Source organism: Euleptes europaea, chromosome 16 (assembly GCF_029931775.1).
Source record: "Euleptes europaea isolate rEulEur1 chromosome 16, rEulEur1.hap1, whole genome shotgun sequence".
In the NCBI taxonomy this organism is placed as follows: domain Eukaryota; kingdom Metazoa; phylum Chordata; class Lepidosauria; order Squamata; family Sphaerodactylidae; genus Euleptes; species Euleptes europaea.
Genome location: NC_079327.1, coordinates 14,555,870 through 14,815,000, shown reverse-complemented (window position 1 = coordinate 14,815,000; position 259,131 = coordinate 14,555,870). Strand labels below are relative to the sequence as shown.

The 259,131-nt window shown below is 43.6% G+C and overlaps 1 long non-coding RNA gene across 1 annotated transcript; it reads left to right on the top strand.

Annotated features, from left to right (window-relative positions):
• Window positions 1-15,797: 15,797 nt before the first annotated feature.
• LOC130488395 (uncharacterized) lies at window positions 15,798-219,627 on the top strand. The gene is made up of 2 exons (XR_008933816.1): window positions 15,798-15,886; window positions 219,564-219,627. It is a non-coding gene; the product is annotated as an uncharacterized LOC130488395 (long non-coding RNA).
• The last annotated feature ends 39,504 nt before the right edge of the window (window positions 219,628-259,131 follow it).

Here is a 259,131-nt window from a genome sequence, read left to right as displayed (position 1 = left end):
GTGGGGGCGGCTTTCCTGCAGCCGCAGGAGGCTGCCCCCAGGCCGCTCCGGGCGGCGGAAAGCGGCACGGGCCCGGCAGCCTCCCAGGCAGGCCCCGCTGGCTGCTCCCAGGCGAGCGGGCCGGTGGCGGGGGGGCGGCGGGGGGGGGGGGGCGGCGAGGCCTGCCTGCTCCCAGGCAAGCCCCGCTGGCCGCTCCTAGGCCGCTCCCAGGTGAGCAGGGCGGCGGGGGGGGCGGCGGGGGTGGCAGCGAGGCCTGCCTGGGAGCAGGCAGGCCCTGCTGGCTGCTCCCAGGCCGTGGGAAGAGGCGCGGGCCGGCGGTGGGGGCGGCGGCGAGGCCTGTCTGCTCCCAGGCAGGCCCCGCTTGCCGCTCCCAGGTGAGCGGGCCGGCGGGGGGGGGGCGGCGGGGGCGGCGGCGAGGCCTGCCTGCTCCTAGGTAGGCCCCACTGGCCGCTCCTAGGCCGCTCCCAGGCGAGCGGGCCGGCGGCAGGGGGGGCGGCGGGGGCGGCGGCGAGGCCTGCCTGCTCCCAGGCAGGCCCCGCTGGCCGCTCCCAGGCCGCGGGAAGGCGAGCGGGCCGGCGGCGAAGGATGGCGGCAGTGGTAAGTTTCCCTCCTCCCTCCTTCCTCCTCCCTCCTCCCCTCGCCTACCGTATTGACCCGCGTATAAGCCGAGTTGGCTTTTTTCAGCCCTTTTTTTGGGCTGAAAAACTCGGCTTATACGCGAGTATATACGGTAGATAGATAGATAGATAGATAGATAGATAGATAGATAGATAGATAGATAGATAGATAGATAGATGGATAGATAGATCAGAGTGAGAACTTACATGTACAGGTTGTGCACATGATGCTCTTTGCAGAAGATCCAAAAAAGGGGGTTAATTCCCATACTGTATGTCTCCCAGAAAGGCACCCTACAGATGGTTAGATGGATAATTTATGGAATGCCACCCCTGGAGATATGTAGAGGATTCTCCTGATGGTCTCCTTTAAAAAAAAAAAAACATGCAAGGCTATCCTTTTCAGATAGAGCATTTGGTAGGCAGCTAGTATAGAATCATAGAATCATAGAGTTGGAAGGGACCTCCAGGGTCATCTAGTCCAACCCCTTGCACAATGCAGGAAACTCACAACTACCTCCCCCAAACACCCCCAGTGCCCAGAAGATGGCCAAGATGCCCCCTCCCGTGAACTGCCCAAGTTCATAGAATCAGCATTGCTGACAGATGGCCATCTAGCCTCTGCTTAAAAACCTCCAGGGAAGGAGAGCTTACCACCTCCCGAGGAAGCCTGTTCCACCGAGTAACCACTCTGTTAGAAAATTCTTCCTAATATCTAGATGGAAATTCTTCTGATTTAATTCTAACCCATTGGTTCTGGTCCGACCTTCTGGGGCAACAGAAGACAACTCACCACCTCCTGGATATGACAGCCCTTCAAGTACTTGAAGAGGTTATCATATCCCCTCTCAGTCTTCTCCTTTTCAGGCTAAACATACCCAGCTCCTTCAACGTTTCCTCCTAGGAAAGTATGCATGGTATTTTCTGACAGCATGATGATGATTGATTTATATTTGTAATTATTTGTTCATTTTTGAATTGTTTATAGCCTTCTGGTCGGGGCTTTGTAAACCACCTTGAGGTACTGTGGCCAGTCGAAATGGCCGGATAAAACAATTTTAATAGCAAAATCACTGCATTTGGTTGTCGGTCTGTGGTGCTGAGCTGAGGTTCTGGTCCCTTGTGAGTCCTGGAACAAAAGGAAGTCCTTGTATAGGCGTTATCCCGACTATTTTCTGTGCTCAGCTAGGCACAAATGTAAGTAAACAAACAGCAAACAAGACAATAAATCAATGATAGATCTCTTTTCTTTAAGTAGCGTTCAGGAAATGAAGGGACCAAGTTAACAGGGTGTGTAATAAACCTTGTGTTCCAGAACTTGTAAATACTTGCACAGATCCCTGCTAGGCATCTGCAATAAACTTTTTGTTGTTGTTGTTTCTCTCTCCCTCTAAGAGCAATGGGCTCTAATGATGTCAGTTTTGCTCCTTGGGAGCTGCTGATGCTCTATAAAGTCATCACTGCTGTGATACATTTGCAATAGATTTGCATTCTAAAAACCTCTTAGGAATGCTGATTAAATGCATACAGATGGCAATGCAAAATGATTGTCTAACATTTTACAGGATGTCACCTGCTTCTTCGACAATTTAGTTACCTTCTTGATTGGACTCTTTGCTAATTTTTTTTAAAGAATCACATTTAATGATATGTGAAATAGTCTGATGGCATAAAATGGTTCTTCCCTAAGAGGGGCAAACAAGTGGCAAGGGTTATAGAAGAGTTTAACGGCTTACAGCCAGCTAAGTCTGACAAAGGAAACCAATGTTAGGTTTAGAATGGCACATACTTTGGGGAAATTTCAATTGCTATAGTAGATATAAACATTCAGAAAAGGAGAACAGGGCCATATTAATGTAATAGGACACTGGGGAGAGATTAATTCAAGTCATTAATTCCAAGACTTCCTGGAATTTACAGAGAAGCTCACGCCTCAACTAAACATTGTGTGTGACCTGAGTCCGGGCAATGTCCTCCCCCGACCTGACTCACAGTACATGTAACATCTAGGAGCTATCATTCCCTCCTGTGTAATTTTCCTGAGCCGAAATGGCCACAAGCCCCCTGTGGCCATTTCCGCTTGGGAAAACACCAGTGCAGCAGGAAACGCTGAAACCCCTCTTGTCCCTGCACTATGCTTCTAAGCAGATACTGGCAAAGAAGAAGAGCTGATTTTTATACCCCACTTTTCTCTACTGAAATGAGTCTCAAAGGGCCTTACAATCACCTTTCCTTCCTCTCCACACAACAGGCACCTTGCGAGATAGGCAGGGATGAGAGAGTTCCGAGAGAACTGTGATTGGCCCCAGGTCACCCAGCAGGCTTCATGTAGAGGAATGGGGAGACAAACCTGGTTTTCCAGATTAGAGTTTGCCACTCTTGAATGCCACACCACACTGGCTCTCGCAGTACTTGGGAGTGATAGTTCCTGGATGTTATGAGTTCCGTACGTGGGGTTTGCCCTATAGATGATGTTTCGTTGAGCCCTCAGAATTCCATTTAACAAAATTTGGTATTAGTGCCAAGTCTCCTGAAAGAACTGAAACCCTTTCTGTGTTTGGTGAAGAATTCCTTTATTTATTTTGATCCCACTTTTTCTGGAAGTTGTCCCCAATAACCAGCAGGTCCAGCCCTCACAGGTTTGAAGATAGAGGATGAGCCATAAATGCCCTGAATTCCTTGGAGGAAAGATGGGATACAAATAGATGCACAGGCCTGAATACTTTTCTTTCCCTTAAAATGAAAGAGCTTTAACCTTAAGGCCATTTTGGGCGAAAACGCATGGTCGCTTTATCCTCCTTTAATCCCTGTTTTAGCCAGGATCGAACGCACATTAGGCAAAACGCATGTGTTCGATCCTGGCTGAATCCTGGCTGAAACAGGGAATAAAGGAGGCTAAACTGCCTTCCGTGACTTTTGTTCTCTACGTCCAGCAAATAGTGTGATGGATGCCCAGAATATCCCCTTCAGTTTATATTTGACTTGCTGCAGTCTTATCACAATCTTAACCAGGAATTTCATAAAATGAAAGTAACGGAGAAGGCTCCTGCCATAGTTAAGCATGGATGAGTTCCACTGAATATCAGTGTGCTTAAGTAGCTGCCACTGGAATCCATTTAAATGAACAGTGCTTTCATTTGGTGGGATTGCTCTCACGGAATATAGTCTATGTAACTGCTTACTGCTGCAGCTGTTTTGCTGCTGATAAATGGATACCCTTAAGCAGAGTGAGTCTTTTGCTTAGAATCACTGCAGCAGTATACTTTTTGCATGGTGTAGTGATTAAGAGCGGTGGTTTGGAGCGACGGAGTCTGATCTGGGTTTGATTCCCCACTCTTCCACATGAGCAGTGGAGGCTAATCAGGTAAACTGGATTTGTTTCTCCACTCCTACACACAAAGCCAGCTGGGCGACCTTGGGCTAGTCACAGTTCTATTAAGAGCTCTCTCAGCCCCACCTACCTCACAGGGTGTCTGTTGTGGGGAGGGGGAGGGAAGGTGATTGTAAGCCGCTTTGATTCTTCCTTAAGTGGTAGAGAAAGTCGGCATATAAAAACCAACTCTTCTTCTTTGGCAATTGGACTCTATGGCATTGAAGTCCCTCCCCAAGCCCTGCCCTCCTCAGGCCCCACCCCAAAAACCTCCTCCCGGTGGCGAAGAAGGACCTGGCAACCCTAGTCTAGCCACTCAGCTTGGCTTGCTCCAGGGCCAATTTATGAAATTCCTGGTTAAGATTGTGATATGACTGCAGTAAGTCAAATATAAACTGTAGGGATATTCTGGGCATCCATCACACTATTTGCTGAAGGTGGAGAACAAAAGTCATGGAATGTAATTTGAGTAAAAGGGTAACAATAGGGTAACAATAGGGCCCTGATGTTATCAGGCAGAGCATTCCACCAGGCCAGGGACAGCATTCTCATCAAGGGCAGCCACATGCTCTTAGGGCCAGGGACCACCAGTAGGTTACCAGCAGATGATCATAATGCTCTTTGGGGGGTATACCAGGAGAGAAGTCCCAAAGATACCATGGTCCCAGACCGTGTACGGCTTTAAAGGTTCAACAACTTGATGACCCTACTCCAAATTTCCACAATTCACTGCCCATTGCTTGATTCTCTGGCATGTTAATTGAGAAAAAGAAGCTCTGAAACAACACTGACCTTTACTATATCTTCCTATATGCTTTCCCCCCCTCCAGTGATAATGTCTCATAGAGTTCAAATGAAAACCTAAAACAGGCCAGTGCGCACACAGTGCAATTTAATTTAAACAGCATGGTAATCTCTCTTCCAGTTTTCCCTTTACAGCATTAAACTTTGCAGCCACATGCATTATTTTCTAAAAGGCTCAGCTCTCTTCCCCCAACCCCCCGCCCCGGTTACATTCAACTCCTAGGCAGGGCCTGTAATCCTCTCAAGACCGCCGTTTAAGCAGAGGGACGATAACACAGCAAGGTGTAAAGAACAGTTTCGAAATCCATCTGTAATGGATCTTTATTCCACAACAGATATCCTTTAAAAAAAGACCTGCTTTCGGAGAGATTCTGCGTTTGTCCCACTTTCTTCCCGCCCCCCACCTTTCGAGATTGCCCGAAGATGGCCATCCAAAAGCCAACGTTTGATGCCAAAGAAATCTTTCTTTATAGAGAGATGGCGGGCCTTGTCAGTGATTAATGTGGTGCTGCTGTGTCGCCTCGCTGGAGTTTTATATGGTGAGCTATAAAATCCAATACGGTCTAAGAATCAATAAACTAACTATGTAGTGGTATACTTACCAGGCTGCGAGGCTTCAATCTGATTGCTAATTAATTGCCTGCCAGGTGATAGACGGACGCTTGCTAAAACACATTCTACTCAATGGCTTAAAGATCTCAGAGGCTGCCGAGAAGGAATGAAAATAATAAAAGTGAGCATGTCAGCATAAAAAACCTATTGCAAAGGTTTTTTTTTTTTAATGACCATCTCATATAGTCAGCAGAACATAAACTCTGTACTTATGAGTGATCTTGATGCCTTATTGTAAGAGAGGTCGTCTCTTGTTCAGTTCAACATAGCATGGAGCTGCTCTCGGCAACTTGAGATAAGGTCATGATTCCGTTTACTTCATTATACTTCAGTAGGGTTTCCAGCTGTGGGTTGTGAAATGCCTGGATATTTCGGAGGTAGAGTCTGAGGAGGGTGGGGAGGGACTTCAATGCCATAGAGTTCACTTTCCAAAGCAGCCATTTTCTCCAGGTGAAGTAATCTTTGTCGCCTGGAGATCAGTTGTAATAGCAGGAGATTTCCAGCCACCCCCTGGAGATTGGGCAACAAAGATGGTCAGGGGTCTGGAGACCAAGTCCTATGAGGAAAGGTTGAAGGAGCTGGGTATGTTTAGCCTGAAGAGGAGAAGACTGAGAGGGGATATGATAACCATCTTCAAGTACTTGAAGGGCTGTCATATAGAGGATGGTGCCGAGTTGTTTTCTGTTGCCCCAGAGGGTTAGACCAGAGCCAACGGGTTGAAATTAAATCAGAAGAGTTTCCATCTAGACATTAGGAAGAATTTTCTAACAGTTAGAGCTGTTCCCCAGTGGAACAGGCTTCCTCAGGAGGTGGTGAGCTCTCCTTCCCTGGAGGTTTTTAAGAGGAGGCTAGATGGCCATCTGTCAGCAATGCTGATTCTATAAACTTAGGCAGTTCATGAAAGGGAGGGAATCTTGGCCATCTTCTGGGCACTGGGTGTGTGTGGGGGGGAGGTAGTTGTGAGTTTCCTGCATTGTGCAGGGGGTTGGACTAGATGATCCTGGTGATCCCTTCCAACTCTATGCTTCTATGATTGGCAACCCTATACTTCAGCTGTATGTGAAACAGAAGTGAGCTTGGAACTTTATCCTAAATAGAATGGGGAATCTGAAGAACTGTTGATGGCACTCTGCTGGAAGATGGAAGCATTCATGATGCTGTGCTGGCAGATGGAAGCTTCCAACTTTCTCATGTCTTCTGCATCATCCCAAAAGCTGTTCCTAAAATATAGCGTCTCCTGATGGGCAATATGGGCTGCAGCTCACAAGGAAAATGAGTGGAAATCACTACTACACTTCAGATAGTGAAAGGAAATTTTTTTGAACCAACCCAGTGATTTCAAATCCAAAATTTGAATCTCTCCCCACCCCCAACACACAAATTGCTATTCAGTAAACACTTAGGGTGAGACTACACATTACATTTGCCACCGGAATGTCCCCCCAAATATGGTGACTCTTGTGGACAAACACCATCAAATTATGAGTCTGCACAGCTTCACAATGCCCCCCCCAGGTTTTCTAGAGAAATATGTATGTATAACCAAATGATGGAAAAACTTAAATGAAAAGATAAAAAAAGAAACATGCTGTGAAATATACTATTTGTAGTAAAAGAGATTTCTGCTTTCTTGCTTTGCCTCTGTACTTTAAAACAAGAAGCTGTCTTACAGTGAGTGACAGTGCATCCCTGAGGTTTCAGGTTGAAACCTCTTAGAAGGCGGCATGACCCCATCGCCAGTGTAAGTGCATGTAAAACCGTGATTACACGCACTTACGCTGGCGGCGAGGCCAGTCTCACCAGCGGCCGAGGGCCGCAGGACCACACCTCACCCCTCCAATGGCCTGATTATGCATGCCATTTCCAACTGTCAGATGGATCTGTCAGAGGTTGCCTCACTCTCCCCCTGCGTTTCGGCACAATTTGCCCAGGTTTTCAAGGACCTGTTTTATCACAAATTTGGAAACACAGGAAAATGTGCAGGGAGTGCGAGGTGACCTCTAATGGTCAGAAGTGGCTTGCATAATCAAAACAAAGACCAGAAGTCGTTGGAGGAGTGACCACCAGGGAAACAGCAATGCATAAAAGACTATGGTCATCCTTATTACATTTATATCCTGCCCTTCATCCAAGGAACTCAGAAGACAGTACATATGAGTTTTTCCTCTTGTTATCTTCTTAACAACCTCCAAAAGTAGAGAGAAGAAATAAGTAGTTCAAAGTGGGTTTCATGGCTGAGCAGGTATTTGAACTCAGGTCTTCTCAGTTCATATCCAGCACTCCTTGGACCAAATCCAAATTCATAATAATCTAGATCTGAAATTATTATGAAAACCTTTGAAGCACACACCCTACTGCTTACTCTTCCTTCCTTTCTCCTTTGCAGGGGGCAGGGCAAGGGCTGGAGGATGCCACTCAGGGCCTCCGTTTGCCACTGGCAGGCCTTTTTTGGGTGCTCCCTACCCTCGGGCCAACGTGATGGCACTTAACATGCACACACACCCTCTGGCACCTTAAGCAATTGCTTAGCGGATGGGCTGGCTCTACTTGCGATTTATCCTACCCCCATGGCAGCCATTTTGTAGTGGTGCCCATTACTGTTTCTTGAAATTCCCCAAACTGCCAGGAATCTTGAGAAGAATGGGGACTCCTGTCCTATTGATCATCCAGCATCAGCTGTGGAAGGTAACATTTGCTTTGATGAAACTATATTTCAAATGCAGCACCGTACCACATCCTTTTTATAAAATTGCATCCATTTACTTATATGGTAGAAAATAAAACCGTACTCTCCAAGATATATTGGGGTTGGGTCCCACACTCTATTTACATCAATAAATTACTGGTTAAGACCAGTAATGAAGAATCAAGCTGGCTTTTACCAGCCCGGTGTCTGTCCTGCATCTGTATAGCGTCAACCTGTTTTATTCTTGGCCGCACAGGATGCGATAGAATGTTGGGTGAATAGGACGGAACATTGCATTTCCCCCCTCTATCTATATCTGTAATGTCTATCAGCTATCGTACAACTGATCAATAATTGAGTAAAACAGAGATTGCCAGAGCTGAGCACATTTGAAGATTGGACTAAAAGTTCTTCAAATGCAAAACTATAAAACAGTAATACGGTATCTAAAAGTGGGCAGACTAAATTTAGATGCACTTGGCTCACCTTTGCTCAGTTGTTTAAAAAAGTGTTCTGTGAATCAGTCTGCCAGGAAGAATATTGTGTTCTTCATTATGTCTGCCTCTGTATGGTTTCCCCCCCTTTTTTAAGTACTCCTCAGGGAGTAGATGGGGGAATGTAGGAAGATTGCTGGCCAGGGACTAGAAATGTCAGGTTGAACCTGTTGAAAGTGAAGTACTGTGGCAACTCAAAATAAACCCGAAAATAGCTGTTTCGGCTTTAATTTTGGCCAAATAGCAAAACTGGAAATTTTGGCAAAGCCGAATAGCTGATTTCCAAAAAGCCAAATAGGTATTTGGCTTTTTCAGCTTTCAGATATTCTACTTTTTTGAGATTCCCGGCTCTGTGCCTTATCCCATTTTTCTATCTTTTGCTGGGCTTTTTTTTTTTGTGGGGGGGAGTGGATGTTGTGGGTGTAAGATGGTGGGTGTGAGACCCTCTACAGTTGCATCTTCTTTCACCCTAGGCTGAACATCGTCACTGTCCATAAGCTGGGATTTCAAACCACGGTTTGAAATACAGAATCGCAACTTTTGGGGGGGAAACAAACTCTGAGTCAGTGAAGCACATTCATTCATATATCACGGAGAGCTGGAGTTTGTTTCAAACCAGGAGACTTTAATCATGTAATTTACAAAAGGGAAGGGATGAGGAAAGAGGGCTATGTACAAGCATGGTGACAAGTCATGCTGGTGGAGTTCGTTGTGACATCTCAATGTAGGCTTGGTGTCTGAGCCACTTGCCCTGCTGGAGGTCTTATCAATACTGCTATTCAGTGTGACATCACTAGACTTGGCTGATGATTCTCAGGGTTTTAGGGTGCTAGGGACCTGGCAATCCTAAAAGGGAATCACTGCCACTATTAAGAACATAAACATTATGTCATGAAAGCTGAATGGAAAGCTCTCCACACCTTCTTCACTAGTTAAAAAATGGCCCCACCTGGAGCTTAGTGGAAGCCTTGTCCTTTCTACTTCAGGGAAGAGCTGAAACTCCCAGTATCTATTATTGTTGTTGTTGTTTCTCAGAACATGTCAGATATATAATGAATCACTCTGTCATGGTCTACAGCTGTAAAATCTGAAGTCTTTGAGCTCATTTTTGCTAATGAACCATTGTCTATGAGAAAACGTTGAACCAACCTTAGGGCAAATTCTAGCTCTCTAACAGCTGGAGTGGGGCGTGGAGGTTCAGGGATCAAGCTAAAATCTTCTGCATAATTAGTGGTGTTTTCACACTGGTAATGTTTAGCAACATGTTTCCTTTTGTACTCCATCAGTTGTTCCCAGTTATTATCTAGGGGGTGGATGAACTAATCTCCTTCCTGGATTTTTATATAAATGACAATTCCAGAATTGCCCTCTCCTTGTTTCTGTGAAGGACGGGGCAGGGGAGAAAATGTACTAGATAGACAGATGGACAGATCGATAGATAGACATTAATGAGTGAATTAAAATGTAATTTTTTAATTGCCATTCATCTCTTTTTGGATTATATTTCTTTCTTTGCTGGCCAGGGACTAGAAATGTCAGGTTGAACCTGTTGAAAGTGAAGTACTATGGCAATTAGTGCTGTGCGTATCGGGTTTACCGAACTGAAAATACCCTAAAATAATCCAACCCAAATATAAACCCCAATATAGACCCAAATATAATCCAAAATGAGATGATGAATGATATTTCAATGGGTTTAAACTGGTGTAACTGCATAGGATTGCACAGTTAGCCTGCATGCAACCCATTCTCTTTCTGGGAGACGATCTGGACAATAACAAGAGAACTGCTTACAAATGAAGCGGTACCTTATAGAATTTTAGTTTTACTTGCCACTTGTCCCTAGAGATATGCTCACATTTGAGCAACTGGCTATTCTTCGCTATTCTTCATTCATGTGGAAATATCAATTTTATTGTTGTTGTTTTCAGTTCAGTTGTTTTTATCATTAGTCAGGATCCAGACAGCTTAGTGCATATTGAACCTCACACACTGGGTGCACACAGTTGATTTTTTTTTTTTTTACTTCTTGTCTTTTACACCTCTGTAGGCTTGGCATGCAGAGGTGTAAAAGACTGGATGTAAAAAAAATCAACTGCCTGGATGGCCCAGGCTAGCCTGATCTCGTCAGATCTCAGAAGCTAAGCAGGGTCAGCCCTGGTTAGTATTTGGATGGGAGACCACCAAGGAATACCAGGGTTGCTGTGCAGAGGAAGGCACTGGCAAACCAACTGTGTTAGTCTCTTGCGATGAAAACCCAAAAGGGGTCGCCATAAATCGGCTGTGACTTGAAGGCACTTTACACACACACAGGCTTGGCATCTGTGTGTGTGTGTGTGTGTGTGTGTGTGTGTGTGTGTGTGTGTGTGTGTGTGTAAGGGGTGCAGTCATTCAGGAAAGGGAAACAAGAGAAAGTATGTGCATGTACAGAAGATTTGAGAAACGTTTGGCTGAGATGTGGGATAAACATTTTTCATTGGAATTAAATAAATATGATGCATTCTCCACTATTATTATTTCATAGGGGAGAGGGAAGGAGGTATAGTGGGGGAGGCTGAATAGGCATATTGGCAAAAACAATGTGTGATGCTATCTATGATTTGTTTCAACTTTCTGTTTTTAAAAAATAGAATTTTAATATTTTAAAAGTACACAGAGGAGTTCGGATATCTGAGCTGAGAATTTAGGTGACACTTTTTAGACTTCATATAACACTTTAAGAATTGAGTTGGACCATCAATTCATGTAGAACAATTTAGGTAATGCTGCATTATTATTTATTCAAATTTCTGCATTTTTTCTGAACTAAACAGTTCTACATATATTTTATATCTGGAAAATTTCAGAGTCAAAATCCAAAGAGATCAATTGAGAACATTCTCAGATTAGACTGTGACTCCTTTCAAAAAATGGAGGAACAATTTAGCAAAACTTAGGCTGTACTGAAACATCTGTTAAAATCAATGGAACACAAACAGCTTTATTTTGTCTAGAATAAAGCAGGAATTTAGGTAAATAAAGACCTAAATCCCTTGAAAACTTAGTCATGAAATTTCAAGCAAAAACATTAGATATCTTCACTACTTTAAACGATCTTACATCTTTCCCCCCGAGTAGGCAATACTGATATTGATAGACCAATGGTCTGATTCAGTAGAAAGCAGCTTCATGAATGTTCCATTAGCAGAAATTTCCACAGGATCTCAGACCATATGAGGATAATGGCCCAGAGGAAGAGATTCATGTGAACAGGACCTCTGTGAGAGCTTCCCATATGTAATCCCAGGGCCAGTCCTGTATCATGTTCCCATAGTATGGGAGCTTCTATATATACAAAATGAGGCCCACAAGAAAACATTTACAGTGCATTCCTGAGTAGGGCTGTTAAAAAAAATTGGTTTAATTTGGTTTCCCGTTTAAATGGCCTTATTTATTCTGGAAAACCCAAATGCCGAATTCCCCTACACTGATATAGGCGGGAATCCGGCTTTAAATTTGGGATTCCCAAATAATTCGGCTATTTAAACACATTAAATGTATTTTGCGGCTTTTCACGGCTCTTGTGGGGGCATTTTTGCAGGTAGAGGTCCCACATTTTCAGGGTAGCTAGAAGGGACTCTCCTTGCAAGAACCCCCAAGTTTGGTAAAGATCAGAGGTATGGGTCTGGAGGGGGTTGCCCCCATCCTCCTCCATTCAAATGCATTGGCAAAGTGGGTGTGTTCAGATTCTTTAATATGATGTTTGCAATGTATCTGAGTGGAAAAGCTGAGCTTTAAACGGTGGGTAAGTTCACCCCACACCTCCATAGAGACAAAGTGTATCACATTGTATCTCTATGAAGGCACCGGGCGTACTTTCCCACCCACCGTTTAAAACCCAGCTTCTCCATTCAGATGCATTGGAAAGATCATATTAAAGAGTCTGCCAATGCATTTGAATGGAGGAGAATGGGGTGACCCCTTCCAGACCCCATAACTCTGGACCCCCTGATTCAATCTTTACCAAACGTGGGGGTTCTTGCAAGGAGAGTCCCTTCTAGCTACCCTGAAAATTTGGGGTCTCTACCTGCAAAAATGCCCTCGCAGGAGCCGCAGAAAGTTGGATATTCAGGAATGGCAAATTCGGTTTGCCAACCTCCCAGATTTTGTGGACTCGGTAAACCCGAACCAGAAATTTACCACATTTGCATTTATTCTGTATTTTTCTGGTTCATTTTTTACCAAATCAACAGCCCTATTCCTGAGTGGGGGGAGGTGAATTGTGGCAGTCAGGACAGCACAGTCAAGAAACCTCCTCAGAGGCTGCCTGGCCGCCATGGAGGGGAAAAAAGCCTTTTTGTCCAAAATAAAAAAGGTGAAAGCAGGCTTGCACCACTTCAAAAGGTGACGCAGCACCGCCACCATCCTTGGAGGCATTCCTGGGGTGAAAGAGGTTTGGAAGCTGCCCAAAGGCAGCTCTGCCCCCTGTAATGCCCTGGGAATGCCTCCTGCGACATCCGAGCGGGGACTTGCACTAGGAGAATGCTGGCGGGGGGGGGGGCTTGCCAGTGGCTGAGGACCATGCTGCCAGTGCCATCTGGGGGGCAGCATAAGTGGCACTATGTCGGCATTTGTGCCAGTTTGCATGGCACAAGTGGCATGGGTGCTGGCGTAGAGGTCACACTACCTCCTAAGCCAATTCCCCTCCCCCCAGGAATGCATCCTTAGTCCCTCTCCTGACTTCTAGCAAGCTAGCTGTTATAAGGCTTCCAGCTCTTACTTGGGAAATACCTGGATATTTGGGAGTGGAGCCTGGAGAGGGTGGAGTTTAGGGAGGGGAGGGACCTCTATAGAGTCCACCCGCCAAAACATCCATTTTCTCCAGAGAAACTGATCTCTGTAGTCTGGAGATCAGTAGTAACAGTGGGAGATCTCCAGACCCTACCCAGAGCCTGGCAACCCTATCCATGAACTAGAGTTGTGCTGTTATTTGGTGTGGGAACTGAGTTTTGATTATGGTGTTTCAGATCATTGAGGAAATGTTGCTTGCTCGAAACCAGGCCACCTCCACCCTGCCCATAGACAAATAATTCAGTAGAAGGAGGCATTCTTACATTTCTAAGAATCCTCTCCAGCATAGCTACATTTAGAATTCTCCAAAGGATAAAAAGAAAAAAGAAAAAAAAAGTATCAACAGCCATGCTGGTTCATTATTTACTTTGGCTCTAATTAATTCCTTGAACAGGTAAACAACTGAGAAGCTGAAATGATTTAAGCAGTTGCCAGTTCAGGATAAATAAGTCCTTCTTTTCAGTAGCATTGGATGTATATTTAAACTTCATCCTCTGTGGCCTGTAATAAGTTCTTAAAATGTATTGCCTTTATCCAAAAAATTTCTAATGTTGACATGCTTAATTTGTTTTCTTAGTGTTTTCCACCCTGGATCTACCCCCCTCCCCAGAAGTAATGGTTTCTAGTCCCTAAAACTCTTAGATATGTCCAGATAGTTACACCAAGCTATCTCCAGTGAAGCTATATATTGTTTTCAAATTGCAATTTCGCTATCATTTAGTTCTCTGCAAGGAGCAGAAGGTTTGGGAATTGATTCGGCTCCTCTGCAGCATCAGAGTAATAAACATTTGGAAAGCATTTCCATTTGTTTTAAAAGGACAATTTTGTTGGCTGTAACTTTCTTTAAAGTAATAGAAAGATAAACAAAGAAGAATTTGCTCTATCCCCTTTCCTTTCTTTCTTTCATTCCTTTGTATTTTTGTAGAAATGAATCCTTGTTTATAATGAACTTTTAAAATTTAAAATGCACATTTTTTTTTTTTTTTTTTGCTTTAAGGAGCAGAAAAGCTTCATATTTAAAAAGGCTCATCCTGTCTTTGGGGAAATATTTGTGGAACTAGTGAATGTAGGCTGACACTTTATGAAAAAAGGCTTACAATATGACCAAGACAGCTCACATTAAGGAGATTGCTCATCCACACAGGTGAGGGAGTCCTCTTTAGAAGGGCCATGAGCACCTGATGGAAACTAATGTATTTCGGACTGGGTGAGCCCCATCTTTTAAAGTGCAGATCAGGTCAGCTTACTGCTGTCAGTTGGTCAGACCAAGTTGGCTCCAATTACACGACCCCTATCTCAAAAGGGCCCCAACTATGGAGTCCTAACAAAACCAATCCAGAAAGAAAGAAAGAAAGAAAGAAAGAAAGAAAGAAAGAAAGAAAGAAAGAAAGAAAGAAAGAAAGAAAGAAAGAAAGAAAGAAAGAAAGAAAGAAAGAAAAGGGGGAGAAAACACAGAGCAAAGGCAAATAGCCTAACCCAAAAAGCTGAATACCTATTTGGCTTTTTTGGGAATTGCCTATTCGGCTTCGGCTTTATCCCCAGGTTTTGGTATCCGGTAAACCCAAAGCCTGAAAATTACTGAAATGGCTAATTTTGGGTTTATTTTCAGTTTGGGTTTATCTATATATTGATATGCACAACCCTAGTCCCGAGTCTCAGTCCCATTAATAATTTATCACATAAACAGTGTCATCAGTGGACTTAGATAATGGACTTAGAGCTTCCAGTCTGTACTGCAGAAGTGGTTGAAGACTAGAATTTCTAGACACTTCCTCCTCTCTAACTGTCAAATAGGCAAACTTCACAGAGCCTGCAGCTATTCTGTGCTTTAGCTGAGTTTTATCTGCCCTTCATTCAACCATCTGCTCCTATGCCTTTGTCCCCACACAAAATAAGCATAAAATGGCAAACATTTGCAAAATAAGTATTTATTTTCTTTCTACGTTGCCGGTTTTTAACATATAAAGTGTAATATAAATAGTCTGTTATGCTGGCCATTGGCCGTAACAAACAAACAATAATATGCAATCTCCTCCTCCTAGGAATACAATTCTGTTTATACTTATGAAGCATAAATTGTTGTGATAGAAGCTGATTTAATTTTCATAGCTGATGCAGGGTTTCCCCCCCCCCCCGCCTCAGTTGTGGCAAACATGCCAGAGATGCAGAGAGAAGTGTCTTTTATGCATAGCTGTTTCATTTGCATCATCCCTCTGATGACTTTGGGTCTTTTTTGGATAATGCATGCCATTTCTGACTCTCAGAGGTTGCCTCGCTCTCCCCATGTAATTCCCTGTGATTTGCCTTTGTTTTCAAATTCGAGATAAAACAGGTCACTCAAAATGTGGGCTAAATGAGGGGAAACATGGGGAACTAGAAGAAGAAGAAGAAGAAGAAGAAGAAGAAGAAGAAGAAGAAGAAGAAGAAGAAGAAGAAGAAGAAGAAGAAGAAGAAGAAGAAGAAGAAGGAGTTGGTTTTTATATGCCAACTTTCTCTACCACTTACGGAAGAATCAAACTGGCTTACAATCACCTTCCCTTTTCCTCCCCATAACAGACACCCTGTGAGGTAAGTGGGGCTAAGAAAGATCTAAGACAGCTGTGACTAGCTCAAGGTGACCCAGCTGGCTTCATCTGTAGGAGTGGGGAAATCAACCCGGTTCACCAGATTAGCATCCACAACTTATGTGGAGGAGTGGGGAATCAAACCCATTTCTCCCAGTCCACCACTCCAAACCACTGCTCTTAACCACTACACCAGAGAGTGAGGGGACCTCTGATGGTCACAAATGACATGCATAATTCAAACAAAGACCTGAAGTCATCAAAGAGGTGACACTGAGTTGAACAGCCATGCATAAAAGTCCAAAAATGCATAACTATCTACAACCAACAGCCAGCTGATTTTTCACTGAGTTCATGATGAAGCTGCTGAAAAACTCTTAGATTTGTCCTTTCCAGGGAATCAATTCTGTCCCTCTCTTTCCCTTGTTCATCATGAGCTACTGTCAAGGAGGTACAGCACTAACATGAGATATTCCTTAAAACTCAAGAAGAAAGCCCAATACAAACATTACAGGCTAGTTTACACAGGCAGCAGAATCAAAACCTCCCACTGGTGATGAAGAGGGACCTGGCAACTCTAATCCTGCCACTCTTATCCACGATACCACGCTAGCTCTCAGTTGCTGATACCTCCAGGAAAACTGATCTCAGGACTTTAGTTGTAATTTCCAGGAGAACTGCAGGCCCTATCTTGAGGTCAATAAAATAACTTTGTTTCCTGCATGCAAAACAGTACCCAGGAATACCAAGAACTTACCAGCCCACTTCAGTACTACTGGTAACTGCCAGTCAGAATACTTCACTCCCAACAAATAATGAACTGGCCAGACAAGGTGAATAGTGCATACCCTCCCCCAAGGAGGCACAGTTACTATTTTGTAGTGAGGTAGTCACCCCCAGTCTCAATTGCATAGTAATGTAACATACCTATCAAGCATTGCAAGGTTTCACACTGTGGCCCTCACATAATGCTTACCAACCTCCAGGTGGTAGCTGGAGATCTCCCAGGAGATCACCCTTTAGCTGGAGATCTCCCAGGAGATTACTCTTTAGCATCATACTGGGGGGACACTCCAGCACTTGCAAAAAAACCCTCTATGGAAACCACAGAGGTTTTTTGCAAGTGCTGGAGTGCTCCCCTAGTGCTATGCTAAAGGGTTAAATAAATCACCAGGGTCGGAAGACACAGCAAGGGCTCTCCTACCTCAGCAGCAAGCAGAACTAGGCATCTTTGTTTTGCTGCACATAAGCACCCAGTTTGAGGAAGGCATGGAGTTGGGTCTCCCTGGGAGAAAGACACAGGGCTGGCCTGGCTCCTCAGGCTTTCTGGGCAGCTGCTGCCACGGGTCATCTAGTTTCCTCCTCTCCAGTGACCCCCCCCCGCCCACTCCAGAACCTTGCCGCTGATCAGCTGTTTTTTCAGTCAGCTGTTTGGTGGGAAGGCAGGGAGGATGGAGCTACTTTTTTCTCCACCACCCCATTGGAGCTGCCCGAACAAACCCGACCTGACATCATCACGTAGATGACGCTGGTCATAGCCCCCAACCCTGCCTCCCTAAATCTCCCACCCACCAACTGAGAGTCAGCGGGCAACATGAATAATGGGCAGTAGATTTCCCGCCATAAGCAGGCACTTGGGAACCCTATTAGTTGTGCTATTGCTTGTTGAATTAGATTTGGATGAAGATAACCGGGAACTAACAAACTCAACCCCATTTTACGTTTACGTTATTCTTTTTCCATTTTGCTTATTTTTGGTAACTATAAATGACCAACATAACTACAATTACAAAAAGCAAAAAAGACATAAATACAAGAAAAAATAAGATATATCAACAGCTGTAATTCTATATGGGATAACTATCCAATGTCCACTGAACATAATCAGAAGACAACATGGACACTTCCCCTCCTTTTGAATCTGAATTCAGACCAATGCACAACAATAATAACTGTTTATGCTTCTATTAATATTCAAAGTTGCTTCTTTTCTCCATTGCTTCACAATTTCAGCTAATTTTGGCAGTTTGGCAATTTGCTATATTGTGTGTGTAAAGTGCCTTCAAGTTGCAGCTGACATATGGCAACCCCTTTTGGGTTTTTCATGGCAAGAGACTAACAGAAGTGGTTTGCCAGTGCCTTCCTCTGCACAGCAACCCTGGTATTCCTTGGTGGTCTCCCATCCAAATACTAACCAGGGCTGATCCTGCTTCGCTTCTGACGAGATCAGGCTAGCCTGGGCCATCCAGGTCAGGGCAATTTGCTATATTAGCCCATGTTTTAATGGGAATACTTTTAGGGCACTTTCACACAGCCCAAATAATGCACTTTCAATCCACTTTGGATTTTGCCAGTTCACACAGTAAAATCCACCTTCAAAGTGCATTGAAAGTGGGCTGAAAGTGCATTATTTGGGCTGTGTGAAAGTGCCCTTAGTATTATAGAATCATAGAGTTGGAAGGAACTGTGTGAAAAAGCTGACTGGACTCACCCCTTAGTGTCAGATCACCAAACTTCTATTAGTCTCAGATTTTAGAATTCTGGTGATCTGACAACCCTATGCTGGATTTTCTGGCCTCACTTTTTACTGTTTCCTCACTACCATCCTTCTTCTGCTTGTTCCCTAGGTATACCTTTCTGCCAGTTGAAGGAGTGGGCTCTGATTCTCCAAAGATCATGCCACAATGATCTTTGCCAACCTCTAGGAACCAGCTGGAGATCTCCCGGGATTACAACTGATCTCCAGCCGATAGGGATCAGTTCACCTGAGAAAATGGCTGCTTTGGCAATTGGACTCTATGGCATTGTAGCCCCTCCCCTCCCAAACCCCACCCTCCTCAGGCTCCACCCCAATAACCTCCCATGGGTGGCAGAGGGACCTGGCAACCCTAACAGTGAATGTGTTCGCCTTTTAACCTGCAACATGAATCCTTTTCGTTTTAACTATGACACACTAGCACAGCTCTTCCTCTGGAATGTATTAGTTGGGTTTCTGCTTGCATTTATAAAGATACGGCATTGGTACCCAAGGAAAACAATCCCAGCAACACCTTTATATAAGCTATGTTTGTCATGCTTCAAGCATGCAGGTTATTACTAACCTTAATCATCTTGAAAGCATTTCTTTTTTTGGAAAGCCATCCTCAGCCAACGTTTATTTTTTAATACATAAAAATAGAAATAGCCTTTGCTACAAGAACCTTGGATCAATCCTCATAACAAAAATGCACAGCGCCAACTTAAAAATAGTAAATATAGAAAGAATCAATGTAGGCTGACATGAGATACGAAGGTTACCAAAATGGCATAATCGTCCACATTCCATTTGTGACAAGGATAAAAGGATTTGAGAGAAGTTTCTTCCCTAGTCCACTTTATTAGAAGAGGAAAATAATTAAGATTCGAAACAGCCAGCATTTTTCTTTGCTTCAAAACACACACAACCTTTTCTTTGGAATTTCAAGTATCTTCTCCAAAGAACGGTAAAAGACTCACCACTTTCTGAAACATCTCAGACTTCATATTTAAGATGATGGGGTATGAGAGCTTGAAGTGGTTTATATTGGGAAAGGTTGTTGACATTAAATGCAGCCACCAAATTTCAGCTCATATGAAATGTAGGGCAAATTTGAAGTTTCCTGTTCTGGTGAAACCTTTAAAGAATGTCACAGGAACAAGAAAGTTCTGATAATACAAGAAAAGCTCCTCAGTTTGGAGAGAGGTCATTCATTCCTAGGTTTCCAACCAAAAATGCCAAAAAGAAATTGCCTTACTTGGACAAAATATCTGAAGAATTTTCACGTAAGCTTTTTTTTTGGGGGGGGGGGTAAAAAAAAGATTGGATATCCTGAGCTGATACTTGTGATCAAGCATAAGCACTGCTTTATCCAGTTTGTGTGTGTGTTAAGTGCTTTCAAATCGCTTCCAACTCATGGCGACCCTACAAATTAGTGACCTCCAAAATGTGCTATCATTAGCAGCCTTGCTCAGGTCCTTGGAAGCGGAGGGCCTTAGCTTCCTTTAACAAGTCTATCAATCTCTTGTTGGGTCTTCCTCTTTTCCTGCTGCCCTCAAGTTTTCCTAGCATGATTGTCTTTTTCAGCGACTCTTGTCTTCTCATAATGTGACCAAAGGACGATAGCCTCAGTTTAGTCAGTTTAGCTTCTAGGGAGAGTTCAGGCTTGGTTTGATCTAGAACCCACTTTATGGATCATTAATTTTCCATCCACATTCCAATTTAGTATTATTTAATTAAAGGTATGCAGTAACATACCTGCACTTCAGTACGCAGGAATGCTTCATGACCTAAGTTTCATGTCAGCTTCACCCCTCCCCCAAGTTGTGTGTGTGTGTTAAGTGCTATCAAGTCGCTTCCGACTCACGGCGACTCTATAAATCAATGTCCTCCAAAATGTCCTATCTTTGACAGCCTTGCTCAGGTCTTGCAAATTCAGGACTGTGGCTTCTAGGGCTGTCAAAAAAAAAATTCGGTACAGTTTGGATTCAGCCGAATTTGACCCTTGTGGGTTCGGTACGTGCCGAAGTCCGAACTCCCCCGCTTCGGATCCCCGGTAATTCGGGGGGATCCGGAGTTCGGGGGAAAATTCGGCCCCAGCGCGCCTTCAGAGGGATTCCCTGAAGGCGCGCGGGGGCCCTTTAAACTGATCTGCGCCTCCCAGTTGGGAGGCGCAGATCAGTTTAAAGGGCAGACAGCCCCCCTTCAGCGGGCTCCGCTGGAGAGGCTCGGGCTGCCCTTTAAACTGATCTGAGCCTCCCAGCTGGGAGGCGCAGGTCAGTTTAAATGACAGCCCTCGCCTCTCCAGCGGAGCCCGCTGAAGGGGGGCGGGCTGCCCTTTAAACTCATCTGCGCCTCCCGGCCGGGAGGCACAGGTCATTTTAAAGGGCAGCCCACGCCTCTCCAGCGGAGCCCGCTGAAGGGGGGCGGGCTGCCCTTTAAACTCATCTGAGCCTCCCAGCTGGGAGGCTCAGATCAGTTTAAAGGGCAGCCCGCCCCCCTTCAGCAGGCTCCGCTGGAGAGGCTCGGGCTGCCCTTTAAACTGATCTGAGCCCGCCGGGAGGCGCAGATCAGTTTAAAGGGCAGCCCGCGCCTCTGCAGCGGAGCCCGCTGAAGGGGGGCGGGCTGCCCTTTAAACTGATCTGAGCCTCCCAGCTGGGAGGCGCAGGTCAGTTTAAATGACAGCCCTCGCCTCTCCAGCGGAGCCCGCTGAAGGGGGGCGGGGTGCCCTTTAAACTCATCTGAGCCTCCCACAGGGTTTTCAAGGCAGGAGGTGGTTTGCCATTGGCTGCCTCTGCAACCCTAAACTTCCTTGCTTGTCAACACAACACACACACAACACAAGCCTTTACTGGCATATAAAAGGAAGAACATACATTTGGATAAAACCAAGTACAAATAAATAAAATTGGATAAAACCATCCCAAATCAGCCATTAAGGAAAGCTACACACCATTCACAATTCCTGATTGCTAGCTGTAAGAACTTTGCCACTGATTCAATTATTTTTGGGTTTTGTGTGGTCATAAGATACGATGTCCTTATTTCACCAGAGAGCCATTCCCTGTTTACGAACAGTGGGTCAATGAATTGGGATCGGCTACAAGCATAAAAGCAACAATTGAAAAGGACATGCACAAGAGATTCAATTTCACCATTCCCACAGGGGCAAACTCTGTTCACAAATGGGATTTTATTAAATCTTTCATATAGCAAGGCAGAGGGTAGTGTATTTAGCCTGGCAAGCATATATGCTCTACCCTGTTGCGGTGCAGTTAGTCACGTAAAGTATAGTGCTATATGTTGTCTATTTGGCCAAGGCTCCCAACTCAAGGGGGAACATCTACTACTTGCATGGCTTCTAAGTTCCTTGCTTGTCTCTCATCCTGCTTAGTTTCCAAGATTTGACAAGATCAAGGTCATCCAAGTCACAGTTATCTTTCACTGAAACCAGTGGCATTTAAACATTGTTGTAATGTCAGTTGTTCTTTGCAAACTCACTATATTCTCATACTTGGGGCCATCATAGAAGAGAATGCTTGAAAGGCTTTCAAACTAAAATGTAACCACTACATTTGCAGCCAAGAGCCCCATGGTGCAGAGTGGTAAGCTGCAGTACTGCAGTCCAAGCTCTGCTCATGACTTGAGTTCGATAACAACGGAAGTCGGTTTCAGGTAGCTGGCTCAAGGTTGACTCAGCCTTCCATCCTTCCGAAGTTGGCAAAATGAGTACCCAACTTGCTGGGGTGGGGGTGGGGGTAAAGTGTAGACGATAGGGTTGTCAACCTCCAGGTAATAGCTGGAGATCTCCTGCTATTACAACTGATCTTCAGCTGATAGAGAGTTCACCTGGAGAAAATGGCTACTTTGGCAATTGGACTCTATGACATTGAAGTCCCTCCCCTCCCCAAACCCCGCCCTCCTCAGGCTCCACCCCCAAAACCTCCCAGCAGTAGCAAAGAGGAATCTGGCAACCCTAGTAGACAACTGGGGAAGGCAGTGGCAAACCACCCCTTAAACATAGTCTGCATAGGAAACGTCTGGATGTGACATCACCCCATGGGTCAGGAATGTCCTGGTGCTTGCAGGGGACTACCTTTACATTTGCATAAAAGGGGAGAGAACTATATGCATCTGGAATTCCTTTGATATTTCCTACAGCTAAAGAGGCAAGCTGAAATTCTGTTTTAAGTCCATAAAATATAAAGGATAACTTGCCTTTTTGGGACTTTATTAAGTCCTTTGAGTCCTGCTGATCAGAAGAAAAGTGAGATATAAATACTCACCATCCAGTGAGGATTTCAAAACAAGTTATGTCTCCATTATTTATATTATTGTTTTCATTATGGCATCTGGGACCATCTTAAAATGCACTAAGGGTCTCCAGAGGACCACAGATCATAGTTTTAAATTCACTGACCTAAAGTGATCTGGAAACTGAGAGTATGGGAAAGAATTTACTAGCTTCTAAAGGCCCCAGGATACCTTGCTTTCTGAAAAGGTTTTCATCCTTTTAACTTTACACCACATACCATAGAAGTACACGCTGAGTGGTTCAGGCATTCTTTCAAACTATGCGCCATGAACTAATCAATTTCTATAGCCCAAGGGCTGTTAGAGACAGCACTACAAATCAGGAAGGCCTCCTTGTTTTATGGCAATGTTTTCTGCTTGTTCTTCTCATTATATTGCTTTTTTTTTTTTTTACAGGCAGCATATATTTGTTGTTCTGTTGTATATTGTGATTGTATAGGGATGGCGTCATTGCTAACTGAGGGCTGGGAAATTCCTGGAGATTCTGGGGCTGGAGTATGGTTGCCAACCTCCAGGTAGTAGCTGGATATCTCCTGCTATTACACCAGATCTCCAGCCGAGAGAGATCAGTTCACCTGGAGAAAATGGCCGCTTTGGCCATTGGACTCTATGGCATTGAAGTCCCTCTCCTCCCCAAACCCCGCCCTCCACAGGCTAACCCAATACCTCCTGCTGATGGTGAAGAGGGATCTGGCAACCCTAGGATGGAGCCTGAGGAAGGAGCTCAGTAGGATGTAATGCCATAAAGTGCACCTTAGAAGTAGCCATTTTCTCCAGGGGAACTAATCTCTATTGTCTGGAGATGACTTGCAATTCCAGGAGATCTCCAGGCCCCGCCTGGAGATTGGCAACTCTATCAGGTGTCAATATATCCTGCGAGAGGACAGCTTCTGGGGTCTGGGTTTTTGGTGGGACCTGTTGCTGCTGACCAGACCTGGGTAGAATAGGCTAGCTTGATTGATTGATTGATTGATTGATTGATTGATTGATTGATGCTGCTGCATATTAAATCACCACAGTTGCCATTTCAAAACCACATCTTTGACAAGGAGGCTGTCAAAATCTGGTTGTAATAAAATGTGGGGTAATAACAGAAGAATAAGACCTGAATCTTACCAGAATCTGTTGATAAGCCTGGCATGGTCAGGTGTATATAAAATCTGATTGTCAAAGTTAGGGTAGCCCTTCCAGAATCCAACAGATTCTAGAATTGGATCTGGCAGTTGGGCAGCATCAGACTGGTTTTAACAGATGACGGCATCACAAGAGTTCAAATATGCAAACAGAGGGAGAAGGCAGGCAAAAGGGATTGGTCTACTGGCCACTGATGTCACAATGGCCCCTATACCAGGTGTATACCAGGTGCACCAGGTGTACCAGGGTCTTCTTTGACCACCTAAAAAAGGCTATACAGTGGGTCATGGGACCTGCATAGACAAAGCCAGGTAGGATATATGCTATAATATTAGGGTTGACAACCTCCAGGTACTAGTTGGAGATCTGCTGTTGCAACTGATCTCCAGCAGATAGAGATCAGTTCACCTGGAGAAAATGACCACTCTGGCAATTGGACTCTATGGCATTGAAGTCCCTCCCTTCCCCAAATCCCACCCTCCCCAGGTTCTGCCCCAAAAATCTCCTACTGGTGGCGAAGAGCAACCTGGCAACCCTATATAATATGAAGGTGAACTTGGTGATATTGAGCCGAAAAAAATGGATGGATCCAGCCCTATGGCTCAGTTCCTTTGCTTGCACCAAATTGCCTTGCCGCTCACTTTATGTCTGCACAGCAGGGGGGAGGCACTTGATTTGTGAGTATAGTTTGGCTCCTATGAACTACACCATTTTTTTTGACATAACTTTGTGCCTCTGACGGGGAATTCCTAGGCTAAAAGGGCTTAGGGAGGTGACTAATTCTTGCCACACCCCCAGAACTGCCCACAACCATGCTGGCGCAGGGGCCTACACCTCAATCGGTGCCCTAGAGTGGCAGCGCAGTACTGGGGGCCTGTGCCAATGTCACTGACCCTTACACTGATGTATCTTGGAGATAAGGCGGCATAAAGGTCATTTGGCTCCCTGAGAACATTTGCTAGGGTTGCCAGGTCCCTCTTCACCACTGGCATGAGGTTTTTGGTGTGGAGCCTGAGGAGGGCAGGGTTTGGGGAAGGGAGGGACTTAAATGCCATAGAGTCTAATTGCCAAAGAGGCTATTTTCTCCAGGTGAACTGATCTCTATTAGCTGGAGATCAGTTGTCATAGTGGGAGATCTCCAGCTAGTACCTGGAGGTTGGCAACCCTAACATTCACCCTCCCCTTAGGATTGCACTGTTGGTATTCTTAAAACTAAAATCTTCCACACTGCCAAAACACACACACACACACACACACACACACACACACACACACACACACACACACAAACCCTTGTATATAGTACAAGGGCCTTGCTGCATGCTTATTAGCACCTATTATCTGGGGGCACAAAGTTCTTTATGAACTCATGAAAAATGGCCTACACCAACACAAATATATCATGTGCAAGAAAGAAAATAATTAGGAATATAATGTGAGATGAAGATGATCTCTCTCTGTGTGTGTGTGTGTGTGTGCATATGCAGAGAGTAGAAAAGGATCCCTCCTGTCTAATTGGTCTGAGTCTAGTAAGATGCCTTTAATCATCATCTGGTAAGGCCATTAGCCCAGAAGTTTATTTTGCTGTGGAAATGTGTTTTGACTAAGTGGCAATAATAGACTGCAAAAATGATAAGAATGCCCTTTAGGAAGTGCAAAAGAGCCCAAAGAAGAGTAATTGGAGGGGAAATTCCTCATGACAAAATTATGCCTTATAGTTCACTCCGGCTGCTATGCGGAATTATTTTTTAAGCTGCTTTATTCAGAAAGGGAAGAACAAAACCAATACACCATCTCGGGAATGAGCATCTTGGAGGCTCTGTAGCGCTGCGGGCACAAGTTGTGATTTTTTAAAAAAATGTATGTATCTATCGATCACAGTTCTCGGTCTTTCCTCAATGTCAGTTGTAGCTCCTGGGTTGTGGCACTAATGAGTTCCTCCCGGAAAATCAGGGATTTCTCAATCTTTGTGCAATTTGGAAATTAAAAGATTATCATCTGAGGAGTTTATCCTAGATATCCAGCCAACACCTGTGTGACTTTCAAAAAGTAACCTCCCCGATAGTGTTCCAGAACTTTGTTGGTAGTTCAGGTGGAAAATAAATGTTTTTCCTCGGTAATCCATCAGTAAATACACCATGCTTAGTAGTATTTGGCATTTATTTCCTCATTACTTCATTCTTACTGTCCCCCCCCCCCCTTTAGCATTGCCAACCTCCAGGCAATAGCAGAAGATCTCCTGCTATTACAACTGATCTCCAGCTGATAGAGATCAGTTTGGCTTGAGAAAATGGCTGCTTTGGGAATTGAACTCTATGGCATTGAAGTCCCTCCCCTCCCCAAACTCCACCCTCCTCAGGCTTCGCCCCAAAAATCTCCTGCCGGTGGCAAAGAGGGGCCTAGCAACCCTACCCCCCTTTAATATCTGAGAGGAAGATATCTGTCTACATTTCATAATCAGTTTAAAGGCTCAGAATGTAGTACTAACACTATTTTTAATAAAATATTTACTTCTTGCCAGGTCCCTCTTCGCCACTGATGGGAGGTTTTTGGAGCGGAGACTGAGGAGGGTGGGGTTTGAGAAGGGGAGGGATTTCAATGTCATAAATTGCCAAAATGGCCATTTTCTCCAGAGGAACTGAAATCTATTGGTTGGATATTAGTTGTAATAGCAGGAGATCTCCATCTAGTACCTGGAGGTTGGCAACCCTAATCCAGGTGGTATCTGGGGATCCCTGAGAATTACAGTTCATCTCCAGACTACGAAGATCAGTTCCTTTGGAGAAAATGGATACTTTGGAGGGTGGACTCTGTGGCATTGTACCCCATATAGGTCCCTGTCCTCCCCAAGCTCCATGTCCAAATCTCCAGGATTTTCCCAACCTGGACATGGCAATCCTTCCCCCCCCCCCATCTCCCACTGGTGGCCAAGGGGGACCTATCAACCCTACTGCCTAGGCCATAACCAGGGTTTGACAGGAGCAGTATGGGTTGCGACAGCATGGACAGGGCCAGGGATATTAGACTAACACTCCAAGACATTTAATGAGGAAGGGTGGTTTCCAAACCAATTATTAGTTGGGTGGATTGCTACAGGTCCCCTTAGTAAAACCTGGAGAAAATGGCCACTTTGGCAATTGGACTCTATGGCATTGAAGTCTCTCCCCTCCCCAAACCCCACCTTCCTCAGGGTCAACCCCCAAAACCTCCCACCAATGGTGAAAAGCGACCTGGCAACCCTACTTTATGATCTTTGGGCATGATAATTATATGCTTCATTGGTTCTATTCAAGAATCCATCTGCTTTCATTACCAATAATCAGAATAACATCAAGTCTGTTGGTTCTACGCTGCCAGCAAATCTCTTAATTTCGAGCAACTCAGTGCCTCCCATTTGGCAGTGAAGATATATACTATCAGCTGTAATAGCGGGAGATTTCCAGCCACCCCCTGGAGATTGGGCAACAAAGTTGGTCAGGGGTCTGGAGACCAAGTCCTATGAGGAAAGCTGGGGATGTTCAGCCTGAAGAGGAAAAGACTGAGAGGGGATATGATAACCATCTTCAAGTACTTGAAGGGCTGTCATATAGAGGAGGGTGCCAAGTTGTTTTCTGTTGCCCAAGAAGGTCGGACCAGAACCAACGGGTTGAAATTAAATCAAAAGAGTTTCCATTTAGATATTAGGAAGAAATTTGTAACAGAGTGGTTCCTCAGTGGAACAGGCTTCCTCGGGAGGTGGTAAGTGCTCCTTCCCTGGAGGTTTTTAAGCAGAGACTAGATGGCCATCTGTCAGAAATGCTGATTCTATGAACTTAGGCAGTTTATGAGAGGGAGGGCATCTTGGCCAACTTCTGGGCATGTAGTAGGGGTCACTGGTGTGTGTGTGTGGGGGAGGTAGTTGTGAAATTCCTGCATTGGGCAGGGGGTTGGACTAGACGACCATGGTGGTCCCTTCCAACTCTATGATTCTATGATTCTATGTCCCTCAGCCACATACTTTTGTATTTTGAGGTTTAATTACAGTGTTGGTGTGGCATAGCAACTGTTTTTCTAGGCCACCAAGGAATACCAGCGTCATTACACAGAGGAAGGCAATGACAAACCACCTCTGTTAGTCTCTTGCCTTAAGTTGGCTGTGACTTGATGGCACTTTACACACACATATCCGATGATGATGATGATGAAGAAAAAGTTCAAAAGTCGGGAGGAGGAGGGAGAAGAGGAAGAAGAGTTGGTTTTTATATGCTGACTTTCTCTACCACTTAAGGAAGAATCAAACCGGCTTACAATTGCCTTCCCTTCCCCAACCCATAACATACACCTTGTGAGGTAGGTGGGGCTGAGAGAGCTCTGAGAGAGCTGTGACTAGCCCAAGGCCACCCAGCTGGTTTCGTGTGTAGGAGCGGGTAAACAAATCTAGTTCAGCAGATTAGCCTTCGCCGCTTATGTGGAGGAGTGGGAAATCAAACCCAGCTCCAGATCAGAGTCCACCACTCCAAACCACTGTTCTTAAACACTACACCACGCTGATGATACTAAAATAATGATACTAAAATAAATTATTTTCAGCTGATCAAATCTCTCTTTTCTGTAAATGGCTTTGATAAATGGCTTCGATATGGAGGAGTGGGCATTGGACTAGGTGAGGATGCTTCATTCCATTCCTCCAGGCTATGCATTCTATCCTTTTGTCTCTCATAACAGATACCCCCCCCCATTACTAAAGGTGAGATTGACGGTGCCCTTCTTCGTTCATTTTGATGTGAATATAGATGTAAGAGTTCTTGTCTCTGGCAGCAGTACAGGAATGGATCATTGATTCTCTTTGATCTTCACAGATGTTGACGCTCCTTGAATGTGATATGAGGTGAACAAACAGTTTACGGGAGCTGGAATTTGCCTCTGCTGTCTCATTCATACAGCTCCCTCATAAGCAGTGAAACTCACACCCCAAACAAAATATATGTTTGCTATGGGGAAAGTCCCATTGATTTCATTGGATCTCACTTTATTTTATTGACTTCATTTATACTTCCCTTTTCTGCCCAATGGTGACTCAAAGTGGCTGACAACATTATCCCTTTCTCCATTTCATCCTCACATCCCTGTGGGTAGGGTTGCCAGGTCCCTCTTTGCCACCGGCAGGAGGTTTTTTTGGACGGAGCTTGAGGGGGGCAGGGTTTGGGGAGGGACTTCAGTGCCATAGAGTCCAATTGCCCAATTGGCCATTTTATCCAGGTGAACTGATCTTTATCGACAGGAGATCAGTTGTAATAGCAGGAGATCTTCAGCTAGTACCTGGAGGTTTATCAGTAGGAAAACCTGGGTACAGAAAGCAACGACTGTGCTGTTAAGAGTTGGCTCAACACATCAAATGTACAGCACAAGGCTCTATAAACACTCTATATTCATTATCTCAATTACAATATCAATTGTATAACATCAAAGACAGTAACCCGAAAAATAATATAAGAATATTGAAATATTTAGAAGGCACAGAAACACCTTTCTTACAAGGAAAACACCAATAATTGTCTGTCACCCTAAAAAATGTGGAGCGCCAAAGTCCGGAGGACACCAAAGCTGTCCCTAAAGTCCTGCACAAGATGGCAATGATGGCAGGCAGCCGGGTTGGGGCAGATTTTCTTGCCCCGGACGGACAGAAATCCCACTGGTGGGATGCAGACAAAAATCCAAGGGAACGTGCGTTCTAGACACTTTTCAACACCTTGGATTTTCGAAATGGGGGAGGGAATGTCACGTATGCAGCCAGCAGAAGGCTTTCACTTGATGTGTTACAAGACATACATCCAGGCTCAGTAGGAAAGCACTGACTAGTAGGTGGAAATCGATTTTAATTGGTGTGCATCAGAGTTCTGGGCATGGTTTGAGGCTATGGTTCAGACTTCCATTGCAATAGGAGAGCAGAAAATACTAAAGACAGTCTTATCTTCTTTGTTGATTAAAGTGTAAATTATCTCACATTCGCCGTCTCAGGAAACTACCTGGGTAGAGATTTGTGTAACATACACATTTTATTTAAATTTAATTAATCACATTTATATTTAAATAATCACTCTTCTAGGATGCAAAGAGATGACTGACTACATATTCTTTACAACAGTTGGCTCCATAATTCTAGTCCTTTGCTGCCCTCTTGCTGTCCACATGTTTTGCTGAGAAGCAGCTAATTGTCCCATAGCCTGTTCTATGTTAAACCAGAACATGAAAACCTACCCTCTCCTCCTACCAGCACCAGCTATTGGATTTTCAAGACCAGTGAGTTTTGTCTCATGTACTGTATCTGCTAGAGACCCATGGAAGCCCCTTCTTCACGTTGTTCTATAATGTATGTGTGAATGAACTATGCATAACTAAATAGCAGTCCCAGCTGAATAACATGGTTCTTTCAGAGGGAACTCAAACAAGACTCCTTTGTGAAACTCCTTAACCAGGAAGAGGCAGGACACACAAACCAGGACATTTTCTCTTGCTGTGTCTAATTTTCTTGGGTCGTCTGTTCAAAGGAAGACTGGTAGCAATGTTAGGGTATGGAGGGCCATTGGCAGTCATTGTCTTCTGAAACCAGTTTTGATTCCTTCACATGAATGTCCCACCTGTTTCCCTCATTTTTCCATTGCATGGACTAGCTGTCTCCTGCTATAGGCACCAAATCCTCCTCCTCCTGCTAAACTTCTTAATTACTGATCACATATCATTGTTTATTCAACCGTGGTATAGTGGTTAAGAGCAGTGGACTCTAATCTGGAGAACTGGGTTTGATTCCCCACCCCACCACATGAGTTGTGGACTCTAATTTGGTGAACCGGGTTGGTTTCGCCACTCCTCCACTTGAAGCCTGCAGGCTGACCTTGGGCTAGTCACAGTTCGCTCAGAAATATTTCAGCTCCACGTACCTCACAAGGTGTATGTTGTGGGGAGAGGAAGGGAAGGAGATTGTAAACCCGTTTGGTTCTCCTTGAACCGGAGAGAAAATCGACATATAAAAACCATCTTCTTTTTTTCTTCTTCTTCTTATTCATGGCCTTGGTGGTTAGGGTTTCCAGGTTCCTTTTCACCACCGGCGGGAGTTTTTTGAGGAGAAGCCTGAGGAGTGCGGGGTTTGGAGAGGGGAGGGCCTTCAATGCCATAGGGTCCAGTTGCCAAAGAGGCCATTTTCTCTGGGTGAACTGATCTCTTTATCGGCTGGAGATCAGTCGTAATAGCAGGAGATCTCCAGCTAGTACCTGGAGGTTAGCAACCTTATTGGTGCCTCTGGATTCCTCCACAGCTTGTGGCATCCCTTGCCAGCTTTTCCACTTCTAATTAGGGATGTACATTAGGAAATCAATCACAGTCTACACTGAATCCCCTCTATTCTTTAATATTTTAATATGCTTAATCCAATTGTGGGGAAAAATGACATTCAGTAATCTCTAGAAACATTCAGAAGTTATGATGATTCTGGCACTTCACGGCCTGGTTTTCATCATTACCCAAGGTGAGAGGAGGGTTGCGGGAAGGTCAGGGAGGGGACTGAATGACTCAGGAGATAATCTGAAAACAAGAGAAGTTGACGTGTGCTGGTAGGAAAAGTACTGAATTATAAATTCAATAAATAGTGAACTGAATACATAAACGTCCTTTAATAATTGTACGATATGTGTAACAAAACAATGATAGCATATAGCGTTTTCATGTCAGGAAGTAAAAGAACAAATGTGTCTGGCAAAATAGTCTTCATCAGTGGTCAATCATGCAAACTTGTTTTTTCTCCCCCCTGATACAGCTGATTTTTAAATCGAAAATACATATAAAGCCAAAAAAAAAAAACTCTTGTACACAATAAACCCATAATGAAAAGGTTTGTCCCGACATCCCCCCACCTAAATGATGACATCACTAGGGTTGCCAGGTCCCTCTTCGCCACCGGCAGGAGGTTTTTGGGGCGGGGCCTGAGGTGGGTGGGGTTTGGGGAGGGAATAAAGCCCATAAAGTCCAATTGCCAAAGCGGCCGTTTTCCCCAGGTGAGCTGATCTCTATTGGCGGTAATAGCAGGAGATCTCCAGCTAGTACCTGGAGGTTTTGGAAATTAGCACAGACACGAAGGATGTAACAAAGTGCAAATGTATATTAATATGCTACACAATTATGCAATGAAATAGACTATAATACTCTAATATACCGTAACAACTACATCTATCCTAAACTAAAGTGCAAAAAAATCACCACAATGGATATTAGGATAAATGTAGTTGTTATATTAGAGTATTATAGTCTATTTCATTGCATAATTGTGTAGCATATTAATATACTTTTTGCATTTTGTTATATCCTTCATGTCTGTGCTAATTTCCAAAACCTCGTGTTACTTGCACAGTGGTGTCTATTTTTCCAGCAGTACCTGGAGGTTGGCAGCCCTAGACATGAGAACAGAAAGTGGATTCAACTGTTTTTTTAAAAAAATCTAACATTATTTAAATTAATCAAATGGCTGAGCTACATTCCTGCTTATTTCAATAAGCTGATGATTTTGAGGGCAGGCTGGACAGATCCACCCTGGCTCCAAACTCAGCTGGTGCTTCTACCAGCCTCTTATTACTGCCTGCCCGGACATATCTGCAGAGATGTACCAAGCTTCATCCCTCTCCCCTGGTGTGCCACAAGGCTACTACCATGTTCAAAATATGTTGCTCAACACCAGGGGCTCTCCTTCAGAGCATACCCAGCAGCAAGGCATGGGATGACCTGTTCTGGACACCTCCCTCCCCCATCACACCGGATGTCTCAAGGTACTTGCTGATTAACCCTACCTATCCTGAGTAGGGTTTCCAACCTCCAGGAAGAATCAAACCGGCTTACAATCACTTTCCCTTCCCCACAAAAGACACCTTGTGAGGTAGGAGAGGCCGAGAGAGTTCTGAGAGAACTGTGACTAGCCCAAGGTCCCCCAGCTGGCTTCATAAGTAGGAGACGGGAAACAAATCCAGTTCACCAGATGAACATCCACTGCTCATATGGAGGAGCGGGGAAACAAACCCGGTTCTCCAGATCAGACTCCACCGATCCAAACCACCATTCTCAACCACTACACCACGCTGGATACCTGACCAGTAGTTTATTCCCTCTTTGCCCAAGATCAGAATGCCACACAAGCTCCTTAGAATAGCTGTTTTGTGTCCTTGCTGGAAAACCTTGATCATATCTGCTTGAAATTTTACACTGGTCACAACTTGAAGGAGGGGTACAGTTTCTGAACATTGCGTTCCAGTTGGGTGGAAAACAAAAAAGTTATGGTGGCAACGAGTTCCCCGCTGAAACCACTATGAACAAATAAAAAAAATAGGGAAAAATAACAGATGTTGTAAACACAATTAACCCACTCCAATAAAACTAGAGGAAAAAAATATATATATTAATAAAATTTCCGTAGACATCCTACAGCACTGATACCTCCATTGAAATCTCCATTGCTTGTGTTGTTCCAGATCAGGAAAACATACCTTGAGGTAGGGTTGCCAACCTCCAGGTATTAGCTGGAGGTCTCCAGCTATTATAACTGATCTCTAGCTGATAGAGATCAGTTCACCTGAAGAAAGTGCCTGCTTTGGCAATTGGGCTCTATGGCATTGAAGTCCCTCCCCTCCCCAAACCCCACACTCCTCAGGCTCCGCCCCAAAAACCTCCCACCGGTGGTGAAGAGGGACCTGGCAACCCTACCTCAAGGTGAAGCTTGGAAGCGACAGGACCTTCCATTTGTTGATACCACCTTGCTGTTTCAGACACCCTTCTGAAAACGTCACTTTTTTGTTTGTTTTGTTTCAGTTTTTGAATTGTGATTAGCTGGTGTACATGTACAACACCTATCCATCTGGTTCGGTAAGGCATTACTAGTAATGAGTGTGACGCCTTTCTAATGACTCTCCTTTAAGAAGTCCCCTGAAGGGCAATTATTTTTAGCAAGCTTCAAAAGCAAGCAATTTCATTGGCAGTCATGGGAGAAAAACATCAAAGTGGAAGGGATCCGTGAAGTAAGAACAGTTGTGGATGTCGTTACATGCGCCCCACTTCCCCGAGCAGTCAGAAGTTACAGGAGCGGTGTTTACCCAGGTTGGTTCCCATGGGGGGATACTTATAGTGTTTTTGTAATAAATTCTTAATGTCGAAATATAAAAATAGAGCACAGATGGTGAGAAGCGGGCACTCCCACGGGGCCTCAGATCCGCTACCCCACGTCAGATCCTAGAGAGACAGAGTTCCTGATCCCCCAAGGTGCTTCAGCCGGCAGTATCTCTTTCTCTCTCTATCTCTGTGTGTCTTCCAAAATCAAAACTCTGCTTTCTTTTAAACACAGATGCACATCTGTCTCCTCCATTTAGCTGGGGGAGAGGTCACCTCTTCCAATCCTGAGAGACAGTTGGCCAGAACTATTTCCTGATGCCATTTAGTAGATACTACCTACTCAAGCTAAAATTTTGTTCAATCCTCCCATCACCTAAATGATTAAACAGCAGTAGCCAAGAAGAAGAAGAAGAAGAAGAAGAAGAAGAAGAAGAAGAAGAAGAAGAAGAAGAGTTGGGTTTTATACCCTGCTTTTCTGTACCTTTGAGGAGCCTCAAAGCGGTTTACAATCACCTTCCCTTCCTCTCCCCACAACAGACACCTTGTGAGGCAGGTGGGGCTGAGAGAGTTCTGAGAGAACTGTGACTAGCCCAAGGTCACCCAGTGTCTTCATGTGTAGGAGTGGGGAAATAAACCTGGTTCACCAGATTAGAGTTCACTGTTCATGTGGAGGAGCGGGGAGTCTAATCTGGCAAACTGGGTTGGTTTCCTCACTCCTCCACATGAAGCCAGCTGGGTGACCATGGGCTAGTCACAGTTCTCTTAGAGCTCTTTCACCTCACAAGGTGTCTGTTGTGGGGAGAGGAAGGGAAGGAAATTGTAAACTGGTCTGATTCTCCTTTACAAGGTAGAGAAAGTCAGAATATAAAAACCATCTCTTCTTCTTCCTCCTCCTCCTCCTCCTTCTCTGCGTTCCTTGGGCCCTTGCTGTGTTTACATATCCCTTGCAAATTAAAATCCTACTTTCCTGCATACTTTTGAGATTCTTTGATTTATGATGCTAAAAGTTGAGCTGTGATTACAAAGGGCTTTAACAGTTTAATTAGATTTTTTTTCCAGGTAGAAAGGTAAATATGAGTGTTGGATATTAACACTCTCAGTGGTACAACAGCCCTGGTACAGAAGACTTTTCACTATGTGGTCATGGGATTGTTGTAATGTTTTCAAGGCTAGATGGAAGTGGTTGTATAAAAAGAGCATTTTTATAGAGTATTGGGCAAAACACAGTATGCTAAAAATGACAGTTTTCATAGACTATCAGAGATCATTTATTCCCCAAGGGAATGTAAAGTATTTTATTGACATTCTAGCTTTTTTAAAAAAACTTTAAAAACAAATCAATATGTAGATCTTCCTGGAAACAAACCTTTCAAAATGGAGTCTTTTCAAATAAAATAGTAATACATATTTTGTGATGTCTTAAAAAGAAGGCAGAAGAAGCAGAAGCAGAGGCAGAAGCAGAAGAGGAGGAGGAGTTGGTTTTTATATGCCGACTTTCTCTACCTTTTAAAGGAGAATCAAACCAGCTTACAATCTCCTTCCCTTCCTCTCCCCAAAACAAGCACCTTGTGAGGTAGGTGGGGCTGAAAGAGTTCTGAGAGAACTGTGATTAGCCCAAAGTCACCCAGCATGCTGCATGTGGAGGAGTGGGGAGTGAGCAGCTGCTTGCATACATGAAACTATACACACATGAAACTAAATATATTTTCCTTTCTGCTCATGCATTGCTGAATCCCACCCAATGTCTTTGCAATCCTCTCCCCATTATACAGTGAAACCTCTTAGATCTTCTTGCATCCTGGTTCAATTATTGTTATAGGAGCAATCCTGTACTATTGTAAAGACTAGTAGAATGATATGTGTGACATGACTCCATCAATGGTTGCTTCCCTACTCCTGTAAGAGTCATTCTGTGATGTAGGTCAGAGATGGGAAAACTCACAATGGGATGATGTCATGCTTTATTATATGAAACCAAACTAGAAAATATTGTCTCATTAACTTCTCTCCACTCAGGATCACCAAGCAGAATGGCTTATATCCCACCACTCCACTAAGTAAACTTTGAATTTTTCCTCCAACTTGTGGATTTTCCTCCAATGAAAGAGTGGAACTCCCTGCCCCAGGATATGGTGATGGATGCCAACATGAAAGGCTTTAAGAGGGGAGTGGACATATTCATGGGGGGGGAGGGAAATTCATGGCTACTAGTCGAAATGGCTCCTAGTAGGGCTGTCAAAAAAAAAATTCGGTACAGTTCGGATTCGGCCGAATTTGACCCTTGTGGGGTCGGTACGGTCCGAAGTCCGAACTCCCCCGCTTCGGATCCCCGGTAATTTGGGGGGATCCGGAGTTCGGGGGAAAATTCGGCCGAAGCGCGCCTTCAGGGATTCCCTGAAGGCGCGCGGGGGCCCTTTAAACTGATCTGAGCCTCCCAGCTGGGAGGCGCAGATCAGTTTAAAGGGCAGCCCGCCCCCCTTCAGCAGGCTCCGCTGGAGAGGCGCGGGCTGTCATTTAAACTCATCTGAGCCTCCCGGGCGGGAGGCGCAGATGACTTTAAATGACAGCCGTGCCTCTCCAGCGGAGCCCGCTGGAGAGGCGCGGCTGCCCTTTAAACTCATCTGCGCCTCCCGCCCGGATCAATTTAAAGGGCAGCCCGCACCTTTCAGCGGGCTGCCCTGAAGGGGGGGCCGAATTGGCCGAATTTATTCGCGAACTCCTGAACTCGCTGAATTCGGGCCCCCCGGTTGCCCGCCAGATTTGAGTTCGGATCCGTCCGAACTGAAAATCACCGAATCAGGGGAAATTCGGTTGATTTTCAGTTCGGACCGAACCGAATTGACAGCCCTAGCTCCTAGTCATGATGCATACTTATTCTCTCCAGGATCAGAGGAGCATGCCTATTATATTAGGTGCTTTGGAACACAGGCAGGATGGTGCTGCTGCAGTCGTCTTGCTTGTGGGCTTCCTAGAGGCACCTGGTTGGTCACTCTGTGAACAGACTGCTGGACTTGATGGACCTTGGTCTGATCCAGCATGGCTTTCCTTATGTTCTAAGAGCCACTTAAAGTGGAGAAAGGAATTTCCTCCAGCCTAGGGTACGATACTGCCCAACATTATGAAACAAACTTCCAAAAATGTCTACCACTTTTTTCCCCATTATAGTTTTAAATATCAAGTGAAAACTTGTCTATATATCCAAGCATTTCCTATGTGAATTTAGTACTTGTCCTTCTAGCTGGATTTTAACAAAACAAAACAAAATCCAGCCTTGGTTACTTTAGTAAATCATCTGCCAACGGGGGCAGCTTTTTCAACAAATTATCTGCAGTGACAGGACTGAATATACATTCACATCTCTTCAAGGGGACCTACATCTCTCCATCACTCTACATTTTATCTCGCAGCAAATGTTATCTTGGCTTGCAAAGAAGATCTGACCTTTGCCAGTGTCCTGCCGTCACTTCTAAGGGCGGTAACATTAACAGAGGCACTTCTGTTTAAGGGAACCCGGGAGAAGTGGCTACCTTCCACAACTTACAAGTGCTAGTGCTGAAAGGTCAAGAAGGTTTGGATCCTAATCTTAATTTGTACCTTGGGAATGAGGAAATCAAGTCTCCAGGACACCACTTGGGTGTCAGCAGGACATAAATCAGAGAGGACCACAACTGGACGCCAGAATACATTACAACTCTGTGGGTTCTTGTCGGTCAATAGCCATAGTATTTCATGGCACCTGCAGTTTAATTGTTCTGTGTGAAAGGAGATCGAAAATCAGGACATCACAAGGAGCTGAGTTCAAAGGAGAGGGGAGTTGAGCGAAAGCGCCATTAAACACAGAGGTTATACATATGGGCTAAATGCATTCAAGTTGGTGGGACTGATAGGGCCAGTGTGGTGAAGTGGTTAAGAGCGGTGGTTTGGAGCGATGAACTCTGATCTGGAGAACCGGGTTTGATTCCCCACTCCTCCACAAGAGCAGCGGAGGATAATCTGGTGAACTGGATTTGTTTTCCCCACTCCTACACACAAAGCCAGCTGGGTAACCTTGGGCAAGTCACTCTCTCTCAGCCTCACCCACCTCACAGGGTTTCTGTTGTGGGGAGGGGAAGGGAAGGTGATTGTGAGGCAGTTTGAGACTCCCTTAAGTGGTAGAGAAGTCAGCATATAAAAACCAACTCTTCTTCTTCTTCTTCTTCTTCTATCGTGCAGAGAATGACATGAGCAAGATGGGAAATGGAGGTGCAAGAACCAGCAGTACTGCAAAGTCGGACTTTTGAGGTACAAGTCATGCTAGCACCCCACCCTTCTTAAAGGCATGTTTCCTCGGTGCATGATTAGCAGATCCATACATTTTATGTCTGCATTTCCTTACTTCCCTGTCCTGGATAGCCCAGGCTAGCCTGATCTCCTCAGATTTCAAAAGCTATGGGATTGGCCCTAGGGTTGCCAGGTCCCCTCTGGCCACTGGCGGGAGCTTTCTGGGGCACTAGCTGTAAACTCTATGGGAACCCAAGGCAGGTTACATTAAAAAAAAAAAATCCATAGAAAGGGTATAATGTGTACAATAAACAGGGCAATTACAGTGGGTTACAAAACTAGAAAAAATGTCATGGATTTTAAGGAAGCTCTCCCCTCCTGGGCGAGAAATAGCCAGATCCCGAATAAACCGAATAAGCCGAATATCGGCTTATTCAAGAACTGGCTATTCCAGCTTGGCTTTTCCTCGCCTTTGTTTGTATTCGGTAAAAGCCGAACCGGAAAAAGCCGAAATGGCATTTTCTTGGCTTTTTTTCTGGTTTGAGTTTTACTGAATGCACAGCCCTAGTCTGATCACAGCTGGGATCTCTAAGAAATCCTGTGTACACTCACTTGGAAGAATTTATACAGATTCAAGTCTGCACTCTGTCTGCTAGAGCACATGGACCATTCTGCACCTGTACAAACTAAATTGACTGGGTAGCCATTGCTCCATTAGCTTCAACTCCACTGTAAATGACAATGGGATCGTGAAACTTTTATGAACAGATGCAAAATAGAACCTGAGATTCCATAGTCTGTATAACAGGGCAGTCACAAAGCCAGATGCACCCCAGTAGCCGCAAACAGTGACCTAGCCTTACGTGGGGTTGATGAAATTCCAGGCTTATTATGTGTGTATAAAGTGTTGTCAAGTCACAGCTGGCTTATGGTGACCTCAGCAAGGGTCTTTCAAAGCAAGAGAGATGCAGAGGTGATGTGCTGTGGCCTTCCACTGCAGAGCCTTCCTTGGTGGTTTCCCATTCAAGCACCAACCCTGTTTTGCTTCCCAGATCTGACAAGATCAGGCTATACCATGCTGCTTCCTTCCCAAGGATTATTATAAATATGTAAAAATAGGAGAGTGAAAATGGTGAGAACTGATCCCATTGAACCATATTCCTAGCATAAATATTCAGATCCAATCAAGTAAGTTGTGTACAAATTGGAAATATCAGATATTGAATGGGGAGAGGCATTTTTGTAGTTTAGGCAACGCTGACATTAGAATAGAAATGAGAGAAAATGAGGGAGCAAATTTTATCCAAGATCTTTCCTTGTGATGGAGGAAACTGCAGTGTGGGAATTGACTGACTTCGATTGTAGCTGGTGATGGGTTAATCAATCTTACATTTGATGGAAACTCACTCAATAGACGGTTCATTTTATCTCCTGGAGACAGAATCTGAAAGCTATATTGCTTTTTCTCAGTAACTAAATTTCTAGATTTTGGCCGCAACTCAAAAGCCACCAGGTACTAGGAGTGTGCACAGAAATCTTATCAAATGGGCACCTGTCTCGTTTTGCTCATTCAGAATTTTGTTCAGATTCTTTTAATATTGTCCTGTCTGTATTCGTTCTGGCATTGGTTTCTATGGGAAATGGAATTTCATGAATGAAATTTTGCCTACCCCCACAATTGGGATCAAAATAGGAGGTGGCTGTGGCTCAGTAACAGAGCATCTGCTTTGCAGGCAGGAAGTCCAAGGTTCAATCCCTGGCATCTCCACTGAAAAGCATCAGAGAGGAGTTGATATCAAAGACCTGCCTGAGAGTCTGTGGAATCACAGCCAGTCAGAAGAGACAATAATTATCTTGATGGACCAAGGGTGCCACTCAGTTTAAGGCAGCTTCATATGTTCATGTGATACCCTCACAGATTGTACCCCTCTAGGGTTGCCAATCTCCAGATTGGCTGGAGATCTCCTGCTATTATAACTGATCTCTAGGGGACACAGATCAGTTCACCTGGGTAAAATGGCCACTTTGGCAATTGAACTCTATGACATTAAAGCCCCTCCCCTTTCCAAATCCCACCCTCCTCAGGCTCCACCCCCAAAATCTCAAGGTATTTCCCAACCCAGAGCTGGCAACCCTACTCCACGTAGTCGCTGGAGATCTTCCGCTAGTACAACTGATCTCCAGATGATAGAGATCAATTCACCTGGAGAAAATGGCTGCTTTAGCAATTGGACTCTATGGCATTGAAGACCCTCCCATCCCCAAGCCCCACTCTCCTCAGGCTCCGCCACCAAAATCTCCAGGTGTTTCCCAACTCGAAGCTGGCAACCCTACTCATTTTACCCTCACAACAACCCTGTAAAAAAGAGAGAAGATGAATGCCTGAGGTCACTTAATGTCCCAGATCCTAGTCCAGAACTTCAGCCACTAAATTCCACCTACTCTATTGCTAACTTCAGCATTCTTTTCAACAAAAGCAAAAACAATAAGGGATTCCTTGCATTGTTTTGGGGATGTGAGAGATGAGTGCATGCAGCACATTGTAACAGGTTAAGGAAATATTCGGTTGATGCACCCCTGAGTGCAGTTGGTTTCATAAGCCATAAGACCACAATAAATAGTTACACTATACATTTTAGACCTAAAGAAACCTCTCTTACTCTTTGCCAGAGTTGAAAGTTCTCCTGAGGCTGGGGTATTTGAAAGACAATGGCTTCTAGGCATTCTTCCAGAGAACCTGAAAGCCAAACACTGTTTACTGTAATCTTTGCACTGCAGCCCATTCTTCCAAGAAGGTTTGAAACCTAAAAGAACATTGTGTATATGCAGCTAACCAGCAGCCATAATGAAAAATGAAACTGAATTGGTATAACTGTGTGCAAGACTGTTCTTCTGTTGACATGGCACAGTTAGGATCATGGAGTTGGATCCATCACACCACTAGTGGAATGAAGCAGATGAAATTGTAATTCCCTTCCTCTCCCTCCTGCTCCAACACACTGAAGCCCCCAAATTCTGCTCCTGGAGGGGAGTTAGGGTTGCCAGGTAGGGTTGCCAACCTCCAGGTAATAGAAGATCTCCTGCTATTACAACTGATCTCCAGCCGATAGAGATCAGTTCCCCTGGAGAAAATGGCACTTTTGGTAATTGAACTCTATGGCATTGAAGTCCTCCCCAAACCCTGCCCTCCTCAGGCTCTGCCCCAAAAACCTCCCACCAGTGGTGAAGAGGGACCTGGCAACCCTAGAGCAGGGATTGGGGAAGGGAGGGACTTCAACGGGGTATATCATAGAGTTCACCTTGTAAAACAGCCATTTTCTTCTGGTGAACTGATCTTTGTCACCTGCAGATCAGTGGTAATAGCTGGAGATCTCCAGCCATGACCTGGAAGTTGGTAACACTAAGAGGAGTGCTTGAGGGACCTGCATAAATAGTATGGATGATAAAGTGAGAGTCTGCAGCAGAAGGGCAGAACTGGTAAAAAAAAAAAAAAAATTATCTGCCAATTGATGTGCCATTCGCCTGTCAGAACAGCACCTTGAGATCCACCCCAAGAAGGTATTTCTTTTAAAATGTCTTGCATTTTAAAAATCAAGATTGATGACACCTTGATGAACGAAGGGAAAATGTGTACAGAAAATATCAAGAGCATCTGAGCTTATTGAAGAGAAACAAAAATAGTTTAAGCAACACTTGTGAATTTTTTTCAGGTTGGCCTAGCACTAGAGTTGCCAACTTTCACGTGGTGGCTGGAAACCTCCCACTAATACAACTGATCTCCAGGCATCAGGGATCAGTTCCCCTGGAGAAAATGGCTGCTTTGGCCATTGGACTCTATGGCATTGAAGTCCCTCCCCTCTCCAAACCCCTCTCGCCTCAGGCTCCACCCCAAAATCTCCAGGTATTTCCCAACCCCGAGCTGGCAACTCTAATGATGTCACCTCACCATGGTAGATCTACTGCTGGTTGCCATGCAACTCCAGTAGGCCATGCAATCTGAAAGTGCTCGAATCATCTCATTCAAGCAGGCTTCTATAGGAATCTGTTAGGTGAAGAAATTGACTTCCTTCCCCATATGTTCTGTCCTTCACCTTGTTAACATAAAAGGGAAAGAAGAAGGGGGGGAAGCCCAAATCTGTCTCTGGAGGAAACCTCCACATTTGTCCAACTAATGGTCCCTGACTACTTGCTTAAACTTTTTGGTACATTTTCAAATTTACCTGAACTTTATCAATATTAATTAACTGAATTATCTTGATTAAGAAGGCTTTATAATTGAATTTTATGTGAGGAACACAGTAATTGCTGTACACAATCAGCCAAAGCACTTTGTAATTTTTTTCTTCCTCTAAAACTTTGATTTTAGCATCCTAAGGACGTATGCCGGTTGAATTTAATAAAGATGTAATGATATTAAAGTCGCTCACGGCTGCATTGGGCTTCTGATATGCTTGTTAGAAGTGAGTGATGCCTTCATGTTGGACAAAAATCAATGAAGCGGTTACAAAGCGAGTTGCTAATCTACATTTGTTAGCCTGCCCCTTGGTGGCTGCGGGAAATTGTACTTGGAGAAACTTGTGGCACTTGATGCTAAAACTCTTTTGCACGCTGAAATATTGAGGACTAACTTTTCTTGAAAGCATGTGCTGGAGAATGTTCTTTCAGAACTCGCTCATTATTTGTCCAGCAAGAGCCAGCGTGGTGAAGTGGTTAAGAATGGTAGTTTGGAGTGGCGGACTCTGATCTGGAGAACCGGGTTTAATTCCCCACTCCTCCACATGAGTGGTGGACACCAATCTGGTGAACTGGGTTGGTTTCCCCACTCCTCCCCATGAAGCCAGCTGGGTGACCTTGGGCTAGTCACAGCTCTCTTGGAGCTCTCTCAGCCCCACCTACCTCACAGGGTGTCTGTCATGGGGAGAGGAAGGGAAGGTGATTGTAATCTGCTTTGAGACTCCTTTAGGGTAGAGAAAAAGCAGAATATAAAAAACAACACCTCTTCTATTGTAGATTTATTTTGTAAGTCGCCTTGAGTACTCTGAAAGTAGAAAGATAGGCTATAATGACTTTTTAAAAATAAATAAAATATTTTAAAAATATGTTTTTAAATGTAATTGTTACACTTTGTTTGATCATGTTCTGTCAGAACTGTATTTTCTATTCCTTTCCAGAAACAAGCTCTTTATTAAAAGTAAAGTACTGTGATCCCTGGATAAGACAATTCCAAAGAAAAGAACAGTGTGTGTATGTCTCTCTGTGTGAAAAAACAAAATACACACCATTAAAATTCTTCTCCTTAAAACCTTCTCCTTGCTTTAAATCCACTATAAATAAAACGGCTGCATCAGGACCTTGTTGTGAAACCTGGTCTTATAGTTAAACTCCTAAAGATTTATTTTATCCCCCTATGTGTAACTTTTTGGAAGGAGATTTTGGAAACCGTTAAATAAATGACCAGATATGATATTCCATATGATCTCAAAGAAGTAACTTGGGGCCACTATTGCAGACCTTGATCTTGAACAAATGGCTTGTGCGTTAACTGCAGCGAACCCTCTATTGGAAATCTGTAATACTGCAATTTCAATTGATGTATAGAGCAGGAGAGACTGTGGCATTGTTATCCAAAGTAAGATATTGGGGGAAGAAAAAAATGAAAACATTATTTATAGTGCATTAATGGCTTGGATTGTGTGATCAATGAAGATGTCATTGCCTTCCTCACAGCAGACACTAGATGCAATGAACAAATGAAGTTGGCTTTCACTGAGCCAGACTATTGGCCAATCAAGGTTATTACTGTCTTCTCTGATAGGGGCTGTAGCTCAGTGGTAGAGCCTCTGCTTGGCATGCAGAAGGTCCCAGGTTCAATCCCCGGCATCTCCAGTTAAAGAGACTAGGCAAGTAGGTGATGTGAAAGACTTATGCCTGAGATCCTGGAGAGCCGCTGCCGGTCTGAATTGACAATACTGACTTTGATGGACCAAAGGTCTGATTCAGTATAAGGCAGCTTCATGTGTTCCCAAAGCCTTTCACACCCCCTACTACCTGATCCTTTTGACTGTAGATGCAGGGGATTGAACCTGGAATTTCCTTAATGCAATGTAGATGCTCAGCACTGAGGACTCAACTAGAAGATATGAGTGACTACAGCACCTGCCACTTCACAATGGGGCAAATATGGCATGGAACAGTGCTGAAGGGAAGGCTGAAGCCTGCCTCCACCCTCTGCTCTATGCAGAATCTGCCCTGTGGCTCTTGGGACGATTAGGTTCCTGGTGTTAGTGTGGTATGAGTTAGGTCAGGGGACCTCCAACCCAACCCATATGGGCTGCCCAATCCTAACGGGGGGTACTTATGATGGGCTTGGGGACGGCATAGCAGCACCGCCTCCTAAGCGGCTTGCAGCAGTGCAAAAGCTAACGTAAAGTGAAATCCCCCCCAAGCCCTGTGAAACTCCTCCATAGAGTTTCATGGGGCTATGCCTGCCTTTTTTTAGGTGCAAAAAGGGGTGTTCCCAGGCCGAAAGGGCTTTGGGAGTGGACTAATGTCAGCTCTGCCCCCAGGAACGTCCACTTTGATGCCAGCGTGAGCCCTTGAACCAGGAAAATGCTGCTGGTGAGGCTGCGCTGGTGGCCGTGGCTTGTGCTGTTGTTGTTTTTTATATGCTGACTTTCTTAAGGAAGAATCAAACCAGTTTACAATCACCTTCCCTTCTCCCCACAACAGATACCTTCCCTTCCCCACCCCTGTGAGATAGGTAGAGCTGAGAGAGCTCTAAGAGAGCTGTGATTAGCCCAAGGTCACCAAGCTGGCTTCATGTGTAGGGGTGGGGAAACCAATCTGGTTCACCAGATTAGAGTTCACCAGATGGGCATTCATAGGACACATGCTTGAGGTACACTGATGTTTAAGGCCAATTTTTCCCTCCTGAGAAGTGCTTTTAAATTGTAAGGGGAGATATCGCTTAATAATTCAGAAGGATCATGGGTAAGGTTGCCAACCTCCAGGTGGTTATACAATTCAAAAATCGTCCCTCGTGCTATAATAACAGAGTTGAAGGAAAATAACAAGCACAGTAGCCATCAGTGCTTGTTATTTTCCTTCAACCTCCAGGTGGTGGCTGGAGATCTCCTGCTATTACAACTGATCTCCAGGTGATAGAAATCAGTTCCCCTGGAGAAAATGACTGTGTTGGCAATTGGACTCCATGGCACTGAAGTCCCTCCCCTCCCCAAACCCTGCCCTCCTCAGGCTCTGCCCCAAAAATCTCCAGGTATTGCCCAACCTGAAGCTGACAATCCTAGGGACAGGAGGTTGGAAGGGGAAGAGGGAGGGGAGAGGTGTCCATTTTTATGATCTTGCTTTGTTAAGGGCCCATAGGATGCAGGCCACTGTATATATTCCAAACTATACTTTAAGAAACAAGAGGAGGGGAAAAAAATTAAGAAAAGATTCACTCTTGAGTCCCTTCCATCTATCTTTTAGGGGCAAAAAAAGCTTTACATGGAACTTTAATATGATTTTATTATATTACCTGTACAAACAGTAAATAGTTCCAATCATATATTCTTTCAGTATCATTTATCTTCTTTTGTGGTCTTGGTCTATCTGAAACATTATCCTGAACCATCCCCCCCCCTTTCATTCTTAACTCACTGGCTCTGCAAGAGTTCATTGTAATTCAGAGTAGCAAAAAGGTAGTGTATTTATTGAATTGTAAATGGGAACTTGACCCTTGAGATTGGTTGTAGTGCTGGACGCAGCACTCTCCTACCTGCCATTGAAATGATATGCCTTAAGTATATTGACTCAAAGACCCCTGGACAAGCTACACTTTAACACTGCGTCAAATACTTTTAAACATTGGCTTCACCTGTCGCAGCAAATGATTTATTGAAATGTAAGGTCATAGCCAAATTTATCAGTAAATGAGATTTTGGTTGTGAAAACTCCTGATTCTTCCAAGATCCTTTAGGATGGCCTTATTTTACAGCGATAATCTCTTGGAAGAACTGATCCGTATAAGGATAAATGCTTCAAATGGGGAATAAGAAGGGGGTCTTACCTTTAGAAGTAAAGTAGCACTAGCAGGGGCCTGGACAGTGTGACTAAAGGCCGGGCCGCTGAGGGGATTAGGGGATAAAATTCCATGGGTCTTGGTCACCATGGGGACCTACGAAGCCAGGAAAGTAATACGATTTCTTTTCATATTATGTTTGAGTAGGGTTGCCAACCACCAGGTACTAGCTGGAGATCTGCTAATACAACTGATCTCCAGCCGATAGAGATCGGTTCACCTGGAGAAAATGGCTGCTTTGGCAATTGGACTCTATGGCATTAAAGTCCCTCCCCTCCCCAAACCCCGCCTTCTTCAGGCTCCACCCCAGTTGGAGTTGGTGTAAAGGGTGCTCGGAGGGAATCTTTGTCTTGTGATTCTTAGTGGCCTGATGAGGGAAGGAGAGAAGATAATCATGATAAAGGAGGGGACTGTCCTTATAAAGGAACACATCTGCTTGTGGACTTCAATATGTAAGTAAGTGGATTTAAAATAATAATAAAATGCTAATGGTGGAGGGGCAGGCAGGCACAAGATGAGGAATTTCACAGCATCACCAACTACATATTGAAATCAAGTGAGTAAAGTATGTTGTGATGGTTTCGCTACCAGACATTTTTTACCTACCCCACTGCACCAGGGTTCCCAGGGGGATTTTAAGAACATTTGAGGGGAAAACAGGTCATGCCAGGTAAAAATTGTCCTATTGGCAACCCAGTATTGGATTATACTGTACTTAGGCTGCTATCAGTTTTTATTGTTATCTGCCTTGAGAAGGTGGTGGGGAGGTAGGGTTGCCAGTTCCCTCTTCACCACCGGCGGAAGGTTTTGGGGGCAGAGCCTGAGGAGGGCAGGGTTTGGGGAGGGGAGGGACTTCAATGCCACAGAGACCAATTGCCAAAGCGCCCATTTTCTCCAGGGGAACTGCTCTCTATTGGCTGGAGATCAGTTGTAATAGGAGGAGATCTCCAGCTAGAACCTGGAGGTTGGCAAACCTATGGGGAGGCAATGTACAAGAATTTAAATACTGTACATGAACAACAAATAGGGTTGCCAGTTTTGGGTTGGGAAATACCTGGAGATTTTTGGGGCGGAGCCTGAGGGCAGGGTTTGGGGAGGGGAGGGAGTCCAATTGCCAAAGCAGCCATTTTCTTCAGGGGAACTGATCTCTGTCGCCTGGAGATCAGTTATAATGGCAGGAGATCTCCAGCTGCCAGCTGGAGGCTGTCAACCCTAACAAACAATATTGATAGTATATTAAAACAGAAAGAAAGCCTATTGGTGAAGCCCCATACTAATGAAAATCAGTAGGGTTGCCAGGTCCCTCTTCACCATCAGCGGGAGGTTTTGGGGGCAAAGCCTGAGAGGGTGGGGTTTGGGGAGGGGAGGGACCTCGATGCCATAGAGTTCAATGGCCAAAGCGGCCATTTTCTCCAGGGGAACTGATTGCTATCGGCTGGAGTTCAGTTGTAATAGCAGGAGATCCCCAGCCACCACCTGGAGGTTGGCAACCCTAAAAACCAGTCATTATTAATGCTGCTGTGGATACAGTTCCCCTCACCCCAAAGCTCAGAGAGAAAACATATCGATGGTAATTACTTACCAGAAAGGCCCTATTATGATGTCAGGATTCTTAGTAACAAGCAAGGTCAACAGGCAATTTGAAAGTGTGACATTATTTGCAAGAACCAGATGAATCCCTCAGGATTTGAATGGTGCAAATGTAGCACACAAGGGATAAGGAGAGTAGCTATCTGAGGCTGCGGTGTCATTTTCCCTGAGGCTTATTCCTCTTTCCGCATTCATTTCATTTTAACACTTTTTGATGATGCTTAAATTTAAAATCTATCCTCACCTGCCTCATCCTACACATATTATAGCGCTCCCGCGGCGTGCGTTTTCTCCTGAATTACCCTTTTAAGTTGTCTCTGTTGGAACATGCAAAACTGCTTTAAAACTAAAGCTTCAGAGCTCCCTTTACAAATTATATTCCCTGACCCCCACTAGCACACAGGTTCGCATGATCAATAAGATCCAAAGTGGCCCCTTGAGCTTCATTGAGTGTTATAAAAATGTCTGTTGATGATGAACAGTGTATTGGGTTGGATCCAGCCAGCTTTTTGACACAGTCTCACCTAGTTCTCCTACTCACTATGCCATCTGACGCATATGGTTTTATCTGGCATAGCCTTTTTGGGTGGTCAAAGGGGACCCTTTCCTCTGTTTCTCACCAGGGGAAAAGCTGGATGGATTCAACCCTTTCTTTTGGGTTCCCACTTGCCAGTTAATGGTGGCCACTTTCCTGCCAATTAACAGGCCTGCCCACCTGCCTTCTTTGTAACGTTCTCAATCATATTGAAGGACAGCATACTCCCACTGGGGTTCCACTGAGCATATTGGAGAATGGTACCCAGAAGAGCCACAGGTGGCATGTCAGAAAGCCACATGTGGTTCCCAAGCCACTGAGTAAATATCACTATGCAACAGCGGATTCAGTTTCATTTACTTCGGCCTTGCAGCCCAGTTTTGCATTTTGACAGTAGACGAGATCAGTTTCCTCTAAGGTTGCCAACCTCCGGTGGTGACTGGAGATCTCCTGGAGCTGGCAACCCTAGTTTCCCCCCAGGGACATGGGTAGGGATGCCAGCTCCAGGTTGGGTAATACCTGGAGAATTTGGGTGCGGAGCCTGAGGAGGGCAAGGTTTGGAGAGGGGAGGGACTTCAATGCCGTAGAGTCCAATTGCCAAAGCGGCCATTTTCTCCAAGGGACCTGATCCCTGTCATCTGGAGATCAGTTGTAATAGCAGGAGATCACCAGCCACCACCTGGAGATTGGCCACCCTAGTCAAGGATGGTCAGGTCAGGTAATTAAATTAATGGGGGGAGGGCTATCACTTCTCTCAGCCTGTGCAAAAATGTGCATGTGAGAAATATCCTTGATGATAACACAGACTTGAACACCAAACGGTAAGACTTTTGTAAAAAAAAATATTTGTAAGCACTGGCTGACCAATGAATTTTTCCGATGTTTGTTTATATGACTAGCTGCTGAGTAGCAAGCCACTACAAGTCTTTGGGGAAAACCAGAACTCCTGCTGGGATTTATGACAAGGCACCTGCATTAAATATTGGTGAATACATTGTACTGTTTTGATATTTAAAACGTAACATGACAAACAGTCAAGCTACTCATGAACAGCCCATCCCCCCAAAAAAATCAGCTCTCCCCTCACATCCAGTGAACAGAATATGAGCTGAACTGGCAGGAATTTCAGCATACATAGGGTGTCACTAAAATTTGGGTGAGCTGGGTTCAGATCCCCACTGAGATATGAAACTTTTTTAATGACTGTGTTCTCTCTCTCAACTTAAACTATTTCAGTGCTGTTCTGAGACTTAAATGGGGAAGGAAGAATCATATGCCACTATGGGCTACTTAGAAGAGGATGAGATAAAACTATGAGAAACTTAATATTCTCACTCAAAAGGATGGTATTCTTAGCTTTGAGCTTACAATTACCAGGAAAAAAAAAACCTCTCTGTTTTTCTGCTATTTCATCATAAGAACAGAAGAACTTAAGAAAAGCCATGCTGGATCAGACCAAGGCCCATCAAGTCCAGCAGTCTGTTCACACAGTGACCAACCAGGTGCCTCTAAGAAGCCCACAAAACAAGATAACTGCACTGCAGCAACATTGTCCTTCTTGTCTTCCAAAGCACCTAAGATAATTGACATGCTCTTCTGATCCAGGAGAGAATAGGTATGCATCATGACTAGTGTTAACAACTAGTATCCATTTTTACTAGTAGCCATAAATACCCGTCTCCTCCGTGAACATGTCCACTCCCCTCTTAAAGCCATCCAAGTTGGCAGCCATCACCACATCCTGGAGCAGGGAGTTCCACAATTTAACTATACATTGTGTGAAGAAATACTTCCTTTTATCTGTTTTGAATCTCTCACCCTCCAGCTTCAGCAGATGACCTCACTTTCTAGCATTATGAGAGGGGGAGAAAATCTTCATGAATTTCTCTACCTTCCCACCCTGATTGCAAACGTTTTAATGGTCCTTGGTTTTGGCTGAGATGAAAAAGGAACAGCAATTAAATAACCTTTTCACATTATTTGTAAATGCATAGTTGAGCGATGTTTTCATTTGGAATGGAAGAAATGAGATTCCAAATGTTCAGACAGGTGATGCCTTATGGGCGACGGGTCAGTCCTCATAAACCTACATGCCTGCCAATCATGACAGGGCATGCACGATATAGATCAATCATTGTACAAGGAAGGGAAAAACGGATGGAATCTGCCATCAGCTAAAAAGACAGGCACAACAATAGTATGACCTTGGATTTAATAAGAAAACGACTCTACAAGTTTAAACCATTTCAAAGTCCTTTGCAATTATAATGTTTATATTGCATTGAATACTGAAATGAAGCTTGGATCACAATATTTACATCTCCAGAAAGGATGCAATATAAATTACTTGCATCAAGGACAAGGAAATCAAAATGGGTGATTTATCTTCTGCAACAAGTTTTTTTTTTCTTCGTCTCCTTCTATAATGTCCACAGTGATTTATATTTCTTCTAGAGGAAATAAAATGTTGCAGCATCATCCCATATGGCCCAGATTTTTGCGCAAGAGCTCCTTCACATGATATCTGGCAATTGTGCCCCCAACTGCCCTTTTGTTTCCCACAGAAATATAATGAGGGGATGGCAGTTTTGCGGTTCTCACATGCTTGAGGACTAAGGTTGCCAGGTCCCTCTTCGCAACCGGTGGGAGATTTTTGGGGTGGAGCCTGAGGAGGGTGGGGTTTGGGGAGGGGAGGGATTTCAATGTCATAGAGTTCAATTGCCAAAGCGGCCATTTTTCTCCAGGTGATCTGATCTCTATCGGCTGGAGATCAGTTGAATTAGCAGGAGCTCTCCTGCTACTACCTAGCAGTTAAAGATAACAGAAGCACCCAAGCTCAATATCTAAGATTCATTTACTGATAATTGCATTCAAAAACCAAGAAAAATAAACATCAGTACAAACAATACAAATGAACCATGTCTTCAATGTTCAGACAACCAAGGTAAATAGAAAATAATCACTCCTCAAGGCACAGTGCCATGAAGAATTCCGTATCCAAATGCAATAGTCCAGTTTCAAGGAGAACAAAACGACACCTCTGGATCAGTGGTTACAATTTTGAGTTCTTCTCCAGAGCAAAGAACTCTTTCCCCATTGTCATCCCACCCAATACCCTAGCTCCATTTTCCTGTAGAAGTCACACATTAGAGTAGGTTGCCAGGTTCCTCTTCACTACTGGTGGGAAGTTTTTGGGGCGGAGTCTGAGAAGGGCGAGGTTTGGGGAGGGGAGGGACTTCACTACCATAGTTCAATTGCCAACCCTGCCATTTTCTCCAGGTGAACTGATCTCTATCGGCTGGAGATCAGTTGTAATAGCAGGAGATTTCCAGCTAGTACCTGGAGGTTGCCAACCCTACACTAGAAGCAGGCAGAAAGTTAAGTTCAGCCCTGACCTGGATAGCTCAGGCTAGGTGATCTTGTCAAATTTTGGAAGCTAAGCAGGGTCAGCCCTGGTCAGTATTTGGATGGGAGATCACCATGGAATACCAGGGTCCTGGAACAGAGGCAGGAATGGCAAACCACCTCTGAATGTCTCTTGCCTTGAAAATCCATTGGGGTCACCATAAGTTGGCTGTGAATTGATCGAAACAAAAAGCAGAAGTCATGTGGAAAGGCAGAAAGAAGGAAGTCTCTCTGCTGCCCCGTCTGTTTCCACTTCCTCTTCTAGGGTTTAGATATTTGGGCAGCTTCCATGGTGCAGAAAACTTCAAAAATATAATCTCTACAACATTTGTAATCACCTCACACTCGGACTGACAAGTCTGGATCTCCATTGTCATAAAAAAAACTGGGTTTTCTAGTTCGGGCCCAGAGGTTCACCCATCTCTGTTAAGTAGGGATGTCAGATAATGTGGGGCTTTTCTAGTTCAAGCCCAGAGGTTCACCTATCTCTGTTGAGTAGGGATGTCAGATAATGCGGGGCTTTTCTAGTTCAAGCCCAGAGGTTCACCTATCTCTGTTGAGTAGGGATGTCACATAATTTTGGGCCTCCATAGAGAAAGTCCCCGTAAATTATGCTTTCCTTTCAAATCCTGCCAAAGATAGGGGATATATACTTGAATGGGGGTGAGTGGGAAGCTGGTTGACGTCATAAGAAAATGATTATATATAAGCTGGACTGATGGGTCATCTCCATCTCTCTCCCCCCCCCCTTCCCAGTCAGTTTATAAGCTTGTGAAAGTGGCTGGAGAATTCCTAATAAAATCCATATTTCAATTATGCAATGTAAGGTAGAACATTTCACCAACATAAACTTCCTTCCTACCCCCGTGATAAAATCCTTTATCAACTATTTTCTATCATCATTATCCTTAGCATTACAATTACAATTAAGATCCGACTGCATTGTTATAAAACAGATACAGGATGGTTGATCCTGCAGGTAGGTATAAGGTTTGACAGAAATTACTTTGGCTGCTCCAGGTTAAAACCCACTGAGGATTTTTTGCCCTCAGTTTTAAAATTAGCCACCAGTCACAACGGCGCCTCAAATTATTAATGCTGGTGATACTTCCTGTTGAATATTTAATATTCATATGACTCAATGTGGGGAGATGTGGAAAAAAAGCGCAACGGGAAGACGTGAAGGCCAGCAAAACGGATTTTTCGTTTTGCCTTTTGCCCTTCTCCACTCTTTTTCCTGATCCGTTTAACATTTCTGTCCACAAACATGCTCACCATTCAACACTTGGTGATTCAGTAGCCATGGGCACTCCTAATAGCCAATCTGAGGGTAAGTATATGCATCTGGGGTACCATCCACTAAACACAATGAATGCAGTGAACAGATTGGCAACATTGGACACCTGCTTGAGGTACGCTGTTATTTAAGGCCGATTTTTCCCTCCTGAGAAGTGCTTTTAAATTGTAAGGGGAGATATCCCTTCACAATTCCAAAGGGTCACGGGTAGGGTTGTGCAACTCCAGGTGGTGGTTGGAGATCTCCTGCTATGAGAGACAGTGTGGTGTAGTGGTTAAGGGCAGTGGTTTGGAGCAGTGGACTCTGAGCTGGAGAACCAGGTTCAATTCCCCACTCCTTCACATGAGCAGCAGACTCTAATCTGGTGAACTGGATTTGTTTCCCCACTCCTATACAAGAAGCCAGCTGGGTGACCTTGGGCTAGTCACACTCTCTCAGCCCCACCTACCTCATAGGGTGTCTGTTGTAGGGAGGGGAAGAGAAGGTGATTGTAAGCTGGTTAGATTCTTCCTTGTGCTAGAGAAGGTTGACACATAAAAAACAACTCTTTTTCTTCTTCTTCTTCTTCTTCTTCTTCTTATTATTATTATTATTATTATTATTATTATTATTATTATTACAACTGATCTCCAGGTGACAGAAATCAATTGCCCTGGAGAAAATGCCCCCTTTGGCAATTGGTCTCTGTGGAATTGAAGTCCCTCCCCTCTCCAAAGCCCACCTTTCTCAGACTCCACCCCCAAAATCTCCAGGTATTTCCCAACCTGGAGCTGGCAACCCCAGTCACAAGATATATTTGGCCTGTAATTCTTTAAAGAATGGTGGGATAGATCATTTCATAGTTCAAAGCATCCTGTGGATGGATGGTAGCATGAGGGCAGTTGCACATGTAGCATTTTTTGGGTTTAAAAAATCAAGATTTCCCTACCCACCTAACAGCTCCTTGCTGAGCATGGGGACCACTCAGGTCATCTCTGCTCAGCACATCTCCACCTAGGTCACCCGCTCTACAAATGTGGGGTCTTCAGTTGACAAGGTTGGAAATGCAGAAACAATGCTGTTGCTGATCATTCAGCACTATGACCCTGACTCTAGAAATGGAAAAGATACCTGTGTTCTATATTTAGCTCACAAAGTCAGTATCACACAGGGCTATGCTTTGTGGTGCTAAGGCTGCGCCAAGCATTCTCATCTTTTTACATTCTCTTCGGAAGCAGACAAACAACTAAAAATTGCCCATCTCGCCCAAGAGTCATATTGTTTCAATGTAGTTCAGTTCCCTTTTGTTCCTCCAGTTGTGGCCTTGTGAGAGCCAGTGTGGTGTAGTGGTTAAGAACAGTGGTTAGGAGTGGTGGACTCTATTCTGGAGAACCGGGTTTGATTCCCCACTCCTACACATGAGTGGTGGACTCTGATCTGGTGAACCGGGTTGGTTCCCCACTCCTACACATGAAGCCAGCTGGGTGACCTTGGGCTAGTCACAGTTCTCTTAGAGTTCTCTCAGCTCTGCCTACCTCATGAAGTGTCTGTTGTGGGGAGGAGAAGGGAAGGTGATTGTTAGCCAGTTTGGTTCTTCCTTAAGTGGTAGAGAAAATTGGCATATAAAAACCAACTCCTCCTCCTCCTCCTCCTTCTTTTTCTGGCACCATATTCCTTTTCTTGGCTCCTGTTCTTCACTTCATTTACCCACAGTTCTGTTTAATCCATTGACTGTGGCAACCTAGACAGTTTGGTTTACAAGGATCCATGGCAGCACTGTGTCAGACACAGGCTTGTGACATCATTGACTGTATAAGTATTTGTGTTGCCATCCTCTCAGATGTACCATTGTGATGTCATCAACAACCTCCATAAGGTGCCACAGCCAATTAAGCTGCAGTTGTCTTGTTTGGGGGCTTCCTAGAGGCACCTGGTTGGCCACTGTGGGAGCAGACTGCTGGACTTGATGGGCCTTGGTTTGATCTAGCATGGCTTTTCTTGTGTTCTTATGTTAAGCAGCAGGTGTGAGAAAATGAATCTGAGGTTTCTCGGGGCCAAGAAGAATGGTGATTCAACAACACAAACATGTTCACAAATGCTGTGAGAATGGAAAACCTTTGTCAAGGTACATGAAAAAGAACAAAATAATTGAGGCAAGTAGCTTTGGCTTAGCCTTAGTGCTAACCAGACAATGTATGGGTTCTCAGGGCTTTGGTGAAATTTAAATAGAATGTATTTTTGGAAGTATTACTCCAGGTTGTTAACTTATGGTGGATTATGGCTTACAAATGCTCCGATTTGCTTTTTTCTAGTGCCGGCTCTTGTCAGGATAATGCAGAACAGGATTACACAGTGGGGTGCCTTAGGAAGCAGCTTATTTTAACAAGAGCTTTTCTCTTTCATGGCAGATTCTTTAACTGCATATATAGCAGCCACAGGGAGTCTGGACCACAAATCTGGAGTCCTGGCTAGAACTCCCAATGGCATTTTTCTGAATGGCAGGTCCTTTGATTCTGAGGAGTCACTAATACAATGCCAAAGACAAACAGGACAAAAACATGTTGGGCAGGGGCTGTGGCTCAGTGGTAGAGCATCTGTTTGGCATACAGAAGGTCCTAGGTTCAATCCCCGGCATCTCCAGTTAAAGGGACTAGGCAAGTAGGTGATGTGAAAGACCTCAGCCTGAGACCCCGGAGAACCACTGTCGGTCTGAGTAGACAGTACTGACTTTGATGGACCAAGGGTCTGATTCAGTATAAGGCAGCTTCATGTGTCCATGTGTTCAAAAAAACAACAGCTGATTTCTGGAGGAGAACAAGAAGTGCAAATGGTCCTTCCCTAAGTGGCAGCATAACATAAGAACATAAGAAAAGCCCTGCTGGATCAGACCAAGGCCTATCAAGTCCAGCAGTCTGTTCACACAGTATCCAACCAGGTGCCTCTAGGAAGCCCACAGACAAGATGACTGCAGCAGCATCCTGCCTGTGTTTCACAGCATCTTTAGTAGCACAGTTTACCTTCACTGGGCTGACAAAATCCTCTCTGTTCTATCTCTTCGCACTGGCATTGGCTTTGGACAAGATGCCAAAATAGGAAATATGTAAATACTGCCAGTTCGCACTTGTCTTGCCTCTGTGATGAGATGAGCGTGAGTATCTCACCCGGGAGATTAGAAAGAACTGTGATATTGTGAACCATAAGGAAAGGGAAGTATTAGACATCATCTCATCCTGTTGCATCTCTATCATATCGGAAGCCAGTCCTGGAGAACAAACACCAGAGAGAAGGTGTTCTTCCCAGACAAGGTTGTTGAAGTTGATGGCTTGAACAGTGATAGCCTTTGGAAGCTCACTACCTGACTCAGATAAGATTTAGAAATAGGGATGCCAACCTCCAGGTGGTGGCTGGAGATCTCCCGCCACTACAACTGATCTCTAGGCGACAGGGATCAGTTCCCCTGGAGAAAATGGCTGCTTTGGCAATTGGACTCTATGGCATTGAAATCCTTCCCCTCTCCAAACCCCACCCTCCTCAGGCTCCACCCCCAAAATCTCCAGGCATTTCCCAACCCAGAGCTGGCAACCCTACTCAGAAAACCAACAATATGCGAGTCAGTATTGCGTCACTGGGTAACATTCAGGTTCCCCCACCACCACCACTGTTCCATCTTGTCCCATCTTATGGACTGTGGTGGGGCTAGGGTTGCCAGGTCCCTCTTCACCACTGGTGGGAGGTCTTTGGGGCAGACCCTGAGAAGGGTGGGGTTTGGGGGAGGGGAGGGATTTCAATGCCATAGAGTCCAATTGCCAAAGTGGCCATTTTCTCCAGGTGAACTGATCTCTATCAGCTGGAGATCAGTTGTAATAGCGGGAGATCTCCAGCTAGTACCTGGAGTTTGGCAACCTAAGGTGGGGCCCTGGTTGCCTTCCCTTGACCCATATTAGCCTAATGTCTTGTTACTGTGTACCAATTGGTGAAGCTAGGTTTTAACAGGTTTTGTTAAATTGTTGTATTGTGTTGGAGTGAATTTTATGGACTGCTTTAATAATGATTATTAGCTGCTCTGAACTCGGCCTGGCTGGGAAGAGAGCGGGATATGAATTCAATAATGTAAAATAAAAAATAAAGGTCAAGCCGGTATCATAAAGGGTGCACAGAAACTGCCAGGTCAGGTGTCACCATGATGTTTGAACATTTAGGCTCAAATAGATTTGCCGAGTTGCTTAGATTGGGGGGGAAATTGCCTGCCAATCCAGTGCCCGGCTTGGAAGCGGGGATCACAGGAGTGCGTGGCCGCGCCAACGCAATTGCATCACTTTCAGTTTGCACCCAGAAGCGCTGCATGTCAACGGGCCTTTTACCACTCAGACTCTCAGGGCCATTGCGATGTGGTGCTTCTGGGTGCAAACTGGAAGGGACAAGATCACATCAGCGCGGCCGCGTGATCGCAATCCTTGTGTCAGTTCCGCCCCAAAAACCACCCACCGGAGCCAAGGGGGCCTGGCAACCCTCGACACAAAAGAAGCAGTGGTCTTCAGCTTTACTGAACTTGTTGAATATCCGCTCAAATGCTGCAGAGAAGAAACTTGAAGTCCAGCTTTTTTTTCACCTGAGTTTCGATGCTGCACATAGATGACTCCCCCCCAACCCTCAAGCAACTTGACAGCATTGAGCATTAAAATAATAACAGTGGAATAATAAAAAAAGTTTTCCTCCCGCCTAGCAGCAGCTGATATTGACTAATTTGATATATTTACACCTCACAGGTGACATTTGCAGCCTAGTTAAATTTCTTATGAATGATTATTTAATAGGAAAATACCAGCTGCCCAGAGGGGGGGAAAGTTGCACTGGTTGGAAAGCAACAGAGATTGCTTATTGACCAAAATGAATGGCACCAATGGATGTATTTACATTAATTTTGTTTCATTTTTGCAGTAGAGCAGACATTTGGAAGGCAATTTTTGCTAATAATTCAGCGAGTATGAGGATATTATTTGGGTCTCAATGTAAAGACAAATGGATATGTGCAAAACCATGGTTCTTATGATCCATCTAGTAGGAATATGGTAATTCCCACACACACACACACACACACACACACTTGAGGATTTTGTTAGGCATGTGAAAACTTTTTTCCGGTTGTCCTTGAAAGATGGTTCTCCAAACTTACCTAAAATTTTGCTCCAGGCATTAAACCACAACTAAGCAATGTGAACAGCCCCCACACCTGAAGAAAAATTACCAGTCCTATCAAAATCCAGTCGACTTCCCTTGAAATACCACAGCTGCTTTACCGAAGGTAGACCTGTCCACCCCAAACATTGATTTGCATTTCATTTTATACGGAGAAAGTTTAGTATTGTGATCTTGTTTGCTTAAATATCTGAAATAAATGTTATGTTGACATTATCAGACAAATTATAGCCTATTGTATAGCCTATAGAGCCAGTGTGGTGTAGTGGTTAAGAGTGGTGGTTTGGAGCGGTGGAGTCTGATCTGGAGAACTGGGTTGGAGTCCCCTCTCCTCCACATGAGCGGCAGATGCTAATCTGGTGAACTGGATTTGTTTCCCCACTCATACACACAAAGCCAGCTGGGTGACCTTCGGCAAGTCACAGTTCTCTTAGAGCTCTCTCAGCCCCACCTACCTCACAGGGTGTCTGTTGTGGGGAATGGAAGGTGATTGTAATGTAAGCCAGTTTCATTCTTCCTTGTCGTAGACAAAACTGACATATGAAAACCAGCTCCTCCTCCTCCTCCTTCTCTTCTTCTTCTGGCACCATATTCCTTCTTTTCTTGGCCTCCTGTTCTTCCACTTCATTTACCCACATTTCTGTTTAATTCATTGACTGTGGCAACCTAGACAGTTTCGTTTACAAGGATCCATGGCAGCAGTGTGTCAGACCCAGGCTTGTGACATCATTGACTGTATAAGTATTTGTGTTGTCATCCTCTCAGATATACCATTGTGATGTTATCAACAACCTCCATAAGGTGCCACAGCCAATTAAGCTGCAGTTGTCTTGTTTGTGGGCTTCCCAGAGGCACTTGGTTGGCCACTGTGGGAGCAGACGGCTTAAGCGGCGGAGGCTAATCTGATGAACTGGATTGGTTTCCCCACTCCTACACACGAAGCCAGCTGGGTGACCTTGGGCCAGACACAGCTCTGTTAGAGCGCTCTCAGCTCCATCTACTCACAGGGTGTCTGTTGCGGGGAGGGGAAGGGAAGGTGATTGTAAGCCAGTTTGAGTCTCCCTTAAGTGGTAGAGAAAGTCGGCATATACAAACCAACTCTTTTTCTTCTTAAATACACTCATAAATGAGTGCTATACTGATTGCTAAGAGTTGCCAGTGGAATTCAGATAAATAAAGTGGGATCCTGTATGCATCTAACGAAGCTAGCTCTGACTCATGGAAGCTTACGCTGGAATAAACATTGTTAGTTTTTAAAGTGTGACCGGATTCCCATTTAATTTTGGTTCAGAAATACATACTATAATTCTGTAAGTCTCGATTCAAATAACATCCCTTGCTAAGACCATAGACCTGCATACACATACACGCAAGGAGAAAAAATACAATTCTGCAACCACTGTTATTTGCACTTACCACATATTCACATACTAAATCTAATAAAGACCATTGAAATTGAGAATTTGTTCCAGTGCCATATGATGTATTTGCTAATTGCTAACCCAAGAGGAACGCTGTTTTTAAAAGCAGTGTTTGAGGAACTTTGTGAATATTCACTCTTGGATGTTAATGTAATGAGAGCAAGGCACTGTATCAAGGTAGCATTGTTAATATCATTACCGGACTGAATGGCACCTTCTTTCGCAAGTGGCCCCATTATCTTGAGTAGCACAATCTACAAAGTACAATGTGTGCACCGCATAATGCACGCAATTTATGCCATTCATAATAATTATTGCGTGCACCCATTCCATTAGCTAAATAAAATACTCGGAACTGGTGGCCAAACACACATCGAAATGAGCCCACTTTTTGTCCTGCAAAAATTATACGAGGGGAGGCGGGGGGGGGGGGAATTAAGCTTTGATAATAAAGCTGGCAGGTTCAAAAATACGTAACAAATGACAGTCGAGAACTGGGCAAACAAACCATGGAGTTTCAAAAGCATTTTGTGATGGATGAGGGACCTTAGCTAAAAAGAAAGGAGTCAAAAAACCCAACAGACAATTTGTATGCCTTAACCCGCTCTTTTTTCTCTTAACCATTAATGTGGGTGATGGGGTCTCCCTTTGATGTAGTTTATTAACTGTTTTTGCAGTTGCATGGGATTAGAGAATCACCTTCAACTCTCCCTCTCTCTTGTCTTTTTTCTAGGTTTAGCTAACACTTCCCAACACAGACAGCTACAGGATGTTGTGAATACAGTGTGCTTCCTACAAACAGATGGAGAGGGATTGCAAAAGATGCCTCCCCTGCCTCTTCTCTAAGCACTCAATTGGAAATGCCTGATCAGCTGCCATAATGGGCCTAACTATTATATCAGAGCCAGCGTGGTGTAGTGGTTAAGAGCAGTGGACTCCGCTCTGGTGAACCGGGTTGGTTTCCCCACCCCTCCACATGAAGCCCACTGGGTGACCTTGGGCAACTCAGTTCTCTTAGAGCTCTCTCAGCCTCACCTACCTCACAGGGTGTCTATTGTGGGGAGGGGAAGTGAAGGAGATTGTAAACCAGTTTGATTCTCCTTAAAAGGGAGAGAAAGATGGCATAGAAAACCAACTCCTTCTTCTTCCTTATCTTCTTCTCCACCTCCTCCTCTTTTGAACCCACCTCTTCCCTAAGAGAGCAGAAGGTGGCCTATGTGGATTTACCCTTCCAACAAACCTGTGCCAGAAATTAGACTGACAGGCCAGTGAGTTTAATTGCTAAAATGGGATTTGAATACAGGTTTTTCAAAGAGGTTCAACATATATATCCCCTCTACCAGTGGTACTCACTCCATGGTTTGTGGAGAGCCACATTTGCAATTACCATCAACCTACAAGCCTCATGACTAATGTGTGCCCTGTGTACCAGGGAGCCAGCATGGTGTAGTGGTTAAGAGTGGTGGTTTGGAGTGGTGAACTTTGATCTGGAGAACTGGGTTCGATTTCCCACTCCTCCACATGAGCGGTGGAGGCTAATCTGGTGAACTGGATTTGTTTCCCCACTCCTACACATGAAGCCAGCTGGGTGACCTTGGGCTAGTCACTCACTCTAAGCCCCACCTACCTCACAGTGTGTCTGTTGTGGGGAAGGGAATGTAGGTGATTGTAAGCAGTTTGATTCTTAAGTCGTAGACAAAACCGGCATATAAAAATCTCCTCCTCCTCCTTCTTCTTCTTCTTCCACGCCAATAAACACACATACACACAATAATATAAGTTGGTTTCACTTCCATCCCTGGCATGAGGCCTGCAAGTCAGGGAGGCTCACAGCTTATCCATTCTGCTATTACAACTGATGAGGAGGTGGGGCTGAGAGAGCTCTAAGAGAACTGTGAGTAGTGCCAGGTCACCCAACTGCTTCATGTGGAGGAGTGGGGAAACAAATCCAGTTCACCAGATTAGTCTTCGCCAGTCATGTGGAGGAGTGGGGAATCAAACCCAGTTCTCCAGATCAGAGTCCACCACTCCAGACCACTATATCATGCTGGCTCATTAATGGACAAATTTGTCTGAACATCTTTTAATGCCATATGCTTGTGGCCATCACTACACCCAATAGCAGTGAATTCCACAGCACAGTTGAACACCCTAGTTTACGTACATAGACTGAGAATTGAATTAATCTCACACTGCTGCAGTTTGCATCTAACCAGTTAAGGAAAGCTTCAGCTAAAATTAGGTAAATTAACTCAGCAACACGCAATATGTATTACGCTTAATAGCAGGGAAGAGAGAGGCTTACAAAAGCCAGAAATAAGCCAGTTTCATATGGAAAGTTGCATAAGTCACTCAGGGAACAAGACATGTGGTGTGTTTGAATTTACCAGGGTCCCTGATTCTGAGGGAACATCTGCTTCACAAACCTATAGCAAAATAGAGTAAATTTGTCATTTCACGTAGAAAGTTTATATTTTTATTTCATGCTTTCTTTCTTTTTGCGGGGGAGGGATCATGGCAGAATAAAACTTGAAACAAATGTTTGGGTAATGCTGTACATTGTAGTTCACAGGGATTGGGTTCGTAATTATATTGAGCCAAATTGAGCCAAATTGATCCATTCTTAATGGCTCATTTTTCGCCTGCCTCCTAACAATCTTTGCTTGTGTTTCAAATAGCAGTTCCTCTTACCTATTGTTTTCTAATCACCCCCCACCCCCCAAAAAAACTCAGAAATTCATGTGGCAAGAGACTCTCATAGTCACTTTCCCTTGTTCGCCCACAAATGATTTACCTTATCTCTGGCTTCCAGATATTTTACAAAGAGTGCCTTCCAATAATAGACTTTGTTCATTGTAACCACAGTGTATAAAACCTCTTGTTAGCACCTAGGCCTCCTTTTACAGCTGGAAACCTTCCATCTCAGCTGTGACCTCTGAGCCTTTGCTTCCTTAGCTGAGTTCTGACTTGATTCTCAGGTGTGGTTTCTTGCTGCCCTTACTGCTAGGTTCTTGGATAACTCCAGAAACCAGAGTCTATTTTCAAGTTATCTTGTACCTGCATGGGCTATATTATAATCAATTTCAGCACTGCAATATTTTTTTTTGTTTCTAAGAAGCCTGAGTAATCTAGCAATTATGGATGAAATGGGTTAGAAATGTAGCTAGTAATGGATGCTCTAATGCCATTGCTTATTCTTTTCTCTTTACATTTTCCCTGCACAAAAGTTAGTATAGAAGCATCATTATGTTACAACTCTGATTTGTTTGGCATCACATATAAGAAAGCATATTAATAACAGCCTGTCCATGAATAACTCTCCTTTGCGGCAGACTAAATCCAATTGATTTGATTGCAGACCTGTTTTAAAAACTGAATTTACATAAAATATTGCTCTTTTTCTTGCTTATGAATCTTTCATTACAGCTGATTTCATATATTCAGTTGTCTCCCTGGACATGAAAATTATCTCTGAGCCTTAATTGCATTTACAGCACAATTCTAAGCAGTTTTGAACCCTTCTAAGTGCTATTCGTGGTTAGTTCAAGTTCAGGTTTATTTGTATAGCCATAGGCCATTACAAAGTATCCTAAAATATTAACAAAATCCAAAAAAGACTGATTAAAAGTTTGTTACAGGATAAAAAGTGAAACAATAATTATCACAAAATCACAAATCTATTATCATACAGTAAAAGAAAAAAAATCAGTTAAAACTAAAAGTGCTCTCACTGGCTCTAGCTAAACAGTTTCCTTTTTTTGCGGCCTCGAGAGCTTGTATCTTCTTAGAAGCCAGGGCAAATTAAGACATTCTGTAAGTCACGTGAGCAACAGAGTCTGAGAGTAGGAAAATCTTTTTTTTTCCACATTCTGAACAGAAGTTTACTCTTCAATATCTCATCCAGAAATTTAGCCTATTATGCCTATACATCAGGCATAATAAGACATAATGAAATATGTCCTCCAGAGACAGGGTTCCACAGATGCATATATAGGGTTGCCAACCTCCCAGTACTAGCTGGAGATCTCCTGCTATTACAACTGATCTCCAGCCAATAGAGATCAGTTCTCCTGGAGAAAATGACCACAAGCAATTGGACTCTGTCGTATTGAAGTCCCTCCCCAAACCCCACTCTCCTCAGGCTCTGCCCCATATCTCCTGGCAGTGGCAAAAAGGGACCTGGCAACCCTATGCATATACATTGTTCCTTTGGCATTGGCTAAACCGACCTAACAGTAAGGCAGAAAGGCAAGGTCTGAAATCGTAAAGCAGTGAAGGCTGCTCTGAGACTATTAGTGCTATTAGTAGTGTAATTTTTAGGTCACCACACCTAAAAAAGGATATTACAGAGCTTGAGAAGGTGCAGAAAAGAGCAACCAAAATGATTAGGGGACTAGAGCAACTGTCCTATGGGGAGCAGTTAAGACGCTTAGGGCTGTTTAGCTTGGAAAGAAGGTGACTGAGGGGAGACATGATAGAGGTCTATAAAATCATGCATGGTTTGGAGAGAGTGGACAGGGAGAAGTTTCTCCCTCTCCCATAATACTAGAACACGGGGTCATCTGCTAAAGCTGGAGGGTGAGAGATTCAAAACAGATAAAAGGAAGTATTTGTTCACACAATGCATAGTTAAATTGTGGAACTCCCTGCTCCGGGATGTAGTGATGGCTGCCAGCTTGGAGGGCTTTAAAAGGGGAGTGAATATATTCATAGAGGAGAGGGGTATTCATGGTGTTAGTTAGAATGGATACTAGTCATGCTGCATACCTATTCTCTCTAGTATCAGAGGAGCATGCCTATTATTTTGGGTGCGGTGGAACACAGGCAGTATGGTGCTGCTGCAGTCATCTTGTTTGTGGCTTCCTAGAGGGACAGATTCATTTAGATATCAAAAAGGTCATGGTGCTTCCTGTTGATAATTCTGTTTGCCTTTACTCAGTGTCATAAACAGAAACAATTTCTCCATGAATTCTTTTGTGTTGCCCCCCCCCCCCCAACTAAATCAATGTTTTGTGATACTGTTTGGGTTAATCCCATGCACTTTCCAGCTTTTTTTCCTCCATGGGTCGATGCTTCTTGACATGTTTCAATCACGGTTGCACTGCACCAAGTGTTGTAGTCCTCGTGATCAGTTACGAATAAACAGCTATGCTTGATGTCACAAAAGTATAGAGCCTTTCCTGGCTGAAGGAGCATGAGAGCATTGCTGATTTTGGTGAGTTTCCTTGCTATTGTGGGTTATAACTTTGCCTTAACAGAATGCAAATGTCACCCTCATAGTCCCCTTTAAGTTGGGATTCAGTAGCTGCCAAAGTAGCACTTTCATCTGCTAAAAATTGTCCTACAGCAATGAATCATTGTGATGAAAATTTCACACAGCATTTGTGGTCCTTGGCATATGATGTATTCAGCTGAATTTGTCAAGGCTGAAATTTGAATTTCTGGAGATGCTCAAAGAGAAGCCAAAGGAGCTGGCAGCAGAATAACTGAAAGTAAAAGCACTGAGAAGATAACAATGAGCAGCAGCAGAAGAATATGAAGTGTTTCCAAGTATTCGTTCTTCAAAGCAATATCCTATTTGCATTGTGATGCATTATTTATTGTGAACCAAATCCAGTGTAATTTTTTCTCCCTATATAAGTAACTGTAGAAGTAGCCTTCTACCACAATCCTAATCACATTTACTTGGAAATAAGTGTCGTTGATCTCAACAGAATTGGCTTCTTAGAAGGGATGCTTAGGATTGTAGCCATTGTCCATTACGAAATTCTCTCAGCAATTTGAATAACATTTACGGTCAGCAATCTAATTCCCATGACTGTACAAATACATTTTCCTGATTTCCATATTGCCTCTGAATTACAAAACTCAGGCTCCAAATTCTGCATATGATGTGTGTGTTGTTTTGAAGAGTTTCACACACATTAACTTGCAATTCTTATAACATGGCATTATTGACCTGTATCCTACCACTCCACTAAGCCAAGTTTGAAACATTCTTGTTGCTCACACTGCTTTCCTCCAAGAAGAAGAGTTGGTTTTTATATGCCAACTTTCTCTACCACTTAAGGCAGAATCAAGCCGGCTTAAAATCACCTTCCCTTCCCCTCCCCACAACAGACACCCTGTGAGGTAAGTGAGGCTGAGAGAGCATGACTTGCCCAACGCCACCCAGCTGGCTTCGTGTATAGGAGTGGGGAAACAAATCCAGTTCACTAGATTAGCCTGTGCTGCCCATGTGGAGGAGTGGGGAATCAAACCCGGTTCTCCAGATCAGAATCCACCACTCCAAACCACTGCTCTTAACCACTACACCACTGCTCTTAATTTAAATATCTCTTCCTTCAATGGAAGGGGAGGGACCATGGCTCAGTGGTAGAGCATCTGCTTGGCATGCAGAAGGTAACAGGTTCAATCCCCAGCATCTCCAGTTAAAAGGACTAGGCAAGTAGGTGATGTGAAAGAACTCTGCCTGAGACCCTGGAGAGCTGCTGCTGGTCTGAGTAGACAATACTGACTTTGATGGACCGAGGGTCTGATTCAATATAAGGCAGCTTCATGAGTTCATATGAAAAGCCATTGAAGTTGGAGACATTCCGGTAGGCTTGAGTAAGTTCCTCCAGCCTAAGGTAGGATACCACCCATTAGCTTTATCATTGTGCCCATAGTTCAAAAATGAAGATCAATGTGTAGAGTGGATTGCCAAAGTGACTTTCAATATTTGAACTAGGGTCTTGATTTGTAGATTGGGAAGCCAGTAAAGGAGATGCAAAAGATCAATGAGTAGGAACTCCCACTTTTTGAAAAAGTTAAACACAATGATGGAGTGGTGAATCAGATTGGTGCTGTGGTGCTGGGGGAGAAGAGGTTTAAAATATCTTGCATGACTTTCAAGATCTAAATCACCCTCTCCAAACCTATTTGCTTGCATGTTTTCCCCTACAGTGGAAATGGTTACAGGTAAACAGAAAGAGGACACAGAAGATTGTGGATTTCTGTATCATGTTGAATGTGACCCAAGAAACTCTTGCCAATAGGATAAATGAGGGATCCTATAGCCTTTGATACCATTTATATTCCACCACTAATCCTTGGAATCAACTTCTACTGAGATTAATTACACATCTAAGTATATATGTGATTAGACCCTACCTTACTTGCCTCTGGTCTCCTTCTGTGCTATGTATCTGGATAACTGCACAATTGCTTATTGGTAATTCTGTGATACATATTGAACAATTAGTTATAGATTTTGAACATTAGTTGTAAGATTCTCTGGTGAACATTTTAGAACTGCATGTTGAAGACGGATTTTTTCCACAATGTTCTATTTCAGTTTTGGCTTGGGAAAAGCAAATGGGGAGGAGACCCATGATTAAATGTCTTCCCCTTCACAAACCCTTCAGGTTCTACTTTTAGGAGCCAAGTCCTGACACATTCTTCAAATTTCTCCAAACTCCATTTAGGATTTTTGTCTTTGAACATTGGAACAATATAGCAGAGCTGATATCTATTATCAGTTCATTGGAGAGTTGCTGTCCTCCAGGTGTAGAAATGTCAACATAGCAAAGCTTCTTTCTTGAAGAGGGAGAGATAAATTGTAATTATCTACTCTCAGAACACTTCTGTCAAGGTCAGCAAAGCTGGGAGCAAAAAACTACGATAAACTCTAACAAAAGAACCTGTCTTTTCACAATGAATTACCCTTGGCATCTCTTGTAGGACATTTGGCAGAAGTGTAGCACATGACCATGAAAGGAAAATTATGGTTATTTACTTGTTGTGAGGGGAAAGCACCATGAAGTCAACTGCAGTCCAATACCCCACTGTCTTACGTGCTGGGCAAACACATTGTCAGAATCCAAACAATTCATCATGGAGAACTGTAAGGTCTTGGGTCATAATCAAGGGAAACTTTATCATGAGTGTACTGGGCTAATATAGTGGTTTAGTCCGAGGTATATTCTTTCTACTAAGTAAACCTCAGTATTATACTCATTCTTTAGAACGTATATTAGTTCTTCATTGACTTCCAAAATGATAAGCTTGTTCCCAAGAAGAGCACACAGTCCGTGACAGACAGCCTAATTTAATGTTCAGCATCTCGATTTGAAGGATCTCAGCAAAGATACCTTCCGACTATATTTACCAGGAAATATCCTGACGGCCTTTCAGAAGGGCATATAAGATGATACAGATGACCTTTTTATTGTTATTTACCCAATGCAGATAAGTCATAGATTTTTGTGGTGAAATAGAAATTTGACCTCCATATGGCCAAAGGGATATATGGAAGTATATGGTCTATATATTTACAGTCTGAGGGGTTTTACTATGTGTTTCTTAAAAATCTAGCAACAATAAAGAGAAGTTCTAGGACCAGTGTTAAACCGAAATCCATGCAGTTATTTAGATACATCACCCTGGTTTCCAGCTGAAGATCACCCCCCCCCCCAATCTTTCTTTGGGGGGAAGGTATGGGTATGAAGATGATCATGAGATGATTTGCACATTAACAATGCAATTGTAGGTGGAGATACATTCTTCTAAGCCCATTGACTTCAATGGACTTAGAAGGTGAAACTTTTGTTTAGGATTGCACTGTTTGTGTTCTGGGCATTAAGACAAATAATACATTTACCTCAACTTTACCTCATCGCTGTCAGGAAGGGCTCTATGTTAGGCTTGCAATCTCGCACACTGGCATTGGTGTTGCATTTCCAGTTGAACAACAACAATAGATCCATATCCTAGAATATCTTTGCACGCTTGAAATTAAAAGGCATCCCTAGACACAGTGATCATGTTATTTAGGACAGTAGAGGGCAAATGGGTTCAAAAGTCCTTGGCAGTCTTATGTATCCCTTTGCAGTCATTTATATAGAATCATTGCAGCATCTGCATGACTTATGACTGATAAGAGGCCCCTTGGAAGGCATGCTTGGTGCCAACGACAGGCTGGGCACAGATGCCTGGAACTAATATTTAAATTATGTATAATAATGTTGGTTTCTAAACTGCTAGATTGGATGCTTCGAGCTTTTGGCTCGTTTGATTTTTGTTGTGATCCCCCTCCACCTTGCCCCCCAAGAGTTGGTAGGGGGATCATTAGAAACCTTTGCTTGCTCTTGGCAATAAAGGATCTGATTTAAGTTTGTCTTCAGGATTTAATATGGGGGAGAAAATCCCGCTAATCAACATTTACAGAAACATACAGATGTGGTCTACTTTTGACACAGGGAAATGATTTCCTAGACAAGTGAGAAACAGCATGGTGTTGTTAAGAGCAGTGGTTTGGAAAACTGGGTTTGATTCCCCACTCCTCCACATGAGCGGCAGAGGCTAATCTGGTGAACTGGATTTGTTTCCCCACTCCTACACATGAAGCCAGCTGGGTGACCTTAGGCTAGTAACAACTCTCTCAGCCCCACCTACTTCACTGGGTGTCTGTTATGAGGAAGGAAAGGTGATTGTAAGCTAGTTTGATTCTTCCTTAAGTGGTAGAGAAAATCGGCATATAAAAGCCAACTCTTCTTAACTGAATGTGAGGTTTGTGTAGGCTGTGAATACGGACTCAGACTTGAAAAATGTCACACCACAAAATTAGCAAGGAACGATGCAGTGTGCAGAGCTGCAAAAAAATCCTGGAACTGTTAAACATGCTGAAATTAATGATTGCAGGAAGAGACACACATATTTAGAAACATTCTCAGTTCAGTGATCTGTTAACTAATTGTGCAGAGGCAAAAGAGTAGATTATTTCAGAGCATCTATGCTCCTGTCTTGCCTCACATTGGAAAGAGAAGCGGGAGAAAACACCCTGAAGTATGTTGGCAAGGCATGCTGCGGCAGGGGCTGTTGTTTTAAGGAACTGAGCTGAGAAGATTAGTCACTGGATGTTCTCCCAGAATCAATCAGAAAGTCACAATATCACTACCAAAGCTGGAATAGGAAGATATTCACATGACAAAGATTCAAAGACTCTGAAGAGACCATGAAAGCAATAGCATACCATAGAAAAAACCTAGCAGTACCAGTGCATCAAAGTAAGATCATGGGGAAGACAGGAACATTGGGAGTTTGATGTTTGCAGGGCTGGCACTGAGACAGGGAACAAAAGTCATATTGATATGGATGGGAGTTAGAGAAGGGACTTGTTGCCAGGACAGCAGAGGATACTGGGTGGGACTATATGATCTATCAGGGGAAGGTATTGATGGTTGTTGTCATTCCCAGCGTCCCTCTACCACCCCGTAGTCTCACCTGCTTCCAAGAAAGCTGAGTCCTGGAGTTGCAGGACCCACACAGAGTGCAGCCATGTGGGTTCAGGAACTAGGGTTGCCAACCTCCAGATAATTAAACCCACATAAAAATGCAATCGTGCTGTATTAGCAAGTAAAACTGAAAAAACAGCACTATGACCTTAACTAGAAAAATGTGTCTCTCAAATGTAAAAAAAGTCTCAAGGTACTGGGTGCTAAACATTTACTTGTGAAGGTGACAACAACGTGAAAGACCTATCTATCTAGCTACACATATACCACATATACCACAAATACAATATTTACAATACATAGAAAATATACACTTCCAATGTACAATTTCGGACCAACGTGTACTATAACTGGAGCACCAGAAATGGAAATGCTTTTTATCACATGCATTATATACCATTAAATACTTGTTTAAGTTATATTCCCATTGGGAAGATTGTAACGTAAATGTTTAGCATCCAGTACTTTGAGTCTTTTTTATATTTGATAGACACATTTTTCTAGTTAAGGTCATAGTGCTGTTTTTTTCAGTTTAACCTCCAGGTACTAGCTGGAGATCTCCTGCTATTACAACTGATCTCCAGCTGATAGAGATCAGTTCAGATGGAGAAAATGGCCGCTTCGGCAATTGGACTCTATGGCATTGAAGTCCCTTCCCTTCCCTCCCCAACCCTTGCCCTCCTCAGGCTCCGCCCCCAAAACCTCCCGCCGGTGGCGAAGAGGCAACCCTAAACAGAAGTGCTGGAATTCAGTTGAGGTTTATACGAGGTAGCCAAGTTCAGTGCAAATTTGAGGTTCGGTTTTCGAGGACGCTCAGCGATCTGAACTCTTTTGGTTCACTGAAGTCTTTTGAGCCCAGCTAGAGTCCCTCTTCCATCCCAATGGCAGCAACTCTGAAAAGGAATATTTTAGTTTTGCCTTTCACAAGCATCGCACAGACAGGCTGGAATCCAGGGCTTCGGTCCCGCAATAGCCTCTCAAACCTCCTCGACTGAAGTGTTTGGCATTCAGTGCCTTGTTTCAGCACATCCCCCCCTTTTTTGTTCGTTGGCTAGTCCACAATGAAACTTCTGGTTTAATCACAGGTTTGGGGTAGATGAGTCTTTTGCACACACACACACACACACACACACACACACACAAAAGCCCACCAAAAAACCTCTAAACTTTTTTATTCTCTCTTGTGATATTCAGGGCCTACAAATGATGATAAAGCACTGCCCTATAGCTGAATAGGAACAGATGCACGTGGTAAAAAATAACTAGAAACAGACACAGATGGCGTGTCACATGTACAACTTCTTAATTTCTCCCGTTTTGTGCAATATAATTATCCTTGCCAGTAGGCTGCATTCATCCCTTTTCCATTTCCTGAGGGAACCCTGTTTTCTAAAGTTCTTGTATATAGCCACAGCAATGCAGATGCCCCCTTCTCTCTATTCACGATCCGCTTTTCTCTTCCTGTTAAAAAAAATAAAAATTAAAAGCCAGATTTCTCCCTTTTATTCATGAGCCATACGTTCCTTTGGAATTGTGAGGCAGTCTCTTGCTGATATGGATTTTTGTAAAAATACTATTTTGCAGGAACTCACTTTTAACTTGACATTCGGAGTGCGTACCTGACCCATGAAACTGATATAAAGTCAGCTTAATCTACATGGTTTTGATTTTTTTACGTCGCCTGTGAGGAATATTAAAATACAACTGGTATGCTTGCTTCATAATAGTGAATCGCACTATACTGGCCCGTGAACTTTCCAAATGACAGGGTTGTGTGCGCACAGACTACAAAACCTTAAACTAAATTCAAACAAGAGTAACTGAACAGGCACAGTTGAGGCCAACTTTACCGTACTTTTGCATATGCAGTGCATCAAATACATTTTTCAATGTGAAAATAAATTATAGCGGAAGGGGAAATGCTCTGTTTAAAGTTTGGAGGGGTCCTCATCCCCTAACTAAATAAAAACAGTTTATCCATATATAACATGGTTTGAATGGCCTCCATTGATTATCTTCTTTCTTGAGAGGCACTTTTATGTGAGCTACACAGAGCAAAAAAGAAAAAAGAAAGATGGAACATCTGATGTCTCCTTGTCCCACCACAACTGTTTTTTTGTAGAACCTTGAAGACTAACAATTTCTTAATTCTAGCATAAGCTTTTGTGGACTAGAGTTACTTTGTCAAATACAAGTAGTAAGGTTTCTTTAGCCAGCTTTGTTTATTTATTGATTTAAATGAATCAGTAGATTCAAGATGGACAAAAGGAAGTACTTCTTTGCTCAATGAGTAATTAAATTGTGGAATTTATATACTGATGGTCATGAAGATAAATAGTTTTTAAAAGGAGATTAGACAGGTTTGGTTCGGGGGAATGGGGTGGTTCTGATATCCTGTGCTCTGTTATATCACTTCTGGAGAAAACCCAGAAATAATACAAGGTAGCTCTAGAGATCGCCAGAAACTATTTTCTGGTGATTCCTAGAGCTAACCTACATCATAGAATCATAGAGTTGGAAGGGACAACCAGGGTCATCTAGTCCAATCTCCTGCACAATGCAGGACATTCACAACTACCCAAATGTTCTCTGGAAGTGATCTAACAGCACACACAATGGCAACATTTCTTTTTTTAAAAAAAAATCTGCTACTTGAAAAGGTGATGGGAAAAGATGGTGGCCGGAGGCCTCTCACCATAGTGGGAGATCTGGCAGCCTTCTTCATGGGGGATGGGTCTGTCGGTAGCAACTAGCCATAGTGACTAAGGGAACCTCAACATTCAGAAGCAATACATCTCTGAACACCAGTGCTAGGAGGCAGCATTAGGGGAACACTTCGGCCTCTATGCCATGTTTGTTGTATCTCCAGGCTGCTGTGTGAAACAGGAAGGGATGTCCAGGGAAAGCAGCACCGAGGAGGAAAATGACCAGCGTTTCCAGGAGCAAAAGGGAGAGCCCACACGCAAGTGGGTGTGTGTGCATGGATCCCAGACACATACACACTATGAATGGTCAAAGGACCAATATTTATATCCCCAAATGGGCCCTGTGGCAGTATGAGGTAATCCTGCAGGAAAGCCAGAGACAAAGAATTGATTGTTTTTCTGGAGTTCCAACAAAATGATATAAGAGGCTTGATGAGTCATCAGAATCCAAGAGAAAGCCTGGGCTATTCTCTTGAATACTGCTTGATTGCTGGGATGGGTGAAGATATGGTAAGCCATGGTCTGCTTGGAGCACTGATTAAATCACCTTAGGATGACACAATGAACATAAGAACAACCATGCTAGATCAGACCAATGTCTATCAAGTCCAGAAGTCTGTTCACACAGTGGCCAACCAGGTGCCTCTAGGAAGCCCACAAACAAGACGACTGCAGCAGCCGGCACAAGCTTTCCCTTCCTGGAAAGCCCCACAAGCATGGCTGTGCTGGCAGCGGGGGCTGGCAACCCCCAGACACCAGCATGTTTGCCCCCACACTGGCATAGGTGTGGTTGTTAAATGAATTCTGAATATTTCCGAATCTGAATGGCGTATCCCTAGGAACAACACTGTAAAATAGCTTATTTCAAAAATCCATGCATTTCTTCTAGACGACAAGCTGTGATATAATGCAAGGTAACCTTGTCAGAAATAATCCATAATCAAGCACCTCTTACAAGGGCAGAAGCCCTTCATCTTTTAAACCAGGCCCACAACCACATACTTTGAAAATGCTTCTGTTATACCAGAACAAAGGACCGACTAATTAATATTTCTCCTTATCTATTTGGGCCACATAACCAGATTTCTAAGATCAAATGCAAGAATAAATGGGATTAGAGGATTCATTACAATAATGCAGTTCAGTGCTAACTTTACATATATTTCTTGTCTGGAAGTCGAATGTTATACTGTCACAAGCACTGTCTTCAGATTTTAGGAAACGAGAATTGCTCTGGATCAGGTAAGGGGTGCACCTGATCCAGAATCCTGTTCTTACCATTTCCCCTTTCCATGTTTGCAGGCACTGTGCTAAAGTCGTAGCGTAAAATCCTTTCTTGATAGCCATAAAGCCTAGTTCCACATGAAGTTCTATTCCCTTTTCCTCGCAGGATTTATCATATCTATTTTTCGTTTCGGTGGAACTCATGACAGCACAGTTGGGGATATTCCACTGTTTTATCATATTTATACTCCTTTATAAGGAGCTCATGACACCACGAATAGGATTATCCAGCTTTTTTGTCACAACCATCTTTCTGTCTCATACAAGCCAAATAGGGTTGCCAATAGGGTTGCCAACCTCCATGTAACGAAGGAGAAAAAAGACACCTCTGTACTATTATCAGGAGGATGAGAAAACCAGTACAGGAGCAATGATGCTAACAATGCCAATATATTATAGCTACATATACACTTTACAGTATGTGGTAATGAAACCACCAACAACACATACATTCAGTACAACAGTGGATGTACACAATTTTCACAGCTCATTTGAATTCCATCTGGTAAGTATCAAATAAGTCCTTTAAAGTAATTATCTTAGTCTTTTCACAAAACAGATGCTGCAAGATGAAGCAGCATTGCTCCTGTACTGGTTTTCTCAACCTCCATGTAACAGCAGAAGATCTCCTGCTATTACAACTGATCTCCAGCCGATGGAGATCAGTTCCCCTGGAGAAAATGGCCGCTTTGGCAATGGGACTCTATGGCATTGAAGTCCCTCCCCTCCCAAACCCCACCCTCCTTAGGTTCCACCTTAAAAACCTCCTACTGGTGGTGACCTGGGAACCTAGTTGCCAACCTCCAGGTGGTAGCTGGAGATCTCCTGGAGTTATAGCTGATCCTCAGGAAACAGATGAGTTGCGACTGGAGGAAAGGGCAGCTGTGGAGGGTAGACTCTATGGAATCATATCCCCTTTGAGCTCCCTCCCTTCCCCAAATTCTGTCTTTCCCAAGCTCCACCCCCAAATCTCCAGGGATTTCCCAAGCCAGAGCTAGCAACCCTAGTGAAAATTTGACACCAGACAGTATACATTCTGGATCAGCCAGTTATCCTGCTTTCTGTGAATGGAAGTTTTTTGCTGTGTTATTTTTTTTTTTTTAAATCACGCATGAATAAACTGACTACCCATGGAAATGCAAACACTTTTACTAACACTTCACTACGATTTGGGTATTCTACACTTTACTCACTTCACCTCACTAGGGTCCTCAGGCTAATGTTCTCTCTTTTCCAATTTAATGAGCCTCTGAGTCATACAAATTCAAAGTGGCAAATAATTAAAAAGTTCTCATTGCGTCCAAGTCTGTTTGTGTTAAGTGCATAAGGAGAAAGTGGGTCATAGAGTACATTACCAAATGAATGTTTAATGAAAGTAACACAACAAGTTAAGTGTGCTGCAAAGTTTCTACCCTTCGGCCTTCCAAGAAGAGGAGGAACCCTCTCCTTCAGGTAGCATGTCTACATACTTTGCTTTCGAAGGCAAGGGTTTAGAAATGTGAGGCAAGAAATATGAATGTGGAATGAATACTGAAGTTAGTGGTGTACTACAAAACTTTGTGCTACACAGTATGTCAAAAAGAAATAAAAAGGAGTTAGTGTCCATGCCTACAGACTCAGCTATAACCAAAGAGAGATGTCTGACATTTGAGGCAAGCTTTGGACGGAGAGTGTGGGAATGAGCATGGAATATAACAACAACAAGAACAGTTGTTGCTATAGTCTAGAAAATGCTGCTTCTCCAGAGTCTTGCTTCAAGTAGGGTTGCCAACTTCCAGGTAGCACCTGGAGACCTCCCCTTATTACAATTGATCTCCAGATGACCAAGATGTGTTTCCCTGGAGAAAATGGCTGCTTTGGAGGGCGGACTCTATGGCATTATACCCTGCCGAGGTCCCTCCTCTCCCTATACCCTGCCATACCCAGGCTCCACCCCCCAAATATCCAGGTATTTCCCAACCCAGAGCTGGCAACCCTAGCTCAAAGTGGCTTGCAAAATCAAAACAATAATAGTAATAATAACATAACATGAGTAATTAATAATAAAACAGGAGACAAAAGACATCCAGCAGCTGAAAATGATTGTCATAAAATGGTCCTTGTGAGTGTGTGTAAAGTGCCTTCAAGTTGCAGCTGACTTATGGCAATGCCTTTTGGGGTTTTCATGGCAAGAGACTAACAGAGGTGGTTTGCCAGTGCCTTCCTCTGCACAGCAACCCTGGTATTCCTTGGTGGTCTCCCATCCAAATACTAACCAGAGCTAACTTTGCTGAGCTTCTGACGAAGTCAGGCTAGCCTGGGCCATCCAGGTCAGGGCAAAATAGTCCTTAGGTAATTGTAGAATGCCATTCCATTTTTATTTACTGCTCAAAGACAAACAGGTCACAAGCAAAAGAAAAATAATATATAAAGTAAGAACTAAATAATTAAAATCATAAGTAACATTTCATTTCAAATTCTTATTTTAACTATATAAGAATACATGTTAGAATTTAAAAAGCAATACCATTTAATGCCATAGACAAGAACTTTGCAACCGCCAAGGACACATTTGCATCAACATCTCCTAGCAACTTGCCTATAAGCACTAGCTTTGTATTGGGACTCCATTTTTTTAATATACCTATAGATCCATTTCTGGCGGGCTACTTTGTATTTCTTACAATTGATGGAAAAGTGCCAAATTGTATCGAGGTCCCCTTAGTTACATACGCAAAATGGGCTTGAGAAGTAGGGTTGCCAACCTCCAGGTACTAGCTGGAGATCTCCCGCTATTACGACTGATCTCCAGCCGATAGAGAGCAGTTCCCCTGGAGGAAATGGCCGCTTTGGCAATAGGACTCTATGACATTGAAGTCCCTCCCCTCCCCAAACCCCGCCCTCCTCAGGCTCCATTCCAAAAATCTCCAGGTATTTCCCAACCCGGAGCAGGCAACCCCATCCCTTGAAGTCTACCTGATAGTTCTCCTAATGGCAAAGCGTAATTGTAGGATAACACACGGCCGTTAATTTCTGGTTTGATCTGAGGAATCGCAGCAGTAAAAGAAGACAACAAAGGTGACACAATATGGCCAGGGAACAGCCATGACTGGCATTGGATTCTGTAAACTTTGTAGCACAAAGGCACTGCTGTGCACCATTGATGATACTGCTGTGATAAACAATATTGGGCACTTGTAGATGTGCTCTTGATCTGCCTGCGTTTTGATGAGGTATTTTCCATGATAAGCTGCAGGCTTCCCTTCTTTAAGACTGCGTGCTAAAACCGAAGCTAAAAAAAAAACAAAGAGAAATTTACGGCGTCTGAAAGTGGATTTATGAGTAACATTGTGAGTTCTAAGGAGGGGGTTATAATTTTTTTATAATACCTATGGACATTTTTAGATGCTTTCTTAACAGAAATATTGTGTTCGGTTCTCAGCACATTTCTAGCAACACCTTGGAGGCATTCTCTATGCCATGTGGCATGGCAGGACATCATGAATACGACATGACATGGATTCATAAAGCATGGTGTGATGCAAAAAGCATTGATTTGCCAGCCTTAGGCACAGATCCTTTAACCCAGAAGGGTTGACTCAAAGCCTTCAGAAGAGTAAGCCATCCCATTCAGACATTTTGAGAAGTTCCTTCAATAATTGACAGCTTTCTAAATGAGATTACAGTCACAATTTGATTTATGGTGTTCAAGTTTAAAGAGCTCCATATAGGATTCCTACAGTAATATTTGCTTCCAGCAGTTATGGAAAATTATGGAGCAGAACTGTAGGTTCAGTGTGCAATTGAGTCTATCTATGCCTAATGATGTTATTCTTCCATACCATCGGATGACAATCCCAGTACCGCCATCCCTTGATACCCACAGCGGGACCACTGTGGGTAGGTTGTGTACATTGCATTGGGCTCGGCTGACGTACCTGATCCAGCCTTCATGCTGCGCCAAGGCTGCTGCAGCTGTTGCCAATAAAAGTTGTGGCTGCAAAATTTTCCAAATAAACGAGTTAAGTGTGTTTTGTTGTACTATGGGTTCCTTATAGTTATAGTACTGACAGAACAGTTCCTCCGCAGTTGGCCCTGGGTCAGCAAACAGCCTCTTCCGCTAGAGGAAGTTTCTTTAGGATAGAAGAAGGCCCCACAGTTAGCTAAGCAGAATGCTAGGCTGTGACCCCAAAATGCTTTAGAAGGACCATCTCTCCCTTTTGTTCTGCATGGTGTCCAGCAGCCACCATAGGAATGATCAAAGTGTAAATTAAAGGAAAACTAAAATGATGTTATTCCAGTTTGTCATGGAAGAAAAATTACCAGTGACTTGCACATTTGAAGTCTGCAGTCCATTACTGCCCCATGTGAATGGAAACAACTATTTTGCTGACCCAGCTGTTATTTTCTTCCCGTTGCCTGTTTATTCAATTATCTCTCGCTTTATGAAGAAGTTGTTCAGGGTCATTCAATAAATGGCTAAAAACCGTGTGAATATTTTAGAATAGTATCACCATAAATCATTCTGCGCTAACGTCTGGAAGCATCAGATAGCTGGCTTGCTGAATATGATTTGGAAAACGGTTCTATGATTAAGTTCATTCTTGGCAAACAGTTATTAGAAAATGTATTCCTCGCCACCAGCACTTCCAAGGGAAGTGCAAAAGAAATGCATTAAAGGGGGAATAAAGGACACTATTATGGGAAACGGAGGAAAGATCCCAGTACTAACATCATTAAAGGTCCTGAAAAGTAAAAGATGCTTGATGATACAAGTGGATATAATTGGACTAAAATAAGCATGGCTTTGAATTGCTCATGCCTGCGGTTATGACCCCAAGTTTCCTATACTGATTTTACTTTTCCCTTGGGCAAATTGAATTGATGATTCTGTCTTCTTCCACCATTCTGTTTCCACCAATATCTTAAGCCACCAATATCTTAAATCACAACATAGACATATTTTCAATGCTTTTTGGTGCCAATGAATCTGCATTATATGCATACAAGGGGGGGGGACCTGCAAGAACTTGGGAAGGGGCATCTCATTTTCCCCTTTGGATTTTCCCTTCCTTGAAAGCCCCATAGCTTCCCCCCCTTTCCTGCCTTTTTCTCCCCTTCCCACTCACCAGCTAACATAGGTTTATCCTCCTCCCGTTTTCAGTTTTTCTCTTCTTTCCTACCCCTAGTGGGCTCTCCCTGGAAAAAAAAAGTCTGGCTGTTATGCAGCTCTGGACACTGTTCCTAGTTGCACAGTGAGAAACCCACAAGCATTTGTGTAGGGAACCTCATTTCCCCCCATATGCCCCTCTCTCCAGATACTGTTTCTTGTTTCCTTCCTCTTGGCGCCACCCCCCAACATTCTCACCTTTTCCTGCTTCCTTTTCTTCTCACTCACCAACCACCCTACATTTTATGTGCCCCCTGTCTATATTTATTATTTATTAACTTAATTTATATCCCACCTTTCTCCACAATTGCTTTATTGGGGTGCTGTTGAATGGTAGCAAGCAGTCAGGCCTGGGTGATTCATGCAAGTCAGGTGGCGGCAAGTTGCTTGGATGTTGCTGCCAGGCCTGCCCTGGATGAGTGTCAAAGGCCAAAACAGCCCTGGAAAGAGCCCTGCCACCTCCCTTGCTTTTACTGACAGAAGTCAAACCTGGAATTGCTGGTAAAACTATTGTGGTTACCTAGCAATGGCCACTGAGGGCATACATTTCTTAAAGCTAGAGGCACTCTTTTAATCATTTTGGAGGGTTTTAACTTCCCATATACTCAGGGTCACCAATGGTCAGAATTTGGATGGGAGACGAGCAAGGAATACTAAGGTCACTATGCAGAGGCAGGCAATGGCAAACCACCTCTTAATGTCTCTTGCCTTGATAACCCTGTGGAATCACCATAAATCAACTATGACTGGACAGCAAGCGTGTGCCTGTTGTTGTGTGTGTATAAGATTTCGGATTTTTCTGCAAACTTTTTTTTTTTAAGTTTCCAGAATAATCTTTCATGTCTGTTCATGGAGCCAGTCTCCAGATTTAAGTATCGTCAGATTTGGTTAGTTGCAGATTAGATGCACTGATGATACTTTCTATAAACAATAGACACTATGGGTGTAAATAACATATACACTGCATACAAAAACTGTACAACATGCACAAAGAACACAAACTACATCTACAAAAGAACCAGTAATAAGCAATTAAGCAAAATCATTGACAAAAAATATAAATATTGTCGAAGGCTGTCCTTCAGTGTTACTCCTCTGAAGATGCCTGCCACAGCTGCTGGCGAAACGTCAGGAAAGAAAATACCAAGACCATGGTCACACAGCCTGGATAACCTACAAGAACTGAAAAAATATAAATGGTTAGAAATAGAACTGAAATAGAGGAAATTGGTTCATTCCTAGACTAAAGTTTATGATTTCAGATCTGTGGTTAGATGAACCAATGGTATGACAGTATAAGGTTGCTTCATGTGTTCATGCATTAGCTTCCCTTTGATAGCCACCACAATCAGCTTGAACTAAATGCAGACTTGGTGCCACCTCTCTTCTGTCTATTGTGTCCTTTCAGTGAGTGATCTCAATGTGGTACCAGTAGGAGTGATGGGAATGTGTTTTCTGGCACTAAACTCCTCCTTCCCCAATGCAAACAGCAATCCTAGCTTCCCCCCTCGGTGAAGGAGATGATCCAGAAGGTCCTAGGAGGCATGACCTTTATGTCTCCAGAGAGCACCCATTCAGAAAAAGCTGCCTCAATCATAGGATAATGTTTGGGTTAGAATTTATCAATATTTTATGGTTAGCTGTATCCCATGACAGCCATTTTGAGGTTGGCTGTACCCACTATGGCAGCTCTTTTGTGATGCTATCCATTACTTGTTCCAGATGTGAACAGAGGTTGAGGTGTCTTCCACTAAGTATCCACTTATCCCTCTAGCCCAACTTGTTATCACCTTTTTCCATGACTTGCCCTACCCAAGATTTCAGCATCAGTGTCACCACTTCTTGCAACACTGGGCCTAACAGCTGCATGGGCTTTGTCCAAGCTTCTAGTGCCTTTCCATTTTGTCTACTTGCACCATGTAAAGATAACAGGAATTGGGTCTTTGAAGGTGATGGTAAGCCGGTTTGATTCTCCCTTAAGTGGCAGAGAAAGTCAGCATATAAAAACCAACTCTTCTTCTTCTTCTTCTTCTTCTTGCTACTATCCATGGTGAATAAAGGGAACCTCCATATACAATGACAGTAAATCTTTAAATCTTCTTATATATTTTTATACTGTGCTTGTCTCCCTAATGGGGACTCAGCATGGCTTCGTGTCTCATTCTCCCCTCCTCTGCTTTAATTATACTTACCAGCCTCCAGGTGAGTCCTGGAGTTCTCCCAGAATTATCCCTGATTTCCAGAGATCAGTTCGCCTGGCAAAAAGGGCAGCTCCGCAGGGAAAAATCTATGGCATAACAGTCCTGCTCAGCTCCTCCCCTCCCCAAGCTCCACCCCTATCAGGCACTGCCTCCCAAATCTCCCCACGCTGAACTTGGCAACCCTACACTTTATTCTCACAACAACAACCACACAAAGTAGGTAAGGCCAAGAGAGTGTGACAAGCCCCATGTCACACAGGAATTTGAACCTGATGGCACAAGGTCAAAGTCCAACACTCTAACCATGACAGTATACCATCTTTTGATTACTTGGGTTGAAATCTTGTGTGAAGATCCGTCTTAAATCCCAGAATCAAAAGACCTACTGGCTTCCTTGCTATTAAATTCCTTTTGTTCCACACCGTACTATTTCCATTGACAGTATGAAAAGAATAAAGCATTTGCTTTGTGTTTGATGACATTAATAATGATAAAATTGTCACAAGTGACACTGCAGCCTTCCTAACACTGCTGTGGATACAAGACATTAACTTACAAATGTAAGAGAATCTCTCCTGAAAGTGAGCACAAGCCAAGTAATGACCTGTCAATTTCGAACTGTTTTGCTGAAATGTACGGAGAGAAGGGAAATGGCAAATCTGCCACAGGAAAATCTCTTTGCTTTTTTTTTTTTTTTAAGTTGAGATAAGTATGAAAAACATACCGCTGAATTATGCATAGTGATTTGTCGAGATTATTCCAGCTCTAGGGAATTACTTCACTTCAAAGACCTTATAGCAATATGACAGTGAAAACCTTAAACACTCAATGAGCAAACACATGAGAGGTTGCAAGCTTCAGACACATGTTCTTTATTTCACTGATGCTGTTGTCAGAATCTAATAATGTTGTAAGTGTCCTTTTCATGTTCCACATTCTATCTAGGGCCTCTTGAGCCACTTTGGCTTTCAGCCGTGCAGTTCAGTTCAGTTCATCGAAATGAACAGTGTCATTCAGCTTTGTGCTGCATGGTGCTCTGAAGCTCTTCAGACCTTTCACAATGGCCTTTTATGCAGGAACGTTTCGCCGTGGTCACTCTGCCAACTGCTTAGGGGATTCCTTTTGATTAATCATACATTTTCAAGTCCAGTGGTGCAGAGTGGTAAGCTGCAGTATTGCAATCAAAAGCTCTGCTCACGACCTGAGTTCGATCTTGACGGAAGTTGGTTTCAGGTAGCCGGCTCGAGGTTGACTCAGCCTTCCATCCTTCCAAGGTTGGCAAAATGAGTACCCAGCTTGCTGGGGGTAAAGGGAAGATGACTTGGGAAGGCACTGGCAAACCACCCAGTAAACACAGTCTGCCTAGTAAACGTCGGGATGTGACATCACCCCATGGGTCAGGAATGACTCGGTGCTTGCATAGGGGACCTTTACCTTTTTTTTAATTTATTTTTTGCCCCTCAGAGGTTGCCTTGCTCTCCCCATGTGTTTTGCCTATGTTTTCCAGATTCTGGCTAAAACAGCATCCGGCAAACATGGACAAAACACGCGGGAAGAGTGAGGCAACCTCTGACAGGCAGAAAATGCATGCATAATCAAAAGGAAGCCCCAAAGCAGTTGGCGGGGTGACCGCGGGGAAACGTCCCAGCATAAAAGGCCTATCACAATAGCCATAAGTGACCAGAAAGGCATAGGGATACATACATGAGCTGAGGAATTATATTCCTGAATGAATGGGACTGGTAGTGGCATGAAAACTTTGAAAACTGGGAATCAGAGTTTGGGAATCTACCCCCATAATCCTTTTTCATTTCCTCTGGAGTTTGGGGTTGGTTCAAGGCTTCTGCAATCCAAATCCTATTGCATTGTTTATTGGATATCTCATCCTGCTGATTGCATCTTGACTTATTCCGTGTAATCCCTCTTGAGTCCCAGGGAGAAAGGTGTACTGTAAACAAACAAACAAATAAATAAATAGCAGGACAATCCATTTCAGGGCTTCTGGGGGATGGCTGAGTGTGTGTCAAGTGTCATCGAGTTGCAGTCTATTTATGGCAACCCCAGCAAGGGGCTTTCAAGACAAGTGAGAAGCAGAGGTGGCTTGCCATTGCCTTCCTTTGCAAAGTCTTCCTTGGTGGTAACCCTTTCAAGTACCAACCTTCCTTAGCTTCCAAGATCTGATGAGATCGGGCTACACCATGCTGCCTTCCCTCCTGTGGGTGGGGTACAGGTACAAAATTCTGGGGTCCCTGGACTCCCTGAGAATTGGGAACATCGAGTGATTTATTTTATATGACACTGGGTTGTATGTGGGTGGTGAGAGCAGGGGGCAGATGGAATCTTTGCCTGGAAGTCTGTGATGGCCCTAAGAAGCTCTGCACAGCAAATCCCAGGGCCCTTCCCATCACCCAATGTCAGCACACTTGGGAAAACAGAGCTGTTTATAGGTGTCGAATACTGAGAAAAACCCCTAGACCTTACTGCACCTAGACTGATATCACAGCAAGCCCAAGAGTTACTGCACGTCTTGCCATTCCACAACAGATCTAACTGGGGGGGGGGGGGATTCATTACAGATGCACGATAAATATTCTCCCAATTAATCTGTTATATTAAAAAGATCCATTCAGAATTAGATGCAGGGGATCTGCCAAGCACTTATATGCACCCTGATAACTCCTGCTGGATCTGGACGTCGTTGTCAAATAGCCAAATATTGTCCATGATTTCTATCCAAGTTATCAGGTTTAATTTCTAATAGCATAGTTTCTGGGTTCAGAGGAAATTTGATTCCTAAAACTTTCTGCATTTCTTGATGAATTTGTATCCAAAATTTCTTAACTTTTTTACATATCCACCACAAATGAAAATATGTTCCATCTTTATCTCTACATTTCCAACACTGACTGTCATAAGATTCATTCATTTTTTTAATGTGCACTGGTGTGATATACCATGTGAAAAATTTTCAGGTAGATTATTACTTGCCGTGAATTTAATTGACTTTGTCCAAAGTCTTTCCCATTGCTGCAAAGTTATCTCCTTTTTAAAGTTTTCCATCCATTTTATCATGCATGTCTTAATTTGTTCTAGTACAAGACAGCTTTGTGTCTTTAAGATAAGTCCACTGTGTAGGCATGACATAAAGGGCAATCTAGGAAAAATAAAACCCTGGCAAATAGTCAAAGATGAAGGAAAGAATACTCCGTGGTTAATCTATCATCGAATGGTATCAACACTGAGAGAACACATAGCCAAAGAAAAAGGCCAATTAAGCAGGAAACAACTTTTGAAGAATTAATCACTGGAGACTCAAGACATTTATTAGGAAAAATTTATAAAATGTTATTGCAATATGATATTGAAACAGAACAAGTAAAAGATTAATGATAAAATGGACTCAAAATTTTGGAGAAAACATGCACATGAGTCAATGGGAAAATCTTTGGTCTAAAGCAATTAAGTTTACAGAATTTAGAGAATTGATATAAAATGTTCAGATGGTATATCACACCTAAAGATACAGCAAAAGCTAAAAAAAAAAAGATTATAATGGGTAGTGCTGGAAATGTCAGGACACAGATGCAACATTTTATCATATGTGGTGGAGATGCACAAAAGCAAGAAAATATTGGATAGAGATAAATGATGAAATGCAAAAGATATTAAAACTTAAGTTTTAGATTAATCAAAAAAAATGCTACTAAATATCTTACCAAGTAATATTCCAAAAATATTTAGCAAATTATTCAAGTACATGGTGACGGCAGCAAGGGTAACATATGCAGCAAAATGGAACACAGAGAAATACCCACATTTGAATGCATGGATGAATAAATAAGCTGGATATGTGATTATGGAAAAACTGACATTCTTTATACATAACAAACCAATTCAGAATTTCAAGAAAAATGGAACATCTTTTTTAAATCATATAGTTGGAAATTAAGAATAAAGTTAAATCAAAACAGAAAAAAAAGATTTAGGTAATACATGCTTCACAATAAATGTTATTAGGTATGAAGATATATTGAAAAAAAGAGTTGTGTAACTCCAAAAAATGTAAATTTAAATAGTAAGCTACATACAAATTGTATGAATATGAATGTTTATGTTTGTTTTGTTTATTGAAACAAAACTTTTAAAACTTAAAAAAAAGACACAAAGGACCTTACAATAATGCAGACTAGAGCAGGCAAAAGCTGTTAATTTTTCAGGGCATTCCTGAGATGTGCCGGCGACCAGGACCAAAGCCTTCAGGAGGCCGGTGAAGGCCTGGGCCAGTCAAGGGCCTACAGCACTGGCGTCAGGGCGGCATCCGCTGGTGTTTGTGGCCCCCAGAGCTGGCATGCAGAGCTGAACGCCCGTCGCTGGACACTGCCGCGGCAGCACCAGGCCTGGACACCGATGGAGCCTTCCGCTGGCGTCCGGACGCCTGCAAAGGCCATGGTGGCATCCCAGAAGGCGTTCCCAGGGCATCCCGGCACCGGCTGGGGGGCGGGGATGCCATTAGGCCGCCTCCTGAGCCGTTACGGCTCAGGAACACCCCATTTTTTTGGTTGAGATACGCCACCTTTTAGATTTTTTGTGCTGGACGGAGGTTTCGGTGGTGCCTCCTAAGCCCGGCGCAGGCATTCCGCTCAGGAATGCACGGGTAGGGAGGCACTGGAAAACTCCCATGAAATATTATTATTCATTCAGAATGAGTGAAATGTGCTAAGATAGCATAGGGTACAGAAATTTGCAGCTCTCGACTGCAGAACACAAAAGTATTTATACTTTTTAATTCCATAAATATGCCAACACAATTTTACATAACTTTGCGTATTCACTATCTCTTAGTTTATCCTACCTCACAAGATTGTGATTATAAAATTGAGGAGGAAGAACACATGGGTGGGATCCAGCCAGTATTTTTATTGACTCTCACATACTTCTCTTCCTTACTACAGCTCTGTCCCCACCTGGCTTTTGTCCATGCATGTCCCATGATCTCCAGCAAAGCCTTTTAGGTTGGTCAAAGCTGACCCCTCCTCTCTTTTCCATCAGGACCAAAAATGGGTTGGATCCAACTCCATACATGCCAATCTAAGGTCTTTGGAGGAAACACAGACTTTAAAAATGGATAGAAATTTTCCCAAACGACAATATCAGTACCTACTCATGTTTCTTTTATCAGCAGCTGCATTTGCATAGATAGCTCATTAGCTAATCACCCTATTGTTGTATGTTGACACAAACAACTCATCACAAACTCCATCAAACTGAATGTAACTAAAATTAAATGGCACTTTTGCAAAAAAATAAATAAATCTCCATTTAAACTCTACAGGCAGAAAGAAATGATTATGATTACTACCTTGCCTGACTCCACTGTGTCGGAGGCTAGAGTAGGTCAATTAGGATTTCTGCACCAATTACCTAATTTCTTTGTCCTATTGTACTCAGAAGAAATATATATACAATAATACTGAGCAATACTTTGCATTAACACTACAGTAATATTTTAAAAAGATGTGAAAGAAAACGAGCTAACATGGAAATTTGCCATGGTTGGGGAGACAAATGGTGAAAACGCATGGTCGCTTTATCCTCCTTTAATCCCTGTTTCAGCCAGGATTCAGCCAGGATCGAACACATGCGTTTCGCCTAATGTGCATTCGATCCTGGCTAAAACAGGGATTGTGTGTGTGTGTGTTAAGTGCCGTCAAGTCACTTCCGACTCATGGCGACCCTATGAATGAAAGTCCTCCAAAATGTCCTGTCTTTGACAGCCTTGCTCAGATCAAAACAGGGATTAAAGGAGGATGAAGCGACCATGCGTTTTCACCCAAAGGGGATTAACACCCAAAGGGGATTAACAGAATGTTCTTGGTTTGCTCCTCCCTTATCTCACAATATTTTAATCCGAGACTGGATAGTCAAACGCATGACGCTAGTCCATCCCACTATAAGTCCGAAGCAAGTAGCTGCTGGAGGCTCCCCATGCATTTGAGCCACCCATATAATGTGGAATAGTAGGAGAGTTACTGCCGTGTCATTGCCCAAGGACTGGCTGGGGGGTTATCCAATCAAAGGCCGATTCTCCCCCTTTTTTTTTTTCTTGGGACACCAGCGTTCCGGTATACCATCGTGTCGGCGTGAAACACCCCTCGCTACAGGGCTGGTGGGGGGGTCTGTCTGGCCTGGATAGGGTCGGGGCTTGAGGCACCTCTTCAGCCTCAGACTAGTCCGAGGGAGAGTCTGAGCTTTCCTCTCCCTCGGAGGCTACCCAGGTGGCTCTATGCTCAGCCAGCCTAGGTCACCGCCTACTTCCTCCCTGGCTACAGCTCTCCTCTGGCCTTTTATACTCTTCAGGCCAGAGAAGCTCCACCCCTTCCACTTTCTGCCCTCCCCCTGGAAGTCCATAAAAGGAGCTCTCCTTCCCAGTTGCGTCACTTCCCTTCCTAGCCAGCAGCGCGGCTCGCACCTGTCCCGCCCTTGCTCACCCGCAGCTCAGCAGTTTGTCAGGGCTGGGAGCTTTCCCTCCGTCGGCTCCTGCAGGGAGAGAGGGGAGATGGGCTTTGATTGGTCAGGGGCTGCTGGTGCCCTGCCTGCCATGCCCCACAGACTCCTGCATGCAGGTAGGTGCCTCTGCTTGTGAGAGTCCCGCTGAACCCCTCAGCGTGGGACAGACAGAATGTGGGGAATGACGGGAAATGGTGGGAAATGTGGCAATTGCTCGCTCAGAAAAGGGGGCGGGACGGGGGAGACCAGTAAGAGGCGTGTCCTTGAAGGAAAGGAGGTTAGTAGCTGGCTAGTCGTGTGATTACACGCACGCCGGCGTTCCGGTAATGTAGCGAAATAAAGAAAAGTAGTGGTTTAGCACTGAAAATATCGCTATAAACCAAGGATTGCTTAACCCGTTTGAAATTCTTGCCTAAGGTGGGTCTGATGCGCAGCCCACGGACGGTCATGCGTTTAGACCACGGGAATTCACTACTTTTGGGGCACAAAAGCTGGTGGCATATGGGGATGGTGGGGAAGAGGCGCAGCGGTGCCTCTTCCTAAGCTGATTACCGTACGCCACAAAACAAAACACAACAAAAGCTGTTTTGTGGCTTTTTTGTGTTTTACCGGGGCATTTCGCCCCATAGGAAACAGCTGTTCACCGGCGCCGGTGTAACCAGCCGAACTGGGATAGGGACCCGCCTAACCGGCGGCTCCTCCCCCCGCCCCCAGAATGCCCCCCTGCACCAGCGTGGCCTCTCTACACCATGGCCTTTGCGGTTTTACACACACTTACACTGGTGGCGGGGTCACGCCGCCTCCTAAGAGGTTTCACCCAGAAACCTCAGGAATGGGCTGTTAAAGAATGGTTTCCACCCAAATACCAAATAGTAAGTGACTCAAAAGAAACTTGGTTAATTTTAGTTAGGATTCTTGATGGGAGTGGTTTCTTTTCTCTTAATTATCAGTATAATTAAGGGGCAATACTTATTGGATAAAAAAATAGGAGAAACTAAAAAGCAAAGTACCACTGTTACATGGTTTACAACTTCTCCATTCTCTTCTGGGGTACAGAAGAAACACTTCTAACAAACAGAAACCAAATCTATTTCCTGCTGTATAAGGCTTGAAAAAGATCTTTTAGGGTTTGTTTCATTACATAAAGGTTAGGGTAGTCCCCTGTGCAAGCACCAGGTGACATCACATCACAACGTTTACTAGGCCGACTATGTCTATGGGGTGGTTTGCCCCAGTCATCTAAACTTTACCGCCAGGAAGCTGGATCCTCATTTTACCAACCACGGAAAGGTAGAAGGCTGAGTCAACCTTGAGCCGGATACTTGAAACTGACTTCCGTCAGGATCGAACTCCTGAAACACGCAATTAATGTGATTGTCTCCAGGCCTTGTGAGCCTATGCTTATACTTAGATATTTGCATGTCATTTTCTCCTCAATGGGTACCCAAAGTAGCTTAAAAAATTACCCCCCTTCCTCTACTTTATCCTCACAGCAATACTGAGAGTGTGTGACTGGCCTAAGGTTACCTCATGCACTACCATGGCAATGAGGGACTTGAACACTGAGTTCCCAGATCCTAATTCACCACTCGAACCACTATACTATGCTGTGACTAGCACCAATAGCTCAAGTCTTCATTATTATTATTATTATTATTATTATTATTATTATTATTATTGATAAATTAATGGTATACCCCTAGTTTGAGATGGACTGGCATAGGAGTTCTGAACTGGAGAAGTGGTTTCCAAAAGGAAAGTTTGCACAAAATCTCATAACCGTTTGCCCTTGTTCTGTCATATGAGAATAGGAATTGAAGAGCCTGAGCAAGGCAGTTGTTTAAAAATGTAGCAAGCTACAGGAAACCCATCAAGATCTGCACAGCAAGAAGAAATGATGAGAGAGTGCGCCGGACATATTGACCCACCAGTCAACATGACCAACGTTAAACTGAGTAGTGCTTCACCAATTAATCTCCAGGCAACCCAACTGCGACGACTTTTGTTGCTATGCCTCTTCTGTCCTCTGCCTTACAGAAATGTTATGAGATGTGAGTGAAGCTAGTGACAATGAAATGCTTAACCCAAACACAGCGTTGCTCTCTGTTTCCATGAGAGACCAGGGAAAGAGTTTTGTCGTCACCACTCAACTGTAGTTTGGCTGATGGAATGAAACATAGCCATTTTAACTGTCTGTCTTGAAGAAGGAACTGAGCATTGTGCATCAGAGTTTACACTATGTTTTAAACATAGAAGGAGTTGTCTTATCAAAAGTTACAACAGTGGGCTTCAACCTATAGGTGTAGGACCCTCAGATGACCACCAAACCTATCTGCTGGATCATTTACAAAGCCTGTTTTTTTTTTGGGGGGGGTTGGGTTTTTTGCTGTCTTATGGGTTCTTCTTGTGCATACAGAGAGTGCAAGGGTGCCAGTATGCTGCTTCTCTTTCCATGCAAGGTGAGGTCACTCAGCGGTTGACTATAGCTCTTGCACTTGGCTTCTCTCTCGTTATGGTATACTGCTGGGTGCCCAGTTTGGACTTTTCTTTGTTTCCGACTCTCTTGGTCTGCTGTTCCCAATTCTAACATTGACATTAGTGAGGTCATAACTCTGTCACTCCCTCTTCCTGTCACATGACTGTGCTTGAAGCTCCATAAATCCCATCTTTAGTGGGTTCCTGGCCCGAAACTGTCAGTGATCACTGACCTAGGCTTTTATACCACTTTGCCCAAATACTGGCAGATGTTTTCCCAGGCCTCAATCAGTGACAGATTTGTGCCACTGCAGTGAAATTGTGGCTTTTTTCTTTGAGCCCCAGCCATATCACAAACTTCTTTTCTAATTCCTTACATTTTCCAAAGCAGTTTGTTATGAAGCATAAAGAATGGATGTTCAAAGGGGGAGGGAGGCCACAGATCTAAAGACCCTTTGGCTCAAAAAGTATTTCCAACTTCCTTCCCTAGGTCTGAATGCACCAGAGGATTTCAGTGGACGAAAGGGGGGCAATCATTGTCAATTCTCTCTCCCACTCCTTTTCCCAAGGAGCAATTTAGGAAGCAATCTGGGCAGCAATGGGAGAGGTGAGGTGAGGAAGTGATGCTCCATAGATGGAAATCCCTTTCCCATTCTTGGTGGATCCTAGCCCAAGTCTGCAATCAGAAAGGCCAGAGTACAAACTGTTCTATCGATAGTATGTAACACCAAAAGACATTAACAAGATGAATAAGAGTGCTAATGGCCGCTGCTGAAAGTGCAAAGAGGTAGATGTAACTTTTTTCTCACCTGGCGGTCCTGTAAAAAAATTAAAGAATTTCTGGACGGAAGTACAAGGGGAAATACAAAAAAATTATGAAAGTTATTTTTCCCCTGGACCCTAAGACAACATTATTAGGAATTCTACTGCCTGTAATAGATACAAGCAGGGAAGAGTTATTCAGGTATATAATAACTGCAGCAAGAATCTTGGTTGTCATCAAATGGAAACAGGAAGAAACACGGGGCTTAGAAGACTGGTTAGACAAGCTGTGATTGTCAAGCTAACAAACCTCGTTAATAAGAGACCTATGGAAGAGTGGGAGAACAATTGGAGATTGTATTATGACTCTGTGTTAATCTTGTTTAATAATACTTATATTTAGATTAAGTAATATTGCTGAATATGTTAATATTAGTTAAAAGAAATACATAATAGACAGACTGAAAAATTAATACTTTATTCATAGTTGATAACTTACGCAGTCATACACAATAACGGTTACATTAATGACGAAGATGATCTAACCACATAATAAGGGTGAATTATTAATCCATCTTAATGGCACATAATAAAAATTCATTTTAAAAAAAAGGAAGGCCAGAATTTAGATTGTGAATCCGGAGCATTCAAATATTACGAAACTTCACCGAACTATGGCTTTTCCTTTACATTAGTGCATATTGGAAGTCTTTTTGAATGAAATCATGTATTATGTCTCTACATTCTGGTTATGGACCAGGAAACCCCAGAACATATCTACTGCCTGATCTGTGTTGGAGAGTGTGGAGGGGACGGGGTTATGGGGTGGAAGGTTGAAGTGCCAATTGGAGACAGGGGAGGAGGGAGAAACGTTCAAGGGGTGGGCTGGATGAATCATAGGGAAGGAAAGATTGTGACTTGGGGGTGATGTGAGCCCTGGAGTTGCCTAAGGGCAGGGAGTCTTTTCCAAAAAGGGTCTCTGCCACCACGGAGACTCCCAGGGAGGGTCTGTGGCTCAGTGGTAGAGCATCTGCTTGACTTGAAGGTCCCAGGTTCAATCCCCGACATCTCCAGTTAAAAGGACCAGGCAAGTAGGTGATGTGAAAGGACCTCTGCCTGAGACCCTGGAGAGTCACTGCCAGTCTGAGTAGGCAATACTGACTTTGATGGACCGAGGATCTGATTCAGTAGAAGGCAGCTTCATGTGTTCATGTGTACCCTAATGCATATTACAACTGCTATACAATCTAAATTGTTGGTGTTGGAATTCTAAGTCATTTCATCTCTGGTACGGTGCATAGAGAGCAATATTGTTCAGTAGCATTTGTAGGAATATATCATTTGTTAATAATTAAGTGCAGTACCATTTGCTGGCTTACAACGGATGCGTTCAGCAAACATCTGATGATATCTGATGTCCTCAGGCTCACTGTATATTTCTGATAAGATGCACCTTTTCAAAGAAAAATGCAGTGATAGGATCTAGAACAGAATGACAAACCACTGACATTTCAGATCTGCCTTTGCTGGTAACAAACAGATGTTGAATTTCATCAACAACTTCTCCCCCTGCATGCAGATCATTTTAAGAGAGCATTAACCATCTTAATTTATGTTCTGAGCATTTTCTAGTTAAATTAATGGCATTGTTAACATGTAATATTATTTTTGCTTCATAATATGTCATATGCACATCTCTACCATTTAGAAATATGCTGATCCTGCAGTGGCTGGAATAACAACAAGGTTTTATTCTTTCTGCATGCAAATTTTGTTGCAGCTATGATTTAACAAACAAACCCACTGCACATTGACTTAGAGGCAATCCTTTTTACCACTAAGTAACTCCCACTGATTTCAGTGTAACACTTCCAAGAAAGCATGCTTCAGAAGAGAACCAAACAGCCTGAATCTAAACACGTTTCCTTTGGGACAATGCCCTAAATAAATAAATAAAAAGAATAGGCATTGCTAATTTGCTTTTGGACATAGCTTTTGGGCATAGCACAGCCTTTATTAATTGACAGTGCCATTGTATGGAGAGCTGCCTCCAAAGGAGGTTTTGGCCCCGCCGAAACCTCCTCCCGGAGCAAAAAAATCATAAGGTTGCACCTTTTAGATGGCGTATCTCGGCGAAAATAAAAAGGGGTGTTCCCAGCCCGAAAGGGCTTTGGAGGCTGCCTAAAGGTGGCCACGCTCCCAGGCCGGTGCTGGAACACCCCGGGAATGCCTCCCGGGATGCCATTACGCCCGGGAACACCTCCCAGAACACCAGCACAGCCTTTGCCGGCGTTCAGATGCCACCGGAAGGCCCCGTCAGCATCCCGGGGTGACGCTGCTGCAGCAGCGGACAGCAGTCAGTGTATGGGCCTTCCCGCCAGCATACGGGCTACTAACGCTGGCGTACGTTGCCCGTACGCGGGTGGGGGGCCCAGACACAGGTGTGGGCCCTGCCCGGCCTCGTAAAGAGCTTTTGCCCTGGACACCGGTGTGGCTCAAGAATGGGCTTCAAGTCCACCTTCAGGGGCAGTGAACCTCAGAATGTAGGGTTGCCAGATCCCCACTTACCACCAGTGGGAGCTTCCTTGTAGTGGAGGCCCTTTTCCCTAGGGGGAAAGCTGTTTGGATCCAACTCCTGGTTAGTTTAATTAAACCATAAGTTTGTGTGCCATGTAAATTGAGGCATGGAGCTTTTGACATTTCCAGGTTGTGTATGAATGTGCGCACGCGTGCATAAGAGCAGGGTTCTTTAATAAGAGCTGGAAGTAGTAGGTGTATGCTTTTGGGGGGTATCTACACCTTGATCATACACATTTACATCAGTCATTGCTAATAATAATGAAAAACCATTACCATTACCAAATTAACCTGCAGGTTCCTCAGTATAACTCCACGTCTGCCTTAGGCATTTAAATTACTTAGGCTGTTTCTTTGAGGACGGGGAAAAAAGGTCCTGAAAGGCTTCTTTGCCAGGTATTAGGAGACTCTGAACTCTGAGTGAACTTAGGAATAGTGTTTCATGTGAAATTTACCTCAGGGAAACTGCAGGGCAGATCTATCTGTGATAAACTGCCTCAGGTACTTGTTTTTATGTTCAGCTAACAGTCTTTTAGAACACTTTAAACTCAAACATGCCTGAACATGGAGATGAGAATAGTTGGGGAAACAAATAACGTCCTAAGCAGGGGGGGAAATCTGATCTATTCTTTCCCATTGCTTTAAAACAAATTTACAATTGGCATACATACTGTTGTAGAAGAATTCTACAATAAAATATGTAAGTTGTCATGTTAATTACCGGAAATCAAATTTTGTAGGCAAATCAAGACTACATGGCCTAGATTTTCACATATGCATAAGGAATTTTAGGTAGGAACGAGCAAATGATGAGTATTTGCTTTCTTTTTATGTTTCTTTATATTTTAGTCGGTGGTTTTGGTTCTCTGCTTTTCAATGTTGGTTTTATAGATTCAGTTTATTGCTAACACCTGTCTTGTAATCGTGTTATGCTAGAAGTGGGGAACTGAATTTGATGGAAGGAGTAATTCTGTGAGGTTAGTAAGAGAGCCAGTGTGGTGTGGCGGTTAAGAGCGGCGGACTCTAATCTGGAGGACCGGGTTCGATTCCTCACTCCTCCACATGAAGCCTGCTGGGTGACCTTGGGCCAATCACAGTTCTCTCAGAACTCTCTCAGCCCATGTGGAGGCAGGCAATGGCCAACCACCTCCAGACGCCTCTTGCCCTGAAAACCATATGAGGTTGCCCTAAGTCAGCTGTGACTTAACAGTACTTTCCACCACCACATGTGAGTAGTATTACCACCTCAGGTTTGAGCCATGCTCTTTCGCCAACTCCATGAACAGGATGAAGGCCACTGCAAAGTTGTATCAACTATTCAGTATCCACAGGCTCCCACAAATTCTTATTTGGACATTGCTTCTATATTCACCGGTGAGGAGGTTCCACACCCCCAGTAGGATCGAATGGATCACTTAGGCACCACACCATCTGTCCACAAATGAGGTGGTAGAACAAGCAGTGCAAACTGAGCAAACTGAACTAACCTTACAAACAAAAATCTCCCACTTCCTTGCAAACTATTGCACAGCACCACATAATGTTATTGAAAGGTCAGCAGATGAAACAATGTTTGATAGACCTACTCAGATCTGATGGGGCTTCTTGAAAACAAATGTAAACTGCTTATCAAATAGAAATTCATGGGGGGGAAATTATGACAGCAACCATGCCCGTGTGGCTTAAGGGCACCCTATGTAGTTCAGACCATTTTTGGAAGATCCAATGGTTTCCAGAGTTCATATTATCCAATCCAAAAGATAGCATGGTAATGAGATGTCGTGTGGACCACCCACTGTTATGAGCAGAGAATCCAAAAGTTTCAGATGCTCCTGAAATACTACCAAGTCAGCCTTAACATCCAAAGATCAAGACGCTGGGGGCGGGGGGGGGGGGGAGGAGAGATGGTGCACCAGAGGTGGCTTTTCCCACAGCCATCATAGTCCCCAACTGGATCAGAATCCCTTAATGGGACTGTCAATTCTCCAAGTGAGGGTCTTGCATTTGTTGGCATGTCAGAAGAAGAAGAAGAAGAAGAGGAGTTGGTTTTTATATGCCAACCTTCTCTACCACTTAAGGGAGACTCAAACCAGCTTGCAATTGCCTTCCCTTCCCCTCCCAATAACAGACATCCTGTGAGGTAGGTGGGGCTGAGAAAGTGTGACTAGCCCAAGGTCACCCAGCTGGCTTCATGTGGAGGAGTGGGGAAACCAACCCGGTTCACCAGATTAGCGTCTGCCGCTCATGTGGAGTTGTGGGGAATCAAACCTGGTTCTCCAGATTACAGTCCACCGCTCCAAACTACCACTCCTAACCACTACACCATGCTGGTTCCCCATACAGAGTGTTTCGTATATCACACATCTAAACACGTGATCACACACATTATCCCAGAGAAAGGAACAGAGCAATGGGTGGGAGATAGCTTTCATGTTCCTGTTGCTTGTCAGCATTGTTTGTTAATCAAGGCAGGGCTATCCCCCAACAGTCACCCCCACCTGTTTACCTAGATGGCCCAAAGTCATGATAAGCAGTATTAATTAATCTTATTTTTAAGCAATGCTTTTTAAGCAAGCAGCATGATTTCAAAGTTCTATAACATGGGGAATAAAGGACATATTTTACAAGAAAAGAGTTAGCTAACAAGCTAGCCTTTGTGGCCATTTAAACAATGTTTAGGAATTTAATTACAAACTGTCATTTCATTGATCTCCAGTACAGCATGTAGTTGAGATTAAATATTTTTTTAAAAGAATTGACAACGTATAGATTGGCAGGCTGGCAAACCATAAATAAGACCAAAACCGAAAGTTTCTAAATGGTGCCACTGTACTTAGTACATGCTTTCCGCGGTTGCCAAAGCGAGAGCAAAAGATGAAAAATAAGGGCACTCTGGCCTTGCCCTGTCTAAAATAAGGGACATCCATTATGTTCTGAGAAAGTGTGAAGTGTGGAAATAGGGACATCGATTATATTCCACGAGACTGTGATAGCATGGAATGAGAGGAGAGTCTGCAGTATAAGGAACCGCTCCTTCAAATAAGTGACGTCTGGCAACCCTATGATGAGATCCTTTGGTGAACTACAAATACTAAATAACAGTGCTATAGTTGTAATTCATTCCTGTGGGGAAAAATAAAGTGTTCCACTTCTGCACAGTGCAGTTGAGGCAAGTCCTGTATTGTCAAACATACTTTCCTCTATGTCTGATCTGAGGCATACTGTGAAATTGTGGTTTTATTTATTTACTCCATTAATAGGATTGGATCCAGCTCGCTGGAGAGCCAGCATGGTGTAGTGGTTAAGAGCGGTGGACTCTAATCTGGAGAACCAGGTTTAATTCCCCACTCCCCCACATGAAGAGGCGAAGACTAAGAGGTGATATGATAACCATCTTCAAGTACTTGAACGGCTGTCACATAGAGGATAGTGCCGAGTTGTTTTCTGTTGCCCCACAAGGTTGAACCAAAACCAACGGGTTGAAATTAAATCAAAAGAGTTTCCGTCTAGACATTAGGAAGAATTTTCTAACAGCTAGAGCGGTTCCTCAGTGGAACAGGCTTCCTCGGGAGGCGGTTAGCTCTCCTTCCCAGGAGGTTTTTAAGCAGAGGCTAGATGGCCATGTGTCAGCAATGCTGATTCTATTACCTTAGGCAGATCATGAGAGAGAGGGCATATTCCGGGCATAGAGTAGGGGTGGGGTGGGGAGGTAGTTTGGAATTCCCTGCATTGTGAATCTATATTTTTATTCTATGAGTGGTGGACTCAAATCTGATGAACTGGGTTGGTTTCCCCACTCCTCCACATGAAGCCAGCTTGGTTACCTTGGACTAGTCACAGTTCTGTTAGAGCTCTCTCAGCCTCACCTACCTCACAAGGTGTCTGTTGTGGAGAGAGGAAGGGAAGGAGATGTAAGCCAGTTTGAATCTCCTTTAAAAAGGTAGAGAAAATCAGCATATAAAAACCAACTCCAACTCCTCCTGCTCCTACTTTCCAGACTATCCTCCTTAGTATAACCCCACCCCACATGGCTTTTGGCCTTACAGGTCCCAGGATCGCCACTGTGATGGATAGCTGCATAATGATGAGTTGTCCTGGTCATGGAACCTTGAGTGACACGAGGTTTAAAGAGGAAAAAAACCCCTGAGAATTCTACAGTTGGCTGTTGAGGGAAACCATTAGAAACTGACAGTTGATAACTGACTGTTGAAGCTGACAGTTGAGGCTGGCAGGTGGAGTCAGAGGAACACAGTTGGTTAGGATCAAGAAGGATCCAGTATATGAGGGAAGTGATTTGAGTGTCCTTCCCTAAAGGAAATAGCTCCTAAGTGAAGGGGGTGATCCCTAACCAGTTTTAAGGAAGAAAACTAGAAAATTGTGTTTGGTTCCTGATTCCAGCAATATTTGAAATATTGTTTCAAGCAGCTTAAGTCTGTTTGACTGACTGCCAAATGGACTCTATTTCAATCTATATAAAAAATATCAACAGCTACCAGTGCAATTTGGCTTGGGAATTGTTCTTTATCCTTAGACCCACTGTGATGTTTCCTGCTGAAGTGAATGGCCAATCTTCCCAGGTGTGCCATGATGACACAGAGAAGGAAGAAAATGAACAGTAGAAACTGACAACTGTAGCAAATTGCATGATCCAATTCTAAAATTGATTTTAGAACTTTTCTTTTAAACCAGGATTAAGGAAAAGTGAAACTCAGTGCAGAGAGAAATTCAGACACGGAAAAGAATGGAACAAGCAAAAGCTGAATATCCCTAGTTGGAGAAGAGACTTTTTTGCATGGGAAGTACACACCCAAAAAAAAAAAAAAAACCAAAGGAAAGGAATATGTGCCATTAAGATGCAGGCAAATGGATGAACAGCTATTTGCTATTGATTTCATCCTAATGGAAAAAAGAGGGAACATTCTGCCTTTAACTCCCTATTTCAACTGGATCAACAAGGAAGGCATTGCTGCTCTTTTGGGAGAAATATCAGGTAGACCAGAGAGGGAAACAAATAAGGGCAAATCTATGCTGAGCCATTCGAATCTTGCAGTAAATAACACATTCTCAATCCGCCAGCTACAGAGTAACTCTACTATGGCCAGCTAAATTACTAAGAAAGAGAGAGAGGAAAAGAGAGAGACAGAAGAAAAGAAAAATATGAGAAAAAGATCCATGAGAAAATGACATATGTCTGCCAATAGAAAAAAAAAGAGAAGATGCATTTTTCATATTTTTTCCCTACTAAGTACAAATTTGCCTGCACATTTAGAAGGAACAAATAACTGTGTCTTTCTTTGGGACACCATATACTTTCAGTGGTATAATGCAGATCCTTCCCTCAGCGTACAACTTTAATCATGTTCACAAAAAGGACACCATCGTTCAGAATGTGCAACAACTTTGCATAGTGATATTAGTTAATGAATATTAATGAGTCAGCAATGCATTTGACTCATACTCGTGAGTCATGGTCAAATTATATAATGCCTTCCCCTTTCCTCCAAACCATTAGCCAGTTACAGAATTCTCATTATCTATGCTAAAATGTACTTTACTAAATCACACTTCTACAGTTTTGTGTTCAATAAAAGAGCTTACATACTCAAGAAGTTAAATCAAGTATTTATATAATTACACCCACCCACTCAAACACACTGATTTGATGTATATATAAAATAGACTCCACACTACTGCTTTAGAACTTTCTCCTAGAGAGCTCACCCAGGGAGGATCCTAGGTACGGGGACCAGTAGGGTTGTCAGGTCGGTCCTCGCAACTGGCGGGAGGTTTAGGGAGGTGGGTATGGGGGCGGCAATCAGGGTCATCTACACAATGATGTCACATTTGGTTTGTCCGGGGCGACCCCAATGGGGGCACCGGAGGAAGAAGCAGCCCCGGTAGACCACTCCAATGCGGGGAGTTCCGGCATTTGCATCAGGCTGGCTGGTGACCCGTCCTCCTGCCTCGCCACCAAACAGCTGACTGGGAAAAACAGCTAATCAGTGGTGAGGCTCTGGGATGAGCAGGAAGAGTCACTGGAGGGGGGAAACAAGGTGACTCTATGGCATTGAAGTCCCTCCCCTCTCCAAACCCCACCCTCCTCAGGCTCCGCCTCCAAAACCTGCAGGTATTTTCCAATCTGGAGCTGGCAACCCCATCAATGGGTTTAGAAAAGTGTAACTCTGGTTAGGATTGTGCTGTATTTCATTCGCAGGCATTCATCAGAAGAGTATGTCAACTCAGTTTTATTCCAGGTAATTTAACTGTTTTGCTTTTTTTAAAAAAAAAAAGCTCGATATTTTGTTTGCTGTGCAGTGGTTGGTATTGTGAATAATATCTTATTGTGTACCTTGCATACTCATTCCCCACTTAAAATAAACTTTTTTTTATGATGCAATCCTATATTGAGTTGTGTGTGCGTGTCAGTGTGCCGTCAAGCCACAGCTGACTTATGGAGACTCTGTAGGGTTTTCAAGACAGGAGACATTCAGAGGCCTGCCTCCACATGGCTGAGAGTGGGGTTGCCAGCTCAAGGTTGGGAAATACCTGGAGATTTGGGGGGTGGAATCTGAGGAAGGCAGGATTGGGAGAGGGGAGAGGCTTTGATTTCATAGAGTCCAATTGCCAAAGTGGCCATTCTCTTCAGGGAAACTGATTTCTATCACCTGGACATCATTTGTAATAGTGGGAGATCTCCAGCCACCACCTGGAGGTTGGAAACCCTAGCTGAGAGAGTTCTGATAGAACTGTGACTGGGCCAAGGTCACCCAGCAGGCTTCACGTGGAGGAGTGGGGAACTAAACCCGGTTCTCCAGATAAGAGTCCCACGGCTCTTAACCACTACACCATGCTGGCTCTGAATTACTCCTCTCCAAATCCATTTGAAGTCCATGAGCTTAAAACTGTAGAACTCTGATAAGTGACTGTTAGATACATACTAAGTCAATAGTGCACTGTTCAGAAAGCCATTGCCACCTGATAATTTAGTATACACACAATTTGTTGCTGCTAAATAGCAATCAAATCATTGAATTTTGTAACAAATTGGTAAATTGGTGTCATCTGTGAGTTCACTGGGTTTCCATGAGAGATTAGGGTGGCCCTGTCTTGGAGCCAGGAAATATATTGATTAAATAATGACAGTAATAGATTGGGAAATCGAGTTAAGTTGTCATTACTGTGAGATCAAAAACCGAAACCAAACAAACTCTCAAAAAGGAAAAGAAAGAAAGAACAGCAAGCTGGTCTCTTCTGACAACTAAAGATTTTAATGCCAATTGGATTTGCCATCTGGGAAGAAAATGCAAAAACAAATAAAAAGGGATAATGTTTAAATTAAGTGCCTCTAAATACGGATTTCATTTAGATTTCATAATGGAGTGAAATCTAGAAACAAAAGAATAAATGCATAACATTGAAGATCTAATCAGTCCGATTTCATTCTAAGATGGAAGAGTAAACAGAGAAAGGAGAAAAAAATAACATCTGTTCACATCTTAATCTGTTTTATGCATTCTTCACGAGGAAGGGTCTCCAAATGTTTAAAAAGGAGTGCTGGCCAACTCATTCATCAGCAACCAAGCACACACACAATGGAAAACCTGTAATTAATGGTTGTAATTATAGAACTAATCAGATGTAAATAAATGCTCTTGGCCTGACCTCCCTAGAATTGGGTAGGAAGAGACTGGCAGGTAAAAACCCAAAGGGCAAATCTTATTAAAAATTCAAATATCAGCAGCATGGTGGCTCATCTCTCTCTCTTCCCACCCCCACCAAAAAAAAAAAAAAATGAAAATTCATAAAGTGATATTAATTTAAGCAGGAAGACTGTAGAACACAAACTTTCCTGCAATCATTAGTCCTTTGGTTTGGAGGAGTTGTTGTTGGTGCTTTTGTTCTGTTCTGAAAGAGCCATGCTGGGTGTCAGCAGCCTGGTAAGTGTATGTGTATAGCTATAGATATATTCTTTAGAAATAAAAGCACATGAACACATGAACTTGCCTTATACTTAATCAGACCTTTGGTCCACCGAGGTCAATGTTGTCTACTGAGACTGACAGCAGCTGTTTGGGGTTTTAGGCAGAGGTTGTCATGGGGCAGCCTGCTGAGGCTTCCTCAGCCGAGAAGGACCTTGAAGCAGCAGGCAGTGGAAGGGAGGAACAGCAGCAGGCTAAGCGGTCACAGACAGATGAGTTTCCCCATGCCTACAACTGCCCAGAGCAGGGGACTCACCTGTGTCAGAGGGCCAGCCGCAGGCAGTGTCACCAGAGAGGCACCAAAGGCTCAGAGCACTCCTATACAAGCATACAAGGAGTGCTAGACTGCAAGCCCAGCGAGGAGAACTCCCTGCTGACGGTGATGAGGCTAATGAACTCCACCCAGCAGGGAATGCAGAGTCAGAGTAACAAGCAATAGCTTGTTCACCCTAGGCCTATTTAAGCAGGCACTTTCAACTTGACCATTGTGGTAACAACTTGTTACTACCACCCTGAGTTCTCTTTTATCTCTGCTGATACTCTTGTGGCCTTGACCTTGGAACGGACTTTGACTTGGAATTTGGGTTACACTTCTGACACTAACAGCCCATTCCTGAGAATGGGCTGAAAGTTCTTTGGAGGTGGTATGACCTGGCCGCCAGCGTAAATGCGTGTAATCATGTGATTATATGCATTCACGCTGGCGGCAAGGCCAGTCCCAGTGGTGGCTGAGCGCTGCGGGACTGTGCCTCCCCCCTCCGCCAGCGCGGCCTCTCTGTGGCGCCAGCAATGGCTTGGAGAGGCCGCACTGGCACAGGGGGGCATTCCGGGGGAGGGCCAAGGGGAGGAGCCACCAGTTAGGAGTCTCCCTATCCCCTTTCGGACACTTCCACCAGTGCCAGGAATGGCGGTGCTGCACCTGCTTTTTAGCAGGCGCAGCCTCACTGTTCCCTATGGGGCGAAAGGCCCCAGTTAAACAAAAAAAGCTGTGAAACAGCTTTTTTTTTGTTTGTTTAACGGCATGGTGCCACTTCGCCTCTTCCCCGCCGTCCCCGTATGCCTCAGCTCAGGAATGGGCTCTAAGACTCACGTGGCTTGGACCTTGGAACAGGCTTTGACTTTGCATTTGGAATTCACTTCTGAAACTGACTTTGGACCCAAACTTGGAACTGCCCAGTATTGACCTTCAGACCAATAATTTACTATGGCTACTCACCTCTGGCTGTCAGGTCTGCCAGCATTCAGGACAGAAGTCTTCTACATCACCTCCTACCTGGTCCTTTTGACTGGAGGTGCTGGGGATTGAACCTGGGACTTTATGCATGCCAAGCAGAGGCTCTTCCACTGAGACACAGTTTCTCCCCTTCAGATATTAGATGTAAAAAAAAACAAATAAAAGTGGTGCCATTCTGGATCAGACTGGTGGCCCATTAGTCTGGCATCCTGCTTCATACACTGGGCAAGCCGTTGCCTTAAAGGGCTAACAAACAGGGTTCAGAAATCAAGGCTTACTCCTGAGTTTGCCTCCCAGCTTTGGCATTCAGAGCTTTGGTGCCTCTGAATATGTAAGTTCCATTTAGTCACCATGGCTAGTAGCCATTGATGGATATCTCATCTCTGAATCTATCTAAGTCCCTTTTAAAACCATCCATTCTGGTGGCCACCACTATATCCTGTGGTGGTGAATCCCACGATTTAACTACCTGTTGAATAAAGAAGTATTTCCTTTTGTGTATCCTGAATCAACTATCATTCAACTTCATTGGGTGCCTCCAAGTTCTAGTACTGCGAGACAGAGAAAGTTCACTCTGCCCATTTTTTCTACGCCATGCTGAATTCTATAGACCGCTGTCAAATCTCCCCTTATGACTTCTCTTGGGAAAATGCTTTAACCTGTTAATCATCTTGGCTGCCCTCTTCTGCATGTAGCCAGATTACCAAAGAACTTTTACCGATGATTCATTTTTATGCTGTTATGTGGCATCATTTTCTTCCCCAGCAGCTGCTATATCTTAGTGCCAACTTCCTTTTGTCCATGCCCTCACTGCCCTTGACCTCATTTGCCCTCATTGCTCTTTCTTCTGATTGACTTTAACAACCCACTGAATTTTGTCCTCACACGAGCCGTTGCATTGCGAAGTAACCAAATAGCACGATTTGCCACAGGCTTGAGAATATTAAGTCACTTACTCTAGGACAGATCATTGATTTTAAAGGGGCCAATATAGTGTGAATGGTTTGCAGAGTACAATCGTATTTTCATTTCCTGAGTTGTGTTCAGGGTCTCAGCCTCAGGCTGTGACCATAAGCACACCTGACTGGAAGCAGAGGCCATTGAAATCAATGAGACATATATTGTCGAGTAAATGTGTTATGGTCTCAGGTAGGTTGTAATCTTCACACCAGTTACTTGGAGATTCTTTCATTGACTTCGATGAGAGCATGCTGAAATAAGTGGGGTGAGGAATATTGGCATTGCTGGTTAAATGCAAATGCACTAGCAAGTCTGGTGGGCTATGATCTTCATAGGCACACCACTATAGAATGATTTCGTTTCTTCACAAAACTGGGAGAGAAAAAAGCAAACAAGGTCAGTTTTTTAGTGTGAGGCAGCCACATGGTTCAATAATAAAAGAAAACATATATGTGTGTGTGTGTAAAGTGCCTTCAAGTTGCAGCCGACTTATGGCGACCCCTTTTGGGGTTTTCATGGCAAGAGACTAACAGAGGTGGTTTGCCAGTGCCTTCCTCTGCACAGCAACCCTGGTCTTCCTTGGTGGTTTCCCATCCAAATACTAACCAGGGCTGACTGCTTAGCTTCTGAGATTTGACGAGATCAGGCTAGCCTGGGCCGTCCAGGTCAGGAGATTGCTGCCATATAAACTATTATTCCAAAATACTATAATCGCTGCTATGCATACAATTATACTTGCCTGTTCAACTAGATATCTACCTCCCCCCATCTGTGATTTCTAATAATCCTAGGTTATAACTTTATGCTATGTACTTTTTGAAAAACCAATGCCTTAAATATATAATCCTCTATATTTCTCCTATCGTTTCTATATATGATTCTTTCCATCCTACTGCCTTAATTATTTTTAATGTGTGTGTGTGTGTGTGTGTGTGTGTGTGTGTTTTAAAGAAGGAATCGGCTCTTTTTTGACTGTTCAAAGAGAAATTTAAGTCATGGTCTGTAAGATACTTTCATGAAAGGAAGATGATCCTGAAAGATAAGTCCTCTCCCACACCCCAGAATATACACAAAGATAGATTTGATTAGATTACTGTATGTATTTGTAATTTAGATGCAAATGTAAAACGATCCCCTGGGAAAGAAAAGGGGAAAAAAGTCTTCCTTTTGGGTAAATACACTATTTTTTGCTTGATTGTGCAAACTAATGGGATACAGTCCAACTGCATTTTAATATGGAAAAAGAAACATATACTTACATTTCTCCAATTGAAAAAAAGCATGAACTTTAACATGGCTGGCTTTGGCACATCATGCACCAAATCAGAACAATTATATGTTTGCTTATTGCTCTCTCGGAAGGCCTTGTATTTGTAGTGTTGGTTTGCTTGTTTGTTTTGCTTGTGGTCAAGCAAGCTTCTCCTTTGTAACAAAACAGTATGTAAAAGAGCATTTAAATGAAATCGCATCACAATGATGTCAATTATACTTATTAAAAGTCACAGATTATATACCCTCTAATTTTTTTTGGAACTGCTGTTTCATCGAGACAATTGGTCATGCAGATTCAAGAACGACAAGTGAATTATGATCACTCCACTCAAGGCTGCTATTTCCATTCCCGTTACCATGGAAACAGATTTTGAATCCCCCCCCAAAAAAAAACGTGATAAAGAGCATAAAGGCTACTAGTGTTTCAGCTGAGATATTATCAAGAATATCATTATCCAGCAATCTATGTTCTTTTGGCACCAACCGGCCACTTTTCCCCTCCATGCAGTCCTTCCTTACTGTCCCGATGGACTGAATCAGATGAGGAAATTGGCAGCGTGAACTCAGAGGATGTGTGGGGATGGGGCCAACCATGATTCCCATAATTATGGCAACTGAGGAGGGGGAAAAACTGTTTCAGCAATTGCAAAAATTGCTGCAAGCCATTGCTGGCTGCTATTATTTCAATTATTTCCTTTAAAAAAAAATATTTATAGAACACCAGCATGCATGGCATCTTATAGAGTCACAGAGAGATAGTAAGGCTTGGAATTTATGGACAAATTTTGTGTGTGCTGATATTCTCTGCCATTCCTGGGCCTGCCCCTAAATCTTCAGGAATTTCCCAGTCCAGAGTTGGACACCATATATCCAAGGCATAGATATCCCATGTCCCTAAAGAGATTGTAATCTAAACTGTTCAATGGGAAAAAAGAATAGCAGGATGAGAGTTTAGGGTAGCAAGGTATTAAGGCCAGCAGTTACAGATATTTAAAACATTGGTATTGTTAAAAGAATGTTGTTAAGCCAAAGTCCTTGAAGGAAGAGAGGATTCTGAAGGTAGTGGCACATTACACTACATCAGGAAAAGAAGATCATCATGGTAATTTGCATCCCACCTCTCAGCCCAGCGGCCTGGGGTGGCTGGCATAGCTCAGCCATGCAATAGATCTCCAAAGCCTTTCCCACGCCCTGAGTAAGTCAGTCTAAAATATCATGTCCATTTTGTAACAGGAGAGGGGAATGGTTTGGGAACCTGTCTGCCAGTGGAACAAGACCTGAGCTGAGCTTCTGTTTCCCTTCCTGTTACATGTATTTAAGCCTGGACTGGGCCAGAAGCATGAGCCAAAGGGCTAAGGGCTAGAGCCAAAGGGTTTGTGGCCCTTGGCATTTAACCCATGGCTTTTAGCCTGAGCAAAGCAGCTCAGTGGATTTAGGGCCAGCTCAGGAAATGTTGTAGTATGTTCTTTGCTGTTGCTGTCTATCTTTCTTTCTTTGTAAGCTGCTTGGAGTCTCTAGTGGAGGGGGGGGGGAAGGAAGGACAAATATTTAAATAAAATAAATGAAGCTAAACGGTTTAAAAAGAGCCCCTACCTGTCATTTACAGGGTTAATGACATAAGTACAAGCAGAAACACGCACACCTGAGAGCCAACTAAAAACAGAGCAACCAAGTAAATACAAAGAATACTAAATCCAAGCATGAGCAGAAACAGAAGGCAGGGAAAACATTCAAAAACCTGAATATGAGTTCAATTTTGTTTTAATTAAAAAGGCACTCCAGGCATAGAGGGAAACAAAAGAGAGGGTTACCATTTACAGAACCAGAGCACATCTCTCACTGACATTTCTCTGTACTTCTGACTGTAAGGGTGCTCAGGAGCAATTGTGAACTGATCCTCAGACCAAGATCTTGAGACAAATCAGGATACTTACACGGGTCTACTGAGAAAGGCTAAAGCCTTGTGGCAGAGTGCATGCTTTTAACCACAGCATCTTCTAAGCTGGATACAAAGGATTCCACTTGAATCCAGCTTAGAAGATGCTGTGGTAAAACCAGGAAGGGTCTGTGTCGTTCTTTGACAAAATGCATTCTGGAATGTCCAGGTTTATCTTCTGAGGAAGACAAAGAGTTGAAACAGGAACGTATGTACCGGAAACCTGTAAAGAGAATAAAGAAAAGACATTAAGAACAAGAGACCAAGTAAAAGAATAATCACAATACAATGAGGATATTCCCTTTGGGCATTCGTTTGCATATACAATTGTAATTCCTATGGTGGAAAATACAAATGGAACTACCTTTAACAAGGATGTGTTAAAACCACCTGCAGGGGCATTTTTCATGCTTATATGCATTGATTAGAATTATTTCCATGAATGGATATTTGTAACTCTGTATGGAACATTGTTGTTGGTTTCATGTGAATCTTAGTTGCAAACACTGTGAATAACTTTGGAGAATTTTCTCCACAGTAATCAATCGCTGTCATCTGGAGGCCAGTTGTAACACTGGAAGATCACCAGCCACCACCTGGAGGCTGGCAACCCTATGGTTATGTAGCAAGGCTGGGGAAAGGCCTATAAGGTGTTGTTCCCAGTTAGGAAGAATCAGCAAGATGACTCAGTAAAAAAGAAACATCCTATATTCAGTACTGGTTTTTCATACATATTTGTCGATAAAGACTGGAAAGAGAGCATTTATGTTGAATTTGACTAATGGGTTTTTAATGCTTTACCGGTTGACAGACATTTTTGGATGCAGTGTTGAAAACAAGTTACAACTATTTGCTTTGGTCATGAAAATGGGGCCAATACAGTATGTTGTAATGGAAAGACCAGTTGTCCTTAGCCTCTAATAAACAACTGTCCACCAAGTAGGGTTTCCAGGTCCCTCTCCCCCACCTGCAGGGTTTTTTGGGGATGCAGCCTGAGGAGGGCGGGGTTTGGGGAGGGGAGGGACTTCAATGCCATAGAGTCCAATTGTCAAAGCGGCCATTTTCTCCAGGGGAACTAATCTCTATCGGCTGGAGATCAGTTGTAATAGCAGGAGATCTCCAGCTAGTACCTGGAGGTTGGCAACCCTACCACCAAGTATACAACATTATCACTGACTACTCCTCCCCCATAAGCAAAAAAAGTAAGTGACAAAACTGTACTTTAGAGTAGGAGCTTAGTTTACATAAATCTCAGTGGCTGTTTGGATTCCTAACAGATTTACATAGTTCACTGCCAGCCTAGACAAATGGTAACACAAGGCTCAGAAGCAAGAGAAGCATACCGGGTGGAGTGGGAACCATCGAGAGTAAGCCAATCTATTTCTACAAGTTCTTTGTTTTTTTTCCTAACTGAACAAATCCTTCTGCTTTGGCATTTGTGCCTTCCCTCCCCACCTTTGAAATCTGCTCCTCATATGTGCTGCCTTCCCTTTCTGAATTATGGCAACAGCTGAATGTGCTCAGAGTCCCCAGTAGGATATTCTCTTTAAAATAGAAATGCACCGTTTGCTGTCATCGTTCTTTTAAAATATGCATTGGCTTCTAACAGGAGTCTGCTTTGAAATGTGTGAACATATTGAAAAGCATTTGGAAGCAGATCACTGGAGGACTTAAACAACAATGCGAGCTGCATCCAGGTTTCCCCAGATACCTACCTGAGCGACATAACTCAGAATTCGGGTTGCCAGCTCCGGGTTGGGAAATACCTGGAGATTGTGGGGGTGGGGTCTAAGGAGGGCGGGGTTTGGAGAGGGAAGGGACTTCAATGCCATAGAGTCCAATTGCCAAAGCAGCCATTTTCTCCCGGGGAACTGATTTCTATTGCCTGGAGATCAGTTGTAATAGCTGGAGGTCTCCAGCCACCACTTGGAGGTTACAACCACAATTAAACACAGAAGGGCTTACAATGACAAAAATAATGGATCACAACTATATATACATTTCAGTTCACTTCACATCATATTACAATTGACTTCACATCCAAGAGTCACTACAATTCTTACTGATTTTCCTATAACACAAACATAGTACAGTCCTTTTAGTGCATAGGGAGTATGCCAGTATTAAAGCAAAAATAATTCTGTCCCTTTTTCCCTTTTTCCACAGGGTCACGATGCAAAAAGGAAAAAAGGGACAGAATTATTTTTGCTTTAATACTGTGTTTAATTTTGGTTGTTACTACTTTTGTAACACAGAGGTACCATACTTCTGGTTAACCGCCAGGAGGTTGGCAACCCTACCCATTGATGTCAATCAACTTGGAATAGGTTTCAGAATGGGTGTAACTCTGATTAGGATTGCACTGACAATAGGCTAGCTGCTTAAACTGTGAAGGCAGATGACTGGTGGGACACATGAGCTCTTTTGGCAAGCCTAGGGGATGATCATAACATTCTGAATAGCTTTCATAATAAAATAAAAACCATGAGCCTTTTTTCTAGCTTGTTCATTTGATTTCATGCCTTTCTCTTTCACCAATTGTTTTATTATTATTATTTTGTTCTCTCTGTGTTTGTATTGTCTAGAGGTTTACACATCTAGTAAGCTTGGAGAGGGTTCCCTTGGCCTGAACTCAATGAAGCATTTTTGCCAATCCCTTTGTAATTGGAGATGATTGCCTTTGTGGGCACACTGGCAATGCTAAGGGCGAGCTTTCGGGCCCAGAAAGAGCAACAATGGAGCATTTCATTGAGCCTCTCTCTGTATGCCTTTGTGAAGACTGAAGAGCTCTTATGCCTATCTCAAAAACGATACAGAAGAGGGGGAAAGTGCAAAAAACATGGTAGCAGGTCTTGGAGCGCCTTTCTTTGAGATGATGCGAAAGCATCCAGGGCTTTTTAGTTTAGAAAAAGGGCAGTCAGGGGTGACATGACAGAAATCTACTACATTAAGCATGGCTCAGAGAAACTGAATACAGAGGTTCTTGTAGGTTATCCAGGCTGTGTGGCCGTGGTCTTGGTATTTTCTTTCCTGACGTTTCGCCAGCAGCTGTGGCAGGCATCTTCAGAGGAGTAACACTGAAGGACAGTGTCTCTCTGTCCTTCAGTGTTACTACTCTGAAGATGCCTGCCACAGCTGCTGGCGAAACGTCAGGAAAGAAAATACCAAGACCACGGTCACACAGCCCGGATAACATACAAGAACCAATGAACTCTGACCATGAAAGCCTTCGACAATATTTTGAATACAGAGGCTTTTTAAAATCTCCCTCTCCCATAATATTAGAGCTCAGGGTCACCCTAGGAAATTGGCAGCAGATTCAAGACCGACAGAGGATGGACAGGTGATATGGTTGTGGCTATGGACTTAGATTGATATAAAAGAGGGCTGGATGCATTGACAGAGGATCAGTGTGTCACTGGTTATTAGTGAGGATAGCCACATAGCTTCAGAGGCAGAATGCTTTTGACTGCAAGATGCAGCAGCTGAGAGTGGTGTCTGAAGCATCTGAGTGACCACTTGTTTTTGAGCACCTGAGTGACCACTTTTGGAAACAAGAAGCTGGACTAGATGGACCATCTAGCATGGCAGACACTTCTCATGATCACCCAACTAAAAAAAAAAGGCCTTTTGTGCATGGCTGTTTCAATTGCCATTACCCCTGTGATGACTTTGGGTCTTTGTGTTGATTATGGATGCCATTTCCAACTGTCAGAGGTCACCTTGCTGTCCCCCTGTGTTTCCCCATGTTTTGTTCACATTCCCAGAGACCTAGTTTATCTTGAATTTGAAAACATGGAAAACTGTGGAAAGTAGTCTATGTGCGGTCTGGTGGTCACCATGCATGTAGTTTCTCTCTGTCCATGTTCTAAGGAAGGGGTGTCAAACATATAACCAGGAGCCGGATTCAGCCCCTTGAACCAGACGAGGAAGCCACCCCCACTCCCGATTTGGGCTAGCAAGCCCACTGTGGGCTCACCAGCTGAGGCAACCACCCCCCACCCATTCCTGATCTGGGCCAACGAGACACGGCACGGCCCGACCACATGACATGTCATATCTGGCCCTCATAACAAATGAGTTCGACACCCCTGTTCTAAGGGACTGCTGGTAACTTTAGTTTCTCATGTTCAGTCATCCAGCTTTTCTGGCAACAAGCACATGAACAGCCGAACATCCTAGCAATATTTCCTGATTCCACTTTATTTTTTCAGAACTCATGTTAGTTGCCAACAGTTGCTTAAATATTTTCTAACTTTGGCAAAGATCCTCATTTCCTCATCTCTGCATCCTTGTTAATTGAAAGATCTCCCACAAGAGACATAATCTTTTAGGCACAGTTATTTCCTGTTCTCCTTACAGTGTACCATAGATTTCTCCCAGTCAACGAAAGATGCTGATTCAAATCTTGAATGCGGCATTTCATTAATTAACTGGAACAAGAGAATTTGAACTACAGGGTAATTGAATAAATTAATGACAAGTGCTCAATCCTCAGATGAACACCGTCACATAAAAGATAACTTCTTCCTTTTCTTCAGCTTCTCTAAACACGCACTGAGCCATTTTTTAAGCAGCCAAGGAGCCAATGTGACATATTACCCATCCTTTTCTACTGTCTTAAATAATGTCACCTTAACTTGCATTGTTCTTTGATACTTGTATCCAGTCAAAATGTTTATTAGAGGCTAAAGGAAACTGAGCCTCTGGATAGTCAGGGGCTTTTGATCTCACATGAACACATGATTTAGCCTTATTCTGAATCAGACTGTTGGTTAGGGTTGCCAACCTCCAGGTACTAGCTGGAGATCTCCTGCTATTACAACTGATCTTCAGCCAATAGAGATCAGTTCACCTGGAGAAAATGGCCGCTTAGGCAATTGTACTCTATGGCATTGAAGTCTCTCCCCTCCCAAAGCCTGCCCTCCTCAGGCTCTGCCCCAAAAACCTCCCACAGGTGGCGAAGAGGGACCTGGCAACCCTACTGTTGGTCCATCAAGGTCAGTACTGTCTACTCTGACTAGGAGAGACTCTCCAGGGTCTCAGGCTGAGGTCTTGCACATTGTCTACATACTTGATCATTTTAACTGGAGATGCTAGAGATTGAACCTGGGACCCTCTGCATGTCAAGCAGATGCTGAGTCACTGAGCCTCAGCTTCCCTCTCTCTTGACCAGCTTCTGTTTTGTTTCGATATGAATAAAGCATCAGCATAGTCATTGCAACTCTGCAGGGATGGAAGAAATCCAGAATGTACCGGAAGCCCACTTTTATTTGATGCCTGTTACATTTCTTTAAAAAAATCTCAACCTTACTACAAAGAGCATAGAAGAGAAGCCCTATGAGATTTACAGCTCATTCCTGAGCCTAAAGGATGAAAGTGCTTGGGAGGCCCGGAAGAGGCTATGCCAGAGTTTGGGCCCCCTGCGCCAGTGCCCGTGCCACTTATACTGCCAGGGTGGTATGGACACTGGCGGGGGGCCACGGATGTCATCCTCCCAACACTGGGATGCCAGCATAGCCTCACACCTGTGTCCGGTTGGCATATTTCTGTACACTGTCCTCCCAGGGCATTCCCAGGGCATTCCTGGGGCATTCCCATGCAGGGCCAGGGGAGACGCCTTTAGGTGGCCTCCTAAGGCCTTTCGGCCTGGGAATGCCACCTTTTAAGGGCTGCGATGGTGATTGGAGGCCAAGGGAGGTCCCCCCCCCAGGCCCATTCCTGAAAGCCGCAGCAGCCAGGGACGGTGTAGCTCCGAGGAGGGGGAGGGTTATTTTTTAAAAAAAATGAAAATGGGGGGGAGGCCCCATAGCAAACAGTGATGTTGTGCCACCAAAAAGGCGGTTCGTCAATGCCATTCCATTAGGGGGCATTCCCGAGCCAAAAGGGGTTAGGAAGCTGCCTAATGGCAGCTCCGCCCCCTGGAATGCCCCCTGGGACACCGGTGCGGAGACTTGAGCCAGGAGAATGCCAGCAGGAGGCCATGCTGGCATTTGGAGACTGCACTGCTGCTGTGGTCCACAAGGCTGGCGTAGGTACCCCTACGCCGGCGTCCATGCCTGTTTGCATGGGGCCAGTGGCACGGATGCCAGCGTAGGGGGTCACGCTGCCTCCCAAGACCATTCTCCCACCTTCATGAATTCACTGAAAAAGGAGCTTGCATCAGAATACGTTGGCTCATCATGGGCAGTTTGCACCCCCCCCCCAAAAAAAGAAATTCTACATATTCCTGTATTACTTCTTCATCTAAACATGGGTTGTGTGTCTGGGTCCCTGTCATCAACCTAACCTAATCCAGCATCTTCAGAGCTTTCCATAAAAAATATGGTTCCATTTTAAGAAATAATTATAGAGATTTAACGTTGTTTCATTGCAGTCTTATTGAAACGATAAGAGTCAGTCGGGCACTGTTTTGTTGCTAAGAGACCATCACCACAAGAAATAATTATACAGCTTTTTAAAAAAGAAAAAAAAGGCTTTGGGTTGTTGATTAATATACAGACGCTAGCTGCACGACGGAGCAAGTATCCAAGAGACCTGTTGCGGCAAAGAGCGAGCTTTCTGTGTCAAAAAGCAAAGAAAGAACTTTTCACAATGCCGAAATTATCACGAGGTTGAAAAGAAATCACAGACAGACTACATTGCACTATTCTAATGAGGAAGTTGCCAATATATGGACTATTGTTGCTAGATATAATGCATCACCTTTATAAATACAATTCTGCAGGAAATCAGCTCCTAGTTTAGCAAGGGCCTGACGTCCTTATGCTGTCATCGCTTCTTTTCAAATGGCTAGATGTTATGATAGCTTCTATCCACAGGGTTGCCATTCATTCAGCCATTCATTCACAGAGCAGGTGGAGGAAAATCTTCTGCAGTGTGTGATAGTGTTCTGGTGGAAGGAAAGGGTGTCAGGCAGTGAACCTTGGTGTGAGAAGAAGAAGAAGAAGAAGAAGAAGAAGAAGAAGAAGAAGAAGAAGAAGAAGAAGAAGAAGAAGAAGAGTTGGTTTTTATATGCCGACTTTCTTTACCACTTGAGGAAGAATCAAACCAGCTTACAATTGCCTTCCCTTCCCCTCCCCACAACAGACACCCTGTGTGGTAGGTGGGGCTGTGAGAGTTCACAGAGAACTGTGACTGGCCCAAGGTCACCCAGCTGGCTTCATGTGGAGGAGTGGGGAAACCAATCTGGTTCACCAGATCAGCTTCTGCCACTCATGTGGAGGAGTGGGGAATCAAACCCGGTTCTTCAGGTCAGAGTCCACCGATCCAAACCACTGCTCTCAACCACTACACCACACTGGCTCTGAGAAGTACAAAAGGATGGGCCAGTTATTGTCACCTGTGAAACATCGAAGGTCACTGAAGAATTGTTCCTTCACATGCTTTGTATAGACAAACACTACAGATGTATCCATTCCATATCTATTTTCCCTCACATGACTTGAAACTCATTCAATCATCTTCCCCCTTTTGCCCACAACTCACCATATCTCAGTTATTCATTGTATACCAAAATAGAACACCTATGCTGAAACTCTCAATAGTACAAAACAAAACAGCACAATGGCATCAAGAACTAAATATATCAGAATCAATAAACACATTATAACTCACAGATTCAAATTGCAGAATCTGATAACATAAATAGAAGACAGTCCACACTCTAAATACTCTGAGTTTCAAAGTTCATAGTATATGTCACAACACGCTGAAACAAAGCTAGAGCCGCTGAAAACTGCCCAAATCTGAGGTTATAGATGCTGTGTAGCTTGCTCAGAAGGGGAAGAATTCAGGGTTGTGAACTTGCCCAGAAGTGCAGCACGAGACCTCCGGGTGTGTTATTCAGTTATTCATTGGCCATATTTTCCTCACCTTCTGGAACTTTCAAGATATGACAAAAAAAGTCTAGCAATTACTAACCCATGAAGCTAAGTGCAAGTAAGCATGTATACCGCATCTCACAAGTGACTGCGTACAGGTTTTCCCAACGATGGCTGAACACTCCTATTATCAACTCCAAACCCCTTGCCTTTTAACAAGGATCCACTTGAACATTTGCAAATGCTTGACGTACATTTGAAGTTTATCTTACATGCTTTTATTGTTTCATAGGAAAAGGAGAAAAAAAAACATGTGACTCATCTGTTGTCCTATCATAGCTCCTGCTCAACTACATAAAAACATAAAAACCATCAATGCTATACTTTGAAATCAGTGCAGACATTTTATATGTATATATTTCTTATTTATTTTGATTTGTACCTCCATAGTCTCATCTCAATAAGGATGACCTTTAACTACTGTTATAAATAACCATATACATTAATCCGCTATCTGAACGGATTGTCAACAGACAGAGAGTATTCTCATTGGCAAGTGTTAACAGTGTGACTAACTCAACAACTCCACCATTTCAGGAGACAGATAATGAAATGATTGGATAAGATCAAAGGTTCAGACAGTGTATCATGATTGGTGATTCTTTGGTTCATTGTCTCATAGATGGGAACATCTTGCTACACACCCTCACCATTTATTCTTTGATGGATAGTCGGAACTCAAAAGATGATGCATGATGTTCTCCAGTATTTATGACATAGCTGTGCCTTAAACACATTGTAAAAGCTAAATAGATTTTAACAAAAGTAATAGTAATACAAGCAAACATTTTACATATATATATACACACATACACACACACACAAGGTTGGTGTAGTGGTTAGGTTTTTAAATGACAACCAGCAGCAGATTCTAATCTGGAGAACCAGGTTTGATTCCCCACTCCTCCACAATAAGCCTGCTGGGTGACCTTGGGCCAGTCACAGTTCTCTCAGCCCAACTGGAGGCAGGTTTTCAAGGCAAGAGACATTCGGAGGTGGTTTGCCATTGCCTGCCTCCAGTTGGGCTGAGAGAAATGTGACTGGTCCAAGGTCACCAAGCAGGCTTAATGTGGAGGAGTGGGGAATCAAATCTGGTTCTCCAGATTAGAGTCTGTACACACACACACAGAGAGAGAGAGAGAGAGAGAGAGACAGAGAGAGAGAGAGAGAGAGAGAGAGACAGAGAGAGAGAGAGACAGAGAGACAGAGAGAGAGAGAGACAGAGAGAGAGAGAGACAGAGAGAGACAGAGAGAGACAGAGAGAGACAGAGAGAGAGAGTAAAGCATTTCCCAGCATTTCATAGTAGCCTGAATAGCCTAGACTAACCCAATCTTGTCAGAGTTTGGAAGCTAAGCAGGGTCAACCATGGTCAATACTTGAATGGGAGACCATCAAGGAAGACAAGGGTTGCTGTGCAGAGGAAGGCAATGGCAAACCCCCTCTGAAAGCCTTTTGCCTTGAAACCCTATGGGGTTGTCATACATTGGGGTTGCCATACATTGATAGCATTCAGTTATTATTATTGCAGAGGCAGGCAATGACAAACCACCTCTGAATGTCTCTTGCCTTGAAACCCCCAAGGGGTGACCCAAGTTGGCTGTGACTTGACAGCAAAATAAAAAAATTAATAAATAAATAAAAATAAAAATTCAGGGACTTTTTCGTGTTTTTCAGTTTAAAAGACAAGCACTGTTTGCTCTGTAGTATTGTTCAGATAAAGGAAGCTTTACATTTTATAGGTGGGATCCAGATTAAATTTTCCAGTAGAAGAATGGAATTCCCCTGCCTCTCCTTTCTAATGCAGCCCACTGATCCCTACAAAATGCCACCTCTTGGGGTTAGGGGACCCTAAGGAATGACATTGGTGGGCAGTCTGCAGCAGGATGGGGGAACTGGTGGAAACTGCCAATTTAGTCAGGATCCAATCCTACATCTACAAAAATAGTGAATCCTCAGACAGATATATATCTTCACCTAGGAATTATTTTTGCATAAATATATTATAAAAAAATAATGTTGTATCATATATTTCAGTTCATGTTTCAGTAACTATGGGAGCAATCCTTACCAGGTCTATTCAGAAGTAAGTCCTATGTTATTCAGTGAGGCTTACCCCCAGGAAAATATTCTTAGGATTGCAGCTTTTGTAACTTAATTATTAATTTTCATTGGTCTCAAATATGGCATTTCACGTGGGAAAAGGAACTGATTGTTGGAACAGTGGCCCTGAGAAACTATTGCAGTTAGCAACGTTGAAGACATTGGTTTTTGAGAGGGGATCCTAAAGTCTGACTTCTTCACATCACTTATTTTACAGGGTTGCCAACAACCTAGATTTAAAAAAAAAAGTCCTGTCCCTTTAATAGAGGCACAAAGCATGGAAATGGGAAACAACAGCCTCGATTAAAGGCACAGGACATTTTTTTCCTCCAGGCTGTTGGCAACCCTACCTCTATAGCAAGTGAAAGTGGGTTAGAGTTGTAAGATATTAGATGAGTTGTTCAGTATTGTGTTCTACAATGGATTGTATCAAATTACACAGCTTTGATATGGATCTAGTTTTCAATGTTTTGTAAACCATTCTTAATCCTGTTAAGGAGAACAATGGGATATAAGTACTACAAATAAATCAATGTTCTTTGCTTTCTTTCCCTTCGAAACTCATTGAAATCAATGGGTGCATAATTGATGGAAGGAATGCACCTTCCCCATCCCCAACTTCTGTTTTTACCTTAAAAACCAACACAAATCAGACTGACATCACTTATGTGAAGCTGCCTTCTGCCGAGTCAGACCACTGGTTTATTAAGGTCAATGTTGTCTCCTTTACTAGCAGTGAACATCAGAACATCAGAAAGGCCATGCTGGATCAGATCAAGGCCCATCAAGTCCAGCAGTCTGTTAACACAGCTTCCAAGCCGGGCACTGGCAACCTGGCAACCTTGAGTCCAACCCTCTGCACAACACAATAAAATTCACAACTACCTCCACCCCTACTCCCCCCGTGACCCCTGCACTATGCCCAGAGGGAGACAAAAATATGAGAATGGTCCTATGAATAGTGGCTTGGCTTAAAATTGGAAATGCTTGGTACAGCATAGTGATTGCTTTGCATTGTACCGTGGCACAGGTGAGGAGCGGCCCACTAGTCAGGGTTGGGACCCTTGGTCCTCCATTCCTCCCCCAAAGACTCACCACCTTGGTGGGAAATGCATGTGTGGGGGGCAGGGGGAGCGGCTGCAGAGCCACTGCCAGTCAGAAGGAATAATACTGGCTAGGGTTGTCAGCTCCAGGTTGGGGAATACCTGGAGATTTGGGGAATGAAGCCTGGGGAGGGTATAGTTTGGGACTGGAGGGACCTCAAGGGTATAATGCCATAGAGTCCCCCTTCCAAAGCAGCCATTTTCTCCAGGTGAAATTATCTCTATCACCTGGAGGCTGGCAACTGTATGCATGAAGTAGGTCACCATATGTATATGACTCCTTCATAGGGTTGCAAAACAACTGGCTGAAGGGTTGGGGGCAGGGACATTGCGGGGGGGGTTGCAACATCGGATGTGTTGCTACGTCACTGCCAGGGAAAACCTGGAAGTGACATAGGGTTGTTCTAGGAGTCACCGGAAACTCTATCATAAAACCAAGGAGTTTTCAGTGATTCCCAGAGTGATCCTGTGTCATACCTGGATACTTCCTGGAAGGGACATAGTGATGCAGCCAATGTCATCATTCCCCCTCCTCCACTAGGCAACTCAAGTTGATGGCAGGAGCATTTCGCCATAGCAGGAGGCCTAGCATCCCACATCACATCCATGAAGTAGATACAGGACTCCTTGTACAGTGAGGGGGAAAAAGTATTTGATCCCCTGCTGAATTTGCCCGTTTGCCCTCTGACAAAGAAATGAGCAGTCCATAATTTTAATGGTAGATCTATTGTAGCTGTGAGAGACAGAATAACAACAGGAAAATCCCCAGAAACCCAGAAGACAAAAGTCAGAGATTGATGTGCATTATAATGAGTGAAATAAGTATTTGATCCCTTTGCAAAAGATGACTTAGTACTTGGTGGCAAAACCCTTGTTGGCAATTACAGAGGTCAGACGTTTCTTGTAGGTGGCCACCAGGTTTGCACACATCTCAGGAGGTATTTTGTCCCACTCCTCTTTGCAGATCACCTTCAGCTCCCTCCACAGATTTTCGATGGATTAAGGTCTGGAGACTGGCTAGGCCACTCCAGGACCTTAATGTGCTTCTTCTTGAGCCACTCCTTTGTTGCCTTGGCCGTGTGTTTTGGGTCATTGTCATGCTGGAATACCCATCCTCAACCCATTTTCAATGCCCTGGCTGAGGGAAGGAGGTGCTCACCCAAGATTGGACGATACATGGTCCCGTCCATCGTCCCTTCGATGCGGTGAAGGTGTCCCCCTGTTCCCTTAGCAGAAAAACACCCCCAAAGCATAATACCCCTCCATGTTTGACAGCGGGGATGATGTTCTTGGGGTCGTCGGCAGCATTCCTCCTCCTCCAAACATGGCGAGTTGAGTTGATGCCAAAGAGCTCGATTTTGGTCTCATCTGACCACAACACTTTCACCCAGTTCTCCTCTGGGTCATTCAGATCTGCATTTGCAAACTGCAGACGGGCCTGTACATGTGCCGTCTTGAGCAAGGGGACCTTGTAGGCTCTGCAAGATCTCAGTCCTTCACAGTGTAGTGTGTTACCAACTGTTTTCATGGTGACTATGGTCCCAGCTGCCCTGAGATCATTTACAAGTTCCCCCCGTGTAGTTCTGGGCTGCTTCATCACCGTTCTCATGATCATTGCAACTCCACGAGATGAGATCTTGCATGGAGCCCCAGACCGAGGGAGGTTGACAGTTAGGGTTAGGGTTGTCACCTTCTCACCAAGCTGCTTGTAGCCCAGTCCAGCCTTGTGCAGGTCTACAATCTTGTCCCTGACATCCTTGGACAGCTCTTTGGTCTTGGTCATGGTGGCTAGTTTGGAATCTGATGGGTTGATTGCTTCTGTCGACAACAGAACCCTAACCCTAACCCTAACCCTAATCGGGCTGGTTGATAGGGGATCAAATACTTATTTCACTCATTATAATGCACACCAATCTCTGACTTTTGTCTTCTGGGTTTCTGGGGTTTTTCCTGTTGTTATTCTGTCTCACACAGCTACAATAAACCTACCATTGAAATTATGGACTGGTCATTTCTTCGTCAGAGGGCAAACAGGCAAATTTAGCAGGGGATCAAATACTTTTTTCCCTCACTGTAGATCACCCACATTGCATGCATGAAATAGGTTACAAATTTATAGGTGTACTTGTGGATCAGCCATATAACTACAATTGCCAGGTTCCTCTTCGCCACCAGCGGGAGATTTTGGGGGCGTAGCATGAGGAAGGCAGGGTTTGGAGAGGGGAGGGACTTCAATGCCATAGAATCCAATTGCCAAAGAGGCCATTTTCTCCAGGTGAACTGATCTCTATCAGCTGGAGATCAGTTGTAATAGCGGGAGATCTCCAGCTACCACCTGGTGGTTGACAACCCTACGTATAACATTATGGGATGTCTGGACAGACTCCGCACCCAACATTCTATCCTAGGAAGAGCATCATCAGGCCAGGTAAGCATATGTTCTATCTTTATGCTTCTGTTGTTTAATCTAGATGATAAGGCAAACTCAAAAAGATCACCCTTTTTTTTCCAGGAGAGGGATTGGAAATCTTTGTTGTACTTTGCAGCTTCACTTTATCTCAGAATTACTCATATTAAAAGGGATTTCCTGCATAATTTTCATAATCAAATCTTCAAAGGTACTTGATATTAACTGTAATGTTAATACCTTGAAAGTCAATTTTATTATTAATCATAAAAGCTCTTTTAACTTGTGAAACATGGGCAAATCTCATCCTGTAATGACAAATTTCCTTTCAGGATTATACTAAATTTGACCTTCAAAGCACATTATGTATGCAGATGTTTTCAGTTTTAATCGTGTCTTCATAATGTGTGATTATTTATTGGAGAATGTCTCTTTTTTTAACTAAACTAAAAGGGGGAGATTAGATCTGAACTCAAGCATGCTTTGGTGAACTACGATTTCACAAGCTGGATGAACAAACAAGATTATTCATTGAGGCATCTGTACCATCTTGTCTAGCTACATTTTCCAGTCAACACCAAGATTCGTAATTGTAAATCTACTCCCACCGGGGGGGGGGGGGAATCCAAACTCACGGTAAGTGCTATACTTAGCTTATATAAATGTGGGGGATGTCTATTTCCTGTAACTGGTTTTCACAGATAAAGTGCCTCTGAAGTCAAACTTGGCTGCCCAGAAAGTCATTGCATGGTGGTAGAATAATCAAGGAAGTAGGCAGAGTGGTAAGCTCCAGTACTGCAGTCCAAGCTTTGCTCACGGCGTGAGTTCTATCCCAACGAAAGCCAGCTCAAGGTTGACTCAGCCTTCCATCCTTCCGAGGTTGTTAAGATGAGGACCCAGCTTGCTGGGGGTAAAGGGAAGATGACTGGGGAAGACACTGGCAAACCACCCCGTAAACAAAGTCTGCCTAGTAAACGTCTGGATGTGATGTCACCTCATGGGTCAGGAATGACCCGGTGCTTGCACAGGGGACTTTTACCTTTAGAACAGGTATGAAAGTCTTGTTATATCAGAGGAGCTATGAAACCCTCATAACAATATAAGTCTCATGACTAGATCCAGAATCGTGCTGAACAACCAGCCTGATTAGTAGGGTTGCCAGCTCCGGGTTGGGAAATACCTGGAAATACCTGGAACCTGAGGAAAGCGGGGTTTGGAGAAGAGAAGGGCTTCAATGCCATATAGTCCATTTTCTCCAGAGGAACTGATCCCTATCGCCTGGAGATTAGTTGTAATAGCAGAAGGCCTCCATCTAGCACCTAGCACAGCAGGATGTGAGACAAATCAGCAGATGGGGGGGGGGAGGAATCACATGACTGGATCAGTAGGGCTCTCAAGTTCCAAACTGGAGATGTGCTCTATATCTCTACCTCAATACAATGTAGCATGGCTTTTCTTTAGTGTTGCCAATCTCCAGGTACTAGCTGGAGATATCCCGCTATTACAACTGATCTCCAGCTGATAGAGATCCGTTCCCCTGGAGAAAAATGGCCTCTTTGGCAATGAGACTCTATGGCACTGAAGTCCCCCCCTCCCGAAATCCTGCCCTCCTCAGGCTCCACTCAAAAAATCCCCAGGTATTTCCCAACCTGATGTTGGCAATCCTACTTTTCTTGCATAGGACTTGCCCTGGTGTTTCATTTTCCCTTCTCAGGCATCTGATCTGCAGCATGCCTAGAGCCCTGCTAGGGTTGCCAGGTCCCTCTTCACCACCAGCTTGTTTGCTCTGGCATTTATTATCTACAATTCCATGTCCCAGATTCTTCCTGTGATCATCTGAAGAATATGAGCTTCCCCAGAATTTGCCAACATCTCTATATCAATACCAAAATAGTTGATTTTCCTTTCTATGAATTGAGACCATTTGGAAACATAAGAATCTGCAACCAAGCTTGCTATAAGGCTATTTGAGGGAGCACGAAAGTGTAATTGCAGCCAGAACTTTATGGTAGAGATCCTGGCTCTAGATTCAATAAGATGAAGACCTAACTCTGCACAGAGTGTAAGGTAACCAACTGAGTTGGGAATACCAAGTATGCGCCGCAAAAAAAAAATTAGATTTGTCTGTTCCACCCCCTTGTTAAAAGCTTGAATCCACACAGGGATGCCGTACAGTAAGTGTGGAATTATCATGGCCCTGCTCATCTGTATAAGGTGATGGGAGAAATACCTGTGTCTCTACACTTGGCCAATAATACAGTGAAAGCATGCAAGCAGGGGCATTTTAACAGTTAAACCAATTAGTGCTCACATTATTTGTGGTCTAACTTTTCACCCAGGTCAAAGAAGGGAAGTCACAGCGGAACATGTAATTGACTGGAAATAACACAGTGCATTTTTATTGGTAATGACACTGGCTGATATATTGAGGGGGGAAATTAGCAGACATAATAATGCATCAAATATTGTGTACAAAGGGCACAAAGATGAGCAATCAGCACCGAGAGAAGCTAAACATGCAGAGAAAAAATCCAAAACAATGCACAGATGCTTCACATTCTTTCGGATTTAAAGGATAGCCCAAAGTCTGGCAAAACTTAACTGTGATGCAACATAAATAGTGGTTAATGTCATTCTGAAAACAGATCCACGTATGTTCGGAACATTTATTTATTAGAAGGTTAGGTAGATGAGGCTGTGAGGTAGGTTGGGCTGAGAGAGCTCTAAGAGAACTGTGACTAGCTCAAGGTCACCCAGCTGGCTTCATGTGTAGGAGGAGTGGGGAATCAAATCCAGTTCTCCAGATCAGAGCCCACTGCTCCAGACTGCCGCTCTTAACCGCTACACCACGCTGGCTCTCTTTTGAACGTTTCATTTTAGAAGTGAAGTAAAATTTCGGTTTGTGTGCTTAAATATTTTTCTTTCTCCATAAATCCTACCAGAGGTGGATTTAGGATTGATGTTATATAAGGATCAATACCATAAGCACCCCAACCACTCCGTCATGGAAGAATCTTTGCCTCCAGAAAAGTGATTTTCAAATTATTTTTCTGAAGATATGATATGAAGAACAACGCAACATTGAAATTTGTTATCTACTTGATTTTTATGGATGACAGAGTTTGGCTTTTCCCAAAAGTATGTCTTCACAGGAATGCATGTCTGCAAATTTGCTTATATCTGCAACCAAAGCCTGATGAGCTATGTCTGTACATCCTGGATGCACGTGTCTAAAAATGTATCTTCTGTGAAGGTAACAGTTGAACTAAGGAACAACCTTTAATCAATCTAACAAGACCCCCATGTCCTTTTTTACGCTGTGATGTTGTTGTAGACCCACTGATCTATTTGCATGGAGAATGCTCAGTCCTCTGTGATATTTTTAGTGCCACAGCCTGGTCTTATTTCTGCCCAATACTTATTTTATGTATTGAATAGCATGGGGAAAATAGCCTCAGCGAGCCTTTCCTCTCCTCTCCTTTATATATTCCTAACCAATTATCTTTGGCCAGGAAGCCCCAGTGAATTGCAACCTGCATGATGAGGTCCTCAGAGGGATATAACAATATAGTATAATTTAAATGAGGCAAATTAAGCCTTCATTTAATCAACGTCCGAAGTGGGCTGTTCATATTTGCTAACCACAACATAATAGGATCTGCAGATGCTGACTTGATTCCCAGCCCTATCTTCATGAAAGTTCCAATTAATATGAATTATTTATTTTACAGGGCCTAATTCGTACATTAATTTGAACATGGTAACAAATGCTTCTAGATGTACTAGATTCAAGTGCAGTAGCTCCTTAGAGACCAACCAGATTTTTGGGGTATAAGCTTTGAGAGTCAAAGTTCTCTTTGTCAGATACAAGTGGGGTTGCCAGGTCCCCTTTTGCCATCGGCAGGAAGTTTTTGGGGTGGAGCCTGAGGAGAGTGGGGTTTGAGGAGGGGAGGGACTTCAATGCCACAGAGTCCAATTGCCAAAGTGGCCAATTTCTCCAGGTGAACTGATCTCTATCGGTTGGACATTAGTTGAAATAGCAGGAGATCTCCAGGTAGTACCTGGAGGTTGGCAACCCTAGAAACAAATAGTTATGGCGAGATCCCTGAGCCCTTATATTCCAGTCAGAAGGTGAGAAGGATGTTGCAAAGAAGGGGTTCAGGATGCAATAGTGCAATGCAAAATGCAATCAGCTTGATTAGAGCAAGGAAGCACAGAACCATAGAATCATAGAGTTGGAAAGGCCCATACAGGCCATCTAGTCCAACCCCCTCCTCAATGCAAGATCAGCCTAGAGCATACCAGAATAATGCTCATCCAGCCGCTGCTTGAAGACTGCCAGAGAGGGAGAGCTGGGAGAAATGCTTAGGGGGAGAATATTAGCATCTGTGGAGGCATGAGAATACGTTGCCTTATTCAGCCCTGGAGGGTCCATTGTTCTGAATTTGTGAATGAACTCAAGTCAATCTCCCCTTGAAATTTCTCTGTTTGAAGACTGACATTCTTAGGTTAGCAATAGAATGTTCTGGAAACATGTTCTGTACACACCACTGTCCTCATATTCACTCCAACAGCACTATCATGGACCTCACAACACCTGCCATACCACCTCAAGTTCATATACTTGTTTATCTTCAAACATTATACAAGCCATCATTTATGATGCCAATAACTGGAGATAAGAACAGTAAGGATTTGCAGGGAGTGGCACATATGTGAGGAAACAGTAACTCATGGATAAGTACAGAAACAAAACCCTCAGGGCATATAAACCATGGATTCCAATGTCTCTATGGGAAACAAGTAGGAAGAACTTGAAGTCCTAATACAGGAAGGGGACTGTGACCTATTAGTCATTACTGAAACTTGGTGGGATGACACTCACAATTGGGATATTAAGATTGAGGGGGTACAACTTGTTTAAGAGGGATAGACAAATAAGGAAGGGGGGAGGACTAGCATTATATGTCAAGGATGTATATAGTTGTGAGGAAATACATGAATCTGAGCATGGAAGTTCAGTTGAGACTTTCTGGGTAAAAATAAAAGGAGTAAGAAATAATAAGTTATATTATAGTGGGGGTCTGCTATAGACCACCAAGCCAGGCAGAGGACTTGGATGAGAAACCTAGACCAGATTACAAGTTCTCAAAGAGACAGGACACAGTGGTCATAGGATATTTCAATTACTCGGATAACTATTGGAAGTCCAACTCTGCTAAAAATGAAAGGTCAAATGAATTCCTGACTTGTCTAGCTGACAACTTCATTTTCCAGAATGTGGAGAGGGAAACAAAGGAGTCTGCTATCTTGGACTTGATTCTTACCAACAGGGAAGAACTGGTTGATGAAGTGAAAGTAGTGGGCACCCTGAGTAGTAATAACCATGTAATTTTGGAATTTACAATCGTGGGCAAGTCAGACATATAGGTTGGACTTTAGGAAAGCAAATTTTAACAAACTTAAAAGTTATGTTGGGTAGAATCCCATGGTCAGAAATAGTTAAGGCAAAGGGAGTTCAAGAAGGTTGAGAGTTTCTTAAAAGCGAAATACTGAAGGCACAATCACAAACAGTTCCTATGAGAAGGAAAAATGAGAGGAACCTAAAGAAGGCAGGGTAGCTCCAAAGACATCTTTCTAAAGATTTGAGAAATAAGAAAGACTTAATTAGGAAATGGAAGAAAGGCCTTATAACCAAGGATGAATATAAACAAATAACCATTGCTTGTAGGGAAAGAACAGCTAAAGCTCAGTATGAGCTTAGGCTAGCAAGAGATGCTAAACATGACAAAAAGGGTTCTTTTGTATGTTCAGAGCAAGAAAAAGAACAAGAACATGGCTGGCCCCATTGAGGGGACAGGAAAGTGAAATTGCAGCAGGTGATGAAGAGAGGGCAGAGCGGTGCTCAACATGGCAAAAACAAACCAGATGATGAGGGAAGGGAGTTGAAGCCTAGGATCAGTATGGGGTAGTACATACACACCTAATTAATTTAAATGAAACTAAGTCCTTGGGGCAGAATTGCATACAAGGACATTAAAATAACTCACAAATGTAATTTCTGAGCCTCTGCCCATTATTTTTGAGAATTCTTGGAGAACAGGTGAAGTGCCAGAAGACTGGAGGCAGGCCAATATTGTCCCCATTGTCAAGAAAGGGAAAAAGGAGGATCCAGATAATTACCCACCTGTCAGCTTGATGTCTATACCTGGAAAAGTTTTAAAACAAATTATCACAGTCCTAGAGCATTTAGAAAGGTTGGGTGTGATTGCTAAGAACAAGCACAGGTTTCTCAAGAGCAAGTCATGTCAGACTAACCTCATCTCCTCTTCTGAGAAAGTTACTACCTTGCTGGATCTGGGGAATACTGTAAGCATAGTTTATCTTGATTTAGTAACTGTTTTCACAAGGTTCCACATAATATTCTTGTTGACAAATTGGGAAAATGTGATTTAGATCCTATTACTGTTAGGTGGATCTGTAACCGATTGAGAGATCACACCCAAAGAGTGCTTGTTAATGGCTCCTCATCCTCTTGGAGAGGAGTAACAAGTGGGCTGCCTCAGGGATCTATCCTGGGTCCTGTGTTGTTCAACATCTTTATAAATGATTTGGATGAATTAATAGAGAGGATGTTTATTACATTTGCAGATGATACTAAATTGGATGTCCAGGCTAATGCCGATCATCACTTTGGGGTCAGAAAGCAATTTTCCTCCAGGCCAGATTGGCCAAGGATCCTGGAGGAATTTTGTTGCCATCTTCTGGGCATGGAGCAGGGGTCACTGGGGGTGTGGGAGGGAGGCAGTTGTGAATTTCCTACATTGTGCAGGGGATTGGACCCTGGTGGTCCCTTCCAACACTATGGTTCTATGATTCTATATCAGTTTATGCAAATCCCCCAGTTTTGAATAGATGATGTCTTCAACCCTTCCACCCTCTACATTGGACAAACAGGTCAGTGCCTATGCAAAAGAATAAATGGACATCAATCTGACACTGAAAATCACAACACTCAAAATGCAGTGGGGTGAATTTGGAAGGTGCTATGTTCATGCTCCTTCTCACTGGCCTATTTGAGGAGGAACTCAGATATAGTGGCACCTAGCTTTGCCCTATGCCAACAATACCTGTACTCTTCCATACCAGCCCCACAGTAGGGGTGAGCGGGGATTAAGGCCAACATCACCCACCCCAAATGTTCTCTCTGTCACTGTCAGGGTGTAGAGTCCTGACACCCAGTAAATACGGTTGCCAACCTCCAGGTACTAGCTGGAAATCTCCTGCTTTTACACCTGATCTCCAGCCAATAGAGATCAGTTCACCTGGAGAAAATGGCTGCTTTGGCAATTCGATTCTATGGCATTGAAGTCCCTCCCCTCTTCAAACCCTGCCCTCTTCAGGCTCTGCCCCAAAAAAATATCCCACCAGTGGTGAAGAGAGACCTAGCAACCCTACCAGTAAATGGCCAATCCACTCCTTGGAGGACAACCTGCTAAGCCGAGGCTCACCTATAGCCTGTGGCCTTGAACTGAGTCAGGCCGGCCAATCCAGGATCTGAAGTATTTGGTTTTTTTGTTTTGTTTTTCAACCACTGGATTATTTAAATTGTAATTTTGTACTTTGTAAGCCACTGTCAGGCTGCTATCTCGGTTTCGTTATTGCCTCTGTCTCTGTGCTGTATTGTCTGCCCCCCAAGGTCGCATACCTAGGCCTGGGAACTCAGCTCCTGGGAAACTGTATTCATGCGTGTAATCTCCCGCCTTTCCTGCCTTATAATATCTCCCAGCTAGTGAGCCTCTCATAGCTGTCATTTTATTCGTTTGCACTGTATGCCTATTTGATCAGTAAAAGCCATCTGTTTGGACTCTATATGACTTTGTGGTGATTTCTGGTTCTGTGGGCCAAGGGCTGACATTATGACAGCTATCTCTCATCTTCACCGTTCTCCTAGCCAGGCTGGAGCCCAGGGGGGTTCGCCTGCCACTTGGATGGGAGCTGTGCAGCTCTCCAGGTGATCTACTACCCTGGAGCCCTTCTCAGAGGACCCTACTCTGTTACAAGACTTAATCGCTGAACTTTTCCGGACGACCCGAGAGGTTTGCCGCTTGAGGGGACTGGTACAGGCGCAGTGGCAATCTCTTACAGGACGTCTCTGGATGTTAACATCGGAGGATACTGATGCTCGTTTAGATCTTCAGGACTTGGATCAATTACTGGACGATGCCCGATTGGCGACTGAGGATTTACAAATATTAACTGGACTTTTGGATAATCTTATTTCTCGACAAACTCTTTCTACCATGGCGGGAGCCCCGCCGGAGGGTTTTTCCCTGATCCCGGATGCGGCCAGCTGTCAGGCTGAGGCCAAGCGAGTCGCTATTAGCACCGCTCTTCTCCTTGTGGAATGTACAAAGGACACCCCGGTAGCCACCTTGGCTCAAGTTTTGACCCCGACGTTTGGAGCCGAGGCATCCGCACTGGCGGTTCGAGTACAACCTCTGCTGGGCGGGGAACCTGACCCCATACTCTTGCTCCTCGAGACAGAACTTCTGCCGCGCATTACGGCAGAGACTGCCCTAAGACTTGAGAACGCCAAAGTTCTTGCGGATCAGCAAGCCGCCGAAGCGGCTAGGGTCGCAAGAGAGAGAGAGGCGGCGGAAGCAGCCAGGGCGGCTGCAGCAAGGATTAGGAATCAGGCGAACGTGGACACGCGCCCCAAGGACTATGTACTGGGACTATCAGGTCTAACTTTTTCCCCGGCGTTTGTCCCGTCGCGTGCGACCCAACGCGCACGCCGTTTGGCTGACCGACGTCGAGACTCAGATGAGTCTGAAGACGAGGATTTATATGGGGATAGCTCTCAATGGGCCACGAGCTTCCGAACCAGTAAGCCTCATCTTACTGGTGGCCCAAGTGAGGAGGTTCATCTTTTACGAGCCCAGAATCGGGAGCTCTCCGACCGTGTTGATCAACTCCAGGAAGTAATGGAACTTATGCTTCAAGAGAGCAGGCAATTACAACAAACCCTGATAGCTCAGAGACAGCCCGTTCCGATACCGGGTCAGGGGGTACCCGTACAACCACCCGCTAATGTGCCTGCTCCACCCTTACCTCCTGGAGCTCCTGTTGCTCCTCCGCCCGGACCACCCGTGCAACCACCTGCTAATGTGCCTGCTCCACCCTTGCCTCCTGGAGCTCCGGTTGCTCCTCCGCCCGGACCACCCGTGCAACCGGGTCAACCCGCGCCCGGCCCTTGGAAGCAACTCAAATTGAGGACTACGTATGACGGATCTCTTGAGACTTTGCCTTGTTTCTTGCATCAAGTGGACAGTTATATGCGAGAACAAGGTCAACTTTTCCCCACGGAAGATAGCCGGGTGCGGTACGTAGCTTCCCTCCTGACAGGCAAAGCGGCTGACTGGATGGTCCTCCAGTTTGACACCCGCTCTCGTGCGATTCGTTCCCTCAACAACTTCATGACTGCCCTGAGAAGGAGGTTTGAGGACCCCTTCCTGGGGGAAAGAGCCAAAACGGAACTCTTACAATTAAAACAAGGCTCTGCTACAGTTCGGGAATTTGCCGATGAATTTCAGCGACTGGCAAGTAAAATTGTAGGTTGGCCCGAGACCACCCTAATCCATCATTTCAGGGAAGCCTTGCATCCTGACATTCTGAACTGGTCTTACATGCGGGGCGATCCCGATACCCTCGAAGGCTGGATCCTATTAGCCGAGGAAGTGGAAAGCCGCCGCCGCTTTATTTCTCTCGTCCGTCAAAAGCACAAGGAGAAGGGCACCCAAAAGCCTCAACCCAAGGCACCACTGCTCGTCCCACGAAATCCCCCACGTCCGCTCCAGGAACGTGAAGCCCGATTTCAGAGGGGTGCCTGTCTTACATGCGGAGAAATGGGCCACTTTGCAGCCGTTTGCCCACGCCGCCAGGAATTATTTCGTCCCAGCACGACAACCCGCGCCCGAGGTCGTCCACCACGCAGAGGCACCGCGGCCACCCGCAGCGCAGCTCCGGGAAGGCCCACACCCTCTGCACTCCATGCCGGGGACCCAGCCTCCCTGCCTGCTTCCAACGACCCCGCCGGGTCTCGGATTACAAGTGCCCCATTGGGGGACAGCTTTCCCTCTTCGGATGAGGAAAACCCTTGGATTTCTCCAGCCTTAAACCTGGAATCTCCCCTCGACTTGTCAAAAAACGGCTCCGGTCTGTGGTGAATGGAGCATCTCCACAGACCTCTCAGAATCTTCCTATCAAACCGAATGCTCCTACCAAAATCAAAGAAGTGGACTCCACCGTCTACGTGGATGCAGTTTTACAACAACTTAACGGAGGTCCACAAATCCCCGTCAAAGCACTAATTGACTCCGGTTGCTGTCGCACTCTCATAAGCGAAGCCACGTTTGCTGCACTCAGAGCCGACTCAGAGGCTTTACCCGCCCCCGTCCAATTTGCTCAAATGGACGGGAGCCAATTCCAGGGGGGTCCAGTTGATCACCGCACCATAGGGGTGGCAATGGGAATTGGTTCCCACTGGGAACAAATAGACTTCACTATAGCCCCTATCCGATTTGAAGTGGTCTTGGGAATTAACTGGATTAAAGGACATAGTCCCAGTATTGATTGGGAAACAAACACTATCTCTTTCGCTAGTCCCACCTGCGACCAGCATCGGCAAAACTTTGCTCTGCCATTTCCGCCCGTTCCAGCATTAACCTCTACTGCCCCAGTACCACCGGCTCTACCCGCTATATACCGGGACTTTGAAGATGTCTTCGACCTTAGGGAATGTGATGCCTTACCCCCCCACCGGGCCTCAGACTGTGCGATTGAAGTAGTAAAGGACTGCACATTAACCAAAAGTAAGATTTACCCTATGAGCGCTTCCGAGCGCACTGTCCTCCGGGACTTTTTGGACAAAAACCTCGCCAGAGGGTTCATTCGCCCTTCGAATGCCCCAAACTCGGCCCCCGCGTTTTTCGTCCGGAAGAAAGAGGGCGACCTTCGCCTGTGCATTGACTTCAGAAAGCTCAATGCGGTTACCCAGACCAACGCCTATCCTATCCCATTAATATCGGATATTTTGGGACAATTACAGGAAGGCCGTGTGTTCTCTAAATTAGACTTGGTGGAAGCCTACTACCGAGTCCGTATCCGCGAAGGAGATGAACACCTCACTGCCTTCTCTAGCTGTTTCGGAATGTATGAATTCCTTGTAATGCCATTCGGATTAAAAGGGGCCCCGGGGGTCTTCATGCAACTCATCAATGAAATCCTACATGACCTTCTATATCGTGGGGTGGTGGTCTACTTAGATGACATTCTCATTTATTCGAAAACTGTGGACGAGCATGTGACTCTGGTCAGGGAAGTTCTACAACGCCTGCGTAACCATCAACTGTTCGCTAAACTAGCTAAGTGTGAATTTCACCAAAGCAAACTCACGTTTTTGGGATACATCATCTCCCACCAAGGTCTTCGCATGGACCCCGCCAAAGTCCAAGCCGTCCTCGATTGGACTCCCCCCACCAACCGTAAGCAAGTACAGCAATTTCTGGGATTTGCAAACTTCTATCGGGGATTCATCCCTAACTTCGCCCAAGTGGCTCTACCCATTACGGACCTGCTGAAAACTAAGGGAAAAGTAAGCTCAGCTGCCTTGCCCTCCGCAAAAATCCTATGGACTGAGCAATGCCAAGCCGCCTTTCTGGCCCTCAAACGCCTCTTCACTTCGGAACCGGTGCTACGGCACCCAGACCCAAATCAAATGTTCATTGTGCAAGTCGATGCTTCCGATGTAGCCATGGGAGGGGCTCTCCTCCAGCAAGGACCGGACGGTCTTCTTCACCCTTGCGCTTACTTTTCAAAAAAATTTGCGCACGCTCAATTAAACTGGCCCATCTGGGAGAAAGAGGCCTCTGCAGTTCATCATGCACTGACTTTATGGCGGCAATTCTTGGAAGGGTCTAAAGTACCCTTTGAAGTTTGGACCGATCACAAAAATCTAGCTGCCCTCACGGGGTCCCATAAGCTATCGGCGAAACAACAACGGTGGGCGGAGTTCTTTGCTCAGTTCCGTTTCACCCTGAAGCACGTCCCTGGGAAGCAGAACGTTCTCGCGGATGCCCTCTCCCGTTTACCACAATATCCGGTAAAACTCGAAAGACCCACCAACTCTCTGTTCACCCCTATGCAACGTGGGGCCCTACCTATGCTGGCTGTGCAAACCCGATCCCAGCATCAGCACACCTTCCCTAACTCGCAAGCTCCGCCAGCCCAACCGGCTGCCCAGCCGCCACCGCAACAGACCGGAGTTCCCGCCCCTCCTACCCCTCCGACCGCTCAGCCGCCTGCAGTCTGCGCGCCGCCGCACGTAAGCACTAGCCCTATAACTGTTTCTCAGATCTCCATGACCGACGGGGGGGCTCCCTCCAAAATCCCCATCTCCGAATCCTTTTTAACTGTCCTTCGGGACCAGTGCCTTTTAGAACGTTCCGCTCATACCCTACCTCCTGGTGTTTTGGAACAAGGGGGGTCCTGGTACAAAGACTCAAAATTGTATGTACCCAAAGCTCTCCGGAAGGACGTTTTACATTTAGCTCATGGAGCCAAAACAGCTGGGCACTTTGGGTTTCTGAAGACCCTTCACTTATTGCGCAGACAGTTCTGGTGGGGGGGAATGCGTTCCGACATTGACTCCTTCATCCGCAGCTGTCCCGTTTGTGCCGCTGCGAAACGATCGCAGGGCAAACCCCCGGGACTGCTACAACCTCTTGAAACGCCCAGCAGACCTTGGGAAGTGATTGCTATGGACTTCATGACTGATCTCCCTCTCAGTGGGGGTAAAACTGTGTTGTGGGTTGTTACTGATTTGTTTTCTAAGCAAATACATTTGATTCCATGCGCAGGGATCCCCTCTGCTCAAAAACTGGCCCGCCTCTTCGTGACGCATATCTTTCGTTTACATTCGTTTCCGCGTAAAATAATTTGTGACCGCGGAAGTGGTTTCGTTTCTAAGTTTTGGAAAGCTTTCCTCAAGTTGGTGGGGGTGGAACAGGGATTGTCTAGTGCATACCATCCTCAAACTGATGGTCAAACTGAACGTGTCAATGCTGTACTTGAATGTTATTTGCGTTGTTATGTTAACTACCACCAGGATAACTGGGTGGAACTGTTACCTTTAGCAGAATATGCCTACAATAATGCCATGCATCAATCCACAGGTTTTAGCCCGTTTTTTGCTGTGTATGGACAAGATTTCAGTCCCATCGCTCCTACAGATGATGTAGAGGGGGAGGGGAACCCCGACATTGCCTCCTGGGCACACGCCCTCCGTACCACTTGGCCCTGGCCCGTTAGCAACCTCGACCGGGCCAAACGTAAATACAAAGCGCAAGCTGACAAACATCGCTCCCCCGGGGGTGATCTGCAAGTGGGTGCTTTGGTTTACCTTTCCACCAAAAATCTCCGTTCCACCCAACCGTGCCATAAGCTCAGCGCCAAATTCATTGGCCCTTTCCCCATTACTCGGGTCATAAACCCTGTCACAGTGGAACTGGCTCTCCCCAAATCCTTGAGGCGTGTGCATCCTGTTTTCCACATAAGCCTCCTCAAACCCCATGTTGCTTCTCCACGGTGGCATCCGGACCCACCGCCTGCGCAACCCATCATGGTGGGGGGGGAAGAACACTTCGAAGTCTCCAAGATCCTTGACTCCCGTATTCACCATGGCAATCTGCAATATCTAGTTCGTTGGAAACATTTCCCCCCTGCCTATGACGAATGGGTGCGCGCACGGGATGTCTCCGCCCCCGACCTCGTCGACGCCTTTCACATTGCTTACCCGGACAGGACAGCCCCCTTGCGAACTGGGAGGGGGCCTTGAGGGGAGCAGAATGTCAGGCTGCTATCTCGGTTTCGTTATTGCCTCTGTCTCTGTGCTGTATTGTCTGCCCCCCAAGGTCGCATACCTAGGCCTGGGAACTCAGCTCCTGGGAAACTGTATTCATGCGTGTAATCTCCCGCCTTTCCTGCCTTATAATATCTCCCAGCTAGTGAGCCTCTCATAGCTGTCATTTTATTCGTTTGCACTGTATGCCTATTTGATCAGTAAAAGCCATCTATTTGGACTCTATATGACTTTGTGGTGATTTCTGGTTCTGTGGGCCAAGGGCTGACAGCCACTCAGAGATCCCATTGAAGAGAAAAGCAAGGTAGACACAAATGAATGAATGAATGAATGAATGAATGAATGAATGAATAGCCCACAGGTCAATTGTAAGCAAAAGTCAACACAAAGATTCCCTTCTGTCAAAATGTGATACCTTGCCACTAGCAAGAGGATGTGGGTGTATGAGACCTAACAGTTATGCTGGGGTGTCCTGGCTATGCAAATCTCCAAGGACTATACCCCAAGCTCTCTGTTTTGCATTCATGTACACTTCATATGTACACTTCATATTCAACTGAGTTGAATTCAGAGTGTCTTTTTAGCCTCCATTACTTGTATAATTTTTAATGGGTTTGACCTCTTTTATTAGTAGGAGATTCTAAACCATATTTATGAAACAGCACGTTAAAAAAAATTCAACAAAGCAGATTTCCATTCCCTTCATGATTATGCATTAGTTTAAAAATGTGCCTAACAAGGCCAACAATAAATATTCTCCAGGCACCCAAACAGAAGCACTTTTCTACATTCTTGCACAGAATTGCCAGATAATTTGCATTTGACCTGTGCCTCTGAGTCAGAATGCAAATGCATTTTTCCCCCAGGTTGAATTCTAATCTGCCCCTTAATTAAGGTAGGAGGAAAAATAAAGAAGTTTCTTTCAAAATAATCAGCTTCATGTTTATTTGATTTTAATAATACAATTATTACCTTAGTCCTGATCCTATGTTCCTGCACTCTATTTCCAGAACACATTCAACTGTAGGGCAATCATCACAGAAATCCCTCAACTGTGCGTGGAAGGGTACATGTTGCAAGAGTCTAATAAATGAATGAAATCAAGTACCTAACTCTTCAGGAGGCTGTAGGGTTGACAACCCCTCACTGGCAACCAACAGCAGAGTAGTGGGGTGGGGACTGTCAAAAACAGTGTTGCCCAGTGCCGCACCCAGAAGAGTACCCAGAAGTGATGTCACTGCATTGCACACAACTTTGGGATCATCCCCAATCTCTATGGTTAAAACGATTGATATTGGTGAAATTCCTAGAGTGTTGCGCAACGTGGTGACATCACTTCTGGTTACTCACCCAGAAGTGGCATCATGCAATGCTGTTCTCCCTTCCCTGTTGAAGAGTTGAAGAGTTGTTGTTTTTTACATGCCGACTTTCTCTACCACTTAAGGAAGAATCGAACCAGTTTACAATCACCTTCCCTTCCCATCCCCACAACAGACACACTGTGAGGTAGATAGGGCTGAGAGTGTGTGACTAGGCCAAGGTCACCCAGCTGGCTTCGTGCGTAGGAGTGGGGAAACAAATCCAGTTCACCAGATTAGCCTCTGCCGCTCATGTGGAGGAGTGAGAAATCAAACCCGATTCCCCAGATCAGACTCCACTGCTCCAAACCACCGCTCTTAACCACTAAACCATGCTGGCTCCTGATCATTTGAAGAAGAAGAAGAGATGGTTTTTATTCACCGATGTTCTCTACCTTTAAGGAGACTCAAACTGGCTTACAATTGCCTTCCCTCCTTTCCTCACAACATACACCTTGTGAGGTAGGTGGGGCTGAGAAAGTTTGGAGAAAACTGTGACTAGCCCAAGGTCACCCAGCAGGATTAGAGTCCACCACTCAGGTGGAGGAGCAGGGAATCACACCTGGTTCTCCAGATTAAAGTCTACCACTAACTAAAGGACTTGCATGGGAATAACCGGTGTGGTGCATTCATGTAAGAGGATCTTGGGGCAGGTAGAGCTGAGTGACAGGATGGTAGTCTATCATGGCAGGGTAGATGGGATTTGTAGCAACCCTTCTTGTGGATGCACCAACCTTTACTGTTGCCTGTTAATCTCAAAACAGTCCTCTCTGCCTGACTTTATAGCCATATGTTCTTCAATGTGAATAAGCAAGGCCATTTTTTAATACTCTGAATTGGTACATATTTGAATAGCTTACAATGGCTAGAGAAATAAAATATGGACTTATCTTTCACTACTTTAGTGCAAAACTCCAGACTGCTTCTGTTTGATAAGGCAGAGGCTCAGACCTTTATGCTGAAAGTGGAATAAACAATTTTTCGCACGCTCGCAAGCAAAGTCACTCCTTTCTAACCCATTGACTTCAGTGGATGTAGAAGGAGGTAATGGTCCTTAGCCCCGACCCAGACCGCCAATTCTAGCACAATCTCATCAGATCTTGGAAGCTCAGCAGAGTTGGCCTAGGGTTGCCAACCTCCAGGTACTAGCTGGAGATCTCCTGCTATTACAACTGATCTCCAGCTGATAGAGGTAAGTTCCCCTGGAGAAAAGTGGCCGCTTTGGCAATTGGACTCTATAGCATTGAAGTCCCTCCCCTTTCTAAATCTCACCCTCCTCAGGGTCCATCCCAAAAAATATCCAGGTATTTCCCAAAATGGATCTGGCAACCCAAAGGTGGCCCCAGTTAGTACTTGGATGGAAGACATCCAAGGAATACCAGGGTTGCCCCACACACATGCAGTCAATGGCAAACCATGGGATAGCTGTATGTTGGCTATGACTTGACAGCAGTTTCAACCCTCAGCTTTTCTTAGGATTGCACTGTGACTTACAAAATGTTAATCATTCTTCCTTGGGAGGTGGTAAACTCTCCTTCCCCGGAGGTTTTTAAGAAGAGGCTAGATGGCCATCTGTCAGCAATGCTGATTCTATGACCTTAGGCAGATCATGAGAGGGAGGGCACCTTGGCCATCTTCTGGGCATGGAGTATGGGTCACTGGGTGTGTGTGTGGGGGGAGGTAGTTGTGAATTTCCTGCATTGTGCAGGGGGTTGGACTAGATGACCCTGGTGGTCCTTCCAACTCTATGATTCTATGATTCTATATATGTAGGATCTGATGAGTCCACATGCATCCATGTTTTTTGACTCTTCCTTGGGAATTTTAACTGCATGGGGAACAATCCAGGAAGGATGTATTTGATGAAACACTGCAAGGAAGGAAGGAAGGAAGGAAGGAAGGAAGGAAGGAAGGAAGGAAGGAAGGAAGGAAGGAAGGAAGGAAGGAAGGAAGGAAGGAAGGAAGGAAGGAAGGAAGGAAGGAAGGAAGGAAGGAAGGAGGGAGGGAGGGAGGGAGGGAGGGAGGGAGGGAGGGAGGAATGGTTTGTCTTTCGTCCTTTTGGCTCCATTGTCTCTCACTCAGACACACATCCAACAACATGGATTTCACTTCCACGCGTATTTATTTATCTCAGCATGTGTTCCTGCACACCCTTTGCATTGCTTCTGGACATATTTACTGAAAAGATTAAAAAGCATAAATTATCATAGCGGATCAGCTGCCCGCAACAGATGTGATGACAATTTGGAAGTGTCCTGGGGAATGGAGTTGTCCAAGCTGCTACACCTTTTGTCAGCTTCTCCCGTCTCTCATGGTCTTGCCTTTAGTGAACAGCACTGCACTGCAGGACAGCTCAGTCTCCAGTTGCTTTACATCATGTTTGTACTTTTCAATTTGCTCAGAGACAGCCCAAGGTGTGTAACAGTGCAAGCCTATGCAGTCACTCTAATCCAAGCCCACTGGTTTCAATAGGCTTAGACTGGAGTTAACTCTGTTTAGGACTGCACTGATGGTACTCTTCCAGCTCCTAGGTTTGGGGTAAGCTTAGAGAGCAATCCGAAACAAGTCTACTCAGAATCCCACTTAGGTCTATTAAATGGGGCTTACTCACAGGAAAATGTAATTAGGATTGCCACCGTCAGAGTCCTAGGGTGGCTCCATCCTGGTCAGTCTTCTAAATCGACGATGTGAGGTTATTCCTTTTGGCCTTTTATGCATGGCTGTTTCCCTCACGGTCAACCTTCGACTACTTCGGGGCTTTGTTTTGATTATACATGCGTTTTCCGACTGTCAGAGGTTGCCTCGCTCTCCTGGTGCATTTCAGCACATTTTGCCTACGAAAACATGGGCAAAACATGTGGAAACGCACCAGGAGAGTGAGGCAATCTCTGACGGTTGGGACATGCATGCATAATCGGTATGTCCCGAAGTAGTTGGTGGGGTGAACGCAAAGAAACAGCCATGTATAAATGGTCTTTGAGAAGGCATTTGATTTTCGTTCAGAGAGGGCAGGTGGTTGCTGGCTTGTTATGGTTTGTTACAGGTTTTATACCTAAAGGCTTGCATATGCTGTTATCAAGGGGCAAATGTTTGTTTCCCTTTAGGCGATTGGGCTTTATTGCCTGGTTGATGTGTACTTGTTTCAAATGGCATCAACACATTGTTGCAGAGTATTGTAGAGTACTGTTATAGCGCAAGGGCGCAATCGTTCGCTACAATATAATCCTGGAAGTGAATTATTGCTATAGCACAACAATCGCATAATATCCAATAACATGTGGGTGCAGCCTCAGTAGGGTTGTGTGTGGAACTCCCTGCCCCAGGATGTGGTGATGGCTGCCAACTTGGAAGGCTTTAAGAAGGGAGTGGATATGTTCATAGAGGAGAGGGCTATCCATGGCTACTAGTCAAAATGGATACTAGTCATGATGCATACCTATTCTCTCCAGGATCAGAGGAGCATGCCCATTATATTAGGTGCTTTGGAACACAAGCAGGACAATGCTGCTTCAGCTGTCTTGTTTGTGAGCTTCCTAAAGGCCCCTGGTTGGCCAATGTGTGAACAGACTGCAGTGCTGGACTTGATGGGCCTTGGTATGATCCAGCATGGCCTTTCTTATGTCACCCTCAGCTAGTGAATGCACATTCTTAAATAAATAAATACATTCAAAAATACATACATAACTGTATACTTAATATTTATTTGTCTAACAAAATGCCGCCTTCTTCAGGTCAAGCAGGAGCTTCAGGGACATACCAGAATCAGTCTCTCAATCATAATACATTTCAGGAAAATGTAGTATTTAAATACTACATCTTTTATCAATTCACCTCAACATTCACTGGGTTTTTTTTTGTCCCTTAGTGATCCAACAACCATGACCAAAAGAGCATATATTGTGAAGCTGCATCACTGAGAACTATAGGTCTATTCAAAAGTAAATCTGGGGGGAGGGGGGTAGTCGTGAATTCCCTGCATTGTGTAAGGGGTTGGAATAGATGACCCTGGTGGTCCCTTTCAAGTCTATCATTCTATGAAATCCCATGTTACTCAATGAGGTTCAGTCCCAGGAAAATGTTCTTAGGAGTGTAGCCTTCTCCTGTTACAGTTTTCAAAGTATTGCCTCCTATTTTAAGATTGCACATGCTTTGATCCTATCAAACACACAGTAACACAGCAGAGTTCAGTCTTCACACTTTTTACCTTAAAGTTTTTGAAATCCCAAGGAACATTCCTTTTTCCTAAACCATCCACTCAAACTGCTTTGGTAACTTCAACCTCAGCCTCTGTTGGCTTCTCTTCTTTTACGTGTCCTGGCTGAGAGCTGCTCACTTAGGGGTGCCAACCTCCAGTTGGTAGCTGGAGATCTCCTGGAATTACAAATGATCTCCAGGTGATGGGGATCAGTTACCCTGGAGAAACTGGCCACTTTGGAAGGTGGACTCTATGACATTATACACTATTGAAGTTCCTCTCCTCCCCAAACTCTGCCCTCCTCAGGCTCTATCCCCCCAAATCTGTGTTGTTAACCAACCCAGAGCTGGCAACCCTAAGACCAACACATTTGATCTCTGCAACACCAAGCATTGGATCTTTTCCTTTATGTCAAATATTGGCACCTTTTTGAATGCGGGGGCATTTTTGGGGGTAAGAAGATCATGTAGATTTTACAATGCAGGTTGGAACAACAGTCACATTTCCATTATTATCTGTAATGGGTTTAATCGCACATCATGTTCCCCATTCATGTGTGTGGACCTCTCACAAAGTAGTACATGCAGAACTGAAACATTGTTGTGAATCTCATGCATATTAGTATCCAAAATTGCCTTAATCCACATTATCCTGTACATCCATTCACTGCTTTTTCATAGAAGTGACGATGATGTTTTGCAACCTCGTGTCTATTTGGGACAATTCCCTGCTCCATAAAGATTTTTTATGTTTTTAAAAAATCAGGAACGTAAAATCATGGAGTCACTTGACAAGCAAAGCACCTGGCACTCGCCACAATTTCATGATCGGCAGGTTAGATAAAATCCAACTGTTTTAATCCCCCTCTCCCAATTTCATCCTTTTTGTTGCTCGGATGAACCGCCAAAGCAGTAGCACATTTTTTTTCAAATGCATCCCCGAAAATATCAACTGTTCCTTTCTGCATTGGGATGCTTGTGATGATCGTTTTCTTGTTAGTTATCAACAGCACTATTTACAAGAAAATAACCATCTCAGAAATTGTTGTCTTTTAGAAACGGTCATTCCGTTGGCTTCAAGCTTCCTCCTTTCTAAGAACACAACACATCCTTACATAAAGGAATAAGCATAGTTTGTGCCTCACCTACATTTGTTTCAGATCACTGGCTCAGAAAAATTGAGCAGAGAGAAAGATTAAGAGTTATTCTGCCCTGTTTGCTTGGAACGAGTTCATTTGCCAAAGAGCTTAACTTGCATTAAAGCAAGACTGATAAGGGGTTCTGTAGATATTACCCAATCTATTCTTTGTTTGAAAATGAATTCAAATAAAGTTGTTCTTTTTTCCCACCCTACCACTGAAGGGCTAGTAGAGCCCTAGGTTTCTTAATGAAGTCATTTTCAACTACTTCAATCATATCATAATCTGCTTCCTAGTTAACTAGAGATTGTGTTAAATTATTGTTCAGGTTGTCTCTGGTCAGGCCTGATTCAGAATACAGATATGTGTCCAAGAAGCCCCAGGCATCTAGCTAACTTTTCTATGTCAGATCATTTGTGTGTGTGTGTGTGTTAAGTGCTGTCAAATCACTTCTGACTCATGGCGACCCTATGAATCAATGCCCTCCAAAATGTCCTATCCTTAACAGCCTTGTTCAGAATCAGATCTTGCAAATTGAGGGCCGTGGCTTCCTTTATAGAGTAAATCCATATCTTGTTGAGTCTTCCTGTTTTTCTGCTGCTTTCAACTTTTCCTAGCATGATTGTCTTTTGCAGTGACTCTTGTCTTCTCATAATATGAACAAAGTACGACAGCCTCAGTTTAGTCATTTTAGCTTCTAGGGTCAGTTCAGGCTTGATTTGATCTATAACCCACTGATATATTTTTTTTTGGGGGGGGGCAGTCCACAGTATCCGTAATACTCTCCTCCAACACCACATTTCAAAGGAACCTACTTTCTTCCTATCAGCTTTCTTCATTGTCCAGCTTTCACACCCATACATAGTAATAGGGAATATGATGGCATGAATTAACTTGATCTTGTTTGCCAGTGACACATCCTTACACCTCAGAATCTTTTCTAGCTCCTTCATGGCTGCCCTTCCCAGTCTCTATCTCCTTCTAGATCATTTAATTCCTGGCAAAAGGTATACCTCAACAACATTTTTGGTCCATTATGGGTATAGTACAGAAGTAATACTATTACATAATCATTGTGTGTGTGTTGTGTATATGTGTTAAGTGTAGTCAAGTCACTTCTGACTTACGGTGAAACTATGAATGAATGCCCTCCAAAATGTCCTATCATTAACAGCCTTGCTCAGGTCTTACAAACTGAGGGCCACGGGTTCCTTGATTGAGTCAATCCATCTCATGTTGGGTCTTCCTCTTTTCCTGCTGCATTCAACTTTTTCTAGCGTTATTGTCTTTTCCAGTGAGTCATAATGTGACCAAAGTAGAATAGCCTCAGTTTAATAATTTTAGCTTCTAGGGAGAACTCAGGTTTGATTTGATCTCGAACCCACTTATTTGTCTCTATGGTGGCCCATGGTATTTGTAAAACTGTTTTCCAACAACACATTTCAAAGGAATCCACTTTCTTCCTGTCAGTTTTTTTCATTGTCCAACTTTCACACCCATACAACTTTCACACCATACAAAGGAATCCACTTTCTTCCTGTCAGCTTTCTTCATTGTCCAACTTTCACACCCATACATAGTGAGAGGGAATACTATGGCATGAATTAACCTGATATTGGTCTCCAGCAACACATCCTTATTCTTAAGGATCTTTTCTAAACCCTTCATGACTGCCCTTCCCAGTCTCAGTCTCCTGATTTCTTGGTTGCTGAGAATCTTTGCTTCCATTTTATGCTTTTATTGCAACATAACTATTTGCATCTTTAACAGTGACTAACTCAAAAGAAAATTATACCATCCATTACTACTACATAGATAATTAAAGGGGAGCAATTACATGAGTCCATTAAAATATTAAAAGATAATCAGGGTATAAGCAAAGAGCCTCTTCTAAGAGGAAGCTCCTAATCAATTCAGACCTCCATATTTATAGATTTTGAAAATCATTTTCTAACAATAGCTAGTTGTTCCACTTGATAAGGGTCAAATTTCTGGCTAACTAATCATCTTATCACTTTAAAAAGTACATATTTATCCATACTTGAGTAGCTACTTAAATGCATAAAAACTGTTAGTTCATTCTTGCTACTTTTTTTATAACAAAGTATATTTAAAATAGTCCTTACAAGTTTCTCATACATATGAACGTTGGCTCCCAGCCAGTATACCCTATCTCTGAACTATATCTTCGCTTCTAAGAAAGCTGGACATTCTTACCATTCTCAGACACTTCTAACACCTGGGCCCCAACCCATACTGTCCATTCATATTGGTTAGATTGTTCCTAATCTACTAAAGGCCATGCTATTCTGTTACTTCTTCGTTCCTTACCCTCTCCAAGGCTATTCTATTCTGAATCTCTGGACTCTCTGTTTGGCATGTTCAGCTGACAGGCTACATCAGCTCTGTTTCTGGCCTGCAGAAACATATTCCATGATCTTTTTGGTCATGGCTAGCAACTGTTCCCTGATGTGTGTGTGTGTTAAGTGCCATCAAGTCACTTCTGACTCATGGTGACCCTATGAACCAATGTCCTCCAAAACATCCTATCTTTAACAGCCTTGCTCAGGTCTTGCAAATTGAGGACCATGGCTTCCTTTGTAGAGTCAATCCATCTCTTGTTGGGCCTTCCTCTTTTCCTCCTGCCTTCACTTTTCTTAGCATGATTGTCTTTTCCAGTGACTCTTGTCTTCTCATAATGTATGAAACCCCCAGCTTAGTCATTTTAGCTTCTAGGGTGAGTTCAGGCTTCATTTGATCTATAACCCATTGATTTGTTTTGTGGTAGTTCACAGTATCCATAACACTCTCTTCCAACACCACATTTCAAAGGAATCTGTTTTCTTCCAATCAGCTTTCTTCATTGTGTAGCTTTCATAGTACATACATAATAATAGGAAATATGATGGCATGAATTAACTTGATCTTGGTTGCCAGTGACACATATAGTTCCTTTATAGTCCTGGTCATATTCATGACATAACGTTTTCTTGTGAGCTATGCCATTTCTAGACTGCCTAATCAGATAAATATTTAGAGATCAAATGTGTCTGGCCCATGTAGGCAGCTGTTTATTCTTATTTTGGGGGAAAGAAGTCATGCTGTGTGGGAACACCACTGAAAATTCTCACAACTCAAATCTCCTCCTCTTCCAAAAGATATGATTGTTTATTTTATTTACAAAAATATATATACCTTGCCTTTCTCCTTCCTAAGGGCCACCAACACAAGCTAACCTCTCAGAATATCCTGGTAAGCTCTCAGGAACTCAAACAGGGCAATTTCCTTCTGTTTTCTTTGTAATTTCCCCCATCAACTGACTCACAACTGCTTTCAGAATACCAAGCATATCCTCAGTCACTATTGGATAATTTTCTTCGGCAAACATCCCAATGTCCTTCCCACTAGACTACAATATTGTCTGACCAATGGCTAGGCAATGAATAAGTATCCAAACTGCAAATTTACCACAGTGGTCATAAGGCAATTAATATGATACTAAAGAATTTAAACTTATATTTGTATATGTTTTAATTGTTAGGATATGTTGTAAGCTGCCCCAAACCCAACCTGGTCATGGAGGGGTGGGATAGAAATCAAATACATAAATAAAAAATGGTACTGGTATTCTCTGAGTGGTGCTTTGCAAGAAAGTTGTCTTTGCTGCTGCCCATACCCCAACACTGAGAGTGTGGAGGAAGCCCCAATTAGTAACTGAGTGCAAACATTGCAGGAAGAGCATCCTAGATTCAATACATGACATCTCCAATCAATGGTGGGAAAGTCTTCTGTTTAGATCTATCAGTCAGACTCTATGGAACTGGAATTCAGACACTAGTTATCTGATTCAGTAGGAGGTAGCTTCATAGACTCATCAAAAATGGCCTATGTTGGAATAGTTTGGGTTTAGCACACATAAAAAACTCACCTCACTCTAGTTGCTTCTTCTCATGCTTCATCTCTCCAAGTTCTTCCATATTAGTTCAGTGATCTAAATACTGAAGCAGTAACAGAACAGATGACTTTTGAATGCTATCATACCAGTGATCTTATTCTACCTGTTGTTCCATTTCTCAACAAGATATGCACTAGAGTCAACGGCAGAGAATTAAATCTGTTATCTGATATAGATTAAGCTGTGAGGGCAATCTGGCTGCTACATCTGTCACCCCATTGATCACCAGGATTGATTCGGCTGACTAGGCGGTTGGCTAGGCGGGTGTCCCATACCTTCTTCACCTCTCCATGTGCATTCCTCCCGAAGCTGTCCACCCGGTGGAACAGGATGGCCATCCAAGATAGGAGTGTACTGTTCTTTGGTCAAGGGTATACAATATAGATTTAGGGCACTATGTACTGATAGATTCTCCTACACAATCCTCATTGAAATGAATGACACAGAATTTTCTGTGCCCATATTTGTGTTTATTCCTCTGCATCTATGTTCTACCAGAGCAGTTGAAAGCATCTTGAAAAACATACTTTAAAAGTAAAATATAAAAATATGCCCCCAAAATAATGTAACACATTTTTGCTAAAGCTCTCAGTAACAGCTTTCCCACGCATGAGACTCAGAAATGGACATAAATTCTTTGTTGCAGTTTACACCATAAGGGGGATGGGGGAAACGTGCCTTTCCCAGCACTTTTTATCTAGAAATTTGCTGCATTATCTGAAATTACTGGAATGAGCCCAAGGCACAAAAATTGAATCTCATCGTCTGAAGGTTGCCCTTCAAACCGCTGGGTCAGGCTCACCTTGCAAATCTATTGGTGCAAATCTCTCCCCCCGCTTTTCATCCTACCTTGAGAAGATTAGCATAAATCCACAAAGGCTCTTGAAAATAAAGTGCTTTTGTACATCTTGAAGAAGGAAAAGGTGAATGACTCTCAGTGGTTTGGTCAATTGCACACTGCATCAAATGTGGCACTTCATTTGATATACAGCTCCAAACTCCCTCTCTTCACAAAATTAGTGTGTGTGTGTAGCTCCTCTATCCTGAGTTACTGATCAAAGCAGCTTTCAGGTGATGACCCTTCACAGAAGGAAGGTTTAGAAAGGCAACGTTCTCCCTGCTGTTCCAGTGTGTGTTAACACCTGGCTCTCACCTTTACCAGGTTTGACATGCCATTATTTTTTACCCTTTAGCAGAAGGATCAGACAACCTTGACGATACTTTGTCTTTTCCGGTGAACACGGAACTTGACTTAGAGCTCACTGTTGCAGCTATGTTTTGTGGTCCACTGGCGTTTTCTTCTTTCTCTGCCCTACTCCTCCAGCCCAGGGAAGATTTTCAAAACAGGCCTGTTGCTAGTCAGGAAGTGAAACAAGAGCAGCAAATACAGAACTCCCATGCAAAACATTTATAAAATCAGAAAAGGACTTTGGCAAAGTTCACAGTATACAAGAGATTTTGGAGATGATCTGAAATTTCGGTGCCAAATGAAAGGAAGCCAATGGCGTGCACGCACAACACTGCAAAGGATTTCAAAGTTAAAAATGGAACAAAGGAAGATCCCTGAGATATTCCACTTCAGAAACATGATCGGATAATCCAGGGCTCCAAATCTCGGGAAGAAATGCCGATAATATTGGAGGCAGGGAAGAACCATGTTTGAGAGACCTGGGTGGTTCAATTGAGCAAAGTATGTAGGATTATCCTTTGGAGGGCCATCAGACACACTGCTTATTTCTTTACCTAAAAATCCCCTTTGCAGTCCTAAGGGTACTAGCAGCACCATATGGAAATGAAGACAGTAAACACATAACACCAGGAAGTGGGTATACAAAGGCCACAGCTTTATTGCTTACAGCAGAGGGAGCATTTGCAAAGCATAGGGCACAGATCCAGGCATCAAGTGACCACCCTGTCAGTCAATGAAAAGATCCCCAACCCAGGTGTTTGGGGGCAATCATGGAATGCCAAATTAGGGGTTCCACCAGGACACAGATCTCTAAGTGGTCTTTTCGCCACCTGGGAGTGGAGCCATACGATGCCCCCCCGCCCAAGCTGGGCATTAGCAGTTGGGCTCAACCCCAAGACCCCTTATGGGGGTCCCCAAACAGGGGAAGGCAGGCACGCTGGCACATCATCCCCATAAATGGATCTTGTCCAATGCCAAAAACTGCCAAGGAACAAAGAAGCATAAGCAGCCACACAAAATGCACACATGCAGTTCTTATTGGGAAACTGAAATGTACAAAAAAATACCCCACAAAAAGGGAATACAACATGCTAATAAACAACAATGTTCACATACAAGGGAGAACAAAGCCTCTACCACTGTTTTCTATTTTCTTCACTTCTCTGAGTTCTTTTTTCTTTTCCGTTTTCTTTTCTCGGTCACTTCTCTGTTTTCTTCACTTCTCACTTCCCTCTGTGGCCCCCTAGTCTCATGCCATGGCCCCCCATTTATGCAATTTTCACCTGTGCCCCCCTTGGAATATCCTGGGAGGGCAGGGGGGCATATGGCCCCAGGTTGAGAACCACTGGAGTAAAGGACATATTATTATCTTGTGCCAATCTGTATTACAGAATGCTCTGAGAAACATCTGATGAAGTGTTTGGAAAGAAAAGAAACATAAGGTTCTTCTGTTAAGGTCCCCAAACATTCACTCAGTCATTCATAGTGTATTCCAACAAGGAAATCTGGCCCATTCACAAGATTATGATCAGTAAGGTGTTAATTGAATTCAGGGGGTGGGATACTCAGAAATCATTAGGAAAACGCCAAGATTGAATTTTGGTCCAAGTTTACCATTTTCTTTCTTTTTAAAAAAAACACAAAAACAAATAAACCCTCAAAGCACTTTGCTTATTGAAATTTTTCTCATGAATCCGGCACTAAGAATCCCACGAAATGCAAAAGACCCCAGGGCTCTATTTCAATGAACGTAGCTCCTTCAAATAAAACGAAGGAAGCCACCCTATAGGAATACATGAAAGTAAGCGCAGAGGACAGCAGTGCTTCTAGACAAGCTGTAGTTCCCCCTAGTTAATGGGAATATCTGCACATCGCAAGCCGTATCACTTGGAAGGCTGTGATCAGATTGAAAGTGACTGAAAGCTCCCGGCATGCAGGTAGAAAATAAGGCTTTTGTCAGCCTCAGGGATATTGCAGAATTCTCGCAACTACAGGAAATTCTGCCCTCAGAGACACACAAATGGATATCAGTGATTTAAATGGAATCATCATGCATGAAGAGACGAGAGTTGGATTTTATCCATTTTTTCTTAAAGTTAAATGAAAGTTATATAGAAACTTTTTTTTTTGACTACTATTTTTGTGGATCTGAGCCAACTCCTTAGAGTGCTAGAATATATGCAATGCAGTAAGACCACATGGGCAACCCTACATTCTGGATTTTTTTGGGGAAAAAAAAGTTCTGCAGCATACTGTTAACTTCCCAATTTATCTTGCTGCATCAGACTGGCATTCTGTACTATCTGATATGATTAAGTTTCCCTGGCATACGAAATCCACAGTGTATCAGTAGCAACGAAAGAAGCATCAAACTTGCATGAAGACAATGATGTTTCTAGTCTTTCTTAGTGGGGGCAGGTTTATTAATTGAATATGAATGATGCATGAGACACCAAGCACTGTGTGTGTGTACATGTACACATGCCTACTTGAAGATATTATACATATGGATGATGGTGTAAAAAGTTCCGTGTTGTATTCCCAGACAGGATTTGAGTGCTTTCACTCACAGATGCATGGTCCCTGAATGAAAACCACCAGTTATATTTTAAGTCTGGGAATTATACATATAAATTCAGTATATATATATTTTTTCAGATGCATACCCTACTTTTCTGCCTTTGCAAGCACATTACAGATTTTTTTGAAAAATCTGGGAAAATCAGTTCCAAAGATACGGACTGAAGGCATATGATGAAGGAATCTTGCTGAAACTAAGCAGGGATACTTGAGTATCCTGCCTGTTTGCTTACATTCTGTTCACCTGTTGAAATCAGGAAGGTGATGGTTTGGCAGGCAGTTTGGGTTGCTCATGAATAGCTCGAGCTTGTTTGCTGGGCTTCTTTCTGCACATACAAAAAGTGTATTCACCCCCAAACACACACCTGTCACTGCAGCCTCACAGCACTCATTTAAATGAAGGATGAACAAAAACAGCCAGCCGCATATAAGTGAACACTTTGGCTTGAATCCTATGAACAAGTTCTATGTATGCTAGTCTCTGCTGTAAACTGTGCTTCCTTGTGAACTACCATTTGTGCAAGAGCTCAGTAACAACCACTGAACTTGCACAAACACAAGTGCTGGCGCAAGAGCTAGACACAAAGCAAGAGGAAGCACACTCCATGGCAGAGACTATTTAGCGTGCATAGAACTTGTTCATAGGATCCAAGTTCAGTGTAGTAGTAGTAGTTGTGGTGGTGGTGGTAGAGGTAGTGGTGGTAGTAGTAACAGATTTACCACAATATATATCTGTGTCTTTCTAATCAATGTTAATGGTTGCCAGTTTGCACATGTATATTTCTATATGACCCTCACAGGAGTCCTAATTTTCCACCCTTTAAAATGTAAAGGTCCCCTGTGCAAGCACCAGGCCATTGCTGACCCATGGGGTGATGTCACATCCCGACGTTTACTAGGCAGACTTTGTTTACGGGGTGGTTTGCCAGTGCCTTCCCCAGTCATCTTCCCTTTACCCCCAGCAAGCTGGGTACTCCTTTTACCAACCTCAGAAGGATGGAAGGCTGAGTCAACCTTGAGCCAGCTACCTGAAACCAACTTCCATCGGGATCAAACTCAGGTCGTGAGCAGAGCTTGGACTGCAGTACTGGAGCTTACCACTGTGCCATGGGGCTCCTTTTAACATCATTTAATAACCTGACCCAAGCGTCCATGATCCTGTGAGAAAATTGGTTTTACAGAAGCAACCGCAAAGCAGAAGGAAATGAACATCCACCATAGCTACTGAGCAGCTCCAAGCATCTGGAACTCTGAGCTGGTCACAACACAAGGCGATCCAAGGCTGACTTATGGTGTGGCTGAGGTTCTGGATCATTAGCCCTTGCTTTCCTTTTGAAAGTAGCTCCCCCCAAAAACCAATCAGCAGCCTAGGTTTTTAGGGTTCCTGTTCATCTACTCACAAGTAGATGGGACATAAAATAAAAGAACACCTCAGATATGTCCCCTGGTTTCAGTTATGATCCTATATTTGGTTTCAGAAGTAGAATCTCTAGTAGTGACAAGTGAAAATGTAAGAGACGAACCTTTCATTGTACAGAATATTGGTATAATGTGTTCCATTTTAGAATGGGGTGTCTTCACTCAGTAGTCTACTGATTCTGTGAAATGCTTAAGTGTAATGCTAGGGCTTTAATAGATGATGGTCTCCTAACTAGTGTTTAACTCCTATGTATAACTCGTACATTGATTATATCTAAATTTAATTAACCAGATATCGAAATATTTGCACGATGGTGTTTCATTAATAGCAGATATAACTCCACAGTTCTGTTGAAGGATGTGAACATGGTGGAAACCTTTTTATTTATATTTTAGAAGCGATGAGTCATTTACATTGAAACCAAATGTTCAATAATGATTTGGTTTTTTTTTTACAGAGTTTTAAAATCAAAAGTTTTCATGTTGTATCCATACTGCCTCCATATTTATAGGGATTTAATTCTTGCCCATCAGTTGTTAATACCGGTTCGGAAAGGGATGTAGGCATGGCAACTAATCTACATTGACCAGTGCAAATGAAAATCAAATAAACTGCTTGGTGTTATCTCAAGCAACATTTTTTTTCAAGTCAAGTCCCAGCTGACTTATGGTGACCCCAATGGATTTTCAAGGCAAGAGATATTTAGAGGCTGTTTGTTATTGCCTATCTCTGTATAGCGACCCTGGTATTCCTTGGTAGTCTCCCATCCAAATAGTAACCAGGGCCAACCTTGCTTATCTTCCTAGATCTGATGAGATCAGGCTAGCCTGGGCTATCCAGATCATATCCACCCATATATCCCCCATTAACTGCAAGCATTGGGAGGGGGGGAAGGTGGCATGGTATAGTCCAATTCACACATGTATGTGTGTGTGTGTGTATCACTTTGTGTGTGTGTGTGTGTGTGTGTATCACTTTGGGAAGGCTTACATAAGACATAGAGGAGATACACACACACACACACATCTATATCTATATATATATCTGATCTGTGTCTTATGTAAGCCTTCCCAAAGTGAATAAAAGGTATGATTGCTTTTGAAATTTTATTTTTGTGTCTCTGGCCAAACTTATTTTCCTGAGGCTGGTGAAGAATCTAAACTCAATTTGCAATGCACTTACCATACCAATAGTAAATTGTATATTCATCCCATATTTAAATTGGAATGAAGCAACATTGACAGCCTGTCTCTAAGGATACTTACTCAAAAGAAAATGCAATTCAGTTCAATGGTATTTGCATCCTGGTAAATATTGTTAGTAATGCAGTCTTAACAGGTACTAAAGGACAACCCCATAGCATTTCTTTTTGAGGGTATATTGAAATAAGAAAGACTCGTTGTAAGTATGCTTGCGATTGGATTGCCAAATTTATACCTGCTTATCAAAGATACCTGGTATGAATGTCTCCATTGTAGTCTAACCTCAGGAATACAATACAGAAGTTCAGAATTATTGAAGCTTTTCAGGCTGATAGCTGCAGTCCAAGGAATACAAATATGTTTCTTTGGGTTAGTATAATTAAGATTTTGTACTGAGTTTAGAAAAGAGTGCAACTCGAATTGACATTCTATAAGTAGGAAGTTAAGTCTGTGGCATTTAATAAGCTTTCCTTAACTCAATCTCAGTTACAATATTTAACTTGGTCTGTGAAACATGGATTTGTTAAAATTAAAATCAATTACAGCTGTAACCTTTGATTTATAATGGTGCCTGTTCCAAATCTTGATTCAATAATTCATGTTTCCAGTTGGGAGACAGTCAAATTGTGCGCTAGATATTTAGTGTTTGTTATCTTTATGCAGGAGGGAAACAATTAAGACTGCAGTGTTATATACAGCTGCCCAAGCCTGTAGGAAAATACCCATTGATATTTTCAGGCTAGCCTGATCGCATAAGATCTTGGAAGGTAAATAGGGTTGGGTATAGCATTGGATCAAGACTAGGTTTTCTTTGAGCGTGAGCTCAAACAGGAGCTCTGACTCTCGAAAGCTTACACCCAAAATTCTTGTTGATCTCCAAGGTGCTACTGGACTTCAATCTAGCTCTTTTACTGCAGAGCAACATGGCTATGCTCTAAACCTGTGTTCAGAGATTCTGTTTGCATTTCTGGGCTGCCACTGCCTCTGAGATCGCTTTCCCTCACCCAGATGCCCAACGTTGGGAATTCCAATCTTGGGCTGAGGTGGGTCTTTGTGCCTGGCTGCTCTGAAAATGCCAAGGGGTACAGGAGACAGTGAAAAGAGAAGTTGGATGCAAGGCCGCAGAGTACTTCCGAAAGAGGCACAGCCTTGATCAGCAGTCATAAAAAGACTTAGGGCACTTTCACACATGATGTTAGTACTTGGATGAAAGACCACCATAGAAGTCTAGAGTCGAGATGCAGAAGCAGGCAATGACACACTGCCTCCATTTTTGTCTCCTGCTTTGAAAACCCAACGGGGTCACCATAAATCAGCTGTGATTTGACAGCACATTACACATACATTATACTAATGAGCAGAATAAGTAAGGGTTCTGGGTTCTTACCTGGAGCCCAATTTGGTGTCGCGGGCTGGGTGGCTGGCAGAGGCTTGGTGGCTGCGGGCAGGCTTGCCCAGGCTTGTCCGGCACAGCTTCATCTCAGTCCGACTGGATCAGGGTGTATGAGTGCCTGGGGGTGGACTACTGACCAATAGGCTCGTGGCCATATAAGGCTGTGCCTGCCGGGGGGCGAAGGGTAGAATTTTTCCCTCCGGTCCGCTCCAGCCAGATTTAAGGCCGGCAGCTTTCCCCGTTTGTCATTCTTTTCCTGCTTGTTCCTGCCCAACCCTCCCTTTGTTCATCAGTACTTGTAGGTTATCCGGGCTGTGTGACCGTGGTCTTGGTATTTTCTTTCCTGCCGTTTCACCAGCAGCTGTGGCAGGCATCTTCAGAGGAGTAACACTGAAGGACAGTGTCTCTCAGTGTCAAGTGTGAAGGAAGAGTAATATATAGTCAGAAGGGAGTTGGGTTTGAGCTGAGTCATTGTCCTGCAAAAAGTATCAAAGGTAATGTGCTAATCATTGTCCTGTAAGTATCAAGATAATGTGCTAATGAGGGTGTGGTATGCTAAAGTGGAACCATTGTATCCTGAAGTGATCTGTGAACATGTGTGAATCCAAAGCTAATCCGAATGGCTATTGTGGACTGTAGTCTTTGTTAGTCTAGAGGTTTTCAGGACAGAAAGCCAAGCCTTATTCATTCCCTTTGTTGTTTTCGTGTTTTGAGCAATCTTTACAGTCACAACTTAGTGGGTGGAGCATGGTGCTGCATTCAGTTTGTTGGTGGAAAGTGGCCTGCGTGCCCCTTTCTCCTGCCTTGAGGGATCCCAATAAGGGATTTGGGGTGAGGCGTTGGGATCAACATGCCCGGAGTGGGGGCATCAGGATGGCCTCATCCCAAATGGTGGGGGAACCACCTAGTGGCTCACGTCCTGGTGTGTTCCTATACCTGCCATCCTCAGCTACTCTCAGTGGGCCTGTGAGAGTAGGGTCTTCACATCAATGCATGGGGTCATTTGATGTACCTGAGCCCGCCCCATGCTTCGCCAAGGCACTTTGAGCTGTTGCTAATAAAGTTGTGGCCATTTTTTCTTCAAAATGGTGTTCGGGTTGTTTGTGTTGCATCGAGACATTTTGTTAAAAGATGGGTGGGGGGATTAGCCAAAGTACACCAACCTATTAGCCCTGCAACGGCAAGTTCCAATTACTGCAAAAAGAGATTTTCCCTGCCTTGTCCATGGCCTCTTGATGGCAACCACTAAATTGACACATTTGATTTAGTCATATAGATTCCCCCCCCCCTAGTTTTCAAAGTCCTTCATGTATGTTACTTTAGCAATCTTGTGGAGAGAAAAAAGGAGCAGGCCAAAAATAGACACTGAGCATTAACAGAATATAATGTCAACATTTAGGGCTGGGGCTGACCAGGTTTTCTGCTAGTGAATGAGGGAGGAAAGACCACCTCGAGCTAATCAATAAGGCTTTGTCAGGAAACCTGGGATCAGCATAAGCAAATGCAGTGCAGGATGAAGGATGCTGTTTGAAGAAGAAGAGTTGGGTTTTTTTTCATACCATCTTTCTCTACCTTTTTCAAGGAGAATCAAACTGGCTTGCAATCTCCTTCCCTTCCTCTCTCCACAAGAGACACCTTGTGAGGTAGGTGTGGCTGAGAGAGTTCAGAGAGAACTGTGACTGGCCCAAGGTCACCCAGGTGGCTTCATATGGAGGAATGGGGAAACCAACCCGGTTCGCCAGATTAGAGCCCACCGCTCTTAACCACTACACCATGCTGGCTCTCAGGAGGTGAGGAGGTGAGTCAGGCAAGATTGAATGGAAAAGCTGGAAGGAACAACCCTGTACTGTCACAAGTTGGTGTCATTTCATCTCAGTTTTTTGGGTTGGTTTGCTTTTGTTGCAACAGTGAGTTGTCATTTATGTACTATTGATAGGGTTGCCAACCTCCAGGTATTACACAAGCGTTCTTTTTCCACTTCTTTACTTTTGCCGCCAGCAATAGGATATCATCGTTGCGGTACGTGCTCAGTGTGTAATTTATGCCTTACAGTCAAAGAGCTCACATCTACTACCACCGGTTTCCGTTTTCTTCTAAAAAAATTCTTTAATTGTGCTTCAAAAAATGTTGTTTATTGCGTGGAATGTAAATGTGGTTTAAAATACATTGGCAGCACCATTCGCCCCGTGAGGACCAGGATCTCTGAACATTCTTCCAGAATTCGCTCCAGAAATTTTGAAGCCCCGCTCACGGCCCATTTTTTAGAAAAAGGACATGGAGACAGGGATTTTTCCTTTTGTGTGTTATGGCAATTCCGCGGTCGACCCTATGACTTGCAAAATATCCAAAAAACATTGCACCAAATGGAGACCAAACTTATTTTCCTTATGTGAACATTGTCTCCCAATGGTCTAAACAATGAACTAGATTATTCCTGTTTTTTAGGATAGTATCACTTTAAGAGCCCTTTTTTTCTGAGTCTGTCTGCTACAGCTGTGATCATTTAAGAGCCAAATCCTCTTACTTTTAAATTCCACTCTTATCTTTCCTTGACTATTCTGTCCTTTTGGAGACCTGGATACAAATCTTTGCGGTCCCTATGAGACAACACCTACTAAGGCACTTATACATATATTTATTATTGGTAAGAATATTTATGCTGGCATAGTCTTTTTATTATTAAATAATGTTTTAATGTATATTATAAATGTTGATTTATTAGTTGAATACATGCATTTGTGATACACAGATACAGGTCACCGAAGAAGCCCTATGCGAAACGTGGTCCCGATCTAGACGACACGTCTGACATCTTTTTCTTGTGGCTTTGTTCCAATAACTGCAACCTAAAAAGAATTTGAAAGACTCAAAAAATTCTAATATCAAATGATACCTTAATTGGTTGAATACTTGAACTTACCTGTTGAATTAGGATCTTTGGCATCCTCTTGATAAGTCATATTTATTGGATTGTTAGTGTAAATTTTGTATCTGTTTGTACTCCCTTTGTATATGCTGTATATATTTATTCAGTTTGCACTTTATAAAATTCACTTATTTGCTTTATAGTGTTATAGTGCTGTTTTGGGTTGCTCCAACCTCCAGGTATTAGCTGGAGATCTCCTTCTATTACAACTGATCTCCAGCCGATAGAGATCAGTTCACCTGGAGAAAATGGCCACTTTGGCAATTGGGCTCTATGGTCCCTCCCCTCCCCAAACCCCGCCCTCCTCAGGCTCCGCCCCCAAAACCTCCTGCCGGTTGCGAAGAAGAACCTGGCAACCCTAACTATTGATGTGGATTTGGCATACACACAAGTGTATGCACAAAAAAATTAGAATGGTATAAACTGGATGGGAAAAATTGAGCAAAAGGAAACCGACAATAGTATTACACAGAAGACTCACAGGTTCGATTCACACACAGGAAAAGCAAACCAAGAAAGGGATTTTTGAGATAAAACAACAGAGAATTATGCATTGGAAATAACTTCTACATATAAATGTATGCGCTACGCCTGCTCCACATGATTAGAATCCTGCTTTTCACAGCATTCCCAGTAACACAGACTGACAGCTTGTTCTTGGATGCAGGTAGGGGTCTACAGCAGATGTTCAGCTGAATGCACCAACATCCCTGAAAGAGTCATCAGGTATGATCCTGCTCCTGAACACAAAAGGCATCCTTATGCAGCCAGACGTGAATCAGACATAGCCTACCACCTGATCCTTGTAACTGGAGATGCCAGGGATTGAACCTGGGATCTTCTGAATGCCAAGCAGATGCTCTACCACTGAGCCACAGCCCCTCCCCTCCTCTGTACATGCATTCTGGTGAATGCCAGTCAAGCCTCTTTTTTTTTTTTTTACTTTATGTATTTTACTTCATGTATACCTAGGGTTGCCAACCACCAGGTGGTGTTAGCCAAATTGCTTGGTTATGAATATTTATATGGGGGAATTAGCAAATCAATAACCGGCAATGGGCATAACTGCAGGATCTAAGCCTGTGTCTAACAGAGTCCGTACCGTGACCCTCAAAAATAAGGTAGAGGCAGTGGATTTAGTTAAAAGGTGTTTACTTGATTATATGTTCACACACAAACAAAACAGGTTCTTACAAAACACACACAGAGCCTAGAGAATAAAAGGTGGTAGAGTAGAGACGTTTGCCAATGTGGCCTATTTCCCTTTGAAGATGGGAAATACTACACCTGATCCTGTAGAGGGGACGTCCGAGGTTCCATGCTGCTAAAGGAGGGGGAAGGGGTAGGGATTTCCGTGACTTAACCAGCAAGGCTGGAGGGCTGTGTGGTCTGACATTGCTACCCAGACCGACAGAATAACAGCAAGTGTGTTTGTGAGAGAGAGAGCTTATGGATGAGACCTACCCCAGTTATACTTTTTCTGGGGGTGGGGGAGTTGGATTTACCTCCTTGTGGTTCCGGTGGCAAACAAAGGCAGATAATAGCATTAATGATCGGCTGCTAGGGTGGGGTAATGGGCGATTTAGACGAGCTAACTTGAACCTATGGATGTTGCGCAATTCCGGGAGACCCGGGAGACGATCGTTGATGGGTTTATTGGGTTTCACACAAAGACACAAACAGCTGCATCCGGGGTGAGTCACTTCCTGGTTGCCTGAGGTGCGATCTCTGGCTGCTGCTATCTCGAAGGCTTCCGATGAGCCATTAAGTATGCAAAAGGAGGGGGGAAGACTGCGTACGTGTCAGGTCGTCTCTTGCGAAATGACAGCTGCTGTAGACACAATCTGGGCACAGAAAAAGAAAATGGATTCCCTCTGGTTCTTTCTCGCTAGTACGGAAGCCTCTGTCCATAGCGTCTGGACTTGACTTCCGTCTAGAGTGGCGGGGACACACGTCTCCAGGTAGCACAGGCTTGGGGGAGGACCTGGAAACCCTTTGTATACCCCACTTTTCTCTCCGATGGGGACAGAAAGTAAATTACAACATGCTCCCCTTCTCCATTTTATTCTCAAAACAACCCTGTGAAGTTGGTTATGCAGAGAATGTATGGCTGGCCCAAGGTTTCCCAGCAAGCTTTCATGCCAGAATGGGGATTCAAACCCAGGTCTCCCACACCCTACTACACCATATTGGCTGTCTGAACACCTGCAGTGGGTTAATGTTATCCCAACATGTGGACACTCTCCACAACATTGGCTGCTACTGGCATGACAGCCTGAACATTATAGGGAGGAGGAAATGAGTACAGCTATGCTGGACAGCATCATGGTTAGTTCTGCCTTCATACTTGTGGACTTGTGTGAGCATTATCCTAAAATATATAGGGCCAGGCTGTTATCCACTGTCATCTTTAATGTACTGGCCTGAGCTGCCCCCAACCCCGAAATCTCGGTTCTGCCTGAATAAGCCTCGCTCACCCAGCATCTCAGCCACATCCTGGGAACAGGAGGCACCAGAAGGACTCACCCGGCCGCAGGATGCCCGCCTGCCAAGCCAGAGGCAGGGTATTGGGCCAGCATGCCTCAGCGCCTGATCCTGGAATGACCCAGAGGCATTGACCTGCCTCACACCAGGCCTGCCCCTCTCCAGCTGGGCCCTCAGCAGCCGGGGAGCAGCCAGCAGGCCCCAGAGAAGCCAGCAGACAGCCGCAACATGGTGGTGGCAACAGCAACGTTTGCTGGGGACGGGGAGAAGTTCCCACCCCCAGCAAGGCCTGAGCTGCCAGTACAAAGACATACCCCTTCTGAAGGAAGAGGAGCATCCCGGGTGAAAGGGGGCCGGGCCAAACAAAGGGTAGCAGAGGGACAGGTGAGGCTGTCAATCAGCCAAGAAGTGCCCGGGCACAGCTGGTTTCAGGGTGGGCACCTTGGGAAAGAGGGCCTATGGGAAGGCACCAGGGGAAGAGCGTGGGAGGGCGGCATATGGAAGGGGCAGAGAGCAGCCCTTTAAAAGGCAACTCGGGAGCAGAGGCCGAGGAAGAGGCGGGCTGAGAAGTTCTTGCAACATGAGGAACCTTACAGCCAGGGAAAGAGATGGCTCTTCTTCTTCCTCTCCAACCCATTTTGAGGCCGGGGAAGCTCTCCAAGAGTGGACAGCTGAGAGTGTGGAGGGGCAAGAGGTGAAGGCCGAAGGGGGTGGGGCCTCACATGTACATTCATTCTCATAACGTCTCTGTTATGTTTTCACTGTGTAGTCCTTTGTAAGTCACTGTTCCCGTGTGTTCATGTCTCCATTGTTTAACCTTGGTTAAACTCTACCATCTGCTTTTTCTGGTCCTGTTCCCGTTCTTGTGAGTGCTTATAAAGCAAGACGAAAGACCACTCTGACTTCTTCCATTATTAATTTGCTCTCTCCTAATAGTAATAGTAATCACATTGGTTCTGCTGACTGGCATTAAGGGAATGCTTTCAAGCAGGGACAACTGCACTTCTTTTATTGCTTACCCTAGCATGGCACTTGGAGCTTCAGATGATTGTTTCCCCATATTATTTTCCATGTGTCCTTCTCACAGCCATAAACTGTATCTGTGTGTGATCAACCTGGATTACTCTGAGCCCAAATAATCCCTGTGGAAGCTGCTGTCCATTAATACTAGGCATAGCATCAATATTGCACATGGTATCCTTGAACTGCCAGGTTTACAGCATGTACTAACAATTGTGGCTGGCCCCGCTCACCATATTATGCCACCTTTTCTGTAGGCTGCAGGAAGCAGGGCCAGCCCCACCCACTGGTATTGATGGATTTATTACATCAAACTGGAAACCAAAGGGCAGGTGCTATTTTAGCATATCTACCTCTATGCTCCTTCTGGCTTTCTACATCCAAACTCTGCCCCAAACCTCAAGACCACTTCTGAATATTCATGTAGGGGAGGGGCTGTGGCTCAATGCTAGATCATCTGCTTGGCATGCAGAAGGTCCCAGGTTCAATACCCAACATCTCCAGTTAAAGGGACTAGGCAATTACATGATGTGAAATAATTCTGCCTGAGAACCTGGAGACCTGCTGCCAGTCTGAGTAGACAATACTGACTTTGATGGACCAAGGGTCTGATTCAGTGTGTTCATGTCAGCAAGTGTGGACATTGGCATCTCCTAAGGAACTAAAAGTAAAGTATGCCATCAAGCCACAACCGACTTATGGTGATCCCATGAGGTTCCATCTCATGGGGTTTTTCAAGACAAGAGATGAGCAGAGGTGTTTTGCCATTGCCTTCCTCTGCAGTGCATCCCCAGTCTTCCTTCCCATCCAACTCCTGTTCCTGCTTATCTTCTGAGCTCTGGTGAGGTCAGGCAAGCCTGGGCTATTAGGACTACTCCTCTAAGGAACTACAGCTCTCTTTTTGTTTGTTCTTGAGCCACAACACAGCAGAAAGCTCCCTAGTGTGCCACCAAGGAGTCATCCTGTACACATGCAATAGTAGTTGCTTGAAACAGTTGGATTTTGCCTGTACAAAACAATTAGCAAATAGCATGCTTCCTTGACTGAGTAATAAGAGAATCTTGCAAGATTACAGAACACTGGCACAATCCACAGATGTTGCCTACTTTGCCTTAGTAGACATACAGCCCATTCTTTAGGTGGGGGCTGAATGTGGTCTGGAGGTGGCATGACCTCACCGCCAGCATAAGTGGCCTCTTATCACGGAATAACAGTCACTTATGCTGGCGACGGAGGCAGTTCCAATGGCACCAAAACCGAAAATAAACCTGAAATTAGCTGTTTTGGCAATATTTGGGTTTTGGTTTTACCAAAGGCCAAAACCTGGGGATCTCCCCGAAGCATAATAGGCAATTCCTGAAAAAGCTGAATAAATATTCAGCTTTTTTGGGTTCGGCTATTTGCCTTTGCTCAGATGCACGGCTGTGTGCTTTTTCCCATTTTTCTATCTTTTTTTTTTTTTACTGGTTTTGTTAGGGCCCCATAGTTGGGGCCCTTTTGAGGTTTGAGTCATGTAATCAGAGCCACCTTGGTCTGACCAGACATTCAGTGGGTTGATCTGGACCAAGCATAAAGTTTTTTTTTAAAAGACGGGGCTCACCAAATCCTACCTGGAGGGATATACCCTCCAACCCTGCCCCAAAGTTCACCAAATTTCAGTGGCCATCTAAGGAGAGTCCTTTGCAGCCACACTGCAAATTTAGTGATTATACCTCCAAAAATGCTTCTACAGGAGTTTTGGGAAAAAAATTCCTGTAGATTATAATGGACTTGAATTTTTCAGTAAACCTGGAAATAAAGCCAAAATACCCATTTACTGCTATTGATATTCGGCTTATTCCAGGTTAACTAAAGAAATATGGCCCAATAAACCCAAACCCGAAATGTACTGATTTTCTTTTTCTGTACAACCCTACTCATAAATATCCCTGACTTGGATGGCCCAGGCTAGCTCAATCTCATCAGATCTTGGAAGTTAAGCTGGGTCATCTCTGGTTAGTATTTGGATGGGGGATCACCAGGGTCATTATACAGAGGCAGGCAATGGCAAACAACTCTTGCCTTGAAAACCCTACAGAGGTGTCATAAGTTGGCAGTGACTTGATGGCACTTTCCATCACCATCATAACTAGGTGTGGGTGATGCAGCAAAGATATGGTGGTGGCTGGTAAGACGCTATTAGAATTCGTAAACAGATAGGAACTAGTATCAACAATGGGAATGTTAATAAGTATGTTTCTCATACTTCTTTCAAACTTATCTCCAACAGAATCTAAAGAACATTTGTATGCTGTATGATGTTACAAACTTTGGCTTTGCACAAATCAAGGAGCATTAATGATTAAGTAGATACATTCCAAATTACCAAAAACTTGGCCTGAATATATTATTTCCCTGCATTATTCCTTGTTTTGTTCATAGACTGTGAAATGGCATCTCAGACCATGACAGTATGATGAACCTTCCCGTATGATGGACTGGATGAATCTACCAACCTCATTTAATCGATGAGCTAAAATGACACCAGAGCTTTCTCATTTCATAATGATCTCATTTCTTTTGTTGGCTTCTATACAGTGAATGAACCGCTCCATTTTACAAATCATTTGTTCTTTTCTGTAATGCCGATTGCTGTTTCGAAACATAGATTCTATCATTCTAAAACATCCCCCAAAGTGTCAAACAAGTTAAAAAGGTGTGTTGCCTCTTCTTTGGTTCCTAGAGACAGTTTGCTTTATTTCACTTTTTACTGACATTATTTACATCCTGCCTTTGTCACTGGGACTCAAGGCGGATTACAAAAAAAAATAAAAATAAGCCGGTATAATTTTCCACCATCCACATTTGGTGGTCTGTGGAACATTATTATAGCTGTTCTACTCCTGGCCTGAAATTCTTGAAGACTGCTCTTCTCTATACTAGGAATAACTTTCTATCATGAGTTCACCCATATTTGCTGTAAATATTCTGTAGAGTACATAGACTATAGCTTAGAGCTATTGGCGTGTTTCTATGCATAAAAAGATTTCCGCACCCAGAGCATGACTTTAGCACCTTTGCTGTCCAGCTGCAGCCCCAACTGCCCCCCCCCCCAAAATGGTGCCCCCCCCAGGAGCTGCCACAGGAAGGGGAGATGAGAAAATTGTGCTCTGCAGGCAGAAATCTTTTAGTCATAGAATCATTAAATCATAGAGTTGGAAGTGACCACCAGGGTTATCTAGTCCAACCCCCTGCACAATGCAGGAAATTCACAACTACCTCCCCCACACACCCACAGTGACCCCTACTCCATGTCCAGAAGATGGCCTAGATGCCTTTCCTCTCATGATCTGCCTAAGGTCATAGAATCAGCATGGCTGACAGATGGCCATCTAGCCTCTGCTTAAAAACCTCCAGGGAAGGAGAGCTTACCAAATCCTGAGGAAGCCTGCTTCACTGAGGAACTGCTCTAGCTGTTAGAAAATTCTTCCTGTCTAGACAGAAACTCTTTGGATTTAATTTCAACCCGTTGGTTCTGGCCCAACCTTCTGGGGCAACAGAAAACAACTCGGCACTCTCCTCCATATGACAGCCGTTCAAGTACTTGAAGATGGTTATCCTATCCCCTCTCAGATATCACCGTCCACAGATATGCTCTGGTAGATCGAAGCGTAGGGTTTCAGGCACCTAGAGGATGGGGGAGGGAGCAATCACAAATATAAAACCTAGTAAAAAACACTCTGAAATGTGTGTCATTTAAGAGATCATAAATTGTACATCACCAACACATTTCTAACGCTCTTTTTACCGCAATAATTACGTGTTTAAGGAAATGGTAATTCTGAGTGCATGATTTTTGCATTAGCCGACTGTTCTCCACTTCATTAGCAAATTGTCCCAATGAACTATGATCAAAACTGCACGGCTAAATTGATTCAGGATGGGAAAAGAAAATAGCTGCACAGTTGCATCAGTTTACGAGCGCTTTTGTCTTCCCATTATGTCACCAAAAGTTGCACTAAACAAATAAATGAAGGCAATAAACAAAATGATATTGGTGGAATTGCCACATTAGTTACTTGATAAGATTTACCTCGTTTCACAGGCTTTCGTTATTTGTAAAAAATCAGGCGGTGATTTAGTAAGGAGCAAAGTTAATTTAATGAAGCTGCAGATTTCAGATTCGGAGCATGACATCTTGACTACATTTTGGGCCGGTTGCCTCCTCTTAAGCGTTGCTAAATCTCAGGCAAATCTAAATCAAAGATGATCCCTGATTGCTGGAAGTGCAGCTCATTTGTGTATTGTGCCCTCATTACTGGGAGAAATTGGAATCAAATCACTCATAATTAATAGGGTTACCAACTCCAGGTTGGGAAATACCTGGAGGTTTTTGGGGCAGAGCCTGAGGAGGGTGGGGTTTGGAGAGGGGAAGGAACTTCAATACCATAGAGTCCAATTGCCGAAGTGGCCACTTTCTCCAGGTGAACTGATCTCTGCCGCCTGGAGATCAGGTGTAATAGCGGAAGATCTTCAACCACCACCTGGAGGCTGGCAACCCTAACAATTAACATGGGCTAAAATGGCTGTGAGCCTTCCCATTGGATGCTAGGGCCACCAAAGCTCCTTCAACCAGTATGGAAGGTCGCATGCTGGTGCTCAACTTATAGTGACTTCCTCGTAGTCCTTGCAGGGAATTGTGGCAGAGCACTGGTTGGAAACATGCACAAAAGCTCATGTGACACAGTGTCCTTTGCAGCAGATAGTACACACTCACAATATTCTCCTTCCCTACCAAATGCACATGGCCATAGAAAGGTAATCCATAGGGTTGACAGGTCCCCCTTCACAACCAGCGGGAGGTTTTTGCGGCTAAGCCTGAGGAAGGCAGGGTTTGGAAGGAGAGGGACTTCAGTGCCATAGAGCCCAATTGCCAAAGCAGCCATTTTCTCCAGGTGAGCTGATCACTATCAGCTGGAGATCAGTTGTAATAGCAGGAGATCTCCAGCTACTACCTGGAGGTTGGCAACCTCTTGGGGCTCACTACCAGCAGCACTGCCTCCAAATGCTGACAGTGCTATTTAGCTATGTGGATTCAACATACTGACTTACATTACACAGTTTAGTACCCAGTATTTAACAGAGTTAAATTTATTAATAACTAGGGTCTCCAACCTCCAGATGGTCACTGGAGATCTCCCGCGGTTACAGCTGATCTCCAGGTGACAGAGATCAGTTCCCCTGGAGAAAATGGCCACTTGGACTCTATGGGTATTGAAGTCCCTCCCCTCTCTGATCCAGCAAGGCACTTTTTATGTTCTTATGTTCTTACTTTTTCTACTGTTTCCATGCTATGTGAGCTGAGCAGGCGTATCACCATCCTGAATGAAAGCAGAAGTGCAACCTTTTTTTAGCACATTAACCATAATGCTGTTTAGTGTGCAACTTGACATGGCAACCCAGGTATCAAGATGTCTGCAGCTGTTGACATTTTCATCATCACTCTTCTGGCCTTTTCATGACAACACTGTAATCACCTCATTGTTGTGAAAGAATGAGACTTACAACTGACAGAGTGTTAACAGTTCACAGTCCCACCAAACCCTACGCTTGAGGGTTTCAGCACTCAGGCTGACAGGTGAATGTCGGCAAACATCTGACAAGGAGCGTAGCTTACTATTTTTGTGGATATGTGCAGCTAAGTTCCAGAGGGCCACACATGAACACATGAAGCTGCCTTATATTGAATCAGACCCTTGGTCCATCAAAGTCAGTATTGTCTACTCAGACTGGTAGCAGCCCTCCAGGGTCTCAGGCAGAGGTCTTTCACATCACCTACTTGCCTAGTCCCTTTAACTGGAGATGTCAGGGATTGAACCTGGGACCTTCTGCATGCCAAGCAGATGCTCTGCCACTGAGCCACAGCTCCTCCTTTAAATATGACATAGGAGATCCATGAATAAGATCTCCCACTTATTTTTTTGTCCCAAGTCAAAGAAGCCAGGGAACTGGTGTTGAGGAAGGGAATGTCCCCTCTTTTCCTCACATGCTGTTTTCCTGTTCTATCCTCTTCTTGGTCCACTGTGACAATTTACCTCACACAGGCAGGGACTATCAGGGAGATAGGAGGGCCACTTGACTTGGACCTCAAGCTCAAAGGGGTCTCAGATTTAGATACATGTTTGTTTTCTGGGATTTGATAATTTTTCTATCTTGTGAGGTAGGTGGGGCTGAGAGAGAGCTCTAAGAGAACTGTGACTAGCCCAAGGTCACCCAGCTGGCTTCATGTGTAGGAGTGGGGAAACAAATCTAGTTCACCAGATTAGCATCTGCCACTCATGTGGAGGAGTGGGGGATCAAACCCAGTTCTCCAGATCAGAGTCCACTCCAAACCACCTCTCTTAACCACTACACCACACTGGCTCTCCCTAATAGACCCAATGTGACACACACTCCATTGATTTTTTATTATGGCTAGAGCCCTCAAAAGCTGCAAGCAGCCTAGACATCTCTGGACCACTGTGAGGTCCTGCAACACAGGTACTGAAAGAACATCTGAATGGTGACATCCTATAGGAGCTTCAGATGGAAGACCTGGGTTAAGAAACTGACACGGGGCAAATGATTTAGCACTTCCTCCAGGACAGCCAGTGTTGTGCAGTGGTTAGAGTGTTGGATTAGCATCTGGAAGATCCAGTTTCAAATCCCTACTCTGCCATGGAAGCTTGCTGGGGGTTTTGGTGCAGCCAGCATGGTGTAGTGGTTAGGAGCAGTGGACTCTAATCTGGAGAACCAGTTTTGATTCCCCATTCCTCCACATGAGCCACAGACTGTAATCTGGTGAACTGGATTGGTTTCCCCACCCCTACACATGAAGCCAGCTGGGTGATCTTGGTCTAGTCACAGTTCTCAGAACTCTCTCAGCCCCACCTACCTCACAAGGTGTCTGTTGTGGGGAGAGGAAGGGAAAGAAATTGTAAACCAGTTTAATTCTCCTTAAAAGTCTGAGAAAGTCAGCATATAAAAACCAACTCTTCTTTCTTGTGCGGTTAAAATACAGGAGAAGAGAATAATGTAAGCTGCTTTGAGTTCCAATTGAGGAGAAAGGAAGGATGTAAATAAATATAGCTACTGTAAATAATTACAGCTACTGTAATGACCCTTTCTGAAAAGTGAATACTGCATTATCTGCTATCAAGTAGATCAGTGAATTGTGTGAGAGATGTGGCAACTCGTCTCTTTAGTGTGTCAAGAAAAGAATTAATCTTCATTTCCCCCTTTTTAAAAGTGTGAAATGGCAGATGAATAACCAATGGCTGTTCAATCTAGGGAAAGGAAAGACTCCCCCACCCCCACCCCCCAAAAAATCACAGAAGATTCTAGTCACAGATTTCCCAAGTCAAATTTAACTTCTCAACTGATTCCAGTGAGATGGCAGAGAAGAAAATGGCTGCTTTGGAGGGTGGACTCTTTGGCGTTGTACCCTGCTGAGGGCCCTCCCCTACCCAAACCCCGTTCTCCTCAGGCTCCACCCAAAAAAACTCCAGGCATTTCCCAACCCAGAGCTGGCAACCCTATGCTGGCCTACACAATCCACTAGAACTGAATCGACCTCTGAACTTGTAGTGTTACAAAAAGGTTTGAGATGTTGATAATTTACAATGCTGTCCTAAGCAGAACTGCACCCTTCTGTTCCCATTTCCAGTGGAGCCAGAAGGTTTCCGCTTAGGACAATAACCGGAGCTTTGCTGGCATCTTTTGATCCTTTTAATTTCGGTACGTTTCAGATCTTAAATTTCCTAACCTGTCAACCATCAAGAATGGTCAAGTGCCCGACTTCTATAAAAAAACGTATCTTTAAATGAAGCCTGGCTGTTACCTGGTATTCCCAGCGATGTATTAAGAGTTTGAAACTGTTATAAAAAATACTGCTCGCACTTTGTTTGGCCCCTTTAGCTGTGAAGACGTCTTCCAACCATTTTTTAGCCGTGGCATCCAAAAACCCTTTTAAAGCGATGCTTTTTATAACATTTCCAAACTCTTGATACATCGCTGGGAATACCTAGTGCGGTAATAGCCCCTGTCTCCCTGCAGATTTAAACTGAAGGTTTTTTTAAATGCTTTGTTTAAAGCTGCAGGGTGTTAAATTGACTGACAGAGGGAGCAAAACAAGTGCAGAACTGGACCCCCCCCCACCACACATACACACCACCAAAGAATCCGGAAGTTAGACACGAGGAACATGAGAATGCAGAAAAGACCAAGACAAGCAAATAAATAAATAAATAACTCAGGGGGAAAAAATCTTATATGGCTGGTGGTTCACAAGCTCCAGTCAGAAGAACGCTGAACTTTTTGGACAACTTCTGTTTAGCCTTCATTAAAGACGTCAACATGCAGGGTTTTTTAAAAGACTCCTACCTTCACTTAGAGATGCTATGGAAAATTACACAATAAATAAAGTAACCAATCAATCTCGAACTTTAACAATTCTGAATTGCAACTGGGCAATAATATATAAAAGCCTCAGGCTCTCAGGCCCTGAGATGGTATCATTTCAGTGTTTTCCTTTTTTATCACCCCCAATGGCCTCCAACCATTCCTGAAATTCATCTTGATTTAAGCAGAGAACCTGGCCAGATACAATTAATCTTCTCAAGCCCACCCCCCCGCCATACACACTGATTGATAGGGCTTTGGACAAAATGTTTCTATCCTTATTTTGACATTTATGTGGAAATGAAACTCCTATCGGTAAAGTAATAAAAGTCTGCCATGCCTGTAGAGGACTACAGAGAGAACTGGCACCAATTTATTTGGAAGGGGGGGTTATATTTTTTGTTCTCCCTTTGAGGAATCCCTGATTTAGAGACAAATACGTCTCTCGGTTTCTAGCCACGCATACACAACACACAAAGCTGAAACGACATCTAGGTGACTCTTAATGGCAAACCCTCATACAGATTTCTTTGAAACAGCTTTGCCGCTTAATCAAAAACTGAAGATGCCTTTCGGCTCTGATGGCTGTTCTCACACTTTCCCCCTACCGCTCAATGAATTCTGCAGAAACATAGAACATCAGTAAAATAAGAGAAACACTTTAAAAAAGGATATTTTTACATACCAGAACATCAGCCACTTTTATAATTATGCAGAATTATTTGAGGCCAGTTTTTTTCTTTCTTTTTTTAAAAAAATCCTGAAATCATCATCTATCCCAGAACACTTGGACTGATTGGGATACATGAATTTTATTTGTTTGTTTAAATTTATAGCCCGTCCTAATTCTCAGCAAGCCAAGCTCAGAGCGGGTCACAGCATGTAATCATAAAAAAAAATTCAATTAAAAATATTTAAAAATTACATTCTCCATACATTACAATAAAACAAGATGACATTCATTAGCACAGATCACAGCCACCAGAGAAACCTGGTCAGGCAGTGGACCCCCCCCCCCAACCAGTTGGGGGGAAGGAGGATGTCTTTAGAACAGGGGTGGGGAACCGTATAAGGCCCGCAAAATCATTTGGTCTGGCACTTCATGGGTCTTGGCAAATCCCTAGCTCAGAAGGATGCTGCCCTGCCTGAATCTCTTGGGCCCAGCTGTCTCCAGTCATGCCTCTTGGCTAAATGTTTGTCCAAATATAGCAGGCTAATTTTTAAGCTGATAATTTTGTATGGCCCGCAAATGATGTTATAAATATCCAAATAAAAATGATGTTATAAATATCCAAATGGCCCTTGGCAGAAAAAAGGTTCCCCACCCCTGCTTTAGAATGTGGCTTTAGAAAGAGAACAGTCATCTCATATAAATTTCAGGATGATTGCAGCCTGTTGTTTTTTTAAAAAGCCCCATTTTTGGACAGGTTTTGATTCATGCCATTGTAATATTTCATTCACAAACTTAAAAAAAAATCTGAAACCTTATCCCCAGTTCATATGCTAGCTTAGGTATATATCCTTATCCACTGGGCAAATACCATTTCATATAATAGAGGTAATCTAACGTGGATGGTTAATTCCACCAAGACTTGATTTACTCCTTCTCAAAAAAGGAGAGGGTGTGATCATACAACCTCAGTGCCTGTGTAAGTGGTATCAGCATGGGATGCCCATTTATCATGTCATGGTTATGTGCACTGCAGAAGGCATCCACCAAGCAGAGAGGGATGTCACTTCAGTTAACATACAAATCCGAGAAGGAGTGCCCAACATGATGCCCATGGGCACAACAGTGACCACCAACACATTTTTTTGGGGTGTCTATCAAAGGATTTTAGAAAGGTGTGGCTTTTCGCAGCAAGGCTTCCGATTGGCCACTGGAGATTTGATTGGCTTTGCAGATTTTTTTTAATGTTGCATTGGCAGTAGCTACCACCACAGCACCCTCAGTCCCATTTTGATGAGCTCAAGGTAGCTGCCTCTTGTTAAACTGAAAACGTCATGGAGCTTTTTAACGGATTGCCAGGCAGATATCTTAGAACACTGCAAATCAACCCGATCCCCTGCTTATCCAGTCAGCTGCTGATAATTTCCCAGGACAATCCAACCATCAGATGGGAAAAGGTCCTGCTCAACAGGTCCACCTCGTACAATTTATGAAATTTCTACATGGAAGAACATGAAGGCACCATAGGGGTTCAGCAGATAAGACCTGAGACCAGTCCATAGCTGTTGTACCTCAGGAGAGCATGACAATCCAACCCTAATCAGAACATAATTACTTCATAGGAACATATTGGGAGAGGTGGACCTGCGACATTCTGCCACAAGTGGTTCAAATGTTCACTGAAGAACTGATTTAAACCACAGACACATTTTTTTAATATTAAACTAAAAAAAAAAAAAAAGAGAGAGATGTTCTCTCCCTGCAAATCCATTGCATGGCACCATGTAACCATTTCAGATGTTTCATTTTTGGAATACCCAAGTCACGGCAGCTGATGGCCTGTTTAATCAATTCTGATCTTTTGAAAATCAAGCTTCTGTACAGAGTGACAAAGGGTGACTTTTAAGGATATATGCAGTGTACAGGCTGATCTTTTTTAGTGTCTTCTTCATCAAAGAAAATCTGTTAATTAATTTGGATTAAATCAGAGCGAGGGCAGATGATTAACGGCATAGAGTAATAGTGATTAAAGCCAAGTTAATGCAGGCCATTAGTATCACAGAACAATGCTGTACACTGGAGAGATGCCATCAAGATAATGGGGAAAGTCCCAGCTCATGGGGCTTCTAGATGGCCCACGTACCTTATCGCAGTTTCTCAATCAGTGAAATAGTACACTGAGGAGGCCAAGTCATTGTCAAGATGTCACTCTTTGGATTAATGCAAATGCAAATGAACAACTTCTGATGAAAACTGCTGCACCCTTCTAGGCTTGTTGACTTCATTCTACTTAGAAGGGCGTAACTCTACTAGGGATGCCATTGTTAAAATCACATTCCCTATAGTAGAGGTCCCCAACCTTTTTGAACCAGTGAACACCTTTTGAAATTCTGACACAGCGTGGTGGAGGCAGCCACAAAATGGTTGCCATAAAATGGCTGCTTCAGGAGGCAGAGCTGTGCTGTGGTCGCATCTGCTGCCCAAGCAATGTTCTTAAAAATCTGCACAGCCAATCTAATCTCCAGTGGCCAATCAGAAGCCTTGCTGGGCAAAAGCCCCACCTGACCCCGCCAACTGCCTGAAAACCTAGGTGCCATAGCACCTAGGGGCACCACATTGGGGACCCCTGCCCTATAGAGTACATTGTGTGCAATTCAACTTTGCTATGCCATCTCGTTATACTCGTTATGCCATCTCGTGTCGACGGGTGCCATAGCATCTAGGGGCACCACATTTGGGACCCCCACCCTATAGAGTACATTGTGTACAATTCAACTTTGCTATGCCATCTCATTATATGCCATCTCGTTGCAAAGCCAATCAAACCTCCAATGGCCAATCAGAAACCTTGCTGTGTATTATAATATTGAAGTGGGAATGCATGAAGAATTATGGGGGAGGAGAAATCCTATTTCCCCTTTATTTCTTCCCTCCCTCCTGCTGGTTACCATCACCTCTCCCTACTCGACGTGCCTGAGTATGCATTCTGGTTGCTACAGCAACCCCAAAATATCACCCAAACTCTACTTCTTCTTTTTTATTACCTGCACTTGCAAAAATGTCACTAATACATTTTTGAGGGAATTAGCCCAAGGTGGTTAAACGGAAAGAAAACTAAAACAACAAATCAACAAATCGTGAAAAAAAGCAATTCAGTAAAAATAATCCTGCAACCATAAAAACTTCACAGTCGGCTTGTGTAATACCTACAGTCAATAAAGCCAATGACATAAACCAGGTTTTAGTATATAAAAAGAGGCCACAAAAGTATCACATGGATTGTCGCCAGGCACTGCCTGGCAACCAGTGGGAGGGTTGAAGGGGTGCAATGCCACAGGAGAAGTTTTTGTTTTTAAATGCAGCCTCATGTACTTAGCAGAAGTTCTTACCGGCAGTCCCAAAGGGTAATTCCTAGAGCGACCCTTTGTCACTTCCAATAAGAGCTTCCAGTAAGTATGTGAGGCAAAATTTAAAAATAAAATAAAGTTTTAAAAATAGTACTTGGGGGCAGGGACCCCTACCTCCACCCAGGGTTTGACAGCCCTAATCACATGCATCAGGGAAATGAGCCAGGACTAATAAAATGACAAAAGGATTCAATAAATTTTAGGTTAAAAGCTTAAGTGAACAGAAGTGTTTTAGTTGGGCGCATTAATGTTAAAAGGGTGGGTGTTGAGTTACCTTTCACGGGAGGGCATTCCACAAAGCAAGGTGCCACCATTGAGAAAACGCTGGTTAGAAGCTACCTCAGCTCCATGGGTAAGGGCATGGAGAAGCGGACTTAGGATGGAGATCTAAAATGGAGAGCTATCCTTGTGCAAACATCCATTCATATTAGACGATCCCACAAGCAATCACAATTCAGCACAATTCAGCACAAACATGTGTATGTGTGTGTGTGGTCAAGCTATGACATTCCTATTCCACTGCAAGTGTTGCATATAGGGTTTTATTTATTTATTACTAGGGTTGCTGACCTTCAGGTACTAGCTGGAGATCTCCTGCTATTACAACTGATCTCCAGCCGATAGAGATCAGTTCACCTGGAGAAAATGGCTGCTTTGGCAATTGGACTCTATGGCATTGAGGTCCCTCCCCTCCCCAGATCCTGTCCTCCTCAGGCTCCACCCCAAAAATATCACACTGGTGGCAAAGAGGGACCTGGCAACCCTAGTCATTGCTGACCCATGGGTTGACATCACATCACGATGCTTACTAGGCAAACTATGTTTTACGGTGTGGTTTGCCATTGCCTTACCCAGTCGTCTACACTCGCAGCAAGCTAGGTATTCATTTTACCAACCTCAGAAGGATGAAAGGCTGAGTCAACCTTGAGGTGGCTACCTGAAACTGACCTCCTTTAGGATCGGACTCAAGTTGTGAGCAGAGCTTTGAATACAGAACTGCAACTTGTCATTTTGTGTCACAGGACTTCTGTCAGCTCTAAGGACTGGATAAAACCAGCAATAAAAATGATCATTTAAAAACAAATAGAAAAGGGGTCAAAGAGCATATATTGAATTCAAGGGGGGAAGGAAGGGAAGCCAAGACACAGGATGTCACCAACATGAGTACTTTTATCAGCCTCCAGACACAGAAAAAGAGATCTACAGTATTTTCACTAGGAATACGGTTTATTTCATGGCAAACATGCTTGACATCCATTAACATTGATAAGGACTACTTAGACGAACACTGGAACAGAATGATTTAAAAAAACCCTGAGCATTTATGAAAGTTTTAAATTATGTGTGACTGATTGTTCTATCTAAACAAATGCCAGAGCAGTAGCAGTACAGTAAGCAGTGGAGGAAGCAGAACTCAAAATTGATTCAAAACAGACTCCAGATTCCTAAAATTACATTTTTTTTCCCATTTTGGGCCTGCACTACTGGGAATGCTACAAAGTAAAACTGCACCAAAGTGAAACATGTCTTCCCGGATCATATACTGAGCTCATTCCTGAGCCTTGTGGTGGTCAGGGACATCATAGCCAAGGTGCCACCACCGTGCCTTCAAAGAAGTACCCTGGCTGCCGTAAAGCTTAAAAACACATTTTTTTTAAGTTCAAAAAAGAAAATGGGGCTTTCCCCCCCCCCCCATAGACAACAGTGATGCTGTGCCAGGAAATATCTGGCACAGCAACACTGTTGCTGGAGAGGGCATTCCCGGGCTGGAGGGGCTTTGGAAGCTGACTACCATCAGCCGCCCTAGGAATGCCCCCCCCCCCCACATCGGCGCTACATTTCTCTTTCGGCATACATCTCGGAGAGACTGCAGCATTGGAGGAGCAGTGTGCAGCTCCGTGGTGCCCAAGCGCCGACAGAACTGCCCCTGCCACCAGCGTAAGTGCCTCTTATTCCACTTATGCTGGCGGCGGGGATCATACCACCTCCAGAGCAATTTCAGTCCCCACCTCAGGAATGCACTGTCAGTTGTTCTTAATATTCTTTTCCATCATATAATCCACCTCTTTTAAATTATGTGTAGGACTGTTTTAACAATTTCTTATGGTTAGCTAGCTATGCTCATTTGTCTCAAAGTTTATCACTGATGTGAACATGCATATACACGTTTTTTTTAAAAAAAGAGAGAAAAAATGGCATAAACGAAACATTGTAAATGAAATAGAAGAGAAACGGAAATGCCGAGATGAGAACATGTGTGTGCATATTAATGTATTAAAATATTTAAAAGCCCACGATTATTCCAGACTTTTGGGACCCACAGTGGGTAAAAGTGATCAAAAATAATCACAGATAAAGCATAACAACATTGAAACAACACAAATAGCCAGTTTAAAAAAGTACCCTGACTGTTACAATTCACATCAACAAGACATGAAACCAAAACAAAAAGGCATAACAGCCCTTAAAGAATATCTCCAATGTCAAGGAATCCCAGATATCATTAAGATGTTGAGAAATATCTCCAGTGTAAAGGAACGTCAAATGCCAGTGCTGTACTCCCTGTGCTACAACATCATAGTCTTCTAAGTTCTTCAAGAAGACCATTCCGGAAGACAAGGGTGACCATGGAGAAAGCCCATAAATGGTGAGCAGTGGAGTAACAAAGAACCTCCCTCAATGGGAGCGAGGAACACCTAGGAGGTGGGCTCATATGGAGAAAAGAACAGTGAATCAGGACCCAGAAATACACATGTGCATTTTCTAGGCAGAGTCTTTTGTTGGGAGGGCACCATCACTGAAAAAGCCCTGATTCTGTAGATTTACCACATGCCTGAGCTAGGAAAAGAACTTGAAAATAGGCTTCATCCAGTGATTCAAGGCTATTGACATCAGCCTTGAAGCTCATTGGATGACCCATAGGGTTGCCAACATCCCAGGATAGGACATTCCTGGAGATTTTGTAGGTGGAGCCTGGAGAGGGCACAGTTTGGGGAGGGAAGGGACCTCAATGAGATATAATTCCACAGAGTCCACCTTCCTAAGCAGTCATTTTCTTAAGCGGAACTGATCTCTGTAACCTGTAGACCGGTTGTAACCAGGAGATCTCCAGCCACCACCTGGAGTTTGGAATCCCTAGCACTGACCCAGTCATCGTCTGTCAGTCTGTCCTACCCCACAGGGTTATTTTAAGGATAAAGAGAAATGGATGCTGCTCTGAGTCCTTTGGAAGAGCGACAGTTAAAAATAAAATGATCTTAAATCTACAAAAGGACAAGCCAGGCTTAATTTAGGCAAGTCTTCCCTAGTCCATGTAAGTTTAAAACAGGGTGGACCCAAAGATCATATGGAAAATACAAGTGTAGAAGAAAAACACCCCAAACGACTCACTTTTTCAGTCAAGGGCATAGGGGAAAGTTGGTCCTGGCACTGCTTAAACATTTTCTTTTGTTCTGTATATCACTTTTTCATTGAATATTAATTTGCTTAAGCAAGTCTTTTTTTATTCAGGCAGCCTGCCAGGCGGCGAGGCAGTGAAGAGACACCGAGGCTTATGTTTTTAGCAGAATGTCTTCTTAACGATGCACCAAATTAGCTAATTTTTCATTCATTCTCTCCAGTATCGGTAACATAAATGTTATTAGCACTCCGGCCTCCCAGGCCTTAGCACAGGGAATGCTGTGTATGCATTTGGGGTGGCATGCAAATAGGTTCCATATTTCACAAGCGATCTGCTAAAACACTGTATGTGTTGAGGGCATAAGAAGAGCTTCCACAGACAGGTAGTGATGCACGCACCATTAGAATTTATCTATCATAGAAAAGCTTTCACCCTCGCTAGGTGCCAGGCCTTACCTTTGGCGGTATTGGAGGGAAGATATAAGAAAGTCCCTATAGCAGAAAGGCTTTGCTCTTATGGGTCAGGGGATATAGAAACTTCAGAACATATCTTGATCTGCTGCTCATTCTACCAAGAAGTCCACACAAGGTTTCTTTCCCCTTTGCTTAGCACTTTTCCCTGACCAACCAGATGTGTTTCTGGCTAAGAATCGCTTAACTGATGAAAAATCACAGTTTACACTCTTGACTGCTAAAGTCTGTGCTGCAGCTATTAAAATACGTTGTACCCTAACAATATAAGAGTTACAGAAATACTTTATTACTCAAAATATTAAGGGGGTCACACCAAGTTATACGATGTTTATATAAATTTTATTATGTAATTTTCAGGCTTAGATTATTTGTAGTAGCAGTAGTAGCTGTTGTTGTGGTTTTCTTATTATCTATTGTGGCTGTTGTTGTTTGTTTGTTTGCTTTTGCTAGTCAGTGACCGTATTAAATTTTTATTATTATTATCATCCTAGATGCACACACCAGTTTTTACAAAACAGTTGGCATCTATACATCAAACAATAATATTTTAAAAAGTAACAGTGTTAATAAAAGGAGACTTTCATTTTGCTCCTTTTGTATATGATAATCACCACAAATGTTTAGTGTGATCAAGATACGCATCAGTTTGCAGGATTTCACATTTCAAATGCAAAATGCATTTGTGCTGTATATACTTGCTGCCCGGGTTTTATACACAGTAACTCCAGCCGATAGAGATCAGTGGCCGCTTTGGCAATTGGACTCTGTAGCATTGAAGTCCTTCCCGTCCCCAAACCCCGCCCTCCTCAGGCTCCACCCCAAAAATCTCAAGATATTTCTCAACACGGAACTGGCAACCCTAGTGGTGGACTGTGTGTGTGTGTGGGGGGGGGAGGTAGTTATGAATCTCCTGCATTGTGCAGGGGGTTGGACTAGATGACCCTGCTGGTCCCTTCCAACTCTATGATTCTATGACTGACTGATTGTCAATAAACTGAATCTTGATTCAGACAAGGCCGACATGCTATGAGTAGGAAGTCCAGCTCAACTAGGAGTTGCTCTTTGTGCATTTGTGGATAGGGTTGATTTATCCAAAAGTGTTGTAGATACACACTGGACACTGCTCCTAGTGCTACCCCTGAAGGCTTAGGTGGCATCTATGACCAGAAGTGCTTTTCTATCAGCGGATATGTGTGCTGTGCTATTGTCAATCCAGGGGAATATGGGGCATTGTTACACGTGCTTCTGGTAACCTCCAGTTTGGACTAACACAGTACAGTCCACACAGTACAGTTGCCTTTAAAGACTGTGTGATTACTTAATGGAATCTAATTGGTTTAGAATGTGATGATCCATCTGAATAAAGGTATCAAATCAAGCCAGAACTCCCCCTAGAAGCTAAAATGACTAAACTGAGGCTATCGTACTTCGGTCACATTATGAGAAGACAAGAGTCACTGGAAAAGTCAATAAGGTTAGATATTTCCAGCAACAGAACAGTCAGCATTTTCCTCTCTCCAATTTCTGTGTTTCATTCTTTAAATGTAGGAGCCCCACTATAGATAGGGGTACATCAAATTGACATTAATGCCTTACGTTTGACAATGCTCCTTGACACCAAAGGTTCCCACCGAGGATAAATAAATGTGAAATGTTCCCCTTATGCTCAGCTACATAGCCTCACCCACACATCCTGGGTATTAGTAAACATATTTATTTGTGTTAATTTTTTTTGTCCCTGTGATTCATTGTATTATCCATCTTGAATAATCTCATACAATTTATAGGACTTTCCTACAGCACATAGATAATGTAATTAAAACACAATTAAAAAGGTCAGCTTCTTTTGTGAAAATGTAGTGTTTGTCTGCCATCTATTGGTTCATTCTGGCTGCTTATCCTTTTCCCTCCTCAGCTTTGTTTGAGATGATTCAGATCAACATATAACCATGAACATTAAAAAAAAATATTGGGCTTCTTTAAAAAAATCACACATGATGCTTAATTTAGAAAGACCTTGTTAATGGTGGAATGAAAAGCAGAAGACATAAGCAGTGTATTTCCTTGAACAAGATGCAGGACTGCATGGAATAATGGAGGGAGGGGAGTTGGAAATGACAATGTGGAAATCTCCCCCCCCCAAAAAAAAATCCCCCCTCCAGGTTTCCTTATTCTCTCAGGGATTGGAGCAAGCAATTATCCCCCACCCCAACTGTTTCTCTCTGCTCTTGAAATGATGCCTCTTCTGGAGCTTTTTCAGACACCATCAGGGCATTTTTGATCCCCCCTTCCAGTTAATTTACAAAATCATATTTTTTTCTGCATGCCTGGGACAATCTTGGATAGGGTTGCCAACCTCCAGGTACTAGCTGGAGATCTCCTGCTATTACAACTGATCTCCAGCTGATAGAGATCAGCTCACCTGGAGAAAACGGCCGCCTTGGCAATTGGAATCTAGGGCATTGAAGTCCCGCCCATCCCCAAACCCCACCCTCTTCAGCTCCACCCCAAAAACCTCCCACCAGTGGCGAAGAGGGTCCTCGTAAGCCTAATCTTGGAGCAGGTAGAAACCTCTGCCTTGTCTGAGTGACCCGATTGTGATGCGTTCATTATCTTAACTGGGGTGAGACAGTTTATGTTTATTTTTACAAAAGATGCCACATTTCTCTGAATATATTATTTGTCTTCTATCAAGATCTTTCTTCATCTAGCAATCCGATGACCCAGCGGTCTTGGACAGAACCAATTTTTAAAAATACCACCTTCTACTTCCATCCTCACTGCTTCCAGACACCACTGCTGCCAGAAACTGAGCTATATAGGTATTGTCTCTAGGGTTGCCAGCCTCCAGGTACTAGCTGGAGATCTCCTGCTTTTACAACTGATCTCCAGCAGATAGAGATCAGTTCACCTGGATAAAATGGTCACCTTGGACTCTATGGCATTGAAGCCCCTCCCCTCCCCAAACCTCACCCTCCTCAGGTTCCCGCCAGTGTCAAAGAGGGACCTGGCAACCCTAATTGCCTCCCTCAGGTCTTATGAACATAAGAAAAGCCATGCTGGATCAGACCAAGGCCTTCAAGTCCAGCAGTCTGTTCACATAGTGGCCTGTCCACTCTCTCCATTAAAAAAAGGTAAAGGTCCCCTGTGCAAGCACCGGGTCATTCGTGACCCATGGGGTGACGTCACATCCTGAGGTTTACTAAGCAGACTTTGTTTACGAGGTGGTTTGCCAGTGCCTTCCCCAGTCATCTTTCCCTTTACCCCCAGCAAGCTGGGTACTCATTTTACCGACCTCGGAAGGATGGAAGGCTGAGTCAACCTTGAGCCGGCTACCTGAAACGGACTTCTGTCGGGATCGAACTCAGGTCGTGAGCAGAGCTTTTGACTGCAGTACTGGGGCTTACCACTCTGCACCACGGAGCTCCTCCACCCACTCTCTCCATACCATGCATAATTTTACAGACCTCTATCATGTCTCCCCTTAACTGCCTTCTTTCCAAGCTAAACAGTTTTGGGTGGCAGCCCTTCACATCACCTGCCCCCTTTTAACGGGAGGTTCCACAAGCCGGGACCTTTTGCATGCAAATTAGGTGCTCTGCCACTGATCCAGTTCCACCGCTGACAGAAAACTTGAGAGAAAAGTCTGCCATTCGCCATGTAGGATTGTTATTTCTATTGTGATATAGGCTCTTGGTAATAAATTTTGGCAAACCTTCCATTGGTTTTAATGGAACTTTGATGGGGTCTTTAATTGGCATCGAGGGAAAGAAGGATGGATCCTTAAACTGGGACACTTGTGAAGAAGAGACCCAGTGCAATGCAATTACATTTAACAAGGGCTAAATGGCTCACCTAGGCTGCTTAAATGCTAAACTAGTAGTGTCCTATTCACGGTAATTAATTGGAAAGCATTAGGAGTTTGGTTGGATGCATTTCCTGGTTTCTGGTTTACTTCACATCTCCTTGTTTTCTAAGTGAAAGGGCTGTCAGTCTGCAAGACAAATAGAATGGCTTCTACGAAGCCTTAAAATGAAACAGCGAACGGAAACACAGTTTTTCAATGTACTCTTCCCTGCTAGGCCTGCCATCCACACACAGTATCCTTTTAAAGAACGAGAGCACAAATTGAAATTAAGTACAGGAGATGGCACAGGGGTACAAGTACAAAAGGCCTCGCCTTGGTGAGAGATCCCCAGGCCATCCATATTACTTGAAAGAACTCATTACGTTACTTTACCTCTAGTAGGGTTTCCAGCCTTCAAGTGGTGGCTGGAGATCTCCAGCTATTACAACTGACCTCAGAGATCAGTTCACCTGGAGAAAATAGCCACTTTGGCAATTGGACTCAACGGCATTGGAGCCCCTCCCCTCCCCAAACCACGCCCTCCTTAGGCTCTGCCCCAAAAATCTCCAGGTATTTCCCAACTTGGAGCTAGACACCTTAACCTCTAGGGTTGCCAGTGCCTGGCAACCTGTGGAAGGGCTGTGGGTGGGCCCGATGCCAGCTGTGGCATCATGTCACCTTTGGTTAAAAAAGCAACAACAGTGACATAGGTAGCTCTAGGAATCACCTAGAGTTTAACCATAGAGTTTCCAGCGTTTCCTAGAGCTACCCTATGTCACGTCTGTTTTTGTTGTTTGCTTTGTTTAAATCAGAAGTGGCATGATGCAGCAATCTACATCGCTTACAAATTATTTCACTGTGGTGGTAGGCAACAGGATGGGGGGGGGGGAGAGGATTCCCTACTGCAACAGGGTCTTGACAGTCCTACCTACCACAATCATGTTGTGAGGCTCCACACTCCCACCCCATACTTCCAGAGTTCACACGTTACAGTGAACACACATACATTCTGCATGTATGAGTACTGCTTACATCTGTTTGTACGAACGATTCGACGTGTATTCGTTTTACCAATGAAACCAGGTACCAGTATGGGCCTTAAATCACATACTCAGCTGTACTTGCGTTGAATGTAACATGAGAATTACTCAATGCAAGTATAAAGAAAAATCAAGGGAACACTGTGCACAGATTGTGCATGCATTTACTGTAAATTGTGAACAGGGCTAAATAGAGGTTGGGGGAAGCTGTGTTGACACTGGTAGCATAATTTTAAGGGTGAGGCCAGGCATGTACTTGCCACAATATTGTAGTAGATGAGATTAGAGAGACTAAGTATGTGTGTTCTATAAAACCTGTAATTTTTTTTTCTGGTTATATAAAATTGAGTTGTAGCTTTTCTTGTATGTTGTCGGTCCATGTCATATTCTTGAACCTTCCACACCCTTGAGAAGGATACAGAATGTCAATAAATGGTGTACCATGAGTAGGGTTGCCAGGTCCCTCTTTGTCTCCAGCAGGAGATTTTTGGGGCAGAGCCTGAGGAGGGCGGGGTTTGGGGAGGGGAGGGACTTCAGTGCCATGGAGTCCAATTGCCCAAGCAGCCATTTTCTCCAGGGGAACTGATCTCTATCATCTGGAGATCAGTTGTAATAGCAGGAGATCTCCAGCTAGTACCTGGAGGTTGGCAACTCTAACCATGTGCCAACATAAAATTTGGATGGCCAATAAATGTTCAACCTTGTTTTATGGCACAAACATACCCAAGTCAGGAAACTGGCCTTAGGTTGTCCTTCCCAGTAATCTAAATTCAGTTTAGCCTATATAAAGGCATGCTGTGAAATCAAGCTGAGGCTGTATGAAAAGAAATATGATGAAAGGTATTGAAATGGTGATGGTCTGGTGCTAAGAAATAGTTTTCATTGTTTGCATTGGAGTTGGTGTGCTAGGAATTATTCAGAAGTGCAGAAGCCCATAGCCAATTTCTGTAGCAATTTCTTTGCTAAACAACATGTATTGCATAATGTTCCTATTCCCATTTCTTAAATAAAGGTAAGAGGAAGCATCATGCGTTTCCTAGCCAAGGATAGAGAACATTGGAAAATCCAATTTTCACCAGTGTGTTATTACAAGCACCTGAAACACCCCAAAGATGATAACAACACATACACGTAGCCTAATATTTTCTACCAGCAAGAGGGGGGGTGGCAGTAAGTTGGCCAGTGGCAACTGCCTCAGTGGCTCGCAAGGCAGTAAGCTGTCTCCATGGTAACCAGATGCTGGATAGTGGGAGACAAAGAGGAAAGGCCTCAGAACAGGGCAAGGAAGATGGGAGCCCTGGCCCACTCAGTGGGCAGTTCCTGCAAAGACCAGGTGATGGCAGCAGTTGAACAGAGAGAGAGAGAGAGAGAGAGAGAGAGAGAGAGAGAGGCCCCTCTGGGTGCTGGGAAAACCAGGTGGGTGGCACATGCCAGGTAGAGTCCTTGGGCAGCTACTAGGGCCAGATGCCTTGGAGGGCATGGTGGATTGGAGCCTGAATGTCAGAGCAGGACTGTTCAGCTACAGGACTGAATTCAGAAAAACGAGTGGAAAGAAAGTAATTACTAGTGCTATTCCATAAATGTTTGCCCTAGAGTTCAAACAGAGCAATAACATATAATCATAGACTCATAGAGTTGGAAGGGACCACGAGGGTCATCTAGTCCAACCCCCTGCACAATGCAGGAAATTCAAAACTACCCCCCCACATCCCCAGTGACCCCTACCCCATGCCCAGAAGATGGCCAAGATGCCCTCCCTCTCGTGATCTGCCTAAGGTCATAGAATCGGCATTGCTGACAGTAGGCCATCTAGCCTCTGCTTAAAACCTCTAGGGAAGGAGCACTTTCCAACTCCCAAGGAAGTCTGTTCCACTGAGGAACTGATCTAAGTGTTAAAAAAAATCTTCCTAATGTTTAGAAGGAAACTCTTTTGATTTAATTTCAACTCGTTGGATCTGGTCCGACCTTCTGGAGCAACAGAAAACAACTCGTCACTACCCGTTTTATGACAGCCTTTCAAGTACTTGAAGATGGTTATCATATCCCCTCTCAGTCTTCTCCTCTTCAGGCTAAAAATCCCCAGCTCCTTCAACCTTTCCTCATAGGACTTGGTCTCCAGACCCCTCACCATCTTTGTTGCCCTCCACTGGACATGTTCCAGCTTGTCTACATCCTATTAAAATTGTAGTGTATAGCAGTTCTCATGATTCCTTCTCCAAGAGGATGCACAAGTTTTTGTGCAAAATCTTTTCTCATTAGCAAAGTGCTAATGCCAGATGTAAGACAGCACTTTCCAGATGGCCTTCTAATGATGAAGGGCACCTTTAGAGCCAACTCATTGGTTCTATAATGGTCTTTATAGCATATTAAAGGTAGTAGTTCTTAATCTGATTAATGGGTTGGATCCAACCAGTTTTTCCCTTTCCAAAAAAAGGGGGGGAGGAAGGGTCCCATTCAATCACTCAAAAAAGGCTATGCTGGGGATCATGGGACCTACATGGACAAAAGCCAGATGGGATTAGTGCTATAGGAAGGAGGAGGATTGGGTGTGATTGAGCAGAGAAGCTGGCTGTATCCAACTCACTTTATCATAGTTCCAGTGAAGTCAGCTGAACAGTTTTGGAATACATAGGTTGTACTGGAATTTTAAGAACAGAAAGGTATCCAGATAGCTTGCCCCTATAATTCTGAATAATGACGATAGGTGATTAGATTTTTTTTAAAAAAATCATTAAACAGAAAAATGAAGTGACGGCAAGGGCCTATTCCTTAAGGATAGGCTATATTGAAGACTTTCTGTTCCTTGGCTCCATCATCAACCAGAGGGGAGACTGCAGCCAAGAAATCAGAAGGAGATTGAGATTGGGAAAGGCAGCCATGAAAGAGCTAGAAAAGATTCTGAAGTGTAAGGATGTGACACTGGCCACCAAGATCAAGTTAATTCATGCCATCATATTCCCTATTACTATGTATGAGTGTGAAAGCTGGACATTGAAAAAAGCTGATAGGAAGAAAGTAGATTCCTTTGAAATGTGGTGTTGGAGAGTGTTACAGACATCGTGGACTGCCAAAAATAAAAAATAAAAAAATAAGTGGGTGAACTGACCCTAGAAGCTAAAATGACTAAACTGAGGCTATCGTATTTTGGCCACATCATGAGAAGACAAGAGTCACTGGAAAAGATAGTCATGCTAGGAAAAGTTGAAGGCAGCAGGAAAAGAGGAAGACCCAACAAGAGATGGATTGACTCAATAAAGGAAGTGACAGCCTTCAATTTGCAAGATCTGAGCAAGGCATTTCACAGACACACACACACACACACACACACACACACCTATCAGAAAAAATGACAAATATTTGATTAGTTAGCTTCTTATTCAAGTAATTTATAAAATACAAGCCATAAAGTAGAACGTTCTTAGTTGACACATCGCCAAACAGAAATCAAAACTTGTTTCTTTAGAATTAATGTGTTCATTTAGAGAATGTGGGGCTGGTTGTCACTGTCACATGGAGAAGATGTCATGATGGGAAAGATGCATTTGAAAATCCTGGGGTTTCTTAAATTACTTTGCATCAGTTTCATTTTTGCAAAGATTAGTAATTCAATTAAGCAGAGTAAATGAAGAAGAAATTAATTAAGCTGAATTGAATAAAGAAAAAAGGACCAAATTTAGGCAAGCCATATTGTCTAATTAAACAGCTCTGAATCAAAAGACAACATTCCAAGGGAATACACATTTTGATGCACATATTGTTAAAAGCAAAATGAGCATTCCTGTTTAATTTTTCAAGTCTTCAGGAATGTTATGCATAAATTTCCAAACATTTAGCTACTGTGATGTTAAGCCGACAATTGAACGATAACCACTTGTGGGGTTGTTGTTTGTGTGTGTGTGCGTGGGGGGGGGGGGGGTACTGATGCAATGAAGGGGTCTTAATAATTGAGGTTAGCCATGACCTCATATTCAGGTTGGGCCCATTATGCATTGACTGAGGACCCTGAAAATGTGGAAGACCTGTCCCTCCCAGGGCCATTTTAAGAAAAGAGATTTCCAAGGAGGAGGGAGAACCTCAAGAGACCATGTGTCTCCTAGTGCTTGAGAATGTTTCATTGTTAACTTTCTCAGATATTGAAAAAGTCTTCCTAGAAACTCCCTCAACTCTGGTGGCCTCCTCTTGCTGCCTTAGGATCAACTGAGAAACAGCAGAAGACAAAATCTGTTGGAAGAGTTGCAATGTCTAGCATGTAAATGAACTCAGAAGAAGACTCAATGGGGGGCAGGCAATTGGTTAGCTGGTTAGGGCTGTAAGGTCAGAGCCCTTTCCACCCTATTCATGCCTCTTGACTGTCCTCAAACTGATACTCTCAGGGATAATTTCCTTCTTCTTCTCAGAAGTCATTCTACCCTCTCTCTCCCTCCGTAGCTAGTTAGACAGCTAGAGGCCCTGTCTCTCAGCTTTCCCATTCTAAAAGGTAGTTCCCTCAGTAAACAGCAACTTTATCTTTAATCAGTGAGTCTGACACTTCTCTGCATATTTAGCAATCTGCCAAAAAAATCCTTGTCTGAGTAACACAACAGAAAGCAGGTGGCTCGTTAATTCAGAACTGATCTTCTCTAGGGCTGTGAGTCCTGGAAGAAACACCTCCCAGTAGTGGGCATTTCAACCTTCCATAGGCTTCTAACTAGTGCTGAAGCAATAATCCTGGTTGCCTATTTCCTAGTCCCACGATTTACCCTTGGCCTTGACTCCCCCTCTCAGAGTGAGCTGTTCTAGGTCCTGGCACCAAACTAACACTGGATGCTCCTTTTTGCACTCTGACAAGCACCACAACTCATCTCCCACCATGGCTCCAGAGACTCCACAGACTTATCCTTTACCAATGGGTAGGGCTCCTTTGCAGCCTTCAGCTGCAAATGCCCAAGTTAGCAGATCACAGAGATTTCATGCTTCCGCTGGCCCCCTCCACTCTGGAATCAACCACACTTGCAAATCCCTGAAATCTGGCTAAGTGTTACCTTGGTTGTGATGTGTTCTAACTGTTGCTTCTAATTAAGTACAATCTTGGATAGCGTGGTGTAGTGGTTAAGAGTGGTGGTTTGGAGCGGTGGACTCTGATCTGGAGAACCGGGTTTGACTCCCCACTCCTCCACATGAGCAGCGGAGGCTAATCGGGTGAACTGGATTTGTTTCCCCACTCCTACACAGGAAGCCAGCTGGGTGACCTTGGGCCAGCCACGTTCTCTCAGCCCCACCTACCTCACAGGGTGTCTGTTGTGGAGAGGGGAAGGGAAGGTGATTGCAAGCCGGTTTGATTCTTCCTTAATGGTAGAAAAAGTCGGCAAACCAACTCTTCCTCTTCCTCTTCTTTAAAAGAGATTAACTTTACTGCCGCTAAAACATTGAAACCCCATTTAAATAGGTATGGGGCTGGGAAAGGATTATGCAAACTTATAGTCTATTATTTCTGGTCTTGTACGCTTAGTTAAGCTTTGAAAAGAAATGTTAAGTCAACAGAATATTCAGTACTCCTTACAGTTCCATTAAAATATATTTAACTAGACCTCTGTTTATATGACATTATTAAAAGCATTTGCATTGGTAACTAATTCTTCCTTCTTTCATACAACTGGTAAAAGTACAGGTCTCATGCTAACCCTGTTATTCTCTGGTCACCACAGCATAAGAAGAAGAAGATTTGGTTTTGATATGCCAACTTTCTCTACCATTAAGGAAGAAACAAACCGGATTACAATTACCTTCCCTTCCCCTCCCCACGACAGACACCCTATGAGGTAGGTGAGGCAGGGAGAGTGTGACTATCCCAAGGTCACCCAGCTGGCTTTGTGTGTAGCATCTTGTGAGGTAGGTGGGGCTGAGAGAGTTCTGTGATTAGCCCAAGGTCACCCAGGTGGCTTCATGTGTAGGAGTGGGGAAACAAATCCAGTTCACCAGATCAGCATCCACCACTACACCATGGTGGCTTGGGGAGCAATTCTCAGAAGAGCCACAGGTGGTTCCTGAGCCACTGAGTGAAAATCACTGAATTGAGCATTGCAGTTCTTTAAAAAAGGTGCATTTTCATTGGCAACTGGATATTATCTAGACTATTAGGGTGAAAAGAGATGAGACATTAGGGAGTGGTTTTAAAATGCCCCTGCTAGTAGGTTCAGTACAAAGATCTTATTTTGTCACAAGGTGAGCTCTGGGGGGAGTCCTGAATGTTTTCAGCATAGCTCAAACTGAAATGAAGAAAAATCGGCCATGGGGCTTATCCACACCATGTTTTTGGTGAAGCTCAGCTTCTTAACTGTATCATTTCACACACACCCCTTCCATTCATTGTTCTCCCCTTTTCCCCCTACAGGTTTCCCCCCTTTTTTTTCTCAGACCACCTACTGAAAAACCTGGGGAACACTTGAACAAAAACCAGGAGAGCAAGTGTTGTGTGTAAGGGAGGAGGGAAATGATGCACTTAAGATGATGAGTTGCAGCAAAGATTAGGTGTAGAAAAGCACAGATGAATTGGCTAGTGCCTATGCCCTCACTGACATTGCATTGACTCTCTTTACCTTGTTACTGAAATGAATTTAAAGCCTCACTTGAAGCAATAAGAAACTTTCTCTGTTTCCCTTTTTGGCTTCAAGATACATTTGCTGTTATGAAAAACTATTTATAAATCCTTACGAGCAGGGAGCAGGTATTCGATTTCCTCGGGAAGGCAGCTTGCTTTTCTATATGCACAAGTTAAATAATCATAGTAATACTTCACAGGCGTGTAGCAGAGTTTAATTAATTATTGTTTGTAGATGTGAAAGTGCTTATAATTAGCAATTATTCTTTCATGTGCTCCAATGAAATAGGCAAATTTCTGCAATTAAAGATCAAGATGGCTTCCTGCTTTCCACAATTTATGAGTTTTAATTAATTAGGAGAATACACTTTATTCAGAAGGTCAGACTCAGAGGAAGGCGACAGAGCCTTCTGTGCATAGTAATGCTGCTTGTGTGTTGTGTTAATGTCAAAGCCAGGCTGTTGCTTCAGTCCCGGGTTGTGAGCTTCTGTTGACCTGAGGCTATGAACGAGATTAAAAGTAGAGTTCAGGCGCAGACTGAATAAAACTCACCCAGTTAAGGACTAGGCAAACAGGCCCATCAAGGCCAAGTAGATTAAACCATCTAATTTGTGCGGCGCAAACAGAGATCTGGCAAGGGTTGGCAACTTCAGTTTGGGAAATTCCTGGAGATTTGGTGGTGGAATCTGGGGAAGGGAGGCGCTAAGCAGGGATGTGATGCCGCAGGGTCCACCCTCTGGACCTCCTGGGGAACTGATCGGTGCAGTCTAAATTCCAGGAGAATAACAGGCCCCGCCTGGAGGCTGGCAACTAGGGTTGCCAACTGCCAGGTAGTAGCAGGAGATCTCCTGCTAATTCAACTGATCTCCAGCCAATAGAGATCAGATCACCTGGAGAAAAATGGCCGCTTTGGCAATGGAACTCTATGGCACTGAAGTCCCTCCCCTCCCCAAACCCTGCCCTCTTTAGGCTCCGCCCCCAAAATCTCCCACCGGTTGTGAAGAGGGGCCTGGCAACCCTACTGGCAACCCTACTGGACTTGTGGAGACTTGGGATCAAAGCTTCCATTAGCCATCAGGCTTACTGGATAATCCTGGGCATGTCTTATTTTATCTGAACCTTCCTGGAAATATATCTGTGAGGATAATATAACAATTATACCACTAATGTTGCCAAATCCAGGTTGGGAAATACCTGGATATTTTGGGGGGTAGAACCTGAGGAGGGCAGAGTTTGGAGAGGGCAGGGAATTCAATGCTATTGAGTCCAATTGCCAAAGTGGCAAGTTTCTCCAGGGGAACTGATCTCTGTCACCTGGCGATCAGTTATAATAGCAGGAGATCTCAAGCCACCACCTGGAGGTTGGCAACACTATACACCACCTATCCCCATTATGTCTCTGATATAGAGTTGCCAACCTCCAGGTAGTAGCTGGAGATCTCCTGCTATTACAACTGATCTCCAGCCAATAGAGATCAGTTCACCTGGAGAAAATGGCTGCATAGGCATTTGGACTCTATGGCATTGAAGTTAGGGTTGCCAAGTGGCCGCTGGTGGCGGGTAAAATCCCACCAACCCACCAGACTGCCTACCGACCAGCTGAGGGCCGGCGTGCACCCCAAAAACCGCCTGCTTGTGGCAAAGAGGGACCTGGCAACCCTTCTCTGATATAAGGCCTCCTCTAAGCTAGGCTTATTCTGATGCCATAGCTTAACTATGGCTACAGAAATATACAGGTTGAGTATCCCTTATCCTGATTGTTTGGGACCAGAAGTGTTCTGTATTTCGGATCTGTCTGTATTTTGGAATATTTTGGGATTTTTGCAGATACATAATGAGATATCTTGGGGATGGGACCCAAGTCTAAACATGAAATTCATTTGTATGATATACACTTTATACACATAGCCTGAATGTAATTTTAAGCAATATTTTTAAATAATGTTGTGTACACTAAACCATCAGAAAGCAAAGGTGTAACAATCTCACCAGAATACCTGTACCAGCTGTTAAACAAGAGCAACAACAAACTAACAATGGCAGGCTTTCAACCTACGATGCAGTGTACACTGTATTTTATTTTTTGACGTGAAAGCCAGCGTGGGTGAGAGCCGATGTGGTGCAGTAGTGGTTAGGAGTTGTGGATTCTAATCTGGAGAACCAGGCTTGATTCCCCACTCCTCAACATGAGCAGCAGACTCTAATCTGGTGAACCAGGTTGGTTTCCCCAATCCTACACATGAAGCCATGCTGTGTGGCCTTGGGCTAGTCACAGTTCTTTCTTGGCTAGTCACAGTTCTTTCTGCACTCTCTCAGCCCCACCTACCTCACAGGGTGTCTGTTGTGGGGAGAGGAAGGGAAGGTGATTGTAAGCTGGTTTGAGACTCCTTAAAAGGTAGAGAAACCCAGCATATAAAAACCAAGTCTTCTTCTTCTTCTTCTTCTCCTCCTCCTCCTCCTTCTCCTTCTCCTTCTCATTCTCCTTCTTGTCCAGAAAGAGACCAGGATACTGCGGCCAAAAAACCTTTTTTGCTTTGAAGCTCCAGTTGCTCAGCATAATTCCATGGCAACATTTCGTTACGCTTCATTAATCAATTAGGCTGGCAGTTTCTGCAACTCTTTAGCTGAGCCACCTGCCTTGTGTACCTTGAACGCACTTCAGTAAAAGGCTTCTCCTTATTTATTTGTGGTCTTGCATAGAAAAGTGAGAGTCTCTAGTGGAAATGAAGTGTACAAGATTATTCATATGGTATCGCTCTCCTGAAAAACGCAGGTGTCCTCTGCGTGATGTCGATATATTAGAGAGAGAGAGAGAGAGAGAGAGAGAGAGAGAGAGAGAGAGAGAGAGAGAGAGAGAGAGAGAGAGAGAGAGAGAGAGAGAGAGAGAGAGAGAGAGAGAGAGAGAGAGAGAGAGAGAGAGAGAGAGAGAGAGAGAGAGAGAGAGAGAGAGAGAGAGAGAGAGAGAGAGAGAGAGAGAGAGAGAGAGAGAGAGAGAGAGAGAGAGAGAGAGAGAGAGAGAGAGAGAGAGAGAGAGAGAGAGAGAGAGAAAATGAATATGAATGAACAAAGGACCAAGAAAGGTTTCTCAGCCATCAAATGGGCTCGGTTTAATTTTCCTTCCTATATCAGCTTCTGTCAGCCACTCCAAATCACTTGATCATGGAGCTGACTAGCTGTTACGTTCTTCATCTGTCAGGGTGTGCATCTCCTCACTTAAGTGTCATCAACAATGAGAACCTTTTTTTCTTTCTGGAAATATCATACTGCATATGGCCATCTGCTTGGCCTTCTGTTATGCATTCTCACTCCAAGATGGCTTTGAACAATAAAAGAATGGAACCACAGTGTTATGATCTACCAAGGTCGCAGCAGCAGCCCCAGAGTGCCGTTTCTGCAGTTGCTCAATGAAAGAGGACCTTGTTCTCTTTCCCTCTCCGTCTACAGAATGGCTGTCCCCAATGGAGACAAACCAATGAGAGAGGCCAAGGATTTAATGAACGTCAGTCTCTTTCTCCTGCTGTTGAATGAGGGGTTGCATTAGATTTTTATGTTGCTGGTCCCTTCACTTACTGTTTTAAAGCCGATTCACATTGGCTCAGATTTTCACCTTGTAGGAGCTCTGATCAATATTTTTTTTCCCTTTCCTTTTATTTCAAACTCATCTGACCAAAGATCTTGAGCACAACATGCATAAGATAAAAACAAAATTTACATGATAGAATGTTAACATATTGTAGACAATGTGACTTTAAAATCTTGGGATTCATAAATCATTTTAAAATTACAAATATAACAATAAATAAATAGCTTAAAAGGGATAGTGGTATAGAAAGTGCATTGACTGATTAATACCTTGGGATGTTGCTGCATCCAAAAACCTGCTGGAATGAACTTGTTGGATATTGTCACTCAGCACTACCTTTCGTGCTCGTTGCGTCTGTTCATCCCAGTTCTTCAGAATACCCCCTCCACGTGGTCTGCCTGCCTATACATATTATCTGACAACTCCTCGTCTCTGTAGAGCTTTTTGCTTGGCTAGATTGAATGCTAACCCTTCTATGGTAATGCAAGGCAGAATTCTGAATATACCATACTCAGACAGGATCTGCCCTTGCTCTTCTGGCTCTATTGACTCATTAGCCCATGCCCTTTTGGAATGCCGCTTTTATGAGGAACTTCGATCGCACTATATTTCCCCCCTTTTAATATACAAATCCAATGCCTCTGTGACTGACATAATGCCTTTTTTACTAAGTGATAGGGACCCCAAGGCTACATTGTCAGTGGCAAGATTTGTTTCAATCCTTATATCCCTTCAACATTAGATATATGCTGCTCAAGATCATTTGATCAAGGAGCTTCTAAGGGATAAAAGGAAAAAGGATATTGTCACTTTAAAGTGTTCCCAGGCACAACTCAAAGTACTGGCGCTTTAAAGCTGTCCATGGATCGGGGTGGGCTTACCTGAAGCACTCCCTCCTCCTGTACTGTCCTGGTCAGCTGTTTAGATCCTTATGTTAAGCTCTGCTCTCTTTGCCCCCCACCCACATTGGTGAGGCAGCTGACAGAGATAGGACTTCTCTGCGGCAGCACCACCTCTCTGAAATGCCATCCCCTTGAGGCTGCCTTGGTGCCTACCCTGCTGCTGCTACCCATGTCAAGCGTGGTGTAGTGGTTAAGAGTAGTGGTTTGGAGCGGTGGGCTCTGATCTGGGGAACCGGGTTGGTTTCCCCACTCCTCCACATGAAGCCTGCTGGGCGACCTTGGGCCAGTCACAGTTCTCTTTGAGCTCTCTCAGACTCACCTACCTCACAAAGTGTCTGTTGTGGGTAGGGCTGTCAACAAAAAAAAAATTCGGTACAGTTCGGATTCGGCCGAATTTGGCCCTTGTGGGTTCGGTACGTGCCGAAGTCCGAACTCCCCCACTTCGGATCCGTTCAATTCGGCGGGAATTCAAAGTTCGGAAACAAGTTCGGCCGAATAAAGCCATTAAAAACACAACCGCGCCTTTCCGCGGCTCTGGGGGGGCATTTTTGGGCTTAGAGGTCCCAAACTTTTGGCAGAGCTTCAAAGGACGTTTATTGAAAGACTCCCCAAGATTTGTAAAGATTGGGTCAGGGGGGGCTGAGATATGGGCCCTGAAAGGGGTCCCCCCCACCCTTAATGTGCATCTCTCAGCAGAGCTTGCTGCCCACGCACAAAGCTCCCAGCCCCGACAACAGCAGAGAAATTAGCAAAACAACTGCAAACACAACCTTGTTAAACAACACCTTTGCAACACACAACTGAAACTTCCCCCCTCAAACCAGGGAGCGAGAGACTCGAGGGGGAACACACACCCCAGGCAGAACCGATGAAAGCCCCCTTTGGCTTCCCCCCCACCCACAGAAACTGCTCCCTCCCCACACACACACAGACTCTGTTTTCCCCCACACACACACACATACACAGGAGAAAAATTATAGATTAAAGCCCCCAAAGGGGTCTTACTGTGGCTGTCTTCTGTTCCATCAAGAGGGGCTGTAATCCAAGATGATTCCAATTAGGCACGGAACGTTTTGCTCTGGAGAGGAGATGCTCACAGGATCGGCTGCTCCATTCATCCCATTAGGGAAAAGGGTAAAGGGTAAAGGAGAAAGCCCATATCTCGGGATCCCCTGACCCAATGTTCACAAAACTTGGGGGGGTATCTTAAGAACACTGGTCTGAAACTCCGCTCAAAGTTTGGGATATGCACCCCCAAAAATGCGCCCCCTGCAGCCATGGAAAGCGAAAAGGGGGGAGGCGATATTTCTGCCCCCACTGAACCCATATTTACAAAACTTGGGTAGTATCTTAAGAATAATTCACTGAAGCTATGCTAAAAGTTTGGGGGCTATATCCCCAAAAAAGCGCCCCCTGCAGCCACATAAATGGAAAAAGGGGGGAGTGAAAAGGGGGAGAGCCCATATCTCGAGACCCCCTGACCCAATGTTTACAAAACTTGGGGGGTATCATAAGAACACTGGTCTGAAACTCCGCTCAAAGTTTGGGATCTGTACCCCCAAAAATGCGCCCCCTGCAGCCATGGAAAGAAAAGGGGGGAGCCCATAATCTCGGGACCCCCTGACCCAATGTTCACAAAACTTGGGGGGTATCTTAAGAACACTGGTCTGAAACTCTGCTCAAAGTTTGGGATATGCACCCCCAAAAATGCGCCCCCTGCAGCCATGGAAAGAGAAAAGGGGGGGAGGCGATATTTCTGCCCCCACTGAACCCCATCTTTACAAAACTTGGATAGTATCTTAAGAATAATTCACTGAAGCTATGCTAAAAGTTTGGGGGCTATATCCCCAAAAAAGAGCCCCTTCCAGCCACATAAATGGAAAAAGGGGGGAGGGAAAAGGGGGAGAGCCCATATCTCGAGACCCCCTGACCCAATGTTTACAAAACTTGGGGGGTATCTTAAGAACACTGGTCTGAAACTCCACTCAAAGTTTGGGATCTGTACCCCCAAAAATGTGCCCCCTGCAGCCATGGAAAGAAAAAGGGGGGAGCCCATATCTCGGGACCCCCTGACCCAATGTTTACAAAACTTGGGGGGTACCTTAAGAAGCTTCATCTGAAGCTCCAGTGAAAGTTTTGTGTCTTTACCCCAAAAAATGCGCCCCCTGCAGCCACAGAAAGGAGCGAATGTGCACAAGCACCCCCCACACACACACGAGGATTTCGCTCTCTCTCTCTCTCTCCCTGGCCGGGCCGCACATCAGCTGATTCCTCCAGTACTCAATCCTGACTGATTGGCCAGAAGAAGACCCAGCTTGCCCACCGATTGGCCGGGGGAGGAGAATGCTGCTTACTGACGGTTATGCTGCTTACTGATGGCCGAATTTGCCGAATTTATTCGCGAACTCCCGAACTCGCTGAATTCGGCCCCCCGGTTGCCTGCCAGTTTTGAGTTCGGATCCGTCCGAACAGAAAAGCACCGAATCAGGGGAAATTCGGTTGATTTTCAGTTCGGACCGAACCGAATTGACAGCCCTAGTTGTGGGGAGAGGAAGGGAAGGCGATTGGCTCTCCTTAAAAATGGTAGAGAAAGTCGGCATATAAAAAACCAACTCTTCTTCTCTTCTTCAGTGTGGGACCTGCCCTGACTCATGTTTCAAACATGTGAGAAATGTCCTTGTTTTGATCCTCTGTGATGTGTAGACCTCATGCCAGGGATGGAAACAAACATGGCAGCTTTGGTTGATGGCTCTCCAAGAGCTGTGGAGTGAGTACCGCTGGTTCCACAGATCATTTAAAGACCTAGTAAATTATTTTAAAAGAAACACTCCACCTCGGTTTCTCTCCACCTCAACTCTTCTCAGACATATACTCTATTTGCTTATGACCACTGCTTTATACATTAAGAAAAAATACAAACTACCTTGTATATAAAGCACACTTTTAAAGTCTTCCCAAGAAAGAAGTCTTCCTAAGAAAGCAGACAGCAGGGGGCATGAATTGCAGCTATAGTCCAAGGAATTTATGACAAATTTTTCTGGCTGCTACAGCAATTAATAGTGACATGGAATCATAGAGTTGGAAGGGACTACCAGGGTCATCTAGTCCAACCTCCTGCACAATGCAGGAAATTCACAACTACCCTCCCCTCACCCCCAGTGACCCCTACTCCATGCCTAGAAGATGGCCAAGATGCCCTCCTCTCATCATCTGCTTAAGGTCATAGAATCAGCATTGCTGACAGATGGCCATCTAACCTCTTCTTAAAACCTCCAGGGAAGGAGAGCTCGCCACCTCTGGAGGAAGCCTGTTCCACTGAGGAACCGTTCTAACTGTAATGGACTAGTCTGTGCCTGACAACAGAGCACAGATTATGGCACAGTCAGACTAACTCTTGTTCATACGTATGTAAGTACCGTCGAGTTGCAACCGGCTTAAGGCGACCCCAGAAAGGGGCTTTCATGGCAAGAGAGAAGCAGAGGTGGTTTGTCATCACTTTCCTCTGCAGAGCCTTCCTCCTGCCCAAGTACTGAACCTGCTTAGTTTCTGAGATCTGAAGAGACTGAGATACACCATGCCGTTTTCCCCTCTAATGCTTGTAGGGAACCAACAATATGTAGAGGAATTGTAGAGGGGTCAATATAAAAAGGAGAGCCAGCATGGTGTAGTGGTTAAAGAGCAGTGCACTCTAAACAGTGCACTGTTGTGGGGAGAGGAAGGGAAGGAAATTGTAAGCTGGTTTGATTCTCCATAAAAGGTAGAGAAAATCAGCATATAAAAACCAACTCTTCTTCTTCTTCTTCTATTATTCATTACCCTTCTACATACTCAACAGTCACACACACACAGCAACACAGTTCTAGTGGAACGACAGACTGCCTACCATCAACACAGGCCAATGGAATCATTTAAAAACTGAAGCTTTTTATTGATGGCCTAAAAGAAGGGAAGGCTAAAGTGAAAATAAAGAAAAAACTGGTGACCATGATTAGATTTAATAGAATTATCATACTCAAGAAATGAATGGACCATAACCATCTTGCTTAAAAAAAAAAAAAAAAAAAAAAACTATGCATTTGGAGAAACTCAGGGCTTCTCCCAAAAAATCATACCTACATTGCAGAGAGTGGTACCGCCAGCCCAGTCTCCAGAGGACATTACCATATTAAGACATTTTATTTTAATGCCTATTTGTTTACTCTGGTGGGGCTGAGAGAACTCGGAGCGAACTGTGACTAGCCCAAGGTCACCCAGCTGGCTTCATGTGTAGGAGTGGGGAAACCAACCCGGTTGTCCAGATTAGGGTCTGCCACTCATGTGGAGGAGTGGGGAATTAAACTCGGTTCTCCAGATTAGAGTCCACTGCTCTTAACCACTACACCACACTGGCTTTCAAACCTGGGTCTTCCAGCTTCTGGTCTGCCACTCTAACCCCTACACCACACCGGAGGTTCAGTAACTCTGCAGGTGGGTGAACTTCCCTTCTTGATGGTCTAAGTAAAATATAGATGATCAAGAGCATGAACGTATGTTATTTTGATTTGGTCAAATGACTGTAAATTAAAGATTGATTGAGCATGAACAGTTCCAGAAAAGGGTAAATATAGGGAACACCATAACTACGTGAAGAAATAAAACTCATATAGTTGTATCTGACAAAGGGAGCGTTGACTCCCAAAAGCTGATAACTCAAAAAATCTTGTAGGTCACCAAAGTGCTGCTGGACTGGAATCTAGCTGCTCATATAGCTGAAGTGATCTTTAATTATATGAAACCAGAATGATGACAGACAGTAAGAGAAGGAAACTGATCACTAAGGATCAGAATATTAGTATATTGCATGTTTGCAAGAATATAAAGAAAAAACAGTGATTACTAGCAGCTAATTTAGATTGGTAAAGAAGCAATCATGTTAGAGTGATTAATTTTCACTCTTTAATAAGGCAGCTGGCTTTGTAGATGGATGGAACTTGATAGTCACGGTTATAGAGTTTAATAATGCTTCTGGCCCACTTCTTTCTGACATCCGAAGACAGAAGCACTGCACTTAAATTTCATAGATATGTTTAGAGGGAAATTGGGAGGACAAAAAGTTAGAAATGTATAACTTAAAGAGCTTCTTATAAGGCCTTTTTTAAAGCCTTCAGGTAGGAGACGTTCACATCTTTAACAATGACAGAAAATCACTAGGGTTAAAAAAGTTATACTTGAAAAATGGTGAAATATTTTGCTAGCATCAGATTGGAACAGAAACATCAGGTATTTTATTTTATTAAACTTATATCCCGCCCTCCCCAGTAAAAGCTGGGCTCAGGGCGGCTCACACAAATAATGGGTATAAATTATGGGCAGAAAGGTACTGGCTGGATATTAGGATTTTTTTTTTTACAGTAAGAGTAGTTCAGCAGTGGGATTCGTTGCCAAGAGGGGTGGGGAGCTCCCCCTCATTGCAATCTTCAGGCAGCAGCTGGTAGAATATGAAGAGGTCACATGAACACTTGAAGCTGCCTTATACTGAATCAGATCCTTGGTCTATCAAAGACAATATTGTCTACTCAGACCAGCAGCAGCAGCTCTCCAGGGTCTCAGGCAGAGGTCTTTCTTATCACCTACTTGCCTAGTCCCTTTAACTGGAGATGTCAGGGATTGAACCTGGGACCTTCTGCATGCCAAGCAGATGCTCTTCCACTGAGCCACAGCTAGGGTTTCCAGGTGCCCGCTGGTGGCGGGCAAACCCCCGGCAATTGACCCCTCTGTCCACCGACCACCTGAGGGTCGGTGGGTAAACGTGCATGAACGCATGCATACCACGTGCGTCATTTCCAGGTTAGAACCGGAGGTTCTGCCTCACGAGGGGCCTTATACCTCTTAGTTTGAGTGGTAAAGGGCTGCTTTACCACTCAAATTAAGAGGAATAAGGTCCCTTGCGAGGTGGCACTTCCGGTTCTAAACCGGAAGTGACGCGCGTGCATCGGCATGTGCACATGCTCTTACACGCAAAAGCCTCCCGCCAGAGGAGAAGAGGGACCTGGCAAACCTAGCCACAGCCCCTCCCAATTGAAAAATCCCATTTAGAGGCTGCGGGCACAGCTCAGTGGTGCAACCTCTACTTGGCATTCAGAAGTTCCCCAGTTCAGTTCCCAGCTTCTCTGCCGAAAAGGGTCATGTAGTAGATGTGAAACACCCCCTACTTGACACCCTGGAGGGCTGCTGCCAGTCTGAGTAGATGATACTGACCTTGATGGGCCAATGATATGACTCGCTATAAGGCAGCTTCCTGTGAATTCATCCCATTTCTTCCTCTTTATTGATCAACAGGTTTATACCCTGGCATATTTAAGCTATGAGTGGGATCCCTGCTCCTCCCACTTTACTCCAGCGAAAGGAGATCTGGGAACAATGCCATGGCATCACTGAAGCAATGTTTCCCTGATGAAAATAAATATACTGTATGTAAGGCAATGAGGAGAGGACTGCTAATGATTGATTCTTGGTTTGTCTAGAAAAGGGTTTCATCTACTGCTTGTTTTACATCCAAAGCCACAACTTTTTTTTTTAAATCTTATTCTCATTGTAGCACTATTATAAAATCACAGAAATAAAAATAAAACAATAATGAGCAATTGGATTGACTGCAAAATGAAAAGCAGTACTGAAGTGCCCCCCCTTTCAGGAATGAGACTTAACCAGTTATGTAAAAATGTTGTGGCCAACTAATTAATTGGACTGCAAACAAATGGTGGTGATGGAAGGCAGAATGGTATAGTCTGGTCTCGTCAGATCTTGGAAGCTAAGCAGGGTTGGTACGGGAGACCACCAAGGAAGACTCTGCAGAAGAGGACAATGGCCAACCACCTCTTCTTCTCACTTGCCTTGAAAAGCTCCATACTGGGGCCGCCATAAGTCAGCTGTGACTTGATGGCACTTTACACACAAGCAAGCCAAATGTGGTTATTTATGCATGGGCACTTGGACTCACGTTTGGCCCCAGTCTGACTCGGTTGTTCCTTGGAGCTCTGCATGAGTTCTCCGTCCATTAGAAATGACTTCACTGCCAGCCCTCACTATGTCTGGGTCTTCCCATTCCTCTGTTAATCTGACTTTCCCCTCTAACCTGAGCTCAGCCCGGCTGAAATCTCCGTGCAGATTGCAAAACCGGGCCACAAAAAGATTGGCTCCTCTCACAGACAATCACAAAGCAGTGTGTAAAGAGGTGGAGATTCAAATACTTCCTGCTTCGTCGGAGCTCTTTCTGAGCAAAAGAAAGGCATTTTAAAATGGAGATTTGGATTTCTCCACTCCCCCTTTCTTTGTGATTGCTCCATTTTTTGTTTATTGTTCTTAAAATGCTTTTTTATGCGGCAATTGGTTTTTTTTTGTGGGGGAATCTTCTCTCACAGTGAGCATTGCAATCACAAAGCAGCATTTCAAGGGACGGGGACTTGACTTAAGCTTGGAGGCTGCTAGTGCAGAGATTTCCAACAGGAAAGCATGGCTCCAGCCAGCAACAAACCTCAGGCAAAACTCCCATGCATAAATGACCCATCTCAACTTTTATTTTTTATTTTTTTTTAATATTTATTCAAATCACCTTTCATTTTTTTAATGAACATGGCTGGCAGTTACCACCACTTGTAGATGATTTTTCACCACTCCTTGCAAAAAAAAAAAAAAAAAGTTAAAAAAAAGTTAAGTGGTTCATTTACATTACCCTGACCTGTTCTCACTCTCAGCTGAGTTTGTGAAATGAGGTCATTTCATTGGTGTCACAGTCTCAATTACACCGTCTATTCCCTGACTAGATGGTATCCACATGACTAACCCAGGAAGCACTGCTGTCAATAAAGTCATCATTTATCCAACTCTCTGGGATTGGCTATCTCGTATAATGATGTCATAATGCTAATTATGGGATGCTTCACTGGCCAAGATCGCCAATATTTAATTTTCAAATGGAGGAAGCAGCAGTAGTCAGGGGACAAAACTGCAGCAGAAACCTAGACAAGATCAGTGCCAAACAGGACTGGAGACAAAAGTGAGTATTTGTGGGGATTATTTCTACCTTATTGCAAACCGTGTTCCCAACCAAAGGAGTATCCTAGAGCCGCCCCAATTTAAAGATTCACTTCTGTTTCCTCTTAGGAACCTGAAATGTTTTTAAAGCCCTGGAAATATTCATTAAAAAAGATCAGCAATAAAAGTTTATGGTCATGGTTTGGAAATACCTGGAGATTTTTGGGGTGGAGACTGAGGAAAATGGGATTTGGGGAGGGGAGGGACTTCAATGCCATAGAGTCCAATTGCCAAAGCGGCCCCTTTTTTCAAGGTGAACTGATCTCTGTCGGCTGGAGATCAACTGTAATCGCAGGAGATCTCCAGCTAGTACCTGGAGGTTGGCAATCCTGCCAATTAATGATATTTTTTTTACTTTACTGGGCTCGCCAGCCCCAATCGGGAGTGGGGGTGGGCTGCCTCAGCTGGCTGACAGGCCGGATAAAAGCTCTCAAGTGGCCGGATCTGCCCCCTGGGCCTTATGTTTGACACCACTGGCCTATAGGCACCAACACTTTAACACTTCAGTCTTTGATACACCAATTTTCAGCATCCATGTTTATAGCATCTTCTCTAGTTTTCAATAGGAAGTATGTTTTTTTTTTTCCCCTTCTGTTATCTCCTCTTGTTGAGCCAGATGGAATATGGCTTGATATTACCAAGTCTTCAGATTTGTTAAAAAAAAAAAAAAAAACTTCCAACTTAAGTTTCATTCCAAGTTTGCAACTGCAAAAAAAGGGGGGGGGATCGTATGGAAATTATAGCATGCCAAAAGAATGTTTGAATCTGATGAAATGTCTATTTCTTCCAAAGATTCTTAATAGTTATCAAGGTTAAAGGCTATGAAAGAACTACATTAATAGCAAATTAAGCCCATATGATGTCTTAAACAAAAATCTACTGTTGGTTTTGTCTTTTTTAAGTGTTCAGAAAAGTCTTCATGATTCCATCAATGGAATAGTCAAGAATATTACATTACTGTCCTAAGCAGAGTATGACCCATTGTCTTCAACTGACTTAGAAAAGCGTAACTCCACTGAGAATGGCATTGTACACCCAAACTTTCTTTTGTGAACCAATTTGTTTGTTGCAGACAACCCTCTCCCTCGGGATATTCTGGGTTTTAGAATATTTGGTGAAAGTAGGAATCAAAGATAAACGTAAATATGAAGTACTAGAGTAAAAAATTAAACTTAAATATAAACCTAAAAAGCAAACCTAACCCCCCCCCCCAAAAAAAGTTATTCAAATGTAATTGGGATTTTGTTTCCAAAAAAGACAGGGTTTACATTGGATAAAAAATTAAACAGGGTTTGGTTTGGGTCTTCTGGGGAACACACTTCAGTAGCTTTGGTGCAGCTAAGCAACCAAAATGATCAGGGGACTAGAGCAACTGCCCTATGAGGAGCGGTTAAAATGCTTAGGGCTGTTTAGCCTGGAAAGAAGGCAGTTAAGGACTGACTTATAGGCCTCGATCATGTCTGTCAAGTATGCATGGTATGGAGAGAGTGGACAGGGAGAAGCTTCCCCCCCTCACATAATACTAGAACGCAGGGTCATCTGCTGAAGCTGGAGGGTGAGAGATTCAAAACTGATAAAAGGAAGTATTTCTTTACACAACACATAATTAAATTGTGAAACTCTCTGCCCCAGGATGTGGTGATGGCTGTCAACTTGGAAGACTTTAAGAGGTGAGTGGACATGTTCATAGAGAGCTATCCATGGCTACTAGTAAAAATCTGTACTAGTCATGATGCATACTTGTTCTCTCCAGAATCAGAGGAGCATGCCAAATATATTAGGTGCTGTGAAACACAAGCAGGATGGTGCTGCTGCAGTCGTCTTGTTTGTGGGCTTCCTAGAGGCACCTGGTTGGCCACTGAGTGAACAGACTGATGGACTTGATGGGCCTTGGTCTGACCCAGCATGGCTTTTCTTATGTTCTTATGTCTTGGTCTGGTCAGAGCTTGGATGAGAGGCTTCCCAGGTTGTCTTATGTGGACTGCTTTGCATTCTACGACACAGGAAAGATGAATATCAACGTGTTGCAATAAGCATGCCTGTAGGCAAAGCACTCTGTTATCAAAGAGGCATTGCTTCCTGTAATGAGCAGAGTCATGAGTTGCCTTCCCACTAGCCGGGTGCTGTCATCATCATTCATTTGCTCAATTTTAACAGAGATTCTAGGTGCTACTGCTGGCAACCTATTGTGTTCCGGTGACATCCCTGGTGTATTCACATCTTTTTTCGCACTAGATTTGTGCCATTACAAACAAACAATTTCAACTGCAAGCTGTCTCGTGTGGACAGCCAATTCGCTACTGACATTTCTCAGGGCTACTGTTCCTTCATTTGTTCCACCTTTCCTTCTGTTCCCAGTTCAGTTCATTACTTTTTTTTCTCTCTGGATAGCTGATCATGATGATTGCTAATTATCAATTCAAGGTTTGCCCGGAAAAGGTTTTCATCTACTGTTGTTTTGCATCCAAAGCCACACCTTTTCTAAATTTTTGATTATCATTACAGCACTATTATAAAAATCACACAATAAAAATAAAATAATAACGAGCAATTGGATTGACTGCAAAATGAAAAGCAGTACTGACGTGTCCCCCCCCCCTTTCAGGAACAAGACTTAACCAGTTATGTAAAAATGTTGAGGCAGATTAATTAATTGGAGTGCAACAAATGGTGGGGAGGGAATGCAGCATGGTATAGCCCGATCTCGTCATATCTCGGAAGTTAAGCAGGGTCACTACTTGGAAGGGAGACCACCAAAGAATACTCCGCAGAAGAGGGCAATGGCAAACCACCTAAGCTTCTCATTTGCCTTGAAAGCTTCTTGCTGGGGCTGCCATACGTCAGCTGTGACTTGATGGCACTTTACACACACACACACACACACACAAATGGTGAAAAGAAAATAGCAGGGAGAAGTGGAAAATACTGATGTGGCATTGCCAAAGTGGGAGAGGCTGCCTTTTGTCGCATGCCTCATTACTTCTACTATATATCACAATGGGAAGAGCTTGCCAGGAATGTTAGATGGTAATGTGTGGCAGGGATCACCTATTACAAACACAAAGCAGATTTGTCCATACTGCACTTCATGCCATGATGGTCTTACACTGGCTACCAGCAGTAAGTCTCCCAATATGTGTGAGACCAACTTGACTACAGGGGTTTTTGGGGGGGTGGGGAGCAGCTGCTATTTTCAAAATCCTGAAAATCATTGTAACGGTTCACCCTAGAACTGCTGAACGTGTTTACATATTGTTCATTTTTGTGTCCAGGACAAGATTTATTAGCTATGCCCTATGATCAATTAAACCCTGAATGTGCACTGGAATCTGAAGAATGTCAGCAGCATTTACAGAAATGACAATTTATATGAAAAAACAAGGAAGTCTTGCTGCCGACATCTTATGCATAAAGCATCTTGGGAATCTTTTCTTCTGCCCAATTTTACTGGACCAGTCAAAGAATCTTTGGACTAACAATGTGAGTGTGCTCATTCTTTCACACTCTCAAAAGGAATCTCCAATCATTGTGCTAACTGCTTGGCTGGTTGGGGTGGGGAGAGAAGCAAGCAGTACAGAACAGTAGGTGCTGAATTAACCAGCCATTTTCTCCTAGGATATCAAAAACGACTGGCTACAGCACAGTTCAAGAATCATATTAGAGGACATGAAAAATCTCTTAACAGAAGTGCAGCAAGACATTGAGCAATTAATACATCAGGCGTCTCCATATGTCCCAAAGGAATTACAGGCTATCTTAGAGCGAGAAAGATCGGTTAACAGATGCTTTGCTTACATTGGCTCAGAAAGAGAAGGGAAAAGAATGTTATGGAATACTACATTCGTTTTTAAAAATACAGTTTTCCAATAGAGATTGTCACCAGGTTGGATCCAACCAGCTTTTCTCCTGGTGAAAGAGGGAGGAAACGGTTCTTGTTGACCACCCAAAAAAGCTGTGCTGGGGACCCTTGGTAAGGTTGCCAGCTCTGTGTTGGGAAATACCGTACTTGAAGATTTGTGGGGTGGAGCCTGAGGAGGGTGGGGTTTGGGAAGGGAAGGGACTTCCACGGGATATAATGCCATAGAGTCCAGGCTATTTTCTCCAGGTGAACTGATCTCTGCTGCCTGAAGATCAGTTATAATCCTCGGAGATCTCCAGCCACTGCCTGGAGGCTGGCAACCCCAAATTGGACCTGCATGGACAAAAGACATTTGGGACTAGGTGTATAGTAAGGAGTGCAATTAGGTGAGATTGAGTGGGTCAAACCCACTATGTTGTTTTATGCTGCTCACAGTGAATACTTCTTTGTCAGTCCACTGAGCTCCACAGAAAAATTATGCATGGGCGCTTTAGTCTTTCCGGTATGCATATGGTGGGATGGCACAGTTTGTGATTTATGCCACTGAATCAACAGAAGCACCTTAGGAAAAGCAGGCCCATCCTGTTATTCTGCAAGTCAATGGTGATAGGCCTAACAACACATTTTACATTTATTCATTGGTTTTAGGAATACTGGCAATTGGTCCTGAGAGAGGTTTTTGGGGGTTTTTTAGACTTTCTAGAATACTGACCATTTCCACATCAATTTCTTTAAATAGATTCCATGTTACATTCCATCGCTGTACCAAGATTTTACTAGGGCTTGGTCCCAGAGTTTGTTTGCATCATGGGGTGAGTTCTGGAAGAAAAATACTTCTCGGCATACACAAAATGTCTTTCCCTTAACACTGAAAAACAGCAGTCTCTTTCACACTTTGACAATTCAGTAGCATATTTAAAAGTGCAAAGGAAACAGTAGGATCACTGAATTATATTTTTAAATCTCTTTGTAAAAATGAGAATAGGATAACCACATGCTCTGAACCCTTCATAAGAATAAAATAAAAGGCTTGTTGGATCACACTAGAGGTCTCTCTAGGCCGATGGCCTATTGCTCACCCTGGCCAGCAAGATGTTTCTAGGAATTCCATTAGCAGGCAATAAAAGAAACAACTGCCCCCAACATTGGCCTTCAGGAGTATACTGCCTCTGAACATGGAGGTTCTATTTGGCCATAGCAGCTAATGGCTAGTCATGGACATGTCAACTTCCATGAATCTGTCTAATCCCTTCTAAAGTCTTCTAAACCAGTTGATGACACCTGTTATAGTGGTTTATTCAAAAATTAATTATGTAATATATTATGTAGTAATTTTGGCCATCCTGAACCTACTGCCAATCAACCTCCCTTTTATCGTCATAATATCAACAGAGGTTTTCTGTTTTATTATTAAGTATGTTTTAAGTCCCCAGCCAGGAGATCAGTTCACCTGGAGAAAATGGCTGCTTTGGCAATTGGACTCTAGGGCATTGAAGTCCCTCCCCTCCTCAAACCCCACCCTCCTCAGGCTCACCCCTAAAAACCTCCCACCTCTAAAAACCTCCCGGTGAAGAGGAACCTGGCAACCCTACTTACCACCTCTCAATTTTTCTCAATCTTTCTCCTACCAGCCATGGAAGTACCAGCGGGGAAATGAGATAAGCAGCAGGAGGTTTCCCACTCTATAACAGAGACTTGGCCAACTACACCTCACCCCTCTTGGAAAGAAGGAAAGCCTGAAGGGGGAATGGAATTGCACTCTGATGAAGGAAACCTAAGGTGCTTACCAGTCCTCCTGATCCACCAGGGAAAAACCCTTTTCATTTGAATCATAGAGTTGGAAGGGACCACCAGGGTCATCAAGTCCAACCCCCTGCACAATGCAGGAAATTCACAACTACCTCCCCCCCACACACACACCCCAGTGACCCCTACTCCATGCCCAGAAGATGGCCAAGATGCCCTCCCTCTCATGATCTGCCTAAGGTCATAGAATCAGCATTGCTGACAGATTGCCCTCTAGCCTCTGCTTAGAAACCTCCAGGGAAGGAGAGCTCACCACCTCCCAAGGGAGCCTGTTACACTGAGGAACTGCTCTGTTAGGAAGTTCTTCCTAATGTCTAGATGGAAACTCTTTTGATTTAATGTCAACCCTTTGGTTCTGGTTGGCAACAGAATGAGATCAGCCAAGAAGAAGCCCTGTCTTACAATGGCCCTACGCACTTTCTGAAAAGTTCAGCAGGTGCCAAGGAAAGTACTGGTGGGTGCCTTGCCAGGGGTACCATGCTGGGGACCCCTGGCCTAAAGCATATTAGGTGAATCAGTAGAAGGCCTCTTCTTTTGCCTTAAAGGATATTCATTTCTAGGGTTGCCAGGTCCCTCTTCACCACCAGTGGGAGGTTTTGGGGGCGGAGGCTGAGGAGGGTGGGGTTTGGGGAAGGGAGAAACTTCAGTGCCATAGAGTCCAATTGCCAAAGTGGCCATTTTCTCCAGGTGAACTGATCTCTATCTGCTGGAGATCAGTTGTAATAGCAGGAGATCTCCAGCTACTACCTGGAGGCTGGCAACCCTGTTCATTTGACACTGCCACATTTAACCCAATTGCTCTATGCTTACATTTTGAGGATGAAAAGAGGGGGGGGGGCTTTTAAAAGGCCACCTAAACTTTAATCTTAAATTTAATTTAATTTAATTTAATTTAACTGTTCATGTACTGAAACCCCCTAATTATAACATTTGCTTTTCTTCACATGCACTACAAAGGTGCCAAACTGCCTCAAAAGGAACAGCATTTTCCCTCTGAAAGCATTATAATTACTTCACGAGCAGTTGTAACTCTATTATATTGTTTTCTCACATTTATTTTTAAATGTCACTTGTCTCCAAAGGGGAAGCAAGAAACAAAAGAAGCGGCATATGGGCTCAAGCTATCTAGCATGCATCATGCATTCTTTCCAGCTCCAAATAGCTAAAAGGTTCTAAAATATGCCAATTTAGTTAGGGTTGGTGCCATATTTTGCTCAGAAATGTACTTTGACATGTTTGCAAAAAAATTAATTATAGGAACGTGCTAATCCCCATGCCATCTAATAAACAATATGATCTCGTATCTATCAGAGCTGTCAAATGCTAAAAAAAGCTGCTTGAATATTTGCCTTTTAACTGATCAATCGTTGACTCAATCGTGTATATTTAAATAAATGAATGCATCATCAAATCTTAAATATGTGTGCCTTTTGTGAAAGACTGAAGAAATGATGGTCATTTATTTGTTTGTTTGTTTTATAGATTTATAGCCCGCCCTCGTCCCTAGCAGGCCAGGCTCAGGGCAGTTAACAGCAATTAAAAACAGAAATATAAAATACATAAAATCATCAGTATCCTTAAAACCACAATCTCAATAAATCACTTATACGCAGATGGGCATGAATGTACCTAGGTGCCACAGTGCAACAGAATATAAGCAGTTCAGCCCCCCACAGATTTCAAGAGTGGGGGGCAGGATGGGGAGGCCACTAAAGATGGACCCTCTCGCGGCTGTCCTCAGTTATAGGCCTGGTGGAATAGCTCCACTTTACAGGCCCTGCGGAACTCCTTAAGATCCTGCAGGGCCCTAATGTCACCAGGAAGACTATTCCACCAGGACGGGGCCAGGACCGAAAAAGCCCTGGCCCTTGCTGAGGACAGCCGCGCATTCTTTGGGCCAGGGACCACCAGCAGATTACTGTTAGAGCGTAAGGCTGTTTCCTCGTGGTCACCCCGCCGACTACTTCAGGACTTTGCCTTGATTGTGCGTGCATTTTTCCGACCGTCAGAGGTCGTCGGGCTCCCCACCTCGCTTTCTGGGCATTTTGCTCGCGTTTTCTGGATTTGTGTTTAGCCAGCTTTGAAAACACTCAGGCAAAATGCAGGGAAACATGCGGGGAGAGCGAGGCGACCCCTGATGGTTGGAAACTGCACACATATTCAAGGCAAAGCCCTGAAGTGGTCGGCGGGGTGACCTCGTGGAAAAGCCGTGCATAAATTGCCTATGGGAAGAAATTAATCAAGTGAAATTACTACTCTTTATTAGAAGGGAAGGGTATCTTTCTTGTTTCTTTTTTTGAAAACTTTGTATTTATTTATTTTTAAGCACATACAACATACATACAACATACATTCCTCATACAGAACATATGATTCCTCATACAGAATCAATACTCCATGTCTACAAGTTCCTCATCAAATAGCAAATAGAGCTGAGTGAATTCATTCTATACCATCTAATATTGATCTTTAACTTTATGCAATCCATTAAACCTTTAACTAAGCAAAAATATAAGCATTTATACTCAAATCTACATACTATCTATGTACTAATAGACTTATTTGATATTATATTATAATAATATACTAATACCCTTGTGTTCCATTTGGTGTTCCCTCAGGGATCCCTCCTGATTTAATTTTTGTGATTTTTAATGTTTTTGTTTGAATTATGTTTGATGGTTTTTCCGTTGTGATTTTATTATGTATGTTTTTACTTTGTTAGCTGCCTTGGTGGCCCTTATAAGGGCAGAAAGATTGGATATATGTTTTGTAAAATAAAATCAATTAATTATGTGAGCTTGACAGGCTCCCAGCACACAGAACTGTAACATCTGTAAAGGACTAGAATATCAGATGAGCAGAGGTCAGCAACAGAGGCACAGGGAACAAACCCAGCCCTAGTTCTCCATCCATTCACTGATCTTTTGAAAAGGACCATTGTCTTACTCCCAGATGGAGAAAACAATTTCAGCTTTGTTTTGTATCTTGCCCAAGCAGAAAGGAATTCGCAACAATAAGGGTGATATCCTAAGGGTGATTCAAATATCTACATTCAAATATCAGCTAATTGTTGTCTTGAATACTTTAACATTTGTAGGAATGTGTCTCCTATAAACCCTTGCGACTGACAGTCCGACAAAAGCCAAAATTAGCTTGCACAAGATTACACTTTAAAACCTCAATCAATCTAATTAAATCCATAGAACAAATGTGGGGGATTGGAAAGACTAAAGGTCTTTTGAAGCTGATTTATTATATCCACTTGACCCAGTCTTCGCATTAATGTACCTTATGTGATTTATAGTGTCTGCCTTGGAACCACAAAAGAAAAAGAAGTGTGATTAACATCTGTGACATTAAGAATATTATCAAAAAAGTCCAAAGCTGAAGGGGAGGTAGGAAGGAGGGGAGACGTCTTCAGAGGGGAAAAAAACGCCTTTTTATCTATTTTTAATTTGGCTTTATTTTGAAGATTAACTTCTATCAGCCTCTTAGCTCTTTAGAATGTTATTGTATTTTTGTTCTACTGTGGATAAGTGGAGTTTAAAGGAATAACTAAAAAAAAAGAGTTTGACATACTGTGATCTTTACTCACTATGTAATCTTCTAACAGATATGTCATAGTAAGTAATTTCCAGGCTGTGACCTGAAATAGACCATGATGGCATTTGCAAATGAGTGAGCTGTCAGAGTATGCAACTGAGACTCGCCTATGGTCTGTATTAGGAAGGGGAGACACTGGGACCTTCATTTGCTTCATTCCCCTGGCAGGTACTGAGTTTTGTAGAGCAACCTGAAAGAGCAGGTCCATCAACATCTTGGTATAAGCCTCTATATTGCAATGTTTGAGTCCAGTAGCACCTTTGAGACCAACAAGATTTTCGAGGGATGAGCGTTTGACAGTCAACGCTCCTTTTGTCAGACATGACAAAGGGAGCTCTGACTTTCAAAAGCTCATCTTGGTCTCTAAAGTGCTACTGGACTTGAATATGTCTCTTCTACTGCAGACCAACATAGCTACCCTGTGAAACTATTTTGTAGTGTGTTTCTGGCAGTGAAGTCTTGGACACTGATTGAGCTGGCACAGTACATTTTGTGGCATTCTGTGGAGGAAAGAAAGATGACAACTTGCCCAGGAATAAAACCCCGCTAAGACTGGATATATACTTTCACTTATGTTCACCCTCGGTCTGTCTCAGTGGTTCCTTGGAGTTATGAGTTTTCTCTCCATTAGAGATGACCTTGCTGCCAGCCCTCACAAATCCCAGGACTTCCCATCCCTCTATTAACCCAATTCTTCCATTTCCCCTGATCTCAGCCCGCTTGAAATCCCCATGCATAAGATAAAGCGTGTGACATGGAAGTTTTGTGGAGGGATGTTTCTCTCACAGAAAGAACTACAGCTGATTACAAAGCGTTTCAATAGGTGGGGATTCAAATGCTTCCTGCTTCCTGGGAGTTTTGTTTGAGCCGAAGAGAAGCATTTAGAAATGAGACTTGGGTCCGTCCGTCCCAATTCCTTTAAGGGAGCTCCATTTTGTTTTTGGTTTTTAAAATGCTTTTTGACCCGGCACTTGGGTTTCTGGGGCGGGGACGACTTCTAAGCACTATAGCCAATTACAAAGCAGTATTTCAAGAGGCAGGGACTCACAAGTTTCTTCTTTTGTGCTTCGAGACTGCTCCAGTGAACAACGAACCTCAGGTAAAACTCCCATGCATAAGCAACCTCAGAAGCAAGATGAGGACAGGGGAAAAGTCCCAGGCAACGCTATGATGGGATATAAACACTATGATGCTCTATCTATATAGGAAGGAAGTGATCAGACAAGGCTTGAAGGCCTAGAAAAAAAGGTGCTAGAGGGTTATAAGCTCTTAACTGTAGGCCCATCAGGGGAATTTTGGCAGTTGTGTTTTCTTCTGTCACTGAAACATTGTGTTTTGGCAATGTAATCAGAATGGCACGATGTTTACGAAGAAGAAGAAGAAGAAGAAGAAGAAGAAGAAGAAGAAGAAGTAATAGTAGTAGTAGTAGTAGTAGTAGTAGTAGTAGTAGTAGTAGTAGTAGTGGTGGTGGTGTTGGTTTTGATATGCCAACTTTCTCTACCACTTAATGGAGACTCAAACCTTGTCCTCTCCTCCCCACCCCAGAGGTAGGTGGGGTTGAGAGAGCTCTTAATAGAATTGTAATTTACCCAAGGTCACTTCATGTGAAGAAGTGGGGAAACAAATCCAGTTCACCAGATTAGCCTCCGCAGCTCATGTGGAGGAGTGGGGAATCCAACCCAGTTCTCCAGATCAGAGTCCACCGCTCCTAACCACTGCTCCTAACCACTACACCATGCTGGCAGGGTGGCTGCTCATTTAATTGGGAACACAACTGATGAGGGAGAGAGGCAGAGATGAAAATAGTAACTGAAATAATAAATTTTAATCCAGAACAATAATGGCTGAGTCCCAGGTATCAAGTTTCAGAAATTCTTCTAAGCGAAGAATTCGATTATTAAAAAGTAAGTGACATTGATGACTCAACTCCCAAACTCAATTTATTGACTGATATACACAGTGACCTACTGAATAAGAGAGAGAGAGAGAGAGAGAGAGAGAGAGAGAGAGAGAGAGAGAGAGAGAGAGTATAAAATATATTTAACCAATTATATTTGTTTTCAGCATCTTGGTGTAGGAAAGCATTTGTGTAATTAAATTATAATGAGGTACTGGATAGATTCATCAAGAGGAGTCAATAACGAGGGCCAAGAGCTACGTCCTCCTTCTCCTTCAAAGTTTCACATGTTCATTGGTAAATAATTAATTCCCTTCAATGTAATATTTCTTTAATTAAGGATTTCCCCCCTATGAAATGGCTTCTTAATTGGTTTATAAATATTCCATTGAATGGCTTCCCAAATTGACTGGAGCTTTTCAGTGAGAAATAAAATTCCCAGCTGCCAACTAAAGGCTAGTCATTTCCGAATCTATCATCACGTGCATGCAGCTGTCCAAACCCCACCCCCAAAACCTCCTGCTGGTTTAGAGGGGGGACCTGGAAACCCTATTTGACCCTAGTTGCCAAACCTGACAACCTGAGTAGGTACAATGACTAATTTGAACACAATGTAGTATGCAAAATGTGGGGCATTAGAGACAGTCATCCCAAATGAGCAACAGAAAGGGTGAATTTCTGACTAGGACCAGCTTGGCTCCCTGACTTTCTCAAGACTCTGAAAAACAAAAGTTTTGGTTGGGTCTTTCAAGTTCCCTTTCACTTTCGAGGAGAGATGGTGAAAATTCACAAAGCTGCCTGAGGAGATGCTCATGAATCACATGGAACATCCATAGTAAACACAGGCCCATCGGTATTTTAGATTAATGGCCAACTGTTTGACAAACAATTCTAAGTACTCAATTCAGCACTAAATGAATCAGGTAAAACAGCTCCCCTGCCTGCTCCTTCCCTTCTATCAGCTGCATTTTAAGTCAATAAAAGTTTTATGAATTGCTTCATTAAAAATAATAGGTGGCTTTTGGTAGAAGCCAAAGTTCATTTTAAGAGCTGAACCCTCATTTTAAGGGTTTTTTTTTTTTTGAAATTTATTGTGCACTCTCACTCCTACTTGAAGCCATCTGTCTTGCAATCTGCATGGGGAAGACTATAAATGAGAGTGAGAAATCATTCCAAAGTCATTGTCTGCTAGCTGCACTTTTTTTTTTTTTGGCAAAACCTGTAAATAATCAAGTTTGATTGACAGCCTTCATCTAATGTATTTGGAGTGAGGTTGTGAAGGCTATCACCATGGGGATGTTCAGCCACGGCAGAACAATGGAGTCCAAACTGTGATCTTCAAGCTGAGACTCGAGAAACTTAGTTGGAATGCACAATATTTGCATTGTCTACTATTCAGTCCAATAACAGTGGGCCAGTGCATATACAGATCTTCACAACCTTATCAAATAACCACTTTATCAAACAGTCACATAAGAGCAGATAAAAGATTACACGCAGACACACGCGTTTTCCAAACAAACTCAGGAACAGCATTTCAGGGAGCATGTCAGACTACCGTGGGCTAGGGGAGAGACAAGAAAGTAATGTTCCATGGGAGGAAATCCCTGCACATGTGGAAAATCTCCAGTCAATCCAAGTCACTGTACCCTACACAGACAGTTTTTTATGTCTTCCCTAAAAGAATAATCAGACAACTCACAACAACCTTGTTGATGAGGCCCCTGGTTCGATGGAATGTGTGGGTGCTTCCAGCACCACAAATCCAGCAGCTGTGACTGTGGGTCTAGTCCTGGTCAGATAATCAGTAATTGGGCTATAATGTATTCAGAGGGGAGTGAAACAGCGAGGACTGAATTCAAACTCCTTGAACAGAAGATCAGTACCGCCACAAATGATCCAATGCGTACAGCCCAGTTGCCAGACAGGTTCTGGAATGGCCACCAGCATGCTCGGTTACTCTTCTGACTGAAGATACCTATACAAAAACTTAGCTAGATGTGTCTGTTTGTATGTGTGTGTAAGCACACATAAAGCACGCCATGTGCCTGATCTACAGAAAGAAAACAAATAGAAAAGGGGGCCTTGATTTTCACAGAGATCAGATATTTTCAGCTGTGACTCCATAAAGAAAAGGGGGGGGATAAACCTTTAAAATACTCACTGGTCTTGCACTAGGGTTGCTGTGTTGCATGCCTCCTGTCCTTGCACTGCAGCTCCTGGTCTCAGGCCACAGAGCAGTGGGAGGGGGAAAATGAAGGGGACATCAACAACAGCACTGTGATGTCACTTTCAGTAGAGCAGGGGCCAATGACGTCACAGTGTCTGTGATGCTCTAGGAATTTCTCTATGGTATTTACCACAGAGATTAGGGAAATTACTGGAGCGTCACCATCACCATGACATCACCTCCAGCTGCTCAACCAGAAGTGAGGTCAACAGTTTTTGTGGCACTCCCCCGCCCCAGATTCCACCCACAAAAATATCCCAGGGATTGCCAGTGGACGGCTGGCAACTATATTCTCCACTGTTCCACCATGTGACATCTAAATTGGACGTATGTATACTATTGCTTTTTTTATGGCTGTCGACTTAGATCACACCAGGTTTTCCTTCCCTGAACAAGTCTTTTTATTCCTACACTTTGAAAGTCCTTAAAAAACAATGAACAAAAAAGAACCCTTTGCAAAGCTACATTATAGCGATTTATGATTCCCCAAACCTGTAGCTCCCATTTAATTCCCAGTGACATCTCTTATTGTCACAAACTGCTTCAGAATTGTGAAGAAAGAGGTAAACAAATTATTGCTGCTGTCTTAGAAAAACAGACTTAAATCCCCCACTAATTCCATTTCCCACTTGGGAGAACAAACAGTGATTTCTCATATAGAGAAATTTGTACTGTAAAACATAATATTATAATTACTATTTTTATGCATCCATTTTGGTACTGTACAATGTCAAGAGCAATTTCACCTTTTTTAAATTTGCCTGTTTCATTGAAATTACAAACTTATAATTAAATGTAGGGGAAAAACAAGTATAGTCATTTTACAGCCTTCATACCTAGTATTAGCAACTGTAAAAACAGGGACAAAAAAATTGTTATTTATGGTAATGAATAAAAGGTCCTCTGTACATTCAGAAAAAATCTTATATATTGTATTCCTTGACTATGCAAATAGTATTGCATGGTGGAATATTCTATCACATAAAAAACTCTCTTCATATAGAACTCTAGCAAACCAAGGATATAATCTATTATAGAAAACTTATTCCTAATCTGCTACTTTCCCCCAGACAATTTTCTCAATTTTTTCCTTATTTATTGAAAACATTTTTATACCACTTTCCCCCATAACATTATTTTTATAACACAGAAACTATAACAATGCACCAAACTAAACTTTTGTTTAAAAAAATCATAAAACTTGTTCTTCTGATACAGGGATTTCTCTTTTAAAATTATGTCAGTGCCTCATTAATCATTTAACTAAATGTTAAACATGCTATGCCAAATGAGCATAAAATATATAAAATCAGCAAACTCTGGTTTGATACTCTCTGGAATCCTAGTTTGTAAGAATAAATAATGTTGCTTGCAGTTTGGACGTAACACCCAACAATGGTTTGTCATGAAAGCAGATTTTTTTTAAAGCAAACTAGGAGGAGGAGAAAAGTGTGCATGAACTTAAGGATTGTGTAAGCAGATGTTATAGTAGGGTTGTCAGGTCCCCCTTCGCCACCCGTGGGAGGTTTTTGGGGTGGAGCCTGAGGAGGGCGGGGTTTGGGGGGAGGGACTTCAGTGCCATAGAGTTCAATGGCCAAAGCGGCCATTTTCTCCAGGTGAACTGATCTCTATCGGCTGGAGATCAGTTGTAATAGCAGGAGATCTCCAGCTAGTACCTGGAGGTTGGCAAGCCTATGTTACAGGCACATACATATAACACCTGATCAGGAGCCGCAGTGGAGGGACATAATGAGGCCACTAAAAAACAAAGCATATAATAGATCACATTCCTTGCCAGTGTAAGAAAAATGAACATAATTGAATTGGTCTAGTGATCTGTTATACTGCCTTATCTAGAACTGTTCAACATGTTAAATAGAAAGGCGTATTCAGACTTACCATTTTCCTACAGTTTAAAGTGATACAGTCTAAAGAGAGCTAAAGTGTGCAGGTGTTTTTGTTTTGTTTTTTTAATGTACAAATCATCTGTATGGCTGCTCCAGAGTGGTGTGGTAGTTAAGAGCAGTGGTTTAGAGCAGTAGAGTCTGATCTGGAAAACCAGGTTTGATTCCCCACTCCTCCACATGAGCGGCGGAGGCTAATATGGTGAACTGGATTTGTCTCGGCACTCCTCCACATGAAGCCAGCTGGGTGACCTTGGGCAAGTCACGCTCTCTCAGCCTCACCTACCTCACAGGGTGTCTGTCATGGGGAGGGGAAGGGAAGGTGTTTGCAAGTCGGTTTGATTCTGCCTTAAGTGGTAGAGAAAGTTGGCATATAAAAACCAACTCTTCTTCTTCCTCTTCTCCTGTCTAGTCAAATTATTCAAGTCTAGCTTGGGATCCAGCCCGGCAAAAATCCAGGATCTTTGGAGTCCCTGAATTCATCCTGCAGCACTGTGGACTGGGCAGGATGCCAGCTGGGACCAATTGTACAAAGGCAGAGGTTGGCAAAGAATGCCAGGCTTGTGGAGTTTCCAGATCATGGCTTTGGCGTTCAGTCTGTTCTTAATGGACAGTCTTGAGCAGGGGTGTCAAACGTAAGGCCTGAGGGCCAGATTCGGTCCCCTGGAAGCTCTTATCTGGCCCGTGAGCCAGCAGAGCGAGCCACCCCCACCCCCCAACTCAATCGGGACCAGCGAGGCATGGCCCAGCCCAACCAAGTGACATTTGGGTCATATCTGGCCCTTGTAACAATTGAGTTTGACACCCCTGGTCTTGAGATTCTTTCATTTGTAAGCCACCAAGAAAGGGAATCTAATTCTTTCGCTGCCGTTACTGATGCGGTATAAGATGTGCCATTGGGGCTCTGGCATTTTTTTAGTGATCTCTCATGCGGAAAACAGCAGCATGAATTACATAATCAATACCACTCTTGGCTTGCGTTTGCTCGGAGACAAGAATATTAGGGAGTTACTTGACATGCAGGTTTAGTTTGTGTATCGACTTGTTTGGTTGGAGGCTTAGTTGGAGGTCAGTGGCTGATAGATTAATTCATAACAACTAAAAAAAGCAGAGAATCCAAGGGCTTCTCAAATAATTGTTTGTTGGGAGGAAAAGCTGATATCTGCATGGGCATATTCCTATTGAGCCTTTGACAGTATTTAGTTATATGTGTGTGTTAACTGCCGTCAAGTCGCTTCCGACTCATGGCGACCTTATGAATCAACGTCCTCCAAAATGTCCTATCTTTGACAGCCTTGCTCAGATCTTACAAATTGAGGGCTGTGACTTCCTTTATTGAGTCAATCCATCTCTTTTCCTGCTGCCCTCAACTTTTCCTAGCATGACTGTCTTTTCCAATGACTCTTGTCTTCTCATAATGTGAGTTATATTTATATTTAGTTATAGATAATAGTTATATACCAGCTTCCATTTGCAGCGCAAATTCTTTGAGGACAAAAGCTGGGGGGACATTCAAAAGGCTTCCATGATTGCAGAGATTTGTGCTGATGTAAGAGATGCAGAATGTATTATTCAGATAAATAGATGTTTCATGTAGCAGGCACCACTTTCACCTATAACATACCCTCGAACGTTTCACAGACAAAAATAGGTGCGCTGGTGTATTCATAACACATCCATTTTCATTCGAAGGAGCACAGCCTGAATCACTAACCAAACCCCATGATGCATTACAGAAGGTACTTCTTTTCCTTTGCACACTGTATTCATTTTCCCCACATAACCCTGTTTTGGGAGGTGTGTCAGCCAACTGACCACAACAATTCATTTTAAAAGAAGAAGAACAGAACTACTATTCTCAAGCAGATCTGGTCACTGGTGATTTCAGCACAATGACGGGCTTGTGAGGTTTCCCCATTGCTGCTGTGATTGCCAGTACAGCACAAGAGCTACAGGGCTTCTGCGTAGCAGGTTTCCCTGCCCTGTCCCTGCTGAGGTTCCTACAGTGGCCTTCCCCTCAACACCAGCATGGTGTAGTGGTTAAAGGGTGCTACTGGACTCTTGCCCTTTTTGACTACTGCAAACAGACTAACACGGCTACCCACTGTGGTTAAAGGGTGGTGGACTCTAAGCTGGAGAACCGGGTTTGATTCTCCACATGAGCAGCGGACTCTAATCTGGTGAACCAGGTTTGTTTCCTCACTCCTACACATGAAGCCAGCTGGGTTACCTTGGGCTAGGCAAAGTTCTCTCTGAACTCTCTCAGCCCCACCTACCTCACAAGGTGTCTGTTGTGGGGAGGGGAAGGGAAGGCGATTGTCAGCAGGTTTGAGACTCCTTAAAGGAAGAGAAAAAATCGGGGTATAAAAACCAACCCTTCTTCTTCATCATACCCTGGAAAATTCTGTTGATTTTTAAGGTGCCATTAGATTTGTATTTTGTTCAGTTTACATAATTGTCCCTCATCACCCCAGTGAACAAGGAAACACTCACAAAATTCTGAATTTCATGAGAACTTTATCACAGACTAAAAAGAAGGTATCTGACACCATCAATTATAACATTTCTCAGGACTCAATTAAGTTTGAAAAAGGTGTGCATTTAACCTCACCAAACCCCTCTGATTTCTTCATTTTATTTTTTTTAAAGTGCTAGGGACTGTATGGAAAACTACAAAGAGAGATTTTTGCTTTGATATCAAAGGCAGCTTTACAGTATACATGAAAGAGCCAAAAAGCTGACACCACTACATTTTCATAGACTTCTACTGATAGGGGAAAAAAGAACTTGTTTCATTTTATAAAAGGACCCACCCTATTCTTACAAGTTCTTATAAATTAGGGAAATTTTCTAAGGATAAGGCAAACTTAAACGTAATAATAATGCACATTTAATTACTTTTTCAAATAAAGATTGCCAACAAGTCAATAATTTAACTCAGCTTCATTTAGTTAGGCCATGAAAGACCTAGCTAAGGTTGCCAGATCCCCCATCTCCTCCGGCAGGAGGCATTTGGGGCAGAGCTGAGGGGATCACGCGCTCCCAGTTTGAGTGGTAAAAGGCCCCTTGTGATGTGTTTACACCTGGAAGTGCCGCATTGCAAGGAGCTCTTTGCCACTCAAACTCACATTTCAGAATCTAGCCCTCATCTTGCCATTTAGCACAGGGAGGCACACACCTGTCAAAGTCTAGTTTTCCTGGGGTTCTTCCATGCTTCAGGAATCAAAATTCATCCTTTTTTCAAAAACAAAAAATTCTTTCTGCAAAAATCTACGCTTGATTGTTTTGTTGATGTTCAATCAACTGTTTTATGCTTATTTTAAACTTGTCTACTTTAGTGTTTAGCACTTTTTCAATTGACTGTAATTCTTCCCAATGTATAAATTGTGTTAGCTCTTGCATCATTCATAATTAAATTCTTGGGGAGGAGAAAGCATGTAGAAATCCCAGGCTGGTTGCCAAGTCCTTTCCTTTAAATCTAACATTTCTAAACTGTGGAATTAATCCTTTTCTTCTACCCAGGACTTGTCTCAAAATTTACAACCACTGAGTTATCACTGGGTGCCTCATTCTGAGTCACACATGTAATGAAAGAATGAACAACCAGAACAAGTGTAGGTTGGGGGGGGGGGAGATCTGTTTTCCCCCAATCTACATACATGCTGTTTCTTCAGAGGACTAAACACAGTGAAGCCAAAATTTAAAGATACCTAAGAAAATTTAGCCATTGTGAAATAAGATTCAAGCAAAATTAAGTTTGCAGATGGCAACAAATTATTTAGGGGAGAGAAAAGCCCAAACTGACTGTGAAGTATTGTCCATTAAATCCATCATTTCCATAGTGTTGTAGCCTTGGATTGTTCTTATCTCCTTACCTAGGATACATTCTCTGATCATTCAAGTAACCAACATAACAAAATACTGATCAGTCAGCAAGGTTCAGGTTAGAATACAAACTACTTAATCACCAAACCCTAAGCAACAGCCATTGATATTGCTCTCTATATTTTTTGGTCAAAGTCCGTCAGTAAATCAAACATGCTCAGCAGCTACCATTTTATCCTTCAGTTTAAAAGAACTCACTTGAACCATCAATGATTGAGTCAAATGGACAAGCATGCAAAATTCTTTTACATCCCTAGTTCAGAGATTGGGAATTTTCAAACTGATAAATAAGGGTGAGACAATTCAATGACTAGCTGCTGATGTCACAATAACCCTTTATGACATAATGAAAGAGTATTCCTCTTACAGCAGTTCATAGGGAAACTGGGGGTGGGTGGGAGAGCTTTCTTCCAGATGATAAGTATGAATTTTCTAGTTCCTTTTCCTTTCTAATGGTACGTCTCCTACTCACACTGCTGAAGTGCCTTAGCAGGATGAAGGTGATAGTGGACAGGCTTTTTTTAAAAAAAGTGTGGACAGTTTTAATACATTCCCAAAGAGAACGAAGAAGAAGAAGAAGAAGAAGAAGAAGAAGAGGAGGAAGAGGAAGAGGAAGAGGAAGAGGAAGAGGAGGAGGAGGAGGTTGCTTTTTATATTTCTCGACTACTTAAGGAAGAATCAAACTAGCTTACCATCATCATCCCTTCCCCTCTCCACAACAGACACCCTGTGAGGTAGGTGAGGCTGAGAGAGCTCTGAGTAATTCTTTTAAGTCTAATTGAATTTGGAAGCAAGACACATACATGGTGCTATTCCATCTCTCTTGCCTTAAAAAATTAGATTTCCGTAATAGGCTGTCAATGCACAGGATGAGAAAGAGTAAAAGATGCAATAAAAGGTGCGATATTAGCTGTGCCACACATACGATAAATCAGTTCTTAATCTTGGAATCGAGATTCATTTTAGCCTACCTTTGGCCTAACAGAATATTTCTTTTATTTCTATATTCCTTTCAATGATTGTATGGAGTTGCCAGATAGCAGGTCAGACCATCTAGCTCAATGTTGCCTGTGCTGACACTTGTGGTGACCCACAAGTCCAAATTTACTTTGCACAGTGACCCATCCAGGACTGGCCCAAGTTTTTTGGTGCCCCAGGCAAACCATGACCTTAGCAACCATCAGTTCCAGCATTCCATCTTCTATAGTGCCCAACCAGATGTTTTTAACAAACTGACAAACATCCCCACTATGAACCCCAAGCAAGTGGGAGTTCATCTCTTCCTCCTCTGCCAGCTGGGCCAGAACTGGAGTTTGAGGAGGTATGATTGGGGGGAGGCACTGAGTTGAGGAGGTACGCAAAGATGGCAGATGGTAGCGAAAAGGTTGGCAGCAAGGGATTTGGTGCAGTACATCTCCCACCAGCAGGTGAAGAAGAAGAAGAAGAAGAACAACAACAACAACAACAGCAACAGCAACAACAAGAACAAGAACAGTTGGTTTTTATATCATGATTTTCTCTACCATTAAGGAGACTCAAACTGGCTTACAATCACTTTCCCTTCCCCTCCCCACAACAGACACCTTGGTCATTTATGCATGGGAGTTTTACCTGAGGTTCGTTGCTGGCTAGACCCACACTTTCCAGTTGGGAATCTCTGCACCAAGCTCTCTCCAAGCTCAAATCAAGTCCCACCCCTTTAAATGCTGCTTTGTAATTGGCTTACTTAGCAGTGCTCACTGTGAGAGAAGATTTCCCACCCCAAACCCAACTGCCACAAAAAAAGCATTTTAAGAACAAAACAAAAACAAAAAAAATGGAGCAATCTGAAAGAAAAGGGGGGGGGTGAAATCCAAACCTCGGTTTTAAAACTTTGCTCAGAAAGAGCCTTGAGGAAGTAGGAATCATTTGAATCCCCGCCTCTTTACATGCCGCTTTGTGATTGGCTGTGAGAGATACCAATCTTCCTGTGGCCCATGGTTTGTCTTCTGCACTACAATTTCAGCCGGGCTGAGCTCAGGGGAGAGGGAAGATTCAGGTTAACAAAGGAATGGGAAGACCTTGGCATTGTGAGGGATGGCAGCGAGGTCATTTCTAATGGACAGAAAACTCCTGCAGAACTCCAAGGAACAATCAAGTCAGATAGGGGGCGAACGTAAGTTCAAGTACCCATGCATAAATGATCCTTGTGAGGTAGGTGGGGCTGAGAAAGTTCAGAGAGAATTGTGAGTAGCCCAAGGTCACCCAGCAGGCTTTATGTGGAAGAGCGGGGAAACCAACCCAGTTCTCCAGATTAACATCCACTGCTCTTAACCACTTTACCATGCTGGCTGCAGGGAGCTGGCCAAGAGGTTGGGCTGCTGAAGGAGCAGCCCCAAGATAAAGCCCATGCACACGCACCACTCTTTCAACCCTCCTCTGTTTTTTTCCATGGCATGCTGAACAGCTCTCATCTACTCTTCAACCTCCCCCCCCTGCCCCTTTCAGCTACTCCCATGAAATTTGCAGATGGATTTTGTCCCCCTCGTTATTGTAACAAAGGATGATTAGAATGTGAGAAATCGTCAAGGAAAGAAAGAGATGTGTGCAAAGGGCAGGAGCAGCCGTTAGTGAGGGATGGCCTCGGGCCCACCTTCAGAAGCTTCATGACTAGGGTTTCCAGCTCCAGGTTGGGAAATACCTAGAGATTTTGGGAGTGGAGCCTGAGGAGGGTGAGGAGGACAGGGACTTCAGTCGGGTACAATACCATAGAGTCCCCCCTTCAAAGCACCCATTTTTTCTAGGGGACCTGATCTCTTTAGTCTGGAGATGAACTGTAATTCTGAGGGGTCCCCAGGTGGCACTTGGAGGCTGGCATCCCAAACAGAAGGTGACAGGCAGGAATGGATGCTTCACTTTTCCCAGCTTACCGGCTTCTTCCAGTAACACTGTCTTCCCAGTTGCCTTCCTGGTGAGGTGGCCAACACACATCCAGAACCCTGGCTGGGAGGGAAAGTGTGGGTAGAAAAGGAGATTGCAAGGAGAAGGAAGAGAAAGGTTCAAGCCACCTGCTGATTCTCTAATGCAGACAGCTCTCTGATCCTGCTGTTTTGCCATTTGCGTAAGATTCTGCCATCATGGAAACAGTTCCGGCCTAAAATTATACAGTTGCATGAAACTCGAAAAGACTCAGAATCTTTTCTTTTTCCTATATCCTGTCCCATATTATGCGATCGATTCTCTTTTGGCAATCGGAGAACTCTCCAAGATAAAAGAGAAAAAGGGGGGGGGGGAAGAAAGCCTTGATACTCTTTCAAAATTAAATTCCGTTTGCTCCCAAGTTCAGCAGGTAAGCCTGCAATGTAATTAACTGATTAATTATTATTTTCTTTGTAGAAGGAGTCACCTCAGAGCATGGAGTTTAATCAAAAAGGAAAACCTGTATACTTGACATTACAACCTTTGTTGTCTACCAGTGGGGCAAGCAGGGAACTCATTTCATTTTGTATCACCAGACTACAATAATTTCATTTTTTTTTAAACACGCACCAGTGCTTTTGTGTAAACTGACCCAGCGCATGGAAGCAAAACCAATAAATTGCTAGTTATCTCTCTCTCTCAATATACACATGCTTACCCCCGCCTTTTTGTCTCTTGCTTATTTTTAATACGACTGATGCGGTAATGTTTTTTTGATTATCAGGTTTTTGGAGTAAACTACCACGAAATGTGTACATCTTTTATGTTAAACTGATGGAAGTTGCAATGCTTGAGCGCACATACAGAAAAAGCACAATACCTCTTGAAGTACTTATCATAAAGTGTTTTCCCCACAGTCATAGGAGGCAGATTTTAATTAACCTTTACAATAACCTTGCCTTGTAGTTAATTAAAACAGTACAAATCATCCTCGCTTATAATTTTACTTTTTAAAATTACAATGATCAAAAACAGGGAAGATATTTAAGCTATTTTGTGGGGGAGGACTCTGATCAGACTTGTAGCTTAATAATGTGCTCTGTGCTTTGGAAACAAAAATAATAATAACAGAACTCCTGAGTGAATTCAAGCAGCAGTTGCTTTTGAGATAGACTGAACATTTCTGCATAATTTTGGAAGGTACACAATATGTACTCGTAAGGCCAAATGATACAAGGAATTTCAGCCTTCCCACCCCCCCTGAAAAATTATTCTCATCCAAAATGGCCCTGGGTAGGGTTGCCAACTTCCAGGTACTAGCTGGAGAGCTCCTGCTGTTACAACTGATCTCCAGCCAATAGAGAACAGTTCACCTGGAGAAAATGGCTGCTTGGGCAATTGGACTCTATTGCATTGAAGTCCCTCCCCTCCCCAAATCCCATTTTCCTCAGTCTCCACCCCAAAAATCTCCAGGTATTTCCAAACCCAGAGCTGGCAACCCTACCCCAGGGGAATTATTTGTTTGGTTGGGGTTGCATATTTAAGATTGCTCCCTAAATTCTTTTCTTCCTAGATTGTCCTTCAACCAGGCTAGGAGACGACACAACTGTTGCATTTCTCATGGAAAATCCCTAGCTGATGAAATACAAAGAAACAAACAGAAAGTATAAATAGTCTCTTTAAAAACATTTCCATTATATCCATATCCAAGAACCACCATATTTACTATGAAGACTAGGTTTGTGTGAATTGATAAACTCAGACCAAAAAATAAACCTGAAATTAGCCGTTTTGGCTTCATTCGGGTTTCAATTTTACCGAATACCAAAACCTGGGAATAAAGTTGAAGCCGAATAGGCAATCGCCTAAAGTTTTTTCGAGGTAGAGTTCCCAAATTTTAAGGGTAGCTTGAAGGGACTCTCCTTGCACAAAATCCAAAGTTTTGTGAAGATTGGGTCAAGGGGTCTGATTTTATGGGGTCCAGAAAGGGTCTCCCCCCTCATCCATAGAGAAACATTGCAAACTTCACAATTATTCTCTATGGAGGGGAGGTGACTCCTTCCGGACCCCATAAAATCATACCCTCTGACCCAAACTTTAGCAAACTTTTGGATTTGTGCAAGCAGAGTCCCTTGAAGCTACACTGCGAATTTGGTGACTCTACCTCAAAAAATCCCCACCCCTGGGAAAATTTTAAAATTACTACTCACTTTTCACAATGTGCAATGGTGGCATACGTACCCAAGAGTCACGGGAAAACTCATTGTTCCATGAACGCTTGCAATTGCAATTGCATCACAATGAACCCAAACCTGAAATTTACTGAACCGCCCCCCCCGCCCCCACAACCCTAATGAAGACCTGGTTTTCTTAAGAAAACAATGGATTGGCACTGATAGGTACCTGGAATACCCACAGCGATGACCCATCATTCACCTTTCTGCCTCTCACATTTTCTCCATGCAAGACCCTTGTACCCAGCTGCTCGACTGTTTCTTGGATTGGGTAGGGTTTCTTGGATTGGCAGGCAATTATTGGCTCGGAGCAGGGTTCGCACACATGTGGGATACGATTATGTTACTTCTGGGTTTATCCCATCATGATGTGATTATGTCACTTCTGGGATGCTTTACCCCATCGCGATGCGGCACTTCCAGGGTAAACCCAGAAGGGATGTAATCGTATCATGAATGGCTGCGCATGCGGGATCGTTGTCCCAGCCCCGCCCCAAAACCTCCTGCTGGAGGAGAGGGGGGACGTGGCAACCCTAGGTGGAGGGGACTACTGCTGGCAAAACTGCAGCCTTGTACTGCCAAGCTATTGTCATGACACTGATTGAGGTCATGGGGTGGATCCCGTTTATCTGTTTCGTTAGAATATTTCTATATTGCCTCATTGGAGGCCTGTTCAAGACAGCTTGCAATCAAAACCACCTCTTTGCTTTAAAAACAAGCCATTGGACAGCAACAGCCTAAAAACCATCCATGAAACCAGGCAGACCATTAACAAAGCAGTAAGATAAAACTCCTAATCAAAAGCCTGGGGTAAAAAAAAGATGTATTTTAGGCTGGTGCCTGAAAGAAAGTAAAGTAGTCACCAAGGGAGCTTCAAGGGAGCCTCAGAGTTCCAGAGGTGAGGTGCCACCACAGAAGATACCCTGTTACTAGTCACCACCCTCCTTATCTCTGAAGGTGGGACTCCAGACAGGCAGGACTTGACAGGCAGATCTTAACTGGTGGGCTCGGTAATATGGGAAGAGAAAGTCCTTCAGGTACCCTGCCCCCAAGCCATTTAGGGCCTTAAAGGTAAGAACCGGTGCTTCCAACCATCTTCCAAGCAGTCTTCCTCCAGCCTTTGTCTAGCTTGTGGCACTTCCTCCAGTGGAAGAGCTGCTTAAGTTAGATGAAGGCACCTTAGAATGGAGGAAGGCTTCAAGATGAGCCAAAAAAAAAGCTGGCTAAAAATATTTTAATTAATTAATAAACTTTGCTCAGTGGAGTGGTAGGATAGGGGTAAGATCTACCCCCATATCTCTGTAATACCTTGCATTATGATTCTGCACAATCTATTATACATGGGGAAAATATAGCTTTCTTCATTGCATAGGATCTTTAAAGCATAAACTCTACATTTCCACAAAATCCCATGCACATAAAATATCCCTGCTCCATGTACATCCACCTGATTCTTTGTTTGCACACATACAGCATTTTATCTCTTGCCAAAAAAGATGTGGCTATCCTTTCAAATAAGGAGATCCATGTGTACTCTGAAGCTGTAGTTAGGATCATTGGGCAGCGTGTATGAGGCACACAAAGTCAAATAAAATTTGGATTCTGAAATTATTTTACTTTAGGACACATAAGGTGAGATCCTGTGGGATCTGTTATACCAGGGGTGTCTAACATAAGGCCCGTGGGCCAGATCTGGCCCCATTATCCAGCCCTCTTATCCAGCCCTCGAGCCAGCAGAGGCAGCCACCCCACCACTCTTGATCTGGGCTGGCGAGGCATGGCCCGGCCCAACCAAGTGACATTTATGTCATATCTGGCCCTTGTAACAATTGAGGTTGACACCCCCTTGTTATACCAACGGTGGCACTTTCCTTTTGGCTTCCTGCATGGGGGGGGGGATGCTCTTTGTGCCAAAAAAAGTGACACCATTAGCCAAATGGATGCATGGGATCCAACTTCAGGAGAAGAAATGCATCTGCATCTCAGAATGTTATTCTAAATAGATACAAAAATGTGGATCATTTCCACTACAGTGTTCAGTGGTCACAAGTTCCAACTCCATTCTACATTTGACAACCTCTTGATTTGACTCCTGTCTGGAAATGATGTTGTTATGAGACTAGCACACCAGAAACTGGGATACATGGTGCCCAACAGGGAGTCTTTTGGCAGGGATATGAATTCTATTAACCGGCATTTTACATGCTCACGAGATTATCGAACCGCTAGGATTTTTTCTCCAGTACAAGCCTCAAAATGGATTAGAAGCCCTAGCAAAAGTTTAAAAAAAATACTCAAAGATTCATCATTGAACACTCAGAAAATTTAATGAGGAGCGATTGTGAGTTCCGTGGAGAAAATAATGTCTTTCAAAAGCTGATCAACAGCAGCAGTGGGACACTAAAACATGCAGCAAATGTCCTGGGAAACTACTTACCTAACATAGAGAGAGTTCAGCACAACCGTTGGCCATGATTGTTTAACTCTCTAACAAAGTCGCCTCTGGCAGAAATGAGAGGAGCAGCCGAGCAATGGAAACTAGAAATCTTGATGCTCTAAATATAGAAAAGTAGCCCTTTATCATTAAAAAAAACACATTACCACATTCTTAAAGGAATAATTATAATCCTAGCAGCCAGAAAAATATAGGAGTCCCCCTCCCAACCCCCAAATCCAAGGCATACTAAACAATTGCATCTTGCTGGGTCTAGTAAGCACGTGGAACGCCACTGACCCTCACAAGCAGAAATGGTCTCCTTCACTTAGAACATAAGAACGGCCATTCATTTAGATGGTATTTAAAAGGGTTAGAGGAATTCATGGAGAACAGGTTTATCAATGGTTACTATGGTTATTATTCATGGAGGATAGGTTTATCAGTCATAGGCAAGGCACCCTTGTTCAGAAACAGTATACTTCAGAATACTTCAGAACAGCCAGCATGATGTCATAGAGTGTCAGACTAGGATCTGGGAGACCCAGGTTCAAATCCCCACTCTGCCAGGGAAGCTCCTTGGGTAACTTGGGCCAGTTACGCACTCTCAGCCTAACCTACCACACATTTTTGGTTTGGAGGATACAATGGAAAGAGAATGACGTATGCCTAGGGTTGCCAGGTACCCCCTCTCCACTGACAGGAGGTTTTTGAGGTGGAGCCTGAGGAGGGCAGGGTTTGGGGAGGAGAGGGACCTCAATGCCATAGAGTTCAATTGCCCAAGCAGCCATTTTCTCCAGGTGAGCTGATCTCTATCAGCTGGAGATCGGTTGTAATAGCAGGAGATCTCTAGATATTACTGGGAGGTTGGCAACCCTACGTATACCACTTTTGGATCCTCATTGGGGAGGAAGGACAGGAATAAATGAATAATTAAATAAATGAAACAAAATAAATTTAGAATACCTGGTGCTTGGGGGCAAACGGAGGGTTCCTGACTTTGTATCTTGCCTGCGAATCTGGACACTGTTGGAAACAGAATTATGGTGGATCTTTAGTTTGATCCACCAGAGCTTTTGCAATAATTGTTTCCTAATTGTGTTGCCACCACTGAGAAAGCTCTCCACCTTGTTGTTGCTGCTCGCCAGAAATGAAATGTCATCCTACAGCACTTCACATACGTTCATCTTTTATGAATGAGCCTCCAAAGGAAACAAAAGGAAACCTCTGCCCATCTGAGTAGCAGAGGAAGCTGATTGCAAGCTGATGTGATTCCCAGTTCTTTTTTATTCTCCGCTTGTAAGGACGGTATGTAGTATGCAAATACCCGAGTCTTCAAAAAAAGCAATTGCAGTTTGACTTAGCTGAAGCGCTTCTCAATAAGCATGAGATAATGTACACTGGAAAGAGCAATTTACACTGCCAACATTTACTGATGGGTTCTGAATTAGGTGTATCTTCTCAGGGAAAAGGACTCTAAGCAATCTGGTCTATGATGACATTGTAATAAAGTTGTATTCTCTGTAAGCTACAATGACCTGAAGAAGAATTGCAATATCCTTACTCTGTCACAAAAGATATGAAGAATTATGCAGAATATATATTGGCACAGCATGTTACTGTTCTAATAAAGATGTCTTCTGAGGGCTTGTACTTACGGTACACTGTATTTTATAGTATTTGTCCCAGGGATAACTCATTTGTTTATACTGTGATATTTGTCAGTAGTGATGTTCTTGAAGTTCTATACATCTGGCTCAGGAATACAGACATCTCCACCTCATAATGCTCGGCTAAATTATGGCCATAAACTCCCAAGAAGTTCTTTTCTTCTCTGGAAGAAATCTGAGTTTCTGCTCCTGCCCAGATTAGCAATGATTCCTGGGACTTGTAGTTTTCAAGGGTATCTGACTATTCACTAATCGGGATCTGAGATGCCCTGGAAAATATATGAACATGAGTATTCCAAACACAAGGTCCCCAAGACCATGTAGTTTACAAGGCACCTAACTTGGTAATGCATGAAGCTGACACCGAATCAGACCGTGGGTCCATCAAGGTTAGTATCATCTGCTCAGACTGGCAGCAGCTCCCTGGGGCTTCAGGTAGAGGTCTTTCACATCACCTACTGCCTGGCCCTTTCAACTGGAGAGGCCAGGGATTGAACATGAGACATTTGGCATGCAAAGTAGAGGCTTTTCCTACTGAGCCACAACTCCACAGCCCAGCTAGACTACAGTGTCCCAGTTAGGGTTGCCAGGTTTCCCCTCTCTATGGATGGGAGGTTTTAGAGAGTGGGGCTGGGAAGCTGTATGTGTGCATGTGCAGCCGCATGCACGCGATGATGTCCCTTCCAGGTTTACTTTCAAAAGTGCCACATTGCCGTGACTGCGTTAGCACTCAAATGCCAACATTCTGGGCGCTTGAGTGCTAAAGCAGCTGCAGCGATGCAACTCTTCCAGGGGTAAACCCGGAAGCGATGTCATTTCATGCACACAATTGTGTGTGCTCATGATCACCGCTCCAGAGTAACTGAGGGGATTGGTGGACAATTGCCCAGCAAAACCTCCCACCTGGCAACCCTAGTCCCAGTTATTATGGAGGTCTTTTCTAGAAGCCTCTTGATCACTACTACCATTTCTGCCCTCACCATCACATAATGTTTGAGTAACTGACAAGCATGGCAAGGCTCAGGAGTCCATGGATGGGATGTTTGTAGGGCTGGGAAATACCTGGAGATTCTGGGGGTGGAGCTAGAGGAGGGTAGGAGGGGAGAAACTTCAATGGGGTTTAATGCCATAGAGTCCACCTTTCAAAGAGGCCATTTTCTTCAGATGAACTGATCCCTGTCACTTGCAGATCAGTTCTAATCCCAGAAGATCTCCAGCCACCACCTGGAGGCTGGCAACCCTAGATGTTTGAAGTCTCATCAGAGAGTTTGAGGGTTTGCAGGTGGTGATAGCAGGCATTGGACCCTGCTATACAACTGATGTCATCATCAGGAACTCACAGCAATTTCTTCTACATTTGAAAATTGGACTGGAGGGGCCTGGAGATCTGCCAGAATTACAACTGTTCCCCAGACTACAGAGATCAGTTTCCCTAGAGGATATGGCCGCTTTGGAGGATGGATTCTAATGTATCACTTCCCTGCTGAGCTCCTTCCCTTCCTCAAATTCCACCTCAGGGTCTATCCCCAAATGTTCAGGAATTTCCCAAGCTGGAGCTGGCAACCTTATCTACCTTCAATAAACAACAGCCATAGATTTCCTTCTCAGTATTTTGTTGTTGTTGTTAAATGCCAATCATGTGTCATTGATTGTAATTAATACAAACATATTAATTACATGTTCCTAATATTTCCCTGTAAACTTGAGTGAAAGTATTCTTGCACTTGAGAGTCAGCATGGAAAGTGGTTATGAGCAGTGGACTCTAATCTGGAGAACAGGGTTTGATTCCCCACTAGGGTTGTGCAAAAAATTTTTTTTAAAAAAATGGTAAATTTCGGGTTAGGGTTTATTGGGCCCCATTTTTGGGGGGGGGGGTAAACCCAGAATAAGCCTAATATCCATACCGGTAAATTTCAGTATTTGGCTTATTTCCGAATTTACCGAAAAATTCAGGCCCATTATAGTCTATGGGGATTTTTTCCGAAGCTCCTGTGGGGGCATTTTGGGAGGTAGAGTCCCCAGATTTGCAGCAAGGGACTCTCCTTAGACATCACCAAAGCTTGGCGAACTTTGGGACAGGGGGTCCAATTTTATGGGCCCACAAAGGGGTCACCCCCATCCTGCAGGAGTTTGTGAGCTGAGCTGTCCATCAGTTTTCAGGTTCAGAAGTTCAGCATTGCTGAGGACTGGTAGCAAAAGCTGATTGATAGGCTGGCACCTCAAAGTCTGAGGGCTCCTTTCCTGTATGGGGTGCATAGCATGATGTCCATGCAGATGAGCTTCTGAACGTAGGAAAACAGCTTAAATGCAGGAAAAATAAGGCATGGAAAACATTCCTTTTGGTGGCAAATGACATCCTGGGAACCGTCCTTTATTGTGATCATGAAAAATCATATTCCAAGAGATGGTCATGGTGTGGGGAAAGGAAGCCTCTACTCGGGGTGACCTTCACATCAGAGGAGGTTTCCGGGAGGGGTGTGTGATATCAGAGCCAGCCAAAGTCATGACCAAAGCAGCTCTTGTGAAGGAGGTTGCTCATCCATGTGGGTTAGCAGTCTTCTCCAAAAGCCCAATAAGTAATTGTAGAAGCTAGTGTTTTTTAGTTGGGGAGCATATCCCTCTGGATGAGACTGGGTGAGGCTCTTCTTTTAAAGTGAAGATCAGCCCACCGTCTGGTTGGTCAGACCAAGTTGGCTTTGATTACACAACCCCAACCTCAAAAGGGCCCCAACTATGTGGCCCTAACAAAACCAGTCAAAAAAAAAAAAGATAGAAAAAAAAATGGGAGAAAGCACAAATTGTCAAAATGGCTAATTTCGGGTTTATTTTCAGTTCAGGTTTATCGATATGCCCAACCCTATTCCCCACTCCTAAACATGAATGGCGGGCTCTAATTTGGTAAACCAGATTGGTTTCCCTACTTCTCCACATGAACCCAACTGGGTGACCTTGGGCTAGTCACAGTTCTCTCAGCCTTACGTACCTCACAAGGTGTCTGTTGTGGGGAGGGGAGCGGAGGGGAGGGGAAGGGAAGGTGATAGTGAGCTGGTTTGATTCTCACATGAAGCTGCCTTATACTGAATCAGACCTTTGGCCAATCAAAGTCAGTATTGTTTAATCAGACTGGTAGCGGCTCTCCAGGGTCTCAGGCTAAGGTCTTTCACATCACCTACTTTCCTAGTCCCTTTAGCTGGAGATGCCGGGGATTGAACCCGGGACCTTCTGCACACCAACCAGAGGCTCTACCACTCAGCCCTTCCCCTAAGTCAAAGTCCTTAAAAGGTAGAGAAAATCGGCATATAAAAACCAACTCTTCTTCTAAGAAAAAAAGCTAATTTATGGAGCATTAATTACATTTAGAACTAGTCAGATGAGACATTTTCAGCCTGGAATGGAACAGCAATGGCAAGTTAGAAAAATGTGTCTCCATTTGACAAGTTTATTACTTCTAATGAGCACTGCATACACCTTCCTAAATATGGCTGAGCCTTAAAAAATGTGCTGTTGATCAGCTAATCATAAGCTTTTATTGCTCATATTATTGCAGCATGGAGTTATTCTTGTTATGGGATAAGTGTGTTCTCCATTAACAGCAAGGCAGATATAGATGTCACAGATTACATCAGAGGCAGCGGCTCTGAGTAAAACCAATGGAAATTTAAAAGAAACGTAAAAGAAATGTGATATGAACATGTAATTTCCTCCTTGTGCAAAATGCATGAAGGAAACGCAGTGGGTTTTAATCAGAGTAGCAGCTTTCTGTTCAGGCAAACATCTAGGGGAATTTGGAAGGAGGTTAAAAAGATCAGTGATCTATTTTGATAAGATTTTTCCCCCTTCAGACGGTTTTTTTCCTGACATCGAGGGAAAGCATTTTTTTAAAGAAGCCAACCCACAACCTATGTGAATGCTGCCCTATTCTTTCCCCCAAATGTTGAGCGCTTTTAAAAAAACACTGTCGTGATGAAATAAGGAGGAGCAAAAGAAAACGTACATTCGCCTGGCAGTTTAGATGCCGAGGCAATTAGTAGCATCAAGCAAAGCTGACAGGTAAGATAAATGTCAAGTTTACATTGTTACTCTCCCAATTTAAAGTGTGGGGTTTGCTTCTGGTTTAGAGGAAAATGCTGATACTTTTGTTTTCCTTTTTTCCTGCCCAGTCAGCTTCTCTTTGGGACTCGCTGACAACATGTTGCCTTCAGCTGCTATTTTGGACAATAATGGAGCTTATTTCCTCAAAGATTGCAGCTTTATTGATTGCTGGTGTATGGGGGCATTCCCTCATGCCCAAAATGAAGCACAGTTTCTGAGCTTGGGGGGGCGGGCAGGGGCAGTTGTTCCGGGAGCATCTTAGCCGCATTTACAGACCTATTCCTCTACACCTGTGCATGTTGGCAGCTTTCGTTTCCCAACTTAAACCTCAAATCACAGTTGGGTATGGAAAACATTTCAGCAACAGCATTTCGTATCACCCTAGAATCAAAAACACATCATTGCTTTAATAAAGTGTCTTCTGCTGGGAGCCGTCTCCAAACAATTGGCAGGAATTGCTTTAAGGCATCACCTCAGCTGCCCTTAGAAATATTTGGAAATCAGCCAAGCAGTAAGGGAGCTACTTGACAGAAAATGGAAAAAAAGGGGGGCGTAGTATGCTCTCATTCTGCAACCTTACAGATCCCAAACCTGTCAGCAGCCCATATAGAAGGTTCACTTTCTCACTTTTCCACGGAGAACATATTCTGTTACTGAGTCACACTTTATTAGTTCTTTGTACCCAACAGGTCTAAATTTCCAGTGTGAAATTAATCTAAATAAAGGGGGAACCAAGCAACACAGGCTTGCATCCATCCACTTCCACAAGACCAACATTTTTCAAACACCCAAAAGTTCCTAGTGTAAGAGGAACGTGCTCTACAGCGTAGGACAACCTCCGCAGAGGCCAGAGAGAAGCGCCCACAGTACAAAGAATCCAAGACAAAGTTTCTAATAAAACTCACTTATCTTGAGCAGAAAATGTGCGTGAGAGAGAGACAGAGAAGTAAACATAAGATAATTCCTGATGGTTGGAGGTCATGGACAATAATATGTCGCTGAGAAATGTGAAAAATAAAAACTGCCATAGAAATCAAATCTGAACATGGGGCCTGGGGACAGTTCTGAGAATGATGTTTTTAAAAGTCACAGAAACCGTGGAAGGTGGTTGTTCCACATGGGTGGGTGGTCACACACTCCAGGTATGCATGAGGATTTGTGGGTTGTACCCTCTAAGGGATTTCTTTATTATTATTTTAGGGTTTTATGCTTGCTCTTTTTCAGGAAAGAGAATGACAATTATTCTCATTTATTAGGTTTCCTGTGCTGTTCTATCAATGCTGGAAGGACTGCAAAATAAGCTGTACAGCTAAAAATTGACTGAAACATAATTTAATAATACAAACCTGGAATGTATCCATCTCTCAAGGGTGTGTTACCTGCACTGTCTCTTGTGGATGGCTTTGCTTGATCTTCATTCGCTAAGACAAAGAGAAAAGTCCCTTGGATAGCAGCCCCAATGTCAGAGGATACATTGCTGCATCAGAAGACAGGTACAAGTTGTGCCTTTTTTCCCCCTGACATGACTAAAAATTTTATATTCTCAGCTTAAAGACAAACAGTAAGGCTATTTCTAACTAAGTCAACACAGACATTTTCTTCTATGAATTTTCATAAAGTATGAAACGTGTCCAAGATAATTTCAACAGATAGTTGCTTTCACAATGCCTATTCATGGCTCCACAAAATGTCGTCTCTGCTGGCCATGGATGAATTAAGCAGAAATGAGTTAGAGAGACAGAGACAGAGACAGAGACGGGGGGGGGGGGCAAGGTTTCCAACAGTGATTCCTCATTTAAAGCCACATATTTTGTAATTCAACTGTTTTCTTCATCTTTTTTTTTTTAATATTGTTAGTGCTTGCTAAGCTGCAAGTTGTGTTTTATACTATTAGTTGCCTTCGTTATTTTGATATACCAGACAACCCTTGTGGAATGCTTCAGGTCAGTTTACAAACTGCCTTGCCTTTTCAATAGAGGACTGATATTATAATTTTATGCAGATATTACAAAGCATATGTACAATGAATGACCATTACTGAAGAAATCAGGAGTCATCATACCCATCTCACTTAACCAACCATATAACTGCTGGATCCAGTGAGCTTTTCCATTGGTGAAAATAGATGGAGAAGAAGAAGAGTTGGTTTTTATATGCTGACTTTCTCTACTGCTTAAGGAAGAACCAAACCGGCTTACAATCACCTTCCCTTCCCCTCCCCACAACAGACACCCTGTGAGGTAGGTGAGGCTGAGAGAATGTGACTAGTCCAAGGTCACCCAGCTGGCTTCATGTGGAGGAATGGGGAAAGCAACCCGGTTCATCAGATTAGTGTCTGCCGCTCATGTGGAGGAGTGGGGAATCAAACCCGGTTCTCCAGCTCAAAGTTCAACTGCTCCAAACCACCGCTCGTAACTACTTGAGTAGTAAAAGGAGAAGGCTCGTCTTACTCCTCAAAAAGGCTATGCTAGACCTAGGTGAGACAGGGACTGTAGTAAAGAAGAGAATTGGGCAAGATTGAATGGGAAAGGTGACTGGATCCAACCCTATTTACTGTAAACAGTTATTCTTAAATATTATTAATAAACCCCAAACACCTTTTGTAGGCGTGTGATGTATTGCAACTGAAAATACATATATAAATGTTTCATTTTGTTCATGGACAAAACATAGCTTCATCTAGATGCCCAACAAGTTCATCAAATAAGTTCAGAACCATAGATAATGGAGGTAAAAAAAGATTCATAATACAACACTTTATTTTTAATACACAAATGTCATACTCCTCTGTGGTAATAAAGATTACGAAATATTATTAACTTTTCTCCTAACACTAAATCCCCCAGAATTACTGCTCTTTTCCAGAATCCAGAGATCAGTTCTGCTGGACAAAATGTATGTTTTGGAAGGTGGACTCTATGGCCTTGAACCCCACTGAGGTCCCTATCCTCACCAGGCTCCACCTGGACATCCTCTATCACCTACTATTACAACTGATCTCTAGCCGATATAGATCAGTTCACCTGGAGAAAATGGCCACTTTGGCAACTGGACTAGGGTTGCCATCTCTGAGTTGGGAAATACCTGTAACTTTAGGGGGTGGAGCCTAAGGAGGGTGGCATTTGGGGAGGGAAGGGTCTTCAATGCCATAGAATCTAATTGCCAAAGTGGCCATTTTCTCCAGGTGAAATGATCTCTATCAGCTGGAGATCAGATGTAATAGCAGGAGATCTCCAGCTAGTACCTGGAGGTTGGCAACCCTAAATTGGACTCTATGGCATTGAAGTCCCTCCCTTCCCCAAACTCTGCCATCCTTAGGCTCTGCCCAAAAAACCTCCTGCCTTTGGCAAAGAGGGACTTGGCAACCCTATATTGTGAAGGTTAATTGAAGGCACTCGTCCATAACTGGAAAATTCTACGACACCAAAAGAAGAGTAAAGGCGGGAGGATCAAGAGTGAAACATACCATACGAGGAGATTTATTTGCATGACTGAGTAGATTCTAAATCGGTGGATGTAAGTAAAAGTTAACATTAGAAAACAATATGAGAAAAAAAGAGGGAATTTCTAAGTGGATCGGAAATGGTTGGCTATAAATAGGAAGACACTGAAAGCTGGCTTTACAGTTGCTAACAGCTATTATCTTTGAAGCCACTCGGTTCTTCTGCAAATAAGACAAGGTGCTGAAAGGATAAACACCATCAGTAGACTGCGTGAACTTTCTTATTGTAGCCAGGAAGATGCAGTGTTTTTTTCCCGGTCTGCAGCAGCTTTTTGGACAAGACGCCTGATGCATCTGGACCATTTTAATGGTTCCTTCTTGTGAAGAGCGGCTACACTGTAAAGCACTGCGCCACCTTTCAGAAGGACCTGTTAAAATAGATTTAAGAGACCTACTGAATGCGCTGGGCACACAATGATATTTATTCTGCCAAGAATGAACTTGACAACCAATCTCTAGCTGGAGGCTTAGCCATCTTCTTTTGATTTCCACACACACACACTCACAAAATAACCAAAGCAGATGTAACTGTCACCAGCAGCCTCCGATCAGGCATCTAATCCTCTGGATGGCAGATAGGTCTCTTGGGGATCTTCCTCAGCATCACCAGTCACTGAGCGCCACTGTCAGAGCTGTCCTCGTGCTCATACACTCAGTGCTTCCCTCACACTGCCATGTCTTTCAGCCCCTGGATGCTTCTGCTCTGCCCTCCTTAGCCACCCTTTGTAGGGATGTCCTGAGCTCAAGGTCCTCTTGCTGGTCCACCTCGTCCAGGGCTCCAAAGTCGAGTTCCTTCTGTGCCTTCTGCAGAGTCCCCTCCTAGCTCCCTTTGCCTTCCGGGGGCTCCAAGACCTCTGCCGATGGTGTAGGGCAGGGGTGGGGAACATCAGGCCCCGGGGCCATTTAAGGCCTGCTAAATCATTTGGTCTAGCCCTTCATGGGTCCTGGCAGATCTCTAGCTCAGAAGGATCTAAGACTGGTGATCCGCCCCCTCCCACGGACAGGAGTAGTCTCTATTCAAGGCGGATGTGAGTTTGTTTTGCCAAGAAAAGGAACCTTTTTCCCCCTTGCAGAAGAGTCGTTAGCTATGGAGCTGCTAGGACTGCCCAAGAAACTGTGTTAACCCTTTCCCACCCTGGCAGTGGAGAAATGTATTCCCTCTGTACTACAAGAGGGCTAGGGGCAGAAGTGGCAACAATGGAGGGGTTAAAGGGGGCAGGGCCAGAATGTGTGTGTGTGTTGGGAGTTCTTAGCCAGTGTGTCCTCATTTCATCCCTGCAGGCGGAGGTAGCAGGAGCCGGCTGTAGAATCCAGCCCCAACCATACAGAGCAGGAGAAACTCGGGTATGCTACTGGACAGCTTTGCCCGGCTAGTGTAACAGACCATCCTGTGCCACCAGGTGGGTGAGTGCACCACCGGTTGGATGCCTGCTTGCCCATGCTGAGGAGGGGTCATCTGGGGCAGCTGCCTGCTTGGGGCATGGTCGGCTAATTTTTAAGTTGATAATTTTGTATGGCCCGTGAAAGATGTTATAAATATCTAAATGGCCCTTGGTGGAAAAAAGGTTCCCCACCCTTGGTGTAGGGGCTTGGTCACTTTCCTGGGCTGCTCCTGACCCCTGCAGCCCAAGCTCGACCCACTGGCCATCCCCAGTCACCCCAACACGGACAGCTTGCCCGTTTGCCTGGCCTCTTTCCCAAGCAAAGCACTGTTGCTGAGTCTTGCTTGTGGCTCCTGAGCCACTTCCACCGGTCCTCCTCTTCCTCCCACTGATCCCCAGCACCTTTTACCAGTGCAGCCAGCCAGAGCGAGCCCTGACCTCCCACTGGTGTCCCAGTGTCCCCTCCAGCCCGGTCATGGTTTCTTCTGGTCATGCACAACTTGTGATCAAAAAACAAGCGCAGCTATGCAGCCATGTATTTTAGCCTTCTGTGTGTTTGAGGAACACACATGCGCGCACAGGTAGCAAAGCAGGAGGTTTATTACATCTGCCTGATGATACACGTTCAGCGGGTAAGTCATAAATTGGTCCTTGTAATGTTAACCTGATTATGAAAATGTTTTAATTTGATATTCAGCACATTAAATTATGCTGTCATGGCTATTTCCACTCTACCTTTTTGGATTCTAGCCACACAATCCCATACAGATTTACCTCAGTCTAATGCTCCTGATTTCAATGGCTTAGATTTGTATACCTTTGCATAGGAGATCACAGTGAAAGACTCCATTAATTATGTATGCAAAAAAAATCTTTTTTTTTTTTTTTATTAAGCAGACTTTGCTTGGCAAACGTCTTTTCATGTTGGCAATAATGGGCACTTCATGTTTCACCTGGTGCTACATTTTTGTCTTAAACTATTTATTTTCAAATATTATACACAGCACCCCCCAAAAGTCCTCTCCATTTATTTGTAGGTGTTGAAGTGATGTTTTACTACACTCTCTCAAGAAGAGGCTCAAAGTAAATTGGATTGTCGCGGGGGGGGGAATTAACAAATCTGAATTGCTAAGAAATTACTTATTTATACCAAGGGAAAACAAAGAAAAAGCTTTAAAAATTACTTGCTACAGCATGACACCTTTTAAATGAAAGGTTTTCTAAAGTGTGTTCTGTGTATTAAGATATCAATCAAGTATTTTCATGTTCAATAACAGAGGTTTAATTAAAACTTCATGTACTCTGCTTTTTAAGTTGCGTCAGTTTTGTTTACCCATGAATAATATATATTTTTCCTCTGCTAACGTTAGCCATAGCTATGTTACCTGCACCTGGAACCGACTATACAACGTTCTCAGCAGCTTACAAACTTGTTCACAATTGGACTGGCCCAGATATAGCAGTAACAGACAGACAGCAAGATTAAATGCAATCCTAAACAGAGTTACACCCTTCTAAGCTCATTGACTTCAACAGATTTAGATGGGCACAACTTAATTTTTAAATCTTTTCAAGGTTTCTGAATTTTTAACCTAAGTTATAAGTACTTAATATACAGTAACTGAAAACTTGAAGAGTGAAAAGGTTGGGGAAAACATCTGGGGGAATGTCCACTTGTTATTCCTTGCTTTGAGATGAATGCAATAGCACACAAGTGTCCTTTGTTTTAATGAGGCTTGTGCAAGAGACCTTCCCAGTGGATTACACTTGATCCCTTCAACAACTTGACAAAGACTGACGTAGTTTGAATGATTATTGTTTTCAAAATGGAGGGCTGAATTCTTGTGATGCCTTGTATCACAGTGAGCTGCTAAAACATGGACAGAAATTTAGCAATGATAGATAGATTAGGTAGGGTAGGGTAGGGTAGGGTAGGGTAGGGTAGGGTAGGGTAGGGTAGATAGATAGATAGATAGATAGATAGATAGATAGATAGATAGATAGATAGATAGATAGATAGATAGATAGATAGATAGATAGATAGATAGATAGATAGACAGATTGGTTTATTTATATTTATATAAAAATCAGGTAGCATTAGAGTATTGTTTCCATCATAAGGACAAGAATAGATTACTGGAACTGAGGATGGGGAATGAAACAGGGAAAGATTTGCAGCACCGAGCATAGGGAAGGAGAAAAGACCAAGGAATTAACTGCAGGGAAGATGCATCAGCTAGGTGGTACATTGAATGCATAGCCTTGGACCACTGAGAATACGGTTACCAACCTCCAGGTGGCACCTGGAGATCTCCCACTATTACAATTGATCTCCAGCCGACCAAGATCAATTCCCCTGGATAAAATGGCTGCTTTTAAGGGTGGTCTGTATGGCATTATACCCCACTGAGATCCCTCCCTCCAAATCCTGCCTTCCCCAGACTCCACGCCCCCCAACATTTCCAGGTATTTCCCAGCCCAGAGCTGGCAACCCTAACTGGGAACTATTTCTGATATTTGCTTAGGAGTCAGCGTGCATTCACTTTACGAACAAAACCAGGGACCATTACCTGGAAAAATGTAGGGTTTATCTCACCTGTACATGTATTGAATGTATCATGAGAATTACTCCATGCCATTTAAAGAAAAATCAAGGGTATGTTGTACACAGATTTTACAAACAGTCATTGTCAACAGGCCTAGAATTTAGGCAACTTGTTAACACAGAAAACCATAAAGGGGAGTGGAGGTTGCCAAAGAAAAGGACCAGACGGAAAGAGAGAAACCAAACTCTGCCCCTCACTGTGCCACTAAGGCACAACTTTCACTTCTTCAACTAGACTCGGCCAATAGTATGGATTCATGCGCTCACAACATCCCGCTATGGGGAATAAACATCCTTTTAATTAGTAGCACCAAGTTCATTTCATTAGATGTAAAGAATTCATCATGAAGTCTGTAAGCTTGTTGTTTTCACAAGGGATAAGATGGGGAGGGGAGATCAGAGAACACTTGTACGTGAGTTTACACAAGCCTGTGTGACACTTTAAAGTAGCAAGAGAGAGAGAGAGAGAGAGAGAGAGAGAGAGAGAGAGAGAGAGAGAGAGAGAGAGAGAGAGAGAGAGAGAGAGAGTTTTCCTTGAAGGCAATTAATATTTCAGAATACACATACATAATACAGAGAGCATACAAAGGAAACTACATGGTTGAGTTCAGCTTGGTGCTTCCGTCAGACGCTGAAAAGTCACTCTGAAGTGATTTTGCAAAAAGCAAGAAGATAAAGTTTGTACGGTATTCACTTATATGCCAGACTAGGTTTTCCCCCCAGGTATGCCATTAAAAAGAGGGGGTCATCTAGGGCTTCCAAGCAGTGCTTGGCAACCATTGGAAGGGTTGTGGGGGGCACGATGTAGGCTACAGTGCTATATCACTTCTGTTAAAACCCAGAAGCATGATATGGTAGCTCTAGGCATTGGCAGAATCTTTACCAGCGATTCCTAGACTTACCTTGTATTGTTTCCAGGTTTTTATGTGATGCTGCCTTTCCCCCCCCTCCCACCACCGCTTGCAATGGGCAACATGAGCTGTGGGCGAAGGATCTTTGGATCGGAGCCAGCCAATTTTTTTTCATTTAATGCCACCGAAATAGCCTGTTTACTATAGCCCCCATCTCTTGTAGGGTTGCCAACTCCAGCTTTGGAAATCCCTGGAGATTTGGGGGTGCAGTCTTGAGATGTGCATTCAGATATTCTGAACTGAAGAAGGTGCCATTTGAATGGAGCTAAGAAAAGCCTTATAGGAGCCCCACAGCGCAAAGTGGTAAGTTGCAGTACTGCAGTCAAAAGCTCACGACCTGAGTTTGATTCTGACGGAAGTCGGGTTCAGGTAGCCGGCTCAAGGTTGACTCAGCCTTCCATCCTTCCGAGTTTGGTAAAATGAGGACCCAGCTTGCTGGGGGTAAAGGGTAGATGACTGGGGAAGGCACTGGCAAACCACCCCATAGACAAAATCTGCCTAGTAAACGTCGGGATGTGACATCACCCCATGGGTCAGGAATAACCCGTGGGGGTGATGTCACATCCTGATGAATAAAGAAAAGCTTTATTCAAAAAAGCTGAACAATTAGCTTGTTCTGGCTTTTCCGGTTCCTGTCAAAGGACTACTTATAGCTCTTAAAATTCTTAAACAGCTACTAAACCCATTACTGCCTGATTCTCACCAGGCTGCGGGTTAGGCAGGTTTTTTAAAATTTAAAGCACATGATTCCATTATAATCTATAGGAAATCTTTGTGGGCTCTGGGTGGGACATTTTTAAAGGCCCCTTTGGCTATTGGACTCTATGGCATTGAAGTCCCTCCTCTCTCCAAACCCTGCCCTCGTCAGGATACGCCCCCCAAACCTCTTGCCAGTGGTGAAGAGGGACCTGGCAACCCTAGGTACATATGTATATATGTAGGAAGGGTTACGTTGGATGATGGAAGGGAGTCTTCCCTTCAAGAAAATGGAGGAAGGTCATATAGAGGGGCCTGGTTCATATTACAAGCTATCTGAACAGTGGGAGGGAGTGTCTTGTCTCACTCTTTTGCCACGCTGTCTTATCTGAATGTGTCGTCCAGGACATAGATGGTAGGAACAAACCTGTCTTCTAAGTGTAATAAATGTCTTTATGATGTTTCCTTTTAAGTATTGTGTCATGTCACGAAACTACTTCTTTCCAGTTTGGTGGTTGTTAATGCCTAAAGTTGTTAACTTGTGGCTGTAATGTAACAGCGGGTAGCAGAGCCTTTCCTAAGAAGAAGGGCCGTAGTCATACCGAGCACGGTTAACTGTATGTCTTTTGTCCTTCCTTCATTTTATTAATCGGACATGGGATGTGCAAAGCTTTTAGTTCTCACCTTTGAAAATGTCAATGGCCCTGCAGAAAGTGGCAAGGATCATAATTCCATGCTGGTGGCCCCAGAAGGCCAACAATGTAGAGATCAGGACAAAAGCCAGAGAAAATAAGCTCTAGTATTACTCTCGCGGCAGCAATGAGCACATTAATGGAGTCTCGCTAATGTGGGTGGACGGCAGCAGTCACCTCTTTGCCTGTTGCATTTCACAGTCAGCACATTCTGAGTCTAGGGCAGAATGTCCCGTATCTATCAAGTGTACCACGACACCTGCCAGGAGGAGCATAAATGCTTGAGGGCCAAACTAATGGAAACCATGACATATAATTTCAAAACCCATGGAACCCAGCCATGTATATTCATTTTTTGGGGGTAGTATTTAAAAGGATAACTATGTTGGTCTGCTACCCCCTAAAATTTAAAATAAAGCCTTGTGACACCTTAAAAAGGAACATGTTTATGTTATAAAGAGGTCTTGTAGGTAAGAGCCTGCTACATCATATGCATGAGGTGATCAGCAAAGGTGTACGTTTGCACACAGAAGTCCTTTCAATACATGTATCAACAGCACTAGCACGGTGAGTTGTGGGAAATATCCCAGCCCACCACCACCACCAAGTGCCACTGAAAGGCAAAGGAAATGCAAAACCCTAACAGTAGGGTTGCCAGCTCCAGGTTGGGAAATACCTGGATATTTTGGGGGCGGAGACTGAGGAGGACGGGGTTTGGGGAGGGGAGGGACTTCAATGCCATAGAGTCAAATTGCCACAGTGGCCATTTTCCCCAGGGGAACTGATCTCCAGCTGGGGTGACAAGTCCCAGTCCTCTTTCAACTGCGCTCAGTGATAGGGGCTGGTGTATGCTTGCCTGTTTCTATTTCCCAGCACAATTGTTGTCCATTTTGTTCCTTTGAATTGTCATGGGTCTAGGACTGCCCTGCAAGACATGCCAAAGAATATTACTGTGTTCCCCTTGCTCTGTTCAGTCATTACAGTAAAATGCAGCAACCACTTTCAAAGTCGAAACTAAGTTTGTTTGACAGTTGACCATTTTTATCCTTCTTATTGATAAGTGATTATGGTGTCTCCCCTGCCAGGTACTCGGAGAGAACTCTCTTCTGTATTGTTCATTTCTGGTGTTTACATGTACACTTGACACTAGTTCTGGCTGTGGTATCCAATCTGCCATCAGGCAGAGTGGTGTAGTGGTTACAGCATTGGGAGATCTCCGTTCAGATCCTCACTCTGTCATGGATTCCTCTGGGTGACCCTGGGCCAGTCACTCAGTCTAACCTACTTCACAGGTTTTTGGGAGAATAACATGGGGAAGGCGAACCATAACATGAGCTCCTTAAAAAAAAATAACAGGATAAATGGCTTGTTTGTATAAATTGTAGTACTTATGCAGTGAACATATGTGTGTGGCCCTGTAAATGCTAGTCTCTCCCCAAACTTGCAAAACTTGTACAGAGTTGCTCCTCTGATCTCTGGCCCGTGATAATTGATGGTCCATTTCCCAGGTACCGCCCTACTTTCTACAGAGTTTGGGTCTTCTACTTCAGTGATAATTCAAACTGTCACCGGGAGTGTTTAAAGCATTCTTGTACAGCCGCATGCCTCAATTAGCATTCAAGGAAATTTTCTATGGCAGAGGCTTAAGACAGGGGGTCTTCCGCAGCCCATGATATTTAACAGCTTATGAGAATGGCAACTCAAACCACGCAGCTGTTAATGAATATCTCAACAGCAGTTCTGGCCTACTGTCTTCCTTTTGAAAGCTCATCTCTGGAAATATTTGAATTACAAGAATCACTATCTTTGTTACCATGGCAAAATTTAGCTGTTTCCCTGGCAACAATATGGTCAGTTTTCTTGTTGCCATAACAACTATGTAACAGGACATACCTTATTGTGCTTTTGTATACCATACAGTTCAATTCATTAAAGGGTGGGAGTTAGTTTCCAAGTTATGGATAGGTAAATGAATTTATTATTTATTATAAATCTGAAGTTAGCTTACACTGTCCTTCTCTGATCTCTTAGACGCCTCATCTAAATCTTCTTTCCTTTTCTTAAGCCTTGATTCCATTGATTCCATTGCTTTAAAAAAGTTCTCTTCCCTTAACATCAAAGCACCAATTCCCATAACTACCCCCAGTTCTGTTCCATTTCTTTAAAAAAAAAATTCTCTTGCCATATCATCATAGCATCAATTCCCATAAGTACCACCAGTTCTGTTCGATTTCTTTTTTTAAAAAAAAAAATCTTCCCATAACATCATAGCATCAAATCCCATAACTACCACCAGTTTCGTTCCATTCTGCATATGTACTGATTTGATATAATTGTAACTGACCCTGGGGCAGAGGACAAGTGAAATGTAAATCCAGTACTTGAAACTTTCAAGTTTCACACCAACCAAGTCACCTCTATTTGACTCCTCCCTGAGCTCCTACGGCTTACTCATCCCAGAGTTCACCTGAAAGACTCTCCAGCAGTGCCCTTTGAGTTGGCTCGACCATTAAAATTTTAAACACTGATGCAGAGCCGACAGAGTGAACTGAAGAAGGTCGCCGTTGCAAAAAGAAGCCTGGAAGGGTTTGATGATACCTAGAAATAACCTAGGAAATGAAAGAGTGTGAAGCCCAAACACATACTTTCCTTAACCTTTCAATTTTAGGAAACATACATTATGTAAATGAAGATTTTTATAAATGGGCAGAGTAATTCTAAGGACTGCCTGCACTATGGCGACCAGCTGCTGGTTTAACTGCGGTGCCACTAGTCTACTTCCTGAAGGGTTTGTTTAGTGAGGGACCAGCATGAAAAAAGAATTTGTATCTGGATTTTCGAGGCTACAGCCATGTCAGTGTCCCCAGCAACCACGCCATAGACTCCCAACCAGGTGTCTTGTTGTGACTGCTGGGCTGTGACAGATAGGACAGGCAGAACCTATAGGGTTGCCATCCTCCAGGTACTAGCTGGAGATCTCCTGCTATTACAACTGATCTTCAGAAGATAGAAATCAGTTCACCTGGAGAAAATGGCCACTTTGGCAATTGGACTCTATGGCATTGAAGTCCCTCCCCTCCCCAAATCCCGCCATCTTCAGGCTTTGCCCCAAAAATCTCCTGCTGGTGGTGAAGAGGGACCTGGCAACCCTAAGAACCCATCCGGGCCAGCAAGCTCTGGGTACCTGGTTCTGGGCTTATCACAGCCCAGAGGTGGGAAGGGGCATGGGCAGGGATGCTGGCTCCATGTCTGTGTCACACTTACCTTTAAAGGGACCGAGTCCTGTCACAAATCCCTGGGTAGCAGACAGAGTTGCCAAGGGGCCCAGCAATCCCCCTCCCATGGAGACCCCAAGCTGGCCCTCAACTCACATGGTATAAAGAGTGCCCTCACCTTGGAAGAATGATGGGGAGATGTTGGGAAGAGTTTGTGAAGTTACTGGCGGCCGCGCCTCCCAGCAGCTCAGCCACTCTGCCGAGGGCACCCTTAGACCAACTCCCTGACCACCCCCACCAGCAGCAGAGCAGGAAAAGGGGCCACTGAGGTGGGCTCAGATGTGGGGGCACGCAGCACTGCCAACAGATTCCCCCAATAACCTCCTCAGTGGAGCAGAAGTGTTCTGGAACTGGAATGGTCATCCTTCCACTCTGGGCACTGTCATTCCAGTCCCAGAGCAACCTATCTATGCAAAGGTCAGTTGGCTCCCTGAGCGCATTCACCCCTCCCTCTTAAGATTGCACTGTGAAAATGTTTGAAAATGTTCTTTGTGTTTGCAGCTATTCCATCATAAACACAACTGGCTTCCTTGTGAAGTTAAGCATCATTCAGCTTTAGAAGAAGCTCTGAAACACTGGACTGTATACTAAGACACACCTACTTATATCTGATCACATCATGCTTGTGCAAAGCCTTTTTAAAACTAGCATCGTTTCAGCCAATCACCTTTTTTTCTGCCTTTCTTCTCTATGAGGTCATAATAACAGTTAGATGTCATTGGAGTTGCTGCCCATTTCTTACTGAGCACTGTGTGCAGCAGAAGTTCAGAAGATAGTGAGGGTAAGGTGATTTTTTTTAAAAAAAATACTGACATGCTTGTTTAATTTGTGTCTAATTTGTTAATGAGATTGGAAATTAGATTAGTGAAAAAGTGCATTGCCAGGACGGACTTTCTCAGTACTTATTTACATATTCACACTGTTATTTGTCTGAAAGAATATTACTAGCAATTGACCTAAATAACATGGGGGCCCAATCCTAGGGTTTCCAGGTCCTTCTTTGTCACCGGCAGGAGGTTTTTGGGGTGGGAGGTTTTTGATTTTTCCTTAAGTGGTAGAGAAAGTTGGCATATAAAAACCAACTCTTTTCTCAAAAGCAGCATTTTGTGGAGATCAGTGGTCTGCAATGGGAGGATGGAGGCAGAAACATTCCATTCTTCCATTGGAAAATTTAGTCTGGATCGAGCCCTATGTGCTTGTGTCTTAGGAGGAGGGAATCCAAAATACATTATACCCTCTGTATGTTTTATTCTGTTGGTCCATGACTTTAATGATTATAACCTCCATTATACATTTTAACCTCAGTTGACTAACCATCATTGGATAACTATCCTGATTTAGTACAACATCCGTGTCATGAAGGGTTGCCAACTTCCAAGTTGTAGCTGGAGATCTCCCGCTATTACAACTGATCTCCAAGCAACAGACATCAGTCCACCTAGAAAAAATAACCACTTTGGAAGGTGGACTCTTTGGAAACCCTCTAAACTAACTCAAAAAGGTAAGTGCCTGTATTTATAACTACTAGGGATGCCAGCCTCTCAGTGGGAACTGGGGATCCCTGGGATTACAGTCCATCTCCAGACAGAGATCAGTTCCTCTGGATGAAATGGATGTTTTGGAGGCTAGACTGTATGACATTATTCCCCATTGAGGTCCCTCTCCTCTTCACACCCTGCCCTCCCCAGGCTCCATCCCCAAATCTCCAGGAGTTTCCCAACCTGAAGCAGGCAACCCTACCCCACATTCCCCGCCAGTGGCCAGGTTGACCTGGAAACCCTAATAACTACCCTTTTCTGTTGCTATCTAAAAGCAAGCCTAAAGGGAAAAACCCAGCTAAACTAAAGTCTACCTGCGAAAAATTTAAGTTCCTTTCCCTTTCTCATTGTTACCAGGGAGAGGCCATCAAAAATGGAATCCTTTAATCTTATATCTTTATATCAGGATTGCTTCATACAGCCCTTACTAATATATATTTAGATCTAACATTCTGTAAACTACAACAATATCCCCAGCTAGCTTCTTAGAATGTGTAACAAATGAAGAAATCAGTATTTTATGTGATTCTTCTCCAACTACTGAGGCACATGAATCTACTACAAATACTTTAAGGTTCTCATCTTCCGCTTTTTCAACAATACCTCTGATCATAAGCATTTCTTCCAAAGTTTATTATCAATTGATTCCACCCATTCTCCTAGACCCCGTAATCTTTTTGTATTGCTGTTATCCACAGAACCTGGACATTTAATACTGAACAACAACAGCTCATTCCTGACTTCTGAGGACAAAAGTCCTCAGGAGGCCAGGAAGGAGCTGCATCGGCATTTGGGGCCCCACACCGGCGTCCGGGCTACTTACGCCGCTGTAAGTGGCCCCAGCGCTGGCAGGGAGGCCCAGACACCAGTCTCCCTAGAGCTGCTGTGGCAGTGCCACCCCAGGACACCAACGGCACCTTCCACTGGTGTCCCACTAGTGTAAAGGCCTGCTCTGGCATTCGGGGGGGGGGGCATCCCAGCATCCCAGGAGTGTTCCTGGGGCTTTCCTGGGGCGGGGCTGCCTGTAGGCAGCCTCCTGTTTCCTTTCACTCTGGGTACACCGGCAGGGAGAAGAGTCAGGCTGCGCCAGCTTTTTAGAAGGTGCAGCCTCACTATTCTCAATGGGGCAAAAAGCCCCATTTTAAAAGAAAAAAAGCCTTTAAAAGGCTTTTGTAGCCCATTCCTGAGCCTTTTTTCAAGCTTTCAGTGGTCGTGGAACGGCTTAGGAGGCGCCGCAGCAGCGCCTCCTCCCTGCCGTCTCCGGCCGCCGAAAGCTCAGGAATGGGCTGCAAATCTTCTACTTTCTTATTAAGAGTTTCTTGCTCATCTTTTAGTTTCTTTTATTAACTAGATACTCCATAATTTGTTCCTTCACATCCTTACATTCTTTAAATCTGTTTTCTAAATCTGTTGCCCTAATGTTAACTTCACCTTTGAAATCATTCAGTTGTTAACACACAGCATTTTCAAAGGATTTAAAATAGTCATTCATATTGTGAGAGGCACACTGTGAAAAAATATTATTTGACCCATAAAAAAGTATGATGCTTTAGCTCCATGTGTTGCTTGTTTCATTTGCCCCATCTCTGATATCTAACTTAAACAAACAAACAAACAAAAATTATCATCGTACCTAGTGAATCAAGATCACCAACAAACATCTACTAGTTAGTTAGCAAAAGTAAGATAGCAGCAAATAGCAGGAATCAGATACCTCAATACAGGATCAACAATGACGCTTCAATACACAAATCAAAAAGGACACAACATCAGCAGATAGGAAAAACAACAGATATCAAAGAACAAAATTAGCAGGAAAATCCCAAAATTCCCATTGGCACAGCCAAAATAGCAGCAAAGAGTATCACTATCACAGCACAAAACCAGTAGGAAGATCAATATGTGCAAATTAACAAACACAATGTACCAACAGATGGTAATAATCAAATACCACGGTACAAAATTAGTAGCAAAACTGCCTGTTCAAATTAGCAAGAAAGAAACAGCAGCAGATGAGAGATATCGATACTAGAGTATAAACCAGCTGCACGGGCAATGCATGTAAATTAGCAAACACAAAGTATCAACAGATGGTAATAATCAGATACCAAGATACAAAATTAGCAGCAAAATCACAATGTGTGAATTAGCAAGAGCACAATAACAGCAGATGAAGGGTCTCAATACTGTAGTATAAAACTAGCATGAAAACCGGTGGGTGCAAATTAGTAAAAGTGCAGCAACAACAGACAGTAATTGGCAGGAAGTAAAGTACAAGATCAGCAGCAAAATCACAATGCTCAAGTTAGCAAAAAAAAAGCATAGCAAAAAATATCAAATAACATAAAATCACAATGTACACATTTGCACAAGCAGAACAGCGGCAGATCATGGTAATGAGTTAGCAGGCCACATTCTCAATCTGAACGACCAGCTGAGATTGGCTCAGGGTTCCAGTTTTACGCCCCCCACCCCCCATGGAGGAAAATGATGAAAGAGCACCTGGGAAAACTTTCTTAAAATCTGCAATATTAATTTCCAAAAAAAAGGGGGGGGGACTACAAGGAGTGGATTTGGAATCCATCCATAAAATGCAGGGGGACAGTCAGATGGCACTCCTATCTGATGGCTGTCTGATGATATCTTTCATGCAGAAGTTGTTGTCTTTCAGTTAAGCATGCATTCAGAGAACTCAGCCTTGTGTAAAAAGGCTCTTCCCCACAGCATTATTGTGTGAATTGGAATTGCTCGTCGGCATTTGGAAAAGTAATTGTATCCATACTGTGATTGGCAACAGACTCAGACCTTCCAGTGTGGAAACTGACCAAACAAAACCAATTGAGAATTGATCATATAAATATGCCCATCATTGTGAGTTAATATTCCCTGAAGTTCTTTTAGTTTAATAATACATTTTTCTTTGGATTTCTTGGTTTAGCAAACACTGACAAGGCTATTCCTTTATGAAGCATATTTTAATTAATGGTTGGTAAAAGTATGGCTCCAAGCTCCCCAATGGACCACAAATAGCTTACAAAAACATATAAATGACACTTGATTGCCCGAAAAATGACAATGTATCACAAGCTTTTATTTGGTTAAGAATCCTAAAGAAGTATATAATTAGATCCCTATTTTAGTACAAAATATAGTGTGCATTAAGAAGAATATTTTAGATTTGACACGGAACTGTCTAATTATCTTCACATCTAGAGTTTGGGGAGAGGTTTTCCCCCCTAAATTATTTAATGTGTAAAATAATTCATTGTCCTGCAATGATACTTGATACTTTTTGCAGGACAATGATTCTGCTCAACCCAACCCCTTTCTGACTATGTATTACTCTTCCTACACACTTGACACTGAGAGACACTGTCCTTCAGTGTTACTCCTCTGAAGATGCCTGCCACAGCTGCTGGCGAAACGTCAGGAAACAAAATACCAAGACCACGGTCACACAGCCTGGATAACCTACAAGAACCAATGAACTCTGACCGTGAAAGCCTTCGACAATACTTATGACATATGTTCAGACAAGAGAGTGTTACAGGCTCAAAGTCCCCTGTCAAGATTCTATGGCAGAGCTGGGATTTCAAACTCTTAGGTAGGGATGTCAAAAAAAAAAATTCGGTACAGTTCGGATTCGGCCGAATTTGACCCTTGTGGGTTCGGTACGTGCCGAAGTCCGAACTCCCCCGCTTCGGATCCCCGGTAATTCGGGGGGATCCGGAGTTTGGGGGAAAATTCGGCCCCAGCGCGCCTTCAGAGGGATTCCCTGAAGGCACGCGGGGGCCCTTTAAACTGATCTGAGCCTCCCAGCTGGGAGGCGCAGGTCAGTTTAAAGGGCAGCCCGCGCCTCTCCAGCGGAGCCCGCTGAAAGGTGCGGGCTGCCCTTTAAACTGACCTGCGCCTCCCAGCTGGGAGGCTCAGATCAGTTTAAAGGGCAGCCCGCGCCTTTCAGCTGGCTCCCCTGAAGGGGGGCCGAATTTGCCGGATTTATTCGCGAACTCCCGAACTCACTGAATTCGGGGGCCCCGGTTGCCCGCCAGTTTTGAGTTCGGATCCGTCCGAACAGAAAATCACCGAATCAGGGGAAATTCGGTTGATTTTCAGTTCGGACCGAACCGAATTGACAGCCCTACTCTTAGGTCCTAGTCTGACATTCTAATCACTTACAGCTCCTTACAGAGGTTGGGGGCCGAATCGGCTTAGGAGGCAGCGTCCTTAGGTTGGCAACCCTACATTACACAGTCACAGGCACTGTAAATTCTGACAAGCTTTCCACCATAAAACAAAAAGGAAATGTCACACAAATTGCCTCTGCAAATGGATTAGTCACACCTTACGTTGTAAGCATGGTAAGCGGCCATACTTAGTTCGTTCTTCTTCACCATGCTTGTGGAGAGTCACTTTGGCAACCATTTATGTCTTTTTAATAAGCGACTGTGGCACGTGATCGGCCCTACTAGACTTGTTTTGGTATGAAGGTTATTTTACTGAATAACTTTGTTTTGGAACACTAGAATGAAATAAAACAGAATGAGACTGGGGATATCAGCACTAAGACAGACGAGTTCTTATCTAGCTTTTATGCTCTTGAAGAACCCAGTCAAACTCCGCAGGGTCACCAAACCCTCCAGGCATTCCACCATTTTTAGATAGCTAATATATATATATATATATATAACAGCAACAAAGTCAGCCCTTTAGTCAAAAGCTACAGGAAACTTTCACTCACTTTAATCTTGTGATAGCTTTTTGGCTTCCAAAACCACAAGGAGGGGGGAAAAAAGGTATAATATCATTACTTGACTTGGCACAGACTCTTCTATTACCATCGTCTGTTATCGCCTGCTATTGTTCTTTTTGACTTTAAACTATTCATTTAGATGAAGTAGAGGTAAAAGACAAAGAGCTACAATTTATATAAGCCGCTAAAATGTTTCTTATTAGTTTCACATTGTTTGAGGTAAAGGTGCGCTGCAATGTCACAGGAGAATATGGGCAGTATTAAGAAAAAGAATAGAACCAAAATGGCTCAATGTCACTGAAAGTTATATAAGTAATTTCTTCCTTAAGGTGAAGTGACGTGTAAGGAGCCTGAGACAGACTAACAGCGCAATCCAAGGGGAGGGGCAAAAGTGCTCAGGAGGCAGCATGACCTCAGGTTGCCAACCTCCAGGTTCTAGCTGGCGATCTCCTGCTATTACAACTGATCTCCAGCTGATAGAGATCAGTTCACCTGGAGAAAATGGCTGCTTTTGCAATTGGACTCCATGGCATTGAAGACCCTCTCCTCCCCAAACCCCACCCTCCTCAGGCTCCACCCCAAAATCTCCAGGTATCTTACAACCCTGAGCTGGCAACCTTAGCTGACCCCTCCCTGGTATAATTGCCACTTGTGCTGATGTAAGGAGAATTTACGGCAGCACTTAAGCACTTATGCCAGCACCAGGGAGCAGTGTGGCAGCGCAATGCATGGGTGCCAGCACAGCCATGCACACTGGCACACCTCCAGCGCTGGGGCTTGCGCTGACACCAAGAAGGGAGTGCCGAGGGCTGGCATTAGTTAGCTCCCGGAGCCCTTTTGATAAAGGAACACCCACATTTGCAGGCGAAAACATATGCTAGCGAAAACGTAGGCACAGCCCATTGAGCTGCATACAGCGGTTCCACAGGGGTCGGGGGGAATGTCCCTGTTGGATTGCTGGCTGCAGTGCAGCAAGCTGTTTAGGAGGCTGAAATGCAGCAAGTTGTTTAGGAGGCATCTCAGCTGCGCCATCCCTGGCCATGGTGCAGCTACCCACCCCCGGATTGTGCTGTTAGCCACCTAGGCCTTGCTGAAAATGATGCCTGTTTGGCACTGCCAAACACCTAGAGCCAATCTGGTCCTTTGAGGGTGCCCCCAAATTGCACATTTGTGGCAAGATGTTATATTTCAGATTAATCTTACAAATTGTGCCTCACAGCTAATAATCTAATCTTAGGCTATATACCAGCTCTATATATGTTTCTGTATTGCAATTATTTGCACAGGTACTTGAGATTTTTGAGGGTGTTTTTTTGACCTTATTTAATGGGACGGACACTGGAAATTAGAGATACATCCAAATCTACCCCTCACCTTTTATATCTATCTCTATCTCTATCTGTCTGCCTGTCTGTCTGTCTAGCTAGCCACCTGTCTTTCCAGACACCTAATCAGGAAGAGCAGAAAAACTAGAAGTTTAAAGCTGACATCTCCTTCCTCTTCTCCTTGTTAATAACTTTTTTTGTCATTTGTGCCTCATTTTCATTTATTTTTTCCCCACTGCTTTGTTTAAAAAATGTTTACCATCTCTATGGGCACTTCCCAACATCGGATTCAAAGGGCAGCCTTGGTTGCCCAGTAAATTATCTTGCAGCAGTGGAAATCTCGTGGATGATCTGGTGAAAGGTATGTAAGTATGGGAGTGAATCACATACAGCAGATGAGAAGCTCCTGAGAACTTTGCTTCCACCTGGCAATACTTCTTGTATCACTTTGAACAGTGATACTTCACCTTCTTCACTTCCTGCTCGTGTGTGTTATGTAGGGCTGTCGATTCAGTTCGTCCGAACTGAAAAAACAGCCGAATTTTCCGCAATGGATGGAACCAAACTGAAAAAAGGGAAAACGACGCCCCGAATTCAGCAAATTCGGGGTGATCGCCGAATAAATTCAGCAGGTTCGGCGTTACCGAGCCTACCTTTTCCCGCCTTTAAAGACCCCCTCGCGTGCCATCATGGGGCTTCCCTGAAGGCGCATGGGGGGCATTTAAACAGATCTGTGCCTTCCAGCTGGGAGGCGCAGATCTGTTCCCCCCCCACGCGCCTTCACGGGGCTTCCCTGAAGGCGTGCGGGGGGGCTCTTTAAAGACCCCCGCCCACTTCCCGACTCTCGGTTTGAAGTGGTGGGCGCCGCCTGGGCAGGCAGCGCCAGCACTTCAAAGACCCAGTCGAATTTTCCCTCGAACTCCGGATCTCGCACCAAATTTTGCAGATCCGAAGCGGGGGAGTTCGGACTTCGGCACGTCCCGAATTTAAAAGGGCTGAATTTTGCCGAAGCCGAACTTTACCGAATTTTTTTTCAACAGCCCTAGTGTTATGTGCCATCAAGTCATTTCCAATGTATGGATTTATATCACTGCCTCTCTTCCATCCCATTCTTATTTTCTCCCCTTTCTCCCCTTCTTTTTAATCTCTTACTTCTCTTGTTGATGGGCTATTTTGGGGAAGAGGGCTTACACATGAAGCCTGTTGGGTGACCTTAGGCTAGTCACAGCTCTCTTAGAGCTCTCTCAGCCTCACCTATCTCACAAGGTGTCTGTTGTGGGGAGAGGAAGGGAAGGAGATTGTAAGCTGGTTTTATTCTCCTGAAAAGGTATAGAAAATTGGCATAAAAATGGCATAACCCCCCCCCCCAACTCTTCTTCCTTTACAAGAGAACTTGGCAATAAATGTGTGTGGCCCTTTAATAACGCCCCCCAAACATAGCGTGTTGAACAATTATGAGGTGTCAATGAGGGAACAAAATCGAACCCACTTATTTCTACACTGTTATTATCAAGGCACACTTCCAGTTGACCAATCAAAGCCTGATCATAAGCTTCAGAGCTTTTGCTTTGAGGTAGTATTAATTTGAAAGAATTATGTCCGCTGAGGTTCCGGTTCAGAAAGAGTTACAGAACACGTACTGTCATTGCTTTATAATTAGTGTTCTTTGCCCTGTTGGGTTCTTCTCACAGTGAAATCCTGTGCAGAGTTACTCCGGTCTAAACCCACTGAAGTCAATGAGCGTAGATGGGCGTAACGCTGCATTGAATTATGCTGTTAGACTGTTATTTCCCCTTCTTCAGAGAGCTGTCTTTCTTTTTCTCTGTGTGTCTAGATTGAGAGGATACAAAGTCTCTTAAAAGTTCATTTGAGTCCCAATCACACTATTAACGATACCTCAGGGATGGAATGTCCTTTCTTCAGGCAATACCGTGCAAGGTTATTCTTGTTTAACAGTTACTGCTGGCAGTGAAAGTCGAGAACATACCAAGCTCAAAATGGATTCTGTCTTTCAAACTCGCCTATAATGACTCCATGGATTACTCAAAATTAGACTTTCCCCCCAAATTATTCTATGTTTTTAAACTTTAATCAGCTTAGTCAATAGAGATGGTTCTTCCACTTCAATCAGTGACTGGCTAGTTTCCTCCCAGGTTCCTGTGTAAGTTTTCATATATATTTTTTCTGTGTTATAAAAAAAAAAAATTTTTTTTTTAAACTTGGGAGTTTGCCCCCATCACTGACTGCAACTGAAGAAGCATCATATTACTGGCAAGTTGGAAAGAACCATCCAACTCTGCCTCAATCCCCGGCAAAAGTAATTCACATCTTGTATTAGCAGATGTATGAAGTGTGGGACAGCTTCCTTAGAATGGCAAGGACAAAGTGTCCTGCAGGATATTATCTAATGAGTTCTGTATATCCCTTAAGGGAGAGGCTGTGGCTCAGTGGTAGAGCATCTGTTTTGCATGGAGAAGGTCCCAGGTTCAATCCTCAGTATTTCCAGTGGAAAGAGTCAGAAGGTGGGTTATGTGAAAGACCTTCACCTAAGACCCTGGAGAGTCATTGCCAGTCACAATAGACAATACTGACCTTGACAGACAAAGTTCTTTTCTTGACTTTCATTTGGAGCACCGCAGTATTCCTACACTTGAAAGATTTTATTATGTCTGTTTCCCTTCTTGGAGTTAACTTTAACATGATCAAACAGAACAGATTAACTGCATTTTCTTTCCATAGCTTGGGCCAAAGACTAAAAAACTGGGATTACTTGCTCATTATATTATATTCCAATTGACTATGGGTATAGCATCAAGATTTGCATAGCCTGCTAATTCTTTCCCATTCACCTGCTCTATGTGACATCTGAGAGAAAGGGGAGAATAGGTATAGAAAGAGAACAGAAGCAGTCAAGTTTAATTACTTCTTTCTTATTCTAGGTGGTCAAACCTCATAGGTTAAGAATGGGAGGTAGTGCTGATAAAGGACAGTACCAGACAAAAGGAAATAAAACAGAATGTGCTTCAGATCAGCAGACACAGGAAAAAAGATGTGTATGCCACAAAGTCTGGGTTTATGAGGACATCTCCAAAGAAACAAACTAGTGTGATACAAAAATTATATTCATCTGGGCTTTCAGAGAAAAGTCGGACCTTTGCCAACAATCATTCGATAATTTGAATCCGAGTTTCCGTGTGATGAAGCTCCTTTATGATGACACATGCAGCCTTTGGTTCTATGTCACAATGCAGCTCTATTATTGACATAAAGCTAAGAATTAGTAGAGAATGCTTAGCAATAGAGTTGTATTAGGAAACAGTAGCGGTGTCGCACCAGTGCCAAGACTTCAAAACCTGAACACGAAGGCTCTAATAACAGACTATACAGTAGGGCAATTTGGTAATGATTTAATTCAAAAGAAGTGCATCAATGTTTCCCCATAATTAATGCATTCAAAGGCAGTCTACTGAGCTTGCTGTAGCTGAAAATATCACACAAAACACGTGACCCATGAAAGAAATTAAAGTTTATACCTATTTATTTCTGTATCTACTTCCTGTCTTTTCAAAGGCACTGGGAAAATAGGCTTTTGCCTTTATGTCTAAGTAATGCTCAGTCATTAGTTCGATAAAGGCAATGAAAACAAATGCTATCCTATCCTTCCTTTCCCCACTATTCCTGAGGAAAATTGCATGTTATACCTAGTCAGATCTAGCAGGGCTTTGTTAAGAACAATACTCTTTCCATGAGCTATATTGTAAGAAGGAAAGTCTCTCTCTGTATGAAGGCCTGCCAGATCTGACTAAATATTAAATATAATTTTCCTCAGGAATACTGGGGATAGAAGTGGAACAATTATCCTTTTTTTTTTTTTACACTGAAAACAACAGAGCATCACTTCAACTTCAGAAGAAGTCTGGGAGTCCTATGAGAAACCTTCTCGATTAAGACACTATTAATTTTTAAATAATAATAAAAAAATTCTAGCTAAGTATGAGACCCAACCCAATTACTGTTTGTGTTATAGTCCTTATGATGCCTATAGTTTTTATGAATCTGAAAGATTGACCACAGCAGTATAATTCTAAATTGTGCAATTGTTTTGTTTTAATGAAATCTTGAGTATCATTTGCAGAGGTCATGTGTCCACTGTATCTCAAGTGGTTTCTCATGCCACAACTGAGGTGGGAACTGAAAATGGATAGGCAGAGTGAAGCATGAAGATGCTTGTTGGGGAAGGATTCTGACTTCAGACATAGGTTTGGACTTACATGAGATACAAATTATTCCATTAAAAAAAACTGGGGGAAGAAGCATTAATGGAAGTAAAGCCATGTACTAATTTGCCCCAGCCCTTCTTCAAATAAGGCATGAAGTGGTGATTGACCAGCTAAAACAGTAGCTATCCAATGGGGAAGTGCAGCAAAAAAGCTATATATGTAAAACTCATCCCTTTCTTGAACACATGAACACATGAAGCTGCCTTATACTGAATCAGACCCTTGGTCCATCAAAGTCAGTATTGTCTACTCAGACTGGCAGCGGCTCTCCAGGGTCACAGGCAGAGGTCTTTCGCATCATCTACTTGCCTAGTCCCTTTAACTGGAGATGCTAGGGATTGAACCTGGGACCTTCTGTGTGCAAAGCAGATGTTCTACCATTGAGCCACAGCCCCTCCCCAAGCTTTTTTGCCACTTGCAGGCTTTTGCCACTTGCTGCCAACCCCCCACCCTCTCTATAATATTGCAGGATTAGCCAGTCACCATTCAGGGGCAAACATAATTTTAAGGGATTTCAGGAACTTTTAGCAATGCCTGACAAGTTAGATTTGAATGGATGTGTAAGCGTGGCTGAAACTGAGGAGAAAAACCATGCTCAGAGGTACGAAGTATGCAGGCTAAAGTTTGCTAACTCCTAATTAGAATGAGCAAGAGAGTGTTGAAAGGTCAAGTGGTTCAGTTCAAAACTGAACCTGATGATGCAACAGTTCCAGCGTCGATTACATGGAGCCTTTGCCATAACTATGCTCAATAAAATGGCATCTTCTGCATGGACAATCAAAGACTGCTCCATAATTGCTCAATATTACCAGTAGCCAAGACATCAACACATCAAGCTGCCTTATGCTGAATCAGACCCTTGGTCCATCAAAGTCAGTATTGTCTACTCAGAGCAGCAGTGGCTCTCCAGGGTCTCAGGCGGGGGTCTTTCACATCACCTACTTGCTTGGTCCCTTTACTGGAGAAGCCGGGGATTGAACCTGGGACCCTTCTGCATGCCAAGCAGATGCTCTACCACTGAGCCATGGCCCCTCCCCATTTACAAGGTACAGAATTGTCATTATGGTCTGCTGGAGGGGATTTAGTTCCAGTTGAAACTAAATATAATAGATGTCTGACAACCTACCAAATTACTGCAAATGTATGATGAGAAAGAGACCAGCTGTGTCATGTAAAACAGAAGGGATCTATATATTAAATCTACATATTGATCGAAATGCACTACGGGTAGAGCATCCCTCATCTAGACATCCCATACCTGGACTGATCTGAAAACCGGACCCTTCAAGCCAGCAAGCAGGCAGATCCGTGCCGTCTGCTTTCAATGTTTCCTCTAACCTAAAAAAAATTAAATACAGTGTACACTGCTTCGTAGGTGGAGACCGAAAGCCTGCCATTGTCAATTTGTTTGTTGTTTGTTGCTTGCTCTTGTTTAACAGCTGATACAGGTATTCGGGTGAGGTTTTTACACCTTTGCTTTCTTTTCTTTTCTTTTTTAATTTTATTTTTATAATTAAGGGGATACAGAAGGGAAAAGAAGGGAAGGGTAAAAACCGTTTGATATACAAAAACAATATAGCAGATTCAATAGAAAAATAAACTGTTGAATACAATACCATATAACAAGCATGAATATTAATCAAGTAAAATAAAATATATCTAAATATGTAATTGTAAAAATATAAAAATCAATCAGATTATCTACCTATTACATAATAAAAGTGTATTATACCGTTTGAAAATCCAGGAGTTACATGACGAATGGTTGGAACATAATGGATAAAACATTGCCTATTACTAATTCTAGTACAGTGGTTCCCAACCTTTTTTTGACCAGGGACCACTAGGACTTTT